Raw genomic sequence first — 288,358 nt, 5'->3', positions numbered from 1 at the left:
CTGCAGAAAGCAAAATATACAATGAGCAGGATAATTATCAATCCTCCAAAAAACTTATGAGAAAACCCAGAAGTGGCAGGGATGTTTATATGGATGCAAGATCACATCAAAACTGCCTGAAAAAAAATTGTAATCTGATAAACTATAGGTCTCGAAGGCCTGTAATTATTTATCACTTCACAGCCATTATTTCTATCCCAATTTTTGTAAGAATTTCCAGACTGTTTATAGTTTCTAAGAATAGGAGGTCCGCTATCTCAGCACACAAAGCCCAAATAAATTAGGAAACAGACACACAAATAAGCACCAGCAGTACAGAATAAAGATTTTCTATTCCATTCATATTATATTGTCAATTGAGTTTGAAGAGTAGCTTGTTAAAGTTTGTATTGATGTCACTGTTGTTTTCCTTGCGTCCTTTGATCTATGTGATCCTTAAACAAAATGAAAATCAATCCCATGACTGCAGCTTCCTACTAGTGCCAAGTTAATGTCCTCGAGGAGAGGGTGGAAGGGATTACAAGCACAAAGGCAGGACTCGCTGTGGGTGCTGCACAAGCTCAAATCCCAAATTTTCCTTTTTTTGACCGGCATACCTCAGACACATAAACTAATTAGAAATGTCATCTGATCCCAAATAAATACATGTACACACTTTTAGCCCATAGTAAAGGTAAGATAATTTAGGATCATTTTATCTACATTAAAAGAACACTCAATCCAATTATTTTACATTTTATGGGCATACACAGAAATGATTACTGTGGATCAGCTGACACGAGGTAAAATCTTAACCACAGAAACATGTTTCTATGCCTAAATTTACATTCTCCCTCTTGTAAAAGACTATTTTGAAGGTTTCCTCAAGGAGATGTTGTAAGCTATAAAAATTGCAAGCCTGCCCTTGGAAACATTATACAGAAATACAAATGCTTTCATGAATGATAGAAGGATAGAAATTTAAAAATCTCTCTGGGTGAGATAATTTGGGAATTTTCGTTGTGAATAAAGTGATGAGAAAAAGCTGAAATTCCTCTACCAGGAGCCTAGCAACCATGATATCATTGATTTTTAAATTAAAAATGGGAAACTGATTGGTTCTGTTGCCACCCCAAGTCAGCAATCAGCTTCATCTTACTTATCAGAGCCCAAATCACATTTGAAAGTAATTCCCTGGCTGAGGCAGAACTAGCCCCCCAGAAAATATTTAAACACAACAGCTGTAGGGCTAGAATCACTATCACCAGAATTGGGTGACCAGCCACAGCCAAGCTTCACAGTTTTGGTCTAGAGTCTATTCAAACAAACTGCAGAAGTCGTTCAATTTGTGGGCATTATCATCAACTGAAGTCCAAATAACGAAAATCAGCTTAGAAACTTGTGATTAACCCAGGGATATTTTCCACCGTATTCTCATAAACTTGACACCAGTTTTACACTAATGATATTGCCTCTGGTTTCTAATAGGGCTATTTCCATTATTTCCATTTTTAAACCAGGAAGATAGATAAGAGGACAGCCAGATTCCATTAAAAAATGAAAAAAAAAAATCTAATTGGACAAATTATTCATTCCAAAGCCAGCCTGAGCTTTATGAAATGCAACTGAAATATCTCTATGTTAAATACCCAGCTAACTGTCCGCATTTAATTTACATTAAATAGAAGAACCAATTCCCTTGTCAAAATTACATGTAGCCAAGCACATTTTAATAAGGGGACATTGCAGTTTTTATTATTTGGATGCTCTTTTCTCTAACATACCCTTCATTTTCATTACGTTCCTTTTGAGCACATTGCTTTTTAGAGCACACAATGCTTTTTAGAGGTGTTCACCAAAATGATATTAATATATATGCATGAGAAGAAATGATCTTCCATTTGTGAATGCCTATGTTTATCCCTATGCCTGGCTTTATCTCTATGAATAACCTCCCCCATAGGAATATTCTACCGTCCTACAGGAGTGAAATGGTTAAAATGGAAATGAAACCACAACAAGCGATCACACCGGGATTGATTTTCAGTTGCTGATGGAAGTCACCCAAGGTTCCTGCTGCTACTGAATGGAAAGTTAATATCTTCTGGGTCACAAACAGAACCACTTGGGATTGCTGGTGTTGCTTTGGTTTAATATGAAGCCAGTACAGTACTGAGTGCCTGCCTGGGGCAGAGAGGTGAACAGGAAAGACTAATCAGAGTTTTATTTCCTCAAAGGCATCCCTATCCATCCTGCCTTCCATTATGTTGCTGCACAGTAGGGTGGCCCGGGAAATGTTCCCTGGGGAACATGCTATGGCTCACTTTTACAGCAACATCATGACCAAGGAAGACCACAGGGCTGGTATATCATAGGTTAATGCAAATGCATGGTATGCTGGGTATGCATGGGATACAGGGTATTTTCTAACAGCATTGTTTTTTCTGATCAGGGCTACAAGGCATGTTCCAGTAGTTGTTCCCACCTCTGTTTCTGGGTCCCTAAAATCTGCACCATTTATAAAAGCATTCATAGAATCAAATAAAGAGATGTGATTAGATGTCCTGTAATATTGTGTTAACCCAAGCTTGAAAACACATTCTTCATTTCCAGCTGAGGCACAGAGAGTATCTACGTGGCCTCTGCATTCTTTGGAACTCTTCTGGAATAAGAGTGGACAATATTTTGGCAAATCAAACTTTGAGCTGTTGATCAAATCAGTCATGAACTAATTCATAAACTAAGAAGAGACACATGCTCAGTGCCGTGCTGGTGTTTCCTTTATTTAAAAATGAAAGTTTTCATTAGTCAAGTTGAATGTATGGTTCTTCCACCCTGACAGTTGGGTGTATTCTGGAATATACTTTGCTAGTCTCTTGTTTAAATATAGTTTATGAAAAGCCAGTTATATATAAATACACAGAGAAACATAAACACAATATTTTTTTCTGAAAAAAAGGATGCATTTGACCACTTGACTGCTGCCCCACTTTGTCTGTAGAGCTCCTTGCTGTGCCATTCAATGCCTCAGATACAGCAGGTAGACAATACTCGTGCTGCTGCTGAAAGCTGCAAGTACGTCCAGGTCCGATCTACCTACTGTGCTGCTGATTGCTCCTGGTCCACCAAGACAGGAGACACCTGCTATGTCGATGAATCTTTGCGAGAGGGGCAGGTAGCGTCTCCTCGCTGTGCTCCTAAGTTGTCTGGCTGTTAACGGAGCACATGCAGCGTGGGGTTGGCTATCCCACCTCCGGCCAAATATCCCATAATGCCACTGTTGTGTTGAAGGACCACAGTGGGGATGTATTGAAGGAGCGTAGGAGGAGAACAAAATAATAGTGAAATAGTTAAGTTAGCAGCACTGATGTCTCAACCCCATTGATGTCAAGTCCACAGGCAGCAACCCAAGGCAACAGCCCTTGTTTTGTCACTTGTGGCTTAGTGAATGTTCTGCTGCTCAAAATGGCCTCCCCACTTTCCTGCAGGCTTAACTATACCAAGACTTTTAGTTGCTTATAAAAGGAAGCAATTCCCTTTTTTTTCAACCCTGACATACTGATTCTCCTTTTCTTTGCCTCTTGTGCCATCTATTTCATCTGTTTAAAATGTCTCCATTCTAATTTAATTGTATATGGCACCCACATTGCAGAAGTGTGAGCACAGACAGAAGTGCAAGACAGGGAAGACTCTGGTTTGTTGAATGTTTGAGAAAATGGACTTTATGCCAGCCAGATGAAGAGCAGAAATGCTTACAGAGATCTACCAGTGCAGGTGTGTCACAGACCTCTTCTTATCGGCCTGTGGTGGTTGCCACAAACACGACATGACTGCTAACAACCCCCAGACTGGTTCTCTATTTCAAGCTGTGGCAGCTCATCCTTCTGTCCCTGGATGTGCCTGGTACAATCCCTGGTGTGCCTATCAGTAGCTCTTGACATGTGCAAAATAAAGTAAATATTAATCCATCAGCTCTCACGGTTCCCTCCCTGGGAGGTTGGTAATCATTTTTTCCAGCTTACACTTTGAGAAGTCAAGGAGTCTCTCAAGGACACACAGCATCAGGGGCTGGAGAAAAACAGAGGTCACATGGCCTCCAGTGCCACCATGGGAAAACTCTAAGCTGTGATATTTGGGGAGGAGAGATAAAAAATTTCATCAGCTATTCAGCTGTTGAGTTTTTCCTTTGTACGGTCAAAGAGGCTGTGGCCGACTGCACATTTGTCAGCATTTCAAGCAGCAAGTCCTTATTATAAATGCCTGAGCATTCATCTGAACATCTGCACCCTTTTGTCCCGCGGGTAGCATTTGGTGAGAGTTCGTTTTGCCCCAGCAAACTCATATGTGAATCTGCAGGAATCTAGAGGGAGGCTCAGTGAAATCAGGATGTTTTTGACTCGTTTCTAAGGAAAACTTGCCCCGAAGGACAGCTTCAGTTAAAAGTGACAGAGTTTCATACTACACCTTTCTTACCACAAGCACAGAGCTAAATGTCAGTGATTCAGGACCTGTCCCTGTGGTTGCCTGGTGTGACAGTGCTGCCAACATCTCTGCGGGTTCATGAAGCAGCGGCCTCCCTGAAGTAAGTCGAGATGAAGACGGTGTGTGAATACACGGGCAGGGAGAGCGTATGAAAAGAAAAAAAAAAAAGAAGAAGAAAAAAAGGCTCACTTTCAGCTTACTTTCATCTTCATTATCATGTTTCTTATTCAGCTTATTACATAAACCCATTTCTACATGTATTTCCTCCAACATTTGTTAGGGGAGGGGACCCCAGTGGCCTGATATATCCACTTCCCCTCCCTCCTCCACTATTGGAAATCCCTCAATCAGTGTCAACTCTTTTAAAGGAAAACCTTCATTTCATTAAAATTTAATTATTGGTTTAATTAAAACAGGAAAGCAGCAGTGTGAGATGTATATGTGTTTTATGGCTGAAGGAGACTGTAAAGTCCTCATTCATTTCCCAGAGCAGCTTCTGAGAAAAATTGGGCTGTCTTTTTATAGGCCAATTCTCAATGCTGCTTTCAAATGGATCCCGTAGCCATTCATATAGATTAATTTGGGCAGTGAATCAGATCCTGGTCACTGGCTGCCTTTCAGAATATACAGATGATGCTCCACAAGCCCTGTGCTAGAGTCCCGAGAGCTGATGGGACACTCCAAATGATTAATTAATCCTTGTCCAGGCACTTTTCAGTTCCATCTTAATTTATTCACATGGCAAACAAATTTAGCCTTACTGAAATGGGCTAGATTGACAAGCTTTGGGTGACAGACAATTGCTGTGTTATTCCCACAGAAACTGTGAACAGGGCAAGACTTTTCCTACACAGTTTTTCCAGTGAGATGTATGCTGTGAGATAGGGAACAACAGACTAACCTCAAAAGCAAACTCAGCCCTTTTGGGCTTTTTTTGTTCTTGTTTTTTGTTTGTTTGTTTGTTTTTTGTTTGTGTTTTGCTGATACTGCTAACTTCAGGGATGTCCCAGTTTTAGGCAACTTCGGGCCCAACAAGACCCAGAGGCAAAATCCCCGATTATTATTGATCACAGAAAAAATGCAGTTGTGCTTGTCCTTCCTCTCGATGGCTTCTCCAATGTGTCTATGTCCTAAGCCAGCATCTCTCTGTTTCTGGAGTGTAAGCCCACACAGTGGGAATTCAGCACAAAGCAGACAAAACACAGAGACTTGGGCTGAGCCACCAAGGGACGGGGTCTCCAGGGGTCCCTCCAAATTGGTGGGGAAAAGAAAGTCACAGTGCAGGAGGCGGAGGTGTTTCTGTTGATAGGAACAGATCCACATAAGGACTAGCATGAGACTGACTAGCACAGTCCTGGTTTCCTTGAGAACCAACTCTTCTAGATGCTAATGTTTTTCAGGGAATATATCTGACCACCTCATGACAGAGATGGGAATCTTCAGACTCTCTTAAATCCCCAGACCATCTGGTCTTCGGATTTTTTATCTCTTTGCACCAGTGAACTGAGTTTCAAAGAACTGTGCAGCTCTGTAAAGATTGGATATAAAATAATCTTATAAAAGAAGAAGATTGAAATTTTCAAATATTTTCATCTCATTGCTCTAGGCAATGCTGGACTAGGGTTTGTGGATCCTCAGATCTCTTAGGCCATAGTCCAGAAAGCAAAGAGAGAAGTAGCCTTTCGTTTAGAAGCAACCCTCTGGGTTCTGCAAGTATCTGCAATGACCTTCATTTACCCAGCCCTCTCTAGCAACACTAGCTGAGAATGCAAGTAAAGTGCAGGGCTGGGAACAGATTGTGCTGTTTCAAAAGGCTTTTACATCTCTTCTGTACTTGCAGGAAAACTACTCTCATCATTTTTCATTTTAAGTATCTTCCTATATGTGTCTGGAGGTTGCGACATGGATCTCTTTTCATAATGAAAAGCATAGATCAATCTGTGGGTAGAGGTCTGATTTTCAGCATTACCACTGAGTTCCTGGGGAGTCTGGCAGAGTCTGACAAAATCAAGTATCTGTGCTGGTACCCAAATATCTTTCTCCGAATAGAAAGACCATTGTACTATGGTGAAACAGACAGGCTCCTGCTTTATTTTCTTGTCCTCATGCCTTCACTGAGCAATACCTCAGGAACTTTTCTTTTTGATGCTAAGAGGTTACCTGGCTCCACACATCCCATTGAATTTTACTGCACCCATTAATAGGTCCAATAGGTCCTGTTCAGAGTTATTAACATCACAGAAATTAGCTACAGCTTAGAAAACCTTTGAACCACAAGTGGTTGGAAGCCAAGAGCACTTGGGGCAGGTATCAGACTTCCTTGCTGGCATCTGTACAGGAGAAGCAATACCGGGCTAGCTGGGCCTTTGGTCAGTGCCAGCAGAGATGTAAGACCTCTTCTGAGGTTGGTATGCTCCATCCCTTTTTGCTCTCATCTTCATCAGTGACACTAGACCTGGTGTTGTGAGGCTTTGCAACTTGCAGTACTTCAGCTGAAAGGCGAAATGTATAAGTGTAAACATAAATGTATATTATTGAGAGATGCTGCTGTAATGTAGACTATCCATTAGCAACTGTAATACTTGTAAGTGTAATACTTGTGTTTATGTCAGCACTTAAAAATCATTGATCTGCAGTAAGCTCAGCACGGGGAAAAGAATCCGATGCACAAGTTCAGAGCAGAGAAATGCTGGTTTTGCCATCAGAAGCTGAGGGAGCGAGGGGAACTGTGGCTGCAGAAGCCTTGCTTCTCCTTTCCCCACTGCTAGAACTCAGGGGGATGACCCAAGGTCAAAAGCTGCTTGCAGCTGTAGTCTGGTTGCAGGACTCATCATCATTAGCTTGGGCCATTGCTCTTGCCCGTCTTGGGAGCGCTGCTGGGCTGCCCCTTTGCAAACTACTGCCCGCTGTGCCGTGCCGGTGCCACATGGGCCCTTCTCGAAGTCAGAGTGAGCCTCCCCATTTCCCCAGGTAAGCTCTGTGGATGCCTCCTAACAAGTTTTGCTCCAAGCAGAGCCTTTGAACTAGGACCTGCCTCATTTCATTTGATCTGGGAACAGGAGACTTGCTGAACAACAGGTTTTATGGAGAGAGCAAGAGAGCAGATGGAGGCTGCCCAGGGAACACTGCATTGAAAACAGAGTAGCTTAAAGCTCTCCGCCTGTTAGTGCCCGTGTGCAGCATATCACACACTTTGCCCCACTGAGCACACTTCTCTCCCTGAAGACAGACTTACTGCCCCATCTTAAGAGAAACCTGAAAATTTCACCTCCTCAGAGTACTCTCAGTGTGTTCCCTTAGCCATGAGCAAGCGCGGCCGTCCTGCCCCTCCAAATGATCTGCAGTTCTTTCCACCATCCCTTGCTAGCGACCTGAGGAAGCTTCACTGCTCGCTGTTCTCTCCCCCTCCAACAGCGAGTGTCCCTCATCCTCCTATCATGGCACAGGACAAGGGATTCACAGAAGAAACAAGAGGACAGGTTGACTGTGGCCCTATCCGCAATCCAGTGTAAGGGGTAGGCAGGGGAGATGAAGAGGCAGAGGGCTGGCAGTGATGAGAAATGTGGCTAATGTGGAGCCAGTGGTGCTTCCAGTGATAAGCAGGAATATAACTGAGCAATATCATCACCAGTTGGCTGCTTTTAATCCTCCTGTGTCTGTGCATCTGTAATTGGGGACTTGTCTTTACCGCCTCGGGCACTTTGCAGCATGCAGCTCTCCTCCGGAGAAGCGAGATCGGCGACCAGATTAAAGCCCATTTCATGTTCTCTTCACTCAGGACTCGCTGCTCCCCCTGATGTTTACATATGATAGGCTGACTCATTTCCACATGAAGAGCTGACATTTCCCTCTCAAACTCAGCACGGGGGTCATGGGCTGCTACGTTAAAGGGAAAAACTACAATGAGGAGATTTTCTAATCATTGCATCAGATTACAAAGGAATGTAAATCACCAAGCGATGCTTTTTGGTTAAAAGGGAGTGAGGTTTCTTCAGATAGCTCTAAAAATGTTGTGCTACTGCACACGATAGGCCCACACACAGGCGCACACCTGCACAGCCCCGAATCCGGGTAATGGTGCGAGAACCCTGAGGAGCTTCTCCATCCTCTGCGGCTCCTCAGAGCTCCCAGCTGATCTCCAGAGGGTCACTTTCCTGTCCTGTTTCTTCATCTACCATCTGCTAAATTGGGGCAGTGTCCAGTCCATGCTGCAGGCTATGGCAGGGATGATTATGTTAAAAACACAGCAGATGGGCAACATCAAAGTGGCTAAGGCTGATATGGGACATATCACCCAAGTGTTAGGAGCAGTAGCTACGGTTGTTTGTATGTCTTATAACATGCTTATTCACTGAAGCATCACTGAAGACTTAAAAAGAAAGCAAACCCTTTATTTATTTGACCTTAACATCACCATTTGCTCATAAAGGAGACGGTTCAAGAGAAAAAGGAAAGGGAAGAAACCAATAAAAGGCTATGACAAAACTGCTTCTCTTTCAGGCAAAGCATTTCAGGGAGTGGAAAGAAAAGAAGAAATTGTTCTGGGAAACCCAGCAAAGCCCTAGACACTGCCTGCAACTTTCTTGTAATGAAGATGCAGCACATTTTGTATTTCTCATTCTTTTCTGGGATTCTTGGAAATCCTTCTTGCAAAATACCTGCTGAAGTCCTGCTCTGGAAAAATAATGATTTCAAAAGAAAGGGAAGGCTGTGTCTGAGTGTGGTTCAAAGCCCACTGAACTCCTCGGGGTAGGGAGGCCTCTTGGCAGCCCCGCTCCAGCCCTGCGCACCCGGAACGAAGGCTCAGTGGAGGCAGAGGAGGAGTGTGGACGTGAACAGCCTCACTGCTGGCCAGAAAACTGCCACCCACATCAGAGAGCGCAGTCTAGGAAAAAAAACCTGGAGCCCATAATCATTTTATGATTCTAATTTAACTTTTATGAACATGTTTTGAGCTCCCTGAGTCAGACTCTGGTATTGATCTTTTCAGTATTGTTAACTCATAACCAGACCATATTTGAAGACATAAACTTTAAGAGGGATAATAAAGAAGAGCTAGACCATGCTGGCTGTGTTCTTCTGAGCTCAGGCACTGGGGGTCATAAATCCTGCTGGAATTGGTGAAATTATGCAAGCGGAGATTAACTCCTGGCTGTGGCGGTTTTGGGAGGTAGGGTACCAGTCACATCAGCCTTCATTTCTAAGTTCAAAGTGGAATTGTCTTCGGAGGTAAAGCAAGGGGTGTGTAAGAAACTAAATAGGGGAAAAACAGAGCACTGAGTTCTTTCTATCTGCCTGTTTTTGAGAAATGGGCCAAATTTCAACGTTCTGATCTTTTTTCTGGATCAGCTGCAGACTCTTTCAAAATAACTCATTGCTTAAAATGTTGTTCCTTCCAAATCCATCTGAAATTTGAGTCGAGCAGGAGCATTTAGATCTTGGAAACTGTGTCAGTCTCTGGAGAGCGAGCTGACCCTGGGCACGGGCGCAGGGTGATGGATATCCTGGCTTTGCTGTACTGCGCGTCCGCTCTGTGTTTCAGGTCAGGGAAGTTCATGCAGCCTGCTCTGTGCTTCTCACTGATGGATAGCATGAAAAGTCTAAATAATGATGTTCAGGGGCTTTTTTTTCTCTCCATGGTAACAATACAAGAAGGGCAGTATTCCAGCCTCTAGCTGTTTCAGAAAGAAAGGAACATGAAAATATGTGACAGATTTTACTTGTTAAATGCATCCTAACCTAATGGAGGGAGGCCAGGGAACTTGGGGTGAGTGGGGTGCTCTCAGCCCCAGACGTGCAAGACATGGAAGGTGTTCTCATCTTGAGTATCAGGCTAAAAAATATGAAGGCAAAACTTAGGTCCTCTGAGGTCTAACATGGCGTTTGAATTTAAAGTGCAGGCCAGTGAGCTGTCAAGCTCAGGTGTGAGTGTGTGTCTGCTTGCAGACCGACTCTGTTCAGACCCTACCCAGCTGCATGTAGCTGGGCATCACACACTGAATCTCATATGCAAAAAGTGTTGGCAAAATCTGAAGATTCTCAGCAATCCGCTTGTTCGGAACGACCCACACTGCTCCATTTTCAATGTCAAACAGTGCCCCAATAGCAGGGGAGTTATTGCAGCTTCAGGATTTCTTGTAAAAACTTCTCTCCCCTCTTACGGTCCCTTATGCCCCCAACACCAGTGAAACCCCTGTTCCCCCCAGCACGCCGAAGTTGGAAGCCATCCTAAAACTCAGCTGCTGCATTTTCAGTGAGTTGTGCTGCTGCTGCCCAGCCTGCCATCCCAGGCCATTTGGAAGGAAAACACAAAAGAGATCTTCAAAAAAAGAAAAGCCTGTGCAATATGTCCTGCCAAAAACTTGGAGGGAGCTCAACAAAGAGTGCCTGGAATGATGAGGGAGCTGAAGGCGGTGACTTTTGAGGAAAGATTAACATTGCTAAAAATAGCCCACTTGGGTAATTAACGACTAGCAGGGTACGTGATAAAAGTCTCTGTGTATCTAAGAGTATAAATAATCAAGAATGGAAATAAATCATTTGGAGTGCACAAAGGACAACTACCAGAATGCCCTGCAAGGAGTGTTGGCATTAAATAACAAATGTATGGGATGCAAAACAGGGGCATCTCCTCTCCCTCTGCCTGAACTCTGTTTATCTGGGACTTGAACTAAAGCCAGTTGCAGTCAGGGGCATTTCCCTCCAGCGTGGAAGTACCCAGTGCAAAGAAGCAGGACACAACTACCTCTCTAGGGTTTTATTTAGTTGCAGTGACTTCTGCACATGTGAATCCAGGGCACTAGACTGGGGATCCTTCTTTTGTTGTCGGTGGCTTGTCTGCCCTGCAAAACTGGTGTTACCTGAAGGAGGGCAGATCCTGCACTTTTTATCCAGAAAAAGCAGTTCACGGTAAGTTATAGCTCACAGGCAGAAGGGATCTTTATGATTCTTTGCCCAACCTGGTGCCTGCATGACATGTGGTCTTCCCAAACTGTGTCTGCTTTATTGGCTAAGCCAGGTACATATTATAGAACTGAATAAGCCCTGTTTTTGTTGCTATTTTCTTCTGTGTGTGTCCTTAGAGTTACCATGGCTTCAGCACAAAAATACTGCTAAGAGCTCTGGATTTGACTCAGAGAGATTTGCTTGTCCTGCCTTCACTTCTCCCTCGCCATCTGAGAGCCAGGTCCTCTTGTTGGAACCACCTGCACGTATCTGAGCCACCTTCCTCCTCGCATCAAGAGCCATCCTCCCGTTTCCTCTCACTGCTGGGGTGATTTTCCCATGTTAGGACATATAAGCAGCAATAAGATTTAGACAAGATGAGAAGCAGCAAATTAAATTGCATCCAGCTTGGATACGAGGATAAACCACGTAAGGAGAAGGCTAGTGAAGCACTGAAAAAAACTGTGTGAAAAGACATCAGTTTCCAGTGTGGACAGTCTTTAAGATCTGGTGAGACAGACACCTATCAAGCACTGATAAATTCAGCCACTGCTGCCTTGAAGTAGGAAGATGAGCTGTGTCATTTCCTCTGGGCCCCTGCTGTTCCAGCATTAGTCCCCTTGCCCCTTTCCATGTTGCTGTAGCTTCTTCTGCTTGTCATCATTGCAGCGTTGTCATAGCATGGAGCTCCTATTTGGCAACCTCCCTCTGTGCTGGAGATCTACATGCTGCCACCCTCTTTTTGCTTTATAAGGGGGTGACATTAGAGCTCAGAGTCAGAAATTTTCAGGATGTTCTATTTTATTTCACCTGACAGCTGTTTTAGACCATTTTGCTCCCCAATGAAAGCATTATAAGGCCCAAAATGAAGGTTGTAAATAGCTGGGCAAGCGGCACATTTAAGTCTAATTTTATGTGCAACATCTTTTATTAATGTTGCAACATTTATTGTGCATTTCAAGTCATCATTGATTTTTATTTAAAATTACACTTTTTATCGCATGTACATCCTGCCAGCAAAATAGGTGACTGTATTCCCCCTTCATATGAATCCTCATTAATCTTCTAAGTGCACGTGTAAGTGAGAAGCCAATTGTCTTAGAGCCAGTATCAGTACCTAAGCTCTTTGACTGAGCCATCAAAGCCATCTGAGCCATCTTCCAAAGGGCTGCAGAAAGGTTGTTTAATTGCATGAACCAGCATGTGTAAGGTAGGGACTGAGGGGAAAGAATGCTCCCCCGTGACTTATTGCCTCTGGGACTGATTAGCTCAGTTATTATATAATTAAGATTCAGAGGAGAGGCATAAAATATCCAGCAAGGACAAGGAAAGCTTTCTGAGATCTGTTAAAGCAGCTAAGAGGTGTGTGTAAGGCCAAGCATAGGAAGCAAATCGAGTACATTTTTCATTCAGTGGCCCGGTGCCTTGTTAGGTTAAATGGTATTGGGTCTCATTGATCATATTAAGGCTTGCAGCAGTATAGCAGTGTATACTAAAAAGATCCTAGACCCCTGAGAAATCTCATTCATTAAGAGTTTTGCTACCTAGCATAAATAAATGAGCTATGGGTACAATGATTTTTGTTTGATTTTCAACCAGATCGAGTAACATTGCTTTCTGTTAATTGAAAGCTTGCGTTTGACCTTGCATTAACTGGGGAACAGACTATAAGGATATGATTGCTCATTAGACTGGAATGCAGGTAGACAAGATCCCGGGCGGTTTTGGTTCTGGGCATTTTGATGAGACACCTGCAAGCGTTGGCTATAAAAATAATGAAATCAAGACAGTGGAATTAACGCAAATATGGTGCAAATATAAACAAGTAAATGCTTAATCAGCTGAACATGGGGTATCAAAATGTAAATAATTAAGGAAATTAATATGTTAAATAGATACGGGAGTATAAAAGAGTATATTTAAGGGACAGAGGTCTCCAGAGCTGTTTTTCCCAAAATGCTTCAACACCAGAGGATCATTTTGCCGTGCCACACCAAAAAGTGTGGGCACATGAAAGGAAAAACTGCCTGCTGGCAGATTTTGCATATTGGAGTGTTGCTTTGATTTCAGTGATAAAGAGGGCTCATTTAACTCCAGTTTGTCTTTTACCATGCAGGTGTGCAAAAACCCAAGTGCTAATTTCAGGTACCTGTTCAGACAGGTGAGCCTGCTAAAGGAGGACACCTGGTCCAGTCACATCCAGTCACTGATCTGCAACCACCTCCATTAGCATCATCTCTGTGCAGGAGCATCTGCCAAAGGCACTGACAGCACCAAGGTGGGTCTTCTTGCATTGGGTCTGGCTGGGAAAGTCAGATCTAGTGAGGAAACTTCTTCCACTTCCAAGAAAAACGTCAAGAAAGTAGCTCCCTTCTGAGCTAGCCTTTCCCTGAGTCACATCCAGCATTGCTCCCTGGTGCTTAGGAAGCCTCCATCAGAGGACAGAGAGGTGCTGGCCTAGGCAGTGATGAACTCTTCGCCCTCCCAATGAGTTTTAAGATTCAATGACTTTTTAGTCTTTTCCTAGACATCACAATTAAGGCCCTGTAATCAGCTGCACAGACACTGCAATCAGCCCCAGCAATCAGCCTCCCACCTCTGATGCTGATGATTACCAGGAAGGTGCCACAGAGTCAAGGCACTAATTGACCACTTTGATAAAAAAATAACAAAAGAAAGAGAGGAGAGAAGTGCATTTATGTCTCCAGCTTTTAAAGACTCAGGAAGGAGTCTGGTATCTTGCTGAGGCCTTGAAAGCTGAGCTGAATTTGCCTCCTGGTTTATATTTGTTATGAGCTAGGGCTCCATAAGCATATTGGCTCATGTTGTCTGAGTGTGAGAGACTGACCTGATTGATGTCTTCATGAACTTGAACTCAGGAGGGACTCATGGCTGGGCTGTGGTGGGATGCTGAGTATGTATTGCAGAACTATGTCAAAATTACTACCACAACTTGCACTTGATCCAACTTGTGCTGCAGGAACCACCCCAAGCTGGCTAGGGAATTCAGTTAACATACAACCCTGCCTTTTTCTCTGGTGGTCTAGGCTTGACTAGGTAAAGGTAAATCTAGGCTTCCTGAGCTACTGTTAAATATTTATTATATATGGTACCTTATTAGGTACCTATTTCATGGTACTTAAAGTCCAAGATAAGAACTGGCTCCCCAAAGTACCATGCTTTGTATCAAAAAGAAAAACAGAGGCTGCAACAAAAGCATTTTGCATATGAGTCACGCTAGTTTCTCCATGTTACTTTTCATTTATGCCCAGTTCCCTGCTGACGGTTTCTTTGTAGCTGCAATGGATAGGAGGTAGCTGAGAGGCAGAGCACCCAAGTTTCTGCTGAATTTCATCCATACCATGCTGGAAAATGGCAGTGTTCCTACATGTGTAATCATTTCCACCCAGGAAATCACCTTTGAAAAGAAAAGATATGTTCTTGTGTTTCAGATGCATCACTCTGTTTATTGACCATTAATTATTGGTCTGTGTCTCTTAATAGCCAGAGCAGGGTGGCATCGTGGTGGTGATTGTCCCAGGGTGGCTTTCTCATGAGATGGAAACAGCAATAGTGCTTTGGCCAGCCCAGGAGCGAGGCAGTCAGTGTAACAAGGTTATAATGTAAAGCAGTGAGCAATTAGCTGGGAGATTTACTTCCCTGTCTTAAAAGCATTTTTATTACTTAATCAATCACAAGCAATTTATAAACAAGGCTGAGGTTTTATAGGGAGCCATAAATCTGTCTTATTTCCTTCCAAGATAAAACAGGAAAAACAGACCGAAGATTCAGAAGACATTTGATCAATTAAAATTAAAAATAAATAAATAATAAAAAAACAGAAGTAAGTCCAAAGAAGATAAATGGTTTGTCAAAGGAAGGAACAACTTGAGCAAAGGCTGGAGGAAAAAAGTTCATCTATTTATTTGCTAGCCTGTCACATCCTCCATGACACAGGGCTGAAGTAGTAGTATTGTAAATTGAAAATGTGAACTGTTTGGGGTAGGGACTTGCTTTGCCACTGCATGCCTTCCTCAAGCTGCATTGCAACCAGTGAATGCCAGCATAGTAAAAATGTAAAATAAAAATAATAACAATGCTGAGTCAGCAAGCGTGGCTGTTCCAGGTGTTCTGCTTGCTTTCCGAGCTACAGACTCTTTGCCAGGATGGGGCAGCATTAGGAACCTGCTGCGTAGAGATAAGATACCTGTTGCCTCCAAAGAGAGCTCCTCAAAGGCACGGATCCTCCCCTTCTCTTTTAATTTCTCTTAGCATTAGAAGGAGGTTACTGGAAACAACTTCCTTGCAGCATTTCTGTACCCTAAAAGCAGATGACCATATAGTGTAACACAAAGATAGGCAAAGGTACACAAAGATGGCCCGATCTGAATCCTTCCGCTGTCAGCAAGGCCAGAAAACAGCGCGTTGACCGCACGTCTCCTCCCCTGCAGCCTTGCAGAGCTTGAGCGTGGTGGTTTGCATCCCTACGCGCAGCAATTCCAGCCCATACTGGTTGGACCAGTTGGATTTCCATAGCAGGGTTGGGATTGTTATCTTGGCACAGATGGGATCAGCCCTTGCTGGCAGGCAGCCCCTCTGCTGGTTTGGCAGCCGGCCCAGCGCGGGCGGCCCCTTCACCTCCGACATTCAGCGTCTCCACAGTTCTGCTGACTCCCATGGAAGTGGCGCACTCATATTGCCATGAAGGTCCCCTTTGGGGAGAGATGCTGGAAAGAGCCCTGTACCGCATTCAAGAGCTGGACACTGTAGCTAGACGTTACCCTGCTGAATTCACCTCTGTTTGTGAAGACCTAATTAACCAAGGACCATTTTTTTTCAGGTCTGGAAAAAAATAATGGATTGCTTTAATCTTAAAATTCCCAGTCTTGATTTTTCTGTTTCTCAGCCAGTCCACCACCTCGTGATTTACAACATTCAAAAGCAGAAACATAGTAATATCTATTTAGAAGAGCATGACTTCTATATTCCCCTTTTGCCCGGTGACTCCCCAAGACACAGATTGATGGAGAAGCAAGCTCCTTTTCTGAGATGAGAGTTTTAGAGGACACAGAAGGACACAGAAAGCAGCTATGAAAAGGAGGAGACAAAAGGAGCAATTAAGATGGTAAAAATTGAACTCTTTAGTCATTTTAGATACCCTAAGATGCATAGCTCCCACATGGTCCTCCAGAGAGGTCTCCTGCAGGCCCTGTGTCACGCCTATCATGGATCTTCTAAGGTGGCATTGACCTCTTCTGTTTGGTCATCTGAATTGCAGATAACCATTTAATAAGAATACATAAAGCTTATACATAAAGCTCCAAAGCTTGCACAGTCATGGATTTTACCCAATTTACCACACTGTCTGCCCTGCGTCTCATGTCCATCTGTACAGGAGGCAACAGCATTTCTCTACAGTTCCATGGCATTAGAAGGAAAAATAGAATTCCTAGATAAACAGACACGTTTCTGGGGTATTTCTAATCAAGGCTTCCTCTCTCCGAGCCAGGGATTTCCCCGCGCTCTGCAGCGGCAGGGCCTGCTCCGCTGAGCCCGCGGGGCCGCGGGATGAAGCCTCGGTGCCGTGTGGTAGTGCCACACAAGGCTCCTGCATCTCAAGACCTAATAGGAACAAATGTGTCATCACATAGTTCAGCAGTTTAACAGCTCTGAGTGTTTTTGACAAACAGCCACTTCTTGTTTCAATTCATACACTTTTACTGCACATAATGAAAGTCAGGCGCTCTAGCTCAGCATTGAGCACTTGCTTAGCTGAAACAGAGCTTTTGCCTGGGGTCATACGAAAAGTCACAGTCAGAAACTGTCACCCCTGGACCTTTTGGTTTCCTGCCCTATCCAGAGGAGCTAAGAAATTACTGGGGTTTGAGAGCACACTTAACACAAGCAATGGATGTCATAAAAGTGTCATAAAATATTTAAAAAGTGTAACTGATTTAACGGGGGGAAATGTTGACATATCTGATCCTTCCCACCATAACAGTCACAAATAATAGATGCACATCGTTTCTTACAGTATATATATCATGGATCATTTGGTGAATTACTGTCCCAACCCACTACACTTGCACAAGAGAAACACTCCTGCCTTCCTAATTGGCACTGGAAATGCCAGGTAGTTTTTATTGTATCCTGGCAATTATTTTCGAGATTATTTATTATTGATCAAGTGCTGACAAATGCCTTTGGGGGTTTCTACAAACATATGAAGAAAAAGCTTTTGTCCCATTGAATGTACTTATAGATTTTGACTCTGAAGGGCACAAAGAATGCCATTAAAGTCAATAGCCATTTATCTCATGGGAGCCTCATGGGAGTATCCACAGACAGAGCAATTCAGACACATGCAATTACCTGTGGCCAATTGAAGGCCAATTGGAGCATGCTGCGAGGAGGAGGCTGTTCAAACACCGTGCAGACACTGCCTTTTTTTGAAGAAGATGTGTTGGAACTTTGCACAGACAGGCAGAGAGAAGCAGGTGATGTGCGAGAACATCCACATTCTGGCAAATCCTTCAGAAGAGAAAATGAAGTGATGTGTCAAGAAAACAAGACCTCTGTGTCTAGGCAATCTGAAAATACTCTATATTGCTCCATAATGCTATGACTGCTCATACAAAACAAGGGCCTCAGAACAACGGTGGGAGAGGGTATGAATATTTTCTTTTCAGGATTGCTGTAATAAAATTATTTATTCCCATCCTTTTCTGTTACAAATGATAACTTGTACTTTGCCCTGTTTCCTACACCCAGATTGGTCTCAGCAGCAATGAGAGCAAACACTCATTCCAATTCTTTAAAAAGCTGAAAACTAGATGCTTTCATTTCCCTTCTCCCTTCTGCCATTATTATGAGTTACAGGCAATTGATTAATACAATAAGCCTCATTAACTATAAATGCAGTACAGCAGCTATTGAACTAATCTATCCCATTTCTAAGCAGTTTTTATCATGTAATTATTGCAATTATTTTAATGGACAAAAATATTAAGTACTAGGAGCTTGCTTATCCACTCAGGCCAAAAGTTGGCAAAAGTGTTTTCCTCTTGTTTATTTAAGCACCAAGTATTGGGTTTTCAAAAGAAAAGGAGCATATCACAGATTTTACAGCTTCTGAACTTGGATTACCTCTAAACCATGGAAGAACATGACTAGAAAGATGGATAGTCAGAATAGCAGTTATCCTATCTAGGATGAGATATTTAATTTCAACTTGTCAGAAACAAATACTGGATTTTGTTTTCAGCTAATATGAACAAAATCAAAGGGTCCTTTCTGAAACTGAGGATGAAAACCAACCCAGTGGCAACTGTTCCCCTTATGAATATAACTCCAACAGCTCCTTGGATTGTATCTTAATGTGCAACTGCATTTTATCACTATTGTAGGGTCAATGGTGTACGGAAACGAATGAAGCACAGTGGTCACCTGTCTGAATTCTTTACTTGTCAGGTCATTTTTCTTATGTGCGACGCTAAACAGGAGGTGGTAGAAAAATGGAAAAATCAAAGTCACACATGAAAGAATATTGCTTTTATTCAGCAGGATGCTTCACAAAACATAGTTTTTTCTTCAGAAAATGTTTTCATTTATTTGATTTTTTTTTTAATAAAGCATCAATGCGAAACACTGTTCGAGTATTTTCACTTTTCCATTTTCACCAGTTTTCTTTCTTTTCTGGTCCCTCTCCCCTCATGTCTCTTTTTTTCCTGATTTATCATGGAAAGGGAAGCTTAAAATTGGGAAAATATGGATAGGAATAAACAACACATTTTTAAAGACCTATTTTTCTCCAAATATTTACATTTAAAAGAAAGAACATCTGCTCTACTTTAAAATATCTATCAATAAAAAAAAATCCACCAGTTCTCTAGTAAGTCATTCACAATAGAGAGCAAATAAAGTGGGCTCTTTGCTAACTGACTTCATAATTCTGTCTGTACTTCAAATGCATCAGAAACTTGCATTGCTCTGAGACAGTCTCTTAAAATAGCCAATTTAGCTTTTATTGCTTGCCTCCTCAAAGTAGATTTGTCGAATGCAATAAAATATGTGCCTGAAAACTCTGCATGTTAGGTTACGTTACAGGGCTCAGGGCTACCCTGGGCTGAAGAACCCCGCAGCTATTTCCAGCTCTGTGGTTCTGTGGCCCACACAGAGAACTGGGGTGTTTGTGACTTAAAAGTCTCTGGGCGATGCAGTGGCATTGCAGGAAGGCATGAGATGGGTGCTCGTTGCTTCTCCATCCGTCAGAGCCTTTGCATCTGTAACCCCACCTTGGGCTCATCCACAAGTCAGGGATGACACAACCTCCCCTTCCCAGCAGCTGCTTTCCCAAAATCTGCACTAAATCGCTCCCAAATCAATCCCCAGTCTGATCTTCAGCCAACTTCATCCTCCCCTGTATTCACCGCCGGGCTGTTCGCAGCTCTCCGGGCAAGGGTAGAGACAAGGCGAAGGAACCGGACACGGCGCGCTGAAGAGCAGAGCTATTCCACGGCTCGCTGCCCTCGCTGACACCTGCTCTCTTGGATGTGCGTTTTGCCCTGTATATCATCTCTAACCGGGCAACGGACAGGCCTCGGCGTGCCGCATACTTGTGCCTTTCGAGGCCCGCTGCACCTGTAGAAATCATGCCTTGTATGCCCGTGGGGCTTGTTAGCCCCAATAGCCAAACGATCAGCGCAGATCTCTGGTGCGTGCACTCGCTCCATGCTCATAAATTAGGTGCCAGCAACGTTGGGAATTGGGCCCTGGCATCTAATAGCACGTTCCTTTCCACACCATTACTGCGCAGCACAAGCCGTTATGGACTCGCTGGGGCAAGAAGCATTTCCAGGCGCTCTGTGAGGCAGCACAAAATGCCCAGTGCTGCACCTAGCATAAATCCACAGCATTCTGGGGTGCAGGAGCTTGTTATTGCAACTTTGACAGAGCTTGTTTCTTTCCCTTCAGAGCAGGCGCTGTGATGTTCTTCATGGAAGGTCCTGCATCCGGAAGGATCAGACCTGTCTTTCCCCGCCTCATCAGCTCTGCATCTCTTTTCAACACTCATTTTAAAATGATTTTTTCCCATTCTCCTTGCATCTACTTCTTAATTTGACTCATACTCTGCTATCGATCTTGTAAGTGCTGAAATTTATTCACCAGACAATGCCTTTATGGCTAGTGTTTTCTGTAATTTATTCTGTTCATTTCCTGACAGTGTTTCATTACAAAATAAAAGTATTTTTAATGTTTCTATAGCATGCTATTTATACAGAAACCACCTTACAAAATAACTTTTTATTGTGTGCGATGGAGGAGATCTGCACAGCTCCCACATTGCTCCATGCAGGAAGTTAATTCCCACTCGTGAGCTTGTCTCCTTGGCATCCTGCAGTTCTGTAAGTGGAATTACTTTGATGACTAAACTGCTAAATCAACACTTGTCTGCCTCCCTTTAAAAATAATTAAATCAACTCTCCTTCACCTCCCACTGAAATCAACAGCAAACAAATGAATAAGGATCCCTTGTTGTGACTCAACACTCTTAGCTATTACTGGATCCTGTTCTGGTTATTTTCCTATTTTGTGAATGGATTTAAATTCAGTTCTTAAGGCAGAAGCAATATAGTTGGAATCCTTTTTTTTTTTTTCCAGTTCCATCTGTTTCTGCTATTTGAAGACGTTTCAGAAATTGCAGAACTAGATGGATTAGCGTGGAGAAAAGGACAAAGATGCCCAATGAGCCCAGAGCAGTGGGCCAGGGCCCCCTTCATACAAATAGTACTGCTATCTGGTGGCTACCCGATGACTCATGGAAAATGCTTTGGTTGCCTCAAGCCTCTGTGTGGAGGGCAGGTATACATAACACAAATGCTTGCAACAAACTGAGCCAAGCAAAAAAGCCAAGGATTAACTAGGCCTTAGAGCTTAAACTCACTTTGATTGACAGGCAAAAAAAAAAAAAAAAAAAAAAAGAGCAAGGAGTGCAACTGAGAGGGGTGCAATGGGGGGAATATTTTTGCCAGATTGCTGGGGACAGCAAGCGGTTTGTATAAAATTGTTTTCATCAGGGCAATTTCCTGATTGCCATGAGACTTCATTCTGCAAAAAAATGAAACTGATAATATCAACACGTCCCACTTGTGATAGTCTCTGAATTGAAAGCTGTCATGGTGTTTCTAGGAATACGCTTTTTAAAATAAAATACTTTTTTTGTTGTTAAAAAATACTGGTTTAAAGGCTTGACAAGTGTTTGAATTGTGTTGAAATGACAGTTTTGGACCAAATATCAATGGGACTGCAAAGTGTAAGCAGAAACAATGCAATGTTTCCTTTTCTTTTCAGTAATCTTTTTTGGCTGATATCAAAATCAGACTCAGAGAATTTATTTTCAGGCTGAACACTAGGATTTCAGGTGGATTTGTCAAGATAGTGGTTTGGGAGAAACCTGTTCTGGTATCACCCAGACATCTACTGCAAATTAGGATTTGGCTGTACAGAAAGGAGTCAGCCATGGCATTTGGGTCCAGAGGAAGTTCAGGCCCATAGTTCAGGGCTATCTCCAGTAAATTAACCTGTATCTGACCAAGACCATCCATCTAGGCTAAGAAACTGCAGCTCTGTAGTGGTGAGCAAGAGATGTGCCACGAAGAGGTCTGGACCTATGAGATGAAGACGTTAATTACTACAGTCCCTTATCTAACCTTGTGTTTGATTGTCAGAATAAGCAGTTGTATTGACTGAGGTGAAATGAAGCAGTAAAATCTATTCTGTAGAGGCTGTTCAGGGACTTTCAGGACCATCTAAGGAAGTCTGACTTTCTCCTTGACAGTTTAAAGACCAGGCACGAACAACTGCAACTGTGACTTGCTACTCTAAATATAGAGCAACACAAATCATCACATGCTGACAGGTTTCAGTTCCATGGATGAGTCTGCCAGCAAGGCCTTGAAAGCATCTCCGCTCTGCCTTCTGTGAAGCAAGAAGATAAGGCCTCTGTGAATAACAGGGTGAACCCAGTATCTTCCTTCAGGGTACAAGCCAGCTCATCTCCGCATTCTCCCCCGGTCCATCTTGGGATAGACTTCATTGAGATGAACACCCTGCTGTCTCTTGTCAAAGATAGACACTTTTCTCATTACCATGACTTGATGGAGGAGAATTATACCCCCACATTAGATAGGGATCGCTTTTCTTTTTCCTCAGAGCAACAGTTACAAATCTATCCTACACAAAAATCTAGTCCTGCAGACCACCAGCCAAAGTATTTCCCTACCTGCCACATAATTAAAGGTGCCAAAGAGTGTCTCTTAGTTAACACTTCTGGCAATTTCCAAAAAGACTATCATCAGGGAAAGAGTTTGGATCAGATCAGCAAGTTTTGCAACGAAACCATGTTGAAAAGTTTTCTATTCAAACATTTCATACCATTACCTTCTTCATATAAACTAATTAGTTTTGAAAGTACACTGTTCTGAATATAAAAAAAGAAACTTTAAAAACATGTTAGAAAAAAGGGCATTCTGACAATTTCAACACTTAATCCTCAAAATATTAACTGGGGGATTCATAATATAATAACTTCTGTCATCTCTTATGTACAAATTTTGAATTACAGTTGGTTATATCAAATGACCACTGTCTTGTGCTTCAGAGCTACTGCTGTGTTGGGGTAATGCACACTGTACTCAGCAATGGACATCCATGCCTAAAAGTCCACCACTGAAGTAGACAATCATTAATACGCAGCAAGAGATAGACCAATTTAGCCCTCAAATGCAGGAGAATTAGTTCTCTTTTCCTTCTTTCCTACAAGGCTGAGTCTAAGAGGTACTTTCCTGAAGGAATAAAAAAGTAGAAATTGTGAAGAGTGGGGCTTTCTATATTTGAAGGATCCACCAATCAACATGGCATGAGGTTGGATTTTTATAGCATTGAGGTCTGTGTCTAGTTGAGGAACCAGCTGCTAAGAAGGAAGCTGAGCTGCAGGGAGATGTACGGGGAGATGACAGTAGTGGATTAGAGAAGCCATATCTGAGATGAGAAGGGTCTTAAGACTTAGGGAGACTCTGACTAAGTAGCGAGGAAAAGATATTCTACACTCTTCTGTGGAAGACATCTTCTACACGTCTACATTCTAAACTCTTCTAATGGTTACTGTGTAGAGAATGCCTGGAAAATACTGGGCTATTTGTTTTGTTTTATTATCATGTGTCCCTGGAGATGTAACTGCAAATCCCAAGAGAGCAATTCATACTACTTAAGTTAGGCAGACACCTCAGGCCTCAAGTTAGGAGTCTTATCACCCGTCCAATAACCATGGAGAAGAGAAAGGGCACTCCAGATCGCCCAGCAAGCTGATGACCCTCTGGAAGTGCTTACCTGTCTCTACGGGGTTTATGAGGTGCTTAGGGCAATCAGAGCTATTAGCAATGAATCCACTTGATCCCCCAGGGCTGCCAGGTACAGCCATGAGCAAGGACGTGCATCAGGCACAGGAGAGCAGCTGGGCTGAGGGCTCTTCTGCGCAGACAAAAGAGCCTCCGCCAGGACAGCCACAGCAGGGCACTCCCAAAGCCACCCGAGTCACGAAAAAAGAAACTCTGACTTATTATGGACTGACCTTTTCCAACACGGAATTACATCTATCAACCTCCCAGCCAGCAGCCTCTCCCTCTACATTTTCTACCCAGAACGTGACAAGCCCCAAAGACTCCTTTTTCTCCTCACTTTGTATCAGTTCTAGCAGAATTACCATGGCACAGTTTGTTCCTTTGATCCTCTCCCTTTCGATGCCTCATATCCTTTGGTTACATGGTTCCATTACTGCCTTGCTTTCACACATGAATGCAGGTATTTTGTGAATCTCCTCTGCCCAGGGACTTGGATAACTCCTTGTTCAAGATGGAGAAGCATATAAACAGCATATTTAACGAAATAACTGTAAGCAGTAGTTATATCTGAACAAAGAACTGCAAATGGCCCTGTAATGTGCTTTATACTCTCTTCTTCCCTAAAATTGCACTGCAGGCTATTTACAATTCACAATTCACATATTCCTGCATCTGAAATGTCTTTCTTTCTCACTTACTTCCTGATTAAGTGACAGTCTAATCTCAGCACAGTCTCCATAGTCACAGTAAAAACAAATCTTTCCAGAGATAACCGAAATAGCTGTTTTATTTATTTTCATTCTTTTGCAACTCAATATTTGCATGTTAAAGTGGTTATTAGGGGGAGGAAAGTCACAAATGCAAATTTGACATTCAGATGTCAGCTCTTCCATAAATAAGGTCAACTGTGATGAGGACACTTGCTAGTCTCCAATTATAGGACTCTTAATGTGTAAATAGTGCTAATGCATGGCATCTGCCATCAGAGCACAGACTTTTAAAAGAGACGCCAATAGTAGCCAACCTGACTGAAATTTGCCCTCTTGCTGTTTACTGGCCTTTCGGCTCCCAAGAGATTAAGAAGTTGACCTGAGAGCAGGTTGAATCGCCCAGCTGGGTGCGGATCAGCCCTCCCGGATCAAGATGTGTGCCATGCCACCTTCTCCCCTTGCTGGGCATCCTTCCCAGCCCAGAGAAACGAGTGCCCAAATTTTATGAACGAGGGCTGAACCCAGCTCAGGTTGCGCTCCAGACCCTGCCACGTGCAATTCAATCCCTCTGGAAAGAGGAGCTTGGCCATTTCCAAGCAGGACACAGCTACCGCCGCGAGGACACATTCTCTTGTCCCATCCTCAGGAGCTGACAGAGTAGATGATACTTAAGTGTGTTGGAGATGGCTGACTTAGTCATTGCTGGGACCTGGCTGAAGTGCCACTGTTTGACCTCTTGCTGTGTTTTCACAGGCAAATAGCTCCCTGAGGGGCTGTGGGTTTCCAGTTACATAACTCTTGCAGCTGGAGTTAATTGGTGACTCCTTTTTATCACCTCTCCAATATCATCTGGATAAACTGGCTCTATCACCCTACAGCCCCAGCAATGTGGATAGGGTGACAGAGACTGAAGATGAGAAGTCAGGGCTAGCTGCCAAATGCTTCTGGGGCTTGTTTTGTGGGCATCTTGGTTTCTTACTAATACTTTTATCCCCCCAGCCCATAAATCTCTTTTCGCATCACGTAGATATTTTGTGCTTTTTTTAGAGCAGCACCGTGGCTGTTTCCCAGGCTGGAATCCCTGGCACGACCTTCAAATAGAAAGTGAAAGGCTCCCAGGGCCAGCACGGCTATGTGGCATGGGCAGACACATGAACAGGAGCACTGGAACACCTGGGGTCTTCGTCTGGCTTTGCTTTCAGCTTTGAGGGGAACATATTCAAGCTTTTTACGCCTGATCTTTTTTTTCAGGAGCTGTCTACAACCATCTTTGTAAACTATTTGAAAGCTTTGTGAGTGGGAGATGCTGCACAGCAGCAAAGGCTTCCTGGTGCCTGTGCAATACGTTGTCTTTCTGAGATCAGGACAACAAAGTGCCAGTGCAAACAGAAAGGCAGCATTGGTTAACACGAGGAAAGAACTGACTTCTATATGGTACAACAAATTCCCTTGGGCTTTTCTCCAGCCCTGCCTCAATAATCTTGCCTTCATTATCCTTGTATGAGTTTCAAATTCCCTGGCTGCAGAGGCTGGCAAGGAGCAATGTGGAGCTGCTCTTCTGAGACAGCTCTTCTGGTTCCACCAGCCTGACGACTGTGGGCTGGAGTTCAGAGCAAAAGCTGTGGTGAGAAATCTGCAAAAGGCAGGATCACCCGCTGCTCCCCAACCTGCACCTTTCCTCCCAGCAGCAGCAACAGGCACCGACGAGGCTGGAGCTACCAAAACGAGCTCCCCAAAGCCAAGGCAGAGCAGGGCCTGGCACAGCAGTGGATCTGCAAGGCAGGACCAGAGGACAAAATAAAGGCAGGAACTGCCTGGAATAACAGACCAGTGGGAAGAGAGATTTACAGCTGAATCCTGCATTCCCTAAGCACTTTTAAAGCTTTATTTACAAGCAGTGATTGAAACCAGAAAGGAGGGATTGAAATTGGTCTCTGGAGTAGCTAGAAGAAAGCAGCATTGAGAGCTGGTGACCTCAGCGTCAAGGGGAGCCTTCCAGCTGTTGATAAGGTGATAAGTGACTGGTGCCTAAGAGGACAGAGGTGAGAGGCATCTGGATAGAGGAGCACACAGAGGAGAACAGGGGAAAGGAGTTTTTTTTTTTTTTTTTCCCCTCCATTTTTAAGAAGCACCAGTGATCTTTGAACCCAACATAATTTGCTTGGCACTCTCAGGCCCCTGATGAACTGGTCTTCATTCTCTCTTTTCCAAACATGTCCTCTCTTTGGCACAGTAGTGAGAAAGCAGTTTGTTCCTCCCCTCATCTCACTGCAAACCACCAAGGTAGTTACGAGATCAATGCAGATGTCAAGTGATGGGAAGGGCAATGACAGTCTGGAAGGATAGTCAAGGGTTTGAGCATGACTTCAGGCTTCCCCCTAGATCCAGAGCCTCATCTGAGATCTCACTGTTCGTATGCAAAGCTATCTGCAGGGTTACCCCACTCTCTGGGAAAGCAGCTGCCTGGCTAATCTGTTCACGGTAGCCATGGTGTTACTCTAAAAGAAGCAAGAAATACCAACTTAATGTAGAGATTTGGGTGCGGGGGAAAAAGTATAAGTGAGGAGCCAAGATGCCCACAAAACATATCTCCCTCCATGGCCATGAGATACACACAGCTGTCAAGTGTAAACCTTTCTTTATCACAAAATTTAATAAGAAATATTAGCAATGTTAAATAAAAAAAATCTTCACAACCAGCAGCCTAAAAATAATAAACAAGAGCAGCTCACACCCTGAATGCAACGCCTGGCTGTGGTCTTTGTGGATGACCAAAGAGCCTCTTGCCGTATTCCAGTGATTTTCTAATTAGCAGGAGTTCATTACCACAAAAGGAACTGCTAACAATTTTCTGATCACAAAGTTCCTGCTTTTGTATTAAATGCATCACAGCAAGTGGGGGAAGGCAATCACAGAGCAGAAAGTGTGCTAATATACCATGGTCTACTCATGTGTAATAAGCCCTGCTTATTGCTCTGGTGCTTGATTTATTTTAGTATGCAAGGTGCTGAGTGTTGTGTGTCTTGCAACTGCTCCAGAACAATTATTGTATTGATTTGACATGGCAGTAGCTCTGTGTTTAAGGTAGTTTATGTTTTTTTAATTTGCAATTAAATAAAATGATGTCTGCTCCCTAAGATGGCTTGAAGTTGTTTATACTCTGCAGCGGTTGATAAAGCAAACTTTTATTTAGCTTCATAAAACACACTTGTTCTGTCACTCTGAAATACATTAGTTAGAGTTCTCAGAGTCGTTTCCTACATAGTAAAAGATAAAACTAAATTACAATTTATTTCAAAATAGGCCAGGTAACAACATCACTGTTGTGATGGGACTATAACGAAGTGAACTAGCAATATTGTACTATTGATAAAACTAATAGTGATAGTATCTTATATTTCTATAGCATCTTTCATCTTGAAGGATCCTAAAGTGCTTTTCATACTCACTTGCTCCCTTTTTCAGTCCTTCCCTCCCTCTCTTCCAGTGTGTACATATAAATATACAGAAATTTAATTTAAGCCCTCCTCTTCCTCCACTTCTTATATCTTCTTAGCCCTTGGGGAAGGAAGGAACTTGACAGCTGCTTAAAATCAAACACTGCACAACAGCTACAGAGCTACAGAGAGTTTGCTCCATCATCCATGCTCCAAGAGAATAAACCTCCAAAGGAGGATCAGTATTGTCCCACACAGAACTAGGCACCGCCTTATGGTCATCGTCTGCTATAGTCACAGATCTAAGGTGAGCAAGAAAATGGAAAGATAGTTTTTTCTTCTCTGAAAATGTGTGTTCTTGCTTTATAGCTTCCATCGGTGACGGTCATAAATATGAGCTAGATATGTCTGTGGGTTGGCCCCTTCTGCAAAGGTCATGGATGATGATGGCAGAGGAAAACTCGTCTTCCTCCTACATATACCATAACCATCTCACCTACTCCTCTCACCTCTTACCTCAAAGTCCCACACTTAAATGTGGGAAATTTCCCTATCTTGTTTGGCAAGAAAAAGTCCCCACCAAAAGTTCCCTTGAAACCCTTGATTCATCACCTCTTGAAGCCAACAGAAGACTTTTTACCATCTTCAGTATCTTTGAATGATCCCCTTTTAATACAAAGACAACATATATTTGCCACTACGAGACAGGCTTGGTCTACCAGCCCTGAGTAAGTTGCTGCCTGCTACGCTACGAGGTTAAAGTTAACTAAAGATCATTTAATTCCAGCACATGTTTCAAGTATAGATAAGGCCTAGTCTTGCTGACCTGTCTCCAGGTCCAGCTGGACTAGGCCCAGAGCTTTAACTTCCAAGTGATGTGCTTGCCATTTCTCCATTACCTTTTTCCTTCCAAAGATTCCTGTTCACATGAACATGGAATGCAGAAACACAAAACACTAGGAAGGTCAAATGTTTCCAAATATTGTATAACATGTCACTCCAACCTCAGATGGTCCTCCAAAAATTCCACAGATTCCAGGCTATCCATTCATCAACCTAAATTGAATTCTTGTGTTTATTAGGCCCTGTGAAATGTGTTGATTAGTGGTTGATGTACTATAACTTATATACTAGTGGGCTGAATTTCGGCGTCACTTTGTGTTTGTTCAGACAGAAACAGTACAGAAAATAATCTATAAATATCAGGTCAGACTCTGAAAATGGATTTGTTTTGACTGCATTGGTGCCATTACATGAATATTCCAGGAAGCAATTATAACAGAAATGTTGTAGAGACAAATACTATTGAATAATTCCCCCAAGGTGGCTATTAAATTTGTCATCATGTCATCATTTGTCACTCAGTCCACAGAACTGACTTAACGAGTTGGATCCATCCAATGAGGGAACCGATATGTGCTGTGTGACCTCAACGTCTAGTGCAAACAACCAAAGTAATAAATTATGAATATCAAGTATGCCAGACACTGTTCACAGCCAACCATTTATAAGCAGCCTATGGGCTAACAAGTGCATTCCATTGACTGATCAATTTTTAGGGCAGACAGAATAGGACAGTTACATCATCCAGCTACTAGAGAGAAGGGGCCATAATCCATTTTTATCCATTTTAAGTAACACAGCATAGACTATCATCCCAACGCAATGCACTGTTGAGATACTTGTGCAGCCTGGTTTTGGAAGTAGCTGAAGACACATGAAACAGGCAGCTGTAACCTAGAGACACGTCTCTGGCAGTTACACCATCTGTTAAAGTTTGATTGAAAAAAAAAAACACATTGGCTTCGCAAAGGGTTGGAGGTGGATGGAATGCTCTGAAAGCCTACCGACCAACATGAATTCTGACCAACAGGGAAGTCGGGTTATATACATGTTATTCTATTTCGGTCTTCTTGATTAATACCAGCCCTCCTGATTTTGCAGTGAGTTTGGAGAGCACATGAAGAACACTTAATGTGTCCAAAATGTAGATATCCTGTATGGCAGAGTAAGAGTAAGACTGAGAAAGCTAATTTTATTTCACCTTGTGTGGAACCTCTATTCCAAACTCCATTATAACAACAGCCTCCTCTATTAACAACCAGCAATACTGTTAAATGACATCTTTTCGACACAAGTCATTTTCCAAATCTTTCATGTTGCTTATAGTTTAAAGCACTTTTGAAGAGACACTTTAAGTTTTCATTTATAGTTGAAAAGCATTTTCAAAAAAAAAAAAAAAAACAGAATGCATATGTATTATTCTTTTCTTAAATGAGAACAGGTTTTCAAAATATTGCAGTTTACATATCTTTAAAATTCCCTGGAGTACTAAAAAGTACTAGACGAGTGTAGGAGAATGCAAAAGCATTGTCTACAAAACAAGCAAATCAACACAAAACCGATCGCATACACTAGCCACCAACGCCACCTTTGTGACTTCACGGGGACTATGCTCTCCTACACAGTGAGTAGCAGCCAAGTGGAAAGGTAGAAGTTAGCAAAGCACCAGCTCTGATCCTGCGCTGGTAACTTCAACAGGTAACTCACTGCCCAGGACTTTGCAAGAACGAAGGAATATTTAATTTGCTTTGCTTACTCCCTTCATGGCACTGCATGGCTTGGTGGAATTAGGTATTAACCCTCTTTGTATCCTGAGAAACAAGGAAAACTCCTTCACCTGTCAGTCCCAACCTGAAGCCCGTGATAGGCTGGGGTGTTACTTAATGTAAATGAAGAAAAGGTTGGAGTGAAGAAGAGTATCAGAGAGGTGGCTGGGCTGTTAAGGAGCAGTAGGCAGCAGGTAGGAAATTGGGGTTTTTTTGGGTGTGCTTTGCACTAAGGGTGTGTCTCCCAACCCAAGGGCTCAGCAGCATGCAACAGATTGCACACAGATTTCTGTGGCAGTTCCTTTGGGAGCAGAACTTCTATTTGCAAGGAGATCACAAAGGCTGGGAGTGATTTTAACCTAGAAAGAAGAGATAATAAAGTTTGAACCTGCTCCTATTGCAGTCACTGGGTGTTTTGCCTTTAATTTTAATGAAAGCAGGCTCAGACTTTAAAGCAGGGGGGTTGGCAGTTAAGGAAGAAAATGAGCTCTGTGGTGAATCCTGACCTAATGCTCTTCTTTTACCCTCATCCTAGAGTGGGGAGAGGATATTTGACAAAGCTAAAAGGCACATCATTTAGCAGCCATGAGAAGAAAGGTGTTATTTTTTTAGCACACCGCAGACACCCTGTGGAATTAGCTGTTGAAGCAGGTCAACAAGTCAAATAATTTGTAAAGATTCAAAGTGGCTCAGATAGTCTTAGGAGAACAGAAAATGACTGGTGGCAGCACAACACCCAGCTAAAAGAGATATGGATAAAACAAGCTGTGTCCTTCAGACCCAGATTGCCAGCCAGTCTTTCCTGCAGAGAAGAGGAAGGAATGGCTACTCCTGCAACAGCATGGGAAGAGCAGCCTCGGAGAGGAAGGATGAGGCTATTACAAAGTGCTACTAACTGACCATGGTGTCTGTTCTCCTCTCTCCCTTGCAATGCTCCCAGTCTTAGCCTCAGCGGCTGATAGAGCTCTTCAGGAGACAGAAGTCACACTCATGGGAAATATTTTCATATAGGAAAAACAAATCAAGTTTCATTTGGAAGTACAAAACAAATTATTTCTACATATCACATAAGACTGGCCCTACGTTAACATTTGGTTTTAGAGCAGCAGTGGGATTTTGAAGCAAATCTCCCAGTTATCAATTCACCATGTATTGGCTCAGTTGGCAGAACTGTTTTGATGCATGTTAACTAGATTGCTTTTGGAGGAAATTAAACCAGAAGCCCCACTCCAGAAGTGCACCAAATGAGCTCCAAGCCTTAAGACAGCTGAAAGATATAATGACCAAGTTACTGTCTGCTCCGTTAGACAGTTTCGAGTCACATGCATTATCTGGACATGTGGCCGAAGGACCAGTCTGCACCTAGCCAAAAAATAAAAAATGAAATCCCCAGCCTTTGCCACAAGTTTTTTTGTTTGTTTTTTGTTGTTTTTTTTTTTTTTTTTCCTCTCTCCTCCTCCTGCCCTGCAAGATGTATCCTGCCCTCTGCGTTCCTTTTTGAGGGATGATTCACAGAGCTGAGCTACAAAAACTCAAAACAAGCTAGCAAATATCAGAAGATGCATGACACATTCATGAGAGGCAGTTCTAGGCACAGACCTCAGCACTTCATTTCAGCATAGGATATAAGGAGGAAAATTCTAGCCCTGAGCTTTGTCTCTTTGCCCTATGAATAGCAAAGCCAAAATCCAGGTGCAAGCTATTTATTTACTCACTGAAATATTTCTTATGTCATATTGGTATATTTAGGCCTTCATTTCTAGGGCCTATTTTTTATTTTTTTCGAAGTTGGAAGGGACTCCTCTGCTCAAGCAGGGACAATTAGAGGATGTGGCACAGGGTGGCATCCAAGCGGGCTTTGAAGATCTCCAGAGAAGGAGACTCCACAACCTCCCTGGGCAGCCTGTTCCAGGGCTCTGTCACCCTCACTGTTAAGAAGTTCTTCCTCACACGGAAATGAAAATTCCTGTGTTTCAGTTTGTACCCACTACCTGTCATCCTATCGCTGGCCACCACTGCGAAGAGTTTGGCCTCATGGCTTTTACATTCTCCCCTCAGGTATTTGTACATACTGATAAGATCCCCCCTCAATCTTCTCTACTCCAAGCTAAACAGGCCTAGCTTGCTTAGTCTTTCCTCATAAGATAGATGCTTCAAGTCCCTTAATCATCTTTGTCATTCTACACTGGACCCTCTCTAGAAGGTACATGTCCCTCTTGTACTGGTGAGACCAGAACTGCACACAGTCCTCCAGGTGTGGCCTCACCAGAGCTGAGCAGAGCGGGAGGATCACCGCCTCCAACCTGCTGGCAACTGTCCTCCTGATGGAGCCACGATCCCATTGGCCTGGCCACGGGGTCACGCTCCTGCTTCATGGTTAACTTGTTGCCAAGCAGAACTCCCAAACCCCTCTCCACAGAGTGCTTTCCAGCAGGTCAACCCCCAATCTGTACTGCTGCCTGAGGTTATTCTTCCCCAGGTGCAGGACCCTACACTTGTCCTTGTTGAACCTCATAAGGTTCTTCTCTGCCCAACTCTTCAACCTCTCTAGGATCCTCTGGAGTGGAATGGTAGCACAGCCCTTGGGAGGGTCAGCCATTATCAGTAATGTTCCGCAGAAACCTCCTGGACTGTCTGTTCCTAGTGGTGTGGTCGTCCCAGCAGACATCAGAGTGGTTGAAGTCCCTCACAAGAACTAGGGCCTGTGATGGTGAGGCTTCTTGCAGCTGCCTGTAGAAGGCCTCATGCGCTTCCTCTTCCTGGTCAGGAGGCCTGTAGTAAACACCTGCCACAGTGTCGCCCCTGCTGCCTGCCACAGGCCACCCACAGGCTCTCGACTCGCTCTTCATCCTCCCCTATGCTGAGCTCCATACACTCCAGTTGCTCTTTCATGTAAAGAGCAACTTCCCCACCTCACCCTTCTGGCCTGTCCTTCCAAAAAGCCTAAAGCCATCCATGGCCACATTCCAGTCATGAGAGCTGTACCGCCATGTCTCAGTAATTGCAATGAGTCTATGGGCCTGCAGCTGCACACACGCAGCTCCAATTCCCCTTGTTTATTCCCCATGCTGCTTCTGTTTACGTACAGTCATTTGAGTTGGGCTCCCAATATGCCTCTCTTTCTAGCAGGGGCACAAGTAACTTGACTATGTGGCCTTCAGTAGTTCTCATATTTTGCTGTTTTCCATCTTGGAAAATGCTTGGCTATCCTTCGGAAAATCTTGGAAAATGGAACATCTTGGAAAATGCTTTGGCCATCCTTCGCTGGCTTTGGAGTTAGGCTGGTGTTTGTTTGTTTTAAGATCCAACAGTCAACTATATGTTAGTCTGAAATGTTTTTCTAGACTCAAGTCAAATTCATCATCTTTAATCCTTGGGGACTGTTATCCTCTGATTTCTTCACTCAGTTGCCAAATTTTTTTCCTTAACAGAATTTAAACATTTCTTCGAATATAAAAGGAGAAACTAAATAGGAGAATTCAAAGCAGTTAAAAATACTTATTTTGACTCATAAGCTGCCAGTGAGCAGGACCCCTGTTGTCTCTGCTTTACTTATTTATTGGAAATATTGGCAATCCCAGCAAGAATGGATGCAACTTCAGGAACAGTGTTGCCTGTTTGTAAGCAGGATGGAGCTTTAATGGTCAAATCAATTGAAAAGATGTCTAGTGGTTAGTGCACATATTGAAAAGCTGCTTTCTTCAAATGCAGCTTGCAGTAACATTTAAGAAACAGGTATTTACTGTTCTTTCTCTACCACATTGCAACAGTTCAAGAGCAAGCCATATTTTGACCCCCTCTTCTTCCATCTGCTCAAAGAATATATCTGTTGCTATCGCTTCACGTTGTGAGTTTGACCCAGAGCAAAGTGATGGTGATGATTCTGCAGCGTAGGAGCTAATTTGAGTACTAAATTCGTCTCTCTCCAATGCTGTTCTTCGGAGCAGAACAGGATAGAACTGGTTCAATTCATTTTAGGCATGGACCCGAACCCCAGAGAAAGGCTAATTTTCAGAACCCAGAGGTGTTCAGCACTCAGGTTCCAACCTCTGCCTCATCTCTAATGTGAAACAGCTCATGTATCACTTTGCGCACAAAGGGAATATTGCCCAGCTTGACCTCCCTCCAACTTTATGATCGAAAGAAGAATGATACACAGGAAGAAACATCTCTAGACCAAAACACTGCCAGAAAATTCCCTCACTGAGCGTGAAAATGAGACACACAATTGGATTTCAACCAATTTAAAGTTTTGGGAAAAAATAAATGATAAACTATATAGGTATAGCATTAACCACCTGGTTCATTCTGGCAGCTTGATCAGGCTGGTCTCATTAGCTCCAACATAGCAATATAAAAATCTGAAAATTCTCTCCAGTGCAAAAAAGAGGTCAGTGAAGAGGAACCAGCACTGCATGTGAGATGTTCCACTGACTGAGCTATGAAGTCATTGTCACTGAATGATTAGTGGCTGCCACAACCCATTTCTTGTTTTTAAGATGTCCCTTCTTGAGACACCAGTGATGCAGCAATGTGTGCATAGATGAACTTTTCCTGCTACCACTCATCCTATGGACAGTGCAGACACTGGCCTTGGGTTTCTAGCACCTAAGTGAATTTTAAATAGCCCAGAAGTTTCTGCAGAAGCCTGTTTCTGCAGAGCTCTTGCCTACGTTGTCAGGCAGAGGAAGCTGCTGCTGCACTATATTGTGTCTTTAAGAAATCACTACTGATATTTTCTCTGGGGCTAGTCAAGAGGAGGGCTGGGACTGCAGACGTGCCCCCAGATGGCCAGGGGCACCCACTGGACTAAGCAGCTGGAGTGGCATCAGCAGCAGATCAGACTTTAGGATTAGTGCAGCATGTATTGCCATGGGTCGTACCTACATGCTGGACTGACCCAGGACCAAAATAACAGTGCAGGAGGGGACAGCTTTTTGCCTGTATAAAGCAGCAAAACCGAGAGGAACTAGCAACTTCAGGCTTTTCTCTTTAAAAGAAGAATCTAAGCAGCCCCTCTGAATATTTTTGATTATCTCAGGTCTTCCAGAGCCATGAGTAAATTGAAATTTCTTCCTTAGTGTTTGCCCATTGCCTCTTCAATAGATACAGGCTTCACCAAGCACCCACACTAAATCTGCCAAAACTTATTTTCCACCATCTGCATAGTAATTGCATTAGGAGCTGAGTTTGATATTCTTAACTCCCATTTCGACACGCTAAAAAGCTCCTGGCGCAGAAGGTGTAAGAAGGTTACTTAGTCTCAAGTTACTGACTCAGGATGAAGAGCTCTGAGCACCAGCTTTCCTCTCCCCTCTTCGCTCACCTCGGTGGCTCAGTCAATCAAATCCTTGCTATCTCTTCAGCAAAGAGTGGGTCCATTCACTCAGTTCTTTACTCAGGAGTTCTCCTGAGTCCTTCTGTGTTCGTTGCACAGTGATGACTTGTGGATATTTTCTTTCCTGCTTCCCTTTGCCATGGATGGCACGTCCTTTTGATTGCTGTCAGTGCTTCCCCACATCACAGCAGCAGAGAGCAGCTGCTTTGCGAGATGAGTTTCACAGCTGACCATCTCCCTCTGATGAAACCAAAGGCTGAACAGAGTCAGAAATTTCGCAGATTGAGACTCTGTCTGTTTGTAGCTAAAAGGAGGGTTTGTTTCTGAGGAACGCTCCTTGTGCTCCTACCCAAAGAAAGCACCCTTGGAGACTGTGAGCAAGGTAGCTTTTCTGGTGGGTGAAGGTGGGATGGGAGTTCATGGTGTGGATCTTTTACTGATCAAGATATGGTTCCTTCATATCTGTGAACTACTTGGTTAAGAAAATGCGCGTGCAACCTTTTTGACAGGCAAATTCAAGAGGATAACTCTGATTTTCTGTCAGAATGATCTGGATGATAGTGAGACGTTGCCAGCTCTCCCATTTCCATGCCCTGCGCTTCTCCAAGGGATTACCTTGGTGGGAGTGGATCAAAGCTGCCTCTGTTCCTGCAATGTTCATTGCATGGAAGCTCAGACACAGGCCCGACTGTCTCAACATGAGCTTGTGTGCAACTCTGTGGGCAAATGGATGCTATAAAAATGGCTCTCCTACAAGTATTGATCTAGGTTTTGGCCCTGTTTGTGTGCTACTGGGAAACAAGTCTGGATATAAATACATTTTTCAACCTTCCCCGGTGGAAACACGGTAGCTCAGACATAGCATGGAAAACTATTCCTTTTTGTGTTGAGTCTTCCTTGTATATGCACTGAGCATGGCTCGAATGTGGGATCATATTCATAGAAGGCATCCATCACATTAAATACGGGAGAAACTCCATTAGCACTAGCATGCTGTCATCCTTTATGTAGTCTAGCAACCAGTGGGGAGAACAGCAAACCTTTTGTGCGTTCATTGTGTGTGGGTGTCACACAGAACACCCGTAGAAAGCTCTATAGGGAAGAAAACTAGAGTAGGAAATAGAAATCTGCAGAGCAGGGACAATCAGAGAGGAGAATTTGGCCTCACACTGCAAAACAGATGGAAAGCTGTGCTGTTCCTCAGAGCAGAGGTCAACAAAAGCCTTTTCAAAATGCATCTTCTAAAGCATGAACATTTTTTTCGAAGCATGGTGAATTCACCTTCACTGCAGACATAAGACCTTACAGCAGATGGGAACAAAAGACTCTACACTGTATATCACAGTTTCTTTTTATGGTTTTTTTCTTATTTATTAGGCTTTGAAAATTATGCAATGCAACAAAAGCATTTAGTTAAAATAAAAATGTAGTTAGTGTTAAAATAGGCCATAAAACACACTACAAGGCTTACATTTTGTTCAAGATTTAATAAACATATGGGCAAGGCAAAAGCATTGAAGGATTTTGCATTAATACAAAGTATTATTTATTCTTTGTCAAGAGAGAGTTCTTCACTAAATGTTTTAGCACGCATCATTACCCATTAAAAGGAAGAAACCTCTTTACATTTTTGAGAGTTAAAATAGCTTGTGAAATGTTACAAAAAATAGTGAGTCTCTCATTTTACAAAATCTGTAGTAACTTTAATGGCAGGAATCAGATATCCACATTATCCTCAACAGAAGATTCCATTTTGGTTTGGAGAACCAAGTGCAATGGAATGGCTGAAAACGATGAGGAGCAGACACCAAAACTGACACAAAACAGAAAATGAAGCAGGTTTCTCAAGTGCTTGAGCTGACTCAAATTCATAACTATGGAAAGAGTAAAAAAAGATCAGTGTCTGCAAATGGTCCCTTAACACTGAAAGTAATAATTTATTTAAACTACATATTTTTGTCTACCCATCAAGTTAATCAGTACTAGCTGTCTATGAGCAGTACATGTGTAAAGTGTTATCATTCTGGGATAAGAGGAGACCTTATTACTGTTAAGCCTATCCCACTCGGAGTTCACTGCAATTCTTAATCAAAATTAGCTCCCATGTTCATACAAACCCTGGGAGCCCACTTTTAGGATTCAGGTCTCAGAAGCACCCCCTTCACTTTTGCAATGTAAGATTTTCCAGAAACATATGGGCACAGAGCACTTAAGCATTCATCTTCCCGGGTAGACTTCTGCCTTCTCCCATCAGGTTATGCATATGCTTGAATTCACATAAAACGCTGTGGCACAAATAAATGCTCCTCCTACCTTTGCAAATTGGAAACAAAATGCATCTGTCTAATGTCTCTGCTGATGCAGTTAGGAAGACAGAGGAACAGATTATTCAGAGGGTTCCTTTCTTCTTCCCATGCATATTGCATAATGTATCGGTAGTTTAATATTGGACCAAAATTATTATTTATGCAAACGTATTGTGACTATCAAGCTCTTGCTAAGCATTAACAAGCTCCAAAGATACAATTAAATGCGTCACTTTAGCTTCAAATAGAAGCTTATGGTTTTTAATTAATAAGTAGATATATATGGGCATAGCAGAGGCTGCCATTAACTTTCTTATCAGGTTGGGGAATGGCAGGAGTTCCTCCCAGACACTGGCTACGAGCACAGTCTCCTTTTCTAAACTTGGAAACCAGTGTACGGTCATGTGCGTAACGCACAAAACCAAGCTGGGCTCTAGAGGAGAGAGTACACTTAATTAGACTTTTCATTTCATCTGTGTCTCTGATCTTGACCTCCTCACTCCAATAATTTGCTGTTTTCTTCCCCTTGTTCCCATCTATGTCTGGATCCAAGGGTGACTTGTAGGAGGGCTCATGTGGGCAGGATTGCAGGGGACAGTGACGTGCTTCAGCTGGCTCATACATAAGAACAAAGAAACCAGCTGGTGGCTCTCAAAGGCTGTAATGCACTGCCCGAAGATGGAAGGGATCAGGTGGTGGCATCCTCAGGATGTTCATTACTCTCCATTCTCTGGACCAATGCCTCACCTGCTGTATGTGGGAATAGGCCTTTGGAGGTCAAGGAGATTATTAGTTTACAGGAGGCAAAGAACCACCTTCTAATCTTCACATCCTCTAAAAACCCACCCTCATTCCGACGGAAAATTGTCTTGGTTGTTGTCTGTGACACAAATGTGTGTCCTCCCCTGACCATATAAACAGGAATTTGGTATCCAGGCCCCTTCCTCATGGAAAGTGGAAGACCTGCAACCCTCCAGGCCTTGAGCCAGTCAAGGCTACTAACCCCTTGGGCACTGTACCCAGCATGTGGACTTCCTTTCGTCTTTGCGGACCAGGAAAAAGACATGAAGAGAAACAAAAAGCTTATCTTTAATAGGAGCTGTTGCTGGAAAGGTGGGATAAGCTGATTACAGTGCACTCAAGGTATAATTTTAAATAATAGAGTACTCAGTGCTCATATCAGGATGCTTCACCGTTCACGCATCAAAAGGAAGTAAATGCATTAAATAAATGTATTTGGAAGGTGAAGTATATTGAGCTGGTAAATGGATACAGTCTGATATCATGCCAATTCAGATCAAGTAGCAGGAGATGATATTGCTTGCAGTTATTATCATGCTGCAGTGCCTCTAGCTAAAGACAGCAGTGGGAGAAGGCTGCTCCTGTTCTTTCCCACCTTTGTCACTGGGCTTTTCTAGTAATGTCTTAAGCTCTGCTGTCTTTCAGATCTAGACTGGCATCCAAAATAAAGGGGAAATTTGCTGTTTTCTCTGATCCCAGTATTTGTGGATCAAGGTCATATGTGCTCTTAAGCAAGTTCTTCAGTGCCATTTGTCATATATCAGATCTAAAACTGGAAAAAGAAAAGAAAATCCCTAGATCCTTAACTGAAAACAGAAAGCATCATTAGCTCAAACTCTCTAAGCTCCGGTAGGTTACAGGCCATTCAGTTCCACCCTGGGACTTTTGTTGAGTACAGGGATTTGTGCTTGGCTAAACTGTCCGGGTGCCTGGCCTCAGAACTGAAAAAAAATCTTAGATGAAGAAACTACAGCTTCCCTTGAAAGTTCGTTCTAGTGGTTAATTGTCCTCATTAGCAAATTGTATGCCTAATTTCTCATTTGAATTTGTCGGGCTTCAGCTTGCAGTCATTGAATCTTGCTGAGTCTTTCTGTACTATATTAAAAGATCATTTTAATACTAGCTATTTTCTTCCCATAAAGGTATTTATATACTCTTTGCCTTTCACTTTTCTGTTTGATGTACTAAAAAATAGAGATTTGTATGGCTTTTGTTATATGATACTTTCTCAAGGCATTGAGCCACTTCTGTCTGTCTGCATGCACTACCTCTGATTTTTGAGATTACCTGGTTGATAATGTAGGCATTAGGTTTATATTCAATAACCTAAATCCCACTTATCATTTCTTTCTGGTTGGTGGTAGGACTTCAGGGGCACCTATTCAATAGATATATAATCTCTCCTTCGTTTTACATGTATTTCTTTTTGTAGATAATTTCTCACTGTGTCGCATTGGGTGTTCATTCTATTTGTTCGCTCTCACTTCAAGATCCCTTTGCAGTCCCTGCTTTCCTGGAGACACTGCCCATACTGCAGGTTGGCTTGCAATCCTTGCTCTAGGCGTGTTACCTGTCATATGCCTGTGTTAGAAAGAGGATGATAAAAAGGCAGAATCAGACTAAAAAGCAGGTTTGGGAGAAAATTGTGTAAAAAGAAACATTGGAGATGAGAGGGGATGAATCACGTCACACCTTGCTGAATATCAGCCCAGTTTGGCTGATTCAGCTCACAGTCATATCTCTACCTCAGATGATCACCACAGATGCATATTGATGTGTTCAGAGGACTCTCACGTGGCTAAAAAGCTTCTCTCTCTTGTGCTCTCTGCTCTCTCCAAGCAGGCCAGGAGCTGTGTGGCTTTCTCAGTCCTCGATGTAGAAATCCCAAACAAATTTTTATGTGTGGAAAATACCCCACCCTGCTCAGCATTCCCAAAGGCTCAGAGAATACTAATGCCTTCATGCATACATGCCTAAGTCAACATGCTGCATCACGTGTTTGCTGAATACAAACAGCTAATTAGGAGGCTGACATTTCTGATTGCAGGCCAGTCTGTTGGGGAGAAGGAAAGTATGCTCAGTGTGGGTATTTGTATACGGCCCATTGGTTTAAGCTTCCAGATCTTACAAACACTTGCAAAACCAATGAGAACTGTGAGTAGAAGAAAAAATACATATGCATATTCATATGCATTCTTTTAGGTATCTCTCTTTCTATATATATATATGTATATGTAAATATACATACATACATATGTGTAGGTGTTTGTATGAGAATTACACTTATAGAATAGTGCTCAGGGAAGGATTCCAAACTGGACAGAAAGAGGTAACATATTGAAAAGGATAATGGTATTCCTCCTGTTGCACATAGAGAGGCCGTTTGTTAAAAAAAAATATATAGATCTTTGCGTAAGGTAATTGTTGCATGGGGAATCAAATCTCTCAAACAGGATGGTTAGTCACTATCCAGAGGATGATGAGAGTTTCTGTTGCAAGAATCCTTGCAGTGGTTTATTTCGTGGCTGGATCAGCTGATACTCCCCAGACTGTTGTTCTGCTGATTTTTTATTATCCCTGTGACCACTCCAGTATATGCATGATCCATTGCTTAATGATTATCTTACTGATTATCACACAAAAATCTCCTTGCTACTTTAACTTTGTACAAAAGACCTGTCCTACATGCCCATATCTGCATAAGCAGGTCCTACTGACCATTTACATGTGTCTTCACTAGGTCAGTTTGGTCAGTTCTGCCAATCTCTGGGCTGAAACACAGTAGCTTTTAAGCACTGGTGGAAAATGGGCAGCAGTGGGAGAAAACCACGGAAAGAGAGACCACAACCAGCAGAAACAGAGAAAGCATTTGCCTGAGCAAGAATATGGCCGCTGCAGAGCTCGGTTTATTTCAGAAATGCAGCACACTATTTAAGATCCCCAGCTGGTCACGTGCTCAGTTTTATAATTTACCCTGCCAACAGAACTGTAGAATTTTCAGCACAAAAAAAAAACACTGCAGGCATTAAGGAGTGAATGTAGTGGAAAGCAACTTCTCCCCAGAACTTTCTCCTGAGGTGTGTTTAGAGTCATGCTAGGCATTTTCCTTCTACAGAGACTCTGCACTCTAATATGTCACCCACTTCACAAGCTGAGACAAATCCAGCAACAGTGGTATTGCCTACTTTCCAGTTTGCCTCTCAAAATCAACTCTCTAATTCTAGTCTCCAGAACAGATGGGTTGTAGAGTTGGGATGGGTAATTTATGTATCTGTATTTCTCTCTTCCTCTTCCATCTGTGTCTGGGGTTACTGACAGTACAAAATAGTAAGGAGAAGGCCACTAATTCTCTCTGAGATTATGTCCAGCTGGACAGGAAAACCTCTGACTGGCTTCCAAGAGGGGAAGAAAAAGACACACCAAAAAAAAAGAGATTAAACTGGGAGGAAATTTTGGGAGCATGAGAGAGCATTTATATACAGTAAATTTCATTTATTCCACTTACAGTAATAAAATTCCCAATATACTGCTACTTCATCTGCAGTTCATTGGATTCATCTCTGATGGGCAGTTAGTTGCAAAGGATCCCTTTTGTTTGGGAGGAGAGTGAGAAGGAGGTTCTTTGTCTTCAGAAAGAAACCATTTCTGCTTTTGAACTACTTCCTTCGACACTGATAAAAAAAAAAGCCTTTCATCCGTCTTTAAGTGCATCCATTTTAAGCTGGAGTCAGTCAGCTTTTCAAACTTAACATAACTCGATCAAAACTGAGTTTGGCTAGAAACTGTATATAACTAGGATCTCATGCTAGATTAAGGAATCGGGAAAAGTACAATGAGAAAAGTTTTTTCATTCTTCAAATGTTCCTAGGATATTTCAACTCATAATTTCCTGATGTTTTCTTTCATAGAATTTGTAGAAAAATGGCAGAAAAAAAACAGATTTTCCAGAGGGCGGGGAGGAGGGGGAAGGAGGGGTTGTAATATTGGTGCTGGAAGAGTCTATGTATTTCAGGTCTTAGTGACGTCTTCATCCCTATTTTCTACGATGTGTTTTTTAAGACTAATGCCATCCAGAAAGAGCTAAACCAATTTCCTGTGCTTTAGAGGTAGTTTACTAAACCTTTCTATAAGAATGGCTGGCACTTACGTTTTTAGTGGCAGAAATCTCTTTAGTGCTCAAGCTACAATTTTGTCATAGATTCTACTGTGGCTAGTATGTATTTAGAAGGATGGAGATAAACATATATTTAAGGTTATCACTTGAATTATCATGTGTTTTTCTTATTTATGTGGCCAGTTCCTGCACTAAAAAGCGATTCCCAAATCATGGTCTATAAGATAATCCTGAAATCACAACTTCTGAACCACAAGGTCTAAACAGCTGTGTCTCAGAAATCCTGTAATGCATTTCAGCTAACCCAGAGATTTCCAAAGGAGAGGTGGGTTCTGCAGCTTCAGCTAACTGCCCTGGTCCTATCACACTTACTAGAAGGAGACAAGCTGGTGTAAGCAGAGATATTTTCTTTAACTTGCCTTGCTTTTTCAGGGAGAATAGTCCCAACTGCAAAAATGTGGACAATGATAAGGAGAGAAAAGTCCTAGTCTGTCTAGAGGGGCTCTGGTGTCATCTCTATTGCATTGCCGAGATTTGAGGATAAAATGCAGCAATTAAAGGTGTGTCTACACCGTGATCATGGAGCTGACAGCAGCAGCTTTCAGTCCATAGGGAGGCTGCCTCCAACAACCAGGCGCTTCTCTTCCACCCTCCTCGCTCCTGTGTCTTGCTGGAGCAGAGCTTGGCCAGCTCGGTGGCCACAGCTGTCAGTCCAGCTGCATGACAGGGACATGAGTGATGTGCTAGCGGCGACTGCCATCTTGTGGGCAGCCCAGCCATAAAGCTTGAACATCCAACAGGAAAAGCTCTAGAAATAGAAACCGTCCACGGAGCAGAGTATGTTAAGCTGTGGACCTGTTTCTTAGCTTGCTCACACCTGCACGGTGCTCGTCTGTGGCGCAGAGCAGCTACAAAGGTGGCTTGAGGAGACGGCCGAGGACTCGCTGGTGCAAAGCTCAATCCACACCGTGATCCTCCTCTCCTGCCTCAGGGCCGTGTGGATGGTGTGGCCAGGGAAAGGGAGGCTTGAGGCAGACCATGCTCCTAAAACAGTGCAGCCAGTGTAACACGGGTGAGCATCCAGGCTCCCAGAAGTCACTCTCTTGAGCAAATGCTCTGTCCTGCTTTCCTAAGATTAGACATGAAGGAAAAAAGCATCACCTCTGCTATAGTCCAGCCAAAGTTGCACTGGTTGCCAAATTTCCCATCTTCAGATTTTGATTCAGTGTATCTTTCTCCTACTTCTTTAGCTAGCCAAAAATGCAAGATTTATAATATATTAATAACAGTCCACTTTGAATTTAGGCATGTAAAGACCCAGGATGCCTTTTAGACAGAGGTACCTCAATGTCACAAAAGCAGCATGGATGTGTGGCAACAGCTTTACCAAATTCCCACTACCGCTGCTCTTCAAGGCTCAGCCAGTATCAGGGTCTCATTGTGCCAGCATATTTCAAGACTCCTTAACCTGGAATATGAGATCGTCAGCCTGAAAAATACACTATTTGAGATTTTTCAGTTAAACAGAGAAGTCTTAAATCTCTGTAATATTGGGGCCTAAGAAGACTAAACTGCTATTGTTTTTCTTTTCTAATGTATCTTACATTTCAGTGACTTTGCTGAACAAAGGTGATGTCCTCAATTAGTGGCACATTTCACAGCACTTTGGCTCCGTTTTGCTTCCAACAGCCATTGTCTATGCGCTGCAGTTTGCAGCATCCTCCATTGACAGTGTCCAAAGAGATCAACAGTCATTCCTCACTTAAGGCAGGTCAACATGAAGAAAAAAATAGATAAATAAATAAAATCACAGCATGGAAACACTGTGACACACACAAAGTCATTTAATGAGTCATTGGCACTGTGACACAAAGGAGGTCACTGCCATAATTCTTTAATACATTCCCATCTACTCTATGTAACATCCAAACCGAATTCTGCCATCAGGGATATCAGTGCGAGCTCATTAAAATCAATGAAGTTCCACGGATGTAAATGAGGATAGATTTTGGCCAACTCTCATTCTATATCATTTGTAGATCTTTCTTTATAGGTGGCTTAGCTGCAATTACACTTTAGTGCTGAGCTAAATGCATATCTGATAAAAACCACGCTGGGTAGCATCCATAAACATGACAGAAAGAGGATTACTTTAAAATGCTTATAATATGTGCATACAAGTCTTCTTCCACCAAGACTCACGCCAGAAGACTTTTGCTTTCTTTGAGATTCTTCACTAGTTTGGTTTCAGTAAACCAAAACACATCCTTTGCCTCCCTGCAACCCCATAGCCTTCATCTCCTCTCCTACTTGCAGTCACTCATGCCAAGCTTCAGCTCTGCAGTGAACTGGTTCAACCCAACCGTGAATGAGAAACATTTGTCCAGCTTCTAGCAGGGCTAAATTCTCAAACAACCACAGTTAAAGATTCTTTACTACTTTGACTGCTATCCAACAACACCAGGAGACATGGAGACAGCTTACAAGCCTGTTCCACTTTTAATTCAAATCATTTTAATTCCTTCTTCCCCTCATCCTTTCAGAAGGCACTGGTCCCACTCCGCTGCTTCCTCAGGGTGTTTCTTGTCTTCTCTGAAGGGGTGCTGTGCTGACAACTCACTATGCAAAGCTACATGTTCTTGCTATAGGTGCATTGATGCTTTCTTGTCAGGCAGAGGATATTTCTTCTGTACACATCAGTTGTAAGACACTTTGCAATTTTTTATGGGAAAAATTAGACATTGCAAAATGCTGAAAGCATGTGAAAAGGGAGTCTACGAGCTCTATTCTCCCTGCTTCTTCCCTATAGGGAAAGTTAGCCTGGGAACATACAAAATGTAATGGAGAGATAAAATGGTTTCTAATGCATGACTGGAATAAAGCAGCATGACGGAGCTAGCTTGGTGTTGCATTCTGATCGGTGGGATGGCAAAGGCATGCTTCATTTAGCCCCACAGCACTCACTGTGTGACACATACAAAAGGATGTGTTGAAGGCAGAGCAGGAGAAGGCCGGTCTTCTGGTCCAAAAGACCTCTACGAACCCTGCTGCACTTACAAGAGGGATCCTGAATAGGAATCCAAATGAGCCCGAGGAATATTCATACACTGTTAATGTACCATGACTGCTGCCTACCAGCTCCAGATAAGTTGGATTAATAAACTGCCTTTCATTTGTGACACCTCGGCATGAATTTTGCATTAGGCTCAATTCAGTAAAGTTCACAAGTGACATGGTTCCCTTTATGACAATTCTTTTCGATTTTTTTTTCTTGCACTGGGATGTCATAAAGATGTTTGAGCAGCTTCTGGCAGGGAACTGTCTTTTATTTTGAAGAAGAGTTTTTATAACCCACTCATGCCTATAGCACTTTTGAATTAAGTTGGAAGGCACAGTCCCTAGTCCATTTATACTATTAACAAGACAGGGATTTTTTAGTGTCAATGGAAGCAGTTAGGTGCTTGCTTCAATACTGGACTTGTCACAGTGGAAATTTTCAGTGCACTGGGGATGGGGTTGATTAACACACAAAGTAGACAAGAGGTGATAATATCAGCAGACCCTTTCAGAATTATTAATGCAGTGCAAGTAGATCATGTCCACCCATTAGGGCTTACATCGTACTCACTGAATTTATCAGACCATCTTCAGGAGGATGTGAAGCTGCTCCTCCTTAACGGATAAGCAGATGGTACGGCTGATCTTGTCCAGATTCTACAAGGAGAGATAAAAGTGGACGGATGGAGGGATGGAAGGAGGGATGATCTGATTATGAGACGTGTTTATCTCTTGATGAGGAGCATTAATTGGCTTTCAGTTCTCTCAGCAGCACCTACTCGGGACAGGGATCATGTGAAGGAGGGATCTGGATTGAAACTGGGTGATAATGTAGGGTATGGGTTAGGGCATTATCCAGTGTCGCAGGTTGGGTTTGGAATTTGATTGCAACCTGGCAAAGTAACAGAAAACAAAGCAGGCCGGCTGATTTACATTCCTAAGCTAGGATGCTGCCTCACAGTCAGTAGACAGAACTCAGTCCTGCAAAAGCGTATCTAACTGATCAAAAGTCACCTCCTGAACAGTTTCATATATGAAATAGGAAGATGGGAGATTATTGATCTATATTAAAAAGCTAGGGTTTTACACAAGGCTTGCAAGAGTGGATTGATACAATCAGGAATTATCAGCTATTGGAAGAAAAGGGATGCATCAACGCAGGAGACCTTTCTTGGCTCTGGCAACTTTCCAAAAAGCCTGATCTGAGTAAACCCTTGTCCCTCCAAATCATCCATGGACCTTTGCATTATGAGTGTCTCCTTCCCTCCCTCCCCTAGAACTACCATGCTATGGTTGCTCTGCTGTTTCCATAACAACATTTAATTAATTTAAGCCCCCTGCACAGTGCAGATAGTGTCTGCTATGCACATTTAACAAGAAATAAAAGCAAGAGTTCAGGCAGTGAAAGTCTCGCTCCAATCTCAAGTGTATTTGCAACAGGGGGCTGTGCCTGCGCACCAAGGAGAAGAGGAGATGCTCTAGCTTTTAATTACAGGAGAAGTGCACAGCAGATAATTAAAGAGGAGCAGAGTCTGGAGCAGTGTGAGCTTCCAAGCCACTGATCAGCGCCATTACCTGATGCACCAGGTCATCAATAGCCTTCAATATCACCGGGCTGATTCTCTGTCTGCCCCAGCTGGCCCCACTGTTCTCCAGGAGGCCAAGGGGTGAATATTTCGGATTATCAGCTGGCATACACCACCTCAGCACCACCCCCAGGCTCCCTGGAGCCCTTCTGGCGTCTCCTGGTGAAATGTAATGGAGAACAGCAAGTGCAGCTACACTTGGACAAATGGCTCTTGTCATTTATACGAACTGCAGATGTGTGGAGACTTTTTTGTGGTAAATTCGGAGCTGTAAATGGATTGGATATCTGATTTTGTGGTTTGCAGAGGTAACAAAACCCTCCATATTTTTGGCTTTTTCTGCCAGAGCACCTTCACAGCACACTGAACCCAGGGAGCTAGGAACAGATGAGGAGATACCTGCATGCAGAGAAATGCTCTTTCCTTGAGCATTGGCTCTTGCTCACTGTGGTTTCATTATTAGTCTCATTTAATATGAAAGTATCCCAGAAGTCATCTCAAATGATGTCCCCTTGGGTGAGGACAGTCAGTGCACACACGTCCTGCAAAGCCCTGGGGATCACAGAGGGTTTAGGGTGAACCTCTCCGATGACCCTGCAGCCTCCAGGATGGCTGCGTTTCAAAGGCCTCCTCCTTCCTGCTGACTGGGAGAGGAGTGAGCTAACCAGTTGGCAAGGGCTAGTGTTGGAAATACGTTCTTCTAATTTCCAAAAATCAGAAAACAAAATGAAATGACAAAGTGTGGAAGCTCCATGGTTCCTAGAAGCAAGGAGGAGCAGGGATCTGCCCACCAGACATCTCTGAAAGCTGGTGATGCCTAGGCCCATCTCTAAACTCCATGCCTTTCTCAGTGGCCTCAGCTGGTGCCTGTGAAAACACATTAAAAGTCAGAGAACATCTGTCTCCCCTCATTATATGGCTTTTATTCATGTCCCTCAGGCTTTCTGGTCTCTTCTGGGAAGACAAGAGAAGCCGTAAGCAGCAGGAGATCCCCACCAGTGTCCACAGCGAGTCTTCAGCGCCTGAGGAAAAGACATTTCCCACTCCCTGAGTTGTGAAAGGGACTTTCTCTGGGTCTCAGAAGTTGAGTTTTATCTTGGACTTTAAAATGAACCTCTTGTTTGTCTCAAGAATGTCATTTCAGCATCTCTTGTCTATTCTAGTTGCTCTATCATGTCTGCTGCCTGTTGTCTGTTCCCCTCCTGAAATCTGACGCTTAGATCTGTTAAAAGGATGTCATTCATCTGAGGAGAATTTTTGTCAGTGAACAATTTTTATATAGAAGGTGTAGATTTGAAGTAGAAAATATAAATATATATAAATAACAGTTTTTGTTAGAATTCCTCCACTTTAAAAATGAAGAAATTTAAGCTATAGGAAAAAAAAAAAGAAAAAAAAAAAGAAAAGGAATTTAGAGCCAGTCACTGAACAATTTCTGGTTATCACAGAAATTCGGCATATGGTCAGAGGAAATTTCATTAACACTGCACTTCATTTTCTTCAAGATTTTCCCTGGTGTGGAGAAGTCCGGGGGTGGGGAAGGGGGAAACTTTCCCATTCAGAGGCAGCAGTTCCTGCTCTCCCAGGGCCCTGCAATGGTCTCTTTGTTAATCCCCTTGTGAAAAGACACTTTGAAAGTGCCTGGAAATTCCCCTTTGGGACGTGACAAAAAAAAAGCAGCCAGACAACAGACCCCAGGGGCACATTTCTGTTATAGAAATGACACTGTCAATCTCTGTTACTTCAGCTTTATGAAGCTATTATTTTTACAAGTACGATATTATTATTTATTGGTACAGTCTTATTATTGATTTGGACGTGGAGTGAAATAGAAAGTATTGCAGACAAGCAGGACTGATATGCCACTGGCAGCTCAGTTTAAGTTTACTGTAAGCTCTTCTATAATCAGTCTAATTAACAGTGGCACCATCAGTGAGCATTTGGACCCCACGGAGATGTTGGCAGAGATGAGCTTAAATCCTTCCTTCTCCGCAGAATTATTCAAGGAGTCTGCGCTTACTGGTGGGACATCAGACCCAAAGAAAGAATAATTAAAGCAAGTCAGTGGGAACAGAAATGTGCATTCAAACACATACCTGATATCACAGCGTTTGTCTGGAAAAGGTTAGCAAGTAGAGAACAGAATCTGACCATGCCGAGAGATGAAGCTAATTGCATGAATATATGTATGTGCACATGCTGCATTGCAGGGGAGCTGGTGGGCTCTCCAGCCTGGATGTATTCACAACTCAATGAGACCAGTCGTGAGCAAACTGGTCTTGCTGGTCCCACGTTGAGCGGGACGTTGGACCGGAAAAGCATCTGCAGTCCCTTCAAGCCTAAATTATGGTGTGTTTCTATGTTATTTTTATGTGCTGGCTCAAATGCAGAATAAATATTGAGCAGGATAAATGAAGGCTTTTTTAAAAATATTTTTTTAAAGCTTCAGTCCTCTGAATTGTTTGATAATGTGAGAATGGTAGCACTTTAAAAGGCAGCAGTCTCAAGTCTGCTAACAATTTTATGATCCTATTTTTTTTTCCTCTGGTCTTTTTGTTGCTTCTTAAATTAAACAGCCTGTCAACGACTAGCGGGTTATCTCTAGCAGATGCTAATGCAGCTCTTCCTGTGTAGAAGAATGAATTCAAAGGGCAGTATTTGTAGCTGATTATTCAAATGGGAGGGGAAAAAGACTCTTATAAAAGAGTGTCCAATTATTTGGTTGCAGCATACTTTGTAGTGGAGCCTCAGACTTTTGTAAGATTTGTTCCTTGGTTCTGAAGCAGAAATTGAATCACAGTTCAGAAGAGCTGGGCCTGAAGGGCGAGAGCTGCATGTGGGCATGATTGCCTCATTATCAGGGGGAATATCCTGTCAAGGGTAACGCTTTTCTCTTTAGCAGAGTGAACTCACAGCGGGCAATAGATTTTTTTTCCCTCTCTGTCACATATTCAAATTGCTGCAAGCAGCCTTTTGCTCAGCCCTCAGTATGGATTTTGCATAAGGCCATGTCCTTGGACTGATAGGAGCAGGAATAAAATAGGCTTGGGGACAACATGGGAGCAGAAAGTCCGAAGAGTGAAAAGTGAAGAATACTGTGCCAAATTTATTCAGTATTGAAATCTCATCTAAACTCTGCTGCTTTTAACCAGCTGCGGACAGAAAGAGTTATCTCAGCACTCAGAACCAGGTCTGAACCCTGGATTATTTCATATTCAGCGTTACGAGGCTGCTGGGGACAGAGCTGGCCCATGCTCCTCAGCACGATAATCCTGCGCTGCCTGGATGGTTCTCGTTTGGATTTTAAAATGGCAAGAGCTTTGGCATGAGCCTGGCGGTGTTTCAGTGCTATGGGCTCCTGCTCTTCCATCCTTTCTCTGAACAACAGCATCAACAGAAGCCACATGGGGAATTTCCTGAGTTTCTAATGCATGTCAAGCTCAGACCCACACATCTGGAAGAGCGCCCTCCAGATGTGGATAGAAAATGATATTGGGAAGAGAATAAGCACGGTTCCTAAATAGCATAGGTGCATTGAGGTAGAATATTTTAAATCTGTGCGTTTATTTTACGTATATCTCTTTTTATGTCTGCTTTTTTGTTGAGGTTGAGTTCACCTGGGAACATGCCTGGGTGGTGAGTGAGATGTTCACCGCTAGAGGACTCTACAGCAATAGTTAATTGTCTTAAAAATAAATAAATAAAACCTCTCTTATTTAATCCTTTCTGAGAGAAAGTGAATGCACCCGCAGGAGTCCCAGGCGCTTGGTCTTGGCACCACCAAGGCAATGTGTCCTTCCAGCCCAGCTCTTGTAACAAGAACACTGCTCTCAGTCAAGGTCAGATTCGAATCTTTGAGCTTGCCTTGTCTAATGAGGAAAAAAGTGAAAAAAGTGGTCCCAGTCATGCCAAGACAGACCCGCAAATGCTGCTCTGCTGAGAAGAAGGTTTCTGAGGAGCTCCTAGAGCCACCTCTCGATCAGATATGGCCTTGGTTTGCAAACACCTCTGTCAGCTCCAAATTAAGGTGCCAGGCGGGGACACATTTAATAATTGCCTATTTAATGGGAACAAGTCAGGGAGCATTTTCCAGCACCCTCTTTTCTCTCCTTGCTCTCAGTTTCCCTATGGAGGGATTGGTTAGTCTAGGCCAGGGTTGAATTATTGGTCTTCCCAACTAATTATCCCCACTTCTGGTGCTTGCTACGAAGCTCTCAGCTAGGCTTTAATCTTGCCACGCCTCGGAGAGTCAAAGAGCAGGTAGGATAGGATCTGCTTCCAGGTCAGCGGCAGAACTGCTTTGAAACAAAATCTCTGACCTCTTGGAAATGAAATAAAATAAGCCTTTGCCAATTGCATTTTTATTTTGAGTGGCTTGGAAGGATTTCAGCAAGAGGAAATTCTCTGGGTTATGCTATCGCATTATGCACTTAATTTGGACTTGGCCCAGCAAGGCTTTTTGATGACTTTGTAGCTACTTCCTTGCGTTTTCCAGGATGCCGCACACACGGCCCTTGTCCCAGGGACAGGGAACGGTTCCCCCTGAATGCCCAATTAAACTCCGATTAGCATTTCCTGTGGAGAGCAGATGCACGTTTCCAGGCCAGCAAACAATGCCATCTGTTGTTCCTTTGCTGTAATTTCCATCTGAAAGTGTGCTCTGCTTCTATATTTAAATGTGAAGTTTCCTGCTGCCAGAAAAAGTAAGGTTGTGTAAATTTGGCATCAGAAGGAGAAGGATGAGGGTGAGGAATCTGTCTTTTTCTTGCTGTTGTTGCTGCACGAAATGTACCTTGGTATAGTCTGAGCAGCAGCTCTGCAGTCTGTCCTCCCGTGTAGGACAAGCCAAAGTGTGAAAACTTCTATCAAGCTTCTCCCTGCTACCTTGTGTCATCTCCTTGGCCTCAGGAGAGCCTCTACAGGGACTCTTTGGTGGTATTTTCCTACCTTTGCTACCTCAGCCTCCCTGGATGAGTGAGAGGTGTCAGCATGGATGAGCTCCTCAGAGATGGTGCTGTGACCTTCTCTGAAGGCTCTTAGCATTCACAACAGGAGAAAATATTCACAAGCAACCTTGTCTGTACTTCTAGCCTCAGGGAAGTGCTGAATTTGCATGGCCTCCTCAGTCCTTGACTAACCTGCTGTGACTGCCAACCCGGAAGCCACTTGGAGTCGTGATTTTTGGGCATCTGTCAACTAGCAGCTGGCTTGAGACCCATTAAACTAATTTCATACAGACCACTTAGCAGCCATTAGCACTTATGGCAAGTTACTGACCAGCAGCGGGCTGAAACCAGTCACCTAGAGGGGAGAACACTGAATGTTATTATTTAACCTCTTGAAGAGTTGAGTTTTTTTAGAATAGAAGTGTTCTATGAAAGGAAAAAAAAGGAAATAAAAAGAAAAAAAAAAAGAAAGGAAGCCAACATGTTTTTTGACCAGGTTTTATACTTCTTGCTGCTTCTGAGAACATCACCTACTTAGCTCCCACAGAAGTTAGATTTTATATAAAGGGGTAGAAAACGCTAGTGAATGTTGAGTAGGGCAAATCCTTGGTATGTCCACCTTTGGGAAGGAAAGGTTTCAGTGGGAACAAGGCAATTTGGGTTGATTTCTAAAACAGGTCAGATCAAATGTATAACCTTGCAAATGTTCAAGTGCCCCATTCTTAATGACTGCTCTTGCAATAAGCATTCATGCACAAATATGGCCATAGGGTAAACACTTTTTCAATTAAAACTTTGGTTTTGTGGAGTTTTTTTTTCAAGTTTAAAAATATTTAACCCCTGTTCTCTGTAATGATTCACATTGAAGGGGAAAATCTCAGTCAATGGTTTTCCAGTTCATTTTCAAAATGCCAACAGGCTGCAGGATTCTGTACCCCGCTTGGCTAAAACTGCCTTCACATCACGCACATCAACCAAAGCAGGACATGGTTTGTTTAATACTGCAAGAGAATCTCCCCTGTAAACTGAAATTATAAACATAGTGTTAGTCCCTTAGATACCCTAAGGGATGCTTGAGGCCAGTATCATATGTAAGGAGCTGGTATTAACATCCATCATAAACTAAGCTTCTTTTCCCTACACACTCTTAGTATTTAAATCCTCTTAAACAAGAGTTTTATTTTTTAAAATGGCCTACAAGTTTTTTCCCTTGCTATTAACCATTCCCACTACGCTCCCCTGCCTTCCCAGATGCCTGGCCCAGCTTCCTAGTGAGAGGAGCTGGTTGCCAGTAGGTAGGTCCCATGTGCCCATCATCGCAGATCCAGCCTTATTGCATGGCCGAGTGTTGCTCTCCAAAGTGTTACTGCTTGCCCAGGCAGATTTCTTCCCATCAAAGGACGGTGTTGGATGCGGCGTTGAGTGATTGGAGCACACAGTGTTCTGATGGTGCGACCGGTGCTGCTCTCTCAAAGCACAAGCTCGTGTCCAAATCCCACATCTATATCCTACCTCCGTGAGCACCCAGTGCCTAACACCACATGTGAGCGCCCCTGCAATGCAGGACGCGCCATGCCAGACACAGCGGAGTGCATGAGAGCCGCAGACAGCAGTGTTTATACACCAAAACTGCTGCAACGCCCAGCGAGGCAGAAAATCTCGTTGCTCGGCCTCCAGCAGGATGGTGACCGCGCTGCTGATCCCCTGCCGCAGACGTGGCTTGTCTGAGGGGAGCGAGCGAGGCCGCGCTCTTCGGCATTGCACTCGCAGGGGTCGGATCCCAGGGTCGAGCGGGTGGGAGTCAGGATGGTTGCATGGAGTCCGGAGGGTTATATGGCTCGAGAGCTGGTGCGCAGGGGATTCGTGCCTTAGAAGCACCTTTTCAGCTACGACTTCTGCGCGCCGCGGGCCCCTATGGCAGGCGGCTGCCGAAACGTCTCGAGGCCGGTTCACACGCACAGTCTGCTGGGGACAGGATCCTGCTGTTGCAATCACGGTCTGAGGCCTCAGTGCTAACAGACGTGACCTCGTGTTCCTCCACGGCTCTTTCATACTTCACAGTGACTGGGTGGGACTGAGCACTCAAAGGGAAAATCAATTTTCTCTTTCATGTCAGTGCTGCTTAACAGATGCATTTCGGAGGCCACCACACCCACGCTTGCACAAATCCCTGTTGTCTTCCTGAGCAGCTCATTAAAGTTATTAACAGGCCCCGGGACAATCTGTGGGCCTCTTAAGAGCTCATAGCTGGGAAAACAGCAGCAGCCGATGGGTTAACGTGCAGGGTCCCGGGTACAGCATAGATACAGAAAAGAGGAGCTTGGTGCAGTTCATGCATCTGTGGTGCAACTCATTATTTACCAAACACCCAGCCCCCTGTCAGCTTCTCCCTCGCCCTGGGAAGGTGAGAAAGGGATGTATTTTTTAATGAGGTGTTTAACCAAGATTGGTGTTTCAAGGAATCTCCATTGCAGCCACTTTCCACCTCCTCCTGTGCTCACGCTGGATAAAATCAGCTGCAGCGGCAGCCCTTTATATGAGCATTGGTGGCAGTTTCTTCAGCAGGAACCTCAAGACATGAATGGTATCAGGCTGCAAGGAGGTTCCTCAGAGCAGGCCCTCAACAGCCCCATCACGGGGGTGCAGGTGCTTCCACACCTTGGACCTGGATATTCCCATCCAGCTCTTTTCTGGGGAGACATGATTAATAGCTCCTCTTGTCTGACTTGTGTATTATTTCTGGAAGTTTGTGCTGGGGTATAGGGAGAAAACGGGTCATGGGAGAGAGCTCGGAGCACCACTTCCTCAGTCTGCCACGTGCCCCAAATTTGTGATGCACTTTTGGGTATGTTTTCGATTTTTTTGGTAGCGGAACGCGAATGCGGACGCCAGGACCCCACGCTGCAGATTCCTCGCTCACACGTTCCCTCTTTTCCCCAAAATCCCGCCCGTCTCCCGCGCCGGGTCACGCGGCGCCCCCGCCGCCTGGCCCCGCCCCCGTCCCCGTCCGCTCCTCCCATAGGTCCGCGCCGCGCCGGGTCCCGCCCCCCCGCCATGCGCCGCGCCGCCGCGGGGCGGGGCGCGCAGACCGCCCCCCTGCGTACGTCACGGCCTCGGCGCTTCCTGATTGGCGGAGGCCGCCCGGTGGCCCCGCCCCGCCGGTTCCACGCGCGGCGCCGTTCACCCGGCGGCTCCTCGGTACCCAGGGAGCGCGCGGGGCCGGGCCGGGCCGGACCGGATCGGGCCGGGCCGGGGCGCCCGCGGATCGCAGCGAGGGGCGGTGAGTGCCGGGAGCAGGGCCGGGGCCGGGACCGGAGCTCGAGCCCGCCCGGGACAGCGGCCCACGGGGCGCGGGGGCGGCGCGCGGCCCTCCGCGGAGGAGCCGGGGCAGTGCGGGCTCTCCCGCGGCGGCTCCCGCTTTGTCCAGCGCGGAGAGAGCAGGTCAGATATTACCCCCCCAAAAGGCCCTGCTTGCCGGCCGGGAGCCCCTGGGTGCCCCGGGGCGCGCGTGGGCGCTGCCACCCCCGGCCGCCCGCGCGGCGCTGCCCTCCGCGAGACAAAGTACCCTGCAAGGGGGAGAGCGGTGGGGTATTGATATAGGTATGTATGTGCATGCATATCATATATAAATATATAATGTGCGTTGTATATAGTGTGTGTGTATATTATAGGTAAGCCGTACGTTATCCCGTGGCGGAGGAGACCCCACGCGCCACCCGGATAAGCGGCTCTGTCGCTCGTCTTGTGACTTTGCAGCGCGGTGTTTCCAGGGCAGGTTTCACCGGCTTGGAAAGCTGCCCCGGCCTGTGCAGGGGGGCAAAGGGCTTTTCTCTTAAAGAAAAAAAAAAAAAGAAAAAAAAAAAAAAAAAACTAAGCCAGCAAAAACAAACAAACAAAAAACTCTCAGAAGTTGCCATTCCTATAGGGAAAATCTGGAAGTTGAGCATTGTGGCTGAGCTTGCTGTGCGTGCATTTCTCAAAGCCCTCTTCTGTGGTTTAAGGGATGCAACTCCCAAAGTGTGTGCAAGGAAATGAGCTGGAGAAACCATGCTTAGAAGCTTGCAGTTTTTTTAATAGTGGCTGCTCTGAGCTGAAAACAGGAAAAAACAATTCCCTGTTGCTTTGCTTCCCTTATAGGCCCCTTTGCATTTCAGAGCTCACACGCAGAGGTTCCCCCCCTACTTTTTTCATTGTTTTTCTGAGCTGCTTTCCCTGCCTGGCTGCTTGCTGGTGTGATGGATGTTTTTTGGGGCCAGGCCCAAAGTCCCCTGTTTGCAGGGGACCTCAGCGGTGGCCTTCGCACTTTCCATGCAGGGAGCCCCGACCTGGTCGCTGCTTTCGTCCCTGCCCCGGGAAGCGCCGCGCGGATCCCTTGTGATCCGCCGGAGCGACGTGCCTGCCCGCTGCGTCACGGGCCATCGCGCTCGGGCTCTTTCATCCTGGCCGGGACAGTCCCAGCGTGTCGGCGCAGACAAACGGCTCTAACCTTTAAACTATGCAAACCTTCCTGCTGCTCTCCCTCCTCCCTGCGTCCTGTGACGCTTGTTTTTATCGAGGCCACCCTAGGAGTGACCTGCCGTGTTTGCAATGCGCCTTGCGGGTGGAGGCTGCCTGCTGCTGCTGCTGGCACAGCTGGGTTATTCACTGCCGCCCCCGTAAGAGCCCCTGCAGCTCTCAGAGACTCTTGTACAGTTTTCTCTGCCCATCTCCCAAAGCATCTTTTCAGGATGGGAGCCTTGTTGGGGCCTCTTTTTCCCTTGTCCTGTGTCGCTGCCTCACATCAAGTCTTATCTGAGAACATGTTTTACCTCCCGTGTCTCTAATCATCTGCTGCGGTTTATCTCCACGATAGGGCTGCATTCAGCACAGTGCTTGGGAAGGAGGCGCAGTTTGCAGAAGTTCTTTTTGCAAAGGGCAAGTTTGGTAGGGGCGCAGGATTCTCAGGGCTAAAACCTGTGAAACTTTTGACAGAAAAGCAGTGGCACCATGATGCAGGCACAGGAGAGTGTAAGGAGCTACAGCACGGGGAAACGTAAATTTCTGTTTTTTTTTTTTTCATTTTTAAGCATTTTGTCTTTTGGGAGTATAATTTGTGGTCCCCTGGGCGCACCACATGTGTGGGTTGTGCACTAGGATCGCCTCACACACTGCATTTGGGGCAGGTGCAACTGGAACGACGAGGCTGGCACCGAGTCCCTGATGTGGTTTTGCAGAGGAGAGGTGGCCAAGCTGAAGAAGTGCTATCGAGGCAGGTGAAATTTGTGTAGGCAGAGAGCTTGGGAGCGGGTGCCAAGCGGCTGCATGGGACAAATGCTGAACCTGTGAAAATGGGCACGTGGTGGGTTTTATACCATGCACCGTGGAAGGAGTGCGGCTGGATGCAGTCCTGGATGGTCAAGGAGGGGAAAAGAGTGTGTGTGTGTATCTATACATACAGGCGAGTGATGATACCATCCGTGTCCCTGTAGTGGTGACCATTGCTGCCCAAAGCCTGCAGGTTTCCAGGCGCTCCGGAGCGGCCGCAGGAAGCTGCAGAGGTGCGGATGGATGAGCTACGTGAGTGGAGCAGGACGGGCAGGGTGTTGGTGGAGCCAGAGGAGCGGAGGGAAGAGCCCAAGGGAGGCGGGTGCCGGGCGGCAGGAGGTGGATGGAGCGGGATGAGCACAGAGGGCTCCGGGGTCCGTGCCAGGTGCCGGCGCCCTGCCGGCCTCGGAGGCGGTTTGGGGAGGTGATGTCAGCCCTTGTCCTCAGACACAGATTTACTCCCGCCTTCCACAGACTGGAGCGCGCGTGGCCGGCCCGGCTCGAAGCAGCGGCTGCTGGAGAGCTGCCTAAAAGCGCTTAGCTGTAACGAGCCCCCCGGCCCCCGGCATGGCCTGTAACCACCATCACATCAGTCTGTCTTTGCTGAACAGCTTTATAGCCCCTCGGTGGCTCTTAGCATCACTCCAGCCATTAAAGGCTGCTGTGTCTCCCCTCCCGACCCCATCCAAGCCTGGGAATGTTCCATATCCCATAGCCACTGTCTGCTTACTGACCATTACGTTTTGCAAAGTCTGCAGGATTGTGGTGAGGCCAGTTTTGTCCTGGAGCTTGCTCTGGTTTGCTTGTGAGGATTGCAGGGGTGCCCGGGTAGCCTGGGCTGCTGCGGGGCTGCTGCTGTGATGCGGTAACCTGCAAGCACCTGGGTTGATGCTACCCCAACCCCACCTGGGCAGGATGAAGTCCCTTTCGAGCGAGCCAGCTTGCTGAGCCTGCACCAAGACCTCCTGCCTGGCAGAGGAGCAACGGAACCAAACCAGGTTAAGTGGCCAGGCCCAGCGTTTGCATCTTGTCCTGGTGGTAGGAGACAGACCTGTTTGGTGTGAGCGCGGGTAGCAGGGTCTGAGCACCAAGCTCTCCCCTTTGCACCTCCATGCTGGGCGCAGAGCACAGAGTGGGAGGATCTGAGCAGGTTCTCTGCAGTCAGCAACAGCAGCGGTTATTCTGGCATTAATGTGATATGCCACATAGCCTGTAAACTCTCTGGGAAGTGGCATGTGGTTCTGCTTCTCTGTATTTGAAGTACTGAAGCCCTTTCTCCTTTACAGCATATTTTCACCCTGGCTCGCTTGAAAGGGACTTTATCCTGCCCAGATGGGGTTGAGGTAGATATTGTGATCAAGTAGATGGTTTCTATTCCACAGCCTTCTTGAGTATTATCTGGGAGACGGGGGGACAGAAAACTCGCTGGCCCCTCTGCAGTCCTGCATTCATTTTGCAGACCCGCTGTGATTGATCTGTCAGAATGGAATTTATTCACCAGCGAGCTGGAGGGCAGGCCCAGGGCACAAAACCCTGCAGCAGCCGCTGAAATGAATCACGGGCTCTGAAAAGATCCACTGGGGCTAAGGCGTAGTAATGAAAAGCTCTTGTCTGGAGCCGAGCTGCGGCTAAAAGCGCTATTTATCCGGGCCCGGGTAGTGGCGGGAGGGTGTGTTGTTCCCAGGAGCTGCAAAGCCCACGTGCTTAGGGGTGAGCGTGAACTTTATTTGATTGCCTCGCAGGTAGCTTAAGAAGCTTGATGGAGTCATTCAGCTGCAGAGCAACAAGTCCAGTGTCTGCTTGACAAATAACTGCATCTGTTGCATGCAAAGCAAATTTCCTACAGATACTTTTATTTTGGCTGGAAAGCAGCCTCCTTTGGCTCAGATTAGTTCCGTTCGTTATAGATTTAAGTCTCTGTTGCCCCTTTTGCCAGTGCTTTTGCCAGATGGAACAAGAAACTAGCTCTTTGGTATAGCTTGAAATGCTGCTTTTGATTTTTATTGTAAGGGGCATTCAGTGGATTCTTGCGGTGCCTTTGGGCTCAGAGTGGGGCACGGGGCTCCAGGGGTACTGCTGAGACCAGAATATGAAATAGTGAGGGGCAGACCAAGTTTCTGAGGTCAGATTTGCTTGAGGAAGCACCCTGAAGATCAGGTACGTGCCCGGACCTTCTCCAGACAATCTGATATCCTGGAGCCTACGGAATTGGGCTTGGAAAACCTTCCAGTTTCTGTCTGAGCCAACAGAGCAGCCTTTCACAAGGTCTCTCTGTTTTTGGTGTAGGAAGGATAGGATGGACTAGAAAATAAGGGGAGAAGAAGCAGTAATGGAAGGCCTCCTACCCCAAAAGTTGGGACAGCATCGCAGATCCGGGGCTGGGGCATTGAACTCCCTTTCCTTTGCTTGCCTGTTTGCAGATCTAATGAAAGGCAGTTTGTCGGGAAGACCAAATCCAGCTGTGTTCCAGACGTACCTGCTGATTCAAGGCAGAATTACAGGGTGCATTGCAGGGTGAAAACTCACGGCTGCATTTCCAGTGCATTAGTCATCCTGTTGAGCAGAGGTATGGAGCTGCACGATATGGACAAATTGCTGAGCTTGCATTGCTGCTGGAAAATACCCCTTTTCTTTGGAGAGCAGAGCCTGCACCTAAACCAAATCAAGCCCAGGGCAGCACGTGTGCCCAAGGGAGGTGTAAGGAAGGTTCTTTGCTGCCCACTTGGCTGCTGCCAAGTGTTATGCTCAGTGCCAAGTGCTATATTTATTTCTTTCATCTTGAGCACTCTTTGGAAAAAGGCATTTTTAGTGCTGGGCTTTTCTGACAGGTCCCTCTGAGCTGGGGCTGGGAGCCCACGTGCTGCCCTGTCTGTGCAGGGGCACCAAGAGGAGCTGAGAACCTACTTGGGTCCACTTATTTTCTGTCTCCCTTCCTCACCATCTCTGCTTTCTGCTGTTTTGTTCCCGTTTTGAAGCTCGAGTTGTGTGTTCAAGTAGGTGACACCTGTCTGGCATCCATCAAGCTCTGCTGACCTCCCCTTGAGGACGCGCTTTCCGTACCTCTGGAACGCGGCTTTGCCCGATGCGAGTTTGGCAGCGCGTTGTGGCTCCGCTGTCTCCTGAACATCTTCACAGGGAAACTCCTCCCTGCCAAAATGCAGTAGTGGGGGACTTTTCAGGTCCCTAGATTGCTGCTCTGCATGGTGAGAAGGGGAATTGGCTGCTCTATAGGAGTGATTTTTGTCCTGGAATGGCATGGCTGGCCCAAGCACCAGGCGCTGGAGACACATGAAGGCGTGGGAAAGCACAGATATTTGGGATGAGCGAGTAAGGAGTGACTAAACAGGCAGCAAATTTATCCCCCTGCTCCCAGGGAGAAGCTGAACTTTGTCTGCATCCAGGGCTGCATTTCGCCCTAAAGCACCAGTATTGTGAAACCAGAGAGGAAGGGAAATGAGTCTCACGCCCGGCTCGAGGCCGGTCTGCCGTGGCTGTCCGGGCTGGGCGGCTGCGGGTCGCGGGTCGCACGTCCGCAGCGGGGCCGGGCACCGTGGCCCACGTGTCCTTGTGCTGCTCTCCCCCTTGCTGCCTCTGGGGCAGGGTTGGAGCTGCCGTTCCTGTGGCTGCGCAGAAGTTGCCTTCGGCTCGTTAGGAGCTTGTGCTGCTCTGGTTCATGTGGACGTGTTGATTGATTGCGTTTGTATGCAGGCAGGCAAATGTCCCCTGAATGCTCCCCAGGTCTGCAAGGTCACAGGGATGGATGAAAGAATAAGGCCCAGACCAGCAGAGGTACTTAAGGACTCCTCGTGCAGTGGTGCTGTTTGTCCTATTCCAGCCTGGTACGTGTGGATAGGTGGTGGCTGATGTCCTTGTTCCTCTGCAGACCGCGAATTCAGAGCATCAGCTAGGTCCCACGTGGCAAGGAAAACAGAAACAGCCAAAATGAATTGGAATAAATCAAAGAAAGTATAAGATGAGAGCTCTCCTGGGCCCAAAGCCTTTGATCTTCAAATCACATGATTAGCATTTAAATTCTAATAAAGCCCTAGCAGAGAGCACGCAACATCCTGTGCATAAATCACACCAGCCAGAAGAACTGGAGTCTTGGGAGGACGGTGCCTTTGCAGCCTGCGCTCCTGCGTGAGCAGTTTCTTCTAGGACGTGTAAATTGAGCCAGTGGCAAACCTTACAGCTTATTTATGTGCTTTAATAATTCTAGGTTGAGCGAGGCAGAAAGAAACTGTTTTGTTTGCTGCTTCTCATGGCAAACGACGAGTACCAGATTCAGCTCATGGGCTTTGGGCTCTTTGTTGGTGCTCAGACAAATATTATGGTCTTGGGAGAATGCTGCTTAATTCTGTAGTTTTGCACTTCTAAGTAGAAGTGAGTCTCGAACCCCAAAGTCTCATTAGGGAATGTGGTAATTACTCTCAGGTATTGTCCTCTTAAAATTAAGCAGCGCCTCAGCTGTTCTGGGAACAGATGTGGCACCGTGCAAGTTGTTGGGCCAACTGTACAGCCCATCTGGGGAAGCTGTGGAGAAGTCACCTCAGGAAGTGGAGAGCGTGGCCAGTCCAGCCGGGAATTCCCTGCTGGAGGATCACGGATAGTCTGCTGGTTTAAGGGCAGGGTGGGATAGGGAAACGACCCCATGTAAGCAAACAGTTCATACACTACAGTGCTCCTAAGCCCTCCTCTCATGCAGTTTTTTTGTGACTGGAGACTTGACTTTGGGGTTTCTAAGGGTAGCTTGGATTTTATGAGAGAGAGAGAACCCCAGGGGATATTCTAATATGATCTGTCCCCACTGCCTAAAGCGGAGCTTATGAGAGAGCAACCTGCAGGCCCATGAGAGACAGCCTTCTTCTAGGTAATGGTTCAAACAGGAGAACTGTGGCCGTTGTTTGAGTAGGGAATTTGGCCAGCTCTGTGGTTTTGCTTTCTCCCCTTGTTCTCTTTGCCAGCTTTGTCCTGTCCGGAGCTAGCTGAGGCATTTTGTTTATAAGCGGAGATCAGAGGGGTCTCTTCTGCCATGTTTACCCTCCTCCCAGGTTGCTGTCTTCCACGTGTGGGTGAGTGGAAGGATTTTCCAAAGCTTCCTTATCTTACCATGCTGGAAAAAATCCTGTATTTCCTAGATCTGCTCTATAAGGGCTGCAGGGAGCCTGCAGAATATTATAGCTAGCAGAAAACATTGGCTAGATGTCAAAAAGCTGATACCCTATGCCCTCATCCATATGGAATAAGAGTTATCATCTGCCTCTGCGTGCAATAAGATCCTCTAAAAGGCTATGCAGTAGACATTTTTTTTTTAATAACTGCCTTTCAGAGAAAAAAAAAAAAAGACTACAGCATGGAGAAATCCAAGACCCAGTTTGTTCAGGTCTTGCCTTGTTCTCATCGGCGCGCCGGTTCTCGGGATCGCTTCCTGCGGGATGGCAGATGCAGCAGCGAGCTCAGATAACCCCCGGGCTCTTGTGGAGAAGGTGGGAGCTGGGAAGGAGACACTGATGGGTTTCTCTGTGCAAAATATCCTTCCTCCTGCGTGATTCTGGTTTTTAGCTTCTGTTCAGTAGCTGAGTAGGAGAAAACAGGAATGTGGCAGAGGCCAAATTCTGTCCTACGTGCAAAGTGCCTAAGAGAACGTGCCAGGTGTCCAGCCCTATTCGTCACTGCAGTTAAATATTGCTTAAATTTAAGCATGCGTTTTTGCCCAGTATGTAAAGATCCTTTCGGTTTCAGGATTCTGGAGTGCAGAAGGCTACTGATTGTGCAAGAAACCCATCAGATAAAATAGCTGCTGCCTGCAGTTTCTGTTCATCCGATATGTGTGGGATGATGCCAAAGTCTCTGGTAGATTGTGAGATGCAGGGGGGTGTGGGTGGAGGGAAGAATGAAGCCCTGCTATTTCCCTGCTCGTGCCCAGCTCCAGCAGGACTCCAAGTAGGCACATTGCACTGTTTGCCCTCCAAACAAGCTGTTTGGGAATTGCCAAAAAATGCAGGGCAAGCCTTGCCAATGAGATGGCCACGCACCCAACTTGAGAGGCTGCCTAAGCAGTTTCAGTTGATCGGTGTGCTCAGCCTGTGGGATCCATAATCCATGACAGGCTTGATTTTATTTGTTTATTTATTTTTAATAATCACAGCAGCTCTGCTGCAGCTTTTATAGAGGCATTTCTTATTTCTAAATGACCTGCCCTTGCCTTTCTGAGTAGCGGCTTTTCTATTCTTAGTCTTGAGGAAAAAAAAAAAACGATGCTGCCTTCCTGTAATCTTTTGTTTGTTTCCCTAGCTGTCCTATATAAGTTGCTTAATTTTCTGTGGATAAGCAATCAAAGGTTAACGGCCGATACCTGACCGGAGCTGTGAGCAAAGAAAGCAATTGCCCTGGCAGGGTGGTTTCTGAGGTTGCAGGCACCGGAACCCAAATCAATAGCTTTTAGCAGACTCATAAATGTTTAATTTGTATTCCTCAGTTCAGCACTATGGAGCTTTGACACATATTGAATTCATATAACCTCCTAGATGAGTGTTTTTCCTCTGGGCCCCAGTGGCTGAGCTGGGGGGATCCGCGTGATCCCGGCCTTCCCGGAGGAGATGAGGCAAGGACGGGGCCGAGCCGTGACCCTGTGCACGCAGGAAAACCCCAGGGCAAGGGGGAAAGGTCCTGAAAGAAAAAATCAGGCTGCAAAGAGTAAATTTAAAATAAACAAACTTCCCCAGCTGTATCTGTTTTGTTAATTAATGATTTCTAAGGGATTACGTGGCTGGAGCTCTGACCCATGGAGTGGGACAGCATGGGGAGGAGGGAGGACTGCCCTGTGTCTCTGGCCTCAAAAGCAGAACTGAGGTGTTTTGTTATGGGGGGGAAGGCAAATAGGGAAGAGAAGGGGAGAAAAAGAGCATTAGAGAAGGGAAGAAAGGCGAGCAGTGTTGGGTGAGAGAGGGGAGGTCCAGCCCAGCCGGATGCTGTTTCTCAAGCAGTGTCTTTTTTATTTCTTTTCCTGTAAATGGGGCTGCCTTTCCCCAGCGTTGGTGCTGCTCGTGCAGTGCCTGCCCCAGCAGAGCGGCTCTGCCCGTTCGCCCTCACCGGGTCCCTCCGCGGCGGCTCCGCGGGCCGACCCCTGGCACAAGGTGACCGTGGTGGGCACTGACACCGGGACGCTGGCACCGTTTCCCACGGAGGTAAGGACTTTTTTCTGCACGCACTTTCGTGTGTTTTACTCTGAAAAATCACACTCCTCATTGACATCTCCAGCTCTTTCCAGGCCCCTGCCTTTGGAAGGCTCATTTTTCAAAATTCAGGGCAATTGTGTTACCAATTTCTCCACTTTAGTACTGGCTTTCTAGTGTGTGAGAGGGCTGTTTGCATGTCCATGGACCTGCTTTTTTTCCCTGCGTAACTAAGGCTGGGCTGGCTAAACTATTTTACAGCAAGTGACTTAGATGCTATCATCTAAATTCTGCTAATTTGACTGGTTTAAAGGCCTTCTGCTCCACAGGCATGAATAGGTATGAGGCCATGCTTAAATGAAATAGTAATTAATAAAAACATTATATTTGCTTCTTCCTGCACATTTAAAAAGTGTGAGTTAATTCTTTTGTCTTATTCTCTGATGACAGTGTGTACTGCAAAGTGACTGTCAATGAAGTGTCTGATGAGATTTATCAATCGAAGTTACAATGTAAATCCTTTGGCTTGTGCTAGTAGCTATGTATTTCTTAAGTAAAATTAGGAACAATTGTTTGTCTTTCTTAAGCCTGCAATAATCTTCATGCATTTAGAAACCAGACGCGATTTCTGCTGAGCCAAGAACAGACTGGTGCCCTTTATCCTGGGCAGACCCCTCTCTCAGTGCTGTTTTTGAAAGAAAAGTAACTAAATCTCCCTCTAGAGGCTGTTGGAACAATTTACCAGCAAGTTTGGGTTCTGATTGCTTCACCTTGTTGCTTCATAGCTGACATCAAAGTGCAGAATTTCCTCTCCCCGTGTTTCCACCCTGCTCAGCCTCAGTTAAACATCAGGGGGATTGAAGGTGCTTCTCCTGAAGCAGGCACAGGCTCTGCAAGGCAGGACACAGGAGCAGTGGCAACGCCAGGGGCAGCCAGCACTGCAGCTTCAGCCGGTGTTTGAGATGTGCTGACTGTGACGTGAGGGGCAAGTGCGGATTTTCCACTGCTGCTGGCTCCCTGCCCCACCTCAGTAATGACAAGAAAATAATCGGGTATTTTCTGTTTGTTTCTCTGCAGGCAATAACTCTGTCATCATGTCAGTCAGCGTCCATGAGAACCGTAAATCCCGGACTAGCACTGGCTCCATGAACATCCTGCTGTTCCACAAAGCTTCCCACCCGGACTGCGTCTTGTCCCACCTGAACACGCTCCGCAAGCACCGCATGTTCACCGATGTCACCCTCTGGGCAGGGAACAGGTCCTTCCCCTGCCATCGGGCAGTGCTGGCGGCCTCCAGCAGGTACTTTGAAGCCATGTTTAGCAATGGCCTTCGCGAGAGCCTGGATGATGAGGTGAATTTCCATGACAGCCTGCACCCCGAGGTGCTCGAACTGCTGCTGGACTTCGCTTACTCCTCTCGGATCATCATTAACGAGGAAAATGCAGAGTCCCTCCTGGAGGCCGGAGACATGCTGCAGTTCCATGATGTCCGAGACGCGGCGGCCGAGTTCCTGGAGAAGAACCTCTATCCTTCCAACTGCCTGGGCATGATGTTGCTCTCGGATGCTCATCAGTGCCGGAGGCTCTATGAGCTCTCCTGGAGGATGTGCCTGGTCAACTTTGAAACTGTTCACAAGAGTGAGGATTTCAACAACCTATCCAAGGACACTCTTCTGGACCTCATCTCCAGTGATGAGTTGGAAATTGAGGATGAAGAAAAGGTCTTCAAAGCTGTCATCCAGTGGGTAAAATATGATCTGGATGAGCGGAAGGCTTATCTCCCAGAGCTTCTGAGGAATGTTCGCCTGGCCTTACTTCCTTCTGAATGCCTCAAGGAAGCCTTGGCTTGTGAGGACCTGATCATGGTTGATGAAAGGAACAAACTTGTCTTGGATGAAGCTATTCAGTGCAAAAAGAAAATTCTCCAGAATGATGGAGTGGTCACCAGCCCCTGTGCCAGGCCTCGCAAAGCCGGGCACACCTTGCTTATCCTGGGAGGGCAGACCTTCATGTGTGATAAGATCTACCAAGTGGATCACAAAGCAAAGGAAATTATCCCCAAGGCAGACCTGCCAAGTCCACGGAAAGAGTTTAGTGCCTGTGCCATTGGCTGTAAAGTATACATCACGGGAGGTAGGGGCTCGGAGAACGGAGTCTCCAAAGATGTGTGGGTGTATGACACTGTTCATGAGGAGTGGTCAAAAGCTGCCCCAATGTTAATAGCTCGGTTTGGGCATGGCTCGGCTGAACTGGAGAACTGCCTCTATGTGGTTGGTGGACACACGGCAGTGGCTGGCGTCTTTCCAGCATCACCTTCTGTTTCCTTGAAGCAAGTAGAGAAGTACGATCCTGCATCCAACAAGTGGATGATGGTGGCCCCGCTGAGAGACGGAGTGAGCAACGCTGCTGTGGTAAGCGCCCGGCTCAAGCTTTTTGTCTTCGGCGGCACCAGCATTCACCGGGACATGGTGTCCAAAGTCCAGTGCTACGATCCAGGTGAGAATCGGTGGATGATCAAAGCGGAGTGCCCGCAACCCTGGCGCTACACGGCGGCTGCTGTCCTGGGCAGCCAGATCTTCATCATGGGGGGAGACACGGAGTTCACGGCAGCATCCGCCTACCGCTTCGACTGCGAAACGGACCAGTGGACACGCATTGGGGATATGACAGCCAAGCGCATGTCCTGCCATGCCTTGGCCTCAGGGAATAAACTCTACGTGGTGGGGGGTTATTTTGGGACTCAGAGGTGCAAAACACTGGACTGCTACGACCCCACGTCAGACACGTGGAACTGTATCACAACGGTGCCTTATTCGCTCATCCCCACAGCTTTTGTCAGCACCTGGAAGCATTTGCCATCATGAGAGTTAGGGCTCTGGGGCTAATACCCAGGAATACAATAAGGTAAGGGTCTCTTCTGCTAAAACTGAAACTTCTTATCTTGCCTCAAATGCGTTTCCCCACCACGCTGAAGCCAAGGCTCCAGCTAGCTTACCCTTTATGAGGAGGGTATATTTGAAGGTGGGAGGGATGGAGCACCAGAAAAGAATAAAAGTTCTGTGATGCTAGTCTAGCTCGCTCCTTGCTTTCTCTTATTTCAAGATGATACCCTCAATAACTCAACAGGGCCTTGACTCTGTAGCTGGGTAGATGGATTACAAGTTCCAAGCAGATGGATTGCAAGCTCCGGTTACAAGCAGACCAGAGCTGCTTTGCCCTCCTTCTGAACTGTCTGGATGTGCCAGCCTCCATCTTTCTATGTATGTTATAATAATACCTTGTCTAAGCTAGCTGCTGTGTGTGCGTGGGTATGGGAGAGCAGATCTGTCTGTGCCGACTCACGAGGGTATGGCCTTGGAACACATCCTGTCTCCACGTGGCTGAGGGAGATGCAGTTTCAGATTTCTAAATGCATCTACACTTGAGATCTGGAAGATACTTCAGCAGCAAGTGCTTTGAAAAAAATTCTCAATACTTTGTTATTTTTCCTGGGTATTGGTATGATCAGTTGGATGCTGATGAGCATGTAGGCAAGTAACCCTTGGGAGACTGGAGAATCTCTTTTTAAGCTCTGTATTTACATCTTAGTGGATAAGATGGGTAGTGGGTAGCAGAAGCAGAGGCTTAGAAGACATGGTGCATTTGATGGTCCTGGTGTTTATTTAGCATCCAAACAGTTGCTTGTTAAATCAGAACTTCTGAGACTTCTATGTGAGACATGAGTGGGAGGGAAGGGGTTTGGTAACCAGAAGAAGAATGTGTTTCAAGGTGTGTGAGAACAAGAACGTTGGTGGGAGCTCATGATGGTGCTCTGGTTCTCGCTTGTTCAGGAAAAGTGTTGCAGAGCAATAGGACAAGGACAGGAGGCCTGGTAGCTGGTTCTTTCCCTCTCCTCCACAGTGAGATGTTTGGCTGCCCATCTGGTTACTGGTTTTGCTCCACTTAGGCTCGCTCATCTTGACCTAACTGTGCCAAAATGCAGCTGGACAAGGAAAGGCAGAAATCTCATCTTGCACTGTGAAAACAGCTATTGATATGGATACTTGAATAGTACCATCTTTTCAAGAAATCCTTAACACCTTTGCAGCACTTGGTTGCAGGTTTCACAGTGGTGGCAATACATGCAGCCCTGCTTTGATGGTTAGAGGCTAACTGCCAACTAGCTGAAGGAGCCTGGAAGCCCCGGCATATGGGGGCAAGGTAGACAAGCTTCACTTAGGGTTTATCTGGGAGGTGAGACTGTGAGGAGAGTTCTTCTTCCTTATCTTCACTTAATATAAGGAAGAAAAGTTGGGGTGCCTGGGAATAACTCAGTGGGCTGAAATTACTGCAGTGCCCTGGCATTTCCCAGTGATGATCTTCTCTGATGCAGGCTGGGAACAGATGAGCCTCTCCTGGCACATCTACTTAGCATTTGCCCAATGTGATCACCTGCTTTTTTCAGGCACTTGGTGGGAGGCTATAAAGCACCCTAAGCATTATGCTGGTCTTCAATTTGAGAAATGCTTGGGTTTGACATGGGCTGGCTCACAGAGAGGATGCAGTGAGGGTTGAAAGGGTTAATTTCTCTGATTTCTCTGAGCCTTTCCAGCACTGGAAGATAATGGCCTTTCCAAATTCTCCCTCTCGGGCGTTGCCTAGCATCTGTCACAGTGGCTCAGTAATCTAATTAACTGCCACTCAGCTATTAAATATTGCAGCAAAGAGTGTGAGGACTCCATCATTTTCAGCTCAGGTCAATGAGGCCTCCCCTTAAGAGCCATCCTAGAGCTGAAAATTAATTTTCTCTGGTAGCAGATGTGTCTGAATATTAAACCTCAATGCCAGCCACACTTCTGGGAATAGGAATAGGGAATATTTTGAGGTGAAAGTTGATTCTCAGCAACCGAATAGAAGCTGGTCTCCAAAAATACACAGCTGTTACCTTCCTCTCCTCCCTTTTTCCTCTGTGTACAGGTTTTGAATTGCCCAGACCTAAATAAACAGCTTTTGAGGGGATACATAGATATTTTCCCCAGTAACCTGGAGCTTGGCACAAGCACAAGAGAACTTGGAGCTCAAATCTACCAACCTGCAAATAAAGCTGGTGAAAAGTCACTGTATAAAGGTTTTATGTGCTTTTTTGGCTTCTTTTCCACTCTTCAGTTAAAAGAAGTATTTAAAATATACATGAGTTATTGCCAGAGAGTATGCCTTTTGACTTCATTTTTATGGCGTTTTTTTATGTCTTTTTTTTTTTAATTTAAAATTAAGTTTATTGTTATGGCCTTGGCCCCTGACAGCTCTGTAAATCAAAGCATGGAGACCAGTGAGTGAGAGCCAGCTCGAATGTCTCTGCCCTGCATGCGTGGCCTGGGCTGTGCCCATGCGCTCCGTCCTTGCTGCACGTGTATCCTGCTGGCTTTGAAATTTGGAGTCCCACGACTGCTCTGTCACCCCACAGTGGTTGTGCCAAGGGGTTTTGCCCCCAGGGTGTGAGGGTCTTTGCTGCAACACTCCACTTGGTCCCTCTGGGCTCCTCCTTCAAGGACAGGCAGCCAGCAGGCAGGTTGGCCAGCCCTGCTCCCCAGGGATCTGCTCCGAGCGCTGGGCCTTTGGGGAGGAGGCGGCTGGGCTTTGTCAGCTGCACAGCCCTGGCTAGTCCAATGGGGAATTCCCCTGAGCCGGAGACAGCTCAACAGAGAAGATCCAAGGTGCCCTACGGAGATGAGCAAGCTGTCCTGCTAGGGAAAGGCCAGGGCAGTTGCACCATAGCAAGGAATACTTTGTACCTTGAGAAGCCTTAGAACAAAACATGGAAAATAAGAAACTACTTCTGAACAAAACATGGAAAATAAGAAACTACTACTCACCTATAAACCAGCGAGGTTGCATTCATACAGGCTTTGAAATCTAAATAACCTGTCCCTGAAAAAACATTGGTCATAAAACACCAACCCTCCTTTTGATGTAGCGCATGAAACCCATCAGCTGGAAACACTTCCTGGGGCCTGGCTGTGCCCGTCCCAGCTGGAGCTGGCGCCTGCCGTGTGCCAGCACACCTTTGGGCAGGAGTCCCGCTGCCCCTGCCAAGAATGCAGCGTGACATTAATTTAGCGCGTGCTGCCAGCGGTAATTCCAGGGATCAAGCGTGCGTAGCAGTTTAAGAAGTGAAAGCCTGGCCTCCTCCACCACGTGGCCTTGCAGCCTGCTGCCTCCGGCTGCAGCCTCAGACCATCCTACCTAACTTCTGGTACGTATGATGTGAGTTCAGTTGCCCAAAGCTCCCTTTATATCCAGTGAATGAGATAGGCACCTCCAAAGAGTAGTACAGACAAGCTCAGCCTTTGGACCTGCCTATCTCTCTTCATTGGCTGTAAAGGAAACCAAAGGAGTTTTTAAAGCAGAGTCCTATTACCGCTCTAGTCTGCGTTCCTGACCAAGGTGCTGCCTGAGACTTGCTCTGCTCCCTGGGCTTTCTGAGGAGAACTGCTCGGGTGCTAACTGTGCAAACATGTCACCTGGCCTGTATTCGGTTTAAGGCACCCAGCTGTACTAAAGCCAGTGTTTAGCTCTCTGATGAAGGTGCCGGGTAGAACTGGCTGAGCCAGCTCTGGGGTTCCCACAGGAATTGCAACGTGAGGAGGCGACTGGTTGCAAAAGAGAAATGCAATACCCATCACTCTGCTAATAAAGACTCTGTGTGTGTTTATAAACATAAGCAAGACCCGAACAGGAGCTTGGGGAACAGTGCTATGTGGTCTGTTCTGTCCCAAACAGACTAATATCAAAGCAGCTGAAGTGACAATTGATGTGGATAGTTTTGCAGGAGGTAATTTCAGGCTTTGCCAGGAGCAAGTTCTCCCAATGCCTGTCTCCAAATAGAAAGCTCCAAACTCTCTGTTCCCAGTGGTGCTCTCATTTTTGGGGGTCCAAAGGACAAGAGTCAAAAGTGGACTTGAGCCAGAGGGGAGAAGAGTCTTTAGCTGGGGGTGAGAGGAAACACTTGAGAGGAGGGAGCCAGGGGTTGTGTGGTCCTGTGCTATCTGAAGCAGAAATACAAGTGGAAGAGCTTCAGAGGAGGAGACTGGGAAAGGGAGAAACCTGCCCCAGTGTGTGCAGGAGTCGGGTCTGCTGAGCATCACCCAGGCAAGCGGGGCTCGTCTCTACCCCAGGTTGGACTAAGGTGGGATTTGGAATAGGCTTCCCGTAGGCATGAGAAAGCAGGGGGTCTTTCCCTCCAGCAAGATCTGAGAGCTAGGGAAGATTAAATGAAGGCGCAAGTAGCTGCGTCCCATCACTCTGGCTGCCGTTGTGGGTGCACTGCCCTGGCGCTGAGATGTCTCCACTCCAACAAGCCAAACTCCACGGCGGTCAGCGCAGTCACTCGAAGAGCAGGACGTGTGGGATCCCATCCTTGATTTACCACCAGGGCTTGACCCCGCAGCCCTGGGACGTGCCGGATCCGCCGGCTTCCAGGCTAGTTCGCGTCAGGCAGCGCTGAGGCGCTCCCACGCGCAGCTGGTTCCTTTCATGTGAGCGCTGAGGCGCTGCTGGGCGCACGCCCACGCGCCAGCTGCCGCCTTCCCGCCGGGCTCCCTCCACGGCGCCGCCTTCCCGCCCTGCGCCTCAGCTCCAGCCGAGCAGCCTCCACAGCAGGACCCTCCTTGCAGGACGGCATGGAGAGAGCAAGGAAGGTTTTCATTTCTCGGTCATCTGGAAGCAAAAAGGCGACTTTGTGACTCTCCCCTCAGTCCCCTCACTGGGTATGGCTCCTGCAAAGAGGCCCTTGGGTGGACACTACAGCACCCATATAGGGTGAGGCTGTGACTGCTGAACTTTGGGCCCATGGCTCTTGTGAGTATTTAGGCGATGTGCCAGGCCTGCAGCGATACTCTGATCTGCCAGGCTGCGGGCACAGTAAACATCGGATCTGTTCAATGACTCTTTTCCTGATTATTTAATTGCGCCTCAGATAACGAGCCTTTTACAAACAGGGCTTTTCTGCTCCCTGGTTTGGCTTCACTTCCACGCAGAGCAGAGCTTGGTCAGTCTTTACCTTGCAAGAAGCTGCAGGTCTTTGCTGCTTGCATCGCTCCCGGCTCTGTCCACATGTGCCTTGCAGAACCCCCTTGCCAGCTGTACGCCTTCCCTTTCCAAACCCACGGATGCCTGCAGACACTATTCAGGACTTGACTGGTTAAAAACCTCAGGATAATCTCCCGTCTCCCAAATGCTGTAGCTAACCTGCTTGCTGCTGGGCTAGGTGCTGGAAACCTGTTATAACCTCCTTGTTATTGCCGGAACAGAGTGGCAGCTGGTTTCTGTCCACGGCTCCTAGGGAAACCCATTTGCATGCACATTACAGCGAGGCCGGGTGAGCAGGGGCTGCAGTTCTGCTCCTTGCAGGCGGCTGCAGGGCGCTGAAGCCAGTTTATCAAGCAGGCTGCAAGGGAGTGGCTGGCCTGAGGAGCAAAGTCAAGGAAAATCAGGCTTTTCCTAACCCTGGGCAGATGGAAACATGTGCAGTCGGAGCGCTGGTCCTGCGCTGGGTTAGTCAACCCCTCGGAAGCGTCAGTTGTGCAGATCGTTTTGGAGGAGCTGGTGGGAAAAGAGGGTGGGAGTCTTTCTGGTCTCTTCAAGGTCTTGTTTCTCCTCCTGCTGACTCTAAAACCAGCTGGCATTCAGAGTTTCACAACGGTGTTGTTTCTCCAGAGGTTTCCATGTGAGCCTCCTGGGATCTCCACAGAACAGCCCGCTGGACACCAGCCCCCACTGAGCCCCCACTCTCTCCTTCATTGCAAAAAAACCAGACATATCCCTGAAACAGCACAAATAAAACAACCCCCCCCCCCAAAAAAAAAATATATATCTCTCCACCCACCGTGGTGGCAGCACTGCCCCAGGGACTGGATAGCTGCTGACACGCAAACTCCTCTTTCGGTTGTGTCTCTGCTGGCGCAGGAGCAGCCGCTAGCTGCAATGTGGTTATTAACCAACTTTCTCTTTTCCTCCCCAGAACTGCCTCCATTTCCCTTGCTCTCCGCTGGAGCTGCCACAGCAACCAGGCGCTCTCCTGTCCTGCTCCGCACTCCTCCAAGGAGCCTTCGGCATCCCTTCCCCAGCACCAGGAATGGAGGGGAGGACCAAGCCACCCCGCAGCCCAGGCAGCGCCGTGGGGGCCACCAAGTGGGACAGGAACTGGCCAGAGCCAACCAGTGCGATGGGGCCAAGGGTGCCGCTCCAACGGGCTCTGGGTCCCAGTCTTGTCCTAGGAGGGTGTAGTATGGGGGGGGGGGGATCCTGTCAGGTGCTTTTTTTTTGTTGTTGCTTTGGGGGAAGAAGGAGGGTTGAGAGTTTTTTTTAATGGAGGTGACCTTGCTGCAGGCGATGCAGGTGCCCCAATGCAGCAGCATGGCAGTGGAGGTGTTTGAGGGACATGGAAGATTTGGGGGGAAAACAACCTGGGCTGGGGAGGAGACATTATTTCGGGGGGATGAGGCCGAGGCAGAGACGCGAGCAGGCGCCCGCGGAGGCTGCAGCGCGCCCAGAGCTGGCGAAACGCCCACGCGTGGGAGTACCAGGCGGCCGGCCAGGCACCTCGGCGAAACGAGGCAGGTGCCTCTGGTTTTGCACTTTGGAAGTTTCTTTTTATCCCCCTTCCCACCCCTTCCCCACCGCAGTCGCCTGCGTTTGGCTGGAGGCCGGGCTCCTCCGTGCGCGCAGCTGCCGGGAAGAGCCGTGCCAGAAGCCGAGATGCTGGCCCCGATACAGCTCGCCGTGTGCTCGGAGCCGCGGCTCTTCCGTGGCCCGGGAATGGCGATGGCAGCTCCTGCGGATGCGCCGAGCTCGCCCTTCGCCGCCGGCTCAGGTTAATCCACGGCCTGTCTGGCTGCAAGAGGCAACGCGCTGGAAATCCTTCACGCTGTCTGGGACAGCAGGGGCCTTTTTTGGAGCAGCTGTTGCCCGTCGCGGCCGGGAAGCAGACACGTCGTGCACAGCCCCGCTGCGATGCTCCGAATGACATTTATTTACATTTCCTAGTGTGATTTTTTTTTTCTTCCAGCTGCTTGCAAACTTCAATAAAAAGTGATGATCTGGGAAACCATTTGTGTGCTTTTCACAGGAGTCTGTGCTCCCTTCTTAAGCAAGCTGGATTTAAGTATAATGACAGGGCCAAGGAATAATAACAGGTTTGGCACTTGGCGGGGCGGTTCGCAAACAACCTCCTTTTGCAAACAGCCGAGCTGCAATTATTATTGCTTCAGAGCTTGGGAAACTGAGGCACGGTGCTAAAAGTGCTTCATCCCAGGCTAGTGGCAGAGCTGGCAATAAAGTCCAGGGCTCCTAGAGCTAGTTCAGAGGAGCTGAAATCCCTATTTTTGGCTGCGTCACTTCACAGTGCTGCTCCATATGTGCCTGGCAGGGGAGCAAGGTGACGGATGCATCCCGGCACTGGGAATCAGGCTGTCCCCCAGGTTGAATCTTGCTCCAGGCTCTGAGAGTGCTGGAACATCTCAGCGAAGCGGCTCCCAGCAATTATGGACACGAGGCAGAACAGAGAAACCTTCCAAACTTATAAATATTTAGGAGTCCTACTAGAAGGGAGTTGCAGGATTAGGAAGCACAGCTTCCTATGAGATTTCAGAGCAGTGTTTTGAAGGGATTTGGTGCCTGGATTTCTCGGTGTTAAAGACGGTCTCTTAGCCCCCCCAGGGAGAAGGGTGGATAGCTGTGTTTGTTAGTTGATATTAGCAGGGCAGATACTTAGGTAAGGATCCGTGGAAAAACTCATAAAAAGAGTCCTATGGGAAGCCAATTCAGGGCCTAAAAATTGTTATTTGATGAGAGGGAGAGTGAAAAAAAAAAAAAAAAAAAGAGAGAGAGCATGTGAATAAAAGCCCTTTCAGTTTTGCTAATTCAGATTTTATATGGGACTCTGGGGCTTTAAAAACAAGATTGTGAGGATTTGCGACTGGATAGCTTTGATATGAGCCATGCAAAAGAAGTGCTCTTTTGTATTTATTCTGGAGCTTGCCTGAGAGACGATTCAAAAGCAATCACCAGCTGCTGCGACAGCAGCAACCTGTTGCTAGGGAATTAAATGCGATGCAAAACACAAAGGTTTCTTAGTTAGAAGCCACAAAGTAAAAGGGGAGTGGGAGATGGAAAGCGATGTCGCGCAGTCAAAGCTGCAGCTAAAGCAGTGCTGGTTTTTAACTGGGAGATGTGGGGAAAGGAATGCAAAAGTGTTTTGTTCTGTGCTTTTAAAAGAGCTTTTTTCCTCCCCTCCCTGTCTCATTGGGTCACACGTTGCTCTGGCAGGGAGCGTTGGGAGCGGGTTGCAGCTGGTGACTTTGCATAGCTGCTGTGTTCTGACACTGCACTTGCTGCACGCAGCCGTGGCCTGTCGTGTCCCCACACTGGCCCCGGGGCCCCCCCAGGCCCACGCTGGCCCTTCGGGCACGAGCTCGGAGCAGGGAGGCCCTCCAGCCTCGTCTGCACAGAGCGCCACGGTCCCACGTCCGTGCGGGGCGCCCTGTCCCTCTCGCTCTGCCGTCACACACCTTCCCTGCGTTATGTCCCGTGCCGAATTGGAGACGGATGGTTTCCTACTCCTCATGCACTTTCTTCCTTTGGAAAAAGCCAACTCCTTGGCTTTTTCTGAGGGCTCAGGTTCCCAAACTGCCAGCCCAGGAAATGCTGGTCACTAACGTAGCTACTTTTCCAGAGCGGGAGAAATCGTTGCTTCCAGCGCCCTACAGTGAACTGGAAATTTAAACTGGGCTCAGGCCCTCTTGCTCCGGCTCTGAGCAGCAGTCTCGTGTCCTCCAGAGCCGCTGCAGGGAGCAGAGCCGCGGCAAGGGCACCACACAGGAGGCTCCTCACAAGGGAAGAGCAGCCGGAGCTCATTTTTCCCCCTCCTCCTCGACAATCTCCCTTTTCTTTCCGTTTCACCACCTCTTTATTTGATGTCGTCAACTGTTGTGCAAAACCGTCAGCCCTGTTTTCGCAGCCCTGTGACCTACTTCGTTGTTTCTTGCTGACTTCCTAGACGAAATCAGGAGCCTCGAGGCCACCCGAGCCGTTCAGGGCTCCTGGGCTGAAGCACAAATCCAATTAGGGGGCAGAAAGCCCGGCTTTCATCCTGGCTGCAACAGCTCCCTCCCCGCTCCCCCTCTCACCAACATGGCAGACGGGGACCCGCCTGTACCCGCTTGTCACTGCCTCCACCTTCCTGGCCTTCCTCCTCCTCCTCCTCCTCCACCAACACCCCCTAGCGCTGCAGCCCCCCGGGACTAATGGCTGCTTCGGGCTTTCCCACAGGGCCCCGCTAATGACTCACAACTCCCGCGCGGCTCTAATTGGACTCCAGTCTAATTAGACCTGCCAGCTTCACTGCAAAGATGCGTCCGGGAAGGCTCGGTGCAAGGAAGGGAGGATAGAGCGGGAGGAAGGGCGGATGAAGTGCCTGGAGATGGTGCTGGGGACGCTGGGCTGCAGTGAGGTTCGGGACGGCGGGGACGTGTAGCTCAAATACATCTGTGTGAGGGACAGAGCGAAGAGCAAGGCAAGAAAAGTCCCCGCCGAGACCTCGCTCTGCCCCACCACATGCGCAGGGGCCCCCCCGGCCTTCGCCTTTGGGGCTGGCCGGTCGAGGAGCCACGACGCCATTCAGCCAAGAGGGCCGGTTCCTCTGCAGAGCCCTGTTGAACAGGGCCTTGCTGTGCCAAAGGGAGCCCCATGGTGCTGGAGGGACGTGGACAGGGCTGGGCGGGAGGTGAGGGGAGACGCGGCCCTGACCTGCGGCCTGGAGCCCGCGGGAGGACGGATGGGGGAGCGGGATCTCAAGCAAAGAGGTGCTGGTGGGGCTAGAGGGGCTGTGTACCATGACGGGCGGCAAGGAGCACCTTGGGCCTGTCCCACCACCGCACCAGGGGGCTCCCCTTGCAGCCGAGGAGGTTGCAGCGTTGGCCTTAGGATCCTGCCTCCAAACCGGCCTGGAAAAGCCAGGGGAGGAGCCGCGCTCGCACGAAGAGCGCCTGTCACCAGGCGAGCGACCTTCCCGTGTTGCCAAAATCTGGGGCGACGCAATCACCGAGCAAGGGCTCTCACATGGCAGATCAGCAGCTCAGGGAATGGTGCAAGAAGTTACGTTTTTCTCTTGCTCCTATTTATTGCACCGTGTCCCATGCTCGCTGTGGAGCCACATCTGACACCTGCAGCCAGGAGCCGGCCTGGGGACGAACAAGCCTTCGTGTGCCATGCAGGTCCCCATGTCAGCAGTCACCCAACTGCTGCGCTGCGCAGCCTTTAACAGGGCAAGGCAAGGCGTCTCGCGTACCCATTGCTAGTGTCAAATACTATTTTCCCCTGAATTTACACATGCTCTGTTGCTCGGCACATCTCAGCACTGCCATCCTTCCAGCTAATTAGCAAAACCCCTCTGGGGGGTGCCCTCTGAAGTAGCTCGTCGCTTTGCTGGTCACCTTGTGTTTGAACACAAGGCAGCTAACACTAACTAATTAGGATTTGCCCTTTTGTTCTCCTATTAGCTTAATAAAAACTATGAGTATGAAGATCCTGTTGGAGGCTCCAGTGCACCTGCTGCCTCCCATGTGGGTCCTACTGTGGGGCCAGCTCCAGGATTTGAACTCGGCAGGGCCAGGAAAGGAAATGTAGGTAAGGCAACAGTAAAAGGTGTCACTAAACCCTGTTTTAGAAGTTGTCCCGCACCTATCCATGTTCTTTTTAGAGGCTGATTAAGCGCAAGGACCCTCTACGAGCACAGAAACATGTCACTGCTGCATGGTGATCATCTAAATAATTGAGCCATAGAGAGAACATCCCTTTTGTCATCTTGTCCGTATTGTAACAGCTCAGAGCATTAGTCGTGGATGGAACTGTGGAAAGCTCCACTTGGCTATTCATATTGGCACATGTAGACAGCCAGGCCAGGTGGGGCCTCCAGTTAGTCCCTCTGCTCAGGCTCTTTGCATCGCGTCACCTGTGGCAATGGGACTGATCTGGTTTGCTCCCCGCAGCACCGGCTCAGCAGCTCTGGAGCCGAGCGCTCTGCTCACTCAGTAAATACCCTCTCCCAGCCTGAAAAATCACTTCAGCTCGGCCTGCAGGAGCAGCAGCTCCTGCTCCCAGCAGCAGGAGAATCCCCGGTTTCCCTACAACAACCCGAGGCCTTGGGATCATCCCGGCCCAGGCGAAGGGGCCCTAGCCCCAGCTCCCTGGCGTCACCCCCAGTCCACCCGGCTGCGACAGGCCACGCTGCTGCCCAGCGTTCCCCCACGGAGCGCGGAGTGAGGAAACGCTCTGGACGCCAAGCGTGCGGCGGCCCTGCAGAGAAAGTTCTTGTTTGCGCTGGTAAATAGGTGAGCTGGGACTTCAAACAGAGTGAGGGTTAGCGGAGGGTGCTGGAGATAAGCAACCGCTTTCATCTCCTCTCGTGGCCCATTTCGACCCAGGGCTGGTCGTGGCAGGAGGTCAGTGTGTGCCAACACGATGCAGCTGCCAAAAACCACACGCGTAACCCAGGCACGAGGGGGAAATAGGTTTTGCTGGGTACTACTGGCCTGAGGATGGAGTGGGTGCTTTGTCATTTCCCAATATGCTGCTAAGAAATAACCCAAGTCCTGCCAGCAGCCTCAGGGCTTCGATTGATATCGCTGATCCTCCTCAGGTGACCCCTCTCCTTCCCCATGTCACCATTGAAGACAAAGAACATTATGGCTGTGACTGAGCAGTTTGCCTGCTTCAGGAGCAAGAGGCCCTGGACACAGGTCCCTGTGCTGTTCTCCTGCAGAAAGGCTGCTGAAGCCCTTGCACAACTAATGGTACAAAGGGGTAGCCGAGAACTTCTTTATGGATAAAAGAAAATGATGGAGAAGCAAAGTACCGTGCGGCTCCACGTGGGCTCTCTGACACGCCAGCACTGCCGGCTCATGCACCTTGTTAGCACCGGGCTTCTGGCACCCTCTTCTGCCTGGACCAATGCCTGCAAGCTCTGGGGACAAGAACTACCTTCTCCACCCCGGGGACCGACCTTAAGGCCGTCTAGAAGGGGTTTGTGGGGATGTGGAACGGGATGCGAGGAGCTCTCCTCCTCCTCTCCCCACATCCCCCACGTCACATCGCTGCTTCTCCCTGCCAAAACGGGGACGTGACAGAGCCCTGCGGCCTGAGGCCGCCCTCGGCCCGAGCGTCTGGCAACTGGGGCAGGCTACAAAAACCACGGCCAGAAGAACCGCAGCCACCGGCCCACCCTTTATCTCGATGTTCAAAGCCGCTTTGGAGCCGAAGTGGCCGCAGTAACAGCTTTGACACTTCCTCTTCTTGTACGAAGATGAAAAGCCCCATGTGTGGGGGGAAAAAGAAGTTAAATATCAAAATATCATTATGGCCAGATACCCTTAAGCAAAACATAAACCCTCTAAGAGAATAGGTCAGAGAACCCGAGAGGTGCACGCTGGGCTCCAGGTGATAGAAATAAGGTGAACATTCAATTACAGGTAGGGTGGCAGCTGCTCATTCATGCAGCAAAGTCAGAAGAACCCAAAGTACTGGAAATAGACAGGAAATTTCAGACTTAAAATCAAATTTATTTAGAGGAAAAATGACTTTACAAGAGGTTGATGCTGATAACTAAAAAGGAAGATAAATAAAAGCTTGTTACAAAACCTAATGGTTTCTGGCAAGTTACAGAAAAAAAATGAAGAATTTTACAGTCAATAACCTGCTCACTTTTTACATAATTACAAATTAACATACAGCAATTAGGTTTTACCCTCTTTTTTTTTTTAAAAAAAATCTTTTTTCAACTGTTAATTTTTTAAAACTTTTTCCTTTTTCGTATTGGTTCAACATGAAAATGCAAAGCATTTCTTTCTCTCTTTTTCTCTTTCTTTTTTTAGTTTTTTTTTTCCTAAGAAACAACCCAAAAGCGGAGGCATATCAGGTTATTACAATACACCTCCTCAATGTTCGGGGAATTACTCAAGTGCATTCCATACTAGTACAAAATAAACACCAGGCTAAACTTTAACCATAGGCGAACTGAACTGGACGAAGAGTTTTCTGAGTCAGTGTTTAATATCGATAAGGGAAATAGTAAAATACTTAAGAGCGTGGCAATGGTTGATACCTATAGACAGTTTAAATACATACGAAGCTCATAGCTGTATGCAAAGCGGTGAACGTCATCCTGGTCCCCCCACCCCCCAAGCGATGGAAGCAGAATATATTTGGGCGAAGCATCAGTGTCAGTGAGAGGTGGGTGGAAAAGAGGGGCAGGGAGCGGGCGCTGCGCTCCCACGAGCCCGAGGAGCAGGAGAAGGGCCCAGTTCAGCTCGCCTATCCTTAAAGCTTAGCTGTGTTGTTGGATCAAGAACATCGACCGCTGCCCCTTCTGACACACGGGGCAAGAGGGGAGGTTCATTCAAAAGGGTGCCTTAAATTACCCTAAATTCCCAAACCTGGCCAGCAGGCAGAAAATCTCTCCAGGGTTCTGGTTCTCAAGGAATGTTTTGTTGGATCCTCTCGGCTTCTCTCCCGTGCCCCCTGCCCAGTCTGTGCCACAGATGTCCTAGCAGTTTCTCTGTGACTTTGGCACCTGAGGAACCTCTCTGACCCGGCGCCACTTGCAAGGACTGGGTCTGGGTGGTGGTGCAGCAGCTTTAAGGTGTCCTCGTGCTGCAAGGAAGCTGCTGGCCTGGCAGGCTCCGCAGACACCCGTGCCTGGGGAATGCGGGACAGACCTGCTGAAGCTCAGGGCATCCCTGTGCTCCTCTGCAGTGGTCAAGCTTCAAGAAGGGGATAAAAAAACCCCAAGCCACCTGCCTGGGAGTCTCTGAAGAGCTTGTACAGCAGTAACTCGGTGCATGGGAAGAGCCTCACTGCGCTGCCCTTGGCTGCATCCCCCCTGTCTCCTTGCTCCGAGTTCCTCCAACGCGGGAGGAGCTGCAGGGAGGCCTGGGCCTGGGAGGGCTCCCCTCCGGGCAGCGCGTCCTCGGCTGTCCCAGCAGGATGTCCCAGCCTGTGCCCTCCGGGGTGAGCGCGGGCAGCTCCAGGGAGATGCCCATGGAGGGACCGAGCGATGGCCAAACACCTGCAGGGAGGAGGCTGGTGGTGCCCGCTGTCTGCACTGGGACCGTCCCCATCCTCACACCCACTCTAATGCTATGAGAAAAACCTTGTCCCTTGCCCTGCTTCTCCCCAAGGCCGGGCTGAGCCAAACCAAAGTGAGCTTTCCAGTGGCATATCCCCACTTTCAGCTGACATCATGCCGGGAATGCAGAGGGGGAAGCAACTGGAAACCTCATCGTCCCACATAAGCAGAGCACAAGGGGACGAGGGCAATTCCATTAAAGTGCTTTATAGCATCAAACTGACATCAAGTCGCATGTTGAGATGACCGCTTCATTGGGAAGAGCCCAGGAACAACCCCCTCACCCAATTCCTTCATGTCCCAAACCGCTGCTCTCTGCTCCCCGGGGTATCCTGACACCCTCTGCTCCTAGTGACCGTCCCCGTACTTCATCCCAGATCGTGTCCTCCCTGCGCTGGTGTCATGAGGACAGGCAAAGCAAAAGCCCATGAGAAGAAAGTCTGATATTCCCTTCTGTGAAACAGCAGCACAAAAAGCTCTTGGGCCTGTGCATGGTCCTCTTCTCCCTTCAAAATTGACTTTTCACAGACATTTCTGAACCTACCTGTTCTGTGCACCAGGAACCCAGGGCAAAAAGGGGTGATTTGGGTACTCTGAATGGATTAAGGGACTGGCCCTGGCAACCAGAGCAGGCGTCAGGCTGGGCTGAAGAATAACATATTTTCCAGAAATGCAAAAGGGTGCCAAGAAACTGGGGCTGTTCTCTAGCAGACAACCCTAGGCAATGTGCAGGGATCACAGTGGAACTCCAACCCCAGGAACCAAAGCCAAGGCTATCCAAAGAAAACTGGAGAGTAAAAAAAGGGCTAGAAAAATAAAGACAAGCCTGCACCTTCCTAAAGGTGAAAGGAGAAGGAAGCAGTGTGGGAGTCTCATTCAAATGAGAGCGCTTCATTCAAACACAAAGTGAATCATACAGGATTGTACATCCCCCAGGGATGGCGGATGTCTGCCCACCAGAATTTAAGACAAAAACAGCTTTGATATGCAATATTTCTGCTTGGTATATTTTTGATTCAAACTGTGACGACCATGGGAGATCTTTTAGCAAAAGCAATTTTTGCTTAGGGCACTGAATGCTCTTTTTATTTACACAGGTCAGAAGAGATAGTCCAGCCTGTTCAAAACTCAACTCTACTGCTCTGGGTCATGTCTCCCTTTTGATGCTCTTCTCAGAGCCATGGGACATTCCCATGTTTCACAACTTGAAGTTGTACTGGGGAAAAGAGAGCAGGATGAAAGGAAAAGCTCGTACTGGCAAAGGCTACTACAGACTCAGGGGAACCTTCCAAAATATCAGGGAACTGATCTCTGTTTACACAACAGCAAATGAGCCATGCATTGGTTTGGAAACGAAAAATTTCAGCTTGGCACATTAATTTTTGCAGATGTACAAATAACAGGGCAGAAGTTATTTTGTTGTATCGGTGTTCTCTTATTAAAGAGATAACACTACAGCATCAGCACATGCCTCCTTCAGCTCCTTTCACATTCAGAAGACTTGCCTGGATCATCGATCCATCGTGGAGCATCGATCAGACTCTCACCTCACGGTAGTATGCTCTGTGCTTGGCTTTCCCTTTGCCTCTAAGAGGTATGAGAAAACCCAAACAAAACAGTTAAAGAAATGAACTGACAGCAGGAGTCTTGTCTGAAGTCACCACTTCTCTTTCCAGTTTTGTTTTGGCCCCAAAATGCCTTAAAGAAATCTCTCAGCTGAAATTCTTTTAACTCTGGGACTGGTGCAAACTGCTAAGCAGCACTGCCCAAATACTGTTTTTGTAGGAACCAGAGATAAGAGAATTGGATTATCAATCTCCTGGTTAAAAAAAAAAAAAAAAAAAAAGAAGGAAGAGCCCCCCTTAAACCAGCCCTCACAACCGCCCAAACAAAGGCAAAATAAAATAAAACTAAAAAAATAAAACTAAGTAAACTTTTTTTTTAAAAAAAAACTCTTTCAAATAAACAGAAAGATAAATATTTTGCAAGCCCTGCTTGCAATTAAGAACAAGCACCAAACAATACTAAAAAAGTAAAATAAAAATAAATCCCATGCCTCTAAATTCTTCCTTTTTTTGAGTCTTAATAGTTTAGAGAGCTTGGAAAGCAGGTGGGCTATTCAAGACTCCTGCGCTGCTCGAGAGAGACCAGTTTAAGCACCCATCTCCCTGCCACTGCTGCTGCTGCTACTCCTGAGCACTGAACTCTGAAAACTGCTGCCTGGGACTAGCTTGTGATAAGCTAAAAAGCAAATTGAAATGAAATGATAGTACAAGAAAAAAATGTTTTTTTTCTTTTTTTTAAAAAAAAGAAAAACTGGGAGGAAAGGAAATGCAGTTGACACCTTCCAACTATTTGAGCAAACCCTTGAGCTATGCAAAGCTGATAGTGCCTCAAAAGCATTTGCAAATCCGCTGGGGCAAGTCTCCTGAGAGGGTTTGGAAGAACAGTAAATTTGGAAAAAATGTGGCTTGCTGCACTGCTCCTGGCCCTTTCCACACATGCCCCTATCCAAGAGCTGTATTAACACCTTGCACTGGGCATCCCAGAGCCTGCCCGCACGGACACTGCCCACCAGAGACCGCGCACGATGGACACGGACCCGGCGCGACGGCCTTCGGACCTGTCACACGGTGCTTTGTCCATAAGAATAGATTTTCTCCCCAGAAATGGTTCCTAAGTGCACAGTATTGTATAGGTATAGGACTAGCAGCTGCCTTGACCTATCATGTCTTTACTGGAGTGCTTGGAAATTGCTCCTGGGTCCTTTGGGGTTAGAAAGACAGTTAGAGATGCTACCAAAATCCAAAGGAACATAAGCCCGGTCTTAACATACAAAGCAGGGGAAGGAAAAACAGAGATAACAGAATGGAGATCCCTCAGAGCATATTTTTGGCCCTTTCTCTAATAAGTCATCAGGTTTGTATGGAGATGTCAAATTCAGAGATGAAGAGATGCAGAAATAAAGTTTCAAAAAAAGAAAAAAAGTCTAAAAAAGTCTTAGGGAGTAATGGGAAGGAATTGCATAAAAAAGGCCACTTGGAACTGCTCCCACCTGAACACTGTTCTGGCTCCCCTGGGCTGCCTCGCAAGCTTAGCGAAATTTGCTTTTCTGCATCATTTTAAACGCACCCAAAGACATTCTGCTGGATTGTGGAAATGGCTTAACATTTGTTTCCTCTGCCCCACTGAATTATTTTGAAAATACTTTTTTTTTCCTGAATTTTACATTTTTCCTGAATTTTTTATTTCTTTTTTTACAGTTACTGCTTCCTGGCATAAGGTACCTTTCTGAATTGAAACACGCCACATTCCACGAGCACAAAAGGGGCGTGCAAGGCAGTGGAGTTACAATCTGAGTAGCAAGGGCAAGATATTTAATATCTACGCGCTCCCTGAAAGTCATCAGGTATCATCTATCCCCACTGGCCGAGCTAAGCTTGGCTGTACAGACTGTAAGCATATCCCAGGGGATACATAGATATATATATGTATATATACAGTATATCTATATATGCCAGTGTGTACGCACCATTTGTAGAGTCCTAATCTTTTGCTAAATGCTTGTTTTTGGTTACGTTCCCCAGAAAAGGGGAACTTGAAGGCACAGACCCCTTAAGGCTATGTTCTCTGATCCCAACTGCTTTAAATCAAGGCTTGCACAGAAAGGCGCTACTATCTGCAGCGGCGTCAGCCTCCACAGAGAGAATTCATGCAAAAACCAAAGGAGAGAGGCCTTTTCCCACCACGTACAGACCTTTACAACACGTTTTATTTAACCCCCCGGGTAGCTTGTCAGGTGTAGGCACCAGAAGCGCGCTGCGGAGCAGGCAGGGAGATGTCCTGTGTACCCAAGCTGAGCAGGGCCGACGTGCAGAGGAAGAGCGTGGCCTTCAGCCCCGGGGGGGCCAGATGGAATCCTGGAGACCCGGTGGCAGCGCTCAGCAAAAGATCTCCTCACCCTCCGGCGGTGCTTCCGACGAGTGGGAATCTGCCGAGGGAAACGGGGCAGGAATCACTATGGGAATAGTGGGGAAGGACCGTGCGCCCCGGGAAAGCCCAGCAGTGCTGGAGGGGACAAGCAGGAGCATCCCAACCAGAGCTCTGGGAGCAGATGTATTGAAGCGGGGAATTTTCCCCTTGCAAAACTGCTGCAGAACAGGCTCCTGCCACAGCCCACAGGAGAGACACGGCTCCTCAGATAACCCTCTGCTTCCTTTCGCACAGGATGACACAGAGAAGATTGCTTTAAGCTGGAAACTCCACTCACCACAGCTCATTTTCTCCATCCCTCAAAGTTACCATCCCCGCTCAAGGCTAGATTTCATTGCCTCCTCAAATTTGCTGACTGGAGGGAAAAGCCAGCTCAGTGGCCCTGTAAACTATCTACGATCAACCCTGACACTCACCAGATGGTTGGGAGCGATGCCCTTTGCCCTTTTTCTTCTTTTCTTTTTTCTCCTTTGGTTTGGCTAAACTGAAGAGGCGGGTAGGCATCTGGGGCTGCCCTTCAGCCGCCTTGTTAGTCTGGTTTGTTGTGCTAAGCAAATGGAAAGTGCTTTTCTCTTTGTGTGTCCTTGAAAGACTATTCCTTTTGGGTGACACAGACAGTTCTGCATCAAAGTGCCCCTGTTTGGGAAGGGGAGGGCTTTTCTGCTTGGAGGAATCCTCGGTGCTGGGCAGGGAGGGGACTCTTGCAAGCTTGTCATGTGGATTTGAAACCTGTAAAAGAAAAAGAAGTGTTTTATTGGAGCATGAAATGGGCAGAGAGGAAACCTGGATAGGAAGATGTTTCCCAGAAGGCTGACAGGAGGAGTTTCTATTCCCAACATCTAGCCCCATTCACCAGCTTAAAAATGGTCCTCTATCCAGGCAAAGGAATAAGAAAGCAGCAGCCCTCGCTAAGACAAAAAGAGGAAGCATAAAAACAACACTCCAGTGCCTTTTGCTCCTCCATGTACTTATGCTGTGTATCAACAAGCCAAGGTAGCCCAAAACAGCTCAACAGCGGCCCCGCACCGCAGAGGCTGCCAGAAGGCCACGGAGCTGCTGCCTCTGGAAGGGGAGGCAGCGCACGCGCTCACGAGGGCTTGTGGCAAAGGCAGCCTTCCCAAGAACAAGATGAAAGTGAAACATTTTCCTGTTTTTTTCTAACGTCTGTCTCAGGATGTAATTGAGCCTTTATGTATTCAAAGGGAAGATCAAAACAGGAGCTCAATAAGAGCCTCACCAAACCCACTATTAAGAGCTCTGAAACATCAGTAAAATATCTGCTTCCTTCGCTTCAGCTACCAGGCTATTTTACCTCTCAGCCTTCCCATCGTGTCTGTGCCCCTAATGTGCAGGTATGTGCTTGGTGCTGAAGCAGCTTTCTTTTACACCAGGACAGTTTCGGGCTTGGACAGTAACAGAGGCCGGTAGGAGCAAGTACCTTTCTGACTCGCTACTCAGAGTTCACTGCTGAGCTGCACGGTAAGTCACCCAAAATCATTTCTGCTCCACAGTCCAGCATTTATAAACTAATTTTGCTACAGCTCAAAGCAAATTACATCGAGAATTAGTGAGTTATAAACAAACAAATGATCAACAACAGACTCAAGGTTCAATCTCTGCCCATGCAAACTGAGGCATGTTCTCCTCAGCCAGACTGCTGCACTGTAATAGAAAATAAACCCCAACTTGCTAAAAAGGTACTTGCACAGTACAGAACTAGATCTGTGCACAGACTTTTCCATCTGGCCTGGGAAGCCAGATACCAGAAGCTTCTTACACCAGAGCAAGTGACCTTTGCTTGCTGAGCTATGTCGAGGTGGCAGATGTCCAGACTCTTTAGGACAGGGGCAATGTCCATCTCTCTGCTAGATACCGAGAATGTTTTTGGAGCTGCCATAAGCATGGACTAAAAACAACAAGGACCTTCTCTGTAGTTATCAGTCCCTTATTTATAGGAGCTTGCAAGTGGTTTCTGTGACAGCCGGAGGGTGCAAGTAACCAGCGGTGTTTGCACCATTTCTGAGAATAAATTCTCACTTGCGCCGCAGAGCTGAAGCCTTGCGGGGTGAGGGCCATCCTGACGTGCAGCACACACCTCCCTGGATTTTCCCATGTGCTTTCCGCAGCCTGCCGTTTGCCTACGGATGGCAAGGAAAGCGGGCAGAGCACAGAGGAGCTCACGGGCAAGGCAGAGCCTGAGCGCACAACGTCACGCCAAGGGCCTGCGCACGCGGGGCGCCACGCTTACGGCGCAGAAAACCCAGCACTGAGCAGCATGTGCAAAACATAAACCCAATAAAAAGCCTGTTTTAGAACCCACGCCCTGTATTTCTGGATCCAGATCCGAATCCCATCTATGCCTGCCCCATCACGGGCAGCCTGGCAGCCCACGAGCACCTCGAGAGCGGCGCCACACTCTCGGCAGGACCTCCCCACCTCTTGGCAGCATTTACCTGGTTGTGGTCAGGCTCCAACCGCGTTTGAGGTAATCGCTCCATGTCTCTCTTGAGCTGCTCCTTTTCCCTCTCCAGCTGTTTCTGTGCCGTACGAAGCCTCTCCAAGTCGAGCTGGTAGGAAGCTTTCTTCACCTGCAGCTCCTCCCGCTCGCGTTCCAGATCCTGACTCCCTCTCTGCACCTGCTTCTCTCGCTGGGCCAGGTGGGCCTCCTGCTCCGTGAGCTCCTTCTCCCGGGCTTCCCACTCCTTCTCCCTCCTGCGCTTCTCCTCCTGGTGCTGCGCCTGCTGCTTCTGCAGGTTGGCCAGCTCCTGGCGCTGCTTCTCCAGGTTGCGCTGCTTCTCCTGCTCTATCAGGGAGTTGGGCCGGGACAGGCTTCGGGTCAGCGCTCGCTCGCTCAGCGCCAGCTTCTGGTCCTCGATGAACGTGTCCTGCTGCAGCACCACGGCCTGGGAAGGGAGGGGGAAATCATTGGAGCCCTCTCTACAGAAAGCAGCTCCTGCCCCGAGCAGCTCTCGGGGACACAGTGCATCATCACTGAGGGGACACGCTCATGGGCAGGTTTTCTGGCACGGACTAGGTCTCACAGCCTCCCCCTGCAGCTCCCTCAATTCGGGCTAGCTCTCTTCTGTCAGCTGGAGGCTTGGCAGCAGCTTGTTCCTACAGCCCTGCCCGGACACTGCTCTGCAGCCGGCAGCGGGATGCTCGTGAGGATGGGAAAGGTGAACGGGCAGCAGGGAGGGCTGCGGCGAGAGTTGCCGTGAGCGGCTGCGCAGTTTGGGCAAGCGACATGCAAAGCGGGATGGATGGGTGGCCTACCTGCAAAGCACTGAGCAGCTTATGGAGGTTGGTAATGCTTTGGAGAACCTGCTGCAAGGAAACAAAAGCGTTGCTATTAGACCCTACTTGGATGCCAGGACACCAGGAAAGCACTCTCCTCTCGCCCCAGGACCCCATGGGTAAAGGCTTATGGGCCAAAAGGTTGAAGGCCGTGGCCATGCCTCCACCACTACTCCCCCCTTTCTCACTCTTCACCTGCAACAACCTCATCATCCCCAGCCACACAGGCTGGTCACACTGCTCCCCTTAGACACTCCTCAGAGGTGCCTAGCATTATTTTCCCCACTTTCCTAGCACTCAGTGCAGCAAGCTGTCACTTATCAAGCTGTCTGCAGCTCCTGGAGCTCCCTGGCTGCCAGGGGAAAGGAAACGTGTGCGGCAGCACAGACCTCGCGGGAGTCTCCTCGAACTGTCTCCTGCAGCATCAACTTGCTCATGAACAGAGAGCGCAACTGGGATGAAAACTAAGAGTTCATTTCAAGTTTTCAGGGAAACAAAGGAGAAAAAGTGGAGAAGCCTTAAAATGAACCTGTACTCTTTGCTCCCTTCCACATCACAGCATCCATACAACGCCCACTGTCATTATACATGAGGACTGTGGCAGCAAAATAAATGTGACACACACAGATTTGGCAGGTGTACTGACAGACTCTGAAAACACAGGTGGACACTAACACACCATGCATTGATACAGTGCCAAAAGCAGACTACGTTGGGCTGATGCTCCATCCCTAAGCATATTTTTAGCTCAGCTACACATTTTCTGAATCCTGCCTACCCTACAATTACTTTTTAGACCAAAACAAAAGCCTATCCCAAATCAACCAACAAAACCAGCAGTATTTGCAAGAGTTGTTTGATAGCTGGTATTAAGAGAACAGCTTCTTATTCTGCCATTAATGCTAATTGGGAGTTATGAATGCGTATCAATGAGAGAACAGAAATCTAATTGCCCCAATTCACTGCACCTGCAACATATAATTAAACTCCCTCTATCTGCAGATGCACAATAAATATAGTGCTACACATCCTAGCAGTAATTAACCCTTAATGCCCATAATGAGCACTCATCACCCTGCTGGCAAGCAGATGACAGTCAGTGAATTCCCTGTCTGACCATCCAAGGTTAAACAAATAAATGACACCATGGATCAAGTTTAATGCATTTAAAAGTCTGCATGCACTGCAGCATGTGAAATAATTTTTCTCCTACGTTATCACCTTTAGAGACAAATTCAATTGGCACTTAAATGAAGGAAACATTAAGACAACAGAATCAGTTCTTACCTCATTATTCCTTTTCAGCATGAACATAAGATTAGCATTTCCACCCTATGAAAAGATCACAGTTTCAATATGAGCACAAAGAAGATATCACAGCAAATCTGTTCTGAAGCACTAATGAGAGATCTTCCTATTTTCCATTCTAGGAGAATTCATGTATGCTTTTTAAGCAAGTAAAAAATCATATAAAATCAAATGTTAATTTGGGATTATTTTGTACTGATATGATAAATTGATCCACAGCAAGAACGGATGCAAGGTTATATTTGACCTTGACATTTCAATAATGATGCATAATTAAACACATGTTTTAGTTGATCTGCAGACAGATGGCAGATAACCTGTGCCACAAAGGAATATTACTCTTTTGACATGGTTTTCAAGGGGATTTTAGCTACAGCAAAGTGGTTTTAACTACACACAATTTTATTTCATTTTTAACTTGTTGTGGTACATCTAATTGTAGAGAAATACCTTCTTTAAAATGCTGTCCGATTCTGTTCTCCGAAGATCCTGGGCATCATCACCTTCCTCCTTATCTCCACCTAAAGGAAAGAGCCAGGATTGGCAATGATTATTTAACATTTTAAACCATAGATGAACTTGCTGTTGTCTGAGAAATTTAATACAGGAAACTGAGATGTTTTACAAAAGGTCCACAGATCTCTTGACACTTGAACTAAGCGCATTTGCTCTCTGTAATACAGAGCACGTCAGTAACGGGAGAAAGGTAGATGTGAATTCAGATTAGGATTGACTTTGGTTTCAAACAACGTGCTGATGTATTTCAGCACACTCTTATTAGCTCTGCCTATCTCCCAAGCCAGTTTATACTCCAGAAGAATATAAGCTGAGAGGACATGAGGCTGATTAAGAGCAGATGGAGAGCAATAAGAGCATCATATCAGGGTACATTATTGCAGGTACAGTTTCAGTACTCTCTTGTCTAAATGCGGTTTACAGCTGCTTCAGATACTGTGTCAAATACTGCCATGCAGCTTCTTGCTAACAATTTCTCCCCAGCCTCAGTCATTAGAAATGTGTCTCTCTAGAAAGACACTAGACTTCTGAAGTCTCCCAAGACTCTTTTACCACTGAATTACAGTCTAATTCAAAAGAGACTATTTCTACAGTGTAGGGGGTGCGCTAGGCTATGAACAGCCTGAGGCTGTCCCCTATTCATCACTGCAAGAGAGAGGCAGAGCCCCAGCCAAGCCCTCCAGCTCTCTGTGTGAATATATTTGTCATTACCATGACAAGGCCCGTTGTGAGCGTTGTGGCTTTCCAACGGCTGAGGAAATCTCTACATATTTCTCATGCCTGGCTGTCTGGAGCTAACGCCACTCCTTCAAGACGGGAGGTCAGATGGGCCCAGCGATCCCAAAGCTGAGACACAGACACTAGCCCAGCACAACTGACAGCACTGGGAGCGTAAGTGAGAGCAAGAGCAAAGAATTTGGGAACAAGGTTACTTCTGATGAGGGTAGCAAAGAAAGAGAGCATTAGGAAGCTCTGTCTGCCATTATGGCAGAGGAGCTGGGAAATCACAATTCACCAGCTGCTGGAGCCTTTCCAAAGCAAGAGGCCACCCTGACATTATGCATTATTTACACAAACCAATACGCGCACACACTTAAGTACTCACCCTTGGAGGCGTTCATCTGATGACTGTCAAATCCTCCAAAAGTTTCTGCCCGTCTAGGGAGAGAGATGGGGCCAACACCTCCTTCTTGTTCCATGGCGGCGCTGTTGACCTGCTGCCCAAGGACGCAGCCCAGGCTCCTGCTCACCAGGCCTTGCAGCAGTTCAACTGGTAGGATAAAAAGCAACAATATCGCTCTTAAAGATCATCTCAGGCTTCCTGAGCCATTTTCTTTCCAGCTGAGCTCAGGCCAGAAATTCACAGTTTTCTGAATAATAAATTACTAGTTCTATGACAATGATAGCAACAGTGCATGTTTCCTCTTGTAAAAACTCAGTCTGTTTGGGTTTAAATTCCAACGCCAGGAGTTGTGCAGCGGCTTACACCTCCCTCCCTTTCTCCAGGTAATCCTAGTGTACTCTCACTATAGCACTGAAAAATTTTTGCTCTCTCCAGAAATCACACTGGAAAGTTGCCCAAGTTTTGCTCATCCCCTGCAGCACCACAAATACCTTCAGAATGAGAGCCCACCTTTCACACTGTGCTACCCTGTTGAGACTGGAGCAAAGGACAGGGAGGCCCATACTTCAGACGAGGATGAAATTCTGAGCTGCCTTTGACCTCAGCTTCCATTCTGTGCATGGATGCTCTCTGTGCTAGGACTTCTTTTCTGGCCTCCATCTAATGGCCATCAGTATCTGCTTCTTTTCCTGATCCTCATTCCCTGTCCTAGCCACAACACTAACAAGTGTGAGCAGCAATTTCTAGCTATGCTCTGTGCTGTTGCTCATTCATTGAGAAGGAGATGACTCCCTGAAAAAAATATGCTTGAGAACTGACAGATTCACTGTGAGTTGGATGTGTGAGTCAATGGAACAAACATGTGTCCCTAGCTTGCCCACCTTCATTTATTGCACTTTTCATAATGGCCTCTCCTTTTGGTGCCTCCTCTGTGTTAGCTCTGAAGAGCACTCTGGAGCCCGGCAGGTCCTCTTGCACAGAGCACTCTGCCATGTCCCTGAAGATCTTCTCCTTTTCCTCTAGCAAGATGAGGATTTGCTTGTCCTTCTGGTGAAGTTGTTCTGTGGCAGTGAGAGGATGAACAGGGAAAAAAAAAAAAAAGAAAGAAAGAAAAAAGAAAAAGAGATGAAGGCAGGAGGAAAAAAAAAAAAAAAAAAAAGCTCTGGCAAAGCAACAACACAATTCTTGGGTTACTGGCCCCATCTAGTGGAACATGATGACATAATCCTGAAACATACCACGCAGCAAGCGCGCACAGTAAACTCAGAAAAAAAAGATGCAAACACAGAGGAGGCAAACAAGGTTATTTGCTGGATGCATGATTTTCCTAAATCCCCAAAACACCCCCCAGCTCTGTTCTGTCCCAGGGAGGTGTTTACCTTTCAATTCTCTCACTTTCGTGTCCGACACTCTCTTTTCCAACTCAGACTCACTAGGGACTCCTTCATCTTCATCCTTATCCCTGGACAAGAGAGACATGTCTCCGTTACTACCATAATATGGCCATGTGCAACAGCTGTCCCACAAGAACAGCCTGGCATCTTACATGGTGTTAATTGTGTCCTGAATGATCTGTATCCAGCTGCTACGCTCTTCTTTGGAGCTGGCATGGACTTCCACCATCTCGGGATCTTTGGCACCCACGCTGATCAGGAACAAACCCTTTTCTTCATGAGCCACTTCTCGGACAATCAGCTTCTTCAGGGAGATCACAGTGGATTTCTGGTCCTTCAGATGGAAAGATGGGTGAGGAGGACAAAGAAGTACCAGAGTTTTTGGATATAAACTAACAATCAAAAGGTCCAAATACCAACACAGTTACCTCTCTCAGATTGTAAGCATTTTTTTTAAGCTATTGGCTAATTAAATATTCGGCATTTTAAGGACAGGCAGGTTGTCTTCTTTTATCAGTCCTGTAGAAAATATCACTTCACCTTCTCTCCTCCCAACAATAAATTAACTAAAAATCAGCTGTGTCTCCAGCAGACCTTTTATCTCATCTCCTGCTGCCCACACTCTGTACTCTATCTTTAATATCACAACTCCTGATACTTAGCAAGGCCTCCTGCTTCACAGACATTATCTTGGCAAACGCTCCCTAAGAGGGAATGACATCTTAATTTCAAATCCCACAAAAGCTCTGCTGTGCTCAGAAGCTCATAACTGACTAGCACGATGGACAAGATTTTGAGGGAAGTCTATCCACACTGTGCTATGTCCCTGGGTAATCAAGCTGCTTAGGTGAAAGCTTCCCCTGTGAAGAGCACTGCGTTTCTGCAGGTCATGGAGGAAGCTGGAACAACAGACTGCTGCTTTCAAAACGTTGTTCAAAGGGTGCAAAGAACACAAAGAACAAAAAGGCTAAACCATCCTGCAAGATACAACCCCAACGGACCCAATTAGGTGCTACATTGTCCCCAGCAGGTCAGTGTGTCCAGCATGCCTTCAAAGCTAATGCTTTTGGTTTCATGACTGAAACATGACCGCTGACATGCATTTGTAAGCTGTTCTGATGAATTTGCTGCAGTGGTAGCCTCTTCCTTTTCCCCCTTAGCACCTCACAAGGTATTAGGGCATTTTCTTCTGCTAAGATTCGTTTTTACAATGTTCACATTATCCCATTACCTCACTCCCAAACACTGCTTCAATTTGCACAGATTGAAAAGGAGTAAGTGTATCAAGTGACAGGCATATTTTCAGGCCAATTATCAACTGTGCCAAGGCACTGCAGAAATCACTGAGGGGAGGTAGGGAATGAAGACGTGTTTTCCAATAGACAAGAATGGAGTCTGCTCAGGAAACACAAATGTTACACGTAACATAAACCTAAATGCCAAGAAGACTAAGTTGTTTAGCAGGCAATAATTGGCTTCACTGCAGGACACATACCAAGGATCTCTCCAATAGAAAAGGAAGGAAAAGAATATGCTGAAGCCTTACCAGTGAGGCAAAGACATACTTCTGGTCCTTCTCCTGAAGGAACACGAGCATATCAGAGAGGAGAACAGCCTGGACTTCTGCCAAAGAAAAAGAAGAGCAGATAGTATAACCAGCTCAATGTTTTTGTAACACCAATGTCCTAGCTATTGGGGAGCACTAGGGCTGCTTTTGCAAATCGCAGAAATGGGATGAGTCTTCCGTGCTGCTTAGCCTGCTAGCTGGCAGAAGCAGTAGCTCCTGAAGCAGCAATAGGACCAGCTTGTGGAAAAACAGTCTGATCAGCTCTGAAGCAACATCTTTGTGCTATGGGGAACTGCACTTGGGAAACCTGCAGGACTCCTCCGTCTGTCTAAGCTGCTATACTCCTCTCCAGACACAAGCTATCTGACAGAAAAGCAAAAGCTAAAGACACTGAATATAAGCATTGTTTTCTCAAACAACCATTATTTTGGTCCTTGAGCAAACCATCTACACAGGAAGTCTTGGGTTTTACGGTTCTCTTGATGAGTGGTTTGCGGAGCACAAATTATCATGCCATAACAGTATTTGTCAGCTGTAATTTCTTTCCCAGGAACTACTGACTTAAGGAACCACCACTAGTTCTGCTCTCAGACAAACACGACTCGTGCTAAATCCAAGGGGAGCTAAAAGGGTCTGCATGAGATGCATGACCTGGCTTTCTTTCACAGGAGAAGAAAGTACAACATGGACCAAATAGAAAATTTTAGATCAGCTTACACACTTTTCCCAAAGTACACATATAGCTTTCCAAGTCTTCTCATGCTACATGGTCATAAGGTTGCCCAGTTAACTACCAAGTGCAGTGCCCCACATTTATCCTTCAGTACAAAGAGGGCTTTGGAATATACTTGGGAAATCTTGTGACAGAGATGAAGCAAACAAAACAAAATAATCATCTCATGGGCAATTCCTTCCATTCTCTTCTGGCAGGACATAAACCATCTTGGATAAAAGAACCCTCAAACTTTTATCAAAGCTGCAAAATGAACTCATTGCACAGCATAACACCAGCAGCTACCAGACGGCATTCATCCCCTAGTATGATGGTTTAAACCACCGATGCCAGGAGTAAGAGGAAAAAACTAATCTTTCTGACAAGTCTGAAACAAAGCATCACCTGCCCCTAGCACTACCATGATCCTAGCTTAAGGTCTCCTTGAGAGATTTAGTGCTTAATTTGGTAGAGCAAAGCACTTCAGAAAAAAATTGTTTCCACTATATAACAAACAAAAAGCAATTCAAGAGATCCAGTAACTAATAATACACATAAAACCAAGTTTGAGGAAGCTGCAGGGCTCCCCATCCTCCTCACTTCCCCTTTGGGCACAGTGACCGCTTGCCTCAGCAGCCCGGGAAGTCTGAAGTGCCTGGGACCTGCTCTGCAGTAGCTGCTGGCAGAGGGGCTGTCACACAGAGCCCGGGGACAGCACTGCTGAAGACCTTCAGAGCAACGGAAACACAGGGCTGCTTGTGAGACCCTGAGGTTTGGTTTCAGCCTCAGCGTGTGCTTCCCAGCACCACTGCACATGCGCGTTTAGGCGCAGAGCCACGACTCGATGCTCTGAGCAACTGTGGCCTCACCGTGATCTCATGGCCCAGAGGATCTACTGGTGATCTATTGTGTTCCCTGAATAGCACACGAAGATCCCATTGTCCTGCGAGCCTTCACCAAGCATCCAGTCAGAGGGTGGAAAAACAGCTGTCATCTCTTAAACAGCCCAAGGTATCAGGAATGCTAGGGTGGGAATTGAGTATAAGGCAGGTGGAAGGCTTCTGTCAAAATCTCTCAAAGCAGAAGAATAAATAACTGTTGGAGATGACAGGTCTGAGGAGGAATCCTATCCGCATAACTGCAAGGCAAGATATTCCTACCTTTCAACCGTCCCGCTGCATTTTTCAGTGAAACAGGCCCGTCTCGGATGAGCTTTCGATGCCGCAAATCCTCTTTTGCAAACATCTGGCCACTCTTCATCCTCATGATGGACTTGCTATCCGTCCGGGTGTAAATCTCATCGAGACGCATTTTCTTTTCGTAATTGCTGACTTTGCTATTGACTGCAGCAATCACATCTTTAACCAGGTTTAATGACTGAGTCAAGTCTTGATGTTCCACTTCATTTTCTTTGAACAGAAACAGAAACATCTCAATTTCATTTGGTCCTTGTGTGCATTCTAACCCGCCACTTCCACTCCCTTCCTTCCTTTCCTCCATCCCAAACCCCTGTATTATAACTTTTTAATACTTTCATGAGACAGATTTACATTTTTGCTTCTTGAAGAGATTTTCACAGCCCTTTTCAGATATATAGTTGTGGCTGGGGACTACTGCAATATACTCTGCATACAGCCAGTATACACAAAATGCATAAATAACATATTTCAGCCGTTAGCCAAAAAAAAAAAAAAACAGGCCAAGAGATTTCCAAGTCTCAGGCTATTGCTCTATAATTATTTAGGGATAGATTGTCAGCTAAATCAAGGAAGCCAAAAAGCTAATCCTGAGAGGAGACATGAAACCCAGTTATTTAATTACAGTACACAGTAATGACAATTCTAAGAAAATCTGCTTCAGTTGAAAAGGATCAGGAAACTCACACCGTATAAACAAATATGTGCTTAGGAAAGAGGAATTGGTCTTACCTTTGGTGTATTGCAGTATCCGTTGCAGCAAGACTGGGTACTTTGTGATTCTCTGTGTTACCAACAAGATACATTCAGGAATCCCAAGGCGTCTCACCACCGAACTGCTCATTCTTTTCTGAGAATCGAAGAGGAAAATTTCAGTTCTCGTGTGGGAAGCGCTCAGAGTACAGACAGGATGTAATTCTTGCATCATCTGTGAGTCTTTTACCAGGGCCTACCTTGACGAATGCCTGAAACCGCTTGTCCTTTGAGTACAGATCTTTGAAGTAATTTACAGCCTCATTGTGATGCCCGCAGAACTTGCCATACGTTTTCTTCATTCGTTCTGCATTCTCACAAGAGAACTGCAAGACATAAGACACAGAGATCTATTGAGCTCTTGGCACGATATTCCAACACTGCCTGTCAGTTTCTCAAAAGAACTTTATGAGACCAGATTAGTGTCAAACATGTTAAACTAAGCTATTCATCTCTAGAATTTATAGAACTGAGTTTGAGACTTCATGATATTCACAGTGACTTAACACAAAGTCTAGCATTCCACCTCGGAGAGCTTAAAAGCCTCCCCAAAACGTCAAGATGGACAAAAGAAGGAAAGGTGAAAATAGAGGTGTGAAAAGGTATAAACACATACCCGAAGTTAGAAAGCAGGTCAGTATCTCAGCCAAAAAACAAGACTTATGCCAGGAGCTGAGGGCTACTGGCCTACCCTCCAGGTTATGGCTGAAGTGCTCTGCACTATCATGGAACATGTCTCTACCCCACAATATAAACACAACAAATTGTCATCATTATACCTTGTTTTGAAAAAGCTCAAAGTGCTTAAAAAGCAGAGGCAGATACATAGGCAGCAAAGGCGCATTCAGCTGTGATTATCTAATAAGCATAAAATAAGTATAAATAAGCATAAGGAAGGAAGGAGGAGCAAGGAGCCAGAGCGCTTGGTTTCCAGCTATGCTCTCAGAAAATGCAAGTATCTTCCAGAGCTCACCTGATTCACCAGGATGTCACCTATCCTCCTGATGACAAAATTTTTCTCACTTTTGTCTGCCAACGACTCTCTCTTCCTTTCCAGAATCCGCTGGAAGAAGTGACTGTGGATGTGCAGCAAGTTTTCCAGACAGGGGAAGATCTTGTCCACTACATGTTGGTCATACTGCAGCTCCTTTATCATTCCTGCACTGTACACATCATTCATGATCTTCAGGGTGCGGACGTGATGCATTTCTGTCTGCATTAGCTCTGCACAGGAGGAGGAAAAGGTCAAAAACCTGCTCACTGTAGAGGACTTGGGGGTACGGTACAAGGAAAGTTGTCATTGGAAAGCTCTGCCACGCAAGCTTCTCTAGAGGGGCTTCCAAAAATTTAACAATGTCACATATTCAGACATCATTCAATAGCTTTACCTTTGGAAGAAATATGGGGCAGAGGAGCCCAGCAACAAAAAGTTTCTGACATTGCTACTAAGATCTCACCATTTCTGACTGTTATCTCAACACTGCACTTCCAGCCTCAACAAAGTTTACTTTTGTGGAAATACAGGATGGCACTTGCATCAGGAAGATGGTGACACCAATACAATTAGTGAGCTGCTCTACTGTAACAAAGTATAAATGGCCGCGGTAGATGAGTGAGGAGAGGTAATTTTTTTCATTCTTTCATTTATTTATTTATTTATCTTTTTTGATGACTTCTGCATAAAAAACCAGAACCAGCCTTCACAGAAAATTAGCTTTCTAAGAATTTCTGGAACAAAAGTACGGTTTCTGAAAAATCAAAATAAATATTCCTACTCATTAGCATAAAACTTCCCAAATAAACAGAAGTACATAAGTTGTCACTAAAATCAGTGAAAAAAAATGCAGGTATGTCTCACCATAAATGACGTCTTGCCTTTTGACAACATCTTTCTTCTGCTGTCGTAGGAACTTGCTGTCCACTACTTGGCTCCAAGATTCTGCCTCCAGCTGCTTCGAATCTAGTTCCAAGTCTCCCATCAGCTGTCCTTCGTTCATGTCTGCACCTTCATAAAGCAGCACAAGTGTTAAAAGGCTACAGGCAACTTGTCCAATTTGAGATTCCCACCTCTTCAACAGGTTTGGGAATTCTTTTGCTATGTCACCAGTATCACACGTGTTCTCCTTTCTCAACAGAGTAATGGCTGTATGGAGTTGCACCAAGTAAGCACTACGTTACAAAAATCACTTTTAGAGCTTACTTGGTCATTGCACAAAAGTAATTCAGAATTTTCACACAGACCAAATTTTAACTCAGATAAAAATGGATCTTTAGTGAGTCATTAATCTGGGATATAATGGCACAATGATCACCACACCATGTGCTCCTTCAGAACTGTGTGAAGCCTGTATTTTCAAGATTAGAAAAGCAGAATTAATGTGATTGGAGCTGAATGCTACCTATGATACCTCCATAAATACATATATAAGAAAGATTGTTCATTTGTGCAGAAACTTCCATATGTTTTCCCACAATTCAACAAGCTGGAAAAACTACTGTGTGTGGCCTTGTTTTAGTCCATCACACCAATATTCCTGTATTGCAGCCTTTGCACTTTAATTGTCCTTTAAAAGAAAAACTCATGCTGAATCATGAAAAAGGACCTTCTATTTTTGGAAAGCAGCCCTGAGGCCTTGCTGTTGTTATACGTGCCATGGGGATCTCTTACCCTCATCGATTAGCGACTCCATCGATTCATTCACCCGGCTGATTTTATGTAAAGAGTCTGTAGACTGCGAGAGGAATTTCCAAGTATGTATTAGGCTGTCATCATTGCCAACTCTGTAGACAAAGGGAAACAAGAAACATCATTCAGAACATCAAAGCCCAGTCAATAATCTTCTCAAGATTACGGAAGATATGTCATTTTAAATGCAAATAGAAAGCCAAAGTATGTGTTGCTTAGTTACACACAAATATGTACTTCTATTGTTTTCTAACACCTATACAACAGGACTGACAAGCAAAAAGATCTAAATTTCCAAGCAATGGTGCTTCTTCCACGAAGAATCACAGCTCAGGTTTTATGGTCTGGACAACTGCTTTCATTCCCTTCATCCTTTGCCTTTTGCTTGGGTTAGGCAGGAACCAGAATGCAACATGGACGGCTGTCCAAGAGTCTTTCTCACTAGCTCTCAGCAGGAATAGAAAAGTAAACTGAAATAAATTTCATCATTTCTTCCTGGAGCTCAGAGCATCACTGTGAAGCTGCTGTGCACGTAGCAAGGCCAGCTGATGGCCTTGAAGTCACACCATGGATAAACTAACCAGCTTGATTGTGCATAACTGCTGATGGGATCATAATACAGATTATAATAATAAGGGCAATTTCTGATTTTCTGATCCTTTTCCCTACTTTTAATACAGATCATATTATACAAACCCGTTTCTCATGAGATCTCATTTTTTTATTCATCATCATCAGATGATGCAGAGGGAGAATCCTTACCCTGCAATGTTCTGTATGGAGACACTCTTTGAAAGTGCTGTAGGCTGTTGTGACCTCCTGTTATTGAATATGGAGGTTACGGTGTTTTCATCAGGAGCAAGTATTGCAGAGCGCGGGCGCTCCTTGGGCTGCGAGCCTAGAAGGAAAGAGGCAACTGTCTTGTTAACTGCAACAACAGTAACTTAAAGAAGCCAGGCCCTAAAATCCATATCCTTTTCTCTCTAGAGCAGACCCTCAGTGATTAGAAACAGTCACGACTGCAGTGAAGTCTGAAGTATCTGACTCACCCAAACCGTTACTGTGGTCTACATGAACATAACGTAGGATTTTGTCGTGAACTTTCTATTCAAAGCAAAGAGAAGCTCCATTCGCTTTGCAATTTTGCTCAAATAGAAAATGCAAATATTAGTTCCTCAAAATACCTTTTAACAAATTCTAGGTCTCCTGCACAGTATTCATGTAGTATGATTGATCTGAACCATCTGAGAAATTTTATCCTCTTAAGACCCAATATGCTTAAGTCTAATTCAATTCTGCTGCATAGTAAGAAAACCAAAGACAAGGGCTTATTAACTGTTATCTTTTCTGTGATAACATCCCAGCTCAGCAGGGTTCCTGTGCAGAGGCTGGGATGGAATCCTTCTTACCAAACTATGTGCTGCTCTTTTTAAAGAGGGAAAGAAAATCAACCCCTTGGTGGGGCACTGCACTTAAATGTAAGATGCGGGTGGAACGTGCAAGTCCAGAAATGCACACTCGGGCAAGTAAATTTAATTTTAATCAATGAATCATCACCTGCAGCAACCTACTATTTTACTTCTAAATTTCTCTGGACAAGGACTTCCTATAGTTATATACATCTTCATGCTTCTTGTCGAAGCTTTTGAGCTAGGTTTTACTAATAGTGCTAAACACAGAGAAACACCAATCTATATCCTATTATTCAAAGGTAAACAGCAATTTTCACCAAATCCTTCCATCTCAATTCCAATTTTCCCTTCTTCAGACTGCCTTCTGGTTTGTAGAGTAGAACTTCTGAATTTCTGACACAGGGTACACCCCCACCACACAGTGCAGTACCTATAGTGATCCCCAAGCAGGCAGAAATAAGCTTGTCAAACCACGGCACTACAGAATCTATAGGGGCTATTTCATTTTCATTTTTTATCCCCCAGTCACCCTGGGTAGCTCTACAGCAAAACGTATATCATCAACATGCAGAATTTGTTAGTATTGCTCCAGTTCAAAATTAACTTTTCTATTTTTTACTACATCAAAATATAAGAATAATAAAAAAAAAAAAATTTAAACAAAGACCCCTTCAACTTGCAACCTTAGCTTTTTATGTTAACATAACACACATAGCCGAATTCTTTTTGGTGTCAGGCACAAATGAACATAAGTCTTCCAGATTTTGTGGGCTCATCAGCTGCATCTCTTGAGGAAGTCAGAGCAGTCAAGCAGCTATTCTAAACTTGACATGGTTTTACATTTGTTTCAAGTCACTTAGTGCAGAAGTCGTGAAACCATCTGCACAAGTGCAGCACAGCTTCTGAAATCCTAAACACTGCTTATCCTGCCCAAGAGATGCTCTCAGCCCTGTATTATTAAAGATTTAGCTTTGATAATATGGAATATTTGTTCGTCATAACAGTTAAGAACAGCAGCCAGAGATCAACCCCAAAACAGAGGAGAGAGAAATTTACTTACTTTTGTTTCTCATGGTTACTGTGGGTAATGAAGAGGTATCATGTGCCTGCAGCATCCCTTTCTGTGGCTAAAAGAAATGGAAATTTACTGTAATTTCTGCTCCCTTTTCCCATCAGGCTGTGCCACGTAACTAAATTTAAAAAGCACGGTTTTCCTGAATCCTCTCAGAACAGATTGGTCCTTGGGTATATAGGGACGGCATTAACTCGCGTCAGCTGCAGTAGTTGCCATCAGTGAAAGAGGCAAAATCACAGATGGACAAATGTGCAGTAAATAGTAAAATTGAAGAAAAAAGGACTGATATTACTGAGGAAGACAACTAAAAGTAATAGAAGAGATTTTCTAATTTTCCTCATAATTGCATTGATTACTGATTCATACTTGGGCTAGCTTGGAGAACCATACCACAAAAGAGATTCCTCGCATTTAGACAAGCGTGAATTCTGTTCAAACCACACGTAATCATAAACCTCACATAAACAACATTATTACTTAATAAATGTCGTGATCCATTATATAGTCATAATGCTGCATCGCAAAATGCAGCATTGAAAAATTAAGAGATATTGCACTCACGGGTGCTCGACAACCCTGCATTTTGCCAGCGCTTTCTTTTCTCATATGCTCCTCCCGTGGTTTTAACACGGCTGATGCACTAACACCCTCTTCTCCTAAATACCTGCCTAAGCACTACAAATTTTGGGAATTTAGAGAAATAAGTCTCTATAGCACAGGGTCTGGCTCTTCCAGATGAGCTGGAAAGCTTTGCACGACACAGTAGAAGACATTATGTATCTTCATACTCCATGTTTACACAGTTCTCCCTCAGTAGAGTCAATGAAATCTCTTACCTTCATTTTGACCTTCGCACAGGAGGCAAAACTCTCCTTACAGCCTTTGTGAACAATTGCATTGCAGTCTGCAAAAAGTAAGAAAACAAAACAAGACACAAAAAAGATCAGTGTTTGCCATTTGTATTTTGAACTGCTATCTTGTGTAACTGAGAACTGCAGCTTTCAGGCATCAGTGCAGTTCATATGGGTAGCTGCAGATGCTGACAACCAGGCTGCTTTCCAGCTTAATTAGCCCCTGGTTTATTAATGTTTCCACATGGTTTTCAACAGGAAATTCTGTTTAAAAATCAAGGCAAGGCAGAGCTAACAGGGTTTTAAATGAAAACAAAACACAACAAAGGTGTTTTTATTCTTCTGAAAGAAAAGCAAGGAGGAAAGGAGACAGAAATAGAAGCCAATTAGAGTCCCATTGTTCTTTCTCTGAAAACACTAATATCTTTCTTATCAAGACAAGTATTATAGGATCCAGAAGGCATGAAAAGGACAGGAAAATTAATTTACATGAATGTAGACACATCATAGACAGGATCTTTTTTCCATCTGTTACTGTACTACAAGATTATCAGGAAAAGTAACAGGAGCATCTGCCAGGTAACTGTTTTTGTGAGACAGGCACTTGTCTGCTGGAAACTAGACTCAAGCCACTGATTTTGGCTAGAAAACACCACACATATCAATGCAAATAGCATTGTGCTTTAATCCCAGCTTTTGCTGCAAAAATGCTAGAAAAAAAACCAAAAAACTTAATTCCTTTTTCCTTATACCCTGCGCTAGCCAATCATCTATCCCAGCAGATTTCTGTGAATTGAAGTTTTCAAAGAAGATTAAAACTGCCCCCCTCCCATAATGAAATCCAGGATCTTCAAGAAAATCTGGCAGTCTGCTCACTCCTGAAAACATGTGTTAAAACAATTCATGAATTACTATATTGTAAATTTACAATGAAAGGAAAACATCCCAAGCCCAAATCAACGAACTATTGTCACTTCACTAAAAATCGTTTAATTAATAAAAGTCTGCTTTATAAAAGCTTGTAATTGTTCTGGTATTTTGAGAGACATAAAGGCAAGGACATAGGGCGTTGCTACTTTATAGATGTCCCACAACTTCCTGTGCAAAAGAGCAGAAAACCTGCGTGCAAACTACAGCACAACCCCCCGAGAACAACAGAGCGTCTGTTGCTGGTTATCAGTCATGGTCAAGGCACTTAATAGATTATTTTAAGATGCTGTGTTAGAAGAGACCACTCACAGATACAAGTTTAGCAACAGTCTGGGCCCTGACCAAACTTTCTTTGGGATGCTCATTTTCTGGTTAACGGAGCAAACTTAAAATAATTTTCTGCTGCATCTTGAAAATTAAGGAAAGAAGATCTATATTAAAACATGTGCTGCCTCAGGCCATTGTGGGAATATTTTAAACTCATCAGAATATAAAGATGGAATCAGGATAAATTTCATTTTTCTACATGGTTTGAGTTTTTTTTTTTTTAATTAGAGTGGGAGAAGGGCAAGGATGTTGCATTTGAGAGATTATGGTTTTAATGTTTTCCATTTCCCATCAGGTGAACACAGAGCATGCCTCATGCAAACAACTTTGCTGAAATTTCTCTTTCAGGAAACTCAAAGCTGCCTCTGGGGATTCAGCTACCTGCTCCTTCCTCCCCTCATGTGAGATGTTTCATACACTGGTCATCGATCAGAATTAGCAGAGACCAAGCCCTCTGCTTCAGTCTGGAGAGATCCCTGCACACTGTTCCTGTAGCCTCCAGGCGAGAGGAAATAAATATTATAGTAATAATAATAACGAGGAATGCAGCATCCTGAGCTGCAGTGGGTAAAAAAGATCTTATGCCTCTTTATCTTGCATAGTTTTGGCTTGCTATGTGAAACAGCCTCCGTTCTGGTCTTGACCACACAAAGTCTGCTGACCTGATGGAGTTACTGATAAGCGAGTAACTGTCTGCTAAGAAACCAGAACAAAATCATCAAGTCCAGCAGGAACCCTCTGGTGAGGCTAGTGGCTGCCTACACTGTATTGCGAGTATTCATCAGTGGACAGGCAGTTATCATTTAATCCCAACCCAACTTCATAAACAAAGGGGAAAAAAAATACAGTGGATATTTTCTTTTTATATCATCTGCTCTCACCAAGTGCTCATGGAAGCAGCATTTCAGAGAACTAATGTATGTGAAGTAATACATCATACATGGACAGGATCTTCTCTTCCTTAGCGGATATAAAAGCCACAATCCCCACCGTTTTTCTCTGTCCCTTATCAGGCCTAAGAAAGCGTCTTGGCCCCAAGCCATAATGGCTGCTGAAGCAACCAAAGTTCTCCAGACAACTGGCACAGCTCGACACAGTGGGGAAGACAACACTGCAGGACACAGTAACATGGAGGAGACCGAACCGGGCTGGCGAGGAGGCTCTGGGACAGTAATGAGTGCCACATTATCTCAAAAGTTTCCCCCTCTCCTCATATCACAGTTTTTCAAGAATAACAAAAATACAGCATATGGTTCACATTTCCCCTGCTAAATTTAATGAAACATCAAGGGGAAAATAGGAAAAAAAGACTTACTTGCACAGTAGTACGAATCCTTATTGAAAGGTTTCATACAGTGGTAACAGGTTGCTTGGGCTACAACAGAGGTTGCAGTGAAGAGATGTCCGTTCAGCAGCTTCTTGTCTTTTTCCTTCTCCTTGGACTCCTTTTCTTTCTCCTTAGTCTTCTCCTTCTCTTTCTCCTTTTCCTGCTGAGAGAAAACGAGCAAAGGCTTTGTCACTCTGGAGAGGTTTATTCTCTAGTTACAAATTGTGCAGTGTTTGCCTTCGGCACTATGACAATATCGATCTGCGCACACCTTAACAATAGTCATGTGTCCACACAGCTCTCTGTTAAAGAAATAAGTTTCTGGTGCTGTTGGTACTGAATTAACACACTATTGATTCCCAGAGCCCTCTGCACAGACATCTTGAAAGCAGAGACGGAGCGCGGTCTGTTCTGAAGGCAACTTTTTTTCTTTCACCCTTGTCTGCATGTATTTGCTTGGGTTAATGACTCACCTATTGCAATGACTTTGCTAACTTCAAACAACGGACAACAAACCTTCAACACAGAATTCATGTTCAAGGTCAACATATAAGACTTGTGTTTAGAGACTGAATTTTTAATGGAGAAAGAGAGACTTTCTATGACAGCAGTAAGACACTGATGCCATAATATCACCCCCTCACTTTTCTCTGTGACCAGTGGGGACTGCATTTTTCAACAGCTACCATGTCATGCGACCTCAAACTACTACATGAAGCCAACAGGCTCTTGGGGGAAATGATCTTTCACAAACTCATGAAATGTGGCATCACGGAAAGGCAGAGGAACAGCAGCAACACCATACGAGATTATCTCGGCTTCCGGAAGCCGCACTTCAACCCCGGGCACCTCAGCAGTCTTGGGAAAGACAAACAAGGGCAGCTGCCTTCTCTCGTTTTTAGCACTCTGCCTTTCCCAAAGAGAGTGGCTTCAGCAGGATTATGTTGTTCCCTAACGGGGCATCGCCTGAAGCTTGTATAGAAACCTCAAAATGAGTCCTGTGCACTCCACATTTTCTGTCTCTACTTGATATAGAAAATTGCTAAATGTTAAGATCTGAAAACATCTCCTGCAGTATTCCCTGGATTTGGCATCTGCTCAAACAGAAAGTCTATCCTATGATTTCTACAGAAAGCTCCACAGAAGGAATTCAGATTTGAATATCACTGACTCCTTGTCCTTACATGTCCCTCCCTACCAAGACACTCATCACACGAATGACCTGCAAATTTGTATTTTAACTAATTTTAACTAACTGAGGATTTTGTGGTGTCTGGAACAGAAGCTTAACCAGAAATGAGCAAAAAGTTCTGTGAGCTTATTTCTGCATTCTGTTAATTATACACCATGGGCCCATTGCTAACTGTTGTTGCAGTAGAAACCCAAGTATCAGAGAGGGGCAGAGCAGCCCGTAGCAGCAATGGCCATGAGGCAGTTACAGGCAGTAATGAGTTCTGCAGACCCCAAGAGGGACATGTTTGAGCCTCTGATGACAAGTAATTAGTAACTCATCATAAGGTTGCCCTTCACCCACAAAATCCCAGGAAAAAAACAGGATCAGTCTTTTCCTGCAAAGCCTTAATACACAAAAATGCTGCTTTACTTACTGTCCCCCACCACTATTTTGTCCTACAGGTGAAAACATAACTGCAGGATGGAAGAATCTTGGCTGAAGCAGAAAACTTGTGTGCTCTGTGGCACACTGACGACTCCTCGAGCCATCAGCGTTGCCCAGGATCCCGTGACCATCTCACACAAAGCTCTGTGCAACCACCGACCTGCCCAAGTTTAACCAGGTCCTGTCTGAAAGGGCTCACAAATTAAACCTCTGAAGTTTTGTTCTTGGCAGGTGGCACCAAACAGACACTGGAGTTTGCTCCATTGCCTGAACTGGAAAAGATCAGACGTCCATGAGAGAAAGTCACCCTATACTCCAGGCAGATCTTGTGGCTCTCGAAAATACTGGCAGGACTTTTACTATATCATTCTTTAAATGTATCTGATGTTTAATGTAAAGTCCAGTAATTGTAAAGGCTGCAATATTAATCACCCTTCAGAAAATCACTGTGAAAAACACTGCCATTAAAGCCAAACTGCTCCAGTGAGAAACAGGAAATGGTGCAGCACCTTTGAGAGGCAAACAGCAAGCCTCAGCGTAGGATGCCGACCTCAGAGACAGTAACACTGAAATGCAATGCTCAAAAGGAGATATTTTCCGCTATGATAGTTTCTAGCTTTTAAAAAGAGGAAAAAATGAAGAAAAAAAGAGTTTCTTCTGGTATCTGAACTGCCAACATGACTTAAAGAGCCACCTAAGCAGGCATCTGAGTTGGATATTAAAAAACTCCCAAGAAGGTGTAAGAACAGCCAGCATGGGATAAAACCCCTCAGTCTCAGGGTCTGAAACAGCCGCACGTGCACAGCAGCCTCGGCTCCCGCTCGGACACGATCAAGAAGCTCTTACCTCCCATTCCTTGAGTCCCACTAGCCTCACTGTGATTTGGGGCACTTCGCCAAATCTACTCCATTTTATGGACATCCTGGCCCCGGCGGCGGGAGCGCAGCTCTCCCGGGCACTAACCCATCGCCCACGGCGAGCGGGGGCCCCGCTGGCACCGCGAGATGTTGAGCAAAAGGAGGACGGGCTGCGGGCAGCCGACTTCCTTGAAGACGTCGCTCCGCTGCTCTCGTCCTACGCTGCCCCGACCCGGGGTGCTGCGAGAAACAGGCAGCAGAGGAAGGACGGGCTTGCAAACGCAGGGCTGCAAACGCTACAGGTGGAGAGGTCTGGAGAACAAGCCCGCTGCGACGCTCGCGATAGGCAAAAAGGGAATTTTAGCATACCACAGGGTTGCTATAAATACCGCGGTAAACACGGTACCGCCGCAGATCTCCCAGGCAAAAAGGTTTCCTGAGCTTACCCTGCTCCACAGCCGACAAACACGCACTGTCTCCGAGTGCCTTCGGACACTTGGACCTCATCGGATGCAGCGAAATGCTGCTGGTGCTATAAAACTGCCTACAACCGCCAAGTCAGGCTGAAGAGAAATTAGTCAGTCTAGGCAAATTTTCTGTCATCATTTCTCTGAAGCGCTTGACCAAAACCAAAAAAAATAGAGTACTTTCCTTCCTAATTGACAGGAAGGCATGTTTTATACTTTACATATATGTGCCTCCAGGCACGTTGCTGATTTGAGGAGAGATTCACTGATTAATCCCCAAGGAACACTAAGTGTCCACTAGATACGGGAAAATTCACACAAATGTGTATCAGTAATCCCTATTCTACAGTTAACATTTCATGCATCTTTCTTTTCTTTTCTTTTTTAACATGCCTTTTTACATTTTTAAGGAGTCACTGCCATTAGGAGTATTCTCTAAAACACTTTATTTTACAGCTAACTGTGGAAAGTGATGCTTTTCTGAAGCCAGGTTTGGGGAAAAGCAAATTTTGTTTGGAAAGGACTCTAAGCTTCTCCCTAACAGCTCAGACAAAAGCAGAAACCAGCTCTTTCCTGTTTAACTTCCTCTATCAAGGTTTGTTACTTTTCTTGTTAACTTGTTAACTCTTACGGTTTCATCTGCCATAATGCTTCTGAGAATTCAGTGTTCCCAAGAACATTTGGGCCAAATCGTTTAAATGCATAGCTGAAGCTCTAAAGCATTTCAGAGAGGAAAAAACAGAATATTTAGTTTGGATGCTATTATGTCTTGCCATTTGGTAAAACCATTAAAACTACTTTGTGTTGCAGTTTCTGTAGCATCCATCATGGCCGCGATTTTGAAGTAACTGGTTTAATCAACAGTTTAAGACGCAATCATGAAACCACCAAAATAAAAAGACAGCACCTATATAACAGATAGAAGCAGAGCAAATATCTCCATGTATGCTTGTCATGTTTTCTTACCTCTCTCAACACAACTGGTTTATGTATATTCAGTTCTTGCTTTAGAGCCTACACATGCAAGCACAAGAACCAACAAACTAATCTCCAACCATGTCAACAGGCTGGGCACAACGATCCCCAGCTGCTCACGTGTGGATTGCACAGAGGTTTCTGCGTAAACAGATTTTTGCACGTTGTCCATTACAGTAGACAACAGCATCATCCTAAAAGATTGCAGCAACAGCTCAGAAGCGCCGATACCTCCGGCATGCATTCGCTGAAGAGTTTCCATAAAGAGGAACCATGCACTGTGAGCACTCATTTCATTACTGAGGTTGCAGCGGAAGGTGACGCAATTTAGAAAGAACATGTACCAAAAGGTAATAGTGCCATTACACTGCACAAAGCCAGCCCTGCTAAAGGAACACGAAGGCTGAAACAGCAAGTGCGTACATCAGGAAATGCTAAAATAAAACTTTGCTTGTCGCAGCAAAGTGACAGCTCCCCTACGTATACACTTCATCCAGTCCTTATGCTGTGAGAGCCACAATAGTCACCCCCACAGCGTGTGTCCTGCTTGCTAATTGAAGACTGCTCAGAACATTTCATTGCACTTCTCAGGGGCTTTCCAATAGCCAGCACAGTAACCGCACATCAGTTAGCTATATGATAAACACCGCATGCTGTGAGGTAAGGCCGTATTCATCTGTCCTTTAAACATGGCAAACAAGCCAGATTCAAGTAAAAAAATCCAACTAAACAAAAATCACCTAAGGCAGATTAAATTTGAAGGGTCAATCTAAGGCAACAAACGCTAGTCTTTTTTCAAAGTATTTGGTAATAATGTAACAATATCTATATTCAGGAAATTCAGCTGATCGGTACTGAACATTTCAGCAAATGAAATCCTACATTTTCAAAGACTGCTTCCAAAATGAAGAGGATAATAGAAATACTGGTCATCTCTAAGGGCACAGGAACCTTGTATGAAAAGTAAAAATAAAAGGGAAATACAATACATCCTTCACATCTAATTCTTCTTTATAGTTCTTGTCCTTGTTTTATTGTACTCCTCTGGTTCTGTAATAATTAGACCTCACCTGCAAAACCATTAACTCACACCAAAGCACAATCCATCCTCTATAATGAAGGAACCAAACTGGAACAAAACCGTAAACACCACCCTATGGAAACACATTGAAATGTGGAATTGATCTTTGCTAGTTTTTGAATAGCTTGTGCAGCAGTTGGCAAATTTCTATAAATACAAATAAATAAATGAAACAGACACAAGACACATGAAATACACTTTGGCACTATGAAATTCGTAACTATTTGCTGATGGCAGAGGACTGGCAAAAAGCAGAGACTTATGTGATTCCTGCTACGACCATTTGTGTTTTTGCCTCTCAATCTTTCCCAATAAATGATAGAAAAGCCAAAAGAGTTTGAAAGTTTATAAAATACCTAGGAATATCATCTCTCTTTTTTTTTTAATTTTTTACAAAAACCACCTTGCTTTATCTCAAGGTGGTAGAGGAATGTTTCTACCTCTCATCTCAGCCACGCTCTAGGTTGCGTATTGAGAACATGCTACAGGAATTGGGAGGACGGATGCTGCAAGTGGTTGGAGATTTGCAGGAGGAACTGCTGCAGATGCCTCTGAGCCTGATAAATGATTATTTATACAAAGAAAAGTACCAACAACGTGGCTATATAAATTACAAGTACCACTTACTTTGCTCTTCTTGCTGCTGGACATTTTATTCCTGAGGTAGCTGAAGGTGCGACTGACTTTTGTTCCACTTTTGCCAGAGGGGACACTGGTGTTCTCTTCAGATATTCTAAAATGAAAAGAGAGGTTGGTTTGGTTTGCCTCCTACAGCATCTATTAAATGAATTAATGCTTTTTAAAGCACAAATGCATTTTTATTATCCGATAGACTCATGATTTCCTTATGGTGTTATATGAACAACGATAAAGTAAAGACAAAACGCCAATCAAGTCTTGTCACATGTTTCAAGATATCCTCTGTTTTTAAGTAATCTTCACTCTCAATCCATGTCATAGCACCCTCTGCTGCTCCAATGGCCAAATAACTACTAAACTGCTGCCAACAACACAAAATACATATAAACCAAAAGCAAAATGACAGAAAGATTAATGAAATCAGAGAGTGGAAAACAGGGCTGAAAACAGATCAAGAGCATCTTGATCTTGGTGTATTCAAGAAACACAGCGGAAAGCATCAGGAGTGACACAAGAAAGTAAGGCAGATGCCAGACACCCAGCTCCTTCAGTGCCACAAATGCTGTCCCTCTTCCACAGGCAGGAAAGGACTTTTAAAGCCAGCACTCATCACAAAGATTTTCTTCTTGCTACAGCTTGCAAGGATGCAGAGTAACATACAAAAACATGATCAATTTTGCCTTCATTATAAGAATACAGACAGAATTACCTGCAAGGAGTAACAAGTAAGCCCTGGTAAACTAATATAATTTAATAATATATAATCTGAAATGCTACTATCTGTGAATAAGCACAAAGCCTTAAGAACTATTCACTGTTAGAGATAAGGCCCTCAATGGACAATCTTTCATATTCTGTGATACAAAATATTATTTAGTTTTTAGACAGGAATGGATCTTCACAAGTCTTGACATTTGCAAATGCAACAGAAGGTCATTGGAGCTAGGAAGGGTTCAGTCTTCAAAATGTGGGCACATTGCAGGAGTTCCAATAGGGAAGAGAGGGTATCACCAGTATATACTGTACCTTTGAACTGAGGAGCTGCTGGGGCCGCTGAACTGCCGGGTAGCTGCAAAAGACGGAGGGATGGGAATGGAAACGTTAGCTTGCAATCTTAGCTCAGTGGTTTTAAAAACAGGTTGGAAAATGTTTATCAGCTGGTGCTTAGAATAGATATCATTTGCTAGGATAAAGACCATTCCCCATATCCTCAGGTGATTTCAAATTAGACACCGAGGTGAAAGACTGCTTAATATTCTTATCATTCATCAGCTTCTAAGCAGAGGATATGAAACTGTTATCTTTGCTAGTAAACCAGGATACATGATTCAGAACTGCCAATTTAATGGCAACACATATAAATGAGAGCCATTCTGCCACAATACTTTTATTTATGCACCAATAGAAAGAATCTATTGTGCAACATATCCGGGTTTCATGTATAAAACATTTTTGCTTGATAAAATTATAGTTCATTTTCCCATCAAAATCCTGAAGCACTTCATAAAGAGTAAGAGAAACAAGAGAAGCCTTATTCCATTTTCCACAAACCGTTTCAGACTTCGAGCTTAGTCACACAAAACTGTGCTTGAGGAAAGTCTGACTTTCTACAGGCAACTGAAGCCCTGCCAATGACACAATTTCTTTATACACCAAGAAACCTGCTTGCATAATGCATCTGGAGCAGAGGAAGGAGCTGATACCATTTCCCAGAACCATTAAGGAACACTGAAAAGAACTGATCCGGAGGGGAGAAGATCTCAACGGAGTAAGTGGGTTTGTCAGGACTCTAAAAACCCCATCGCCAGCATCATTTACACAAACAGGAGCACAACTGTTCATGTCCTTGGGCTTCTGCATGTATATCGCAAGAAAAACAGTACTTTGGCTTTGAGTTCTGTTAAAATGTTAAAGCTAAGGGTGAATGCAAAAAGCCACTTGACAACGGAGGAAAAGACAATCCTTTGCCCAAAAGTAATAAGAGCATTAAGAAAATCTCTACAACATTATGCCTTATTATTCTAATACATGCATTTTCCTATATGCTGATTCAAGTCCCACAAAAGCCTGAAAAGGAAATATCAATTCTTCACACTGAAAAACCTAAAGTATTGGCATTCCCTCATTACTAGCTAAACATTCCATCTAACTAAAGATCTATCTCGAATACATCAGCTATTAATACTGTAACATATATGGAATAAAATTTATTCAATTTTATGCTGTTTATACCTTTTTTTTAAAAAAAAAAAAAAAAAACCTATATATATGTTGTCTAACATCTAAGTACCTAAACTGGCCACACAGGCAAGTTATAGATTTCCCACTTCTGTCCCTGGTTAACAACCTAGCGATTCTGGTTCTTGTATCTGCTCTAGCTTGCTTTAAGTATCCTTAGTATTTTATTTTTTTTTAAACAGATTACTCAATTTAGTTGGATTTAAATATTTCACAAACCATTCTGGTTCTTTACAGTTAACAATGTGAGAAAAACAAAAGAATGCACAATGAAGACTCATCATAATTTGTTGTTCGTGGCTGTTTTTTAGCACCTTGAGAAGGCACATTGCCTGGGGACTTTGATCACGTGCTATTTATTCTTACTGAGACAGTGCTTAATCACAGAAATGGAAGACTTGACACTGACAGGCAAAACAGATACAGACATTAATCAAGTTGAAAGCCTGTTTAGAGTTTTGAACTTTAGGTTACAATATAGCACCATATGACCAACGTGCAGCTACAGGCTACAAAACCCATAAAGATGAGCATAAAATGGAAGATAATTTCTCACCTTCTGCATTTTTTTGGGGTGGGAGGAGGCAAGGAAGATTTATACCCTTAATTTTTATACTTCATTACCAGGCTCAAAACTGAAATATGAAAGCCAGTGCATGGCCAGACTTCACAACTCACAAAATAAGTTAATTCTGCAGGAAACTCAGACCTTCTATCTATGTCCAATGAAACTGAGTTAGCAGCCAAATTTTGGTATACTTATTTGAACAGCATTTGAACACTACCCAACAAAATTATTTCATATGGTAGCTGGACTTGAAATAATTCATCAAGATTCTTTAGGAAAAAGAGAAGCAGCAGGACTAGCAGACTGCAAGCAGAAAAACAGCTTGCAGCTCCCTAATTCTGGCGGTAATTAGACTTTTGGGTGCCAAGAAGTGCAGAAGCTTGATAATAACCATCTACCATTTTCTAAAATGCACAGCCAGGCTTGTCAAGCCATCTGAAATTTGCATCTTAAATACCCCATATTGAACAAACTAACTCTCTGTGCTTTAGAGAAGAAGCTGGGGCATGGAGACATTGAAGAAAGATGATTGAAATACAAGCTTAATCGGAAGGCAAATACATCCAACCTTTTACGAGAAATGAACCCTAAAGACATGGAAAAAAATATAAGGTCCAGGATTACTGCATGAAAAATACCCATTGTCAAAGCATCTTATGAATAGCTGTGGCTAAACCAACCTTATATAAAGTCACCACAGTACCCACAAATATGAGGGCATAAAACACATGCAAAGAAGGCAACATTTTAGTTTGAGACAGTATCAGACATTCCTAAAAGCTCATCTGTAACAGCAGCACTGCTGAGGAAAAGAAGATAACTATTGCCTAATAAAAAACCTGAAAAAGTTGTTACACCCTGAACTGACTATGAGGACTTGCCAAGGTGGTGGGATTGTTACAGGATGAAATAAAGCAAAATATCAAAACACGTCACAGGACACCCCAAAAGAGGAGAAGACTTTCTTGCAACATGAAGCAAATGCACAATCAAGAAAGGAGATGGAAAGCAGAAGTAGATACCTACAACAGGTATGCACAGTGGATGGTATGGAGGGCTTTTTTTTTTTTTTTTCAGTTAGGGAAGCTACCAAAACCTGTAGGGCTGGAAAGAAACATCCCTTAAGCCACCATGGGCACCAAGATAGGGGTAGGTTTCCTGGCAAATCTTTTATTAGAACCAACAGAGTCATTCTGTTTTTTTCACTATAGATAAAAGACAATCATCTTTTCAGTTGTCTCATTTCAACATACTAATAAAATATACTGAAGAGACAGGAAGCAGTGTCAATATCTTTTATGTGCCTATTAAAAACAAGGAGAGTAAATGATTTTAATTCAAGCTCGGCTTGCTCTGCTCGTCTTTCTGCTAGCAATTGAACACGAAAAGTAAAAAAAAAAAAAAAAAAGCTACCATATAGTACTCTCCTGCATGCCAAAATTATTCTGATTTTATTGTCTCAACCTAGATAGTGAAGACTTGGGAGATTTAAGGTGTTTTGTCTTCAATGTAATGTTTTATGCTCAAGCCAATAGCAGTGAAGTTGTAATCAAGATTCTCAGACTTTAGTATCAGGGCTTCTCTCTTCTTTCCTGCTCTCACCAAGCAATGTACTCTTGCATATGAAGGGCAAGGATCTCTGTCTTCTCTTAAATCCATGTACTGCAATAATCTCAGGACAATTATTTTTCTTATAATAAAAAGGTAATGAAAATATCACCAGTTACGACAGTAGATGATAGCACTCATCAACTGGATAAGAACCAACACTAACTAGATAAGACGAAGGTGCTGATGGACAAAATATTTCGGATTATAGTTATAATCCTTCTATTCTGCCCTTTGTTAGCATTCACATACAGGACTAAGGTAACGCTGTTAGACATGATGCAACAGAGCAGTTAGCTTAATGTTTGCAATGTAAAACTGCAAGGTTTAGAGCAGAAACACAGATTCCCCCTTGCTTTCGCCCATACTGGCTGCAATGCATAGAAAATGATTACTTACTATCCAGCTCCTCCTCCTCATCACTGGAAGAAGAGCCAATAGAAAAGAGAGTTTTAGACTTAGGAATGAGCGGAGAGATGCTGAAGGAGAAGGAGATTCGTCTGGATGGTCGAGTCCGTCCAAGGGCTGAGAAGTGGGTTAACAGTAGACATTAGAGCATGCTTGAAAATGCATTCAATAATAGAAAGGAAAGGAAGGAAGCCAAAGCAAACTAAAACCAAACAAAAGAAACGTCTGCAAAGCAGCTGGCTTCAGAAAAGGCACAAGCAACAAAGAATGCAGAATGTGCAGACTTCAGAGGATGCCCCGCTTTTGTTGCCAGGTTCACCACTGTCCTTATCTTTGCTGGCATCTTCCCATAGGAACTCTTAATGAAGACTTGCATGTGACCAATTATTTTCCCAAACCAATAAGTTAGTTGGTCTCTGCTCAAATGACACCTGTTTCACTGAACTGCCAGGGAATCAAACTACAGCAAAACAGGATATTTGATAATGGCACTTTTCTTGGTTAAATTATGCTCTGAAGCTTTAGGTACAGGTACAACTCAAATGTTGATCTTATTCATGTGGAGAAGTTCTTGCCACTTCCACTCCTAAAGACACCATGTTTTGCTCATGTTAGGCTTCCAACTTTAAAGCTAAGTGACTTAAACTCTCTTTTCTTCCCAAAAATAAAACAGAAAAAATAAGCTCTCTTCTACTGCCTTCTTCTGAAATTTGTAGTCGTGTTTTAAAGAAACTGCCTCAGTAAGGGAAAAGACCCTTTGCAGCCTGTTTGGTCCTCTCCATGTGAGGAGTCTGTCAGGCAGAGTGCTAAACTCAGCAATCAGTTTGTGACATAAAATCTCCCACTAGCAACAGAAAATGAAAACAATTTCAAGTATATTCTCTTGTATATGTTACGACTCTTCTACTTATTTCAATATGTGAAATTTTATTTATGCACTAGTACTGCTAGCACCTTTCCAGAAATCCCTAGTATTTGCCCATGGGCTCTCCTGAAAACTTTGCACACTTTAAAAATAAATTATTTTAAAAAAGTAGTTAAGAGAAGTTGCAAGGCTGTTGCTATGTAAACATAATTGTTTAAAAGTATGGCTTTTAGAGATGTAGAAACCTACCAACCACTCTACTTTTAACTGAAATTGCTGCATAGTTGAATACTAATATTGAGTGCTATTCTATATATTTTCTGAAAAAACAAAAAAAGTCTACAGCACACATCTGATATCAGCAAGCCACATAACCTATTTATGGAAATCTCTGAGGGGATCAAACCTTCCTGTCATTTGACTGTAACCTCCAGCCTGAAACCCAGCACATGTCCTCTTGGCCACATACAAAGAGAAGCTCTTGCACTGCTGATAACTTACTGCAGAGATGAATTCAGAATATGAAGATATTAGCTGAGAAATATTCATGCAAAACATGCAATGCCAAGCAAACTCTTCTGAAATTTTCCTTCAGTCATTAGTCATAAGCAGCAAACACCTCAAGGGACTAAAATTGTGTTCACACTTTTCCAACTTAATCACCTAATGCAGCACAATCCTAGAGATGGACCCAGTAGAAGGCATTTAAATTGAGGAATTCTTAGTAAGATTCAGATACCCATTTTGTTTAGACCCTTTCAGACAGAGCTCTTCCACTGCTCTAGGACATGACTGGAAAACACTCTCTTCTTTCTTCTGTAGTCTAGTATCTATTTAGACTAAAAGTCACGATGAACAATAATACTGTAAATAGAACAATGTCCTCCAGCACAGTTCAATTCAACATCCATTTTGGTGATTTTATTTATAGCAGTTCCTGGCTATAGAACAATGCTCCACACTGGAGATTTGCTATTCCAGAGCTGAAATCAATCTGCCAAGTGCTCCAGCCAGCAGCTCTTGTGACCGCTCCCTGCGAAACGCTAAAGGAAGAGCAGTTGTGAGTGGCCACAGCTACTTTTGGAGACAACAAATGAAGTGGGGGTTAGAAACTTGTTCTTGGAAGCTTCTCCCATCTCAGTACCTATGACAATACATAGAAAGACAGGAGAAAGCTCTCCATTTATTTACTCAATTTAATTTTTGAAGCTTTTGTGCAAAACATGTTGCTTCTTTATCATCCAGACATCTTTGCAGGGGTCAAGGATTATTATTATTACTATTTTTTTAAAAACACCTAAGACAAAATTATGTAAGTGAAAGGAAGAAACACGGACAATTAAAGTTTTCCCCAGAATTTATCCCCAATACACAAAAGATTTATTTTTGCATGGCTTTTAAGTATTCTGCTGCAATAACAGGAATGTTAAAGCTAAATGGTACAAGAAACTTTATATTATGTAACCTCAGATCTTCTGAAAAAGGCCCTAGGTTGTTATGGTCACCTCTCCAACTGGTACCACCACTTCTGCTTCAAAGTAATGGAGGTAGAATGAAGAGATTTATGTCAACTGTCTGAGTGGGAAGAGAATCCATGACCTAAATTTCCAACGCGAGTAATGCTTTTGGATGCTTCCTTCAAACCACCTTCCTACAAGAGAGAGAGCCTGCAGAGGTGTCACAAATTAGCTATTGAGAAGGGAAAGCACACAAAAGCATTAGTCATTTTAACATCGATGTCCATAGCTAGAAGATGTCCTTCTCAAACATGAACCTTGCTAGCTCCTCCACAGCTAGCTCCACAGCTCTATCCACATAGATATTTTAATACTTTCTCTTTGTTCCTTCTCTCACAAAGAGACCACTCTGCTTAGACTGGCATAAAAATGGAAGGATAACTGCCTTGATGGTATTTTTAATCTGGGTCATGAGACAGGAAAATTGTGAAAAAGTTGGAATTTATCTGGTGGTGGTACAAATCCTCCATCACTGTAAACTTCTGCGAGGTTCCTCCTTCCTGAGGAAAGTCTCAAGCAAGAAGGAGGAAAGCATCAGCCTGCCAGGTTCTCTTAACCACCACGAGAGTCTGTTTTCTGGGAGTTAGCTGAGTTATTTATAGTGTTTGGTTAGCAACTGGAAGCATTGCCAATGAATTGGTTGCTTGAAAAAATAATGAAGGCCTTCAGCACAAGGAGGAAAGAGGGTGAGCCATCATACAGAGCAAAATCTGATCTTTTCATGGGATAAGTTTGCCAGTGTTTTGGTTACTGTTGCTGGGGGACACATTCGTTAGGCCACATGCTTATTAATCATGGAAGAATGAGGGCAAAGAATTTAAGTGTCTCCTACATAGCCCAATCTCTGTGAGCTTCTTCCAGCAAGCTTCCTAAATTACTAAAATGCCTCGGTTTAAAGTACCTTTTCCCTTTAAGCTTTGCAGAACTTCTGATTTTTCAATACAGCTCCACTTGCATCTGATGCTTCCATTAACATTAATGTTTTGGCATTAATTTCAGAAGCACAGTACCAGATTGAATCTGCATGACAAAACTCATCAAAAACATGCAACCATCAAATAAACCCTTTGCCCATCTGCTAAATCCACTGGGAGATGATTGGTCTACTGACCACAAAACAAAACAGCTGCTGTTTTCATTTGTGGGGACGAGGAATAGCGCTAATTGCAGTGTACAGACAACCACAACCCTGCACCCATAATTGCATGCAGTAGCCCAAAGATGGGTATTACATAACTGCAAGAAAGCAGTATGTTAAGAAAGAGGAAAAGATCAGAGTCCACTACTGACCAATGAGATGTGAGCTAAAAAATAAACCAATTTCTGAAAATGAAAACATGTGCAACATGGCCTTTCCTAAGCACATGCAGCTGCGGCCTTCTGAATGGCTCAACTCAAAATATAAACCTTGTGAAGCTGCAAAATTAAATGCTTGTTGCTGCATCAGTTAAGCTAAATTAAGTAGAAAAAAATCACCTAATTGTCTTTTGACATTTTCTTCAGAAATGTGATTCAATAAATTATGCCCCAAAACATTTATTTCAAAATAAAGAAAGAGCAACAAGCTCCCTCAGTGATACCAAGGGATGTGTTCTCAAGTTTCTACATCTCAGCTTTCAAAAACCCAGAATTAGGAAAACTAGAATTCAAGCAGAATTTACCTCAATATCAGAGGAAACAATTCTGAAAGGATGTTAAATTCAAATAGAGTTTTTCTACAACAAACTCAATAAATCATAGTTTTGATACCTGTCTAATTAAAAAAAAAAAAAAGGAACCACAGAATTAATAACACCAGAGAGATGCTGGTAGGAAGGAAATAAGGATACAAACTACATGAGGTCTGCCTATCTACCCACAGATCCATGCAATAGTGAGCATCGATATTTCACATCATACATGAAAGAAACAGCAGGTGTTATTAATTCTGCCTTGGGAAGGTAGCAAGAGATGCTTAATAATACCAGATATGGAATGGATATGGAAAATGGAAAATTTACTTACTGTCCAGCACTGGTTTACTAATTGCCATTAGAGACATAGATTTGGTCAGTGGAGAAGAAACAGCAGAGACACAGAAATTAAATCCTTGTGGCTGTGATCTTTGATTCATCTGAGGAAAAAACAAAACAGAAGAAAAAACACTGAGCGAACATGTCAAACCCAGCAGCTTCGCACCCATTTCAGATAACAGCTCAGGCCTTGTGCTGACTGAAAATCACACTAAAAGTCAAACAGCTGAAAATTTATAAAAACAAGAACACTTTTCCTAGAATAAGGTAATAGGTGAGAAAGGCAGGGGCTACCAAAAACAGAAGCTGAGCTGTACAGATGAAACACCAGGAAAGCTGGACAGCTTTACCTGGTGATCATAGTCTCTGATTTCTGCCTGCTCCAGTTCTTCAGTGAGAGACACCAGGGACCCGCATTCATCGCTGGCCAGCGGACTTCGTCGGAGATCCTTGGAGCTCAGAGAAGAGGTCTCCAAGCTGGCCGAGGGCTTCTTGTTCTCACCAGGGTCCCCGGTAAGGCCTTCTAGGCTGTAACTGAAGGAAAAACAAGTGGGTTAAATCCCGACCGATTCTCATTGCCTACTGTCTTTCATCACATAGGGCCTTCAAGCATACAACAGAATGCAATCCCTAGCTGAACCACCGAGGGAAACACTTATGTTATTTCTCAACGTTTTACTTCTCAAGGACCAAATGTAGGTGGCAGTGGAAGCATTTATCTTTACATTTTCTTCAGAACAAATAGCAGTACCTTTGTGTCTCTACTGAGACATCAGGGTTGCTTGGGAATAACCATTCAAACTCCTGGGTCAGTAGACTTTTCCATATTTTTTCTCCCGATTGACAGGTACAGAGGAAAATCTAGAATCAGTTTTAAAGATTTGGGTATTTCTACATATTCTGTTTTGTTGTCTTTGCTAGTTTCCCCTTAAATGCAGCCACTCAAATTGAACTACCTGCACAGCCCACTGCTGCCTGCACTTGGAAACTACAGCTCTCAGCAGCCACGGAATCAGAGCCAGACTGAGTGCAATATTCTTCTTTGCAGAGCATCCTCTGAATCTGTTTAGCACTTGTCACTATAAGAGGCTTTAGTGCTGAAAATGCCCTTCTTACAGTGCAAGCTGGTTTATTTTTCCTTCTTTTTAACCCCCCTAATTCAATAAATGTGTCTCCATTAGCCAATCAGTCCTAACATCATTTGCTTATAAAACTAGGTCTGTCCAGTGAAGCCAGATAAAATCACTCAAAATTAAAGAAAATATAAAACTTTTGCTTGCAGAACTGGTACATATGACAGGTTTGGGCAACCTCTGTTTGTAGAGACAGCTGCTGAGGACAGACAAGTGATCTCTACACAAAATAATGCTAAATACACTCCAAAACAATGTTTCACATGTGATTATTTTCACCTGATCTTCCGTCAGTCTGACCTTCTGCTTCTGACCTTCCTCAGCATTGAGGCCAAGCATCAATGAATCCATTGCAAGTTTGGGATTCATCTCCAGATACACTAGCACATCTATGTCAATACAGTTTGGGTTGAAGTATGGCCTACCCTAAATAACATCTCAGCTTCAGGCTGATCACGAGATTTGAGTAGCCAAACATCCAACATTCAAACAAATTTAAGAGGAAAAAAACATACAAAAACCCAAATAACCCCAAAACTCTAAATCAGAGGTGTTTTAAATTCAGGTAGACTTGCACAGTAGTTACTCATGTTCTACATTTCCTTAGAAGTACTAAGTGGCTGATAAATATATCTTCAAAGCAAAAATTGCAATAAATCTTGAGTAAGATTTAGCAAAGACTTTTTCATGTTAGTTAGTGAGAAAGAGACTGGCTGGGGCACTTACAGTTTAATCTGTTTCAGGAAGATTTTAACTCGACAATACCTGCACAGTGAAATCAGTCCCTCTCCTATTGATTATCTAGGACAGAGAAACATTTTTTTTCTTCTACCCCAAGATAACTGTGATATCACAGAAAACAAAGCAAACAAACAAAACATGCAGCTTGGTGTGACACACATAACTCTGCTCAAAACTTCAAATATTATTATGCAGCCCATCAATTTGTCATCAATTGGTCATACTGGCCTTGTTAGTCAGCGCATCTGGACCAAATTCTAATCAATTCTGCAACTTCAAGTGCAGAGTGTCATCTTCTTAAATATCTAGTCATCAGAAAAAGAGCTGAAAAGCTCTACCCACAACCAGCAAGAAGTGCCAGAGGAAAACAGAAGCTATAAAGTCTGGGAGACAGACCCGCAGTTATGTTAATGCACATTATCAGGAAAAGATCTGACCTGTAAGCATTAATCCCAACACTGGACTTTTTACAGACAATGCGTATTTTAAATGTCTGGGAAATTTTCATCTGTGGCTATCAGATAGTTTTTTCACAGAGGTTTTACATGATTAGCCTCTTTGAAGAAGAAACTAGAGCTTTCAATTTACAAAGAGCCAGTCTGTATGAGCTTAAACCCTTTATAAGACATGTCCAGAACAAAACAGAGCTGAATCACATTAACTCTCCCTTTGATTACTTGGCTCTCACAATTATCGCTCTGACTATCGCTGCTGCAAAACACAGGGAAAACAGCAACTCTAACCCAACAGTGCAGCTTCTTTAACACTCAAGGCCATCGGAAAGCAGCCACCACCTTCACCTGCACCCGTTTTTAGAAGACCCATTTCCGAGCCTAATTGCTGAAAAAGCAGCCGAAGCAAAAACACACGTGCACGTTTCAGCCAGAGCAGCGGAGGAAAAGCCTGGGCAGGAGAGGGCAACAAGGCAGGTTTTGCAGTGCTCCTTTGCTGCCGCCGCACATTCATTTATACCGTACCTTCTACAGTTAAAGTCAGGAGCCATGGCAATGAACTGTACGCCAGAGGGACACCAGCTCAAACTGGGAACATCAGAGAGGCAAAGAAAGGAAAAGGGCTGTGATTATTGGACTGTTATGGAAAAGGGTCAATGTTAAAAGACTCTCACTCATGTATCTTTAGGAAAAAACCACACTCACGCAAATCAGTGCAATAGGTAATAGGTATTTCTGGCTGTCAGAACACACCAGACTTCCCCAAATGATGGAGGTCCTTGGTCACCACCGAATGGGTGGTAAGACAGCGCACGCTTCCCTCGGACCGATCCCATCAGTGGGTGCTCAACATACTGGACAAACTGCTCCTCGGGAGGAGAGACGTTTTGAGGGAAAGCAGGACCAAACACACCAAAGCTACGTTTGCATTACGAATCACATAGCCATTATGTTAGTAATAATCAGTATTTTTCTAGCATCTCTCATCCAAAATCTGAAAAAAAAAATCCTCAGATGATACAAAAGAAGGTTTAAAGCCACTGCCAGCACATGTTTTTTTGCCATTGCCTTGTATCCTTTCCATAACTGCACAACACAGAAAAAAATTAGAAGGGTTTGAGAGTGGGAATTCCAAAAATTAGTACCTGTCTGATCAAGAATGTTAACTGGGTGAAGACACCTCTAAAGGACTTTGCGCACTGCAGCTCGGGGTACTCTTCACCAGCAGCCTTCAGCACACTGCCCTGAACAAGCTTTATGAAGGCAAACCTGCCCTTCATATTCCAATACATCAAGGGCCAAAACATGTGGAAGTGTTAGTGAGGAAAGGGGATTAAATACTTTCTTCAGGTCATGAAAGAAATAAGCCTTCATGGTCACAGTAAACCCATCTGTACGATACATCTGTTCAGTCTGTGCTTCTGGCAGCATGTTCATCCCCGCGGTGTCAGGAAATCACTTGAGCAGAGGTAAGTGAGGACTAAGACAGGAACATGGGCAGGTATCAGCTCTGCTTCCCTGGACTACACTCCCTGCCCACCTGCTTACAGCCACCAGGATGGGCAGCTGAATGGGCCTTTGGCCTCATCCACTGGAGCTGCTCTTGCACTAATTTCCTTTCACTGATTTGTTTGCACGAGTCAGTAATTCTTGTATGTACTTAGGAATGGAAGGAGAGAGAAAATTCCTCGTTGAGATCACATTTACCCCAGATAGTGTATCTGTAAAGGTGCATCTATTCCTGATTCTTGCCACTTTACAGTGACAATCTAAAATGCTCAAGTGGCAGGGAAGGACAGAGGACGACGGGAGAGAGGGGGGAGACAGAGGCAGAAACAAAGTGAGTGCCCTGGAGTGGTGGGAGATCTCAGAGAAGGATAAAGACCTCTTGGCAAGAGCTATGGAAAACAGAGACTGGCAGAATTACCATCCTGCTGGTGAGCCACCCACAATCTGTTGGCAACTCCATAAAAACTGAGCGGAGGTCATTGTATATAGAGGAAAAGCCCTCCACAGAAAATGGAGCCTTTGGAGGGCCGGTGTGGGGGAGATCTATTATATACAGCAGCCTCGATGAGAACATGAATTGCTGGAATCAGTTTGAGGTTGTCACTCTGCAACGAGTGTTGGAGAAGATGATATCAAAATGGTTGGGAGGCCAGAAAAAAAAGGAAGAGAGAATGCTTATGAAAGAATTATCATAAATTTGCACAAATTACTAGGTATTTCACACTGCCTATGAGACATAATTCTTGATGATGTAAGCTCAGTGTCTCAGACTTGACTCAAGACTCCTCTGTTGGAACTGTGTGAGTATTAACATAAAGATAACAAAAAGATGCTCATTTGCATGAGTTGAGAAGCACTGCTTCCTCTGTCTTCCTACAAGGCAGAGAGGGATGCAAATAGACTGGCTTCACAGAAGTCAAAAACCATATTCTTCCTTGTGTCCTTCCTCTTTTTTCCTTCAGGAGCCCTCCCCTGAACTGTATGGTGCTCCTCATAAGCCTGCATTTACACTGAAGCACGGGGTAAGGCCACAGTGACATTTTTTCCATATGTGAAGATACGGACATTTTTTTCCACATCTAGGTAGCCTAGAGCAATACTGCAGGTAACCCCAAGGCAAAAGAAATCTTCCAATAACCTGCCACAGGAGGACGGGCACAGGCTATGGGAGATCAGCAGAGGTTCAGCCACCGAAGGAAGGAGAGAAGTTAAATATATAAAAGTAGGCAACCGACATGGCTGCTAAGTCAAAAATCTCCTTCATATGGTAATAGACAGCTCTAAGGTTAAATGTATGAAAATGTGTATTTACATGAAGGATGAGGAACTGAAAGTATGCCCTTTGGAAGAAAACAAAGAAAAGTGTATAGAAGCAGAAATACTTGTTTTCTATTTTTTAGGAAGATGGTTTCAAAAACAGCAAAAGAGCAAAACTAGAGTCATCACCATCTGTGATCATCATCTGCAGGGTACTCTCTGACTTTGAGACCCTTCCCTCAGGTGTCCACCATGCAGGGCTTGGTACTGCTCTCTGATGTGCTTTAAAAAAAAAACTGAAAATATTTGTTCAGATAAACAATGATTTCAATATGACTTAAAATCTTACATGTGGAAAAGCCCCACAAAATGACGTTAAAGTTTTCTCAAAGCACCAGCACAGTGCCCTGGAGGAAATGGCTTTCTCATGTGCTCTACAAGTCATAAAAATTGGCCCATGTCGGAGTAAAGGAGGAAGGTGGCCAAGCTGGATGCACAACTCTGTAAAACAACTGCTTGGAGAGGCAGTGCCCAGCCCCACGTTAGCTGACATGACTCTGTGTAGAGTAGGTTAGTAGACATTCAAACGCAAAAGGGTTAGTCAAGTTAGTTGGCTTTGTACCTTCTCCTATGAATGGGAGGCTTCTTTATACCATCCCCCAGAACTCGCAATGAACTGAAAATGAATCATGGACAGTGGTCAGCAAATCGAATGGAATAAAACGAACAAACGGCAGCTGAAGAATTATTATCCCCAACACACAAATAACAGAGGGAATGGAAATGCTGAAGAAAATACAAAATGAAGTACGAAAGCAAGAAAATAATATCTCTCTCATACCATTTTTTTTAAGAATTAAAAAAAATTGAACAGGTACTGACAGTGCTGCAGCTTAGCTGCTGCCAAACCCAAGTCAGTTTTAAGTTTAGATTAGGACAAACTATTTGACAGCAGCTGTTAACAGCCAAATTAACAATGGCTTCAGTTTTGCAGTGTTTAGTCCATCAGAGAAAAATGCAGTCATTTCTTTTCCCAGCCATGAACATTAACAACACTGCACTGTTGTGAAAAGAGAGATACTTAACATCCACTATGAATGTGAAGAATTAGCCAAGGATGAACATCCCTTTTGTGGCAGCCTTGCTAATCATCTTTATGTCTTTAACAGCAACATGAGGACCAGCCATGAAACAGATTTGAGGAGAAAGGTGTAAAAGGAGGAGAACTGGGTCTATTTTCACATTTTATTTGAGATGGTTGGATTTTTAAAATACTTTCTATGAACAAAATTTTATCCTTCCCCTCTTACCAACAGAAAATCTGTAACACCAGGAAAGATCAAATCATAAAGAAGGTGGCTTTTTAGGTGGGCTCCTCAGGTCCTACACCAGCAGCTCTGTTGAAGTCCAACCCAGCTGCCTCCATAGGCAATGGAGAGACCTTCTGGGGGTTGGACAGGGGCTGGAACAGGCTGAAAGCTCCATACTCCGATGGGAATCACTTTTTCTTTGGTTTATTTAGCAGCTATTGTAAAAGGCAACATGATTCCCCTCCATATCCTGCTAGTGCAATCCTGCCCCTCTCCTTGGGTTGGTCCTTGGGTTTGTTCTGGTGGCAATTCCACCTTTGTTGGTTAAACGGCTTCTCCATTAATTAGCAAGCTGAAGGGTCAGAGAGGTGTCTGACAGGACAGACCTTAGATAAGGCTTGCACTTCATGTGACTTAATTTAAAAGGTTTTCACAAGTCAAAGATATTCTCCTTTAATTGGAAAAGTAGACACGAATGAAAGAAATGCTCAGCCAAACATCCCAATTTTAACTCATCTGCATGACAGTCACTGCTATGGGCTTCACTCCCAGCGTATTTGTTCGTGCCCACTAAGCAACACAATCACCAACATCACAACAGCCGTGTATGAGAACAGAGAAGAGAAAAAAATAATTCAAATTTCTTTGTATCAAAAGCATGAAAAAAGCAGGAACAAAACAGCAGCTAAGACCCATCCAGCTTTTCTCTTCTAATTAACCTATGTGACAGCTAGTCTTATGAAATGGCAGCCGTATCTGAAAACATATGAAAATAATTACCTTTCCTTTACTCAAATTATCTTACATTTACAATAGATGTAGTTTCCCACATCATAAATTGCCTCCAAATCCTGATGCTGAAGAACTTAACTCCATCTGTTAAGTATTAGCAGTAATTGCTAGCTATGCAGCTTATTACTCTCAGAAATCCTTACATAAGAGGCCCTACACTTAAAAATAAATCTTTTTAAATGAGTTTATGAGCTTATGGACTCACTGTATCATAAACCAGCTTATATAACTGCTGCTGATTCTGTTGCATCTTTACACGATAGGTATTGCTTTATTCATTTAAATATCACCTGGGGACCCGGAAGGAAGTCCAAAAAAGGTGGCAGTAAAAATGATAATAAAAGTAAATAAAAAACCACCTTTCACCCTGTGTTACCCTGTAGGTTCTTTAATGCTTTTCAGTATTAGCTTTAAATGGTGAAGGGTTTATAACCTTCCTTTAGCAAGACACACAGCTCCTAATGTGCCTGCACTTCAAAAGGGAGATGCCCAGCTCCCACGGGATCATCCCAGCTGCCCAAGAGCTATTTACAAGCAACTCGTAGTCCATGGCTGGGCTTTATGGCATCGCTCAAGGTTCAGTTTAGCTTAACAGCAGATCTGTGATAAAGCAAGGCTGCACCCCCAGGGACAGGGCTGGGTCTCGATGTGCAGCCTCCACCTGATATATACACAGATATCTATGTATATGTATATATACTTATGTATATCTCGGGACACCTCCAAAGCTCAGCTGTGCCTGTACACATGAGGCACAGCAGGGGTTGGAGAGCCCAATGCTCAGGTTATTTTTTGTGCATATCTTCTATTTCCATTTCAGCTCTAGAAAAGGATGCCGTTTCTTCTCACGGTCTTCTCAACTTCTCATGCTTGACAAAAAAGTCTCACCATCATTCTGCTATTAGGACCTTCCCTACTGAATTTTCTGAAAGAACAAAACTGCAAACGGAGAATTTTCCTGGGCATCTCCAAGAATGCTGGGAATGTGTTTTAGGTGGTGCTGTCTATGAGAGACTGGAGTGAAACCGATTCTGAAATTTATCCAGAGTCACACGGGAACTATCCAACACTATCCACCACAACTACCCTACATTTAGCAGCCTCTGTTTAATACCTTGAAGCCCATACTACAAGTCAGAGTAACAGCACTGCATTTACTTTGTGGTCAATGAGATTTTCCTCTCCAATAATTCCTTTAACAAAACCCTTCATATAGAAAGGAGCAGTGATGATTCAAATGGAAGATCTGTTACAAGGCATTTCCATCCGCTTTAATAAGCTTTGAGTCATTCTTTCTATGCTCTGGAAAGCTGAAGTGTACTGCAGTATTAAGCACTTTCATCCTGAAATTTTATTAAAAAAAAAAAATGTATGTTATGAGATTTTTTTCACTCTGCTAAGTGAAAAAAAAAAAAAAAAAAGAGAGAGAAAAACATCCCCACTTTTCCTTTTTACTGTATCAAGCACAAAGCTCACACGAACGTGCACGAGCGGGTGCAAAGCAAAGCAAAGCAGCTCTTCACTCACCTCCTCTGATTGATTTCTGCTTCATTGGTGGCGTTCTTCCCCGGCCCCCAGCTATGGCGACGGAACGGGGACAGCGGCCGCATGGAGTTTCTCAAGACGGAGGAATGCGGGGGCACGTCCGTGATGCTGTCCAGCTCCTCTTCCGTCTCGCCCGAGCCAGCGGCTTCACCCTCTCTTCCCTCCGTGGCCACCATGTTAATGCAGCTTCCATCCAAACTGTACCTGTCCTTGGGCCTGATGAAGTTCAGCGGCGGTGGGAAGGGGAGGGAGGTGTCGCTGCCCAGGGACGAGTTTCTTTCCAAGGACATGGTGTCGTCGGCAGAGGAACTGGAGCTGGTGACATCACACACCGACTGCTCCTCTTCGGGATGCTGCGGCAAAAGGAGAAAAAAGGAAAGAAAATTAAAAGCGAAGCTAGATAAATGCATTTAACGTTTTAAATAAACGCAGATATATTTATTTGTGATATTTCTTAGTTGAGAGCATGAGGCAAATTAATCATCAGAGAAGGGAGACATTTTGTTCTGGTTTCAGAGGAGGTTGAAGTGCTCTCTGTTGTTACTGTGTCTTCCATCTCTGGGTCCTGTCAGCGCAGTCCTGGGCTCCCAGATGTGCCTTTTTCTTCACTTTATAGCATTTCACAGGGAATCCTGCTTCCAGGAAACTGCATCTCCAGCCACTTCTACCTGCAATCCCCATCCCCAACCACTTTCCATTAAGCAAAAAGTTTAACACCAGGGTTTGCAGCATTTTCCAAATCCAGCTATAATTGAGAAATACTGTTCCATGGGATCAGCCGTGTTGTATTACAGGTCTTGATTCATCCTGCAATTTTGGGTTTAGCTTGCTCCAAAAGCAGTAAGCAGAACCCAAACCGGTTCTCCTTGGCACGGGACCACACGCTGACAATACAGCCTAAAAGCAGCCTCTGCTTATCCTGTGTTCCCCACAGCTAGTAGAAAAGACACGATGCTTATGATATCACCTTCAGTCTGAGATGGTGTTTGCCCCAGGGACTGATGTGGAAAGTTGCCATTTATTCTCCTGCACAGCCCTGTGCTGCATCATTTAAAATAATAATACGCAGGGTGATCTATCAGATCGTATATAACGGTCTGCTCACCAAAGCCAGGGCGGGTAATTGCCTTCAAATCGCTGGCTCGCCAGCTCTCGGTGCTGCATTTGGCCAAAAATGCCGGAATATAAAGTACAATTCTCGGAAGGGAGACGGGCATTAGGAAACGGCCAGGGATGGGACGAAGGGGAGCGCCACGGCCACACGCCTGCCCGCGCCAGGGACCCTTGTTGGCACGAACCTGAGCTAAAAGCTTCTGGCTGAATCAAACACAAAGAAACAGAAGTGCTCAGAGTGGTACCTAGTAAAACATCTCACTGTTTAGAAAAAAGCCCTAGTCCAAGTTTGGCTGCCTATTTTTTCACCTTTTCACTTAACAGACGCACAATAGTGTTGTTAAGATGGTTTAAACAGATGCTGTCACACTATTTCCCCCTTCTCATCCATCAAAAAAGAAAGAAGAAAGAAGTAGCACTCACAGCATGACACTCAAGAACACACACACTTTTTAAACACTACACATTAAATGATAAAAATACACCCATCCAACCCATTCATTTCACAACAAGAGATGTCGAATATTAATGGTGAATTTGTGTAAGTAGGCGGGTAATGGTAAAAAACTGCAAATTTAACATAATGGGTTTGACACTCATGTAAAAGGTTAAAACAAGGGAGAACGAAGCGGATGCCCTGTAAAGTTTTTGATTATATTTGGCATGATGCAAGATAATCTGATATTTGTGTGACTCATGGTGAGAGCTTACTGAATTGCTTAAATCCAGACAAATTAAGTAGTCATTATGTGGATAATACTACTTCAGAAGAGGAAACAGTCTGCTTTGCTTTCCTGAGACTAAGGAAAACACTGTTAGACTTGGGGGCAGCACAGCAGGAGGAGAGAGGACGACATGGCACCAGTGCCGTGGAAGGACAGGGCACTTGGCTAATATTAGAAGTTGGATGCAAATATAGTGAGAATATTGCAGAACACCAAGTTATGTATTTGGGCATCAGCTCAGAGTAAAGAGAGGAGTTTTTATGCCTCAGATAAGATGCACTGTTCCAGTTTAAAGCTCAGAATGAAACCTCTTCCCTTGCAGGGTAGCTTCAGGTTTCGATCATCAAATCACAGTTTGAAGAGAAATTTAAGAATGTGAAATATAGGTGTGCTGTTTGAACTTCCACCCTGAGCATCACACAGACTACAGAAAGCACTGTGCAACTTGCTTGAACTTGTGAACCTAATTTATTACTTTTAAAGTGTTTGACCATCATTTAAATGATGTCTTTCTGAAGCAAAGCAAAATAGCTGGTACAAAGGAGCAGGACTCCGGAAAATGCCAAGTCTGGCTGACATATCTAAGAAACATCTATACTAAAGACACCTCAAATTAATTAACTATCTGGCCAAGTGCCAGTAGAGACGCTTTGCTGTTAATCCTGTTTTAGCAAAAGAAATACTGTTCGTAGAAAAGAAATGGATCTTAATTAATATTAAAGAAATACTAATTTTCTTCAAATTAGACCAGCTGCATTCAACTTCTAATTACGACCATAAAACTTATTGCTGAGAAAAAGCTTTTACAGACATGCTGTCAAAAACAGTTGTATTTAGTAAGAAATTGTAAGAAAATATGACGTAGGATCAACAAAGAGCCTATGCTCCTCTTTATGAATAGGAGTAAGAGAAATCACTAGCATGCAGCAATGGGGAGCAAATAAAGTAAATTCTTTAGCTAAATCCCTTCTTTTGTAGGTCTCGAGAAATGGAATTAAGAAAAAGTTAAATCAAAGTTATCGAGTTTTGAATCTTTGATTAAATCAAAGATTTTCTTAACGACAATGTGCAAAACACTATATAGTGTAACAGAATCACCTAGTCATATTTACCTATAGCTCCATGTTCCTCACAACAGCAGCGACCCATTAGCTATTTATCACCATTTTTATGATTTGGACTGGCCCCGAATATCCTCGTTGAAAGCTGCTCTCTTCAAACATTTATCCCCTTTCGCCTTTTTTTTCCCCCTTTGAGAAAAAACAATTCTAAGAAAAATAAATACATAAACACATAAATCTTTCCTATTTCCTCCATCAGACTGAAACAAAGGCGGAAACCAAATGTGAGCTCCAGCCCTGTCTTTGACAATGAGCTGCAGGCTCCTCGCTTCCCAAGGGAGCCGCTCCTGTGAATCACTTCCCAAGGGCCCATTTAAAAACGTCCTCGAATGCTGAATTTCGGTGGCGGGTTAAGAGCTACGACGAGCAAGACCCATGGGCTACGCCCCAGGAAATTACAAGATGGCTGTGAGAAATGACCTTCTGCTGCATTAATCACTCAGGCAGGGGGTGTTGCAAAGTCTGCATAGGCGGCTGCTCGGAGAAGGAGGATGACGAGGACATGGGAATGAAGCTGGGGAATGATGCACAAAGCATGACATTTGCTGGAGCCTTAGAACATGCGTTTGCAAGTGATTCCTGAGTCTCAACAGCCGCCTCCGAAGTATGAAAAAGCAAGTCAGGATTTAATCCTGGAGCCCCCTGGGCCTGGGTGTTCCCCATGCCTATGTCCCTCCAAGAAAACCAGGAGCTCCCATGGACACCAGGTACCTAAACATCAGAGCCAGCTTAAGGCAGATATCCAGCCTCAGCACACCCCAGCTCCTTTGTGCCCTGAGACACAACCAGCACTTAAAATCTATAAATTCCAAGTGATGTTTATGGAAGCAGCACATTTTATGGGACACCTTGAACAGGCAATGGCTTATTCCATCAGTTTCCTGTACCAGTTAACTCTGAATTAACAGCTATCCTGTCACTGCTGTCACTATGCAAAACTTTCTAATGGAGGAAGAGTGTCTTGCGTAATAAAAATACTCTAAAAGGAGGCAGCTCAGCTCTCAGCAAACATAGGAGAAACAAGAGCATGGAAGAGCAGGTGGTAAGAGCAAGAATCGTGATACGCAAAGATTTGAGATTCTTTGTTCATAAATATGTCTGCTCTCTTCTCAGTTTAATATGAGAACGGTACTATTTCACAGAGATAACCAACTACAACCAAGAAATGTATCTTATAACATTTTTGAAAAGACAGATTAAATCCAGTTCTTATTTTAATGGATGTTAAAAAAATACTTTTAACACTCATTTCCACCAGCTGTGCTCTGGAGTTTAGAAAAAAAGACTGAATTAAAGAACAAGCTCACAAAGCTAAAGAGACATTTCTGGTTTTATATAAATAGCTGAGGAAAAGGTACACGGATGAATTCTGAGAAAGGAGATGAGGAATCAAGTTGAGTTAGTCAGCAGAGCAGACAAAGAAAAATGTGACTGAGGTTGAGATCAACTTTGAATAACTTCCTAAACTCAACTCATGAACCTTTTGAACTTTCCTCATTTCTGGATGAAATCTGCAATCCACCACATGAGAGCACTGCGAAGGCTGCCAATTTAATAAAAGATTTCCCTTTCTATAAAGAAAATAATTTCCTCACTCTGTCCTTTCCTTTCTCCATTGGCAATGGAGATCTGAAGATGCACTTTCCCAGCAGCTCTTTCTGTTCCTCATGGCACTCCTAACACATTGGATCATCAATGCTTTCTAAGTTTTGAAGGTCTTTTTTTTAAAATCTTTGTAGAAACAAACTTGTTTTTCCATAAGAAATGGAAAAAGCCAAAATTATGTGTAATATATAATTTACTGTGTTCTCACAGGGCTCTTACCCATCTCCTTACCATCATTAAATCAGACTCAAACGGCAAAGTCTCTTGCCTCAACTCATGTCAGTCTACACAAGGAAACGGAAGACCGTGCTCCACCAAAAGGCCTCATATTCCCAAAATCCAGGATCCCCCAGCACTTCAAAAGAAAGATGGGAAAGGGTGAGGCTGGCAAGCTTTGTGCCCTACCACATTGGCTCGGGATGACTGTACTGTTCATTTATAGCACATGAGATCACTTAGTCCAGGCTGTGGTGTTTCCCGTCCCGATGGAAAATATTCACCATCATCTGATTTGCCTTAACCAAGGAGAACTTTGGTGTATTACGCATATTTCTCTGAAAACAAGCGTGAAAACTATATCCAAATTTTTTTTTTTTCAGAGTAGGAACTCAGCGTTACAGGTAAGTTTGAGGTAGCTAAAACTATGCAGATCTTAAGTGGAAGTTTCCACTGAGCTTGGACCAAAGTCCATGGGTTGACTGCAGTCAAGGAGGCTCATGGCCTGCTTCAGTCTGCAGCACTGTACTCTTTCTGGAAGATTATTTCTAATCATTTACTTACCGCAAGAACTATCAATTATAAGCAAGATTGTTAAAGAGAAAAACCTGGCTGCCCGTAGAATATATGCATGGATGCAAAAAACATAAAGACCAAGGGTCAAATTTGAAGCAAGGCATCACTATTGAGGAGGATGATTCTGCACCACAGTTTGCACCAAGCCCTCCCTCCCCTTCTCATCTGTAAGCAACACAAAGGGTACAGAGATGACTAAGGTTAGCAATGAATTCTGTTGTTGATCTTGAGCAAACTTGAAAACATGTTCCTTGTACTTGCACGCAAAATGGTGTGGTATGTTGTCTAGGCAACCCTAGAATTGGCCTTAAGTATTTAAAGTGAGTGTTTCCTTCCTATGAAGGGAGTTGCATTGAACTGACAAAAAAAAAAAAAAAGATTCTTTTGTTACAGTATATGACTTTGAAGGTGCTAGTGGAGAGGTCATTGCTTTCAGGAATTGCTTTTCTCTGCTGCATTAGCTAAAGATGGCTCTCATACCACCTGTGCTATCCCTAATGACCTCACAAGAAAGTCCAATTTTTCAACTCTTTCTCTAATGTCGGATTTACTTTTGGACAGTCAAAAGGACTTTCATCTTTTTAACATCAGGAACTTGCGTACTTTTTGGTATTCGGCTGCATGTAATTGTAGATTACTGGATCCTTCCGACGGATTCTGTTTCACAATAATCGCTACCAGGTTTCTAGAGAAAGAAGCCACCACTGAAACCAAAGTTAACCAAGCTTGCAAAATGGATTTATAGAATCAGGCCTCAACTTTTTAACCATATCCCAACCACACTTTCCTACCTTTCCAAAGACAATGTCTTCCATCCCATCACCAGGCAAGGGGAAGAGCTCGGACTCGCTCCCAGACTCTCTTTTAAGGACTCCCTGTGATGAGGCACAGACGCTGCTCAGCCCATCCTCCAGGAAGCTTTCACATTCTAAGGGAGCAAAGCAGAAAGAGTTATAACGTGATACTCTCCTTTACACACATATATCCAGTCTTATAGACCCAGTAAATTCAAGGATTCAAAGATAAAAGTAAAAACAGCTTTATAAATTTTGTTCATTTCCCCAAAATGCAGCTGAAAATTTTCAGAAGAATTTATTCTAAAATTAAAATGCCTTTTTAAAGGCTTTTTATGGATCACTGAAGCACACTGTGTAAACAGAAATTCTCCATTAAAATGCCATGTACACTTGTAGCTTAATGCACCAATAAGTATACTGCATATCAGGTATCCCCACATTGAGAATAAGAGGATGTTTCCCATTGACTGCAGCAGCCGCAAAATTAGATTCATATTGCATAAATGTAAAATTAAAAACAATCAATTCCCTCTAACTTGTTAAAGCCAAGGTGGTTTTAGTGCACATCAGGACCATCTGTTAATTCTTTCTCCTATACTCCTGGCTGAAAAAGCAATAGCATAAGTTTCATAGCCAGATTTACTTTATTAAGATTCAGAATTAATTTATTTAAAAAAACGTTCCCAAGCTCCAATTACGCTTGCCAATTAAACATAAACATATTGCATCTCGCCTTTCTTATAAAGTGCTCCTAGCTGTCTGGATCCGGGTAATTAGCAGTGTGGAAAGAGACTAAAGCTCTTCAGAAAATCCTTTCTCTCAAAAAACCTGAACAGAAATGTATTTGCATCAGTAGCGTCTGCTGCAGTCTCACTTTTTTTCAGCCTGCAGGCAAAGGCATTAATGACAATTTTGGCAATAACTGAACATTCTTTTCTCTCTGCTAAACTCACTGCTTTCTTTCTTTCTTTTTTCATTTTAAGAAAGGTGCTATTTTTTGATCTGCTCTAATCTAAATAGACACCACCAAAACATGCTTAGGTCCCTGGAGAGGAGCCAGGGCAGTAAAATGTCACTTCGTTTTTAAATTACATCTGATAAACTTGATGCTTGGCTGTGTCAAGCTCACGCGCCAACACAACGAGCACAGATTGGGGAAGGGCAGCTTGAAGCCACCTTCTTCCTTTCACTATCCTTGACTGGCCCCAGTTCGGAATTGTGCCTGACAGCAGCTGGAAAATCCCGCTGTCGGAGGAGAGAATTGTCAAGCCAGCTCCATGGCTGCTCACGTTGGTGCGGCTGCAATCCCAAATCCGCATGCCTGGGAGAGGCGGAACACCGGCCGGCCCAGAGCTCCCGTGGAGAGCGAGGGCAGTGGGAAGCAAAAGGAGGAGGACGAGAGCGGTGCCCCACGTCGGGCGCTGCCGGGAGCGGGGCTCTCCCGGCGCCTCCGTCACTTGGCTCTGGTTGGAAACGCCATCATTCCAGCGAGGAGTTTCCATACCACGGAGCCTTGGAAAAGCAGTTATTGGATGAGGTGTGCCTGTTCCTCGTTCCTTTTCCCCCCGCTCGGTAAACCTGGAAAATCTGAACTTCTTTTCCATAATCCAGGGGGATACGGGTGGGGGAAGAGGAGAAGGTGAAAAGAAAAAGAGGAAAAAGTGCAGAAGAGACGGAGCTGCGGGAAGGGAGCCTGGCCAGGATGCCGACGGTCCAGCTGGCAGCGGCCGGAGCGTGTCCACAGCCCAGACTGCAAAACAAAGGGGCTGGAGCCACGTTCCAGTGGAAAACTAGCGGGGACGCTCCAGATGTGCCGATGAACGGATACCTCACCCAGGCAATAAATCACAACGGGGGAAGGCCCTGCAGGATGAGCAAAGGGACAGCACAGGCTGGAAGAGGAAAGAGGACATGAAACAAAAGGGTAGGAAGTCGGGGAAGGAAGATGAGGAGGAGACAGAAGTGGGGGAGCCCCGCGCACGCCTCTCATCTGCCCTGAGAACTAAGTTTCCAAGCTCCAGGGTTGAGTGGATACCTCACTTATTTTGAGTTATTCTGAGTATTTTTTGTGCTTTCCATCATGCGGGCGGCTTTCTGCCGTTTGCCTTGAGCGGCACCTACGCTGCACAACCCGGAGCGCCGTCGCTCGCACCCGTGACTGGCAAGGCCCGGAGACGGCCGGTCATGACAACGGAGCCCAGGATGGGCTCCTGCGGCGCAGCCCGGGATTTAGAGTGCAACTGTGCTTATCTAGTGTTCCTCTCTCGAGATGTGCATGAAAAGAAAACAAAGATGGTATCACGCTTCTGCACAAATGCAGAGGCAAACAAATCATGGAGTAAGACGCCTTAGGAAGAACACTTCCAACCAACTTTCTAAAGCAGGTTTTCCAAAGCCTCATGTCTACACCTAAGTTCTAAGTCCTCTAATTCCATGCTGATATCTACACATGATAGATGTGTATCTTAACCCTTAACCCCTTAAATCATGCGGGACAATCTGAATGTCAGCTGTATATTTTAACAGCATACCTGCTCATATAATACATACTATAATTCTATAATATTGCTTTATATTAATTAGTAAGCATTGATCTATCTGAATATATGATAATATATTCACATGCACACATGGCAGTTTGCAGTTGAATGAAATATATCAACTCTAGCCTGAAGAGTAGACCAGAGGTGAGTAATATCTAGGGAAACAAGTAGAAAGGAAGCAACATGCAATACTGCAAGTCGCCTTGTAAAACACCCCTGAAAAAGATATTCATCATGCATGACTGTCCTAAGCATAGCTTCTATCTTAAAAGCAAAAGAAGTGTTTATTTCACTTTGATGGAAGCTAGAGAGCTTTTTACCTGGCATATATCTCGCGTCAGGTACCTACAATATCATTCCCCAGCCTATACTCTGACAGATCAGGTTTGAATTTCACACCCACACTCAGTGATTTAATCCTTTCATGTCTTACATAAATTGAAGGAGATTCAGGTGAGACCCCCACTCTAATTGCTGTAAGGAAAGGAAAGCATCTACTCCGTGAAGAGTCCAAAGTCACTGTTAATGGCCCTGATAACTTACTCCACTTTGTTTGTTTTAAATATCCATAATTCAATGAAAGGAAATGCTTTTTTTCCCCCTTATCTTTGACATCAGCCCTCTTTGAGGCTTGCCAGGCAAGGTTTTACTGTCCCTGTGGAATAGACAGGGGACAGTAGCCAGCATCCACGGTAGTGAGCTCACTACCATGAGTGATGGGCAGGGTGTGGGAAAGATGGCTCTGAACAGCCTTCCTGCTTCCTGAAGCCTGGAAATCATGGGAACGTTTAGAGGGAAAAAAAAAAAAAAAAACCCAAAAAAACAAACCACTTATTTGGATCTAAATATGGATGTGGGAGTCTAAGTTTCTGACTCTTTTTTTTTTTTTTTTTTTTTTTTTTTTTTTTTTGAATCCTCAATTTTGGCTAGAAATCATGTCTTTGTTCCCTGTCAGACCTTTCAGTTTTATTAAAAAAAAAAAAAAAAAAAAAACTGTTCAAAATACCTTAAATGCACAGCTATTCAAGAAGGTGACATACCATTCAAGTCACTATAAGTCAAACGCTACTACCATGAGCTAACAATGACTTCTTATAGATTCATTACACTTTTTCTGCTGCTTATGTGTTTTTTCCCCTGAGGTTAGAGTGAACAAAAAAACATAAGAAAAGTGAGGAGAAGGCTTGCAAGCAAAGCCAATCCCCAGGTTGCTTTTCTGTTTTGCATGCAGAGAGGTGAGGGCGAAGCAACCCCGCAAGACACAGCTCACCTGGAGACTCCCGGGTCCTCCTGGGCTCCAGCAGTGAAGAATCCGGGCATGGCTCTAATGAACACCAGCTTTCCCGGTTTATCTGAAAGAACAGAAAATACTAAATCAGAGAAAGCCTCTTCAAAAGCCTGGTTAGCTTCTTCTAAAACATAATTCTGTATCAACCAGCAGCTATGTAGTTACAGGCTTAATTTTGTCCCACTAAGAATCTCATAAGTAAATTAGGATATTTTTAACACCACTAAAGAAATCACTAAAACAAGCTTCATTTCTCAATGGAATGTATCGTATCAATGTGGCTTATGCCCAAGGCAGGTGCTTAGAGGGAGGATGAACCAATGTTTAGGCTACTTTTTTGGGATTCAGATGACCTGCGTTCGATTCTCAGCCCCACTTGAAGCGTGACTGCAGGTAGGATTTGCCATGGAACACTACCCGCAGACCAGCAATTCCTTACCATCCCTCTTGCTGTAGTGATAACTGCTTTAAGGACAGAGGGGAGCTCTGATAATGTGGAAATGGAGGCAATCAAAGCACACAGGATTTTGCGAGAACTAAAAGCATGTGGTTCATTTGTCTTTGCATGTTTGCATCGACTACAGTGATGCTTATGTTAGAAAATGTTAGGAAACCCCATTCTACCGCTACAACACATCACATGGTTTATTTCAACATCAGCTCTTATCATCTCACCCCATCCCTCAGCCTCTCCGTGACTTCCAGGCTTTCAGCACTGATGACTGATCCACTCTCAGCCCTCCCTCCCTGCGTGTTGTCTCAGCCTGTGCTTCACTTCTCTTTACTTGGGATGTTTTATGCAGCATCTTCCCTCTGAAGTTTTTCTAACTGCCCACAGTGCTTGGCCCAATCCAGCTTATGTTTTCCTCTTTTTTTCTTCCCCCACCCTGTACTTTTTGCCACTTAACTAGTTTTTGAATTTCCCAGTGAGACAGTTCCATTTCCTCTGATCCCTGTCAGATTATCATCCTCTCCACGTTCTCCTTTGCTCTCCCATGACACAAAATGTGGTTGCCTCCTCCTTTTTCCTTGAAGGAACCCTTGGGTCCTATGCTTGACCCGAGTGCCTGCTCTGAGTAATGACTAATGACCCACATCCATCTCCCCTGCGCTGCCGAGACCCTGGACCTCATTATTTACCACCACTCTATGGAGTGCCTTACGCCTGGCTCATCCTCTTAGCTGTCTAGCGAGGTGGCCCTTGCCAGTGCCTCAGTGACCTCCTCCTCCTCACCACCTCTCAAATCAACACTGTTCTCCAAGATCTGTCACCTCCTTTCTACAGCACGATTTTTCTTCGTTAGGTTGTGTCCTCCTCCATACTCCCGTGATGACAAAGTGGGGCTGGAAGGGCCCTTGACAGGTCGGCTAGTCCTTTCCTGCGGCTCCAAGCACAACTATAAGGCTATCAAGAGGCCTTGAGAGAGCAGTGAGGATGCCGTGGCCTTCCTAGGCCAGCAGCGCTTGCTGAGGGAGACAGGGAAGCAGCAAACGGAATCTGTGATGGAGAAATACAAGACAGAGACTCCCGGGAGGGCTGAAATCCTCCTGCCCCAGTGGCAGGAGGCCTTGAGTGACACCCACGACACCTTCCCCACTTCCAGGCTCCTTGGGCACACGGGCACCGAGGGCCACTTGCCATTAACTGTCCCGCAGTTCTTCAGGTCCTTGTACGGACACCCACCTAACACCCTATTAGACTGATAGGCACACACAGATCCAAGATCCTGGTCTTCCCTGCTCCCCTTCCCACACACTCACACACGCCCACGTCACCACCCTACCGCACACGGGACGCGCTTCGGCCTAGCGCCTTCACCAGTCCATAACGGGCCGGCGTTACGGGAGGCTGGGAAGGACGGAGAGGTGGCCCAGAACAGGCTGGAGGTCGGGGAAGGACTTTGCAGATATTAAAAAGTGAAATAAAGGTGCTCACTCTTAACTGCTGCAGGGACGTTGTAGCTTACATTTCAGATTTGCTCGATGGAAGAGCTGCCGCGTTAGCATTGCACAGGAGGGATCTGGTCTCTAGCAATTAAACTTCACTACAGGATTTATACAAACTTTTCAGTCTGAAAAGGGCACTAGAGGCAGGATCAATAAATATCACGTCAATATTCTTCCAAGCCAAAGTAGAACCTATATTGAAGCAAATATCTAACATTTTCTTGAAGGCAAATTTAAAGGTTCGGTGTGAACCCATATAGTGGTATAAATGTCAAATTGCTTAAGCTCATACAAATGAAGGAAACACCTGTTTCAGATATGAAATCAAATTCTGACTCTTTACTGGTTTGCACCTTGCTTTCTCCTAAGCTGAGTCTGACTTTCCTTACCTTAACCACTATGGTTCCACCCAACTTATAGGAATTTCCCCAGTTTATATTGATAATCAGTACTGGAGAACAATAACCAGGCGTTCTGTACAGGAAAGCAGCAATCAGCAGAGAGAAGGCAAAAATAAGACTTAAGAGAGTGTCTAGAGCCTATGAAGTGATTGGTGATAGAATAAATTAAACTAGGCTGAATTTACATTATATTTTTTTGCCTTTAATAGAACTAGTTGAGTCATTTACTGAAAATGCATTATAGACATTGGCATTTTTTCAAAAAAGATTCGAATATTTTTCCCATTACCCAGCCAGTTCTATCTGCTGCCCTGCGACTTTGCCAAGTACTGAAAATGTCTGCTTTTTTTCTACAACAAAAAGCAATGAAAGAGCAACATTGCGGTTTAATGCCCTGGTGCTGCACATATACCTGACTACATACAAAACAAAGTAGTAAGAAGAAAAGTACCTTAAGTAGCCCTAATTGAGGAATAATTATTATTATTACCAAAAGGCAAACAAAGGAAACCACTACTATATACAAGCATTCCCCATGCCAAAGAGCCCAGACAGGATTTGAGGGAGGTTTACAGCACGCTCTCAGGAAACTGGGTGGTCCACATTTACTTAAAACACAGCGAAAACACAAAATCCAGCTCTCCTCTAGCCTCATCCTCCTGCTTATAGTTGCTCCGGGCCAGGGAAGAAGCTGCAGCCTGCAAAGGCTGTGCAGGAGACACAAGTACCTGAGCTCCTGGGGGTGGCAAATGCACAAGGGAAGCCATCAGAAATGGACTTTTGCAGAAATGGGATTTTACAGACCCACAGGCATCATCTGTAACAAAACTATCTCCCTTTTGCCCATTTCACCAAGTCTGCCAGCAGGACGATGGGCTGAGGGCCACGGAGGACATTAAAAAACCCCAAATTTCCTCTCTGCCCGCATTGATTACAGCCCATGGCTTCTGGGCATCCTGAATATTTGTGGCTGGCGCAGGGAGGATGAAGCGGCATTGGGATGGCAAGAAGGGACGTGAAGCAGTCCCTGGGAACAGAGCTTCCACACGCAGCTTTTGGAAAGCTGCCAGGAGAGAGAACGGGCTGTTTTTCCATGCAGAAGCCTGCATGTGTTTATCTGCAGCTAAGACGCCGAGTGAATCATGGAAGCGCATCCCCAGATGCTACAATGCGAGTCCCCGAGGATTCTGCATGTTCCTGTGAAGCACCAGCAGACTAAACGACCAGACAGAGCTTTAAGACACTGACTGGATTTTGCTTCTTGCGCATGCACATTTGTATTTTCCGACCTCCAGAAATGTTTTCATGCAGGCATTTAATTTGAAACTTGAGGTGAGACTTAATATAATTTCCCCTCTTTGCAGAAAAGGAAGAAACTAAACAATCTGCAAGGTAAAAGGGGCTGCTGCGTTTCCTGTCGTGTGGAAGGAGGTACCCACGGGGGCAGCCCCAGCACCCACTTCCCAAAGCTCGTGATCAGCATCAGCCTCTGCAGAGTTGCCCTGGAATAACTCAAAAATGAAGAAATAACCATGGAAAAGGCCTCTTCCCCCCCCACACTGGTTTTATTTCATCTATTCTGATCACACTTCCCCTTCCATTTCACAATAAAGAAAACACCCCTCAGAAAAAAAGTCCATTATTTAAAACTTTGCAGTTGTCAACCTTAGTGGTAGCAGTATAAATGAAGCATCTTTGAAGGACACGGAACCAGATAATTGTAACTTTCATTTCCCAGCAAAACTCTGGAGATTCATTTGCCTTCCGTATTGTTTTAACTTTGCCCTAAATCTACAAGTTTCCATTTCTCTCCCTCTCTTTCTTCATTTTTTTCCCCAGCTTTAAACTAAATTCTACCTTGCAGCTAAAAAAAGGTACTACTGCAGCAAGGAAAATATTTAGCATAGTAATTTTAGCTTGCTTGGTATATCATTAAGCACTTGCACAGTGCACTCCACACTAATTAACACTAAGAAAGATTAGAAATATTCATGAAAGAACAAAAATAGCATGGAAAAAAAAAGGACTTTTTACCATGACTGTAGTCATAACTTTGTTTTTCAATTTTAATGCAAATCCTAACTCTTCTTTCACCGTTCCAAAGGATTTCACACAGAATACTATTTTCATTTAAGTAATTTATTCACATAAATGGAATTATGCAGGACAAAGTAACAACACTTGCAATTTTGCAACTGTTTCCATAGAGACTTATCTTCCACTCTAGGCATATGCTACCTCCAGCCTTTTACCTTACAGGCAATGACCCTGGTGACACCTTATCAGGACCCCAACTACTCAAGTCAGTCCGAACTGGCCTTGCCTACATATGCTAAACACATCTCTCATTCATATTATCTTTCCGGGTACAAAATCTGCATTCAGACAAACTCAAAAACTTCCAAACAGACCATCGTGTGTTGATGCTGTTTTCAGTATTAAAGGACAGTGTCATTTCAGGGCCACAAAATTCAGAGAGCTGCTACGCAGCCTTCAGCCGATGACAGCACTTCAAGGTTTGCGGGCAGGGGGAATGAACTTGCTTATGCACCAAATAATCACAAACATGAAGTGCATGGAAAAAATTAAAAACGTGTTCTAAGAGCGATAAAATACAATGGAAGAAACCCAAGTTTCACTCTGATTTATGCCTAGCACCTGTGTGATGCAAGAAGACAAGTGATCCAAGGACAGTTCTGGACCTTCTCAACACAGCAATAGCTACAGTTTAGCAATAGTGCTTTTCATTTAGGAGGCTGCAAACTCCTGGTTGAATCACGGGGGCAGGATCCACTCCAGAGGAACTACTCCTGTGGTAGAGGTATCAGAGTAGCCTCTAAAGGGAAGCAAAATACTGCGGCCACACCAAGCACTGATAATCCCACTCCTTGGATTTCCAGTTTGATTTCTTAATTATTTTGATATCACTGGGCTGCTATTAGCTTCAACAATGCTCTAATTTTTAACTGGAAGCCAGATATCTGCTATGGCAGAGCCCTGGCAGGAAGGATCATGCCAAATTGTCAGGTCATTCCTATTTCACACCAGGTTTCCCATAGAGTGGCAAATCGCTATGGTCAGCACCCAAATTCCGCACGTTGGCAGCGCAGCAGAAGCAGAGAGCTACAGCAAAGACGAAGTCCAACCTCCAGTGCAAAGGCTAAAACACTGATTTACCTGCTGCTCCTTGACCAATGCTTTCCTACACGGGAAGGAGGAAGAAACATCTGCGAACTCCAAGAGTTCCTGATGCTTTTTTGGTAACTTTACAAGTGATTGCTTCAGGCACAACGTAAACATGGATTTTTTTTGCCCTGATCCTTCAGGAGATGTACCCTGCAAAACAGTTGGTAGGAACCAAAATCCTTTTGCGAGTTTTCTAAGAACGGATGCAGCGAATGCAAATAAAATACCATCCACAAACATACAGTGACTGAATGGCACAAGATCTTCTTTGTTCCCAGCTTGTTCCAATTCCCTTCTCCACTAGCTGTTTTTCTTTCCTGTCAAGCTTATGGAGTTCCCCACCTTAAAATAAGGCAAAGAACATATTCACCCACCATTCAAATAAAAGAAGTCTTGTAAGAATCAATCAACAGGACAAACCAAAAGCTGTTGTGTGCATAGCAGGCATCTCATTACACTTGAATTCAGATCTAACAGCCCTAATGGGTCCTATTTGATGTTGGTTTTTTGTAAGAATATTTATTTGCTTTTCAGTACTTGACACTTTTGAAATTCTGCTACCAAAACAGTGATCTAGATGAAGTGCTGCTTTACATAAGTGTTTTAATTCTTAAGAGGAGGAGTCACCCCTGCAGTTCCCTGCTTAAGGGTCTGAACCAACTCCCATTAACGTCAAAAGACGTGAGGGCCACTGACGCGGCCTGTTGCTGGCTCGCATCCCCAGATCATCAAAATTGAATTTAAGCAAGTGGGTAGGTTATAGAAAGCAGAATAAAACATGAAGAATGCCTGCAACTGAAGATGAAAATCAAGATTATAACAATAGCTATCATTAGCAGCCCTCTGTTTAAAATATTTGCACTATTTACGGCCTATTTTCTGCGAAGCAATGTGTGCGCACATATACGGACACTGAGTCATATGCAGGAACAGACAGAGCAAGCCACAGTTTTGAAACTCAATTAGGAAAATACTAGTGGGAAGTAACAAGGGCCATATTTTGTCCTAAAGTCTAAGCTTTGCTGAACAAAAAATAATTTACGGAACTGATGACTTCAGAAATACTGAAGTCAGATAATTATAGTGAATTACATTTCAACCCAGGCATCCAGATGATCTATAAAGATAAAGAGGAAGATTGTGTTTTTTATATAAGCAACCAAAGTTGCCAAGGGGACCAGCTCTTTTTCCCAAGTATAATTAAGCGGACATTTCACAAAATAATCATCATGTATATGATACAGCTAAATTTTTAATCACTTCCAGGGGTGTCTGGAGATTGAGTCTTGTGGGCTCCCAGTGTACTACAAACAGCATCTTTAATGTGACTGTTGGAAAATGTCAACAAAATCCAGCTGATGCAGAAAACAAGTTGACATTTTGTGTCCCAGAAAACGAAGGACAGCCTGACTAAAATGAAACTACATTCCTATACAATGCAGGTAACAAGTACTAGGTCAATTTTAGTGTATATAAACAGACCAAGTCTCATTCGAAAATGAAATATTTATATGCATTACAGAAAACCTTATTCCTTTTTCATCTCTACTTAAAAATGAAGAGTATGAAGCAAAAACCATAAAATAAGGAAGCCACATTATCCCACAGCAACCCACCGCCCCAGCCAAGAGAGGAAAGCAGCAGAAGAGGGAGAAAGGAAATTCTCTCCCGAGCTGGACTATCTCAGCCGGGCTGCTCTGCAGCCACTTTGGCTGCTTTCCGATTCCATGCACTTCGCCAGGAAACTGCTGGAGCTCCAGAAAGCCGTTACCGTGACAGAACATTCCCAGACTGCCACCTTGCCATTTGGTGGAGCACTTGCTAATTTTAGATGAGAGGAGGGAACACTCGGACGTTCAGCCAAGAGCCACTTCTGGCTCGCGCTCGACTCAACCTTAAGACGAAACTCACATCCACACTGCAAGATAAACAGCAACACCCTCCAAGCACCACTAAACACAGAGGCAAACAGAACTGACAGGAGGATCCATCATGCTTTTTGGGGGCAGAATTCATCTTTCAGGGCACACACACACACACACACACACAGAGTCCAATGCAGACACTGACCAGCACAAATGCAAATCCTCAGCCAAACGGCTACCTGCACACACAAAACAGCACCTGCAGTTTGTGAAGTTTGCAAAAACGGGTGGGACTGCTTAGTGGAAGAGGATGAGGGGACAGGCAAGACAACCAGAGAGAGCTTCCAGAAGGAATATCCAATTACATGCTACAATAGGGAATTTGGTTGCAGCGACAATATCAAACCTTGTCATACCAAAAGTTAACAGCCCAAAACCTCTACATGCTGAGAGGGGAGATCTCCTCCACCTGCTCCCCAACTCTGCAGAGCCCAGCTGCAGGTATGGACTAGATGGACAAGTCCAAGATGAGGAAGCAGCACATACAGCAGTGTAAGCAAGCAACGCCATACCTTTAACGACACAACACCTACAGCCCTGTCCACCTGGGAAACGTCACACGTACCTTTAACAACACAACATCTACAGTCCTGTCCACCTTGGAAATGTCACACAGGCTGTATCGCCTTCTGTGGCGCTCGTACATCTTGTCCAGGGAAACGCAAGCAGAGGCAGGACGTGAGGAGCGGAGCCCACCATGAACTCCAGGATCAGCTCGTCAAAGCAGATGCTCCAGATCGCTCACAGAAGTCCCTGTGTCTCAGTGCGCTCTGAATCACATTAGCCTGTCCAATTCTCTCAACAGGAAAAAGAAAATCCCAGAGCTGCGACGGGTTGATAAAGTCTTCTTGGAACAGAGACCCGCTTATGCAGGCGACGCAGGAATTTACAGCAAACAAAAGATATTTTGAGAGAGCTTATATATATGATTTTTTTTTGCAACTGCTAAGAATGGTATCAGCCTTCCTGCTGCATTAATAAGAACAAAACACAAAAAAAAGTTTTCCAGACAATCTTGATATCCAAAAAGAACCAGAATGAAATTCTTGAAAGAAGAACAAAAGCCAGATGTGTGCAGCTGGAACACTCCAAAAGGGGAAAACAAAAGGTAGGCTCAGCCACGGTGCATCTAATGCAAGGGAAATAAAATAATAATAATAAAAAGCCGATCACCGTATCCAGAGTAAATACTGCTGTCACCAATGGGTCTTTTTCTTTCAGTGCGCCTGGATGTGATAGAAACAATAACAAAGCACAAAAAAGGTACTTTGCTCCTGTCAGAGTCAGTCCGCTCTTCGCCAGACAGGAGGGCTTGGTTTTGCATTAAGTTGAAATTTCTAATGACAGCACAGGGCAAAAGGAAAGAAAATAATGAAATAAAGCCACTCCCTCCTGATTTGGGCTGGGACGTCACTACTTGCCTTTTTAGTACTGCAGCAGCGTCCTTGGAGCTTTGCAGTTGTGGGAACATGATTCATCTTTTCAGAGAGAGGAAAAAAAAAAAAAAAAAGAGGGGGGAGCCAGTGGGGAGCAGAAATCTTCCTTCTCCAGCTTCTTGCACCCCAGGCTTCAGCCGCTCCGGGTGTTTGCACAGTCCAAAGAGGTGAGAAGCGAAGGTATTTCCAGAGAGGGAAAAAAGGACTGTTCTTCCCTCTCCCCCAGGCCAGGTGAAAGACAGACACAGAGAACTGACGTCTTGCAGCTTCCCCCAGACAGGAACGGAAACTTATGATTTAATCAGTGTGGAGAGGAGAGTGGGGGGGGGGAAAAAAAGGAAATCAACATTTTCTTTTTTTGTTTGTTTGTTTAAAACACAGAAGGATGAGCAAAAAGACCCCGGTAAGTTGCTCTGGGAAGAAAAAAAAAAAAAAAAAAAACCACGGTGCTCGCATTTACTTTAAGCTGGAAGCTTTTCATTCGGTTTTGTCTCTCAAAAGCAAAGTTTCGGAGCCTTTTTGCTGCTCGGCTCTCAATAGCTCATTCACATCAGCTGGGCCCCCATGCGCCCTGCCACATGGCTTCCTGTTTGCAGCTGCCCCCTCGCAGCCCCCTGCGCTTTCCACCCCACCCTGACCTCTCCTGGGAGAAAATCTTTCCATACTTCCCTGGCCTGAGACGTTCTCTCATTCATGGATTCAAAAGGGAACGGGGGCGGTAAAGAAAGAAGAAGAAAGAAAGAGGAAAAGGGGAAAGGGAGGTTTTTTTGTGGCTGGATTCAAATGCGGGATTTGTGCACAACTTGCTGCTTTGCTGGACAGAAAGATGGAAAGGCAGGAAATGGTTGAACCTGTGTTGCAAAGCAGGGGCTACGGCCGGCGGAAACGGCAGCAACAAATCAACATTCAAGTGTTGGGCGAAAAAGCCGCTTGTAAGCGGCGCCCGGCGACCTGGCACATCTCCCGCTGTCGGGATTCGCTCTGTTAATGGAGTTTAGTTAAGGATTTCTAAGTCTTTTCACAGAGCCCCTTAGGGGACGGCTCAGTGGCCTAAGTCCCCCTCGTTGTATAAGGCGCTTTGTAAGCGCCAGCCCCAGTTCTGGCAGATGACTCAATCCTGCATCCTTCCGAAACAGATAAAAAGTGAGTCTTCTGCATCTGAATGCGAGCGGCTTCTTCCCAAGAAAGCCTGACACTTGAAATCCTGCCTGCTGCGAGGGGGCATTTCAGCTCCTCTCTATCCAATGCTACCCACTTTTCTGGCTGTTAGTGGCACACGAACTGACTCCCATATGTGCGTACTGAGTAAGAAAAAAACGAAGAAAAGGATTTTATACTAATGCAAACTATTATTTGGGATTATACTGCATAGAGTACCCTCAATCTGTACAAAAAGTCATCAAGTTGCTCTTCAGGTTCAGCAGCCTCCCTAAGCAAGCCGAAAAGGTCATATTTTCCTAAGGCTGCAAAGGGCCTGGAAACCAGCCACCCCTGGGGCTCCCCCTTGGGGCATCACCACTGAACAAGTCACCACAGCTCGAGGAGGCCGTGAGCTACGAGCGTTTCCGCTCGCCACGGGTGATGACACAGGGATGCTCTTCCCTGTGAGGTTTCTTACCCTGCTTCGCTAGGTCCCAGTCCCTCCCTGCCAACCCAAAGCTCCATCTCCACCACCCAAGCAGCTGCACCAAGGTTCTGCTTCATGAGCCTCCCGCAGTAACAACCCTTGGCTCCAGATTCCGGCCAATGACTCCACTTCTCCTCAATAACCAACAGAGCTTCTGCTTTCAGTATTAGAAGACACGTGAAATGCGGCAGCACTTGGGGGACTTTCTGGAGCCACCAGTTCTCCCCACCAGTAATGAATCCCAGCGATCATGTGCGCGTGGAAATGAGAACCCAGCAATGGCTGGGACCGCATTCCAGCCTGCAGACACTACCATATAAGGCTGGGATTTCCTCAAACCTAAATTTACAAGACAGGAACCTATAAACAACGTTTGTGCATTTAGTTCAGGTAAAGGAGTTCGCAGCAGTCCCGGTGCTCCAGTGCCACACTAATTTTACATTATGCAAAGCCCGTTACTTTGTTTTACCTGATACAGCAGATTTATTTATTTTTTAAGCTTTTTTGCAAAGCAATCCAATGAAGGCTGCCAATAGGAGGCCTCTACTCCTCCACAGGCCAGGATGCATCCAAATGACAAGGGCACAAGCTCTGTGAAGGCCCCGCGCTCGGTGTGTGCCACCTGCCCTCGCGGGACGGGCCCGCGGGCAGCCCCGGCGCCGCTCGTGCGATGGAGCCCGGCACCTTCCCGAGGAGCCTGCGTGGCCCAAGGCCGCATGTGCCCGGCTGCCGAGCGGAACCAGGCGGGTCTCGGTGCCCGCCCGGGTGACCGGGGCTCATCCACAACGGCCGCTGCGGCCAGGCAAAGATTGAGCCACTGCCAGCGGATCCCCGTGAGCTCCTCGACACCTTCAACCACAGAGGGGAACCATCAACAACAGCAACCAAATAAACCACCATTAAAAAAAAAAAAAGCCCTCCCAGCTCCTCTCTTTTTCTTTTCAATTAAAGCTTCTACATCCCTATTTTGCTCCGGGAGTTTTGCTGCGGTTGTGTCCCTGACTCACAGCCAAGATCAGGAGGCCAGTGACGACTGCAGACACCCTAAGTCCATCTCCTTTTCATTTGCAGACTTGACTGTTGGGGGAGGGAAAAGAAAAAAAAAAAAAAGAACAGAAAAACACCCCAACATAAACAAACAGGGGACACCGTGCCAGGCACACTCCCACTTGGGAGACCACTGCCCTCCTCCCACGTTAGGAGGGGCTTTGACTGCCTCTTTCCAGCCTGGAAATCTTGTCCTCCGGATATTCTTCCCTGCGCACCCGCACGGCGCACGCGGAGGAGACGCGGGACGTGCGCGGGGCAGGACAAAGCTCTCCGGGCCCTTCTGTGCCTCTATTTAAGGCGGTCCCCCTGGGGCTATATGTATGTTTACATAACATATAACATCGACGTGGTCACAGACACAATGCACCAGACAATCGGAGGATAAAGATTAAAAAGAAAAATAAAATAGAGTAAATAATTCTTTCTTTCTCTCCCCTCCCTGTTCTCCTTTCATGAGAGTTACTCAAAATGGAGCAGGGCCCCGACCGGCAGCCCCGGCCGTTGGCTGCTGATGCGACAGTTCTGGGCTCCTTATTGAAAACATCTGGAAACGCTGTGCGGTTTTGTGCAGCCAGGGTTTGAAACCGACCAATCGTTTTGTATCCAAACCAAAGCCCAGTGCTGCAGATTTCAAGGGAAGGGGAAAAAAAAAAAAAAGAAAAAAAGAAAAAAGAAAAAAAGAAAAAAAAAAGTGCTCAGCTGCACCATATGATCTTTAACTCATCCAGATAAAACTCCTCCTCCTCCAGCCGCTAACAGAGCTCTTAATGACAAGGAAATCATGGTTATGCTGAAACAGACAGCACTATTGTTATCTGTTTCAAATTACATTTGCCATCGAGTTATGAAACACTGAAAATGATGCAATCTGCAGAAATACTGAGGCTTTTTACCATTCTAAGCTGCGGCTCTGATAGGAATTAATGGAGCTGTACATGGAAGGGAAAAAATATGCGGTCTCTTCAACAAGTCGTACCCCACTTTTTGTCACTAAAAGCAGGAATTAATAAATTCAGACTGAAAAAAGGGAATAAGAACAATTTAAAATGTCCCTTTTTTTAAAAAAAATCTTTTTGCAACATGTTTTAAAAATTTTTATGCTTCTGGCACTTGGAAGTGCAGACAAAACAAAACGTTTCTTCTAAAACTAAATAAGGCAAAAGAAATATGCACTAAAATACTGCAAAGCCTGTAGGAGAAGTGTGTCCAGCCTGGAACAGCACGCACATTTATCGTGTTTTTTGAGAGACAGGTCAGCACCGGGGAGAAAAGCAACTGAGACACAGACGGTCAAACGCGGATCTTGGAGATGACCAGACGGTTGCACATTATCGAGGGCTGACGCTGCAGACGCTTGCGAAGAGTCTTCGATGTTAAATAATGCGTTTTTCATTCCCACACCGGGATTCTAGGACAAAGCAGACCTTTGGGATGGATCGCGTCCCAGCCAGCCTGTCCCGTCTGCGGGATGACATTTTGCTCGGGTGTCACCTCCCTCCCGCGGCAGCCCAGCCGGCCTGTGCACCACTTGGCGGCATCCTCTTCTTCACTGAAGCGGCCCCAAAAGCCAAACCGAGGGCCCTGCCCGTGAGTAAACTCTGCAGCACTTCCACAAATGGAAAATGATTCTGCCCAGTTACGATTTTGGCTGCCCTACAAAGAGAGAGCATGGGAACAAGTGGAGCCAGGGAGAAGGACGTGGATGGGTAGCCCTCAGTGTGCCATCACGGAGAACCGGTCACCTGGCAAACACCCACTGTCGTAGAGGAGAAGCTCAGCAGAGCAAGCAACAAAATTCATCATCCTGCTCCTTCTCGCTGAAAGGGGAGACCTTCTCAAGACTGCACTGGCCCAAATTAATCACTGGACCAAAACTTCTGCAGATCTAATCCTGATTTTCCAACACGGACAGCCTCTACTCTTCCAGATATTCCAAATTTAAATCATCAGATCTTCATGCAACTGTTTGGAAAGAGAGATGTTTCCTCACAGAGTAATATCATCTTCTGGAACAACCCAAACTGAATTTTACAGCCAAAGAAACCATCATACAGCTGCAATCTGTGCTCCTGCTCAAAGACATAACTGTCTGATAAACAGTTTAAGGACCACGAAGAAGGAATGAAAAAGATTTGGAAAGCTGTCAAACGTATGGATTTGCGGATCACATACTCTAAGAAAATAACAAAAGCACCTTGAGAGACCTTCAGCCATTTCCTGACCTCCACTTTCCCAGTTATTTCTCAGAGACTCCGCATGCACTTCTCAGGCATTTCTATTGTGGAAAAAAAAAATCTTTAGAAAAAAGTCAAAGCTTTTGTCTGCTGCAGAATTTGCCTGCACATCCTTTCAGAGGAAGTAAACGGCCCATCTTATTGCTCCCAAATGGTTACAGGAGAAACACATCCCACGCAAGAGATTAGCAACCTCTCAGCTGATTTTACATCACTCTGCAACATATAGTTCTGTTTTTACCAAAAATAACTGCAGATCAAGACGTCTGGCTGGTTGAAGTGCTGTGGGATCTTGGACAACCCCACGGATATTTATTCTGCGTGTTACAGAAACACTTTCACTGTCAAACACTGGATATTTTGTATCAATTTGCAGCAAATTCCAGCATCCTGAATGCTACGAGGGGAAAGCACGAATGTGCAAGCTGGGAGCAGTCCCCCAAGCAGGCCGTTCAACAGCACCTGAATCGCAAGGTGCAGAACCAGCTCAGCGCCTGAGGAACAACCTGCACCTCCCGAGCAGCCTCCAGGACACCAGCTGTCCCTGCGCACAGGCACCTCCCTGCCGGGTAGGAAGTTTCATGCTCTGCAGCTTGGGCAATACATGAAAACGCTGTGGGTCTTTTTGTAAGGAACCAAAAGCCAATTTTCAGGCATTACTTAGGTTTCGCAGTTGGCTCAGCCCAAGATCAAGCTGCGCCGCTGCTGAAGGGGTCACCAAAAAGCAGCACTCCTTTTTTTGACCTCATCCAATGCGGAAGCCAAACTAGCTTAGCTTACGTTTCACCCCATGTTTTTAAATTGCTGAAAATTAGTGTGAGAATTTTACATTCAAACTTTACATTCATTGTCAGGCAGCAGCGGCTCTATGGAGCCTGCTTATTAATCTGCTATTTACAGGCTCAGTCCCCTAACCACCTATCAAGGAGCAGCTGGCAAAGCACCTGATGGAAAACAGAGCTAATACAGGAGTTTCTCCCAGAGAAGACTACACAGATAGAAAATGTGACTCTTCATAGGGATTACACACTATTATGGCCCTCAGCTACACTGCTAGCTGTGCAAATTATGGGGAATCAGGCACCATAGTCTACAGACAGTGATACAGCTTTGGGGATCTGGAAAGCCAAGGACATAAATACAACTATTTAAAACAGTGAATTGTACAGTGAATTTATCAGAAATTTTAGCCACTGGAAATTGGTTTGCACAGGCTACGCACCAAATATCCAAAGACCTGCTCAATCCACATGACACCCAAACACACAGCATCCAGCAGCTCTTCCTACAGGGGGGCTGGACTGGGAGATCATTGTATTTGTCTCAAACACGAGAATAAGGGGAAGTTTCATTAGCTATAAAGCTGACATATTCAAATCTCATGGGATTTTTTTTTTCATTTTTATAGCATGCATAACAAAAAAGCACATTCTACCATCACTGAGATAAGGAGTACAAGAAAGGACTGATTTACAAAAGTTAATACATAGCTGTGCTCCAATATACCACAGTAAAAATAAAATCTTGAAAAAGTAAAGCCTTACAATTTAAAAGATTAATAATTAGAATGAGTTTTCTACGCAGAAAAAAAAGATCATATCCCATTTGCAAGCCCAGGAAATATCTCTACACTGAGTTCAGAAACAAAGACTTGTAGCCATGACACCAGATCCACTCTGCAAAGCCTGGCAGCGACAGGAGATTTGGTTCAAGGATATGCTCGGTGGATGCTTCTATCTAAAGAACTACGTATTTAGCTGAAAAGGGACACAGGATAACAGATTACATAGGTGAATTGGCGGGTAAGTCCAGCAAAAATGACGCACGGAATTGGTGAGTAAAATTACTAGACAATAAAAGTAAAATGACACATTTCTAGCCAAGGAAATTAATTTCACTTGTACCATTCTTTCAGGCCTTCAAGTTAAAGCCACTGTCGTCAAACTGAAAAGTAGAGAAGGGCCATTCAAATGAATAAATCATGCCAAAAAATGATTCAAGCTTCCCTCTTCCCCCTCTTTTAATCGACGTGCCCAGGATTCGGTCCCTGGGAATTTCACGCGACCCAGCACATTGTCCTGGCTGGGCACTCTTTCAGAAGGGAAAATTTATCTCCTCTTGCATCTCCTAACTCGAAAATCTACAAGGGGAAGTGGTGGGAAAGCAGAGCACTGGATAAAAGCATCCACCGTATTTCCAGGTCAATTTTTTGCTTGGCTGCTAATGAAGGCAGCGAGTCAAAGACACGGTGGTATTTGCTTTGCACTTCCAATTTTTGTATTTGCTTTGTGGGGAAAAGACCTCAGACCCTACCGGTAATTGAGAAGCTCTGCCTGCGGCTACGACCCGCTCTCCCACCGGCCCCTCCAGCTCACCCTCCTTCCCTCACTCTATCCCACCAATATTTTCATACCCTCTCTACATGCATTTGGAAACTTGAAATAAAATCCAACACAAACTCTGCGAGGAGGCATTCTCATTCCAGCTCCTGTCTGTGAGGTCCACCTCGGGACCACATTAGCATTAATTTGCTCCCTGTTTTATCCATTTCCCCGGCACTCTGCTGTAAAGAATATTAAACAAACATGTCTTTGCAGCGCAAGAGCCCAGGAAAGAATGTTGACCCTGCAGGAAAAAAAAAAAAAGTTTTTACAAATTTTTATACCACTTATATTTCTGGGCTAAAGATGGCAATGAAAGGTGAGGATTCCTAAAGCCCGTGGAGTAAACTACGCTGTATTCAAATGTGGTTCAACACTGCTACAGCAGGACATGGCAAATTTGTTTTCTCCTTTAGCCATATAAAATGCATTTCAAAAGATAAAGCATATGTACAATTAATGGCCAGACATGTTGAAGCTTACTCAATTAGTGAAGATTTTTCTCAACTGTTGACATCGTTCCAGAAAAATAATAAAATATTTATTTTTAAGTTTACAGACTAACATATGCCACAACTCTTCTAGCAGCTTTTCAAAGATCCCTTTATAGTAATAGCTGTTTTCACAGGTATAATGCCTGGCTGGAATATTCTATCCAAACCCAGTTCCTATTCCTCTGCCCTTAACTAAAAGTAGGGAACATCCCTGGAAACACTGGTCAGGTCAACACAGGTATTTTAGGAAAACTTTGGCTTTGGGACTTTGTGGTTATCTACCTATCACAGCTGCTACACTTTCATACAACAAATAACTTCAATAAATAGATAACTACAACAGACCTAATCCTGTGGACAACGATAACTGGGGATGAAAATGTCAAACATCAGCACTCCATGTATTTGGGGGGTTCGCAAGCTTCCCGAGGTATCCGACTGATCTGGAGCCTCAGGAGCTGCAAAGATCCCCGCGTTGCAGATAACTGGGCAGTTTTGCAGTGCAGAAATCTCTAATCACCTCAAATATCTTGTCAGTGAGTACAAGGAAAGGGGTTGTTCAATGATCTTAGGAAGAAGCGGACAAATGTTCTGGAGGTCTTAAGGGGCTAAAATCCGAAGCATTTACAACAGTTAGATGCAAGAAAACTTGCAGATAACCAGCAAAACCGATGCCAGTGCAATCAATGCAAACCACGGCCACAGCGTCTGGTAGGAATAGGAATTATGCAACACTGTTCTGTAAAGAAAAACCATTTCCATTATGAAATGGTTAAAAAACTCAAATAAACCCCTTCTTCCCAAAGTTAGAATTGCTGACTGCTCGGCTAGTCCTTTTGGCTATTATGCAGCATTAATCTCTGCTGTTTCTGAAGTAAGGAGAAAAAAAGGCAACTTCAAAACATGCAAAAAAATAATGAAACCCATATGTGGTATACTGTCATTATTCCATGTTTATAAGAGGATCAGGTTTTGTTAAATGGGCTTATTTAATGCAGACGCATAAGAAAAAATACCCAGCAAAAGATCTGAAAGCTATTGAAAGAAAAACATTTGTTAACTCAAGCAGTCAGTAACAAGCAAAAAGACACAATTTATACTAAAAAGACGCTATATATTTTGGTGCAACTTTGTTTACAGCTTCACTGACAGCTTATAAAGTTCTCATAAGTAGAGAAATCTCCCTCAGATGTATTTTACCCTTTCGACCCTTTTCACCCCATGCTGTATTTAAGCTGGGGCAACCCAAATATCGATGGCTTATGGAAACAGCTGCTGGTACAGGCACACGATGGAGCCTTTTTCAACAGCTGCTGTTATTTTATGCTTTTCTTTTTGGCTTGGGCAATCGGTGAGCCTGGAAGAAAGCATTAGCTGGGCTCCTTTCCTCACTTTTCCCCCCTATTCCGTCCCCGGAAGAGGTGCCCTATCTCCCTTGCCTGGGAGTTTGGGAAAAATAAGGGCGGAATGTACCCCCAATTAGAAGTGAATCCTCGAGCTGTGTAGATCTGCTGGGTCCTTCTTCTTGGTCATTCACCAGAGATAAGAAATTAAGGGAATCAGGCTGCCACGTGGGCATCTATGTAATTGCACTTACCTTGATATGGGGTAAAACACCCTCTGCGATGGCTGCTTTGCTCCCTGCGCACAAGAGCAGCACTCGGACACCCGGCGCCTTCGCTCCCCTTCCCGTCCGCGCCCTCGGCTCTCCGCGGAAACCCCGGGATCTGCTCTGCCTCCCCTGCTGCTGCTGCGGCGCTGGCGGCCACGCGGCTGCCAGCATCCTCCATAGCACAGATAGCGGGCGAGATTCCCCACGCCAACCTGCCAAAAGGTTTTCCGTGCGCCAGGCAGCGCCGCTTCCCGCTCGGGGAACACGCACGGCTCGGAATGAGGCACGCTGAAAGACAGAACGTACTTTTCTGGGGAGACAAACTACTGCCCAAAAGGCATTTTGAATTAAACCAAAATACTCCCATTTTTAAACACTTAGCTCAGCTGCTACTTGAAACAACATGTTTGTAGATAAACTCTGTTTTCTGGAAAGAGCAGCGAAAACTTAGAGAGCTTTTAAACACCTTTAAAATATCGTTTTGCAGTATACAGTCAAATGGGAGAGCAGGAAAAAGGCACTATTCTGAGCAAGGTTTTTTCCCGTCTATTTTAACAGAGGGCATTTGTTTACTCTTACCTTCAAAACTTCTTATTTTGCTGCCATGCATGCTCGGTGTCACCGTAGGTATTGCCTTAGCTGGACTAACCCCTGCCCACTCACATGAAAAGCTGCTTTAAAGGGAGATTGATCACTTATCTAGAGGAGGGAGAGCCCAAGGTTCTCGAGTGCGGGAGATATTTCAGCATTAAAGAATTCTAGGAGCTACTCCAAGAAGTGAATTTTTGTTGTCTGATGCGCTGTAAGGATTTTAAGCCCAGAAAGAAGATATTTATTTAGTCTATACACTTAGAACAAAGACAGAGAATTCATCTACATTACTCTGTGTGCCTTCTGCATCATTTAAAGCAGATGAAACAAAACCCAGCTTCCTCGAAGATGCAAAGCAATAGCCCTGACGGGTGAGCAACTCAAACACCGCCCCAAAATATCTGTTATTAAAAGAGCCTTTACAGTTTTCTCACCATGGCTCCCCAAAATGCAGGTCAAACAACAGAATTTGCAAAATGCCCCAGGACTCATTTCAGGGAGAGGAGCACCGCAATCCTGAATCCGGCACCTTCACCTCTCCTCTGGCACCGCAATCCTGAACACAGCACCTACACTTCCCCTCCGGCACCGCATTCCTGAATCCGGCGCCTACACCTCCCCTCTGACACTGCAGTCCTGAATCCAGCGCCTCCATCTCTCCTCTGGCACCGCAATCCTGAATCCGGCACCGCAATCCTGAATCCAGCACTGCAATCCTGAAGCTGGCACCTACACCTCCCCTTCGGCACCTGCACCTCCAAGGAATGGCAGCTGCTCTAGGGTCAGTGGTGGAGGGATGCAAGGAACGATTTGAGTCAATGCAGGGCTCAAAGACAGCATAAATGGAGGGGTGTAACATATCCCATGGGGTTTTCACAGTGAAAAAGAATTAGCCACAATGAAGGCAAAGGTGCTTTTTATTAAAACAGGTTACCTTAGGCTTCCCGGATTGTTTTTCAAAATTTACTTGAGACTATTAAGAAAAATAAGTTTATTAAAATCCGCTCTTGCCAAGCTTTTAAAATTCTTGCATATCACCCAGAACTTTTCCTCCAGTTACATCTCCTATAGGTGAAATAGTGGGAATAGTTAAAAATCACGCAAGCAGAGCACCCCCTTTTTTGAAAGGCTCCAGGCTACACGTTACTGCTCTGCTTCTTCACCCCTCACATTCAGACATTTGAAGCAAAGACTTGTCCACCTGCACCCGGGCAAGCAAGTAATGTAATTGTTCATATTGTTATAGTAAAAGCAAAGTGTGAAGAAAATAAAAGAAAATACAAAATAGAGTGAAAAAAAAAAAGAGAAAAAGAGCGAGGAAACACTTCTCTATCCCCAGCAGATGTTAATAGCCCACCCTGCCTGTGTTTTTTGACTCCAGTGAGAATCACCAATGATATCTGCAGTGCAACCAACATTTTGGAGCAACAGAAGAGATTTCTGAACTCCCAAGTACCAGAGCTGAGGCTGAAACCAACGCGCGAGCTGCATCTCTAGCTCTCAAAACTGTGTATTTTGGAACTAATATCCCTCCTGACTGTTTTTAGGTATTTAATGCGTCCAGCTGTGTTAAGAAATTAAACAAAAGTTCAGCGTCAAGTAAGTTGGGATTATGATCTTATTGTGATTTATGGAGGTAAGCACAGTCTCAGACAGAACAAAAACAAGGCACTTGACGATAAGCAGAGTCGGTACCAGGTCCCAGGCTAACGAGTTAGCAAGGGAGAGGCTTCACGTTCCTGCCTCTTATCTCAGCAGCTGGAAGGACAAGGCAGGAGAAGCGGGGGGATGTTGGGCTGGCAGGCGAGACCCACACGCTTGGTGGCCCAGTACTCACGACAGCAATAGTGCAACTCCCGTTGCAATGGGAAGGATGGAAAATCCTTCAGGAGAGGGAAGCACACGGTGCTTGAAAAAGGTACTGTGCTCCCTTGATTGATTGTTGTGAGAGCTAGAGTCATGCAATTATCACTTTTGCAAATACTGCAAGAATGGGCCCTGGAATAAATAAATGGATAAATAAGGTGAAACAGGTATTACTGTGGCTGTAATATCAAACCAGGGCCTTTAGGGAGAAGTAATATCTAACTTAACTGACAGAGTGATACAGCAGGCATGAGTCCTTTTCCAGGTCTGAAACAAGAGCAGCGCAACCCAGGTTAAATACAGGCTAGAAACAATTGCTCTGAGTTTAACTACACAAACAGAAGAAAAGGCAAACAAGATAACCCAGGAATATTGTCTCTATCTTTTGGATGAGCCTCTTGGGCACGGCAAGAGGGGGTAGCTCAGTTCACCACTGCTTAGGAGAAAATGAAAAGCCAGCCACAGCAAATGCATGCCTATACAGGCATAAATTTAATGCCTAAATGAAGCAGAAAGACAAGGGCCTTGCTAGTTGGGAAGCACCAAGTGCCATAGAAAGTCTAGTTTATAATTTGCTCCCGTCCACTAATTCCAATATAGCAGATAGAATATATTTTATTAAACCATTGCAAAACTCTGTCACATTCTTGTTACAAGCTGCACGTTGGGGCTATTCCAAAGCAGAAGTCCAAAATACAGACCACAGGAGTAAAAACAACAAACTAATGATGGAAGGGAGGCAAGCGCCGATGAAAAGAAGTGCTATTTGTATCTCCTAGGCTATCTGCTCTGGCCTCCCAAAAAAACGTTGCTACCATCCATGCTTTCTACAATACCTGCAGTTGAAGACATTATCTCTTCTTCCATGCGAATGATGGCAAAGGCGAGTATTCACATTGGATATTTTTCCTTTCCTTGAAAGTTTTGATGGATTTGGTGCCATGACAGCAAGGATAGTTGGGGCTCACTATGGGCAGCAGCTCTGCCTTGCAGCTGCCTTTGCTCACCCAAACCCAATCCTTTCCCAGCCCAATCAAAAGTGCTTTGGCTTTAAATACCATATGCATGGACAGCAAGACAACCAGGACTTCCATACAGACCTGGGATATTTTAACCACCCCCTATTGCACTCACCACCTACTCGTGCTTTGCAATCCCAAGCTCAATGCTCTTGCCACCGCAGCCAAATTCTATGGTGTTGCCCCTCTGCACAGCAAAGTACTAATGGACCAGGCTGAAAACAGCACGAAAAACATCACTGGCAAGGCCAGACAGCAGTGAACTTTGTCAACACGAGCAATGACGGCACGTGAAAAGTCAAACAATGAGTATTGTCCAGGCTTCTGTTTTATCTGATGTTTTAAAAAATCAGTTTGACTGCAGAAACTTTCTGTCACACAACCAAGTCACTTCAGGCCATGCTGAGATGTGTACAGGATCCCGAGCAGTAAGAGCAGAGGTTTTAGAGGGAAGGAATCTGAGATATCCAACTCAGTATCAAAAATAATATAATAGGAGAAGACAGACTGTCTAAAAAGGGTGGGGAGAAAAGACTGAAAAAGATAACAAAAAAGGGATTCTGTGCAACTACTGAGAGGCTACATTCATTTCAATTCCATGTTTCCATGGAAAGAGTTTTAACAGTACTGGGTAAAACGCCAAATACATTTTCATAACGATCCACACTGCATGAATGGAAATACTTAACAGAAGAACAATTATTTCTAACGTGCACTCTAAATAAAATTTTCTCTCCTGTCCTTTACATTTTTCCTTCTTATTCACACCATTCTTTTCATCCTTTTGCTGGAAGATTATGTCTAAAATGCCAATCTGAATGCTGCTGAGAGCCCTGCCTCTCTCTGCAATTACTGTGCACATCCTTATCTGAGGACTTCCCCATTGCACTGCTGGGTTTCATCCTCTAAGAGAGGGTTTAAAGACAGGAGGCATCACCAAACTCCTGGTCCACACAAACCTCCAGTAGGACCCAGGTCAAAGAGGAACCCAGTAGTTGGGGCACTGGCTTGGCAGTTCATTTTGAGTTTATTTTGACATCCGGACCTGATGAAAATCTTTATGTGATGGAGAACTGAGACTCCTCCACCACTCACTGACCTTTTCAGGCTGCACTTCACTACCAAAGTCCTCGGAGCACTAAAGGAGTTTGAGAAGAATGTGCCTCCCTCTCCTTCCTGACCGCTTGCTCCCATCACTCAGTGACATCAACATAAACAGACTAAATCCCGAAATTATCCAAATTAAAAAACAAACCAACCCCAAACCTTCTCCGCTTCCCCCCCATGCTTAGCTGGGGGCTCTCTCCACACAGGTTCCTTCTTGCTGCAACCCACCTTGCAGGGGACTTTCTAGATCTGGCATGAATTGTCAGAGAGAAAACTTTCCTCAAGTCACAGAAGCCTTCTTGTCACAGACGAACTATACCTAAAAAAGCAGTGGTCTGCTACATCAGATTACCCAAAGTAACACTTAAAAATATGCCCAGCTATTCAACACTTCCTCCCCAACACCTCAGGTTACATATTCAGCTTCGAGCACCAGCACTTTTAAAGCAGAGCAGCTTCATGCGATTTGTTAGACTTAACAAATGTTGAATTCCTGTAGTAAAATGCCCGTATTTATCTTCAGATGATGACTGGATAAATAGTTAAAATGAAAAATGAAGAAAAATGTTACGTACAAAACTTTATTAGTGTAGGATGGCAAGAGGGAAGAAGCATTGCATGATGCCTCACAAACCACCAGCACAATAGGAATGATAACTGAAGCTAAAATCCTAGTTGTTGCATTAATGATTCCTGCTAGGAAGCTGTTTCTCCAGGGCACTGTAAGTCCCAGTGAACTCTGAAGAGTCTTGCTTTACAGAAAACTGAAAACGTTTGGCTTTCCAAATTGTAGGGTGCCAACTTCAACTTCCAGAATAGCAGAATGGAGCCAGACAGATTTTTTTTTCCAGAAAAATAAAAGCTCCAAGATGTGATACACCAAAGGCTATTCTGTCATAATACTGCAGTCTCCACTGAATAGTCCACATTTGGTCTCCTCTGTTATCATCATAATTTCCTTATATTTAGACTAGGAATTAAGGGTGTAGTAACCATGCCTACCATAGAACAGTTACACCGCAAAACTTTAAGAGATTTCAAATACAAATAAAAGAATCCATATGATACAGGAGATTGAACCTTTGAAAAACAAAACAGTATTTTCTTCTAAAAGGTGCAATATTCAATGTTGCCATTCCTTTGCCATGGTAACAGTCTTACATATCCATTATTTCATGTATCCATACTGTTATGATTGCATAAAAAATATATCTAACCACTGAAAAAAGATTTCCAAAAAACAGTATTTCTTCTATCATATTGGAAATCTCCCAGCTTTGTTGGTCAAACCTGATCCTAAACAGGACCTCAGAAAGTTTCTCTAATACACTAGTATTAAATAATTCATATAATTAAAATCTGTTCTCTGAACCAAGTCAAAAACAAACATGGCAGAAGATTCAAGTTCTAAAAAACTTGCCTTTGAGCAGTATCCATCGAGACAACCGCAGGAATAGACACACAGTCCTGCCCGTGAGGCAGCATTTAGCAGAACTGCATTTACGGATGGGAAATTAAACTGCAGGTAGCTTGTCAGGCTTTTGATAATTGGTATGACAAAGCTGAGGAACAAACTTCCTGTGCAGCTGATATGGGGAGGAAGGCAGAGCCAGAGGTTTATTAGCGGGAGAGCAGCTCCCAAGCACAAAACAAAGGGACTGGAAAACTGAGTTTGGCAACACACATTTACTAACAGTCTGCAAGGCGGATTAGCTAATCCTGCCTTGCAGTGGTGTGTCTGCAGAGCAGGAGGAGGCTCTGCTGCAGCAGCTGATGGGGTTCAGCTTTGGGCAGGACGCAGCAAATAGCCCAGCGGTCAGAGGGGGCTGGCCGGAAATTCTAAAATAAAACAGAATATCGGGGCTATCTGCAGCAACCTTGGTGTTTGAAAAGCCTGGCCTGTGGTGATGGGAGGGCAAGCAGAGGGGAAGAGAAGTAGCCCACAAGCTCTGAAGCTCAGCGAGGGCTGCAAGGAGGCAAACACGTCTGCTTGCAGCGAGCCAAGGCTGCGAGCAGACGCTCTGCAGCGAGCCTGGGATCTGGCCGGCCGGCTGCGTTCCGGCTGCTCCTGCTAACACCCGTGAATCCGGCCTGAACTTGGAAGCCACTGCACCAGGATGAGGATTAGCAGCCTGCGGGAGAAGGAGGAACTGCAACTGCAGCACCCACAGAAATGAACTGGAGGACAAAATCCCTCCCTCACGATAGTTGTGTAAGTGCTTTCCAGCTACAGACTCTAAAGCAGGAGGGATAGTAAACATCAACAACAAGCCCAGGCTGGTTTGAGTTCCTTATTTTTTTCCTCCATTTCTAAGTCTCTGTGGCCTGTGTTTTGTGATGCACAGAACAGACTGCTCTGCAAAGCCACGAACACGGATGAGGGTTCAGCATCTGGCCTAGATGCTGGTGGGTGTGAGAAGGGACCTTGCTGGTGAGGAGCCACCGTCCTGACCCAGTGCGTATGTCACCCTCTCGATCTGCCAAGCTTAGGGACAACCTCCTTTTAGGCATGTTTTGTCCATATTTGTAGTTCCAGCCCTAAGGCAACCCTGCACTTTCTGCCACAGGATCCCCTTTTGATCTGGGTATAACCAACCCTTTCAGCCATGCGGGCGGGTGCTTTTCATGCTGTTCCCTGGGTCTCTTGGAAAAATGTAGCTTGCAATCGTGCCACCACAGAGCTTAGCACAGCACACATACATACATACCTGAACATGTATGCAAAGTGGCTGCAGCGAGCACTAGTGACCTGAGCTCTGCTGTTTCCTCATGATGAGCGGTCAGCTTCAGAGGCTGAACATTTCTTGAAAGAAGTTATTTTCCTAAGAAAATAAACCCCAAACTGCGTCCTGCCGAACTATAATGACCCCTTGCTTTGAGTCACCATTGAGCCTCAGCATTTTTGAGCCATGAAGCACTATGTTGACTGCTTGACTTAACCAACCAGCTTCAATAAAAGCCTCTTCCCATCCCCAGAAACCAGCCACTAGAGGGTTTCACACTGTGCATCTAATCCAGAACTGCACCACTTATCTGCTGGCTCCAGGGAAGAGAGAGCCAAAGGACTATAGGCAGAGGGAAGGACAAATCCCTGGATCCTTCCAGCCTTCTCACCTACTCTCCATCCCCAAACCTACCTCACTGCTGCAGGAATCTCTCCTCTCACCCATGAAACTTTTTTTTTACCCAATGCAACTCATTCTCTGTTCCTGTCTCCATCATCTACAGCAGCTTTTCCCTCCTCCCTTGCCCTCCTTCACTTCTGCTGTCCTTCCTCCTCTAACTCTCCACGCTTCCACCTTCCTCCATGCACTCAACTGGACTTGCCAGGCAGCTTCTTCTCTGTGCTGGGAGGAACAAAGAAATTGTCCTTGGAAGCAGGACAACGTAATCCAATTACTCAGGTCCCCCATGCAGCAACTCCCACGGATCCTCTGCCACAGAAAGGTGTAGCCAAAGGGAAAACCCTTAACTCCTTATACCCTTAACTCCTGCAGCTCTGCACTGGATCCTTCACAGAAGCTCTTTACAGGCTGCAGCTGTAAAAAATCCCACCCAGGCAGAGACAATTCCTTCTGCAGAGACAATTTCTTCTGCAGAAACACGTAGGGCTAGAAAGGATCTCAAGAGATTGCTTGGGCTATTGCTGCTACCTAAAGAACCTACTCGTGGCTTTCACTCTTGGTTGTGGTTGTGATTCTCCAAGGGTTTGGAAAGGCAACGAAGGAAAAGGCAATGAAGAAAAGCAAGCTCACAGGTATGTTGTGTGTGTGCCTTTGTGAAACACACAGGAACCATTGCAAGAGAAGGAAAGAAAAAAGAAAAAAAATCAACAATTTAGGGACCTACAAATCAAACCCCACAGATAACAACAGACCTAGGGCACTGCCCCTGACAGCTGCCGTCTGTCTTATCCTAAACAGCTTGCAGGGAAAGGAGGTTGCATATCCTTCCTTGGTGGTCTCCCCATGGCCTCATGATGATAACAGGAAGTTTTCTCAATATCCAATCTAAATCATCCTGGCAAATTAACAAATCAGTAAATTAAGCTGCCACAGAAATCTGCAACTTTAATAATGATGCTTACATACTGGAAGAGTGCTATATTGCGCAATAGCTTTCATTACACTGAATAAATCTAATTATTTCAATCTTTTCTCTTATTTATCACTCCTCCTATTTTCACTTGCAGTATGTCTGCAGCCTCCTTCAGGCAGGACACCCAGAGGTTGGTTTGCTTTCCCTGCTGGGGCCTCAGCAGTGCCAGTTGCCTCCTGGGTCTTACAGGCGACACTCCTTTAACACAGCCCAAAACACGATGCGTCTCTTTTGCAATAGCCTCTCTCTGATGATTCACGCTTAATTTATGGTCCACTAAAATCCTGGGCCTTTTGCTCTCCACTGCTTTCCTGCTCAGTAATCCTGACTTAGTAAATATGCATTTTGACTTCTTCTTTGTAAATGAATCACCTTGTAACATTTTGATCTCTATCTGGATACGCTCTCCAATTTGTTATGCTCATTCTTAGTTCTTACCCTATTCTCCCAAGCGCCGGCAACCCCTCCCAGCCTGACGTCATCTGTAATCATTACAAATGTACTCCCATTTTCCAAATCATTACTGAAAATACTGAACAAAACAAGTCGTTTCTCCCCAGAAAGTGACACTGCTGATGTATCACACATTACTGCAATAGCTGGATCAGACAGATGAAAGTACAAATCATATTACTTGAGTTTCATTCTATGCAAGATAGTGCTCGAGCCACCATGCTACACTTTTAAGTAATTTTAATAGCAATTATTTTGTATCTGCCAAAGTAGATTTCTCATTAGAGTTTGGAATGGAAAAGTGTTCAAGTTTAAAAGTGCTAATGTTCAATTTTAATTGATCCCATCCAGTTATCACCTCAGCTCAGCACTGCCAAATGAACGAGCAAGATGAGAACTCATGGAGTCCCAGGCAGAACGGACACTTAAGAGCACAGGCTGCTAATCACGAGAGGAACCTGAAAAATCCTTGTTACAGAACTTCTAAAACAGAATAAATAAAAACTCAAAGAAAATATTCTGGAGATTTAAGAAACAGTCACTTTAAAAAACTCATTTTTTCATTATTTTCTTTTCAGTGTTTATAACCCTGAAAGCCATTATTTTCCTAAACACTTTTCAGCTGCAACTTTTCCATGACATGCACAAGTGCCTCTCTCAGGCACCCTCCTCTGAAGTGGCTATAGGCGAAAGCATGTGGATCTTATACAAGCAACGCTTGAGTACAGTTCTTGGCACCAAGAATCCAGACAATTCCTTGTGTTAAGAAACTAATTCAAATGAAAGATTTTCTCCTCTTCTCTTTCCAACAAGTTTAAGCTTATTGTCATCCCAACTGATTCAAAAATAAAAGAAATTTCTTTCTCCAAAAGCTTTTTTATAGTCTGAATACATTAACTGCTTTCCACATCGCATGTTGATGAATATTACTGTGCAAAATGCCCACCTATGGGCCAAGAGCTAATGCATCTCCCAAACTGCTTTAACCAAGGCTCTCGAGAGCACTACATCCTAAAACACACCGCACTCCACGGCAAGATGCAAGGAACAACATTTCTATTTGTGTCGAGTGAAGCAAGCCGCTCTTACTAACCACAAAATTGGCCCAGTAATGAGAAGGCAACGAGCACCTGAAAGACTGCTGGCTATGGAAAGTCAACATGGAATAAAGCAGAGACAAAGCACAAGGCAGGAGACACGCAGCTCATGTTTGCTTTCACTGGCCCGCTCCCTGCTCAATCTACATGTGTGAATTAAGCTCTATTTATAAGTCTGGTGCTGTTTTTTTTTTTAAAAAAATGAACTTAATATAGAGCAGTTGTTATTTTGTTTCTGTTGAACGTAGCAACAGGAAACCCTGTCACTCCTGCAGCAAATTTTCCATTCCCCCGACACTCCCAGTGCCGCACCAGAAAAGCCAGATTTCTAAAGAGGTGTTGGGTGAAGCGGGAGCAAAGAGGAGGAAAGAAGAGATGAGAACACACATACACGAAATTAAATGCATGTAAAACATGCAAAATGGAAGCAGACTTCAATCCCTTCTCCCTTTTCCTCATTCAAGAGGAAGGCTGCTTGAAATAAGACACAGGCAGGGTTCCTATTTGCATTTTCTAATCACGCCTTCCTTTGCTACCAGATGCCCAAGTATTAGTCATGAAAATTGTCCACAATAAAAGGTGGCTAAAAAAAAATTAGCACCTTTACATTCAAACATTTCAATACGAAAGACTTATTTATTAGGACAAATTTTAGCTTGGAGAGTTATTAGCTCTATTCCCTGGTTAACTCACTGAGCTAACAACTACAGAAATTAAGCCTTAACTTGTTAAAAACAAAATTAACCTGATTTTATTACAAGCTTTGGCAGGACTGTTGTGCTGCCTAAAGAGCTTTACTGTGGGATGAGCAAAGTTTTTGGTGCTCCACCCTGTAATGTTAACTCATCTCCACAATATTTTCTCTTTTAACAGCTTCGTAATTGCAAGCTAACGCACAAACACAGCTGCTTAATGGCAACGTGCACCAACACAGGCTGCTAGCAAATTAGCATTTGCAAAACATGGGCTTTTTCAGGAAGAAGAACCTATGTTTAACATCTACGAGCAAATGCTCCAAGAAAGAAAGGTAAGAGTGACAAAGACAGCTTCTGATGAAGCAGAATACATACTCTTAAATCAAAATTACATCCCTGTCAAGCCTGACACACTTATATGTTATTGCAGACATATAAGTCTTAAAAACAGCAAGGCATGGGGTTGCAGAGGAAGTGGGAGCACAAAGCCAAGCCAACGCATTTCAGATCTCCTGCAGGGCCTTTCTCTAGGGTCACCTGCATTGGGTAGGTGGGGTTTTCCCTCCTGTTTGATCCCTGCACGTCTTTCCAAGGCACATTTCTATCCCAGGAAAGCACCATTTGCTTGGAAACAGGGCTGTCCCACAGCGCCCATCCCACCTCTTACCCTCTATGGGCATCCCTCTTATCTGGGAGCTGGGTCTTGGGGATGCAGCAAAGAGCAAAAATAACCTTGTTCCTTCAGATTTTGAAACAAGGCTGCAGCAGAGGAAACCTATGGGGTCAAACTGCATCGCTCCGACTGAGACAACCTAAATACGGCGCAAGCCAGGGTGTTTTAAAAATGAAAGGTCTTAAAATAAATAAAAGGTTCCAAAAAAAGGTCATGCTATTTTCAGGAGGCTAAAATAAGAAGTCACAATGAACAACTAAGTTTAGCCTTGCAAAGAGGAGAGAAAGGAAATCAGCCGTTTAGGTGGCAGTCCACAGCACTGCTGACAGTTCTTTAAAAGGCACAGAAAAATACAAGGTAACAACATGTAAGGGACACTTACCGCTGCCTCACAGGCTGCACTCTCTTCCTGATCTTTCAAAAAATCCACCTCGTCTTCAGTTTTCATTTCCAGCTTCCCTGTAAAAACAGAGGGTTCGCACAGGCAATTTAAAACAAACTTCTCCCAGTGCTGGTGATATTTTTCTGTTTATTCAAACCAGTCTCAAAAAAAATGAAAAAAAAAAAAGAAAAAGAAAAAAAATTCCCCAAAATCCCCAGCCTTCAACAAGTCCATTTTACTTCCAACATCTGGTTTCATTCCTGTCTTCACTGCTTGTTTGTTATTAGTTTTAACAACTATCGTGTCTGGGACCGAAGGAAACTATGAAACAGCAGCGAGCACAAGCAAAAGCGAAGGCTGCAGAACGCCTAAAAGGCTCTAGGCGAAGCTGAGCTTATCTGCAGGTATTTGCCTGTGCTTTTTAAAATTTGGCTCCCCCTAGTCTAGTTGCACAATCAGAATTTTTGCCTTTTTCTTCTTACCATAGCCTAAGCACAACACAAGAAATGAGACTTGTCTTACTGATTGATATTTCAAGTGTTCAATATAGCAGCTTCAAAAAAGTAGTTCTTCTGCACTGCCTTAGGGAAGATGATTTTATCTCTGGACTAGGAAGACAAACCCTTCCCTGGGGAGTTTACAACTGGTTTCCCCCTTCCTCGTGCCACCGTGATAGTGTCACCACTGTGTGGTGGCACAAACATGTCCCAGCTGTTCTCTCTGCCCAGCAAAGACATGAAAGCTTCTACCAGCCACCATTCAATAGGGCTTCCTTTCTGGCTACTTTTCCTTGGCATAAAAATTAAAGCCATCATGCTCTTTTTTTAAAAAAAATTGCTATGTTAATGACTCTCATGACACGTATCAGGAATTAATGTAAAGATATTGTGATAATAATAAAAGGTAACAAATTTGCAGCGTACTACTGATAAACTAATTCCAAACTATTAAGTCGAATTACCATAATTTTGTCTCCAGTAGATGAGTTTGTGTGTTACTAGCGGCAGACTCTCCAAAATCAGAGCTAAAGATACAAATTTCTGAGAATCCCATTTGTTGGCAACGCAGTGATCAAGGCCACGATGAGAACGACTCAGGGTTGGAGCAAATGACTCCATGTTAGTACCCAGAGAGGAAGCCTTACCCATTCCAGGGGCACATCCCACAGGCAGAAGTGTGCCACAACTGTTTAGGATTTGTCCAAAATTTAGAACACAGGAAGCTGAAACTGCTGGCATACTGAGAATGGGTGAAGCGGGCAGCACAAAGACACCCCAGGATGCAAAACAGCTGGAGGAGCAAGCCATTTACTGAAACACAGCACTAGGCCTCAGAAAAATATCAGAACATTCCCAGTTCTGCTTGGGATTTCCTCTGTGCATGTGAAGAAGTCCCTAAAGCAGCTGAGAGCCTCTGCTTCCCCACTTGAGAAGCAGAAATGTTATTTATGCTCCTCTCCCTTGTGTTAGATTTGAGGAGATAACGTGACCAGCGCTTGCAGCATTCTGACGTCCTGCACATGAACACTGCTCCTCTTCAGGTCTTCCATTAACATTTCATCAGCTCAATCCCAGCAAAATCTGACCTTCCCTTTCACTGTCAGTCTAGATAAAAATCAAGAGTTTCAAACACCAGAAACGCTGTTGTGTGCTGACGCTGGACACAGGCGAATCTGTGTTTTGACTTCCGTACCACCCTCAGGATGAAATCCAAGAGGATGGTGTTTGCATTCTGCCAACAGGAAGGAACCATTTCTTTTCCCCCTAGAAACACATAATCCTGAGCACTCTACTAGTATTTTAATACTATCACAGAGGCCTTTGGGGCACGAGTTCATCATTGCACATGTTGTACTGTTAGTGATATTTGTTATTGATTCATCCTGCTGCTCTACAAGGTGATGAAAGCTGTAGCAAGTGCCTTCCCATGCAGCCATAGGGAAAATGCCTTCAGTAAGAACAAGCTGAAGGCTTTTAAAATTCAGAATAAGGTGACATTTCTACTTGGCAAGGAATGTCTTTAAAGACTGAGACCTTTCAAAAGAGTCATTAGGGAAACTTCATCGAGAAGAAAAACTAGCGATCACAGTGTTTGAGAAGCAGAAATGTTATTTATGCTCCTCTCCCTTGTGTTAGATTTGAGGAGATAAGGTGACCAGCGCATGCAACATTCTGATGTCCTGCAGCGTTCTGATCACAGTGTTTGCTAATTTAAGATATCCAGCCCCAACTATACAGCCTAACCTTGCCAGAGTCACTTTTTGCATCTACCTGTAGGCGTTCTGTCAGCAGAGCTGTGTTGCTCAGACATACCCCGTTTCCTCTTTTCTTGCCCAGCCTGGCTATTGAGGTCTGCTTTCATGTCCTAACTGCTTGGTTTTGAAGGAATAGTAGACACCCGCCTGACTTGTAAATAACGTGCTTGGAGAACCTATTACTCAGATGCAACGGAGTTCTGACTCAAAAGCTTATAGCAACACGAGCAGCTGCCTTACGAAAAGTTGGATCTTCTTGTCTCTTCAACTTCCTTCAATTTGCTGAGCACTCATTAGATATTTATCAGGATAAGACAATTAGCCCTTTGAGGTCTCTATTTTTAGAATAGTCTGAATGTAATAAAAGGTGATGAGATAAACAAGGATATATTTAGGAGTAATTTTATAACATAACTTAAAAATAAAAACCTATGATTTGAAGTACAGGCAACAGCAATATCAGCTGCTTCCATCTCTGACTATTTAGGCAGACAATAAAAACCTCTGACCACACATGTTTCTGAGAAATGGCCTCATGACCTACACTTCCGTTGGAAAGACTTTATTCTAGGCTATCCGAAAAAGATTCGATTCATTCTACTGAGCAGAAACTGCTCCTGCACAGACACAGAATAAACACTAAGTAAATAAGCCTTAGGTCGTAAGGAAAAGAGCCCAACATTGAAACAGAAACAAAAGAGAGAACTCGTGCAAAGGGCTGCAGGCTGTTGCAGGAGGCAGTTGCACTTTGTGTGCTGCACAAAGCCCAGCTGGTACTGGCAGGAAGAATGGACACAGTAATACTAAAAAGCAACAAGTTTTTCGCTCTCTTGAATTAGTGTCATATCAAAGCTCCAGATTCCACTCTACAGGAGGCAAGTTTTTTTTAAGTATATCATATGGCAAGCTTGGATTCAGAGGACTATGCTTTGTCTATGAACATCTATGAATGTCTTTGCTTTAAGTGAACATTTTGGGGGACTTCCATAACATAATACAACAGCATGAATCCTTGGAAGAGGCCATTCTAGCTGAGAGTGCCCCTTGTGCAGCATCACAGCACAATAAGCAACTCTTCCTTATGGAGAGAGCACTCCTGTACTCCAAGATCTTTAAACACTCAGTCCATACACATTCCAAATCAGCAAGAATATCTGCACAAGTATCACCTTCTCCTTCCTAAAAACCTAGCACAGAATGATGCCTTAATAAAAGAAAGGTATTTTTTCCTACTCTTGTTACTAGCTTATAGGACTGTCTAGTCCTTTGTCTTAAAAGGAAGGGCTCTACACAATGCCACGGCCCCAGAAATCCAAGCTGGATACATCCCTGGGCAGTAACGCCTGGGCCCACAGAGCGCGGGGGGAAAGACGCCCCGAGCAGCCAACGTCCCTGCCAGGTATTGCCTTACAGCCACCCCCCTGCCATTGAAATGTCAATCTGCCAGCGCACAAAAATAGCTTGCTTTTTAAAAACAGCTTTCTAATCCACACTTAGAGAGTGTGGCACATGTTCACTAATTATCCCCTGACTAATAAACTTCTTCTAATAAACTGAAACTCAAGGCAAAAAAGTGTTTGCTGGAGCCATCAGTGAGCCCCAAATAATCAACCCTTTCCCCTGCCCCCCTCAGTTCTTCTACTATCAAATATCAGGCCAAATCAGCTGCCACAACTCTATTCTACCTTCAGATTGAGGAGAAAACTCCCAGCATGAAGCAGAGAAGTATCTTTACAACTTTCAAACTCCATGATTTAAATCATTTACACCTTTCTAACACCTTTTACACCTTAGATCTTTTACACCTTTTCTAACTTTCTTTGCTCATTTGCTTATACTGTGGTGGAAAAGGAAGAAGATGCACCGTACAATTTTCTCATAGCAAAGAAAATACTGGCAGCTGAAGAAGTCCAGCTGCTTACACTTAACAGCTGCCCGAACAGGTGGAATATAAAGATCAGATTAGCTCCATGTTTCAGTAGCAAATCCACCTATGATTTAATTCTGGACTAGAGGGAGAAAATCCTTTCTTTTTCACTCAGTTCATCCCTTTGTTTCCCCCCACTCCCTCCCCCTTTTTCCTTTTTGGAGTTACCTGATGACGTTGCCTCCTAGCTCATGTTGCACCAAGTCTAAGCGGTCCCCAAAGAGCCACCTCTGCCCCGCGTCAGCCGCTCGGCAGCCGATGGCGGCAGGGAAGGCAGGGAGCATCCGAGGGCCGGCCCCGCTTGAACGCACTGGAAAACAAGGCTGCCGCTTTGCCGGACAAAAGCTTCGCAGGCAGGAAAAGGGAGCAGGGGGAGGGAGGGCCCGCTCGCTTTTTTAAATGACCTAATACCACCAATTAGGAAGTGGCTTTGCACAGTTCAGAGGGACACGAGCAGCTGTGTCAGCAGGCTGGAAAAGAAACTTTAAGATGGTGCTGTTAATAGGCTCTGCGCAAGAATAAAGGGCAAAACTGATGGAAAAGCTCAAATTAGCAACAAGCAAATAAACTGAGCACCCAAAGGAGGGCATATTGCTTGAAGATACAGCAAGCTTTTTTTCCCCGTCCTGTTGTCCCTGCTCCATAGAGAAGACACGCAAAAAAGTCTCTGCAGATTTGTGAGGATGCCCTTTTCTTACCTCCAGTGGCAGCCAAAAGCCATGCATTTAAGCTGACTGCAATATCTAACTTTAGATTTCTTCCTTTTTGGAAAAAACCCCGCACTTCCTCTACACAGCAGGCCCCTTGCAGTTATTTCCTTTCCAGTCTGATGAAACCCCACGCACACCTGCAGTGCTTCAGAAAACCAACTGAGGGTACTTCTCATACCTGCAGCAGGCTCCAGTCCTCGTGCCGCTGGGCTGACGCTCCCCCTCTTTGCCGGGCAGCTTAGATCCATTTCTCCATTAGGGCTAGACACTGCATCCAATGGGGGTAATTTTTCTGGTAATTCAGGAGAACACGGTGTCTCTGAAGCAAAAACGACCGCATCAAAACTTTTTACCATTTTAGGAACTTTATCCAGAGCGAAGCCATCATCTGCCGAAAGCGAGCTCTTCACTCCCACGTTTACTGGTGACTCAACAGCATTTAGGCAGCACGGAGCCTGCGAGCAGGTCGGTGCCGCCGTGGCTTTGCTTTGCTTCGCTTCGCATCCATCAGGAGCAGCCACAACCTCCTCCTGGGCTGCCGTCGCTCCGGGCCCGGCTTGGCCCTCGCCGGCCGGGCTCACCGTGTCCGCGCTGGAGTCGCTGTCGCACGTGGGCTCTTCGGCGATGGGCTGAAGCGCGGCCCTGGGAAGCACGCTCTCCATGTCCTCCTGCTCATCCGCATATGTCGCTGTGGGGGGCACCGCCACCACCCGGAACGCTTCCTGGTCCTCAGAGGCGGCCACGGGTGTCTCCATGTCCAACGGATCCTTCAGCTCCGGGCTGACGCTGCACAGGGAGATTCCTCGATGGGGACCGTGCTCTGGCTGGGGCCCCACATCCGCACCGGTGCTGCCCGCCGCGTCCGCTGACTTGTCGCCTGATTCGGGGCCTTGCCCGGCCACTTCTGCATCCAGGGCCTCGCGCACTTCCTCCCCGCGGGCCTCCCCGGGCCCGGCAGCGCCTGCGGTGCTGCCACCTGCCGCGGGCCCCTCCGGGCTGCCGGCAGCGCTCACAGCAGCGGCCACGAGCTCCTCCAATACCGCCTTCTCCATGCCGGCCTCTCCTTGAGGCTCGGCTTTGCCTTCGTCAGCCTGTCGGGAGCAGCTCTGCTCCGGAGAGCCCCCTTCTCCCTCATGATCGAGGGCCCGGGCAGCTCGTGCAGCAGCTTTGCCCGGGCCAGGCAGCCCCGCCGCGGCTGCCGCCGCTTCCTGGTTTTGTTTAGCACCTTGGCTATGAGTTACGCTGGGTGTGCCTACAAAATTACCCGGCTCCGGGCCTGCGCCCTTGGCACTCGCACGCCCGTCAGGGTCATTACCTTGCAGAGCTGCCTCCTGCCCGGGAGGTGCCACTGCAGCGGCTGCCTCCCCGCCAGCAGCCGGCCCAGCGCCTTCACGTGGTGACAGTGGCAACGCGGCCTCCGCGCTGAGCCCCTCCTGCCCCGCAGCGCTTTCTGCGCTCGCTGCTTTGGCTCCCGGGGGCTCTTCTTCTTGCAGCCGCGCACTCGGATCTCCCAGAGGGGATGACCCCATCTCGTGCTTGCTCTCCTGAGCAGTGTCTAATTTTGTGCTGTCACCCATTTCATCTCCTGCGCCAGTTGCATCTGCAGAAGGGCGGCAGTTAGCAACTTCCTGACCTCCGTTTGCAGAAACAGAGCTCCCTCCGCAGCTGGTATCAGCTCCTACTGCTTCCTCTTCACGGGCTCCGCTACCCTCCACGGCTTGGGCTGCAAATTCGCTTTTCTTGCTCCCCTCCTGGCAACACACACATTCTCCACTGCTTTGAGCAAGTCCATCAGTTTCGTCACTTTCAGGTTTAGCATTAGCATCATCAATTTCCACACTGCCTCCTGGGCACAGCGAGCTAGATTTTGCATCCATGCTATCATCTTCTACTTGCTCTTCATGCTTCCCATCCTTACTGCTGGCATGGATTTCCAAAACAGGATCATGTTTTGGTGCCTTCACGCCATTCACTGCTGGCAATGCTGCCTCAGTGTTCACAGTGACATCCTGCCTCTCTTTGGCAAGGGAATTGCCTGAACTTTCTAGGAAGCCGTTGTTTACCAGATCAGTGCATGAGTCTGCTCCGGACTTGCTGTTATCACTGGTCTTGCAAAGGCCAACAGAGAGATCATCAGTGCCAACATCTGCACTGGTACTGTCACATGCCGGCATCGCTTGCACAGTTGCATCCTCATCTGCACAGTCAGTGCCATTAAAATCACCGAGCAAGGGCTGAGCAGCACTGGCTGACTCTTCCTTAGCTGTGTGTTGCTCTTTTAGATTTGCATTCCGCATTTCACTGGTCTCAGACATCCCATCCTCTACCTGCTGCCGTCCGGGAGACTTATCAGCCGTCCCTGCGCAGTTCCTGCATTCAGTTTGGCCCATGGCCACATCCACAGGGGAAGCTGGGGTTTTGTCTGCAGTTTCAGCCACTGTAACAGCACTTTCAGCCGCGTGCTCTTCAGCAACGTGCGCTTCCTGATGGGTACTATCTTTACTGCACAAGGTGGCGGGATCTAGAACAACTCCAGCAGATGTCATTCCAACTTCCTCATTTGTATTTCCACAGGATGGGAGACTTACAGCTCCATTTACGGCCAGGCACAGGCTGAGCGTGCTGTCGTTTTTGTCTGATACTGTTCCAGAGTTTGCAACAGGGGTAGGCTCCTCCTCTTCCTTTTTAGTCAACGTCACTGTATTTTTACTTTCACAGGAGCTCTCTGCAACCCCCAGGATCTCTAAGTCACTTGATGTATCGCTTGCAGCTCCCAAAATCTTGCTGTTGCACTTGTCCTCCTGGCAGGTTTGGGCCAAGAGTTGCTTGTTGTCAAGTTGAACAAGATCGGGTGGATTTTCCTTCCCTCCTTCTCTTGCCATTTCTTTTAGGCTCTGAGATGCAGTGACTGGGTGACCATCTGGCTCTGTTCCTCTATCACAACTATTAACAGAGTCTCTCAGTGCAGATCCTGTCTGCTTCCTTATATTCTGTAAAAAAAAAAAAAAAAAAAAAAAAAAGTGGAAAAAAACATGATTGTTTTGTTCTGCCACACGTTTAAAGTATATCCCCTACACACAAAGTCTTTATCAAAATAATGCAATAGAATATTTAGTGTGTCACCTGCCATCCTGATGCACTACCTCAGACAGAGTTACAAACATACAGCAGTGGTTGGTTTAACTTGTGGTCTCGTAACGTCACTAATACAGAAATCATCAGAATGACAGAAACGTTGGTTTGAAGGAGCATTCAGAGGTTGTCTACTCCAATCTCCTGCCTGAAGATGGACTATCTGCAGCACAAGATCAGGTCAGCCAGTACTCTGCATCGCCAAGCTGAAAGCCTCCAATGATGGAGTTTCCAGCATTCTCTGAGTTATCTGTTCCAGTGCTGCACCACTCCCTTAGTGAGTATGGACCCCTATCCCAAGCTGAAATTTGTGCCTCTAGCCCCACAGTAGACCATACGCTACTGCTGAGAAGAGTTTTGGCTCTGTCATCTTTGTAATTCCCCTTCCAGCAGCTGTAGTCATATTTCATGAGTGCACGTAAACTCAAACTCAGTTAACATAACAGTTAACTGAGTTAACATTAACAAATAATGCAAAAATATACCAGTCTAGTCCCAAAGGTCTTGAGCAAATGCTGCTCAAGAGCAACTCCAGATTCCTGCTCAAATATGCACCACAGTTCTGCTCAGTATTGCTCAGTTTTGCTACACTGATGGAAATTTTGTTCCAAACATTGGAACAGGCTGATGATGACCCACTCTGCCCAAGTGCAATCTGTTGCTGAGAAAGGCATACATAAATAAAAATCTGGAACTTATCTCCCAAATGGAAATAAAAACTTGAGACTGGTAGCATACTGTTAAAATTAATATGTGCTGTATTGTGGAGCAGCAGCAATGTTCTCAATTCCTGTGTAACCTGCATTTTTGTTCCAGTGTATCTGTTGTGTCAAAAGTCTCCCAGATTTTTGGTTGGATTAATACAATGAAACCTTGGCTCGGGGCTTTACATTGCAAGCTTTCTGAGGTAACATTGGTTTCTTATTCAATAGGAGGGCAGCTCCTATGCATTACAGGCAATGCAATATTAATGTTCTAATGATCTCTTTCAAACTATTTCTACTTTGCATTTATTCATAGGCAATTTCAAACAATACATAAAGTTTAGCAGTTTAACCTAAGCAGGGTCCTTTTGATTTTGTTCAAGCCTCTGAAAATTCTTGGAGAAATTAAATTTAATGCTAGAAGGCTCCAATTAAAGACCCTTTTCCCCCCAGTTTACAAAAGATCAGTATCATAATTGAGGCAGCACAGAGAACTTCTACCTGTTGCATATACAAATTGTGGCTAAAATTATTGCTGTTCCTTTACAGCTATCACTTTAACTATTCTTTCCACATTACTGAGGTTTGCAAACCATGACCACTGCCACCAAATCACTGAATCACAGGCCACTAAATGCCCTTCTGGTGCTTGTGATGATCATCCTGTTTAAATCCGTCCCTCTGCCCATCTTGCCACGCACGCTCTCATCCTCGTGCACACTCTAGTTTTACGAGATGCTCCAAGACAGGTGACTTGTTACAAGTGACGGGGAGGAAGGCAGCGCTGTCTTGCAAAGCCAACCTCTCCAGCACAGCAACGCGAGGGCTGGACGGGGTTTTTTTTTGTGTGCAAATGAAGCAGCTTGGACAGCATGTCAGCACTTCAGCGGCCACAACCCCGCAGCCCAGCACGAGACTGCTCGACTGGTTTCCAGCCAGCACGGACAGACGCAGACAAAAGTGACACTCGTTTAGGAACAGGCAAAAGGAGGGGCGGCGGGAGCCCCACGTCCTCACAGTGAAGTCACCCTGCCGAGAGCCTGAAAAATACAGCCTTCTCCAGAGGAAGCCAAATGGCTTTTAACTGACCCTGAATGAACCTAAATGAAATAATTATAGGGCTGCTTTCCAAATACAAATCAGATTAGATGTGAAGTGAAACAGTGTTGGAAAGAAAGAAAGAAAGAAAAAAAAGCATCTAAACATAGCCTTTTCTGATTTCATTGTCAGACAAATTGCACCCATCTGGCTCTTGCACTAGCAAACAAAAAACAAGCTTGACACACAGACCAGGTTTTAGCATTGTTCTGTGGAAAGGAGAAGCACAGTAAGGCGACTTTATGGTTAGCTCTGGTTTGCTGCTCATGCCATCAGTTTCTGCTGAGATCAGGAGTAGTAAAGCTTAGAGAAAGACGAGAGCAGCCAATTCCTCAAAACTTGTTCCTAGCCTACTGCCTACAGACCATGGTTCTCCCCTTTCCTAAAGAAAGGAACAAAAAAATCCAGGACTAGCACTATTTAAATACCACACCTTTTGCTTCCTAGCCACCCCGGAAGGATGTTGTGCTATAAGGAAGGTTTCTGGTCCTTTGCACACAACTCTCAGCTTAGCTGCTCTTGGGGACCTGGCACGAGCCAGGAGCACAGAGAGGTCCCACCAGCCTGGCACGTAGCTTGCTTGACTTTTGCTGCTGGAGCCCGTAGAGAAGACTTGCCTGCTAAAGCAATTTCCTCAGATTCATCCCTGTCTCCAGTCAAGAAGCAGAGGGGCACATGTCTGCCTGGATATTTGATAATGACATCCAGAGAAAACATCTAGACTCATTTGTAAATACATCCCCAAAGGCTGCCTGAGTGGGACGTCCTTATCAGACAGCAGTCTGCTCTGAAAGCCAGCAGCAAACACCCTGGGTACGTTCCTGTTTAATCACCCGCTCCTTTTCCTTACCGTGTGCTCGTGGCTCTGCATGTGCTTCCGAAGCTGCCGTATGTCATCCTCCAAGCTGCCCTTTCGCCCTTGCTGGGTTTCAGCTGTCAGCACGTAGACATCGAGACCCCGGTGGTGTTTCACACAGTAGTCCCCTGAGTGCACTATGTGAGACAGGGTACTCCAGGAGTCCGGCTCTCTAGCTTCCTCTCTGAAATAAAACACAGCCAGGTTAATATGCAGTGCTGCACTGCAGGACATAGGTGGTCCTTCACTCTGGACAGTCATCTAATCAATGGCCCAGGCAAAGCAGAGCACTGGCTCCAGGGCCAGACAGACAAATGCACACGGGTACTGCTCAGCCCTGAGAATGAATTCGATTCAGAGCTAAAGGCAGACACAAGCTGCATTTGCCTGGTCCTTCCAAATCTGGTCTGACATAGCCTCAGGTAGAAAGGTCTTTCCCCCTGCCCCCAGACTGTAAGAATACAAGAAAGACTAGAGACAAAGAAAAAGATAGTTGTTTTTTAAATTAAGTTTTTAAATTAAGTCCTACTGCCCACGTCTACCCTCGGTGCTACTCCCCACGTCCACCCTCGGTGCTACTCCCCACGTCCACCCTCGGTGCTACTGCCATCTGTTTACCCTCGGTCCTACTCCCAACGTCTACCCTCGGTCCTACTCCCCGTGTTTTCCCTTGGTGCTACTCCCCCTGTGTTTTCCCTCAGTCCTACACCGTTTCTTTATACTCGGGCCTACTCCCCATGTTTACTCTCGGTGCTACTCCATCCGTTTACCCTTGGTCCTACTCCCTCTCTTTATCCTCGTCTTCCTTTCACTAAGATTGTTCCCATGGGAGAGAGCCTGAGCCATAACACGCGCCTTCCCCTTTGTGAAGATGAACCCTGAGTCACGACAGGCTTCCTGAAGTTTCCCTTTGCAACACAGCCACAGATTTCCCTACAAGGGCCTGGGATGGAGCTGGGATTGTATGCAAATGATTGAGGTATACAGGAAGCATATACAGGCACTCAAGCAAAATCACTGCTTTAGACATCTTTGCCACCTTAGTTTCTTACAGTAAACACAGCAACTCTCTCTCTAAAGGGCAAGTGTCCACCACAGCGCAGACAAACCCATAGGGATACTGTCCACAGACCTGTGCAATTTAGAAAGAACAGAAAAAAAAAGCAATGACCAAAAGACATTAAAGCAGGCAACAGCCATAGGCAGAGTAGGGTGGACTAACTGGCAGAGAGAAAAAAAAATACTGCAGACAACAGCAGTGGTTGCCATGACTCTGCCCTAGCAGGATGTCCCTCCCTGTTCTGTGACTCATTTGGGGTTAAAAACTGCAGCACACACAAGGCAAACTCAAACAAAGCGGACCTACATCTTTTCCCATTCACCACAGTGTAACTCAATTGACTTCAACAGAATTACTCTTGATTTAGACAAAATCAATATTTCTACAGAGAAACAGAAGGAAGTGTACAGTTTCTTTGGCGATTAGTATAAATCTGATCATCCAGGCAGTGAAGTCAACTGAGTCACTGCAAGTGTAAAATGACTAAATAAATGGCCTTCCTTTATCAAGGAAACACAGACTTTTCTGTCTAGGGCATTTTTCCTTTCAGCTGTCATATATGAGAAATCACTGCACTCAGGGCCACTTGCAGAACTCAAAGCAGCAGTCAGCACAAAAAAACAGTTCATGAGGACAACAGCACCAAGATTCAAGAACTGAGCGCAACAGCCTCCGTCCATTTCCCATCAGCTTCAAGTCCACTTACGAGCCTCTCCAGATAGGCACCCACAGAGCAGCCTGTGGAACACAGGACTAAAGGACCTCCATCACTTCAAAAGCCTCAAAATCTGGAAGCAGATTACACACAAGGCCGGTCCCCTGCAACACCAGGAGAACGTCTACCCTGACCGCTGCTCCCTCACCTTGTCATCAGCCAGGCTGGCTGAAGGATCACTTCCATGTGCCAAGAAAGCAATTTATCTTCATATACAACTTCACACACAAGCAACATCATTTTTGTTGCACATAATTAGAGCAATGAGGCAGTAGATGTCCCAGCCCACCAGCTCCTTCAAATTATCTTTTCCACACGTCAGTGCATTCAGGGATGGATGGATGCAGGAGAGAAGACAAACAGGTATTCACAAGTGTTAACTTGTTTGCACACTGATAATTCTGTTTTTCAATCACTTTCATGAGCAAACACACTCTTGCTAATTTGTCTTTGTATGTTGAGCTTCATCTTTTATGTCCCTTCAGTGTATCTCATATGCAAGTCCTGGATTTTACTGAAAGTTGATAAAAGAACATTTTCTTCCAAAAAGGAAAAGCTTTTACACACATTTTGTACTGCTTGCTTGTGAAAAAATCATTTTGTTCAAATGAGCAATTTCTGTAGTAGTGGTAATTTTATACAAGAGCACGTTCAAGCTGGTTAAGTAGGAGCCAAAACCAAAAAGGCTAATATTTACTCAAGAATTATTAACAAAAATGTATATAGAAGCTCTACCATTCTAGAAGTCAAAAAGTCTGTTTCCATTCAGCACAAAAATCAGCTGCAGTTGTGAAGAGAGATCACCAGCAACGAGAGAAATCTGTCCTCTAAGGTTTCACCATCCTGGGTCAATTCTTTCTCATGCTTCCCTTTTTAAAAGTCTCCCACAGAAACATGGAGAAGATAGCAATAAACAAAAAGCTTCTTTGGTATCATCCCTAAGTCAAAATTTTTGCAGAAGTAAATACCTTGCTTGGCTAAAAAAGCACTGGCAGACCAATGAGGTCTATAGCTGGCAACATTCCCTGTCATGTCTCCACCCTCAGCAGGACCACACCGCGCTGAGCTGAATGCTGTGAAACGGCTGCACCAGCTTCGCTCTCTGATTCATTTGCTCCAATTTTCTATCAGATAGAGGCACGCAAAGGGAAGGAAGGGAAGGAAATTCCAAGCTTTGGGAAAAGACAGTGTTTGTATGGAGAAAGGCAAAACTTACCGAGCTGCCCTGAGCTGGTGGGCCCGCGTCTCGGAGAAGGATGCCAACCCAAACCGGTGCAAGAGAAGCAGCAAACATCTGAAATCATCACAACCTCCAAAGCACCATCAGGCCATGACCCACCCGGACCGGGAGGACTCATAAGGCTCAAACCACAACCTGCTACTACATACTTGACCCAGAAAACAACACAATCTATGCTATTTTTTTGTATCTTCAAGAAGTGCCGATGCCGTTTTGTCTCTGGCGAAGGAGGATCCGTATTTGTGTGCTCAGCCCCGTCCTTTCTTGCGGTAGCGCAGTGAGGGTGGCGCCGGGCCAAGAACCAAGGCGGAAAGAGGTAGAGGAAAGTCTGCAAATGCACAGCATGGCTCAGCGCTTCCTGCAGATACTAGCAAGATATTTTAAAAAGAGGGAAGATAAATAAGAAAAGGAGGGTGAAAAAGAAAGGAAAAAAAATAGAGGTTATGGCTGGAGCAAAAAATGTGCCCATTTTCAGAAGTCTCAGAAACTGCATCAGTTTTAAGAGTTTGAAATCCAGCTGTGTGGGTCTTCCTGACACAACTGGTTTCCAGTATATAGATAATAGATTTTAAATAGAGGGGAGAGGAAAAGTGGGAAAAGAGATCAGAAGCAGCAGCCAGAAAAAGCCTTGCTGGATTAAACAGAACCTTGTGTTAGAAAGATTTATCCAGCTATCCCACAAACAAGTCCGGACGACGGTGTGGGAACTCAAGGTGCTATTTCCTGGGGATATCCCCTCCAGATTTCAGAGCCAGACTTTGGCTCAAACAAAACAAACTCTGCAGTGTTGCCAGCTCTTATGATCTTACTATAAGGCTGACAATAGCCCCTGATTTATTCTGAAAGCACCAGCCTCTAGATTCACGCGATAAAGGAAAAAGACATATTATTTTAAACAAAGCCACTACTATTATGGTTGCGGTGAAAACTTATGAAATTCTGTAATTTAGGTACTCTCATCTGTAAGGCAAATAAAAACTAAATTGAATTTTTATCTTACATTCCCATTCAAAATTTGATTTATTATTGTTATTAGAATTCCATGCTGAAAAGATCGAATGTCTGTAGTTTGGGATAAACAAGGAAAAGCACCTACTGGGACAGGAAGCTGGATTTGGTGGCGATTGCGCAACACATCCTTCAACCAGACAATTTAAATAATAAATATAGCAACAATCCTCGACTATGAAAATTCAACACCCAGATGTAATGCAGTCACCAGACTCCAGGCAAGCATTTCAAAAAAATCCCACTTTTCCAAACCGATCACACGATTGCGTATGGAATTCAGTATCTTCCCATTCTTCAAGGAAAATTGCATAGCTACTATCAGTAAACGGCTACTTTTAAAGGTAACAACTGCCAATTACTAACCACAATTAACATTTTGTGGCAATGCTACTACTCCCGGGAGGACTCAATGTATCCAGTTTGATTGCATGTACCCTTAATATCTTCTAAACAGAACATTTAAGAACAGTGCAAAGTAAACGGAAAAAGTTTCTTAGAAATTTGGCAAAGAACAGCAATGCTATTTGCAGAAGCCCTGTGGTAACGCAGGCTTTGCACATTCATGGTCAACTTTTCACCAATGACCTTGCAGTTTTTCCTGAAAAATGCTAATGTTCACAAACATTTCCTTGCTTCTCCTCATTTTTGTAATCATCTGTATGCAATATACATGAGACTCAGAAAACACATGGCTCTAGGGCATGCTATAATGGGCTAAAACGAATTGACATTTCATACATTTGAAAGATTTAGCAAAGGGTAGTCTCATTTCAGATGTTTCCAAGAGTTCCACAAGTCCTAGGAAAGACCAGCAAAGCAATAAAAAAATGTTTCCGATATAAGAACACTTTATAGACCACTGACTAATACAAATGCTCTGAATTTTGAAGGAAAAAATTGAAGTTCAGATGATGTAGCATTGATGACTAACCCCTTACGGTACTTCACAGGAACACTAACTGGAGTGGGTTAGGACACCGAGCCAAGTTCAGGATTGCATAACCTACACTTCACTATGAGGTTGCATATTTAACAATTTTTTAAATTTAAATTTAACAATTTTACACTTAGACCATTGATTGACACACTATACAATGCTAAACCACGCAAATGTGGCTTGTTCTTTCAAGAGCTGTTGCCAGTCCCACATGTCCAGGTACCTTAGCAAATCAGATTATATTTCCTCCCACCAAGGGTCTGCAGCTCCTAAATCCAAGTACATGTCAGGCTTCACTGTTGGTGAGACATTAAAAAAAAAACTCAACTACAAACTGTCAAGAAATATTTTAGCTCAGCTCTATGATATGCATTCCATAGGAATAACTATTATTCTCTCTGCATTTTATTTGTTCATTAGTTTAACCTTCATAGCCTTATCTAACAGTAAAGATGCACTTGTTGAATAGAGATCTCAAAGTTCAATATAGAACTTGACATAGTCTATGATTCTGATCAGTAAAGAAAATAAATTTAAGGTGAATCTGTGAAATACACTTGAAGTGAAGACAGACACAGTCTATTGCATTTTAAACACAGCAGCACAGTCAGGGAGGCTATTTTATCACATTATTTAGTGCTAAAAAGGCATCTTTGACCAAGATGAGCGAAATGGGCCCAAGAGACCCGTCTCAGCAGAACGTGTCCCTGCGCTGCGAGCGAGCGCGGCCACGCGCCGGGCAACGCGACGCCGAGATGGAGCCCACGGCCTCGACGGCCTCCAACGCGGCAGCTGCAAACGCTGCTCTTTACAGTAATTTGTTCAAACTTTAACCTCTGCTACAGACGCATGTGCTTCTAACAGATCAGCTCCCAACGCCAAACTGAGGAAGTACCTCAAGCAGGTATCCAGCTAACCGGTGCCTGAGGCCAGCAATGCAGCTGCTCTTAGAAATCACTCCTTCATCTAAACTTATCCTGAAATGGAAGTGGTCTATCCCAAGGCTCAAATCCACACAGATAACCTTGTGTACCTCAGATACAAATCTGTATCTCAGATACATTGGCAGCTCAGATAATGACAGCTACATCCTTGCACCCTTCCTTCCTCCCCTTCCATTTACAGACCACACAAGGCTTAAGGCCCTGCAATTTTCTGGACCTCAGAATCAGGGTCACTGCTGGACTGGGGGAATCATTTCCTGTTCATATCTTACCAAATCTTCTCCAATCTCTTCTTTTTCCTCCTCATGCACCTATTTATGTGAGCATTATCTTCTAGCACCTCTGATTTCCAACGATTCCAGAAAGGAAAAGGCAGTGTCTGCTATAGGACCTTGCCTCTTCTCTGCATTTAGAGGTGGAAACACACAAAACAAAGGGGAAGAGGAAGCCAACGAATCAAAGCCAGAGCCCTGTTAGGGATGTGGGAACACGCTGGGAGAACAGTAAGAGCTGGAGTACGTAGTGGGTGAGTAGGTGGAAAGAGGGAAACACAAACTCTTCCTGCTCCGTCATGTTTGCACCCGATTGCCCCATCTCCACCCTGCTCTCCTGCAGCCAACAGAGCCTCGCAGCACCTCAGCATCTTTATCGATTAAACAGTGATTGTTCCAGCCATAACCTTGAAATTCAGTAGATGACAGAAAATTAAATATATCTATATATATCTTGTTGGATCACTGCTAGTGACACAGCTAAACAGCACTCCCCTTTTAAAACATGTATCTGTGTTTTGAGTCCTCTCTCATTTGCTTCATTGCAACAGACATCCACAAAGCCTGAATTTAAGAGAGCTAATGCTAATACCTAATACTAAAATTAAATGTAAAATGCTTATCTTAACTATTATCACAACCTGTCAGAAAACTATTTCCTAATTTCAATATGACATTTAAATCCTGTGCTTTAAATAAAGAGGACATTTTTGAAAACAAACATATGTTTAAAGGACTTGCTAAACAAGACATAGGGCAAATCTTCCTGCAGCTCTGACTCCGAAAAGCAACAAAATTTACTCCACTATAAAAACAAGGTTATTGAAAAACATCCTCAGTTTAGAGGCTCTATGGAACATACAGCACCAACTACTCATGTAAGACAGAAAAAGAGCAAGTGATAATCACACGTTGCAAAATGTTCATAAGACACTTGTGTTACCATTGAGTTATTTCTCATGTGTGTTAATTAAATCTAAGTCAATTTAATCTGGGAAATACACATTCATGCTGACTTACTGCTTCACATACCAAGTTGCCCAGATGCTATCATAGTATATTAAGGAAGAGCAATCCCAGAGCTGCACAGAAGAGCTCCTTAGAAAAAGCAAGCAGAGAATGCAACAAAAGCAAAATTAAAATCAGAGGGAACAAGTCAGAGACTGCTGCAGGCACTGGGAAAACGCAAGATTCATTCTTACAGACTTCACTTTCCCCTCATTTCCTCTTTTGAGGGGGCATAAATCACTCTGCTGTGGAGAGACTGCAAGCATGTAGCTTTGTGGAAGAAAAATTATACTTGGGAGTTATTAGACAGAACTTTACTCTGGAAAAGTACAATTAGATTCTAAAACCAGAATTTACATGCTTTACACAAGAGCCCTTGCACTTTCCGGCAATCAAGAATAGCAGCTATTTCTTGGAGCCATTTTACTCGCCTGCTTTACAAAGCGTTGCAGAACATGGAGCTGGCAGGCGGATTATAGCCTGCACTGCATCTGAAAACATCAACTAGTGCAAAATGCAGCTGTCCTATTACAGACTCCAAGTTACTTGCAAGGAGAATATTACCCCCTGTTTAAAAAACTGAACTGCTTCTTCAGAGCCCTCTCTCCTCCAACGAACGCAGCAGCCGACCAATGCCCTGCAGCTAAAATTGCCCAATTTAACATAAGGAAGCAACGGGCTTCGGCTCAAGACCCTTGGCTTTGGAATTCCTTCCTATTGCACCTGAGAATTATAGAAACTTGGGGCAGGCTGGGCAGCCTACCTGTTTTCTAGAGCTTTTTCAAATCAGATCGGTGTATTTAAAAACAACTGCTAACCAGACGATTATTGAGCAGACAACGAAGGAGAAAATCCTGATATATGCTTTTAAAAAAAATGTCATCCTTCAGGCAATGTCCTATTCCGTCTGCACCACAAGACAGTGTTTACTGAGCAGTTTTAATTTAGAAGATGAAACAAGCACCCTCAGGAATGCTATAACTGGACTAAAAACACTGCTAGCATCTCTATCCAGCTTGGACAATCTGTGTGCTCTATTGCAGCTCTCCATTTCAGTCTCCAAATAAGTCTTTCATGTCAAAGAGGATGCAAAAGCCCATTCATGAGCCAAATACTGCAGAAAAGAATATTTCAGGGGTTGCAAAATTTAAAATTTAAAAGCATCTTTTTTTTTTTTGACCCTGCCACAGCTGAAAAGGGAAAGCTCATCTGATAAACAGAAATTCAAAATGTCAGAAGTGTAATTAGGTTTTTAGAAAAATATTTACACTGCAGCTGAATCAGACTGCTTTGCAGCTGAACCCAGGCAAAACTGCAACAACGGAGAAGTTTTTGTGCCTACTTTTTAATGATTGTATCCTAATTACAGCAAAATTTCACCCTTTCCCAGTGATGACTGGAAGAATCATTGGAAAATGCACGGTCCTGCAAATTAGCAAGTAAGTGAACAATAAAATCCCCCCAAGGATAATGCATCACTAAACACACTGCATTCATTTATTTGTGAAGTGTAGTTTAATTACTTGTAAAATAATGACTCCTTTGTACAGGCTCTCACTAGCATGTGCTGCTGGTCTCTGTTTTGCTGAGTGGTGTAAACTGGGTGCCAAATCGGTGTGCGTGGATCGTACAGCGCGTGCACAAGCAGAGTGCAGAAAAGAATTATACAGTATCCATTGTGTTTTGACAGCACATAAGTGATATATACTTTCTTCGTTGAATTTGGCTGTACCTCTATATTTTGAAACTCAGTACTTCTGCTCTCAATAGGGATTTTTTTAGGCCTAGATCCCACCTCTTTGCAGAAAGCAGCAAGCACCACAAAGTCACTGTGGTGGCCACTGCATCGTCCTGAGCCGCCACCGCTGTGGAGATTTGGGGACCCCTGGGATAGGTGGAAGGGCTGCCAGATCCGTGATATTTCCACCAGGAAAAATAGTGGTAATTTTTCAACTAAATAGTCAAGAATATGCCAGAAAAAACAGGAGCTGGGATCCTGCTGGCAAATGTGACCAAAGATGCTACAGAATCTTGTTTCCAAAGACGAAAAATCCCTTGGATTTCATGAGCAGTATCTACTAAAGTGAACAGCATGGGGCAATGCCATGAAACCCAAGTGCCAGATGGACTGTTTTTTTCCACCAACAAGGAACTGCCATCCTATTGTTGGTGTCAGTTGTGAAATCCTCACCAAATACATGAATTGCTGTTGTAACAGTTTTGTCTACTTCCCATTCCTTATTAAATTACCAGCTTTACTCCTATTCACCTAACAGCATTTGCTGTGAGCTATACAGTTTGGGCCAATTTAACTCTCTTGACTGCATGTAAATCCTGTCATGCTGTGAGTCTCAGGCAGGAGGATTTTGCTGTAGTTACAGGATGATTTGCACACCCCAGCATTACAAGGCAGCCCAAGTTTAGCATGTTTTCAACAGTATGACTGTTGTTAAACCAATTTTTCCATGCAAGTTCAACACTATGTCATCTGAATATTAATCCTGGACAGAAAAGGTCAGGGTTTAGTTTCTGTCCCATGCTACACCTTTCCCTTTATCTGCACTTTGCATGTGAGTTGGCAGAAATGTTAAATAAGAAAGATGAAACTTAAATGCAATCATAGCAGCCGCACTTTTTCTAACAAGCTCACCACTTACCAAAATACTATATAGAAAGCAGAAGGGTTTACAAATTGTAAAGTGGAACAGTTTTGAATGACATTCTGAACAGAACAGTGGACTCCTATACTGGGTTGTTCAACATAAACCCTAGCTATCTAAAAATTCAAATCAGAAAAACAAAGTTAATAAACAGAGCTTACAAGAAATAGCCATCAGAATAACACAAATGCAGACTAAATCTTTCCTCTTTTACAAACAGCCCCCTCAGGACTTACTTAAGCTCTTTGCCTTTATCAGCCTCAGCTTTTAAAGCCTGCTGTTCAAACATTTGCTATTCAAAAATAACCTATTTCTGAAGGATTCCTTATTAAATCCCACAGTAAACGCAAATGTGACTAGTTGCTACTAGTTATTAAGTTCTAGCTGCTTCTCATAACCATTGGTAAAGGAGAACAGTTTCTGCTTTTAAATATTTATATTAATTTTCATCTAAACCAGACACTGGCAGTTATCTATACTCCACAGTATGCCACCATATTTCAAAAGAAAAACCATGACTTCTTTTGACCAAAAAGTCCGAAAGTGCTCTATAAGAATGCAACAGTCACAATGACCATTGCAAAGGCTGCCAGCTCTCTTGAACAGCTGTACTTGGTCAAAAAGGAGCCTTTTCACTCATGTTTGCATAAGATTTGCGCTTAATTACTCAGTACTTCAGTGACTCACTTGGGCTTTAAAGGATGGCTGGAAACTGCTGCAACCAAACAGAAAAGGAGAACTCAACATTGCTATTGCACTTCCAGAACGCCTAAGGGCTCGCCCCATTGTTTCCAACAATAAAGGTAAAAATAACATTACAGAAATGATGTCTTTAAGGGTAGAGTTCAGCTCGTAGGCATTATTCAATGATAACGTAAAGACATGTATGACCCAAAGAACAGCAAAATAGCAGAGGAAGCACCAAATCATCCTTACTCTGTCAGAAGCCGGTGCAGCTTCAGGTAGCCCCTCTCCAAGGCCAAGCTCACCGGCGTCGCCCCTTCGGTGTTGTGGATGCTGAGAGCTCCTCTTCCTCCTGGCTGCTGGAGCAGGAACCATGTCAGCCGAAGCAGCCCCAGCCTCACTGCAAAATGCATCAACGTTTCCCGAGGAGTGTTTTCTGGGAAGAACGAAGGGAAAAGAGAAAGGCATTTGTAGACGGTGGGGTAGGTGGATGCCCTTTCCCCGCATCCCAGCCCCCGGAGGCGACGCATACACGGATACGGCGCGACGGTTGGCATCAACCATCGCAGCCAGGAGCCAAGCAACCCCACACGGCTGCACCTGGAAAAACACCCGCTGCAAAAGGAGACTGCTGAGAGCTAGGAGGGAATCAGACTCGAAAGAGAGGGAACTGCTACAGCAGCACTGGACGTGCTCAGGGCTCCCAGGATGAGACTGAGCACAGAAGTCAATGTGAAAAAGCCCATTCCTCGAACAGCCACAGCTGCAACGTTGCAGAATCTGCCACATCCAGATGGGTTTGTCTGTACCAAACCCAAACACCTTCCTCACACACTGGATCAGAGCTTAGGGACAGTTTTAAGACAGCAATTCACCCCAAGGCACACATGCAGAGAAAAAGAAAAAGGTACATTTAAAGCACAAATCTGGAGCAACATAGGAGAACGGTTTAGCTTTTATTGCAGATAAAAAGTGAGGATTTTGCTTTCCCCGGTTGATTTTGCCTTAGTCTAGCTTTTCCTCAACTTTAAGCAGTAGCTACAGAACTCTGAGCAGCAGCATTTTATAAACTAGTAATCTCCATTACTGCTTTTTATGATTAATAACCATCTCCTTCTAATATGGTAAAAGTCACTCTTGATCCTACGCTTTCATCTTAGAAAAATAAACCCCTGTTCTAAGAGCAGTAGCCCTAGAACTTTGCTCTGAAAAGTTTCAACCAAAAATGAACTCCAGGTGAAAATATTGTATTTCAGCAGTTCAAAGCGTATTACTTCTGTATAAAGAGCAAAAAGGTTTGGGATAAAAAAAAAAAGTAAAACATAAACATTTGTTCCTTTAATTAACAAAGGATTTCAATTCTGAATGGCACTACCAATTAAAAAACAAAACAAAACACAAAAACACCAATTGGGTCTCAGTAAATCATGTCCGTGAGCTCACTTGGTTTAATATCTTGACTCTTATAGCAAAGATTTATTGGGTTATTAATTTGGTTGCCAGCCAAACCTATGCAGCAGATTTTAAAATGCAAGTGCATAAGGCTTCTAAGATTTAATTAAGTCATGTTTTTCCTAGAAGTATGCCACAAGAGAAATCACTTCTGAAACGTACAGCTTGGGAATTCTGTTGCTTTGCTTACTTACTTGCTTTCTTAAGGGACATCATTAAGACCCTGAGTGGAAAACAAAGCCAAAATGGGGAGTTCTCCCCTGCCTGCCATGCAGTTTTTCCCCAAGCTTCTTGGATCAGTTCCTGCAGAACTAATCTGTATTCAGGAACCAAAAAGCTTTCTGGCACCAGCTCTCTTCCATATGACTCCAAATTAGGTCTCTGGGCTACAAACCAATCCTTCCACCCCAACCTCCTCCTGATTAGTGTAAAGCAAAACCACACTGGTCTGAATGCATGAGCATGTCTGAATGGAGGTTCCAGCTGATTAGAGAAAAAGGATATAGCTGAGCTCACTCAGAGACCTTTTCTCAGCCTGTGGGAGCGTTAATGGCAAGGATTTGGGTATTAAGTACTGTAGAGTGCAATGCTTTAGAAGGAAACAAGGCAGCAAGGTAGTTGATAATGGGCCTTCAGTCTTGGACAGAAGGAGCAATGAAAAATGGCAAGCCATATAGACAGGCACAAGGGAAGATTACTGATGAGACTGCAAAGAGGAGCCAGCAAAACTGGATACGAGTAGGACTTACCCAGAGCAAAAACATATGCCTGAGAGATTGTACCAGTAAAAGATCTGCCCTGCTTTACCCATACTAATAAATTGGCAGAGTTAACTATAATAATTAAAATGATGCAGGTCTTCCTGCTGTTCATATAGGAAGTACAGAAGCATTTAAAGTAAATTATTGCTGCATGAATAAAGAATGTGTTATACTGGTCAGGCCATATCTGTTGTAATATGAGACCTTCTGCTGAAACGAACACCCTTGTACAAAACCTGAGCAGGGTAGACCCGAAAAGCATTAAGCACAGATTCTGGGATCAAAATGTTTTCCCATCCATCAGCTGAAGCCTGCACAGTTAAATAGAAGCATCTTCTACTCACCAGCTCACGGGTCACCAGTCAAGCCACAGACTCCAAGCTGTGCAAGAGACAGGCAACCACTCAGCCTGCCACTGATTCAACTGATGTCCTATTTCACTGGAGGAAACGTCCTTGCCCTCCCCAAACTAACAGACGCTCAAGTTAGTGGACATATGAATCCCAGCATTTGGAAGGAGGTGTCTACATAGACTCCTGAAGTAGGGCAGTGCCCCTATGCCTTTGGGCAGCAATAACTTGTACGTGTCATTTCTACAAGCAGACATGGCACGTTGCCATCTTAAACACACAATCTCACTCTCCAGCTCCAGCTGATAAGTTCTGCCTAACATATAACCTGGCATGAGGCCATTCTAATAGACAGGCATGGACAACGACACTAAAGAGACAACCCCCTGTATGTGCAACAACTGCAGGGACCCCGGGCACTGGCTTTAGGTTTTGGAGTGCCCAAAACTTGCATGGCTAGAGCTGAAAGGTACGTGCCATCTGCGCACTGCATTAACTACTAATAGGCAATGAAAAATACACCTGTGTCTCTTTTGCATCCAGTCTGGGAATGCTGGGAGGTGGAACAGGAGAGAAAGATGGACCAAATTCTTCCAACTTTCCCACCTGTGAAGAAAGAAAGCTTGTAGCATGGGAGGCTGGAAATTCAGGCAATGATTTCAATGTCTTTCATGGTGCAAAGTGCCTCTGCCAGGCATGGAAGAGGAACAAAAGCTTTAACACATAATAGCTAGAACTCCTTCTCTCACTCCATATCAAGAACAAATCCCCCATCTTAAAATTCAGAGGTTGTCCTCTGAATGCCAATACAAAGGTCCCTCTAATTAGGAAATTTTAGAAATACAAGACATGCAATACTGGGAAGGCCAAAGTTGTTTTGTTCCTTTCTCATTTCCTAGTAATAGGCAAGAGTTGAAACATATGATTATTATCCCATAATGGCAGGGCACTCTAATCCAGCTGGCAAAACATAAGATTTTTGATGTATTAATTTTATGTATTTTTTTTCAGCTGTGACACATGAGCAGACAGTTTGTCTGGGTAACTAAGGACAAAATTTCCATGGAGGATGTCAAATGTACTTTGCTAACTGTAAAAGATTAAGGCTCACAGTGCTATGAACACAAAACAAATAAGCACTGAAGAAATAAATGTTTGGGTATGACACATCTGAGAACACACAAACTGCTCCCTAAATAAGAACTCCATCTTAATCCTAATTAAATAACAGAAAAAAAAACACTACTTCTTTTAAAATCACTCTTTATTTAGAGTAAGCCACACCTAGCTTTTTGCTTTATCCTCCATCTCCTGAGATAGCTTGTAAAGGAAGAGACATTACATGGAGTAACTTATCATTAGTCTTCCTGCAGTGCTTCATTTTTGCCCCTTCCAAAATCACATATACTTAGCAATTTTGAAATCTACCATCAAATCTAGCTTAAAAGTTTTGTTCTCCTTTTTTTTGTGCTGGAAGGTTTCACTGTTCAGATCAGCCCTTGAGAAATGCAAGGAGGAAGAAGCAGAAGCCTTCACTGAACAGTGAAATCTCCAGCAACAACATGAGAGGCAAAGAAAGGTCAAGGAAAAGAAATGGTGTTTGGAGTAACCAGTACAGTTGATAAAAGATTTGTTGGTAATTCTATTTTAATCTTCTAAATAAGATATTTTTTTCAAAGCACTCTGGAAGATCTTGATGTCCTCAGTCCTTCTAGTAGTAAAGGGAACAGAAACCCTCACACAACAGTGACTTCTCAGCCACAGATTCTCCTACTGAGCAGTAGATTTTGGACACACTGCCTGAACAAGAATAAGTATTTGCTGGTTCCTGTTTTCATCTGCAACTGCAGAAAGCGTTAAACATTAAACTTGGGTATGAAAAAGGGTTTTTCATCTTATGTAGGACTGTAGTGAGGCCAACTCACTCAGACCCCACACTGCTGTTGTCACAGAGAAGGTCATGTGGATGTATTTTGTGTAGTCCTTTATCACTGGGTAGGGATGAAAGGTGAGGAGCAGAGTGCAATGGATATGAAATCCAATGGAAAAATACTAGCAACTATTACATGGAAAGGTTCAAGGAAAAACTATAAAATGGCGAAGAGATTAAAGCTTTCTGTCTGCAACACATCATTAGCTTCATCTCTTTAACATCTTCTCATGGAAAAAATATCAGTTGCTAATAATCAATGATCATCTAATCAATTCTGAAAGCCTTTTAAACCATTTTGGGGTATCTGTAACTTTCTTCAGCCATTCTCCCTTTCTTTCATGTAAATAGCAAATAAAGAGCTTCTGGTCATAGTGACTCACATGGTGCACTGAACACTGAACTCCTGCAGGTTTTGGGTGCAGAGTTACTAAATCCCTAACACAGTGCCCTAGTCAGACTAACCAGAGCAGAGGCAAAGGATCTTCTCTGCCTCCCTCCCACGTGGCTAGTGTGGAGTTTCCCTTCGTAGTACTGCACAGGACTGTCACTGCACTGAGCTCTGGGAAGCTGGGCATGCTCTAGATGTCAGGAATTGCGTTTGTGAAGATGCTTTATCTAATAAGACGCTCCCCTGATTAACTGCCTGTAATCAGAGCTGACAGCAGCTCATACAAGGGGCTCCATGTGAGCGGCTTTTCCTTACGCTCTCAGGCAGGAATTGCTCTCTCTCCAGGCTGATCACGGAAACACTCTGAAAGTAACCCCAAAACATCATCTTGAAAAGCTCAGGCTACCTAAATTTTAACCATAAGCCCAAATTTTGCTGCTTACTTTTAATGACCAAAATGGAGAGACTCTGCTCAAAGACTTGCTCAAACTATTACTTAAAAGAATTTTTGGAACTGTTGCTTACTACTGATAGTCAACACAGAGATTAAACTCTCTAAGCTTTTCATACCTGAGCCTTAAACCCTCTTCTTTTCCCACTAGAACACAAAACCCACAATCCTTACCAATACCTCCAAATGCTCTACTCTAGTTTTCTAGTTAATATTCAATTTAGTATTTTAAAAAGAAAAAGCACAGTTGTGCATTTGTTTTTCTGATAAGCTCAGAGAACATATATTGCTTTTTATTTCTAGATTAAAACTGTAAGAATCTGTTCAACTTAAGAAGCAGCCTTTTAAAATACCACTGCATACAGGGAAAAAAAAAAACTTACTTTTGACAGCAGTAACAGTGATGTTCTTTAGAAAGTTGCAGTGCACTTGCAATAATTAAGATGAATATGATTATAAGGCAGCTGAAAGTAATGCTGTGCTTGGAACACCATGGTGACAAGAGTACTGCTTAATTAGGTGTGTTCTGAAATAAATATTCGATGCCATTTGAGTTCATAAAGATTAATAGATAATTAAGGGTAAGGCACACTAAGGAATCACAGCAGACGGAGAGTAGGGAGTAGAAGAATCCTTCTGCTCTTAGGATTCGGCTGCCTTAGGACACGTAAAAGAAATGAGGATTGCAACCATGCAGGGAGGAGGCCAGCCCAGCCCGAGAGCGTTGGCCACCCTCATTATCTGGAATGCAAATCTCCTGCCATCAACCGCACAGGAATGAGCCGTCCTGCCCCGCAGACCTGCTCCCAGCCACCCAAGCAGCTCCCGAGGGAGTTTTGTCCACCCTTCCTTCTGCTATCCCGCTGATCCAGCTGGGTGCGAATCCGCTGTCTGCCTTGGCAAGCGAGGCGGGAGCCCAAGGAGCTCAAAAATACCAAGAGACTTGTGTGCTGTCATCCCCTGTTCCACTAGCGAGACACCAAGCAGGAAGATATTTGATTATCACAAAGTCCTAGCAGGCAAAACTGGCACAGCAGCAGCTTAACTTTTTTTCATAAAATATTTTCTATCAGTGGGTAAACAGGTACTTAATGTAGAACTGCTGCAAGCCTTTTTGGTCTGCTGAGAATGGGCCTTCTTGGAGGTCTTCTACAGACAGCAAGGCTGTTCTTCAAGTATTTTATACAGCAGGTGGGTTCAGGGCAAAATAAGAAAAAAACATAAAAGACGGTCAGAAAAGCTAAACTTAACATTAAGTTGATAAACAGCTTGAGAGGGATCATTCCGGTTTCCAAGCTGGCTTTCCAATCAGGAATCAAGGTTGTTAAGCCCCTGCTCTCTGTCCCTGGAGCACCAGTGTCAGCCCAGCACTAACCCCAAACGGTTCCTGGCTCCACTCCACCAGCTGCTGAACCAAATGCTCCTCATAAAGCCCCCATCCTCCAAAAGCAGTTTCTGGTGCTAAACTTGGCACAGAGGGTTCATTCAAAGCTTGCTGAGGTCCAAACGGATCCACTCTGTTTTCCAGTTGATTTTGGATGAAGGATTATGGGGTTGTGAACACTGATGATTTGGGCTTTGATGTAGCTGCAGAGTGATGTAAATTGATAAATATTTGATTTTGAGCAACGTTAACCAATACCTGAATGGTCTGGATTAGTTAATGTCATTTAGTGCATTTAATTTTGGAACAGTTTCCTTTTAAACAGTAAAATCTTTTGTTGTTCAAGATCAATGAAAAGAAAGATAATAAAATACTGCAAATGAACATTGGGTTTTTGAAAGTGCAGAGGGTGACAATATGGGAAGAAATATTGATTTTATTGCTTTTCAATTTAATGAGATGATGGCAAAAGAGATAACTAAGGAACAAATGTAAAGAAACTCTAGTGTAAAACAGATTAAGATTACTGGGATTACCAGAGATCTGAATGAGCTTCTCTAGCGCAATGACAACAGTTCAATTGGTTATGTATGAAAAAGCATTTTAATGGAATGTTTGCAAATGCCCTCTAGCAATTCTAAATAATCTTAAAGATATTTCTAACCTGCAGCTGAAAGGAAGTGTTTTTAACAATTTGGTTATGTGGAGACACCATATCTTTAATCCTGAGCAACGGCAAACTCTTAAAGAATGAAGTCCTTTGTCGAATAGGACATAAGCAAATATGTAATTCTTGCACAGCATTTATCTACAGTACTCCTGCACTTTTAATTATTAAAAAGTTAAACCTATTGATGTGCTAAGGAAAGATGAAAAAGAAGGGAGGGGAAATGCTGCAATAACATATGGAATAGCAGCTTCTGAATACAAACCATCGATGATTTAACTGCCCAGGTGGCTGGCACCTAGGAGCACCGGGGATGCTAAACGCCTCTTTCCTCCATGGGACGAACCTTAACCATGTGCTTTGCACTGCACCAGCACCCATATGTGAAAAAACAGTTTTAAAACCTCAGCCTGACAGTACTGGGTGTTACTTTTAGTAGTTTCTCTGCCATTTGTGGCCCCATGGTCTCTTCAAAGATCAGTCGGACTTGGAAACAGGACAAAGAACAACACCGGAAGGAAAGTTCCTGTACTTTCCTTCCAGTCCCTGTACATCCCATCCGTAAAGCCCAACCCAGAGCTACATTCGACTCTTTTATTCAAGTCCTGCCTGACTTTTTTTTTTTTTTTTTTTTTTTAATATATACAGACTCTGACTTCATTCTTTGGAGAAGTCACCCGTCAAGCACGTTTCACAGGAATGGTCATCTCCAAACAGCCCTTCCCCACCAGCTCTGTCCCCAGGGAGCTGCGAGAGGCCCCTCGCCCGCTCCGGCTTTGGGAGGCTCTGCTGAACAGCAGTGTTTTGTTTCCAACCCACAAGAGGCCACACAGACATGCCAGCTTAGAGGCAGCGCTACAGGCTCCCAAGAAGGGATCTGACATTCTCTTTTGTTCTCATTTCTATAGCATTTTCTCCTTCAAGAAGGTTATTTGAAGTAGCTGGTACTGACATTTAGCTAAATGTGAAATATGAATTGGAATAACTGTTCATAGGTAGTGATGCAATGCAGGACAGGATGTCCCACTGGAGGGCCATCGGCCAGAGCATGCGTAATATATGATCCCAGTTTCAAAGCTGGCCTTGCTTTTCTTCCTCACCCACACTAATTAACCCACAAGCCCCAGCAAAGAGATGCTACGTTTTACCCCAGAGCAGACTTTTCTAATCCTGTTCTCAACCCCAAGCTAGAGACCTGCCACCTCCCTCTAGCAAAGCAGATACAATTTGCTGAAGAAGAAAGAAAGAGTTGTGTGACCAAAAGAAAGCTTCTGCAAACTCTTTTTTTCTGTTACCATTGCAAAAAATCCCCCCAAATTCCCCAGGTGTAATTAGCTCACTGGGGAAAACAAACAAACATAAAACAGAAAGAAAAAGCTCTTTCCAGGGAAAAAAAAAAAAAAAAAAAGTGAATTAGCCTCACAAGCTATCGCTAGGCTTCCTGAAGCTCCCCGGGGACAAGAACAGCAGAACTCCCAGGGACGGGCACTCCACACCATCTCCTTTACATTTACTTGTAAGCGTCCAGTAGCGCTCACTGCTGCAGTTAAGAGCCACTGTCAGTTAGGCCTTCCCATTTTTAACCTCTTTATTTGGGAATGGGATGCCTGGGCTTGTGTTGGAGCACTTCCATGCTCTCCTGGATGCCTCAACGCTGAGACATCCTAGACAAATCCTCAGGGCGCTCACGGATCGACTGCACTGCTCACAGGCAGACACCCAGCTCTCCCAAGAAGCTTCAAGATCCATTTTCCACCTTTCACTCACTTGGCACCTGTGCTTTAAAACCTGCATTGATCAAAAATGCCAAATTTGTGCAACAAGGCTAATAAACCTGAAGGACTGCCAGACGTTCCACAGGCAGACACACCTCCAGGAGATTTCCTTCAGTGTGACACTGATGCCCTCATACCACTGCATAGGCAGAAAACTCCCCTTCTGGGTGTGCATAAAGCCCTGGCCATTTAAATCAGCCTCTGATATTATGTAACAGAAGACAAAAATTACCAGTGTCTTATGTATTTTAGAGCAGCTTAGGTGCAAAGGAGAGGCTGCAGATCTACTGGGACAAATCAACGTCCATCAAGTCACACCTCCCAGCCCAAAGGCCAACACAAACAAGAAAGTTTCCAAAGCAGAAGCCTTTTTACCCACATTCAAAGGGTCCCTCCCAGCCAATCTCACCGTTCAGGGATTGATCCGCACCCAGCACGTTCCATCCTGGAGGCAGCTTCAGGTGCCGAAACGCCAAGGCCACTTTTTCATCCAGGAACTCCACATCGGCAGCGGGCGGCCTTGAGCGGTCCAAGAACCTGGTGAAGTTCAGGGCTTGTTGGTTGCCAGCACAGCTGGCCAGAAACTGCGCTGCATCGTAGGCTTCGTCCTGAATAAACTGGAAACTCTCTTCGGCCACAACCAGAAGCGGGCACCCTTCCTTAGAAGCACAAAGTGCCACCTTCACGGTCTCACAGCAGTCATGGCCTGCAAACCAAACCGGAGAAACTGGGGTAAACGGGAGAAGTTGAGCAGGCTGAAGAGGAGCAGGATGGAATAACTGCTCATACGCGCTCGCTTTATGTTGAATCCAACAGCCATGCATTACTGAGTCACAACTGTTACTTAAATGCATACTTAGTAACTTTACATCTGTTAGAGACAAAATATTTTTTGCATATTTTAAAAAGACAGGAAATTCTTTTTTTTTCCTTCTCTTCTTCAACTTACCACAACATAAACCAAGAAATATATAAGCTCTTCTTACCAGACCAAACTCTTTTCAGTACGACACAAGGAAACTCAATATTAAGGATGTCAAAGAAAGATTTTCTAATACATAAATGGAAGTTAGGGTCCAAACCTCTAAATTATCCAATTCTTTTTCTCTTCCAGTAACTCAGTGCTCCAGTAACTCGCCCAGAGTCTGAAGGCTGTAAAACTACACACTCCAAATGCTGCCACAGTGCTTGGCTTATACGAAAAACAGGGAAATTTCACCTACCATAGAGGACTATGCAAACTAAGCAACAGTATTTGCTACAGGAACATACACTGTGCAAAAGCGTCCTGTGTGTGCAGTCCCATCTCAGGCCCACTGCTGCACCTGGCCTTTGTATTCAGTTTCACGGGACAAACCGAAATTAAGCTTTCTCCATTAAATAAAATCAGGGATATTGCCACTTTTCTTACAAAACAAGGAAGCTACTCTCACAGCTTGGTAACTTTAAGCTTATTTATTTTGAGCAGGGATGTCAAGTAAAAGGACACCCTAGCATGGCAGCAGTTTCATACACCCGGATGCTACACAAACTAAATAAGAATAATGTCAGCAACACCTTTCTGCATTTTTAAAAAAGGAAAAATACACTGTGTGCCCAGCCCGGGCAGCTGTCAGATGTGTCCCCTCAATAACAAGGCCTGTGCTGCAAGTTTGCTGCTCAGAGCAGTTGCTCAATCCTCCTGATGGCTGATGTCACTGCTGCTTTTGCCAGAACAGCACGGACCCCTCACTAATTACTGGAAAAGCCAGGGAAGAGCCTTCTGCCCATGACCTCAGCATCCTACTACATTCAGCAAACCAGCTTCATTGAACACAAAATGACAATTTATTTTTAAAGGCGTGAAAATTCAATATAAGCCCCTATTTGCAGTGAGTGGGAAAGTTTCCTTCTTGTGTGCTGGGGGCCCTTGCTGTTGTTTTCACTGACAAAAGGAAAGGACGTTTGGCCAAACCTTCCAAAGCTGTTCCAACGCTCTGGGCATTTATATGGTCTTGTCTGCTCAAAGAGACGATGCCGGAGTCATCCAAAAAAGTTACAATTGCTCTTAGGATCCTGTGAGCAGCACCAGGATGATCAGACTATGCTGCACGGCTTCCGAAGGAAAGCAAATGGGGCTGGAAAAGCACCAAAGGCAAGTGCAGAAGGGGAGGACAGAACCCAGCAACGTTGTCTCTGCACCAGCTCACAGCAACAAGGAGGCTGAAAGGTGAGAAAACCTCTTTCCTTCCAAAATCAGTCATTTATTAGAGGATGATGTGAATGCCAAAGGAATAGATGTATTAATACTACAACTAAGAAGGACAGGAAGACCAATTTCTACCACTTTTGGGGGCTGCAGCTAATCCTTGCACACTGTAAACCAAAGGGATTTGGTTTCTGAAGGAGCGAGAGCTTGGGAATGTGGTGCTTATTGTACAAGCTGAGCACGATACCACGGATACAATCGGCAGAGGCAGCGATCTCTGCGTCCCAGACAAAATCTATTCAAAAACTCCATCCATCCTCACAGTCAAAGTCTCAGTCCTTCAAGGGAGAACTGGGGGGAGAACACAGCTTTGGGGGGATTCAGCACTTCCCTCTTCCTACAGCTTTGCTCATCCTCCTGAGGATATCCGGACATGGATCTGATAAGGCTACCAGATTAAAAAAAAGAAAAAACAATTCACAAAACAGTAAGATCTGTGATGTCTATTAAGAATACAGTTCTTTTTAGCACGAAAATGGACTCAACTGCTGCAATTTTGTCTCTCCCTCTTGCATAGCAGTGAAAGTTCACTAGAATGAGAAAGTTTTAAAAAAGCATAATTAAAAAGTTCTTAATCCAATGAGTAAAACTGAACCTTTGATTGAAGATGTTTTCTCCTTATTCTCACAAAAATCCCATCTGCAAAATAAGCTAGAATACCGCTACTCTGCCTGAAAGCCCTTTGACTTCCAGGATTCAACCTGCAGGCAAACCTGGCCCACAAGGAGTTACAGGAGAATGCAGCATAGTCGCTTCCTTCTCCTTGACATGAGGCCAAGCAATTCCTCCATCTGCGTGACACTAAAGGCTCCTCACTCGCGACAACAACAGGAGAAACTGGTATGTCCGACAAGGAGGAACCACGCTGACCAAGGTCCCCTTGTACCCGTGAGAAATGCTGCACCAAACGTGAGCGGCGACCAATGTGATGCAGTGGGAGATGACAAGCAGGTCATGTTCTGATCTGCAGCCAGCGATGGTTTTCTTGAAACTCCCACAAATATGTAATAGAGTCTTGAAAGAGAAGTGACAGAGCTGATAATTCATTTACATCTAATAGGTTCAAACAAGCATCCTGCTAAACCCAAGGGAATGTTCTTGTAAAGGGCAACCCCTCGCAACGCTTTGATGTTCTCCTTCCCTACATCTGACAAGATGTCAGACTCCGGGGTAAGAGGCTGGGACAGGTTCTGACTTTGGCAACCAGTTCAAAAGAAAGAGGAGCAATTAAGAACCACGGCAAATACTAAAAGATTGCTCAAGAGGTCTCTGCCCCCTGCTTTGAAACAGCTACAGGAACGATGTAAGCAAACATCTCTGAAATACATGAATGCACACACAGCCTTCTGAAGGAATCGTCAGTGGGTCAACACTTCTCTCCACATCAAAGACCCTCGCTTCCTTCCCCTGGACTAATATCTGAACTTCAGCAGTCTTTTTCCAGAGCATGTTAAATAGCTTCAGAGAGAGTGAGCTAAGCTTTTTGGCATTCTCAGGAGATAAGTGGTTATCATCTGTAAAACAAGCCCAAATCTGTTTTTATGAGGCAAAGCAACCTGCCCAAGATCACAAAGAGCTCGAGGCAGAGCGAGCATGGATTCCATTACTCTTAATTGTCTCTCTTCTGCTCCAGCTGGTAGAGAGCAGGGGGTTTTCTTATATAGGTTAAGTACCAAACCATGCACCTTGCCAACACAGGCATTGTGGTATGCAACATTTCTCCTGCAGTCACCATGCAATTTTTGCAGCCATCAGAGCACTTACTCATCAACTACTGTACTCCCTTGTACACCTTTCCCAGCCCAGAAGTGGAAAAAAAGAAATAAGATTTGACTCATTCAAAGGTGAAAAGCTGGGTGTGCCAGGAAGAAGGATGGGTCTATTTATAGCCTAGTTATAAAGACATATGTTTTAGAAGGCTGAAAACACACGTGACTGAAGAAATCACGTGCACGAGAGCCCAGTGAGGAGGGAAGGGAAATACTCTGTCTAGCACCATGAGGTTTGCGAGACTAGAGGACACCCCTCCTCACTGCTTTGGCCAAAACAGCAATAAAAGCAAGTGATAAAATAAGGAAAATCACCATGCTACTATCATCCCAAAACAATCCAATCGGAATTTTAACGCTTCTGACACACATTACACTCTTTCTACCGTTGCAGCTCACTGACTTCTCAGACTGTTGGTAGCAGCTTCCATGCTGTTTTGCTGCCCAGAAAAGCTGTTCAGTGTAGATCCGGGCTTCTCTTATTCAGACGGATTTTGTGGCCACAGTATGAAATTAGGTAATTTCTATGCTGGCCTACCTGTGAGAAAAGTGAAATAACCTACCACTTCTTTCTCCCTAAACTGCATTTCAATCCATTTCTCCCTTAATTACTTTTAATTTTGTTTGGAACCAATTCACTGCTTAGAGCTGCTTACGTAACGGAGGAAAAAGCATAGGAATCACGAAATTATTTCAGCCCATGCAGAGAAGGGTGCAGGAATTGTTGCTGAGAGGGAAAAACTTCTTTGCTATCTCATCTTTACATAAAAACACACTTCAAAACTTGTTTAAAATAAGACAGCTCTTAAACCAGAGAATTCCTTACCAGGTCACTTACTGAAACTTGCTTTGGGCAATACACACACACAGAATAAAAGTCTTGAAACCCTTATTTTGTGTACTCATCCCTGAAGAGATGAGATGCATCACTGTGATACCACTGTCTACTCTCCATGATAATGCTGGAAAACAGTGAGCAGGGAAAAGAAGCTGAAGATTCTGCAGCCGCTGGGAGTTAGCAGACAAGGTAATTCAGTTTTAAACCAGGCCATCAAACCCATACCTTTGATCTGGGGCATGTGTAGAAGGGTGCCAGCATAGCTCTTAAGCAGACTTTTTATCATTAAACAAGGTGTGCACGGAGACAAAACACTGTTGCCCCTAAACAGAGCTTTCCTAAAGCATGATTTCATTTCCTACAGTCCTCTAAAAGTGGAAATCCTGTCCAAACCTCCTATTTTCAGAATTCGCATTTAAGTTTTCAAACAATGGGCCCCAAGCTGGAGCCGCTATTTAAAGCCCGCCTGGAAGCACATGTTTGGGTTTGCCGGGCAGATGACTAAGGACTCCTGGGCTAATTGCATCCTTTGAGCTACCACGACAGGGCTGAGCTTCACCAGCTCTCCTCAAGAGCTCCAAGCGGGAGAGGAAAGCCAGGGAGAGATGTCATGACTTGCACACAACCTCTGGGCTTTGGAACCAAGAGATGTTGCCATCTGGTGGCTTGTTCATAAGGAAGGGATCCTATAAAAGAGATTTTTTTTTTCCTGTTTCAGAAATGCAGAATTCTAGTTGTAAAAGTGAAGTGTGTATCTGCAGCATGCAAGCACTTCACACAGCTATTGCATTCAGCACAGGAGACCTTGTGAAAAACGTAGGTACAGCCCAGCCTTACACTGCAGACTTCGCTTTCCATTTTAAACCCTCAACTATTAACACAGAGTGCAGAAAGCTTCTAAAGTCTCTTCAAACTGCACATATCTTAAAAACCTAGTGCAAACGAAGTGCAAAACCCCGCATATTACATCAGAAATAATTTCAGTACAGATTCAATCAGTTTTTCCTGCGACTGATGTCATCTAGAACTGGCATCATTTCCTTTTAATTGTAATGCCTAGAGCAATTAAGTATAACAAAGAGGATGGACTGCAAAAAGTCTTATTGGCTACATTGTTTTATTCTATTTTCAGACTTTTTCTTGTTGTTTCATAATTAAGATTATTTTAAAACAAATCCACAACTGGTATTGCCAAGTGGTCATTTGTTATGCAACTTGTTTACCCTTTTGGTCTATCAATACAAAGATGGTATTTTACGAAACAGAGTTTTTCTATGAAAAGTTGTTTCCTAAGGGAAAACACAGCCTTTGGTAAAAGAATAAAGCATGAACACATGTAAAAGATTTCACACTGAAATAAAGCAAGGTTTAAACAAGATATTTCCCAGTTAATTGACATTCATTTCAGTCTATGCTTTTAACTAGTAGGAACAAAGTAGAAAAAATCTAAAGAAATACAGGAATTAAAAATAAAAAAAAAGGGCAAAATCTGCTTCTCCACCTCTGCTTAGCTACAGGCAGAAAGATCACTGAGACTCAAGGCATCTGGAGTAAATAGGAGTGTTCCAACTCTGGAAACTGCTGGCAGACAGCCTCTCAGGCCCTTTCTGTGCCTCTTTTTTTGCCTTTTTTTTTTTTTTCCCTCCTCTCCATTAAAACTCATACAAAAATCCTGCACGTTTTGAGATCAACAAACAAGACAAAGCAGTTCAGGTTGTTTTTTCCTACAGAGAAAGCTCAGAGCAATACAACAAACTGCAAACACACACATAATCTGCTGTCTCTATATGTGACTCACATATAGCTAGCTGTATCTCCCCAAACTACCCAAGTAACTGTTTGAGGGATGTGGTTTACAGACCTGAGGGTTTTGTCCTGCACCTGCTTGGCTATCTGCTGCCGCAGTGCTGCGTTTGGGGTACTACCATTCTGCCCATGTTGAGATCCTCCGAGCTCCTTGGTGCTACATGGTTGTTAAATGCAACCCCAAATTTGTGCTCAATAACATGACTATTACCTCGACAGTATACACACTTGCACTGCATGCAGCACGCAAAACCAGCAGCTCACAGAGCACAAGCTTGCCCTGCCACCTTCCTTCTTGCAGCTCCTCAAAACACGGCTGCTCAAGTCCTCCCAAAACCTCTCCCTGAGCTTCCTGAGCCTGAGATTCCTGCACTGCAGCTACTGCTTTTGACTCATACGAACAAAGATGAGGTTGCTACTTTTTTTCTGCTATTTTGTTTGCCAGATCTTGATTGGAGGTTGGATTTTTTTGCAGCAGGGGCACTGCTGCTAAATCGACAGGCAGGCGAGGAGGCTGCTGCCTTGCAAGGAGGTTTCACTTCCCAACTCTGCCATCATCTTTCTGTGCTACTCTTTGCTTAACCGTTCAATGCCCCCAACACCCTCCCTAAACTGCAGAGAAACTGGGAAGAAAAATATATTAAAGATTACGGCACTCTCGGATATTACACTAATGAGGCCTTGCTGAAAAGCTCAGTTTATGATTAACATTAACTTGGAAGGGTAATGCAACATAAGCGGACGCATCCAGGCTAGGCCCAAACTGTGTCATTTCAGTAACCACAACAATTCAGCCACAGCAGCAGACATGATTTTCTCTCTCTACATCCTTCCCTACTTAGACCTTAGGTATTTTCTTGATACCAGACTCCAGCTGTCACAGTCTCTTGGAACTGATGACACCTGACGTGGTGAGAAATGTGCTCCAGCTGCAGCTCCGCCTGCTCTGCACATGGAGCTAAAGCCGGGGAATGACACGTCTGAGGAGGCGAAGTTGTAACTGCTTTGCCCAACTAAGTGCCTCCTGTCTTAAGGAAAATATCTTAGATTATGGAAAATTTAGAGCAGATCATTTCAAAATTGATGCATCTTAATAATGAAAGTGAAGCAATGACTGGTGTTTGGCACCTTTACACCTAGGTGAGCAGAAAGCTTAATTGCACTATGCAACTTGATTTGTACTCAGGCTGGCAAAAGAGGTGCTAAGAGCATATGAAACATCACTCATTGCCTAATTCTTGTGACTCAGTTGCTTGCTTTGATGCTTCAGTTACGACAGAACAGCTCAAGCAAGAATCTGTTTTTTTACAAGGGGAAATTATGCCTCTTAAATTCATAATAGAGTCAATAGTGGTACACTGCAACTGTCCCATCCCCATCCTTCTGAGCAAGTACAAAGTTCAAAATAAAAATCTTTTGTCTCCTGAATAATTTCTGAATCTAAATGCAGCTCCAAATTCAAGTGCCCTCTTCAAGGTGCTTTGGCTGGATAGATCATTAGATCCACTGTTATTTACCAACACCAAGAAGACAGGTTTAACAGCACTCACCTAATCTCCTGTAAAGGATTAACCACCTCTGCTGAGCTCCTCAAGCCCTTCTGCTAGGAGTTGGTAGATACTGCTATTAGAAAACAAGGCAGCAAACAAGGACACAGCCCAAATCCCAGGAGCCTCCTGGGCCCCATCCCTACCTCTATTCTCCAATGGCAATGCCACCCAACCTTACTGCACATGTAGTTCCAGGTTTAGGACTTTATGTCAGTTTTATAATCTTTTCCTGACCAAAAGACTCTTTTGAACACATGCATTTGCTGCCTTTGGTTTCTGTTGCTTTACTTGGGAACAAGAGATACTCTTGGTCTTCATCTTTTCCCATTTTTAAAACCAGAAGGGACATCTGGCAGAGTATCCACCCCCAGGGCTTCCTCCTTCCACTTGAGATCTGCATAGGCACCGCTCAAGGTAGCCTGAATTTGCTGACATCCACTCAGGCTGTAATTCCTCTTTATCTGAGCAGTCACAAGGCACAGGACACCAGAAAGCAACGTTTCTGGCCAGCCCAGATGCACGACACAAGAGGCAACGTGACCGACAGCCAAAGGCAGCTTGGCACAGCGGGCAGAGCGCAGTGATACTGCACTGGCCATGTCTTTCTTTGATTCTTATCCCTTTGTATTTTGGAACACATATCAAAAATGCCTACAGCCTCAAATGTCCGCCCTAGTAGACAGGAAGGTTCAGATCTAAAAGCTTAAGGAAATGAATCAGACGAGAGTCCTCATGTGCTTTGCATGATTGTAGAATGTAAAAACGAAGGGCGAAGAAAGAGAAGCAGTTTTACTGATACAACTGCAGAAGAGCAAGTGCAATGGCTGCAAGTCTCAGGCCAGTACAAAGCACGTGGCGAAACGCATAGCCAGGGAACACCATGAAGCACTGCCAGAACAGGGGAAATGCAAATCGGCCAAGAAAATAATGTCAAATAAAACATAAGATGAACGCATGATGATACATGGGTTTTTTTGGGTAGTCTTAAGGGAGTAAATGCGTATCACACTATATGTTAGAGTTAAGATCTTCTCCTACCCATTTAACAGCCCTCCAGCAGCTTATTTCTCTTATCAGGCTCCCAGTACAGCTAAGAAACCCTTGCACGAACACTGCCCAGCCACTGTGGCAGGAGGTCAACCACAGCAGCTCAAGCAGGCTGACCTATTTTTCACTTGTTTAGGCAAATCCAGATGACTTTGTGCTGAAGCAGATAAGGAATGCTCACATATTTTCGTCTGAGCTACGGAAAGAGCCAATTTCAGCTGGCAGGCAACATCTCGATCTGCTACAGCAAAATCCAGCAGCAATGACCAGTCTGTACGCCCACAGTAACAAGGTTTAAAAACAGTACAAATAAGATATCTCTGGAAGGAACAAGATCATCATTACTAGATAGATTTTCATACTGTTAAATAATAACTAGAATTATCTAAGTTGCACTGGTTTGCTTCAAGTCAGAATTTAGTGGGGAACACATGAAATTATGATGTAGACTGCACAGCCCCTCTGGGCACCTGCTCCACTGTTTCACTGTCCTCCCTGTGGACCAGTTTTTCCCAATACCCACTTTGAACCCATCTCCTTCCAATTCATGACCCTTGCCCCATGTCCTCCCATCAGGTACCACCATGAAGAGCTCTCCTCGTTGACCCTCCTGGGGACTGCTGTGGGTGCCCCGAGGCTGCCATTGCTCCAGGCTGCCCAAGCCTGGCTCCTTCAGCCTCTCCTCCATGGTCTTCCAGCCTCAACCATCACAGTGCTCTGCTCCTGAACCCACTCCGGTTACCAGCATCTCTCCTGCTTGAGGAATGATGCCCCAAAATGGATGCAACGTTCTAGCTGCACTCTAGTGAGCATGGCATTGAGGGGGACTGTTGCCCACCTTGATCCTGCCCATGCTCCTGCCCATCCGGCCCAGGATGTTGGTCATCCTTGGTGCCAGGGCGTAACACTGGCTCAGGTTCAGCTTGCTCCCTACCAAGCCACCTGCACACTTTTAAAGCTATCCCTTTTATAAAAGCACAACATAACTGTTTTTTTTTTCTTCCTTACAGCTTTGTATAATTACCTATTAGTATATTAACTGTGAGAGGCTTCACCACATCATTCCACAGGTAGCAATGCCAGGGTAAATCATGAGCCGGGGAGTTACAGCCTTATAGAGAAAAGCCAATTACACAGCAGAGTTCAAAATCTAATATTTGAATCTAATATTTTAATTTAAAATTTCTCTAAGGAAAAGCTATTCCCATAAATTTACAGTCAGACGTCCTTTTACTTTATTACGTACAGAAATAAAAGCTTCCTTTTGAACAGGAACCTTTCTTCTTTAGAGAAAAACTTTCAGAATATAGAGAATTTTTATATACTGAGAAAATTTAGGAGGCACTCTGACAGTTCATATTTCCATTTCATTTGCTTTAATTTCTTGCCTAAAACCACATTATGCTGTTATGATTTAAAAATAAAAGTGATCTCCTTTGAAAGCTTTGCTACAACTTTCTATTTAATTTTGGCAGCAAACATAATCAATTCATTTCCCTTTCTGCTTCTTACACCTCCACACATCACCAATACATTTGGACTTCTACTGACAGAGGCAAGAAAAAAAAAAAAAAAAAAAGCAGTTTCTGTTTTTACACTAGTTTTAACAGAATTAACGTTCCCCTTTTAACCCCAGCACTTCAGTTGAAGTCTGCTGAGGATCATATGAAACTTTGAAGACTTGGGTTAAGGCCGTTCCTTCATCTATCAGTGGCCACCCTTTGGGAAGCTCGTGTGCTCCACGGGCCACGCACCATATCTCGCCTTGCAGAGCTAAAAGAAAGCAGCTCCAAGCTGTAAAGGAAGGACCAGCTTTTGGCTAAAAGCTGTTTGCACAGTTTAATTCACTTCTGTAACTACACAGTACTTGCTAATTGCCCAGGCTAGGATGTTTAAACACGGGCTGGTCTCCCACACACTGTCTCTTGTTCATGGCTAATCCTGCAGTGAGGTCAAATAACACTAGCTCTGAGTCACCACAAACATTTCCAAGGCAACTGCCTGAATATACAATGTAAACACATGATTACAGATGCACAGTTCAGGAAGGAGGAGGAGGAGGAGGAAGAGTTGGGCTGAAAGAAGTCATGCTCTTATTAAAAGGAGAATAGTTAGTGCTGAAATAACACCAGACAAACATGTGTCTCATCAAATAGCAGGATAAAATCATTGTTTTCTTCCACTTGCTTCACCCCACAGCCCCCTTGACCATCAAATCCTTTTTTTTTTTTCCCTCTCAGAGATAGTATCTCTGAGAGATAAAATTAAGCATGAACACAGAAGATGGTGTGACGCAAACAGTTGTTTTAAAATATATATAAGGTAGGTGTTGCCTCTGCCCTCATATAGCAGTTCTGAACAGTGTCTGCTGACAGTCAGGAACAGGACACTTGCGTGAGGCCCGGTTAAATTTGTCCCTGATATAAGCTGCATTTTGGGATGGGAATTATCTCTCTGTAGCATCTCACTCCACCCAGCCATGGATCAAAACAAAACACCCATTAAAAAACAAAAGAAAAATAGAGAGTAATTATCTACCTTCCCTTTGAATGGGAAGTGAAGTCAGACTCAGTTATTGCTACCAATATTGGCAAGAGGAGACAGAGGGAACCCTCCCTGTGACTCAGCTCTGCTTGGGACCAGCGAGACAGCTCGAGCCAGGCTCTGTGCCCACCGCTGTGGGTCCAGGTTTTGCAGCTCATGTCCTACCCGAGCAGCGCCCGGCTGCGAGGAGGATGCTAGGCTAAGTCATGGTTGGAAGGTGTTACTTGCACGGAAATCCCATGAAGGATGCCGGTTCCTTTGCAGACTGAGAGGGAACACAGAAGCTTTTCAGTTCTTTTCTTGGCAATTCAGTCATTCCTGTCCCACGGGGGAGGTGAGGTCATGGCAACTGATGCTGTCAGAGCTGCCGCGTGTCCCGTGCACATGACACAAAAGCAAGCTAAGAGCTCCCAGCTCGCCCTCTCTTCTGGGAGAGGGTAATCACTAACCACATTGATTGCGCTGGGTTCCAGTAATCAGAAGCTGTGAAAAGACTTCTCTTCCCAAGCAATTTCAACACCCCATCAGCATAAAGAGAGATGGAAGCAAGCAAATAAGATGGCCAATTTCTAGGCACTAATCACTGGGAGGAAGCATCATATTTCAATTGCAAGTTCTTCACACCAAACTGTATTTAACATAGATCTCGCATAAAACAATAGCTACTAGAGATAGATTTTAAAAAAGCAGACTTAATTGCATAAGCTATACTGTATATAGTGAAAACATCGCACATTTTTCTCACACTAGTATCATCTCCAAATGAAAGGTTAATGGTGAGGAACGCAGCCTGGAACACGCTCATTCCCACGGTCCTGAAGTCACCAAAGGAAAATGCTGGGCAGATTTTTCTTCTGTTTTGTTAACTGCACAAAGCCATAAAGAGAGAGGTGGGCTTCAATGTGAAAACCCGCCCCGTCTGAACGCTCTGTGCTGGGTGCAGGGCACCAAGCACCGCACGTCATTTCTCCTGCCTCCTTCAGAGGTGCTGTCACCGCTCTGAGCTGCACGGCAGGGCAAAGGCGCAAAAGGGCTGTATTTCAACAGCAACAGGAACAAACCTCTGCAGGTTAAACAGTTCCCAGGTGCAGCTAGAACCTCCAGGTTGCAGATGACTTGAGCAGCAGCATCGTGAACCTTGCAAACATGGCTGCTGCTATCTAGCTTGTATTTAGAAGTTGTTTTACTATGTTTAAACATAATTTCACATTTTCTGCCATAAAATTCTCTATATATCCAATATTTGTTATTTCACAGTCACGTAAAGCCAGTAGCAGTCATCCAAACCACACATGATGTTTTCAGTGGATGTGTAAATGAGGAAAAAATGGCACTACATTTAAGTTTACTTGAAATAACCAAACGTCATACAGTGGTACATTGTTTTGCAAAGAAAGGCGAGTGCTTACCAGGAGCAATTGTCTCCAAACTCCCCGGATTAATCTTTCTAGTGCTGGTACAGTGTTGGACAGTTGAGCCAGTAAATATCAAATAAAATACTACATCATCCTCGACTTTATCTTCCTCAGTCAGCTGCACTGTAATTACACAGTCACCCTAGGAGAAAGGACAAAAACAAAAAGTCAGGTTACGTTTGCAAGACCCGCATTGTATAAAATAAAGCCTTTCTGACTCCAACGTTCCTGATTCTTGTTCACACGCCCCTTTCACACAGTTTGGGCTCATTCTGATTTTCAGAAGTGCAAATCCTCATCAGCCTTCTCAGGCAGACTGTACGCAGCGTTACAGCCAGCGCTCCATCCAGGGAGTATGGTGAGCACAGCCCTGGAAGGAGATATTCACAGGTCTCGAGGACACCCTCAAAATAACACGAATTCAATGTGGTCAAAGCATATTAGCACCTAGCATTTTCCTAAAAACATGAACATATACCCATACATAATTTTATGTATACACACATCTACCTATCCCCCCACATACATATAGCTTACATAATAAAGCAGGAATAAGCCATCTAAAACTGCTTCTGTCTTCAGACATTTGAATAAGCAAATTCCTTATTTCCTTCTTGTTTGAACACCCACCTTTTCCTCTGCCATGCTAGCCACTAAGCTCACAGTTTCAGTGGACCTAGTATAATTACTGAACACATCTCATCCTCAATCTACAAATCCACTAAGCTAAAAAAAGGTTCATTTCTGTTGAGACTTTCTTCAGCTTCCAAGAGAAAAGAAGATGGACAACTAGGATGTAGCAGGCTGTGACATGCAGGCTATGTGCAGTAGTGACTCCAAAAATCATGCAGGGCAGCACTACTATAAGCACACACTGCTTAGACCTGCATATGAGAAATAGGCTACCTGCTGTTAGAATCGAAAATTGAGTTTGCTTTCAGCGAGCTGTGTGCTCGCATGCACATGTAGAAAGCACATTCCGTGTTATCCCCACGCAGTGCAACGCCGTTTCCCAAACCATCATGGCACAGACACGTTCACATCCGCACTGCATGGAGTACACGCAGTACTAAGTAGGAATGTTCAGCCAAAATGAGATAAATGGTAGATTTTTCTTCTTACAGATCATAACCAATAGCTTTTAAAACGCTGCCTGTGTAAGAAGAAAAATCTGATGCTGACATGATATAGTAAATACAAGGGCAATCCGTAAACCTGCACGTACAGCAGCAGCATCCCCCAACTTAGACCTGCCATGCGGAAGGGAAAACGAGGCAGATGTTTTGCAGTAACAGCTGCACTAAGACAAGGATGTTCATTTGCTCTCCCTACCCACCAGCTATGTGCCTGAAGAAGAATTATATAAACCACAAGACACTGAGAACAACAGACTATGTTGTGACCTTCTGCTCCTTTTCTATCAAGATCAAAACCAGTTGGATGTCCCAGTTTTACGCTGCAGCTGTGTTAGTCAACCCCCTGCCACCACTGAGCATATGGTTAATGCTGAAAATCTGGAAAACATTTTTTTTTTTTAGTGAATTATGTAATTCTAATTTGCAAATCCAATAAAATAAGCATGTCATTTCATTTAAAACCTGTTCCTTAAGATCATTCAGCTTATTCCCGTTGTCAAATGTAATTATTGAAGAAGAAGAATCTTGAGACTTCCAGGCCCTGCAGTACAGCGCTGCCACCCATGCCAGCATCACTGGCCATGCTCCTTGTCAGGGCTCCTCCTGTTCTCTGACGACTCCTTCGTTTCAGCACAGCTGCTTTCTCCGAGTTCTTGCCTTGGTCTCCCGCTCCTTGATTTCCCCCATCCACGCACTCCCAATCCTGGCACATCCCAGGAGACAAGGGGAGACCTCCTACCAGACCTGGGGAAGCTGGAGCTCAGCTGTTCCACGTACCTCCCACCCACCACTTTTTGGAGACCCCTTTCTGGTGCCCTTGGCTTTAGGGAAGCCCTCCAGTGCTCCAGGACCTCAATTCATCCCCACACAGGAAACAAATGCTCCTTTAGCATGTGCAATTCTGTCCAAAAATTCAGAAGGGAACAGAGCAGAGAGCGTGCCAGCCACGACTTCAACATGAGAAATGTTATCTGCTCTGTCTGGTACCACTTGCCAAGGACAGAGTCGCACGGAGTATTTTGATAGAAAAAAGGGGTTTTTTTCCAGCATGGTACACATCCAGCCTCCAGCCTTAAAAAAAAAAGAAAAATAATGGATCAATCTCATACCACAAAAAAAGAAAACCATGAATTAAAAAAAGTGGACCAGAGAAGCTATTTTACATTTCCACCAGCTGCAAAGATACAAATATAAATTTAGGAAAGTTATCACATGATAATATTTGACCAGACTTCCAGCTGTGGACAAAAGAGCCATGCAGCAGAAATATATATTGTATATACTCAGTGCTAAAATAAAAACAGGTGCAAAAAGGTTAAGATTTAAATTCAAGCATGACCCGTTCACATGCTGAGCTGAAAGCTAAATATTAAATTCCAAGCAAATGGATCCAGTTTTGAGCGGATGTTCAAAACACAAAGCTCAATTTTAACATTCAAAAAAAAAAATCAAAGCACAAAGGTTTGTATTTTTTTTGTTCAAACTGTTCCTCCCTTAAGGCATCAACACACAAAATACTTAAATCAGCTTAAAATGTGGACGACATCTAGGGCCGCTCCTCAATAGTGCTGACTGCTTAAAGCAGTATTTGTTAAATGATTTTTTTTTCCAATTCAGAATTTAAGCACAGCTAGCCCAATTCCCATGACAGTAAATCTGCCACATACATTTGAAAAGACACTTGCCTATACATGTGGTAAATCCTTTGCCAATGTAACATTTGATTTCACGGAAAACCAATTTATTTTTCAGCACTGTTGCAAAAGATTAACGTCAGTAATAGTACACAAAAAAAAGAATAAAAATGCAGTGCACTGCCTGTATAAACACAGGCCAGCACCCTCTACACAGAGGTTCCACATAACTCAGGGTTTGTCTAAACCAGGACTTAAAAGAGGTGGTTGAACTTCCCCCACAGGTAACACGACCATAGGACAGAGACCAATTTTGTGCCTCATTTTGGGGGCTTGGTTGGTCTTGGTGGCTTCTAGCAGTTACTAACCAAAATTATTCTGTTTCACTATTCTATTTAGTTTAGCTCTATTTAGTCAACTGTGTGCTTAAGTCTAGCAGAAACACAAATTATCACCAACTCTATCCAAAGGACCCCTCAACTTTATCTCCACAGCTCTTCATGGAGACACATTTCACCACCACCCAGGGGAACGAAGACTATGATAGTTGAGCACATTTTTTTTTAAACTTAAAATTTGAAGCTGTCTTCATACATCATTAGCAAGATAGATGAGGTACTGTTACTAGGCTGTAGTAAGTACGATTACTTGCAGGTATCTTCTGAGCTAGCTCTTATCTCTACCACACACGACATAACTCATTGTATAAAGTGATCTGAGATGTCAGAATAAGAGGAAAACCTACAAAGCACCAAAGAAAAGTCCTTCAGTGCACGGTTTTACTCCCCAGCCATTAACAATTCTGCTGTTCACTGCCAACTTTAAAAGTAAAGAAAGTTGTATTGAAACTGTGCATCTATTTCAAAAGGAAATAACGTACAGAAGAAACTTCTTTCAAACATGTCTGGAGTTAAAGAAAATCAGTTACAAACACAGCCAAATTCCTTCAACCCACATAGAAGAGCTTCCAACAGCACTATTGCAACTCAGCCTCTAAAAACATTTTAATTGAAGTATGTTTACCTTTATTCCCTTAATATTACCCAAATATGTCATCTGTTCAGTATCACTGCCACACAAGGTGGTTATTATAACCCCTCTTTCATCCTGATGGTTAGAAATGGAAGGCTAGTCTGCCAATATCCCCTTGGTGAAAGTACAGATAGATCAAAGCAATTCTCTGGAATGCTCCAACAAATACGAATAATTTAATTTCAAAACTAGTTTGGATTGACTAATATTTACTTGGCTTGGAGCCCATTGGAAATGAAAACATTCCATTTTTGTCCATTCATGAAAAAGGTCATCTTCATTTTGTTCTAAAATTCCATGAAAAGGCATTTCGGATAGCTGTAAAATGATGTAAAGAATGTGGATGCTGCTCCTGACTGTAAATCCCTTCACTTTCTCAAAACGGATGGAGAAAACGTAAGACCTGCCTCATTAAGCGACTAATGCACTGGAAAAGGCAGCCCTCATTTGGGGCTTTAAACTGAACTGCTACCTCAGTCGAAGCAGCCTAAACGCAGTTATTGCTTCTAAGAAAAGTTTTTAGGGAGAAAATAAGAACCCACCAACCATCAGTTTGCTTTGGCAGAACTGGGATATTGCCGCAGCTGAAGTAGCTGCTTTTCAGCTGCTTTGCTTACAAAGATACAGAAACTGCATGTACACAAAGCATGAACAGCTTTGAGTAAGGTATCTGTGTCTGAAAAGGTGGAAGATTTGCCTTCAAAGGATGTTTATAGCTGACTTCACCAGTATTTCCAAATGACAGTGAAGCTAACAGAACCCTTAAACGCAAAAGGATCAAGATCGCCTTTATAATTTTTTAGTTCAAAACAGTATTCACCTTCTAAAAAGTAGTAATTGTTTTAAGCATGTAAAGACATCTTTCCTCCTCCTGTCAGGCTCTGGAAATCTGCTTTATGAGAAATCAGTCATGCTGGATCCTGTGTAATGGGATCACAAGGATGGCCCTTGCAAATCCACACATTCAAGACCTCAGCTGAGAAATGTTTCTCTGGCAAGGTTTAGGTTTCCCTGGGGAACAGCAGTTCTACAAGCTACTGGCATGTTTACCTAAGATAGACTAGGCAGGGAACATACCCTTAACCTGCCCATAATGAATTTTCAAGTTTCTACAAAAAGACAAGCTGTATTTTTATACATGAAGCATGTGATTTCTAAAATGTTTTTTCTCATGCCTCCTATTGGGAGTTTACAAGCACGTTACCTGACCCACTAACCACCCACTCTGACCTCCCCACACACACACAAAGGCTAAAAATACATATGGAAATGAAGCATGTGTTGCAAAGCCATACTGAAGTACCCCAGCACCAGTTTCACATTCTGCTTTGAATAAGCAAATACTAACAATGAATAATCTTGAATTTGTTCTACATGAAAAAGCAAAACTACTGACGGGAACCATTGCCACCTCAGCTTGAATCTTCATCCAGGTAACACCAGCCAGCTGACCAGAAAGTCAACTCTATGATGATTTAGAGATTCACTCGGCAAGCAAAGAAACCTTCCTTGCAGTGTGTTTCCTTTACAAGAGCTATGGCAGAAATCTGTATTTTGGTGCTTTACTAACAAGGTTGGATTAGCCTGTGGATTAGATGAGTAACTGCAACCTGCCAGCGTAACAAGTTTTGTTTTGTTTCCACCGTTCATAACATGAATCAGATTCCTGTTGGGACATTGCTTATTACATTATGCTAGGACACAAAAGAAGTATGTTTTTGAAACAGATTTTTCAACACCTCACTGCAGAAAGCACCAATGCTTCCCCAGGACAGAAAGGCAGAAATCACTGTTGTGGTTTCTTTTTATTCCATCAAGAAATTCAGGCTCATTTCTTAATTTTCAGATGGAGATGGACTTGCTGTTTCGCCATCTACAGAAGCAGACACAGAATCACGCAGCAGGCAAGTCTTTTCACATCCCGGTGCTTCAAACTTCCTCATCAATGAGATGGGAATAATGGCTAGAATTCACTCAGTATTTTCCAGACAGACAGCTTTTAGTGGAAAAGCTGGCTTTTCAATTATATTACACTTTGGTTGGAAAGCACTCAGGACCGAGAATAAAAAAGTTGCACAAAATCAAAGGGCAAGTCAAGAGGACTCCAGCTCAGTTGAGATCTACAGAATGCTCTGAAATCAGCTGGTCAGAAAACGACCTTAAAGCAGCTTTTGAAAGTGCAGCAGAAGCTATCCCACAAGATAAACACCAAAACAGAAGTGTTTAGATGCTGTATGGGCCATTAACAGCTACCTCTGCCAGTAAAATAGGCCAACTACAACACAGGTGAGCAGGCCCTGTGCTGTGCAGAGCCTGGGCCCACAGCCTGTCCCCACCTGGGGCTGGCACGAAGCTCGTGCGTAACCCCACCAAGACCCACGTCTGCAGAGGACACTTGCAGGACAGCAGTAGCATCATGCAGAGCACAGAAACGGTGCCAGCCGCACTCGGACAGCTCTTTTTAGAGTAACTACTGGAGTGCTTTCATTTCCTGAACGAACTCTTCAGAACGAGAAAGGCCTAAAACCCAGTTTTTCCCAGGTCTAAGCAGGGTAACGGGACTGCTGCAGCACAGGCATGGAGCTTGACCATCACCATCTCTTAAAGCAGAAGCAATGCTCTGTTCTTCTGTAGATACCTGCTACAGTGAGACAAGAGCACTCCTTATAGACAGCCGCAATTCTGCCAATGTAGACTGACTCACAGGGCGCTTGAGAGAAAAAGACATGTCAAATTCTGCTCATTTTGCAGAGCCCTGAGCCCCAGAAACAGAGGTAGTGCTGTGAAATATATCCAAACACGAGCAGCTCTAGAAATCCCTACTCATGTGGAGATATCCCCCTTGATAAAGGCAATGACCTGGGTCAGGAGCGCAAGGGAAGATGGATGTCACTCTGCCACGGTGTTGCAATCTCGTGCAGATAAGACCTCCAGGGAAAGACTCCAGAAATAAAAGGGAAGGGCAAACTGCCAAGTTGGGGATAGGGTTGGGTCCTTTTTCATCCTGAATGACTTCAAACTTCTAGTTCTTAAAGGAGCATGAGGCAGAGATGTTTTATGTTTTTTTGTTTGTTCACACAAACAAATCACACAGGAAGACAACCAGGATGACTCCAACATTTTGTTTTGTTTTTAAGTCCCCAGGCCTATCTTTATTTTCCCTTTAAATTAAAGACAGTGCTTTTTCCACCAGCAAAAGGCTTCAGGTTAGGTTCATGGTGACTGAGCCCCTCTTGGATGAAAAAGGCAGATTTTGCAATACGGTCTCTTGCCTTTAGGAGAAGGCAAACAAAGACCATCACTTCTTGCCCTTAGGCCACAAAAAAAGGGCAGGACTATGGCAAATATTTTGGTATCAGCCCACACAGCAAACAGCGGTGATACAGTCCATACTTCCTTAGCACTGCACTGAACCAGCAAATCTCCTGTTTCAATGATAACTACACGGTCACCTTACCAATGCACAGATTTATATATGCTATATAACTGCTACATAACTCCGTCGTCCTCTTCCCACCACTTTCTCTCCCCAAAGGTGAAAAAGCATTTGGTCCAAAAATAAATTTAGCTTAGCACTCGGAGGGATAAAAGATTGACACATGGGCAAAATATGCACACAAAGTCAAAAGACCACATAGCTAGGAGTCTTTGGGTGAAAGGAGTATGTGGGAAACCATTCAGACCTATGATAAATATAGCACTGATACATGTTCAGCTCTTCATTATCAGTGCCAAGGGAATAGAGGCAGCTAGATATCAGATACAGAATGCATGGACATTATGGGCGCTGTTGCTTCAACTCAAGCTGCCTCCCACAGACCCACCCTGAGCGCTTCCCAGGCTGAAAATGCAGCTGCAGATACATTTGATTTGACTGCAGAATGGGCTTAGTCATCTGTCACTTTTTAGGGCACTTATTACTCTTAATTTCACAGATATACTCCAGTTCAGGTATCTATTCAGGCAGTAGGGCTTACTTGCAATAGCAGAAATGGTTTAAGGAGATCAACGAGTGGATTGCTCGCTCTGAACCAGCACGAGCATCACGAACACCACGAGAAAAGGATCCAGTTTAAGAAAAGCCTGTATTAGTAGTGCACATCCTTTGACAGTGCACGTCTCAGTCTCCAAATCAATCAGCCCAGAGATGACTCTCTATTGCATATCAAGAGACTGTTAAATGCATTACATACATATTAATGTATGAAAGAGATCTCTACAGACTGGCAACAGAAAATCCATCAAAGTAACAGGGTCTAGTTAGCGCTGGAAAAGACCATTTATCTTTATGGGTACATCTACATGGCTAATTACAGTGGTAGACAGAGGCAGGGAAGCAACTAGAACGTGCTGTTAATAGTCAATCTAGCTGCATTAAACAGCCAAGGTCACTTCTAATGATGGTTTAGCACACAGAAAGAAATGATAAAATTATCAATAAAATAGAAAAAATGATAATGACATGGAAAACTAGAAAACATGGGAGAAGTATCTTGCAAACATATTTGTGTTATATACAGACAGCTGGGGAAGAACTGTTAGGATAAGAAAAAAAAAAAAACAATTGGCACTGGTTTTGAGGCCTGAACTGTGCAAGTCTCCATGAAATACCCCATATGGACATGAAGAGGAAAGAGAAAATCTCCCTATAGCAGAGTATCCCCTTGGTACCATCCAGGTAGTTTCCAGAATAAGTACCGCTAAGTCATTGTTTATGGTCTTTCCTTTCCAGAAAAGGTGGAAATTGCTACAATCGTATGTTACTGAATACACCTAACCTGGTAGGGGATCCCTTGTCCTGGCCGCTTCCTAAAGATGTTTCTGTTCTTTGCCACATTTCTGAAGAGCTGAACCATACAATTTCATTACTAACTGCTTGAGTGATTGACAGCACTTCCTGCTAATTACTCATGTAGTAACAACAACAAAAACCTTAATGTTTGGGAGAAACAGCAGGCAGACTTAATGTCCTCAGTGACTAAGCAATAGCAATGCAGCCCTTCTCTCAGCATCAGAGTCACAATTCCTGGAAGATAAAGTATTTATGATGACATATTATTTGATGCAATCTCCCGCCACTGTATATTTTTTAAAGAAGTCTTGATGGCTTAAAAAAAAAAAAAAAAAGATTGGATCTGAACACTAACTTTGGAAGGTGTAAGACAGCAGAGGAGCATTTTCCCCATACTTCGGCCTTGTCTACAGTACAGCAAAACCCTAGAGGAGACCCAGCTCAAGCAGCTGTGTGCTGCACAGTGCTGATTTCCCTTCCAGCTGCAAAATATCCTCCCTTACTCTTTAAATATTTCACAGCTCTGGTACTCGGAGCTACTGTAATAATTGGGACAATTTTTAAAGCAGCATTCTTTCTTTGTCATTGGAAAATGCAAACAGTTATCACGATATCTTCCTGGAAGTCCTCCCTTGGCCCCAACCACAACTACTGTGTAGATAAAACTCCTGCAATACTTGGAAGAAACACTCTGAACCACAGACATAAATGCAGGCAGATCTGCAGAAAGTGTGGAAAAATCTGTCCTGTAACAAAACTGCCACTTGATGGCAGTGCATAGCATTGATCTGAGCCCAGAACAATTAATAACACTTTATTTTCCACTTGTGCACAATGTGGGATCGCTTTACTGAGCAAGGCATTGAAAGAGAATTTTCAAATAAATTACTTGCAGCATAATCTTCAGAATTAAACATGCAGCACTAGAGGCAGGCTGAATGAGACCACGAGCTGCAGATAGGCTTTTCAGAGATTGGAGAGCAGACTTGAAAACACCATGCCACCAACAAATCAACCTCTTTGATAACACTAATCAGCCATTAGCTTTGCTGTCAAAATTGGGTTAACACTTCCCAAAGTGAGAATCAGCATTTTGGAAGAATGGGAAATGTATTTTATCATTTTGAAGCTAACGAAGAATACTACTAAAAAAAGGAAAAGAAAAAAAAACTATATAAATACATTCCACAAAGTAGTTGAAGAGGATTTTCATCCTTTTATACACCAAATCCTGGTTTCTGCAGATCATTCCTTCTGTGAGAAGGGGCCACAGCTGTATCAGCCAATACAAGGAATGAAATGCAATCTCCTACAGCCTTTCCAGTTGCTAATCAGCTCATCAGCTAATGCAAGAAATAAAAAAAAAAATCCTAAATTCATGATCTTAAAAGTATATATCATTTTGTTCCATTTCAATAAAGCACATCTTGGGGCAATGTTTGGATCTCTTTGGCATGCTTGCAGCAAGGCGAAGTTTCAGAAAAGAGGCTGAACTAACCTAATCGCTTGGCCAAAGGAGGTGGGTCAGCCTTGCCTCTGTTTCTCCCACCCATCCCCTGGACTAGCTCTGGTATTTTTCTTCAGGAAGGCATTTTATTTAAAGATCACACGTACACGCCAAAGCAATGGTAACGGAAGAGCAGAACTTAAGATAGTAAGTATTCCGGATTTTGTCGAACTAGTCTATGTTCACTGTCCTATTCACACATGCAAAATGTGCCCAATTAACACTACTCATAGAAGAAAAGAATGGAGGATTATGGAGCTTGGGACCCAAATAAACCATCATTTTCACTCTAAGACAATAGAGAAGAAGAGTTAAGAAGCTGCAATATAATCCACAGCTGATCTTGAAGGCACATGGTGTTGATGGTCAGGCAGCTTCTCCAGTCAAAGCTGCCTGTGCTAAGTGAACTACAGCCACAATATATAAGTGACTGTTTATAAAAAGTTCTAACATTGTTCAGGTTTCATGAGCTAGAGAGGTCCCCGTTTAAACACAGTGAGCCAACTGAACTGACTTATGGTAACTAATCTGGGCAACAAAAAGTCTTTGGTGAGGTAGGAAACTGAGAAGGGAACGTGCACAGAGCCTGGCAGCAGCTGCCAGATGCCTGTGACAGCAGAAGGGGTGACTTTTGGTATGATGTAGACTAGAATTTGGGAAGTGGTGAATGAAAAGACTCTGCACCAGATGAGGCTGAGCACCATTTAGTGAGGGCAATATTTCTCCTGTGCAACAGAAGCAAAACTAGAAAAGTTGCAATGCATTTCTCTGAAATATCAGGGTCTACCCAGGCGCTCCACCCGGCTTTCTTTCAACCAACTTAGAATCAGGTTCTTCCACAAGTAACACAAGCAAATATTTTATTTGTAAAATGTGCTTAGAGGCCTTCTGTTCATTTAGAAATCAAAGACTTTGAAGGTGGGGCAGAAAACTACTTTGTCATTAAGCAGAAATCAAGTATCCAACAAATAAAAGACAAGAGACTTATCAGATCCTGTTACCACAGAACTGAACCAAACATCAAGGCATATATTCCTCTTGCCTAAGGATCTCAAGAGAAAGACAGACAGGACTACTGCAGAGTGATTTTTGTGAGAAATTCCCACATCAAAAGAGTGTTAGGTATATTCTGCTTTTTCTGCTGGACTGATTTCAGATATTCAGAATTCCCAGTGGCTTTTGTCACCTGGATACCACTAAGAAAACAAATTCAGTACTGGTAGAAAAGTAATTAAACCATAGATACCAATCTTATGAGAACATTTAGTGTCACGTATTAGGATTTTAAAGGTAATTAATTTTGGTCTTTTGTCCCTTTGGTAGAGATTTTTGGAATACTGTTGATTACGTAGCCCATAATGCTGCACAAGTCCAAGTACTTGCTATGCCCTAAGCCCAGGCTTGCACATGGATGCTTAGACCCTTTGCATTCAAGACAGACACTACTGCCACAAGCTTCAGGTTCTCTGTATTGAGACTTTTAAAATACTTTAATATTTTATATAAAAGAGGGCTTTTCTAAAAATACTAGCATTAGGAGTTATCAGAACAGTTGTTCTCTGGAATACGTATACACAGTGCACTTGAACTGTATGGCATTCTGTATGAGTTACAGAAGCAGAAGAAAAATACTCCTATCATGAGCACTTTCTTCTTCATTTTTGATTATAGCAGGGCACACAGGAAAATCTAGAGGAGTAGTTTATTAACGGAAGAGAAGACCTATTGTACCCAAAACCTAGTTTATATTAAGAGAGGGTCAATGCATTCCTTCTGAAGCTTTTGAAGTTTATACTTCATTAAGGTGCATGGCATTTTGGCACAGAAATACGAGCTCTCATCTCTATCAAAACTCTCCCTGAGCAATTTTGCAGCTTACACAGCTCTTAAGTGGTAACTTATACAGGAGACTCAATCCACAATCCTGATTAAAGACCAAAATCAATAGGAGTATTTGTATCAATTAAATGTTCACTCTGTAATGCAATCACTAGCTATGACACATTTGGTTTAATCACTCCAAACAAGCCAGGCACACCTTAGACAAACCATGTCAAGGAGGAGTACTGTGACTTAGAAACAAGTTTGTTCCTTTTAATCAAAAAGGAAAAAGAGAAAATTTGCAGTCATGCATCATCCTTCTCCAGCTGCTAATCTTTTCCATTTCACATCTACTGATCATAATCATGATGAAAAAATACTGTCATCTAACAGCCAAACAACCTAAGGTTTTTCTACTGTAGTCTTGGTGGCAATCAGGAAAAGATGACACTTAATTTGTCACAACTCATCCGTCGAGTTTCACCTCAGTTCTGGTCCAACACATTTAGAGAAGCTGCTGCTCTTGAGTTTTTCTTTTAAAAAACAAAACGAAATGCACCATTCACTTCAGACTGGCCAAAGACGCAAGTGGGTAGAAGCATGATCAATAACGTTGCAAAAATCTTGTAGACAGCAACTAGCCAGGTTGAAATTAGAAACCACACAGGTTACTTTTGAAGATCATGATGTTCTAGGTAACTGCAGACGTGACCCTGATCATTTACTCATGTGCACTTTATGTTTATTAAAGTTTGGTTAGAAATAAGGACACAGCTTGTGGTCCTCGATCCCTTTGTAATTAAATCTCCTGCTGGATTCTCAATTAATGGTAACATCTATAAAAAGATCAAAACTTTCCCTTTACAAAACTCTTTTCCACTTTCTTCTTCTTGTCTGGATACTAGCAACAGTTGCGCTTAAGCTAAATGGTCGATTTAGACTATTTGATTAATAAACAGAGAAGTTAAAAAAAAATCACACACATCAACAAGAGCGATAAAAATTACTTAAAAATAAACCTCAGTATTTATAGTAATCTTAATGTCTGTTTTCTACCAGCATGACCATCAATGGTCTCGGTATTTTCTATATAACACTGGCAACAACTAGAAAGTACTTGATAATGCAGTGGAAATTTTGACTTTTGTTACTTCAAAATCTTTAAAAAGGGTGAAGACCAGAGAGCTCATTACAAGCATTTAACAAAAACAAACAAAACCTAAGCCCCTTACTTCCTGCTTCCCATTAACAAAATACTTCTGCAACTTTCCAGTTCCATTCTGAACGCTGACAGCAAACGGAGCAATTTAGTTTTGATTCTCTGGGATTCCTGAATGCACAAAACCCCAGATAGATCAAGGATCACTTGAACCACTGTCCTTAAACCTGTGTCCGTGGGAGATGCCAAATCAATGGGACAGCATCAAAATACAAGAAGGAGATGTAGGAAAGTTTCAGATTTTATCTAGTACATGTGCATCGGTGCAGATGCTCCTGACTGTTGTCTGTGGCAGGCAACCCAACAACTGTCCAGCCACATAGACTTCCTTCTCACAGCTCCTGCAGCAAAGGGCACCTGGGGTAATTAATGCAAGCAGCGGACTTTTACAGACCCTTTTCCACAGAAACAACATCTACAGATGTGCTGGAGACACAATGTAAAATATGATCACACACCAGAATGAAAGTAACCTATGAGAGGAACAGCCACAAGAAATCAGAGATACTGATGCCAGACAAGTCACTTTTTGTAACCTTGACCCATGACTGTGAACAAGTCAGAAGGAGTTCTCTCTTAAAAAAAAAAAAAAAAACTCCTCTATAAAACTCCTCATGAAAGTTGATTGCAGCTCTCATGACCATCTCTGCATTAAAATCATGTTTGTATCACAAAGTTGAGGACGACTCCATGAGCAGGGGGAAATCCAACCTCCATCCTGCTTATGTGACCGCCAGCAGACCTTGCCAGCAGCTTCCCCATTCCACCACCCCGCTGCTTTTACAGCGGCCATGACTGACGTCTCACCAAGATATCTGCGGAACGAGGAAGTGGGTTCACACATCTACCTCAGACAGGCACCACGGAGCTGGGCCACAGACACTGCAACGTAACACTATGTTTTATAGTGGCAGTCAGGTGCCGACAGTCACGCAAATCCGACAGCTGTTTGACCCTAAACCCTGGCATGAAGGACACGGTGAAGCCTGTGGAGCTACAGGGAGGAGAACTTCATGCCCGACCTCTGCTGGTATCAGCTGTGAGGCCTCAAGACCGCCCTGCGGCACACATAGAAACAGGGCCATTTAGCCGCAAGAAACACAGGAAACATGAAGATGTGGGGAGGAGATAGCAGTTCTCGAGGGGACACTCGACAAAGGAGACAGGGGCCAGCTGCTTGCAGAGCTTGCACTCGGGCCCAAACCTGCTGCTTGCCATGCTTAGCTCCAGTTCCTGACAGCCTCTCTGACGAAGGAAGGAGCAGAGATCGCTTAAATGGACACACTAATGACAAAAACACAACTGTTATTATTACTACAAGAAGTGTTTTCCAGCTTCTCCCCTTTGATCTTTACGTTGACTCCTGCAAGAGGACGCTGTCTCCTCATTACAGGTGGTGACCTCTGACTGCCTGCAAGCTCAGCAGAGCAGAACTGCCAGATTTTATACAGAAAAGGCAAATAACCTAAGGAAGCAGACAGGGAGACTCTGGAGGTGGTCATCCCTCTAGTTAGGTACACAGAATTGAAGACGACAATTCTGGTACTCGTCATAAGCAGAAGTACCATCTGTACCACTACTCATAAAACTTTGCTCCCAGGCACACTTCCCAGAGCCCTTGCCCAAAATGCAAGGTTATTCATCCGGGCAGTGTGGTAACCATCAGGTGGGATAAATCACACTTGGGCCCTGTAATTGGCTTCCAGGAGCTGGAATTAGACATGTCATTTTTCTTTTCCTTTTCCCTCCTAAAAGTAGCTTAGCAATGCTACTGATAAAAGCAAATACCAAATGAAGCAACATTTTTGCAGGGCAGATTCTTGCACTATTTTTGCTCATTTGCCAAAGCTTGCTCTCTGCAAAGAGCTTTCAGCATGAAACTCGCACAAGATTTAAAAAAAAAAAAAAAAAAAGCTAAAAAAAGTTCCTGAAAGTAGTCAAATTTAGGGAGATCCTCTAACGTATTTCTATTTCCTGATGATTTTTGCACACAGAGATATGGGGGAAGCACACAAGACACACAGTTTTTTTTGAAAACAAGCTCAAGGAGTCTGCACAAGGAACAGCATGCCAGCACCACTGCAAAAAAGAATCTGGTCAGAGGTGGTATTAAGTTAATTATGGCAATGCCATAAGATTGCTGTGTCTTCCTTCTGAAAAATAAAAGCACCAGGAAGATATATTTTTGTTTATGTTCTACTTGTACCTAACAGCTCTCTCACATGGGCACTGAGCTGTCAATTAACAATACAAGGAAAACGGAAATGGATCTCAAAATGTGCCCAGCATGTAAACTGAAAGCAAAGAGGAAGACCAAATATTTATTTTCCAAGGTTGCTGAGTGCTTCCTCCACCCTGGTTCACTTAATCAACCCATTCTTTGAAAGGGATCCAATCTGCTTATATACCTTCCCCAAAGAAGAGGGGGAAGAGATAAAAAGGAGTATACTGCAGTAGTAACAAGGTGGTCATGAACCGATTTGTATTTCAAAGAAATAATACACCAAGTATTAGTAATACCTAATGGTGACCTTTCAGTGGGCTAAATTTGACCTCAGTTTAGTCCTCACTACCCCATAGGGAAGAGAACCTTTGCATCAAACCTATTACATATTGCACTACAGTGTTATATATTAAATGTAAAAACATAAGGAACGTTAGGAAAACAAACTAAGGTAGAAGACTTTAGTGTAAAAGAAGCCTCCAGATTTGGGATGCCATAAGCTGCTCTAGAGATACCAGAATGATTTTATCCTACTTTGTGCCATCCGTATGTTTCTAATCTGGCATCAACATCATATATTTGTACATAAACTACATTCTCTTTTAATGACTCCTAACTTTAAAACAGAGTTTCTTCAAACTCAATATGCTTTCAATATGCTTGTGATTTAAAATTTCAGGCTAAAATCAGTTCCACAGTAATACAAAGTATGGCAAGGAAAGCTATTTTCCCCAAGTTGGGTTACATACCATAGCATTCATTTTGCTTCAAGAACAATACTTAATACAGTAAGCACAGCCTAAACTGTAACATAACGTAGTACAAACTTCAAGCTGTTTAGAAAAAAAGTAGGTAAAGTTTGAAAATTTCCATGAGTTAAAGATCAAAATATTGCATTAGATACAATATACTTTCCAAGATAGAGCTCTATCACCAGGCCTGCTCATTTCCCTTTTGAGCATTATTTGCATGCAATCTTTTTCTCTCGATTTTCCATCCTTGCACCCAGCTCTATCGCAGTGTTAGCGAGATCTGCGGGTAGGTCCATATGCACAGCATGGTGCCATCAGCTAATTGTGCATTGAGCCTGGCGAGCCAATATGGCAAGCAAATGGTTACAGTCCCGGCTGGCAGCTTTGGCACAAATTTAACACACGTGCACACCCACCCCTACACAAATTCAGGCCTTATTTGACAGTCCCCATATTCTGCAACAAAGCTTCTATTCAAGCACGAGAGGAAGCTTGCTCCTTATTAATTCAGCCATCCAGGTTACGAGCTTCCAGCAGGCTGACGTCAACCATGCCCTGCTGCACAAGTCGCAGCACATTCTAGTTGTTCACTATTTCACTTGCTCCCTGACATGCTTAAAACCTTGAGCAGTAAAACACTATTGCAGTGAACCCAGTCCGGCACACTAGGATGTCCTATTTTCCACACAAGCAAGTTCCTTCTTAAGGCTCTCAACACATCAAGTTGCAAGACGACAGTCATCACACTTAAGCACTCTTTAGGGAGAAAATAAAAAGAGCAACTCCTGCACCAGGACCTTTACATGGTGGCATTGCACCTTGTTACAAAACTTCTTTAAAATCATCTACTTGAATGCTTGACAGTGAAGCTCTGTAACTAATCTGAACATTACCCCCGAGCATTTTACAGTTCAAGTGAAGGAACACAAACAATGCATATGGAGAGCAAATAGGAAAAGAGCAGAATCCCTCAGAATGGGGATGGGAAGCATTTTATGGGAATAGCAGGACAGAAGACAACAGTACAAAACCATTTACTCACATATAATGGAGCTTGCTGTGGATTAAGTTTCATGACCCCAGAACACTGAAACAACAAAAAAAAGAGACATATTTAAGACATTTTTTTTCATAAAATTTTAAGTACTTCTTTGTAAGCTGCAGAATGTTAAATTTCAAAAAACTGTATTAACACCCTTATGTTCCATTTATAATGGTCATTTCTATCACGACAATTTTGTATTTTGTATCTCCTTCGGATCAACAAAGGATAGTCCCAAATTTTTGTTTAGACTCAAGTTACACAAAGAGATCTTTGTAAAATGATTGAGACAGCAAAGTGCTCCTCTGAACAGCTGGAAAGATTGGCAGAGGGCATATTCTAAACAAAACTAACTTCCTTCTCATGTTCATCTCAGTACATCTTTCCTCCCAGCAATGCTTGCTCCATATCTTCTTTTTTTGGCAGTTCCCAATCCTTAAATGTTATCTGTCTGCTCCTTCTCTCATCCCAACACCTGCATTTGAACAGGGCCCAATAGGGAAAAATAGGCAAACAAGAACTACCCAAATTACGCCTTGCAAATCTGATGGAGAAGCCTTCAGGGTAGGTAATGTTCACTATTCTACTGAAGCATTTTGCACAGTCAAAACTACCATCCTACCACAGCAATTTAGTCAAGAAACTCTCCACTTTCAGGTCTACACTGGTATTTTTATATATTACCTGGGGAAAGTTACCTGCATTGAGCTTTGAATCAACTGAGTCAGGATTTCACTTGTGTGAAATTTCATCGGTGAAGGAGAAAACACTTATCCTAAAAGAAACTTGTTAAGTTCTCATTCAAAGAGTATATAACCATTCAAGATCCCAAGATGAAGGAATGTGAAACAATTAAAAATGGATTTTTTTTGTTGCTCATGTCTGCAGCACTGGTTATTTTCTCCAAGAACTTCGAACTCCTTTTAAAAGGAGATGAAATACCTCTCTGCTTTTCATACTGAAACATAGGCTCTTGTACACACTTCCTTCCCCTCCAAACCCCACGGTTTGCCGTTAGTGAGACAGAAATAAACCACAGGCTAAAGTTTTCTCAGCTGATTGCAGCCATTCTTTCTCCTGCACATTTTCCTTATTTTACACAAAGAAGCCTTTTTGTCCCAGTTAAAAATGTCTGAGCTACCTGCCAAGCTCGCTCATCAAAACACAGCACCTTCAAAAAGTTCTTAAATGGCAGGCAGTAGTGGATGGATGAATATTTTCCTATAGTTTCTAAATCAAATCCATACCCATTTTCAATCTCAAAGTTCTTCCAATGGCAAAATGGCTTTCTCTTCCTTTTAAGCTCTTCAAAAGGATCTCTTGAGAGCTAGACCTGTCAGTTGCCTACCTCCACAAGGATTTGGACAGGCGAGATGCCTGGTACATCCCTGAGGGTACAACACCTCTACCATCAGTCCTTACTTCTGATTGACAACAAGGTCCTGCTATTCTATAAGTACAGACCCCTCAAAGATGGGGGGGGGAAACCACAAGCCCTATTAATCTCATCTACAAGGTACCCGAGTCTCCCTCTCCTATTCTCTAAACAAAAAGGTTGAAATCTGCCTCACGTTTAGATTTTTACAAAAGAAATCTCTTGCCAACAGACCAACTTCTTCCTGAACCAGAATTAAGCCCCGAAATCTGACTCAGCAACTTGGCAGTATGTGGGTGATATGAATATTGCAGCATAGAAGCAAAACTGCTGTCCTAGATAAGAATGTTTAAAGGGAATTAATAAATAACATCACTTTTCGACCATTTCAAGTCTTCACAAGCATATGAACAGCCTTTCCTTTTGCTGATAAAAGATATCACATTATACATCTTCAAAGACACCCTTTTTTATATTTACATGTACTATTGGAATTACCTTTTTTACCTACAATTCTGTCACCACTCTACACTAGCAATATTACAACTGCCCTTCTGTAAAGACAAGTGCAAGTTAAAGGATGTCAAACGAAAATAAACAAAAATCAGGAAAGCAAAACATGACTTGTTTGTATCTGCCCAGGACCACACGTAATGGACACATTCTACTCTTCCAGTTTCTCTCCGTTCCCAAATAATTAGTTTTTAAATTTTCATCAGCTATTCCAGTTTCTCAGACTTTGCTGAGAGGAAAGGAAGTTATCCTAATGTACTCAAATACATTTCTCCTCCCTGCATTAATGTCTTTGCCTCTTTCCTGCTCAGTTCACAGGTGTTTTGTTGTCGCTCCTGTCATTTCAAAACTTGTTTCTGTGATCCAAGACTGAATTACATCTACATTTACTCAAAATACTAATATACTAAACATGCATACTCAGCAAGATCACACCTAGATTTCACGACAGGTGCTTTGCTCAGACAAATCCGTAGGGCATCAGTCATCTTATCACACTAAATACAGTATTCTCACCACTACCTCATCTGTCCTGCTCCAGTTTGTTTGTTCCACCCAGTCATCAAGTCAACGCTTCCAAAAAATCCAACTCAAAGGCTTATGAAATAAACAGGAAAGCCCTAATGCAAGTCTAGGGCATGTGCCTAATGCCAGAACACTTGCAAAAAATAGTAGCAGAATTTAGCATGTTCTGGTTTATTCTCTGCCTCATGCAGGTGCTGACAGAAGGAATCAGGTATCTAAGCTCTTCTCTCCCTCTTCAGGATGCTGTTCTGCAAGCTGCTGCTCTACCATGTGTCACTAACATTGATCCCACCTTTATAAAACGTGAGGATCCATGTTCCTGTGGATCCATCCTAAGGTCTACTGCCAGCTCACCCAGAGTGAGAAGCTCCATGACATACTGTGCACACAAACTCAAGCCAATCTAGCTCAATCACGGCCCAAACATCTTCTCCTCAGCAGACCTGTTTAGGAAGGACAAAAGTTGGCTGATAATTCTTCCTCTTAAGAACAGTGGCGCAAACCAGCAGAAGCTTCTCTCATCAGACCTCAGCATGTAGCTGCACTGAAGGTAGCAAAGCTCTGTGAAGAACTGTAGCAGCAGAAGGGTACCCCATCAACGGAACATTTGTTTTTTTCTGTCTGTGGTATTAATTTGGGATTGCACTCCCTTAGTCTTCACTACTTTGAAAAAATAGGAATAATTTCGTAGTAATCCATCACCTTTCCAGCAGGTGCCTGGTAAGAGCTAAGTAGAGAGAGAAATGAGGAGAACACCCTGGGAAACGTGCAGATCAGCAAAGGAGGGGATGGTGTTTAAAACCACATTGGGTGCCTCCATTCTTTCCTGTTTGCCTCCCTGAAAAGGGGCAACTTTGAAAGATATTCTGTCATTTTCAAAAGCCCCTTGGCAAAAAAGTACAAGAACTGAGTGACAAATAAGTTTCAATGACTACTTTGGGTCATCAAAAGACAAAGTTAGGTTTCTAGACCAGCAATTTTCTCCAACCAGCAGGCTGGCAGATGGCAGCCTCTGAAAATTCAGTGCAGAGACGGGAGTGGAAACAGAAGCGGGATCACTCTGATCATTAACAAAACAAGACTCACAATGACTCTACTGCAATCACTGAACAAGTTGGACTGCTTTAAGCATTAAAAAAAAAAAGCCAAGGCACTCTGATATTGAAAAACTAAAAGAAAAATTCTAAACCATTCCATCTCCTTTCGTGAATAAATTGAGGAGTGCATCCTTGAGGCTGATGCCTGTTCAGCATCTTAACTCCAGAAAAAAAATTCTAGATGCTGGACTGGCAGCATAAGAGATGCTATCTCAGATGATGCAGATTGTGGAGGGAATACACAGCCTTTGTACTCCAAGACCATGATCTGGACAGCATGTGAACTGATCTGGAGGTCAGACTGACACAAGGACACACAAATACAGATCCCATCTCCATGCTTGCTCTGAAGTCCTCAGCTTCCTGGGGTTCAGGTTACAAAGAAAATCACTTCTGTTCTACTTGGCATATCTTCATGGACAAGCCAGAGATGGCAATAAGTATGCAAGAGCTCCACATCTGAATTTTAGGGAAAATAAATAATAAAAAAAAACATATATCTAATACAGAAGCTGATTTTATGCCCACAGGGCATATGGACCCTGCAGAGAACACACTGGCATATTCTGAAAGGGACAATTGCTTCATGTACTTACCCTAAAATCTCATTTATCCAGACCAAAAGAAAATGACAATGCCAGTCGGAGCCCACCTGGAAGCTCCTTCCCAGATGCAATTTCTCATGGCACCCTAGAGGGCAATGAAATCCACCTGAAAAACCCTCCGAGGCTGCGACTCCAAGCGGATGGAAGCGGCTGCGTGGGCAGCAGTGAGAAGCGGCTCCTCGTGCCGCGGTGCGCGACGCCCGCGGCTCCTGGCGATGAGTTCCGTCACAGTCCTGCTGTCACGGAAACGGATTCTAGCATCTGTCTGGCTTCTGCCCACAGAAAACAGCTTTTAGGTACCTTCCTGTCACAACCAGAGCAGCTGTGCTCTGTGAGCAGGCTATTAACGTAGCTCTGCTCTGGATAAGCCTTGCTGGACCACGCGGGCACAGTCCCACAGCTCACCACAACGAGCCATCAAGGAAAGAATTCAGCTGACACAAATTCACACTTTTATCCTATGAATACAAATATCTATGGGCATACGTGGTGGTCTTCAGATGAACAGTTGTCCCTTTCAGGAGCTCGTTTGTCTACTTTCCTACCCACTATGGTGAAAGCAGTACCTTCTCCCCTCAAAGACCGGCTCTTGCCAGCAAACAAGCAGCTCCATCTCCTCTTCCTCCAAACAACCTTACTGAGTGAGAGCCTGGCCCTCATTTTCCCACCACCTCACAAAATAATTAAACTTTTCAAATAAAACTATTTGAAATGAACTTATTTCCAAATTAAAGAAAAAAAAAATCACAGAAGATGCAGAGAACAAACTGGCTTAACACATATGACATCTCATGCGGGCTAGCCCAGGTGAGGTCAAGCATGCACTACTTAACATCAGGAGCAGGATCAGCTTCAACCCTCATCACAAATAATCTTTCATCAGTGCTAAAAAAACATACTGATTTGAGTGGAGAGTCTGTATTCACTGCAAAGACATGGCATTCACAGAGATCCTATATTCACTAAAAAATGCCCTTTTCAGCATATAATCACCTCCCTTCCCCCTCCCTGCTGATCCCATGGAGACTTGAAAGGGAAGACAAGGAAAGAGAGTTTAAGTACTGGAAACAATAGCCCAAGTCACGTCAACCAACAGTACTGCACTGAGCAGGGAAATTAAATAGAAACACAAATGCTGCAGTCTTCTAATGCTGCAAGTCTCAGGACAAGAACATAGCTGCACACTACGTGGGTGCACCAGCGGGCATAGCTCAAATTGCAGTGAGCAAAGTATTTTATCAACACCATTCCATATATATCTCCAGCACCACTTGAAATCTACTCAGCTAAAAAGCCTAAGATTGCCTCTGTAAAAACTAACCGGAGAAAACCAGATTTCCATCGCGTACCTGCCACGTACAACATGATTTCTGCTTTACAGATTGAATAAATTCTGGAGAGCAAAGCCTTCTGCGCAAATAATCCCGTTAGTGTCATCTGTGTCAGCTGCCACCGCACATCCTCCAAGTCTACTCTTTTGCACTGCAATATAAGTGAAGATTAATAACAGGAAGAATGGTCTTCTCTGTAAATCCCTTTGTTGGAGCATACAGAAAGTTAACAGAATGAATTCAGCTATCACAACTTCATACTTTTTTCTTATGCGTCCATATACCTATAGGCATATTTGGAAGTCTCCAGCTATGCAGTTCTCTTTAGCAGCAGTTGCCTAAACTAAAATATTCAAATTATTTCTTGAAAATAGTTGAACCGTTTGAATTTCAGTGCCTAGGAGGTTTACCACATGCTTTACAGAAATCCAGGCACTACCTTATAATGTTGCAAGAATTTGATGTTATTTTTTCCCCTTAAGATAAGGCATTGAAATCCCTTGTGTTTGCAAATTTTAAAATAGGAGATGAAAAAACAGTCCAAGCTCAAGCTCTTAGAAGCAAGAGTGATTTAGATATTATGAAGATTCCCAAAACCTCAGCCAGAATTAGGGCTCCACTGGTTACAAGCTGCAAAAACATCAGTGCAAGTAAAGGTTCTGCCCTGCAAAGTTTACAAACAACCGTATGAAACAACGCCTAAGTAATAAATCCAATCTATCCACTAATCCCAACTGCCATTTACTTTAACCTTAATTAGTTGGCTTATTTCTTATAGGTAGCCCAGACCAAGTGCATCTACGTACATATCTGAAAAGGAATCCAACGGCCTCTCCCGGATCCAGCCAGCCCATGCACGGTGGGCAACACAGATAAAGGTCTTCATATGGGATGTAGCCAAGAGCTGCCAAAACGGATTGGAGCCTTTCTGAGTGCGACTCATTCAGAGTTCCTCCTTCAGATGGTAGATTTAACATGAAGGCCTGGCTCACCAGCCACCTTCTGCAGCCACCAGCATCCAAGAAGCCACGGAGCATCCAAGGTCTCAAGACCTTATCCTCAAAATAGTGTCCTATAGAGAGCTTCCCCTCCATAGAAAAGGAGGGGTCAAGGATAGGCAGTAACAAGAAGGACCATCCTTACCACAGCCTACCAAAGCTTCAAGAGGGAGGACCAGAGGCTTTTAAACTCACGGGTAGGATGGTGGGAGCAGACCTACTCCTTTTCTCGCCCGGGCTCTATGCGCTATGCATACGGCTCGATGCACTGCAGTTTTAAGTTTCCAAGTTTTCCAGCTTTTCACTTTTAAGCCTTTATAGGCAAGCTTCAATTTTAGATACAAGCTCAAGTTTAAGCTTTGCTGAATGTTACCTGAATCTCAACACTTTTATTCTAGGATTTGCTTTCAGAAACAGCGATTTGTGCTTGTGAAGCTTTAACCATGCATGCCCAAACTGCAGGCTTAGTCCTACAGAGCTTGTGGTTGTGGTCAGGGAAGCACAGCCAAAAAACACATGAGGAATCTCATGGAGTCACAGATCTCACGGAAAGCTCTTGAATAGATAAGCAGAAATGCAGAGAAAATAGGATGACTTTCTAGTGGCAAGGAGTAGTACATCACAACATGACAAGGCTGAAAGCTAAAGCCGCTAAATTTCCATCCCACAGAAATGAGAGAAGTCCTTCATTTACACACAGGGTGAGCCAAAACCAGATTTTCTTTCACTTCGTAACAGTTCCAATAGACATACACCTGGGTAACGTTCTTTCACATACCTTACAAGGAGTCCTCAAATCATCACTCTTTAGACAAACAACTCCTAAGCCTTAAAAGAGTTTAAACAAATCCAGGGATTAAATAAAACATATATCTTGAACCCATTTGGATGCAGGCACTATTTGCTGACATCACTGGCAGTCCTTTCATTGAAATAAATAGGCATTGGATCTCTGCCTGTATCCTTAGATGTATTCAGAGATTTATCAAGCAGGAACAAACTCCCATCCAGTTAACCATTTCACTTTACATGGCCACACTACAAAAATAAAAGCCAGCTTCCAAAAACAGTTTTTCATTCAGCAATGCACAGTATCCCGAAGGTCACTTCCACACACTATGATTTTATAAAATGCTAATTTATGAAGTGCTTTAGAAATATCGGGAGGATTTGGTTCAGCCCCTGAAGTTTTGGTGTTCTAAGCTACAGAAGACAAACCACATCAGGAAGAAACAGAGCGAAGGAACAAAAGAAAAGACAAGCTGCCAATATAGAGATTAATTCCTTCTGGAACCTTCAATTTCATGCAAGGAAGGCTAAAATAGCAACTTTTTATAAAGGTACTGTTTTCCCAAAAAGCCCTTAAGTGTTAAAGGAATTAATAAACTGGAATATTCTCCCCCCCGCCCTTTGTGTGTGTGTGTGTGTGTGTGTGTGTGTGTGGTGTACGGCATTACTGTTTTTCTTTTTTTTTTTTTTCATTATAAACCAATTGCTATTTGAAACAAAGCCTTTCTTGATTTAGTTTGATGCTTTGGTTTTTTTTGTTTTGTTACTTATATTGCAAAGTCTGAAAATGAAAAGAAATTAAGGAATTTGTTTATATTACTTATATTTTTTTGCTTGGTTTGACTCCTGGTTATCTTTCTACAGAGTTGGATCAGCAATAACTTACTCCTGCCCTCACCTGGTGTTAGGTGACATTGAAGGTAGAGACGATATGCAGTTTTGTTCAAACATATACTGAAGTTTCATTCATATTGAATAAACACTAGAAATCACCTTTCACATTACGAACACGTTTCTAATCTGTAAATTAGCCAGGTGCTCCTGGCTGAAAACCCTTTGTATTCTGTATCAGCCCAGCTCTACCAGCACGAAGGGTTGGGGTAACCCCTCAAGACGCCCTCCTGGAAATCCAGATACACGCACACTGCTTTAATGGTACCAAAATTAATTTGTTAATTTTGACTGCAACTGTCCCTAGCAAAATATTGAAGGGGGGGGGACAATTTCAAAATCAACCTAAAATCAACCTAGGATCCTTTCTCTTTTGGCATTGTTGGCCACCTCGTAACCGCGTTCTGCACATACAAGAGCGCAACAGGCAGAAGTGGAGGAGCTGCTGCAGCAACAGCTGGCGTTACCCCAGCGCCAGGGCAGGGAGCCGATCTGGAATCAAAGCTAGCAGAGCGTCACTGGTTTAATTGACCGATGATTTAATAAAATGCTCTGGATATAGATTAACTTGTTTTGCCTAATGCAGTTCAGCTTCCTGGTAGCGGGAACCGAAAGCGCTTTGTTAACAGACCAAAACTCAGTCTAGTTCCCTGGGACTGCTCATAGGGGCACCCATCACAGTGGGAGGGACTGCTGGGAACCCCGTGGTTTTGGGCTACCGATGCTCCAATCAACTTCCAAGACATTTGACTTTCATCCAACATTTTCCAGTTATCTTTCTCCAAGTGCTGGAACTCTATACACAACTAGAACACACATACGCCAACCCCTCCAGAGCTTAGACCTCTCCAGTGCTTACAAACTTCCCTACCTGCTTCTGCCACCTCTTTCTTGTTCAAGGGTGACCAACTACCCTCAGTCTCATGACTAAATTTCTTCTTTTGCAACACTCGAATCTCAACATTGTCAAAAATCATTTAATAGATTAAGTCTTACTCAAATCCTCAAAACAGATCACCCTATATGTGTATATAAATCCAAATCATACAAGTTACCAGTCCACATGTCCAACTTACAGTTATTGAAAAAGCTGAAACCAAAGGGAGTAAAAGGATTATTAGCCAGCTCTAATTACACAGACTGATCTCATCCTCTTGTCATAAGCCTCTTTCCTGTGTCCGGAATCTATTTGTGCAGCATAAAGACCAGCCTTCTGTAAATGTGCAAGGGTCACCAGCCCAGGAGGATCAATTTTACATTTAAAAACTCATATGTGCTATCAACCAATTCCCCTGCAATAGGATATAACTCTGACCTCATTTGCCAATTTTTGCTTTAAAATATTACCAACAGCTAACACCATTTAAGACGCTAATTTGTTAAAGCCAAACAGCATTTCAAAGGTAGCTATCATGCTGTTTTAATGAAATAAAAATTGCAGGCCGCATCTTCAGTTCAAGTAGCTACATCCTAATAAAGTTAAGAACTAACAGTCAACTTGAATTAAAGTGCAGCATGTACGCAAAAGCACACATGTGTTTATACTCAAATTAAGTCCTCCAACAGGTTCTGGGGCAGCTGCTCCACGTATGCATAAGACATTAATCTCAGGCTCAAATGTTAACTTCCAGAAAGCCCCAGCAGACATTCTAGAGGCCTCTTCAAACAAGTAAAATACAGTTTATACCTTTCAGTACACTTAGCAGTTAGAATACGTATTTTGGCAGCAGATTCTAGGGAAGTCCTCCTCAAAATCTCCCCCTTACATTTGTAAGTGTGTGCTTAAAGAGTTGTGTCCTTTTCAAAAAAAGCTCCAATTTTCAAAGTGAAACAAAACCTTTCTTTAAAAATGAGATTTCCCCAAAGCGCAGGCAGAAGCCCCAAGGAAGTTGCTACCTACTTTTGAAAACTGGGATGCATTTGATCTGCATGCATATATAAGCTCTGAATGCACAGAATGAGGGTAATGGCAGGAAGGGAAGAGGACTTGAGTACTTTTCCCTGAGCGAATAAAAGTACAAATACGGATGGCTGTCACTAACCCTGAGGTGCCTGCAAAGTCTTACACACGCAGTGAGGGAGCACGTGTTCTTTTGGGTGCAAAACCCAGCAATTTCAGCTATAATACCTGGCTTGAACCTACCACATTCTCCACCCCACTCCTCTCCTGCCTTGCAGCATTCAGTGCATTTAACAAAGATGGTTTTGCTGCTACTCTGTGCAGTTCAGAGCAGATGAGGAAAAAAAAAAAGTTCCAAAAGATGAGCTATAAAATAAACAGAAACTTTCTCCTCATGTTCCACCAGCGAACAGCCACAGCTATTTTATTTCATTCCCCAAAATCTAGGTCTGCAGAAGAGATCCACGAGGCCCAAAGCAGCCAGCACACATTTATGCTGACAAATATTACTATATCTTTCCCAGTGTGTCCAAACCAGGTAGTTACCCAATGCCTACTTTAAGGATATGCACAAACCTTAACTGCTGAAGCCACACACAGAGTTGGAAAAATTGGCATCAAGATCAAAATTCAAGAGATGCCTCTGCCCTCATTTTGGTAACAGAAGAACTTTGCTGCCCATCATTTTTATGCGCTTTTCTTCTCCAAAGGATACCTAAGACTCACTTTTCCCTTTAGGCGCCCTTTTGCAAATGCTCCCACTCTCCAGCTCCACAGGAACTATGCTCCACAGCATAGTTCATTGCTTAGGCATGAAACACAGAGAAGGTTGGGACTTTCTGCCTGAAGAGGACGCCTTCAGAGGATGCTTTTGCTTTCCTACTTGAGAACCAATGTTATCTCCACTCCCTATTGCAAAATGAAGAACTATTCTGTACACCTTTTCTTTCACTTTAAGGACAGCTATAAGAAAAGATATGCCACAACATACCTGATTTAGATAATCACAAAACATGCCCATGTTCATGAAGCATCTCTTTGGAGACATGACAATCTCAAAAATGCCATTATCCCCCGCATTCCCAGCAAGTATTGCTCTAATGGAGTCAGCTGGCGCTGAGACAGCGGAGAGAAAAATATGGAGTTCCAGCTCTGCTCCAAGGACACAGTACTTTGCTCCACATCCAAGAAATACACTGGACAAAGTAAAGCCACAAGCCTGAGAGAATCACATCGCATAATAAAACGGACCATAGAAAAATTCCTTTTTTTCTTAATAAGGCATCAAACCAGGTATAAAAACCCACACAAGCACGGATTCTACCCAGTTCTGCTACCTCAGTTTCTGGTTGTAGTTTTTCTATAACACACAAGCAGCAAAGCAAGCTTTGCAAACAGGCATCCTGCTGAATACCTGAAAACATTTCCCTCAACTGCATTTACAAAATGGTCTTTCAGACGGATCCCTCAGGAACTGCATGGGTTAAGCGTCCACAGGTTCCAGCCTTCCCAGTAAATCATTTATTACCCAAGATCACGGACAAGCAGCTATGCAGCACTGAGAGGCCACGCTGTGCAGCTGTTTGCAACCAGACAACTCTGTGCAATTAGGTTATAACACAGGAGTCAATTCGGGCAGTGGAAACATGTTGCTTTATTACCGATTTTTTTTCTTCAAGTTATGCGGCTATTTTAAATGTTACAACATTCATTAACTCAAATGTCATTAAGTGGTTACCAGCACATGAATGAAATGAAAAGATGATTATTATAAGCACAATTATGAAAATACTAGACCAGCAGGCAAAAAGAGTGAAGGGTATGAAAAATAACAAATGCTGCTCTGGGAGTTGAAGTTTGGTCTTTTGCAGCTTCTGAGACAGAGGCAAATCCAGGGAGCGGAGGTGACCGCGATGCTGCTTCCCAGGCGGGAGGTCGGGCGCGGGCATCTCCTCACCTGCACCAGGGCTCCGGATGCTCCTCCGCTGCTGCCACCATGCGAGGTAGGAGCTGTTCCCTGGCTGTCACCTGCACGAAGGCTCCGCTCCTTCCCCTGCTCATGCCCAGCTCGCTGCACTCTCAACAACATCGAGTTAAGAAACTAGCACCGAGTCGAGCTGTGGACAGGCTCAAATCTCCTTTAGGTGCAAAGATCCTCTTCCCCCCTCCTAAACCTGCAGTCAGAGCAGCTCAGAGCTGATCCACTCTGTTCTCCCAAGCTGTTTTTCGTACGTGACAGCTAGGGGAGCGTTCCTCCTTGAACCATGCCCAAGTACACGCAGCTAGTGGGCGTCTGAGCCTCGGGATGAACTCAGAAAGCAGCTCGCAGCCAGCCACAGCCTCAAAGGAATTCCTGCCCAATAAAGTAACTTTCATTCATAGTTCTGCCAAACAGACTTAATTTGCTTCTGAGGAGGTGTTAGGGTTGGAACATAGGTATAATTACTCTGCCTGCCCCCTTAAAACAAAAGGGAATCCAAATGATTATAATAAATACTAGCCTCTCTAGAGTAACAGCAGCTTATGATTAATCCACCCAGCTGCTGCTGCAGCTCAGTAATGCCAAGTGATTTGGACCCAATATTGTTAAACACGCTGTTTTCAAAGCTCCAGCCGTCTTAGGCAGGACTGTGGAAAATGTGAGCCACGGTGCAAGGTAAACAGGTTAGGCACATGGGAGGAGAAAACAGTCGGTTCCCAGGGGTTTTCCTTCCTCTTTTGACCAAGCTTGAGTACACCAAGTGCCCATTTCCAAGCAAGACACTCTCAGTTTGCTCAGGGACAGTAGTTTTTGCAAGTTTTTGCACTTTTTGCAGAGAATGGGTGCATCTCCATGAGCCAGAAGCTATAGAACCACAGCCTGGCAAGACGGAAAATAAGACAAGGGGGCTGAATGCTTCAGTGGTCCTATGGATGAGGGAGCTGCACCGCCCAGAAGGATGTCTGTGGTCTGGAGCAGTTATCCATGGGCAAATAGACCTTGCCACTCAAGAGCTCCCATCCTCATCAGCACCAGGCTCTGAGCAGGCTTTCTGCCTAACCTGGGGATGTGAAAATAGTCTCCGAAAACAACAGGGAGGAACAGCTGAAGACGGAGGTGTGATTTCCCACCACCTCGGACACTTGATGCAAGGGTATAGGTACAAATGAGATACCCCAGATAGTGTGAGTGAAGCTGGGAGCTCAGAGGGGCTGGGCTTTGCAGGGGCATCCATCACCAGGATAACTATATCTTTTCCTTTTTCTAGCTCTTCCACAAGGTGCTGCCAAATTTGCTTTTAACATATCCTTTGATACCAGCCCCTTCGTTAGCAGACCAGCTTGGCAGACAGGTGCCCGAAGCCCCTCACCTCCACCCTCCCCTGCACACACGAGAAAGACCCTTGGCTTACTTGGACTGCATGAAGCAGTGCAGGTGCTCCAAGATGTTCTTCGGGCTCCCGGAGCAGCGCGGCGAGGAGCGGGGTGGGAAGCGGCACTCAGCTCCTGCAAGAGATGGAGGGAGAGGGAGTCACCGGGTGCTCCGAGCACGGTGCAGGCCTGGCCGGAGCACCCGGCGCCAGTAACAACTTGGAGAGAACATGGAGGGAAACGGTTTTTCATTTTGACCTTGGCGGCTCTATGGGAAACATGGTCTCTCTACACAAAACCGCTCCAGGACGGGCGTTATCACACTCTCCGTAAACTCCCTTTGGGCGAGATATTTACAAGTGGACACTGGAGTGCCAAAGGAAACGATGGCCATGTTTAGGCCAGCAGCAGAAGTCCAAATTTATCAGCAAGTCTCTGACAAAACCCTTGCATCCTGACTGCTCTCTCCATGGACAGGTCCCCTGTTCCGGACAAAATCTACCCACCAGAGATAAGTCTGGTCTACCCGATACACACACACACACAGAGTGAAGTGGATTAAATGGCAAAAGGAAAAAAAGTGCAGGTACTGATTTAGGCTGTAAAATGTTGTGTGGGAGATTTTATTAGCTAAATCCAAGTCATCAGGGCACCCTAGACCATGGTTTGTTTGCCACATCGGAGAGGCTCCAGCTGTGCATGTACCACCCGAATGCGACTGTAACATACAGCCCACTCCTGCGTTACCAGGTAGGACACTCTACTCATTCACTTGCTTCAAACTGGGGGAATACATACTTCACATACTTATTCCAGCTAAAATGGAAGAAAAATAAAGAAAAAGCAAGCTCAGAAGTGTGCAGGTATTTTTTTGCTCATGCATTTCTGAATTATCTTCTCAAGCCAAATTATTGGAGCTGAAAGAGGAATTATCTGAACTCTTAAATCCCAGAAACTACAAACAAACCATTAAACACACAAAAAGAGGGGGAAAAAAAAGAAAAAGAAAAAAGCAACAGACTGGAACTTCCCTCCTTCCCTCTTGCATTCCTATAGCATTACTTTTAGGACCACAGTTTAAACGATGGTTACCATTTGATATAGCAATGATTAACTATATTAAGTGAGCAATGTTAACCCAAGACACATCCTAGTGATGCTGGGTTGGTCTCAAAGTCCAGTGCCTCCGAGGCACATACTGCAGGGGGTTCATTCACTCATGGGACTACAGTAACTTGGCTTTTCATAAGAAACTCAAGCACTTTGGCACAGAAAGCAGGGTTTACTGCTGTTCCTTCGCAATGACAAGCAATACTGGTAGGGCTCACGCTGGTAAACTGCCTAATGAGTCTGCTCTGAATCACTGCAGGTTTGTCATCATGGTCACTAAAGAATGAAGGGTGTGTGCAGGCAAAATCCACTCAGACCTTCACGACTTGAAGAGTATTAGCAAGTACCTTAGCAATAAAAAGCAGCAATTGAAAACATATTATTCTTCCTCCTTGTTTATTCCCTTTATTCTGAAGGAATGTTTAGATTGTTACAAAGGGAAGGAAAAAACATTAAAAAAAACTTTACATGTATTTTTAGTTCTGCATATGAGGAGCCTGCACAATCAGGAGAGCTGTCCAAAGGGAAAAAAAGCAACTCCCCAAAGGTTTCCTTCCCATGAAGCTACCACCATGGAATGACTCCTGCACGTGCAACTCTTTCAGACGAGGGCTTTCCCTTATGCCAACAAGAACAACAAAATTCAAGCGTAGATGACTACTAACATAGCTTCTCTTTTCTGCATCTTAAGACATTTTTAGAAAGCATGGCCCTAAAATCTCCATGTTCTACCTTTTAGAAACAATTCATGCGGAGTTTCTCAATCTTCAACCTCCCTTATCGGCCAGGCAAATTATCCTAACATCCTATTTCACTACTGAGTAAAGACACCTACAAAATCAGGAGAGGCCTTTGCAGTTGGTTCCATCAAGAGTCTGTGATTACAGGCCAGCCCTCCTACAAAGCACGATCAGCTTTCCAAGTTAGCATACTTAAATCAGAGAAAATTTTACCCCTTGAAAAAGTGCTAGAAGAAGCTTCTTATAGAGAAATGCAAATTTTCAGACACATGATAAAAGGTGAAAACTTTTGGAAAAATGAAAGAAGGGAGTGCTGGGCAGAAGTCAACCACCACTCAAGAATCCGACGCAAGAAAAATGACGGAGCAAGGAACACATCCCAGAGCAGCTGATTCCCTTTCCACACAGTATTCACTGCGCTGAGAAAACAGCAGTACAAGTAGGCATCTTAAAAAGGAGAAATAAATACATATTTACTGGAAGGAAAATAACCCAAGATAAATTCAATTTTGAAATTTTAACTAACAAACTAGTGAGTACCTTTTTCTTTTCAGGTTTACTTGCAAATAGCAGCTTTATAAGGACCTTTAAAAAATCAGCAGGTTTCTATGCATCTTTGCTCCCATTCCTATGTTCTAACATGCAACCCTGCTTGGAAGTTCTGTCCAAAAGGGCACAAGCAGAACACAACCTCATGTTGCTCACCAGCACCAAAGAAGTAAATGAGAACTTAAAGATGACTCTCTTCGACACTTGCCTGAATATAATCTAATCCTCTTGGATTAAAAAGAGTACCTGTTTGCCAAAACAGAATTATTCGATGGCAGACTGCCCTCAATCTCGCTCCCTTCATACCAAGACAGTTAAAGCATTAATTGTCTGTGCCATTGCTGAACTACTGAAACACGTTCAGGTAAGAGAGGGGGGAAGTAAGTTTTAGAGATACTATAGCTATTTGCACTCTTTTAAAGACAAGGTGGCTTGCCCTGTGGAGAAGGCAGTTACATAAGTAATTCCTTTAAAAGAGAAGTTTTTAATCACAAAAAAGATGTCAGTGACTTAGAGATGACCTGTGCTTCCTCCACAGGAAGAGGAGTGGAGCATCGGAAGGCTCTTTTTGTGACATGAAAGGAGTGACAATAAGCACAAACACACAGAAAGTTGGAGTTATTCTACACCTAAAAGCCATCTACGAGCCATTTCAGCAGCAAAGGGGAAGAAAGGAGAGCCCAGATGTGGACAGCAGGAGCAAGCAAAGTTCTCCAGAACACATGTACTTGGGATGAAGAGAAGAGCTCAGATCTTAAGGCTTCCAGTTGCTCTGTTGCTTCCCCTGAAAATTCAAGCAAATAGAGGAGAGATGCCCAGCCCTTCCAAACCCAGCAGTTAAGACAGGAAGCAGCTTTCCAGGCATGTTCTTTTTTCCTCTTCTGAGAAGCCTTACATATTTTTCGCTTTGTGAACTGATCGCTTTGACATGTAGAATGAGTTATCTCACCATCTGTTTGTAATTGCACTAATTAAGCTTTCAACAAACTCAAAAAACAGCACCAAGAACAGGGCACTAATGGCCTAGGAGATGAACTGCTGATTATTTGGATTATTTGATACAGCTGGAACCTTTTGATAGCCAAGACGCCCAAACATAGCCAAGCCCACAGCTAGGACACCCAAACAAACCTCTGGAGGATTTCTGAGTTTTGGCTGTTTCACACTACAAAACCTCCTCACAATTTCATATCAAATGATGTCAGGAAAAACACTGCTTCTCCTCATTACCTCCTGAATCACTGGATGAACATCTGCATGCTGCTGTCATCTCATTTCTTTTAATACACGGCCCATACTTACGTATCACAATATTCTGATTACAGAACGTCCTTTTCCGGCTCCTACTGGGCCTCCCAGGAGAAACTGGCTTGCGAGACCTATTCGGAAGTTTGTCCCGTGACCCGAACCACACGTTCCGATTCCTTAGGGAAGGGAGGCTGGACGCCCTCCACTCGGACAGCACATTTCCCACCATCACATGCGAGGAAGCCAACTTCCCTGCCGCTGCTTCTTCCCACAGCTGACCGCAAGGGAAAGGCGAGTGGATCCGCACTGGGAACAGCAGCAGCATCCAAGTAAAACCCAAAATTAAGTGGCCACTTGGGCTGATGCAGAGCTCAGTGAGACAGGGTGATCCACCACGAGCATGAGTACAGGTTGGCAGTACAAGGAGGAAGACAAAAATGCCTTTGCCTAAAACCACCAGTGCTTTGGACGGGTGTAAATACAAAGCAGGGCCATTTGCAAAAGCACCATTCCCAATTTTTCCCAGCATAGCAGACAACAGAACAGAGCTCACAGTTCACATGCACACATGGTTTCTCTAGAACTAACCAGGCAGACAGAAGTTTCATGCAGAGGACTGTACCTGGTTTGGCACACTGGATGGAGAAAAGGTAAGAATTGTAAAATACAGAGACAAAACACAGAGAAAATACGTTTTACCACACCACAGAGCAAGTGGTAACATTAAGATACTAACCAAGGTTCCCTTAATCCCAATTACCAAGGCAGGAAACAAAGCTACTTTCATATGCACCGAGTTAACTTTGGGCTAAAGCCCTTCTGAAAGCACCTCCACACCCTCCCTTGAACTCATGGCCAGAAATACTCCCATGGGCAGGGAAGAGGGAAGCAGGGAAACCACAGGCAAAGATCCTTCCCCCCTTATTCCCATTCCAGATGGGAACAGATTGCATCTCTTCAACTTCAGAATCTGCATCTAACTAATAGAGCATTTCTTTTGCTTTTCCCTTCCAGCACCAACGGCAAAGCAGCTTGCAGTTCAAGAGCAGCTGGAGGGACTAGGAGAGATTTGGTGCCTCTCTCTGCTTTGGCCCTGTTGGCTACCAGAAGGCCAGCAATTTCTCATGCAAAAACCCTCCAAAACCTCCTTCTCCAGGCGAGATGATGAGGTGTCAAGGGGCCTCTGCAAGCAATTCAGTCCCCTTGACCCTTAAGGGCTGTGCCCGGCAGTACGGCTTTTGGCTGCAACCATAAGGCAAAAAGAAAAAAAAAGAAAAAAGAAAAGCAAAGAATAGTATTTTTTGTGTGTGAACATTTTCAGTGTTTTTGCTAATACACTTTAAAAACAAAAGCAGGACTCGGTGCAGAAATTTCATCTTCTGTAAGCTGAAGCTGCCACAGCAACCACTTCTTTCCAGACAATCCTGTAAAACCACATCAGGACTGAGATAAAGGACTTGAAACTGTTTCCACAACACCATCATGACTGCACAAGATATTAACTTAATTCTCACAGATTTTAAAATCTGTGATCTGTGTTACACCTTAACACTTTACAGAATCACCACAGCCAGGCTAACATCCCCCCATTCCTGGAGAGCGATATTGCAGTATCCAAAAAAAAAAAAAAAAAAAAAAGAAAAAAAAAAAAAAACACTTTTCCTTTCCAAAATGCTCAGCTATTCTCTTAGTACAGGAATTGTGTCTCCTGTATGCTGTGATCCAGGCTGGAACATAAACAGTTGTGCCCTCTGCTAACACAGGCTGCAGCGCAAAACAAATCCTCTTTGGAAGACCAGGGAACACAGAAGATAACACGAACAGGGAAGCCAAGTTCCAAGCCAACATTGCAGTCCTGAAGAACCACCAATGCAACACTTCGCGTCCTGCTTCCTAACAGACAAAACTGTGCCCCATTTAATAGAATGGGCCTCTCTTAGCTAAAACACTTTATGCTCTTCATACAGAGCCTTGCAAGAAGCAAAGCTTCATAAATAAGTTCACAGCCCCAAGGGAGAAGCAAGCATACCACATTCTTTGGATATGTTCATTCCTTTCTGCAGGTGTCCCTAAGGCAATAGGAGCTCATTACTGCAAATCCTCTCTAGCAACGTGGTCTTTTCCAACAGTGAGAAGCACATTCGAACACAGAGCCACTGCCCTGAAGTAATCTTTGGATGTCCTTGACCCTCACAAGGTCTTCCTTGACCATCACAGAGCCATCTAGCCAAAGTATCATCTCAAATCCTCCCTCCAAGAAGCACAAGGTGGGAATACTGGAAAGAGGAGGCAAAGCTATTGAGAACTGATTGAAGGTTTCCTTGGAAGATGTCCTGCAACTGCTGCAGGACTAGACATCACCCTCCAGACCTCAATACAACTCCAACAAAAGAAAGGTAGGTTAAAAACACAAATCAGAGAATAAATTACGCTGGAAGGTCATCTGATCCAACGCCCTGCTTAAAGCAAGGCCATGACATCAAGGTTATGACTTCATCCCATACTGTCATTGTTCAAAGTTGCAATATAAATTGTAGCCTCTGTCTCAATTCCCAGTTGTAATATTGAAAAAAACAGCACTCCACCACCACAGTAGCAAAGACTAAATCTTTATCAACTGCAAGGCACTCAAACTCCAGCAATGTGGTCTACTAAATTCACTTATTTAATCTGACTTTCCCAAAAGGCAAAATCGATTAAAAAATCCAAAATGTACAAATGAAAAAAAAAAAGAGAAGAATTTTTCTTGTACCCAGAAACCTTGTAATGAGAGTAGCAAGATGCACATGTTCACACATCAGCATATAAAGGTCAGCTGACGTGTCACTACAAACTTTCTCCTCCGTGCTGAGGGTTTGTGCTGTTGTGATGGTATAATGCAAAATGCAAACGTACGTTACCCTCTCCCATCAAAGCTCCTGCAACTCTAACCAAGACCAAGGCCTCCATGTGCCAAGTACCGTGCAAGAATCCCCATGCCACGGTGTTTACAGATGAAGCAGATAAATGCTGGGAGGGGACACGCAGGCACAGAAAATGAAGTGACCCACCCAAGGTTTCACAGATCACGGTGAGCACAGAGCGTAATCCCATAGCTATGACCTCTCCACCCAGCCCTCTGCACATAACCATGGGCACGATCCACACAGACGACATCCAGATTTCTTTCAAACCGAAGCTGTGGACTTGCCTTCGCTTAGTGCCTGCAGAGGATCTGCTCTAGATTTGACGCAAGGCTGTGCAGATCTGCCAAACACCAACCAGGCAACCTTAGAATTAAGTTGTTTTACTGCTCAAAACAAGATGTCATTGGGGCTGCATAGCATTTACCATAATTATATAAATTAGGAGATCTGTATAATGTTCCTAAACCAGTAATGAAAGAGAAGGTCTAATGATGCAACAAAAATCTGCAACCGAATGCTCAGATTACAGGCTGGTTACACAAGACCTCAAACAATTAAGCATTTAGGCAGCTTGCTGAAGACTTACATATTACAGATCACGTCTTCCCATAGCCAGCATCTGACTCCAAACATGAGAGATCTAGTCAAGTACTCCCTCTTTTCGTTGCATCAGGAGGTAAAGGGTAAATGCATGAAGGGCTCCTTGGTTTGGCAGCAGTGCCATCCACAACAGAGCAGCAGAGATGCTCCGAGGCAAACAACCATCCTCTTCCTCCAAACCTCTCCACCATTTCACGTTCAAAGGCAACAGATGAGTTAACTCTCAGGTCCATCCTAGCACAGTAGCCTCTTTTTTTCAGCAAACCACATTGTACACAGAGGCATTGCTTCGGACGTAATTCCAACAAAGCCTGTTAAATTTATTATTGCGGTGACTTTTGCACCATGTTATGTGATTTAACTCCCAGCTGCTGCCTCATTTAAGAGAGCATTATCAAACCAGGGTCAACACGGAGAAAGATCACTCATAAACTGTGCCAATAAATACAGCAATTGAGGTGTTTGATGAGCACTCATAGTACAAACAATTTATAGGGAAAGAAAAGAATACTTGGACCCCAGGACTTCCGGATTTTTTTTTTAATTTCCCCTCATTAGACTTAAAGAGTAGGTCAGATAGTATTGACTTCTTTTCAAAGCTTTGGTATGGCATAAGAGGGAAAGCATCTCACTTGCAATTTTCTTTTATGCTGTATTGAGCTTTTATGCAAATAAACAAGGTATGAAATGGCAGTTCAGCAGCATAATTATAATTGCTTTTTGCAAAGCACTCAGATGAGAAGTGTTATACCTAGTGTCATGGTCAATCTCAGTAAATCAATACAGGAGCATGCAAAAACTGCCAGCAGCAAGGAAATGTCACCAGGCCAGCTGGGAATCTATTTACCAGCATTTGCAAGCGGGTGTTCAAGTAAAAGCCTCAAAAAGAGATGCTCCACCTTACACAGAAGCACTCAAAAATGACTAGAATGTCACTGTTCCTCTTACAGAAATGATATATTTCTCTTTTTTATCCCCTGGGCAAGGGGCCAAAGTCACAGTACCGCTCGCTACACCTCTGGGCACGTGGCTGCAAAGCCCCAAGAACTGCGTTGCTTTTGTACCTGCTTTCATTCCTGCCGAGGCTGAGCGTATCCTCCAGGCGCTGCTACAATTCTCCGGTAACTACAGCAGATTAAGCAGTTTCCAGCATCAAAGTTGAAAGCGAACAGCCGGCAACTGCTGAGTGCCTTTTACCCTGCAACCTCTTCCGGGGACTGCCTGATTCGCTTTCACAGAGCTCAACTTAGTTTTGCTCCCTTTCTTTTATAACAGCAAAAAGACCTTTTCCATTCAATTGCCTTTCTTTTCCTCAAGAGAGGCAACACGCAACAGTGCTATCTTTAAAGAGACTGCTCAAAAACAACACAGCAAATAACGAGTAGCAAAGCGAGCGGCGTTATGACGATCAGAGCAGCGCGGCGGGCGGCCGCGGGCCGGTGCAGGGCTCGTACGGCCCTGCCAGCGCGCGCTCCGCCCCGGCGCTATCACGGAGCCGGATTTACAGGCGGCCGCGGCGATGACTCCGCGCGCAGCTGCCAGGCACCCGCACAGAAACACAAACAAGCCCCGGGCGCGCGGGCGGCCCCGGCTCAGCGCGCCCGCTGCAGGGACGCGCTTATGCAACGCGCGCCCCAGGCCCTTCCTTCGCCGCCGTCCGGCGTCCGGTGATCTCTGCTTAACACGGGGACAGCGGGTTCCTCCTCATCCTCACCCCTGCTCCACGCAGGTTAAGACCAGGTGTCATTGCGACTAATATAAAAGAATAAAATAAAGGAGAAGCAGAAAGAAGGGCCTGTGAGTGCCGCGGCACACCCTTCTCGCAGTGCACCTGTACGTGACGGGTTGTGCAAGAGGCTCTTCACCCCAGCAGGCGCTTCCAGAGCACACGCACGGTCATGGCACCGAGGTACCACGGGCATTGCCACGTGCATGCAGCGTTTCCAGTGCCTATCGAGCCGTCTGTGCCCGTGCAAGAGGGCTGGTGATTCACTTGTTGCAAAGACACGAACCCAAATCATTTCCATCTCCCCTAGCCCAAATTGCTGCTAATCTTCTAGTCACACGTAGCCTGCTGGCCTCCCTCAGGACTTGCTCATCACTGAGCACAAGAGCAAACAGGGAGACCAGCTCTTGTAACAAAACTATGGAATGGAGAAAAACCAAAGGCACTCAAGGCCCACTAAAGGCACCATCATCATTTCTCAAAGCAGACGTCTGTCCCCAGACGTGACCAGATGAACTGGGTCTATCACAATTTAAATCTCTGATCTAGTGGTCTGCTCTTAGGACATTAGTTTGCTGAACACCTTGTTATTTTCTTTCACAGGAAAAAGTTTTCAGCCAGGGACAATACCACAGAATTTAATATCATTCTTACCTTGGGTCAAATACTTTTATTCTCTGCAGCTTTCATTTGTTGAGGCTTGAGTTATCTTTTTCAAGATAGCAATTTTACATTTGATTCTTTTCTTCCCTGCAGGTGTGCTGGCCTTAACAACAGCAAACTTCAATGCAAAAGTTATTCCATAGATAACATCTATTGCTAAACATTTTTCTGGTCTATAGTTATACAGCGCTCCAAGACATTCCCAGTTGAAATGCTCGCCATGACATCTAAGGGCGCATGCGTTTTCCATAGCACACCTAGGCCTAGACACAGACTGGCTCTTACCACAGAGAACAGTGACACATCAAAGCCGATTTCACTTGTTTGTCCTGCACACAAACACTAAAAAAATAACACCCTTTGGAAATGATATGAATAAGGACTGGCATTTCTACTAATCTCTACAGGAAGTCAAGGATACCAAAACTTACCACCTGCCTGTACACACCTATACAAAGAATGGGTTTGGGTTAAAGGAAGTATTCTGAGATAATCCACCTATCTTCCCTGAGTTGTTTCTCCTACTTTGCAGTGTGGGGAAATGCTCACCATTGCTGCTACCCCATCAAAGGGAAAATGTAAAGGGTTCAAGTATAAGGCATAGGCACTAGGGGTTGCCAGACCCATCAACCCATCGTATTAAGTAATCGGTGTTACAGGTAAAGAAAATCTGCTTCATAAGGAGTTACACTGTCTGTCAAATAGTCTATCTCTGAAAGGCAAATCAACCTTATAGCTCTTATATCATCCCTGAAAGACCTAATTTAACACCATCAGCAAAATACATGCCTGAAATTAAAAAGTGCTCTTTGGCAGTTATTTGCTGAGCTGTCTCCTATAACCAGAGCTTTTATTTATGGTGAGACTTCACAGGCACCTTAAGCCAGGCTCAGTTCATTGTCACTGAGAGGTCTCACCTTCCCCAAAGCTGCCAGCATCCACACATCTGCTGTTGGCCCATCAGGGATACAACTGGGCTAAAAATGATATTTTTCTCCTGTGTTATTCTTCTCTTACATCAAGTCCCTTGATGCAGTTGAACGAACTGCCCTGTGAGTGCTGGTAACAGCGCGAGAAAAGCCCTGGGTCAGCGGGGATGCTGGAACCACCTCTTTGGCAACACTGGGCGATCAGCCAAGCTTAAGACAAGCATAAAGACACATCTGCGTGGTGCCTGGACCCACTGAAGGACAGCACAGCTCTAGACATCGGCCCTCTACCCAGTGGCTTAAGGGAAAGGCTCCGTATTTACATTTAAATGCTTGCGTGTGATGCAAGAGTAAGAGATCTCTTGAGAACCCCAGGTGGACAACAAACAGCAGAAGCCGATTAACTCCTAAGCAACAAAGATCTTTTCCTGTAAATGTCCTCAGTGACAAAGGGCTAGCAGGTATGCATGCGATTAGGAAAGAATGGAAAGGGTGGGGGCAGGCAGAGAAGCAGAGAAAAAACAAGTTTTTTTCCAGTGCTTCTACAGAAGATAAACATCTCCTTAAGGACTTTTACTTTTGGAAAGAGAGGGGATGGACTGAGGGGCTGTTTCTCTTTCTGAGCAGCTTTTTGAGAAGATGTTAGGTCAGAATAATCTACCCTGATATTAGGATTATCTGCATAGAACTAGTTCTATAACACGCTGAAAATTTTCACCGAGAACGTGCACTCAGGTCCACAACTTCAGCATCAGGCCTGTCTGCAAATGGTTCACAGAAGCAAATCAAAGCTGGAGACAGAGCCCAATATATTTGGTCTTCAGCAAGTTTTCCACATCTGTTTTCCTTTGTAAATTCCACCTCTCAGCTGCCAGAGAGGAAAGGAACTGAGTGCTATGGTTGGAAAGAAAAGCTAAACACAGAAATGCTGCAAGAGATCAAATCCTATCTTGCTGCCAGCAAAATTCTGCTCACCAGTGCTCCTAATCTAGCTCTTTTCAGACCAGAACAGGTAGGGTTGGATTTGCTTATTTCATTTTTGAGACTACAAAGTTATGAGTTACCTAGAACAAAAAGCTGTCTCTGCATTTCTGCAACTAGCACTTAATTTGCTTGACCTATTTTGAAACACCTACATCTCCAGTAGGTGCAAAAAGGCAAGTTTTGTTGTTATAATTCTGCATGCCCTACCTCTGAGCAGGGTTCGAAGCTCTCCTGCCAGCCCCAACCATTCCTTAAGCAACTGAGGAAATTAAATACAAAGCATTAAACAATGCAAAGGGTCAGACTTAAACCAACAAAGACAAGGAAATTGCAAGTTAAGCCTCCTGTTCTGCCCTAGATTCACCTTGTTATGCTCAGCTACAACCCTATTCCCAGATCCTTCCTCTCTCCTAATACCCAAGAGCAATGGGACAAAGAAAACAACACTAAACACAGATTACATTTGTTCCTATCAATTAGGCTAAGCCCTGATGCAAAAGTCACAAAAAAAAAATCTTGGTTTGGAACTTCATAAAGCCAATGATACTTGATAACTTGTTGCATAATTCAAGAGAGAGAGAGCAAAAATTATTAGTGTATCATTATGCATCCTGCTGCTGGCTACCCTGAAGGAAGGCAGTCCCCACCATTAGGCAGAGGGCTCCTACAGGATCCCTGGTCCCACCAGCCCCACAGCCTGCCCATGGGGCAGGACTTCTCTTTCTGATGGATCAGGTTCCCAACTCAGGCCTGCAAAAGGCTGGAGCCCACAACCCCAAAGTAAATCCAGCTGTGGGAGCAGTTACAGATGGGAGCTGCTTAAAGCGCGCTGCTGCTGAAGGCAAAACCACATCCTGAGGCAAGCACTGTGCAGCCCAAAAGGGGTTTGCAGGCTGCTGAAAATCAGCACAAACAGCTCTTGCTTCATCTCGACAGGGTTTGCTTCCCTCCATCTGGATGAGACCTCAAGTGAGGAGCACCTCAGGCTTACCCAACGCCAAATGTTTTCCAAGTGACTGGGGGAACGTGGAGAAGGTGCCCATCACCATGTTCTTCTCACTCACAAGCTGGGCATGGTCCGAGCTAGTTACCTAGTTCCCATCTATACTCGTGGAGAGCTGAAATATTGGGGGGTTCAATGTTTTTCAGACAGGATGAAGTTCGTTCTGGGGTACCTGTCTCTCTGATCACAGAGAAGGTCCCTGGAGCTGGTTTAGATAGTGTTTGCCTACATTTCTAGGTGGCTGACGTGAAATGAAGTGAATCTCCCTAGGGTAAACGTTGATCAGTTGCTAGGAAGTAAGCACTGGAGTCACCCTGGAAAGCCGAGGCCTCAATCCCCCGAGGCATCCAACATTGCTCCAAGTGTGCTGTGGTTTCAAAATAAGCTCGTCACAGAGGTCAGTGAAAACACTCTCCTAGCTAGTGCTAAATATGCTGGGGAGGGAGCTCTTCAGTGCATTGGAAGTGCCCAAAAGTACCACACTTCGCTCTTTTAAAGCTTATGGGAAATTTGCTTTCCATTTTGCATGGGGTGGGTGCTCGTACATCAACGTATGTATGTGCACAAAGATGTATATTGACTTTGCCTTACAATAAATTCAGCTACATATCAGTGTTTCCAAACTGAATTTAAATTTTGGTATCAAAGAGAAAAGATTTATTCAAAGAATTTATGAAGGGTAAAAAATCAGGAGAGTTTCAGAATAAAGAAGCATCTAATACATCTCATGAACCCAAACTTCAAGTTCTCTAATTTTAAAGGAATAGTATCCCAGAGAAGGGCCAAATTACCAACCCATCAAACGGCTTTAAAATAAAGTCAAAAAAAAAAAAAAAAGGTTGATTTCCTCTTTATATTGTCTTGTAACTAGAAAGATCTTTGCATGACACAGTATAAAAGTTAGAAAGGAAAGAGGAAAGTATAAAAACAAAAGTACCACTTTGGGGACTCAGCATGTGGGAAAACTGGTAAACTATTACGGGAAACATCTTCATTATGCAGGACAGACATTCCATTTTGCAAATTCAATGGGGTCTCCACTCTGCATTTCCTTTCTCAGCTGAATGCATCATTGCCAAAACTATGCATTTCCCAGTGCTTTCCAACTGTAATTCAAACCCTTCCTCTACGGCTACATCTCATTTTCCCCAGAACATCTCCCTGTTCAGTCATTGGCAATAGGTCTTCCAGCACAAAATGGTTGAGAAATCCTTAAGTATTACTACTATGTCCACAAGTGTTCAGGGTGTTAACAGCAACATACGCAGAGATGAAAAAAGGAGGAAATGTCACACAGTTTTTGCTTGCTATGAAAGTCATCTTTAACTTCCCACGAGCCCGATTCCACACACGCTTGCGGTGAGGCAGGTTGTGTTATCCTCTTCCCTCTCATCCAATAGCTGCTACTACTGGACCTGGCAAAGCAGCATGTGACACAGAAAAATGCAGCTGCATTTTTGGCTCAGAATCTGCTACAAGAGCCTGTGAGTCATGAGCCAAAAGGCCCACATAAAAGCACCAGAGAAGAATGCAGATTCATTCTTTTTTTATTGCAAGCATGTGTGCCTTTATTGCACAGTCCGGATGCACTTCTGCACAGCAAAACAGGGAGGAAAGGGGACACTTCCCCAAAACACAAGCTGTTGTTAAGTTCTGAGAAGGGAAAAGTTTTCACTGAGGTGACTTGGGCTCCATCCACCCAAGAAACACATGTCACTGTATGCAATGGATAGACTATCACCAACCACAGGCCATCTCCGAGGTGCCACTTAGTGCGTGCTGAGACGTGCCTCCAAGCTGCTCTTTTGTAGAAGACTCAGAGTAGGGTTTTTTACTTTTTTAAAGTTCCTCATTATAAGCCTGGAACACCCTCTACTAAAAATACATGGGGGAGTGGTGAACTATACAGCTGACTGTTGTGCACCTCTGCACAGAAACTATGATCCTAAATGTTGAGCTCTCCTGCAACCTTGTCTTGCACCTGAACTTCCCCTCATATCCCTGTCACATTCCAAATGAAGATCCACCTTTTCCTAAATGAAAGCCATCTCAATACATCCCTTCTTACACTGCTTAGAGCTAGCACAATAAACACCGGAGAGAGGGAGCATGACAGCAATCTGAACTGCGGTCCAAAGGGGAATGTCCGAGGACATTTCTGTCCCGAGACAGAATGTGTCGTTATCACAGGCTTAGGGATGCTGTCAATGAGAAGTTGTTTGCACGCTACATCATGTAGCAGTTCCCATACTACATGCAAGAAGTCGTGTAGCACCAAGCAAGCTCAGCAGAACTGGGCTGGAGAGAGGAAAATTAGACAGCCCATGCCCCTTAGTGATAGTTGAAGGATGAGACCACTTAGTACCCACCCTCAGGGGATGTTGTGTAACAAGGGAATGGAGCATGAGAAAAATGAACACAAAAGCTATACAGAGACAGCAGTCACACAACTCTTGGAGCACCTGCCAAAACAGTGCTTGCTGGACTCAGTTCAGCTGCTGCATTAATATCTAACCCACCTTGAAAAAAAAAAAAAAAAAAAAAAGACATCTTTTGTCCTTCATCCTTCCCAACATAAAGGTGAAAACCCATCATCTTTGTGTTTCGTCCCTTTTGAAAGCGTCCCGTCAGCAAGGGACGAAACACACCCACCTTCTCTTTGTTAAAATCTAGGGTAATGCTTTGATCATTTCTGTCGGCTATGGGAATTTATTCCACTTCAGCATAACTAACCGCTGCACCAAGCACGTGTCTCTGCTCTCAGGTACATCACGTTCCCACAGAAGCAATGCTGTTAGACGGCAATGTGAGGCCGAAGGGGGTGAAGGCCGCGGCGCAGCCTGGAAGAAAAATACTCTAGGGCAGACAGAAAATTCATACTAATTTTGGATGAGAATTATTTGGCACCTTCTGAACTGAAACAGCAGCAGAAAGGAAAGCTAAATATAAACCCTTCACATTTTTAAGGGTCCAGAGCAACAAGAATAAACTTTCTCAGACAATTTCACAGGATACATTGCAACTAAAACAGAAAGGAATCAATGTCCCAATTACTGATATTCACAAGACAGTTACTTACAGCACTTTTAATAGGATTGAAGAAGATGCTTGACATATTCAGTAAGTATGCTCAAATATCGCAAAAAAATCTTGGTATATCTAAAGATAGGTATGATCACGGTAGCTTATAGAGCATGTTTCGAAAGAAAGGGAGAGTTCACTAAGTTACTTATTGCTTTTGCTTTTACTTTTTTACTCTGTTTGAGAAAGCAACTCAAGCTGTGCAACCTCCACTTGAGTTGCTAGTATTTGCTGTGGGCGAACTGGTTTCCCACCAGCCTTTACCCACCCTCATAATGGTAACACAAGGGGAAGGAATAAAGGCTGATGTTGAATCCTTGTGTCTCAAAGCACTGACAGGAAGGTTCTCCCTTCATCCTTCCAAAGGGCTCTTCTGGGAGCAGGAGCTCTTGTGCTTTTGTGAGGACAGGCATCACACTCCCAGAAATGGAACTGCAAACATGTCCCATGTTCCTGCTAATATCTGTGTGTGTTCTTCCACTTTGGAGTTTTAAGTCTCATACTGAGTAGGAAACACACCCAGGCACAACTCAACCAACCACGTTTCTGGTTGCTCAGACATTATATTAACGAAGTCTCTAAAACTGTCCTTTGGGGCTCTCTGTGCTATGTAGCCCACAAGCACCAAACATTGTTAGACTTTGAAAGATCTTACAGTCTTTGCCTATACTCTTTATTACTCTTCAGCAAGCAACAGGCTCATCTTCCAGAATGGATAAGCCCAATGAAATCTGCCTAAGCTTTCAGGTTTCCATCTAGTTTAACAGATACAATGAATTGTGTAATGTCTGTATTATTGCACTGGTCTACACAAATAAATATATCTAAACCAGATGACAATCTAGAAATCATCTTTCACGTGAATGGCAGCTTAGACTTCAGGAGGGAAAGAAGAGGTCTTCTCTTTTATACTATGCAAATTGTGGATGAATTAAATTTCTCCCACAGCAAGACCCCAAATAATCACTGTTGCACTACTTGCTCCTGGCTCATATATTGAATGTTTATCTCCATACAGCTTCAAAATGTGTGAGTTTTTCAGCATCATTGCTAGGCATTCATATTCTTACACCAAGAGGAATGCACTGTGAATTGAAAGAAGTTTACACATTCTCCTGCTATATAGCCACAATATTTACACCCCTTGCAATTAAAAAATTACAGTCCAGAAGCATAGCTAAAGCTAGAAGGACTAAATATAGGAGACCTCGAAAATTACTTTTTACCATAATCTCTAGCACTAATATTTCTTCCAAGCCTAGGGCTCTAGGTAGCAATTGTGCAAAAAGGCCAAGTTCTTGCCTGGACAAGTTTGTTTGCTACATGTTTTTAGTAAAACATACCTCTTAAAAGATCACTATAGCACAGAAGCTAAGGCTAAAAGAAATCTGGAAAGCATCAACTTTTTCCATCCTCAAGAGTAGGTAAACAGTTTGCACAATTATTTGTACCAATCCTCCCACACCACACAGCTGTTTTTAAGGGGATTCAACTGGTACAAGTTATTGCACAGAGTCACAAGGTACAAAGTGCCATATTTACACACACCTCCCATCGCCTGCCCATAAAACAGATCTCCTAAATCATCCAAACAGTCCTACTCTTAACAGGGAAAAGTTGTGCAGTGACATCAGCAACCTCCCAACTCACTGTCTGGCCTTGAGATGCCAAAGACCTTGTGCATCCCTTTCCCCAGGGCTTAAGGAAGAAGCTCTGAGAGATGGGAAGGAGCCAAGGTGGTCATGCAGAAGATATCCTCATTTCTGCAGGGGATTGCTGGAATCGCCAAATACATTTTCTCCCTCCATAAAAGTCCAGTTAATCTCTAAATAGATGATTGGATAGAAGGCAAAATACATTTCCAATTTAACTTTGGAGGGGCAGTCTGCAGCATAAGAAAGCTTTCTCTTAAGAGGTCAAGTGGACCACTGCTGCTCCAGAACCCCCAAACTACAGCACGTAGCAATTCATTCATCCCATGCTACATCTTCAACAAATTTAGGGAAAAAAAATTGATGCAATCAACTCCCAGCAATACATCTCTGTGCAAGTGATCTCTGTGCTATTATATAACAATTATTTATTCCTTGCTTCCTTTGCTGTTGTGCATTTAAAATATCGCCTGTGCATCAACATAGCTTTTCAACATGTGCTACACACAGGCAAAGAGCAACGGACAAGCTTCACAGCTTTGAATAAATAGCAGCAACTTAGCCCTTTGGTTTTAAGTATAGCATATTTAATTAAAAAATCAGATTAAACGGAATTGGTTTGTTGGTTGGACCAACATCAGGTGGTATACAAATGGCCTGCAATCTTAACAGATTTTTTCTATGGCATTTCAAGGGTTTGAATAGTTTATCTTAGCGTGTAAAGGCAGGAGGTCACAAGTGAGCTAACGTTCCAATAAAAATTGTTCCAACTCACTAAACGTATCCCAGATTCCTGTAATTCTGCATGCAAATCAAGAGCAGCAAATGTTTATCCCTCCATTTCCCCAAGCGTTACTGTTTTACACTCCTGTAGCTAAGGCAACCAGGCTAGGCCAAGCAGCTCAGTGCCTTTTAGAAAGATTAACTTCTTAAACAGGCATAAATGGCAAAGGTTCAGCTACAGCCGGCTAAGGTGAACGAAAGCAGCATAACTCAGGGAAGGAGATGGGGGAAAGCACAGAAGGAGATCAAATAACCCCGTCACGAAGCCGATCTCTCGATCTCAAATTCCACTCACAGCAGGGTCAGCGTGAAGTTTATGAGGCTACACGAGGTTTGTTTTGTTTGCGGTATGTCATTCCTTGCTAAACAAACTGCTGCAGAAAAGAAAGAAAAGGAAAAGAAAAAAGGTGACAACTAACAACGGCCTGAAAAGGGACAGCAAGTGCTAAGGGCAGCCAGGACAAGGCTGGAGCTGCTGGCGGCGCTTGTGAAACTGCACATCGTTGCCAGAAGCTTAGAAAGCTTAAAATTAGCCAAAAAGCAAACCCTCCAAGGCCTGCTGCACCTTGAGCTCAATCTAGCCTTGCAAAGACGATGGCAGCTCCAGTTTAGATCTTATAAAATAATCAAATAATCCTTGCGACAGTGGGTACCAGAAAGCACGAAACTGCATTATAACATATCCATTTAACAAGTGCTAACCTAGTTTAGCAATAATCGTACAAGCAACTTCCGCCTTCCTTTCCTTCCCTCTTCCACCCCTGGGAAGAGGCATGAAATACAAGTTATTGCTGCAGTAGGCAAACGCTGCTAGTGACTGAAACCACTTAACACCATCTGATCTATTCCCCTTCCCCTCATTTTTAGTTTAAGAAAACCCATACAAACTGACACACAAAGTTTCCAGCATAATTTTTCCCTCCATTGCTTGAGGGAATATACACCTAGTTTAGCGTTAAGTGCAACTCAATATGCATTTCGGACCATAAATATCCAAAAATACAACACAGAGAGAAGCAGCAGACTTAACTTCACAATTTAAGCTCTGCGCCACATGCATTAGCTTCTGGTGAAGCAACACAGTATTACTTCTATATAATCCAGGTTGATCACCATGTCTTTGCATCTCACAAAGCTAATGGCACAAAGCCAGCCTGGAGCACAGAGGAACTCGATGGGGACCATTCACACAGATTGTCGGTGACAAGCCAAACACTTCAAATTTCACCCAGAAAGCCTCGTGCTCTTGTAACTCAGCTCTCCTCCATTTCACATCGTTCAAAGTGTGACCGACATTAGAAGGGCCGATCAAATTCCTTGCTTTCTCCACGCTTGAACCGAGGCCTTGCCTCGGCGCAGGGAACTAGACCAAGTTACATGATCCTTTTCATTTTTTTTTTCCCTTTTCAGAGGACATGGGCTGCAAGCCATGCACTCCCGTAACAGTGGACACCTGTCCCAGGAAGCCTCCCTTTGGGTAGAATCTGCAATTAATCCACCTTTAAAGGGAGGCAGTCGATATCTGGATAGAAGCTTCTGTTAAACTTTTCTCGGCCACATGTGTCAAACCTCTTTAAGAGTTTGATAAACCCCTCCAGACAGACCTTCCCCAAATCTCTTGCTTTGCCCCCAGCACCAGAGTGTTTCTGCCTTGAGATGTTCTTCCACCTTGCTCCCTGTCCTCAAACCAGACTCGGATGCCAACTTCCAACTCTTCTCCTGCTCAAGGCATCTCCATGCCTGCTCTTTGAATGGTGAGGTTCACCCAAATCCTCCCTGGGGATGGGAACCAGAACCCAAACCACTTCCCTAATGGGGAACTGCCAGGCTGTTCTGCAGGGTCTGCAGAAGGGACAACGCGAGGGAACAGCCTGCAGAAGGGCTCCATTTGCTGCTAAGAAGCGATGCCCAACATCGCAGCGGTGGGGAAAAGGGCTAGAATGCCCATGGAGGCCAGCAGAAAGTCTGACAGGGTAAAGGGACATAAGGCACCCTATGAGTTCAAAGAGATCAGGAGGAACACGGATAAGAACTGTTTGGTTCCTAAGGAACATATGCATTAATCTATGGTCAAAAAGTGGGCAGCGAAAGGACTGATGACTTCGTCAAATAGGAGGAGTGAACAAGTAAGGAGTGAGCTGGGTCAGGGAAGACATCTGTGACTCAACCAAACAGCTCTGCAGCAAGCTCTGGAAGCCTCAACACTTCGGACCATACACTCACCCAGTCACAAGCATGTTTTATAATCCTACAGTCCTTTTAAAGTGCTTCAAGTGCCTTGTAAATGTTAATTAATGGTACTACCCACAAAAAAAAAGCATAAGAAAGAGAAATAGCAATCAAGTTTAATAGTCAATAATATAACAACTTGCGGAACAAAAATTAATTTTAAATGACATATCTGTACATTTCTTTTCCCTGTCCCAAAGAATCAAAGCCATATCCCAGAGCCAAGCAGGGCAGCCAGCTCAAAGAAGCCACTGTTCAGTATTTGAAATGAGCCTCGTTATTCAGTGTGCGCCCTGATGCTTTGCACATGGAAGCCAACCAGTCCCAGCCGTCTGCCCAAGCCATTCCTTGTCTGCTAGCCAACCTCAAGGCAAAAGCAAATCGTACGTAAGTAGCAGGGGCACGTGCTTGTACACTGTGATTTTATGCTCAAATTGTATGCACCATCCTAAGTGTTGTGACTGCACCAGTTATCTTTAGCAATGTCATCTTAAAGTTTGTGTTTTACAGCTCTATTGTCCCTTAAAAATATATATTTTTAAATCGCCTTTACTAGGGCAACGATGTTTGCCAACTTTAGCACACTGCTGCTCTCTCAGCTGCCTAGTTTCACATTCACCTTTCCATGCAATTTCAAAGGAGGCGAAAAGTCATCAGAGTGAGCGAGTGAAATGTGATGCTTAGCATCAAGGCTTATGTGAATACGCTTTACAGTACTAGCTCAGGGCCAAGGCTCATGAATTTACCCTGTAACACAGGAGAATTTCAGAAGAAAAAGAAGGAAACCTAGACAGAGCTTTGAAATACAATATACTTCTGGTTCATTAAGGCTACTAGGAAGAAGCAGATATGAAGGTACACTTGGCATTTATCCAGGGCAACACTAAAGCCTGCAAGGGCCAATCAAACTTATTCTATGCAGTGACAGACACTGAAATACAGCAACATTGCCCCTTCAACATTAATAAAACGTGTTGTGTATAGAGCATTTTTCAGTCTCTGAAACCCTGCCAAGTCATAATCATTTCATGGGAACACTGGAAAGGATGTTGATCACAGAGTCTCATAGTGGTATAAGCTTTATATGGCACCATCTTATATTGAAGAGAAGGCAAAATAGCCTTTGCTGCTCCCACATCTGCAAATGTGTAATTTTTGGAAAATAAGATGAGCTAAACCTGAAATACTTTAGTCTGTGAAGATGTTTAGTTGAATCCTGGGATTATGGGCTGAATACAGGCCTTGATGCTGCAAGCAAAGGACCTACTCCTTAACGTATACTCATTGTAGCTGCTTCCTTGAATAGTTATCTGCTTATTCTGCAGCTCTAAAACTCAAACTAATATTTTTTGCAGAACTTACCTGTCCTATCGCTGATACAGATTACAAAGGGATATGAATTTGGCTCACGAGGGCTTATCTTTATTAAAGAAACGGACAAAAAGAACAAACCGTTTATCCAAGCAGGACTGCCTTAAAAGTTCCCAGGCTCAGGACCTTAATGTTCTTTGTAAATCATCCTGATTATGTTTATTTATATGATAACAAATATTAGTTTTAAATTTATACTCATTGCTTTATAAGACTTCTCCAATCCTATCAGGATAAAAAAGCTTATACTAAGCAAAACTGTTTGTTTATGCTACTAGTACAGCTAATAGGAAATACTCAGAACCCCACAAGTTCAAAGCAGGACAAAATCCCAGTATATCTTTCTGGAAAGGACTGCTATCGCTTGCTGCTAAGAAGCCAGAAAGGCCACATGCAGATCACAAGGCCTGAAATATCCACTTGAGAGAAGCTGATTTGCAGAACCTCTGAATCCACTGAAAATGTCACATATATACCAGGTTCAGCAAAACAAACGAACAAAAAAGAAAATTAAAAAACTTTTGCTTGATTTGGCAGTACTATCATGTCGAGGAGAAAAGATGCAGGAGAATATAGGATGGGAAAAGGAGGACACAAAAAAACAAGTTCAGAAATATATACATGTTCCTACTTAATATGAGACTACTAAGAAAAAGCAAAAGTAAAGTCATGTCTTGTTTCATTCAGAGCAAAACCAAAAGATTACAACAAGAAATCAGACTTGCTCTATGCAAAGAGCAATGGTGAAATAAGAGTTTAAAGATGGCAAGGCTGGGATCTCAAGCATTTCGGTATATGGTATTTGTGTTGGCTGTCCCACCACTCCCTGGTTAAGCAGGGTCTAAAACAAAGATATTTATTCTGTTACTCTTATTATTCATTTATATCTACAAGCACATAGAAGTCAAAGGGTTAGTAACTGTAGAGAATCCAGTGTTTAGATGAAAGTTGATTTCCGTCAGACTTGGCTGAGTGGGATTTACAAAAAATAGGAGGAAGGCTTGGGGATTTTTCTGGTTGTTTTTGTTTGTTTTGTTTTTATGACTTAAAAAGACTAAAATTAATATTCTATTAAATAAAATCCTGTTTCTGTTTGTACCACTGGTAGCTACGCAACAGAATACTATTATGGCATGGCTCCCTGCAGTACACAGAGACCCACAGGCGGAAGAGTTGCAGAGAGAACATAATGGTACCAGAACAGGCAAAACATAGAAATATTACAACATTTTATCTCAGAAAGAGAGAAAGTGATGTTCAGGAAAGCTGAAAGTGAATTTTAATGCTGCCTAAAAATAATCCCCCACACACAAATCAATTCCTGACGTAGGTACTGGAGTGGGAAAGGCAAAGAGCATCGTCAGTTTTAAAATGTTCAGTGCACTGTCCTCTGAGCACACCAGCATGTTTCTATAAAGACATATCTGCATCTCCGGGTCCTGTTTTTGTCTCATACAGATTTTGCTCTCTGGATCCGAAGTACTGTTTTGTTCTGTGCTCGTACAATAACTACCATGGCAAAGCCCTTGTCTACAATGGATGTTCTTTTGTGCTAGGCCCACAAACAGAAATTGCACTAAATAAGGATTCAAAATTACAGATACTCAGTAAAACTTCCTCAGCATATTTCACATGCCCTCTTGCTTAGTAAGCCAGCTCTCCTCTCTATCTATAGGCTGGAAAAGTATTTCCCCTATTTGTACACAAACTGCAGCAAATCATTTTTGAAGGGAAAAGAAGGAGAAAAGCAGCACTCAAATCTTCAAGCATTATTTACGAATGAGCTGAAACCCTACAAACTTGGCTATTGAAGAAAGATAATCTTCTCTAGCTTATGCCAAGTGGGTCAGACAGAGGAAGAATCTCAGCAATCTTCAAAGTCAAAGCAGATGGGAAGTGAATAAGTGCCTCTGTGAGCAAAGAGGAAATAAAATTCTGTCCATTTTAGCATGTTTCAAAAGTTCAGTTTTCTACAGACCATCGAAAAAGGCAATTGGTCATATTCAACTTTGACATGAACAGAGAAGCTCACTTCTGTAACAAATACAGGGAGAATTGGACGGTAATTACTTCATTAAGATTGTTATCAGTGCAAAAAAAATCCTGGTGTCTGCAGATTTCCAAGATGTTTCCCCCATCTCCTACCTGTCTTGCTACAATGGAGGCAGGCAAGGTGCTAAGAAGCCAAAGGGGTGTTTGGGAGAAATGTTCTTTGCTCCATATTTAAGAAAAAAAAAATCTCTGTAAAAGTTCTTGAATCATCAATACTTCAGGGCCATTGATAGAAATATTTAACTTGTAGGGCAGACTATAATTAAAACGTTAAAGAAATAACACACAAGGTTGTAAACAATCTATTTTTCTCTTTAAAATAATAAAAATTAAAAGAACAAAAGTCAACAGTCCAGACATGCCACAGAATGAGCACACAGTACATTCCCGAAGAAGCTGCAGTGACCTCTTGGTCCGTTCTCAAGCTTTACATCGCTGGACAAGATCTGGGCCAAGAGCATTTCCACGCACTGGGCTGCATCTCCGGCTCAGGCTAACCTCACTGTGCAAGCGCTGAAACCTAAAACCAGCTAATCTGTCCCAGGGTTATGCTTGTGGAACTGGGAATCCCTCCATCTGCCTCAGCAAAATAAAACCATCACTGGCTGCAAAATAAACAACGTGTTAACCATGGGACAATAGCCCCTCTCGTCCCTGTGCTTCATGCCACCCACTGAGGGTGGACAATTTTCTCTCAAATACTTTCCCCACCCCTCAAGGGTCATGCTTGAAGGAAAGAGCTTGTGCAATTTGGAAACATGCAACGTCTTTTGGATCCATCCCAAGGAAGGACTCCCTTCTTCCTAGCATTCCTGAGAGTTTTGTAAGCTTTCTGGAATCAGAAGCAGCAGACACTAAAAGGCAAGCATAGAAATAGTACACCCCGATGCTTTTTTACCATGTTGGGAACAGTCAAAGAAAAAGAACCCTCAGTGATACTGTTTGCTAAGGAGACAAAGAGCCAAAGACACTCTGAGATGTTGCTAGTCTTCCAAAAAAAATATTTCTAAGAGTAACAGCCATCCTTCCACTACTTATTCTAGGAGGAGACTCCTGAGCTACATCAGATATTCCACCAGTGTCTCCATGAGCGCTTTCCAACAAGGACTTCCACTGGAAGTGCCAAGGCTGCAAAACTCCTAAGAAAGCTCCCCATGAGGAGGCATCAAGGGTTGCACAACACGGCCACACTCTAGATACACCTCTTAATTTAGGCAAACTCGAGCAATTTTCTGATACACAGATTGGATTGTGTGGAGGATGGACAGGACAAACAGAAATAAGCTGTCTTTTTGTGTCTGTGTTTATCTAACAATATATCAAGAAAATTGAAAAGACTGCAAGTGTGGGAAAGAAGTGGGAAGAGGCCGTGTTAAGAGCAGCAAAAGGGGAGGAGGAATAAAGTTTCAAAATGAAGGTTTTGTTTACTGCTTCCCCCTATTATCAGTCATGATCACAAGCCAAAAAGTTAACCACCTTCCTTTATATATTTTTTTTTACCATGACTGATACACTTGTTGGCAATGATAACATCATTTCCACAGCAACTCTACATGTTTTAATACACAAATCAAGGATACCCCATTATGCAGCTTTCCCTTAAAAAAAAAAAAAAAAAAAAAAGGGGGGGGGTAAAGAAAAAGAAAACATACTGAAAAGAGTATTAGACGTAAGGGGCCATGTAAAGTCATGCACACTTGCTAAATTCAGATACTTCCCCTACACTCTGGTAGTAGGTAAAATAATAAAAATCAGTTGCAAATTAACATGAATCCACATTAGCATTTTAATAGCCTCTCCACAAAAGGGTTTTTTTTACTTGCATATGCGACCTGGAACAACACAGCAACACAGGGAGCTGCAGCCAAGCACCCCGAGCACAGCGAACACAGTCAGCACCTTCTCGAACTGCACATGTTCCGTGTCAGCAAAGCAGCCCCGGTACAAAACTGAATTAAAACCAAGGAGTAATGACCCTTCAGAAAGGCCAGGGCTTTATCAGGCTTCCACTGCACCAAACAAGGACCATTCCAGATATTAAATCCGCTGTGAAAAATTATTAAATCAAAAGGAGGAAAACAACGTCAGCCTTGCACGCATATCGCCGCTGAATAATGACAGTGTTTACCTTTCTAGTATAAAGCATTACGAGCCTGGACCCAGCTTGAAAGCAGAGCACAAGACAGAATTAATTATGCCCTTTCCTCCTAACTACCATTCCGTGGGTTATTTATTAGCTAGGTCTGCATAAATTCATAGATGTGTCTAATGCACACGGCTGAACAGCTCTGCTGGCCTCGGGAACGGCTGTGCGGACGGTGCCATGCAGGGCGCTGGGGCTGCCCCACGGCTACCCCATGGGCTGCACATTAGGCACTACCTAAGTGGCACTGCAGAAGGCCACAAGCAGCCAGAGGAGATGTCAGGAAGAGCCAGCAGAGCATGAGGTCACCGCAAGCACCGCTTGCTTCCCTGGAGCGGGGCGTTGCTTACTCACCCGCTCCGGAACAGCGAGAAGCAGCGGCTTTAGCACAAGAAATCTGAAACCGGGGATCTTCCTTCGCAAATCTCTTCCCAAAGAAGGAGAAAAGCCAGGCACCAATACACCCCCTCCTGCTCTGACCAGGAAAGCAGCTCGAACGGCTTGGTATCAAACTGCCACACGGCCCATAGAGCAGCCCTGCAGGGTCCGTTTCACGTGCAGCACCTCTGCTTGAAGAGGAGCACCAGACTGTGTGCAGTTCTGGAAAAGGCAAAAGCCACATTGCTCAGGAGAAAGTTTGAGTCTGTGTTTTAGGAAACCAAAAAAAAAAAAAAAACCACACCCCAACAGATAACTCATTCAAGCTACCTGGGAGAAAAACCAAAGAGAACCAAAGGGCTTCTCCGGTGCTTTAGCCTTTTTAAGAAAATGGGATTTTAGACCTCTGTCACTCCAAAGGGATCACTTTCCTGGAGGTCTCTGCAGAGAAATAAGTGCCAGAGAGAAGTAAAGGAGATGTTTGCTTGTGAGCTGGATCTGCTTCCCTTCCATGAGGTCCACGATCCCAAGGCCAGAAGTCGACAGGCTGACCATGCACTGGAAGGAGCTCAAAAGGAAAAAAGGGGAGAGCATGACTGGAGACCCAGAGGCAGCAAAAACAGAGAGAAAAGCAAGTGCTTTCCCAGGCACTTTACCAAAAAGGCAGCAACATTCACTATTTAACAACTATAGTTCTAGCACAGACGTTAGAATATTAAACGATCCGGTGGATAATGTAGTTGCTGTTTGGCCTTATATGGGATTTCAAAAAACTCCAGTTAAAACATCAAGCAAGCGGCATGTGGGTAATGCCACAAACTGTGGCCACGGACAGGACCACTGCTGGGCTGGACTTCAGCTCAGGAGAAAGCCCCTTTGACACGGCAGAGGCACCAACTTTGCAGTTTGTGGAGTTCCTGTTATTCAGAAATAAACAGGACCGGTGTAACGCTATGTGTTTGCAGTCCACGCTGATCAGTTTGAATGTGATGCAAAACCAGCACTTTAGAGTGTAAAAAGGTTTTGGGGAAAGGATGTTAAATTACTTTAAGTTTTCCCAGCTTTTAGACAAAAAAAAAAAAAAAAAAAAAAAAAAAAAAAAAAAGCCATCAAAGAAAAGTCTCTCAAGCTCCCTCTGCTTTGTCTTCAATGCCCAAAGCTCCCACCTAGAACTGATGAGCACAAGTATGAAAGAGGAGGGAGAGAGGGATGGAGGAAGAGTGACTGTATCTATAGGAATTGAAATAGAAAGGCTTCCTTTTCCTTTCCCTTTTCACTTAATGAAATGACATTAAGCAAAACTGACAGAAGGTGTTCAAAAAATATAGAGCAACTCTTTTGGGCAAAATAACCTTTATAAACATATAAAATTATGCAGTATTATGCAGATGAAAGCTATCCTCCAGTGTACTGCACTACCTCCACTTCATTGGATTAAATTAATAAATAAGGTCCTTAAGACACACTACAGACATTACTCCTGCTTTTGTTTACTACATCTTGGAGCCTTCAGCAGAGCACACGCAGTGCAGCTGCCTGGCAGCTCGCGGCTACAACACAGCGTGCAGCAGCCAGACAGTGGAACCGATCCTAAAGACGCCTCAAAAACAGTCCCGCTTCACTTACCTAAGCAAAGTTGTCATTAGAGAATTTTCCAATACTAAAATCCAAGGAAAATAGGCCTGAAAAATATAGAAAAATACAAAGTCTTAGTAAATAGAATTTCATAAACCTTTTTTTTCCCCACTTATTTCTTGGCAACATGAAAAGTCAATGGTTAAAAAACAAACGAGCAAACATATTCACTCCATCACTTTGCATTTTGGACAGAGGACAAGTAACAGAAAGGTGCTGACTGGAAGCAAACATATGAGAAAGGACAGATTTTCCAGACACTGCCACAGTGGAACTCTACAAGTGTCAGTCACGCTGGGCTGCAACAAAACTAGTAGAATCTAGTGGACAAGTTGGTCCTAAAGCAATTAGCTAAGTGGCCCTATTTAGATTTTTATTCATTCGTTTCTCTTGCTAAGCACCTCTGGGTTAACAGAAAGACCAGAATAAATTGTAGAGTGAGAAGTGAGGAAGAGTCACCCACCCTAGAAAGGTTGAAAGTGGTAGGAACCAAAAATGTGGTTCATTAAAAACACCCAAACAACGCCAGGCCTGACTGAAAATACCCGTAAGGTAGCACAGCACCTTATGAAGATGGCTGCAATTTTCAAGATTAGCACGGGCATCAAAAGCACACAATATTAAAAAACACAATGCAGTTACAGTCAGAAATGATAACAGTGCATGGTCACTGATAAATCTGTCAAAGTGACTCTCCAAAAAAATAATTCATTCAGGGCTTAAAATTCATGAATGTAGACTAAAAAAGAAAATATGGATGAAAATAAGCTGTAGGTTGACATCAAAAAAAAAAAAAATCAAAGAGGGAGTTGATCACTGTTTAAGAGAAAGAAGTCTCTGCTTGTTCCAAGATTAAAAACTTGTAATTCTGGCCCTGGCTGAAGCACGATCATTCACTAATCTGGTACAATTTAGTTGGGCTGATCCTCCTCTCAGACAGACCAGGCATTATCAGAAGTTCCTCTATTCATTCCGCTTCCTGCTCTCTAGTGAAAGCCCCTTTTATATGTGCTCCTAGAGAGGCTGTTAAAACCAGGGAAGACTTTCTGATATAGAAGATAAGGTAGTTGGATTTATTCATGAGAGGAGGAAGGGAACTTAAGAGTGGCTGATTACTCCACAGCTGCTCCACAGCTTAAAAGTGGAGGTTTGAAGGAGAGAGGTGGAAGATGATGGATTTCTCATTAACAGACCTTACAGCAATAGCGTTATTGTTAGAATTAGGCATTGCCTCTCCTGCCCTTCAAGGAGTTGGGATTCTGTTTTCACTAGCATTGCCAAGTACATGCATTTGGCTGGCTCCTTTAGAAATACATGGAACAGGTAGAAAAGGGTATTTTTAAGGGAGCAAACAAAAACTCAAAGAAATGTCCATGACAAAAAGGGCAAACTAGCCAGAATCAGAGTGTGGACACCGTCTAATAGACATTGTGCAGGTTAAGACAGTTCAGGCATAATTTGGGGGGGAGCTAGATCCTATTCTTACTGCAGAAATGAGCTTTTAGACTTCGGTGGAGTTAGATGGCAATTTCCACATTACTTAACATGTGTCAGCAATTTCCAACAGTTGCTTTGCAGATTCGCAGTGCTAACCAAGTAAAACGCTGCTGCAGAAGGCCTGGTTTAGTGCTTGGCTGGGGAAAAGCTGTCTGGAAACTCTATCAAGACTCTGAAAAACATTTCCCCCCATTAATGCTCAAACAATCTGGTATAGTTAAAATAGTTTTAAAATGTAACAAGATGGAAATACAAATGAAAATGCATTTCTCCAGTTTTGAAAAGACCCAGACAAGAAAGCAAGCTTCTACTGAAAGTTACAACTAGCAGTAACGGGTGCCTGTCCCTTCTTTCTCTTTTCCCCTGCTACTCTTCTCTGAAAGAACTGGCCAGAAAATGAAAAAATTATCTAAAAACCTCATCAGGAAAAACCTGCAGCCTTAAAAAGATGTCAGGTCATCTCTACAGAATCATTACTCTGTCTACTCTAAATATACATTGGTTTTCTATCATTTCCCCCCCGTGATATTAAATGAGATTCATGCAAGCAAAAATAATGGAATATGTTTTAATACCCTTTATTATATGGACATGACCACTTCTTAAAACTCATTTTTTAAACAGGCACCAGTTTGTATCCAACAGGAATGGAGTGCTAATCTTTAACTTGCAGCAAGGGAGATAAAACATGTCTGGGATGGCATAAGGACCCATGAGAGATGGTCCACAGGAGCCCAAATGAAGGGCAAAGCGAGCTTCAAAGCAGGAGTGTGAGCATATAGCTACCTATGTAAATACGGACCAGGCTGCCAAGTCCGACAGATCCCCTCTTGCTTTGCCATACCCCAAATGCACTGCACGATGTTAGTCCATTGCAGATGTGTCCTGGAGGCCTCTGTTCTGTCCTTCAGGATATCCCAATCCAAGGACAATTACTTCCACTAACACCATCTGTTTCCATCCCCTTTCATCAACTTCCCTTATGCAGCCAAGAAGCTGGATCTAGAGCTTATTTTGATCCAGTTTTTCCTTCAGGTTATTAACTGACTGTAGAAATTCAGCACGACCCTACAACTTCAGCAAAAACTGCACAGACACTCAAGTTCACTTAGTGAACACATAATCTCAGTTGATCAGGCACAAAATTAGGAAACCAGGAAACTATGGTCCCTTTCTTTGCTGCTTCCATCCTATAGCTCTATAGGCACATGATTAAAGGCAAACTTAAACATTCCTTCTCATTTTGTGCTGCACTGGAGATACTGTCTGTTACATTCACCAGCTGCAACCATAAACTACAAGGTCTTAAATTGCAAGTTCTCTTATTGAGTGGCTATTTCATGAAAAGCTGCCAAGTCTCACATTTCCCAGATAGTAAATGAGATTAATATTGCTTACCTATCTTCACACATGCTTTGCAACACAATGGCTGAAGAGCCCAATATACTGTTATAGATATACAATGCGCGTAACTAACTCTACATATTACTTAACCTGCAGCTTAGCACTATTAATAAGGTCAGGTTTATCAAAACACACCAAAGGGAATGTTGTAATGGGATGACAAGACATGGCCTGCTTGTTCTGCGCATTTTGTAAGATGGTTGGGTCTTTCCTGCCACAAAATAACTCTCATTGCACCAATATTTAATTAAAAAATGAGTGAAGAAAGGGCACTCAAACTTTATGATTTGTTTTGAAGTCCAGGGAGCCTGCATCAGCAAGTTACAGCTGAGGAACCACTGCTATTCATTACATCTAAGGAAATGAGATGGACGAGATGTTCCTCAGTCAACTGTTTTCAGCTTGATAAAGAAGCTGCACCAGGTGCTATAGTTCACATCAGGAAGTCAAACTGAATCCAAGTAGTTCCCTCCCTAGGTTGAAAGTCTATAGAAGTCAAAGCAGTGAACTGATGCCCACTGTTGCCTACCTGAAAACAGGTTAAAATAGCACTTAAAGCCTGTGACAGTTCCAGGAACTGGTGTATTGCACTCTTGCATTTCCCTGTTCCTCCTCCTCGAACCCCAGGGCGGTTTGTTGCGATGCCACTGTGAAAACCAAGCTTTCTCCTGCTAAAAGACCACACTGTCCTTGCTCGTTTCCTTCACAGTCCTGGATGTGGAGGCAGAAATTCTTAATGCTCCTCTTCCAATTTGTGTGTTTGGAATAGCTGCAGCTATGAAAGCATGCAATAGTAGCTCCTCTGTCCCTCCAAGAATCTGCTTCACCAGACAAGTCTGGAATTTCAGATTTCCGCGCACACTTCGAGGAGCACGTAGCTCAGATCTAGCTGCAGTTGTAATTCAGCACAACAACAGGCTTTGGGGTCACATTTAATAAGTTTTCAACAAAACCCAAGAGATAAAAATCACAGAAGAAATTTAAAAATCAGAAAGGAAATCCAATAGATTCAACTGAGAATTCTCAAGCTTCTGATGCTTTGAAACAATAAGGACTTTCCAACTCTTCCCCCTCAAGTGAAACCGTATGTTTATTAATGCCAGATATAGGAGCAAAGAACATATAAGAGCAGGTTTCTGCTGCAGGCACAGAATAAACTGTCCAAGTTTTTGGTCTTTGACTTCTCTGTAGAAGCAAAAGGTGATTGAATCTGCTTCGCTAGACATGCAAGTTACTTTGTTAAAAACTGAAGTCCTGCAAAGATCGTCAGTAACAAGCTTTTGCCAGCAAATATGCAAACATTAGCCCCTGTGAGTAGCCATGCCAAAGCCACCCAAACCATCTCTCCCCAAGGCTCTCCTCCAAACCGCACTGCAACTTCAAAACCAAAGCTGGATCTGAACCTGAATGATAACTATGGGGTTGCTGTGTTCTGTGTCCCTGTATTAAGTTACTCAATGATGTTAAGCAGATGCATCTTGAATTTGCTGCTTCCTCACATATAGAGGAGGGAGAGGAGGGGGAAAAAAAGAAGTCCAAAATATTGCTTATCAGAAAAAAAAAAAAGTTTTTTTTTTTTTTTTTTTTTTAAAGTACTGCTACTGTTTCTGGAATACATCAGCTCAGTTTTTAAGTTGCATACAAGTCAGTCCAACAAATGAACTTAGTTAGGACTGATCAAAAGAGTCTGATGGTCCCGTCCCCCACCCTTTTCCTAAGTAAAGGAGTATGAGTTTCTGGCATAGATATTTGTGTGTGAGATTTTAACATTCTCCTTTCCATAAACAGTAATACATCAAGCTCTAAAAATTTGCTTCACAGAAACATTTGTGCTAGTAAAACTCAATTATTCTAATATTTGTATGACACATATAGGAGGGGTGCATAAAAAGGTTATGGTGAGCTCATTTAAGAATTTAAACAAGTACTTGATAAAAAGTTTTTGAATTATTCATTCAGCTCCTATATTAAGTCATGCTTCCAAAGGAGCTTTTGAACAATAGCACAGAGGACATTGTATTTATAACAAAAAGGCAGTATTGAAGTTATCACTGTGTCTCACAGCGCAAGTCATTCATAATTACAGTCCTAAATGCACATAGACGCCGTATCATGCGTTGATTCATAATTCCATTGGATTAACTGGATACTTGTAATATTTATAGTTTATTCTTTCTGGAGAGGGAGCACTACTTCTGTCTAAATATTGCAAATATGACTTTTTGTGCTAAAAAAAGGGTTATTCCTTCACGAACATCCAAAGCTGACAGCAGTATTCAAGAACAGCACTAACAAGGCTAGAACAAACACAATTTATGCCATCCAGCATGGGCAGGCACATGAGCAAAGTGTCTGCAGTATTTTGTTACCTCCCAAGGCTTCCAAGCCCAAGTCAACAGAAGACATCAGTATGCATCACTCAGTTTTAAATATTCAAAGTGTATATACGTCTATGCTTCTTTCTATGCATGCCCCATGCATAAATACCATTTCCACCCAAAACTTGGAGCCTTCTAGAAAAAAGAAATGTGAGGGGTTTTGAAGAGGCAACCGAGCAAGTAGTACCATCTCATACACACATCTCCTTGCAACCTTGCTCTTTCCTTTCAATGCTCTTGTTATTTCATCCCCCTTAACATGAGCCAAGGTTTCCTCTCACAAATATTCTCCAAGAGAATTTTAGCTATGGACATCACCTATAAAAATGTCACCGCTTCCATACTATTCTCTATACTACATAGGTTTGATCCCAAATAAGCTGTTGGGCCAGCAAAACAAAGTCACAGAGCTACAAAAACCAGACCCCCTCCCTGCTTTCAGCAGGGCATGGGATGAGTCAGGCTCCCCATATAGGTGGTTTCAGGTATTTCTGACAATGTTAATTTAGTGACATTATTTCATTTCCTTCAGCCTTTTCACCCGCAGAGCTCAACTTGAGTGTTTTTCAAGTGTTTTAACACTCACACTGTCTAGAGGAGAAGCGGGGTCAACCTTGTTAGCCATTCAATGAGGAAACACAGCTCCACTGTTCGCCAACATGGCAAGGAGGAGGCTTTTTGTATCACAAATTGAGAAGAAGTTTGAGGAAGAAGCCAAAGATACATCAACAACTGCCACCCAACCTACAGACAGCAGCAGGAGACCTACCTGAGCAGAACCTAACAGCAGCAAAATTGTCAAAAATAACATAAGGAAGGTGTCCTGGTATGTACCAAGGAAAGGGGTTTTTACACTGTCTTGTTCAGCTTTGGTTTACAAAGCCAAAACACAAGTAGTGGTGCTGCCACCAACACCCTTTCTGATTTTTTTTTTCTTTTTTCTTTGCCACTGTGGTTTCTTTCAGACATATCCCCCACCTCCTCATTCACTTGTTCTTACAAATTTATCTGTTTGAAATACAAGACTAACACCTGTGTTGCTGCAAATGTAACTATGGTGAAACACCATAACTATTTGTAGACTTCCTGTGTATTAAAAGCAATGGTGCCCCTTTGAATTGAGCGACTATTTACAGTGCTGGAAATCACGAAGAGAGACACTAGAGAGAGATCAGAAGCAACCCTAATTGGTTATGCAATAATTCTTTACATTAGCATTTAGAAATGACTGAGGGGAAAACAAAAATCATCAGAATAATTCTTTGTAAATCTGTCAGGATTTTTTTTTTTTAAAAAAAGGAGAAAATTAAAACTCAGAGGTATTTTATTCCAGCTGAGACAGTGAGACAAGACATCTTACAATTCAACCAAACTGGCAGTTCAGATTCAACTTCAGCCCCTGGTACTCATTTTAAATCCAATTTCTTGGCACAATGAAACCCTTATCAGACTGTCTCTACTGTAATTTTCATCTTAGTTGACTCTGAGAATCTGTGTTAAGAAGAATCCACATTTTTCTCAGCACTGAATATATCTTAATTGCATGTAAAACTATTCTCTGGCTAGCATGTTTAAGGTCTCCCTTAGACATATAATATTTCACATAGGCAAAAGCAACCAACAGCAAAGAAAAAAAAAAACACTGAAAATTCTTAAAAATGGAGTGAAATCTTAAATGCATGAAAACTAGTTGTTTTAAATTTCCAAGACAACCCCTAAGCCAAGAAAACCTGGCGATGCAGTCTTGCTTTATAGAGAAGCTAGAAGAGTTTCTGACCTATTTTAAAATTTGACATTTCTGCTTCACATACACACCCACAAAAAAAACGGAAAGCATTTGAGACTTTTATCCTTGGAAAGGAACAAAATCACTCTGTCCCCCTGCTTCTTCAAATTTATGATTAAAACTGCAAGCAAGAGAGGAGTAAAAAGGAGAAAACAGTTTGCTACAAAAACCTCACAACTCCTGTGTTCACTCACATGACAAAATTCATAACTGTTTTTTGTTTTGAACATGAAGATTTTACAGCCTTTCTTAAAATTAACAGGAAATCTGGAGTAAGGGGAGCAAAACAAATTCTGCATTAAAGCGCCAAAACCCGTCAATGCCACCGAGACACAAAACTTACCGGTGCCGGCACAGGCAGCACGAACATCCTGCATTAAGCCCGAGGCTCTGAACCCAGGTTACTATCTCTCCCAATCATGAAATGCTTAATACGTATTTCCTGTATTATTTGCATGGCTGTTTGGATTTTTTCTTGCTGTTTTTTTTAATACTCACTTAGTAAAAAGCTACTAAAATCTCTCGCTCAGGCTCAAGAAAAGAAAAAGCGCCAAATGAATTGATCGTGGTGGTTTCCTGCTCGCTCTTCTCTGCACACTTATTTCTGCCGTTTCGTGTCATTGCCTCCTCTCTCCCCTACTCCTCTCCAAGAGGCGGTTTCACGTAAGAGCAGCTCAGTCCTTATCGCAGGTCGAGCAGCCTGTGAGGGAGCACATCCTTTCAAGTTGAGTTCACACCCTGCCGAAGCCTATTTATGTAATATGAATACGCGAGACAAGTAATATTTATGCATTTGCCACATCAGGGCCAAGTCAGGGGTTCTGATTTGAGAGTGAAATTCGAGTGAGAGGCAGAGCCTGGGAGAAGAGCCAGTCTGTCAAAAGCAAGATATGAGCTCTCTTCTGCGCTAGGTCTTTCAGTCGGGTCCTTCAGTTCCCACACAGGCAAAGGCCTCCGCCTTCAGACGGGCCCCGGAATACCGGATATTCTAGTGACTCGCACTGAAAGGCTCATACAGAAGAAGAGGGGGAAAAATCACTTTAATTTCACTTTTTTGCATCTAGCTTTTCCTCAATTTTGGTTGCTTCACAAGTGCGAAGGTGAGCGGGAGTTTCCAGGATTATGGAGGATGGCGCATCCCGCCCGGAGCGGGGCTCACAGCACGCAGCTGCAGAAGCGCCCGGCGCTCCAGCGGACCCGTCAACAGCTGTTTCCATTCACAAGTCCTGCCAAGGAGGCTGGAATGTGAGAGTTCACTACCTTGGTGCTATTTACATTTCTCCACATTTAGTAATAATCGTGCCATAAGCAGCTGAAAAAAGAAAACTAGGAGCAGCAAGACAGTATTTCACCCCAGCATTTTTTCAGGGGACAAAAAAGGGAATAAAAAATAAAATAAAATAAAACTTTTTAACTACAATTTTGCAACTTCGCCTTGCTTAAATTTGCCCCAGGAGATCAGAATTCTCCTCTGCTCTCAGTAGGGCCTTGCACCCATGATGGACCTCATCATTCTGCAAGACAGCGGTTGGCCTCCACACACCCTTCTGGGATGTCCCAGTCTCCGAATGTGGCATGTAGCCGGATGACAAGCTGCTATGGATGGTTTTCAAAGGAAGCTGGATCACAGAAGATGTACTCGCACAAACCCCAGCCTCAACAAGGCTGATGTCGCTACCTTAACACTTCCCTTCTCTTTTCCAGAAGAAACATCTCTTACCTAGCACAGAGCTGTTCCCTCTGTCACCATGCCACAAATCAAGCGTTCTTGGGGCTGAACCTGGTGCTCTTGGCTCAAAAAAACAATCTAAAAACTGTTGGGAGGGCGCGTTTCTGAGGCGCTCGTCCAAACCTCAATGCCGAGGCCCAACAGGTTTAGGAATGAGCTGCCAGATCCAGTCTGGCAGCCCGAGCAGCTCCTCAGAGCAGTGTCCCATGCCCTCGCCACACTGGAGCCTTGTACAGTCCCCTGCCCTCCCCAGCCTGTCCCCACGTGCTCCCAGAGCAGGAGAGAACACAAGGAAGGGCACTGGGGAAAGCTTTTTTTTCACACCAGCTTTGTGGCTTACAAAGCTTTTCCTGAGCCCATAGGACAGACAGGGAAAAACAAGTCCATGCAGCCCATTTCTATAAAAATCTCCACTTGCTTGAGCTTTTAAGGGGTTCTATTCTTCAATTTTTTTAAGCTTCACAGTCGGTATCATGTTTCTCTTAAAGCGTCGCGCCAGCGAACATTGCCCAGGCAGGGAAACTTTACAGCAAGGGAGGGCAGGGCTCCTCTCGTGCCACCCGCGCAAAGGGACACTTTCCTTCCCGAGGTAAGCCAGACACTAATGCTATTTATGGATTCCATCGCTGAACTCGGCAGCCCATCAATCCACCATTCATCAACAGGCAAATGGGTTTTATTTCGTGGCAGGGAGAAGAGATTTAAAAGGGGGGAATGTCCTCAACTTCTGCCTTCTTCCTCAAAAAGGGAAACAAAACTTTTAAGAGTGGTTGGATATTCAGTATAGAACAGTAAAACCTGCAAATTAGGGCTGATGAAAAAATCTTTGGGGATTGCATTTAAAAAAATTGTTGGTAAAACTATTCAAAAAAAACATTTAAACTAAAAAACTATTTAAACTAAAAAAAAAACTATTAAAAAAAATAGTTGGTAATCTCAAACCAGTTTCTGAAGCCCTGTTAGAAGAAACCAAACATCCATGGGAAAAAGGTCAGCTGATGTCACCACGGGACAGACACAGGCCCTACCTCCAGAGGGACATGTCAACTCCATTATTCCCCCATCCCCAGAAGAAAGGCAGGGAACTTAACTGTGAAATGTTCCTTACTTCACAGAAAAAGAACACATCAGAGTTTCCAGAGACATATAGCTGGAAAGCATGTACCAGCTCTGCTTTTAAAGATTAACACAGTCCAGCACACTGACTTGTGCTGTTAATTATCTGGGGCTTTATCGGGAAATACAACTTTGTTCTTACAAGCACTTTCATAGAAGCACCTTTGCATTTAAAACACCAACTGTGAATGCATCTGCTATTCAGATAAAGCACCCACAAACATGTAATTTGATATGCAAGAAGTTTTACAAAGCTCCTATAGAGCCCAAGGACATTTGGAAGGGTAGATGCAAGTTTAGAAAGTGCCTTAGCATATCATCAGCAAAAAGCAATTCTATTCTTAGATATTTCCCTTTGGTGTTTCCTGTAATTTTCCTTTTTTCTCCAACTCCTTTGAGAAAATAAGTTGTTTGGCTATTAGAAAAAATAAAAAAGGTGGAAGAACCTGTTCTGCAAGACATAGGAACAAAGCAGTATCTTCCAAAAAAAGAAAAGCTCATTCAAAAGTATGTAAATATTAGGGCTGGTAATGCAAACAATAAAACCACAGGAAACACAAGAAATTAAGAATAAGTCAGGATTTATTCAATTTCCTGGCTGCTGGATATATAAGCACTTTTCTGTGTTGGCCATACTGGACAATGTATTTTCTGTATACCAGAGAAAAAAGTTTATGCGGATGGATAAAAGATAGAACACTTCAAAATCAGTATCTGTGCTGATACTGCATGTATTCGTTAGCAGGAAAGGCATCGGTGAGGCAGGACCTCACACATCACAGAATCAGAGGGAAGTTTCCTCCGCTAACTCATGGATTGCACTAAGAGAGAATCTCCTGGGCAGAGCCCAAAATGTTTCTAAATTTATGCTCACTTGCCACCTTTTATCACTTTTTAGATATTTTATATCCTAGTCAAGCAACTGTACTATAACTTTGTGACTGTCCTTTATCTAACATCTCATAGTTATAATTGACATATCGGAAAGGCTGGGTCATAAAAGCAAAAAAAGTAAAGAAAGGCTAGAAAAAGTACACTTCCCCTACCCCCCCAATTTCAGGAAGATGTGTATATTTTCAGGTATTTTCTTTGTCGCATGAATCCTCAAAGTTTCTGAAGTAACTTTTTCATGGTAGAACTTTTTCTTAGCTTATTGCAGGGTTTTCACTGCACGCCCTCACTATATGTTCCTTGAATAGATCTGTTATTATTCTCAAGCAGCTGCCTGAGGACTTCTGAACTTTGAGATTATAAAGCAAGAAAGTTACTGAATACTCTCATACAAGTTGATTGGCTAAGAAAAAGCAGCACAAAGTTCTGCCAAAATGCTAGCTAATCTGATCAAGAAGGGAAAAAAAAAAAACCCACACACAAGGAGGTCCTAAATGCTCTTCTCCACAGTCTAAATAAAGCTAATTCCAGCGACAGAAGGAAGTACAATATATTTTGCAGGGTATGTCTTGCTCCCATACCACTTCTGGAGAGACAAGTTTTCCACCTTAAAGCCACAGCCCATACTTGTGCAAGTAGGCTATAAAAGTAGATTATCCCCAAAATAGGAAGCCCTCAAACCTAGCAGATGCACGGTTTTTACTCAGGTCAAAGTAATCAGCTTGTAATCTGACTGGAAGGAAGAAAGAAGCAAATTAACAACACGTACGTGACATGCAACTGGTGGCCACTTAAACATTTCTAATTCTCCTGCTTTCAATGCACTTCACAAACAATTAATCCTCTTAACATCCATGCAAGCATATTTATTATCCCCAATTTTAGCTTGTAAGCTCTTCAAGCAAAGAGCTGGTTATTTTTCTAGCTTAATACAAGGCTCATTAAAATCAGGACCGAGGCCATGTTTTAACTGTAAAATGACTGCCAAGCACATTAGCTCCCATCACCTCATTCCCCCCAGCATTTTACGGAGTAGAGGAGCAAGACACCCACTCATTGGTTATGTCAACCTAGGCAAGCACTCAAATTCTCCTCTTCTGCGCCATACCAAAAGCCACCAAAAGACTCCTTCCAAAATTAGTTAGGGTCTGTGTCGAGGGTGGAAAAACAGCTCCAGATCTGAGAGACTCAAGTCCACGTTGTCTGAGCGGGTTCCTGCAGGTTGATTCTCAAGCTGGAGGCAACGGGACCGCGTGTGGCAACAGGTCTGGTCTCCACAGCCAGAGCCCAGGGAACCCCCATCATGGGCACCCACCGCAGACCTGAACTTGCCCTCTGCTCTCCTGCACTGCTTAATACAGAAAACCTTGCCACTCACCCAAACGTTTGCAGCAACATCTGGCCTTGCACGATGCAAAGCGTAGAGAGTCACCTGGATCTTGCGATAAATAAACTTTCGTTGCATAAAATTTCCCTCCCCGGCAGTACTAAAGCTGGGTTTTAGCCTGCATTTCCCTAGTCAGCCAAGACGACCTACCTCCACTGCAGCTGCTAGGAGAAGAGAAACTATAAACATTTATATTAAATACAACGAAAGGTTTGCTCACCACCTCTTGGGTTACACTGTGCTCTTAGCCCATGATCAGTCATCATAAAAATGGGTGGAGCAGCTGCAAACCACTCCACGATGGAAAAACTGACTCCCATATCAAGAGCAGCTCTTGTTCAGGCTGCGAGCCCCACTAACGAGCTGTGCAAAGCGCCGTCTCTGCTCCCAGGCTGGGAAGTCTTTTGGCTGTAGATGCAAAACCAGATGCGAACCAGTGTATTTTTCCTATTTTACCTGTATCTCCAGAATCACTAGATGTCACTAACATACAGACCAGACTTCAGAAATTATTTTCATCCAGGTCGCATGCAAACTCTTTCATCTCAAGTTTGCCAGGACTGCACTTCAAAAATAGGCGAGTGGCAGTTTTGCCGAGATCTTACTTGCAGCTTCAGCTCTTAGGAAGGCAGCTGTGCTACACAAAAAATTACTTTCCAAAAAAATTGCCTTTTAATTCCATCAAACCTTGTCATCCTTTCTCCTTCCCCAGTCACTCCCCCCATTTCCTTCAGCACCTGCTTCCTCCGGGCAAGCATCCTTTGCGCAGCCTTCAGCATCCCAGAGGAAACCCCAAAGGAAAGTCAGGCAGACTTCATTCAAGACTTTCTGCATTCACTTCATAATCTCAGGTCCCTCCATGCCTTATTCACCCTCTTTGACTCTGACAGCAGGCTCCAAGGTCCGTCAGGGTGCTGAGAGCCGTATGTGGTTGCAGCATCCAGCGGGGAGCCAGGCGTGCAGTGTGTCCTGGTGCTCAGTACGACTGCGTTGGCCAGCAGCAACGCCAATGTGTCCCAGCACAGGGGACCTTTGCGTGTCACAAGCCTGGAGGACCCAGGATGACCTTCCTTACCTTCCTTCAGCCAAGGGTGCCAAAGGAAGTGCCCCTAAACCATGGCAGGACTCAGTAGCTTCCCTCCCTCCACCCCGCACCTGGCAAGAGCCATCTCTGGACAAACTCACCCTGTGCATCTGCTTCCTGCAGAAAATTTGCATCCCCTACATGAGGTCCCTATGCAGATTCATCCCCACCCCAGGATTGTCCCTAAATTGCAAAGGAGAGGACCTGCAGGAACGGGAGAGCCACACGGCAGCTGTGCGTGACACACGCCAGGTGTGTCCGTCTATGGAAAAAGAGTGAGTCAGTAGTTTTAGGCTCAAGAAAGTCTGGTTTAAAAGTTCTATTCTGTGACAAAATACTTGCTTGTAATGGTTTAACTAGCACACTCAGACTCACAGAGCAGTTACACCACTGGGGGCTGAGACGCGTCAAGGAAGACGTTTACTTTCCCAAGCAACTTTGCCAGGAACCTCAGATACAATTTAGATGAAGCTACAAAGCACGTCACAGGTTTTAACATAAGTTATTGCTCCAATTTGCATTAGTCATGGGCGATAAAAAGCACAGATCCACAGGCAGAATTCAAGCAGGACACGTTGGGGAGTCTCTCGCAACACAGGCAAGGCTTTAAACATCATCATCAAGTGCCACCTACCCTCCTGCTTTACTCCACGATGATCACCATAAATCACGCTCATGGAGAGCAAGTCCTGCCAATTTTCTTTTAAATAAGTAATTCGTCACCTATTTTATTTCTCCTCTCACTCAGAGGAGAGGAAAAAAATGTTGCTGCTATGGAAAAAAAGCCCTTAAATCCTTCCTTTTACACTGGAAAAGGCTAATCTCAGCGGTGCTGTCACATTGAATAGCATCTCACTTTAAACAGGGACAATCTGTGGTAATCTTTCACTGTGTTTTTTGCAAAAGTAAAGTTGAAAACAATTCAGCAAAAAGACTAAAACTTCATCAAATTTGTGAATACCACCTAAAGAACGTCCAGGAAAATATGCTGACAGAGATTAGACATAGCCAGTAGCTACCCCAGCAAATGCCAAGAATTTAGCATGTTCTCTTTTAGAGAACCGCACAAATGCTTGAACCTCAGGTGCACTGGATTAGCTGCATGTACCTGAGCTCAGGGATTTTAAACAGCATCCTGAAAACCAAGGTTTCAGGATTCAGCTCACTGACATGAGCAGTCAGACATTATCTTGTTATTTCCTTAGAAATACTGGCATAACTCATGCGAGCACTAGCAGCATGAGAAAATAGTGAAGGTTCAGTCACCATATCTAATGATTAGAGAATTTATCACCACTTTGGAAAAACAGCAGTGCCTAAATGGGAAATGAATTTGCTATTAGCAGGGCAAATTACAGCATCATAGGAAAGTTCTTTTGGAAAGAAGAGGCTGAATCATTTGGAAGAAATAAGGAGGTAATTCTTGCTTCTTATGAAGGGGAGAGGGACAGCCAAAGTAAATACAAGTGGTCATGGAGGATTAACATGGTAAAATAACACCCTGCTACAGAATTACAAGTTAATATATCAAAAAGCACCATTTTGGGACAGTACAGCCAAGGACAAAATCTAAGTCTTCTACAAGCTGTGAAAGGTCTCAAGGTCCAAACCATGAGCAGTCCAGGCCAGCAGAGAAACCCAAGCAAGGAGCTGCCTAGGGACACAACAGCCTCTGGTGGCCCTCCAAACCTTGTACCCACATTTAGAACAATAATATTTAGAATAATATATTGAATTCCAAGCCCTCAGCATCGCTGCTACAGGAGGTGGTGACACCTCTTTCTTTTGCTACTTTTTCTTGCGCTCTCTTTCTCTGATCCCATCCACAACATCTGAGAAGCTCCCAGGCTGCCTTTGCTACAGCTGAGAGTTTGGCCCACAAGAGAACTGCATTGCTGCCCCAGCAGGTTTTAGCCTTTTTCTCACCCACAGCAAAAATCATTCGAAAAAACTCTCCAGCCTCTGTTATTCTTAAAGAAAAAACTCATATAAGGTAGTCTTGTTGAGATGTAGTCATGCAGTCTAACATGTGATTAATTATAAGCACAGCAGAATAATGTTTATTTTTTGCAAGTTACCACACTGCATACTTTTCAAAGCCTATGTTGACTATTTTAAAATATTTGTGATTACACTTTCTTCTCCTGTTCCTCAACAACTTATGAGTGTACCTAAAATGTTTATAAAAGATGATTAAAAAAAAAAAAAAAGCCAGAGCTTACTTTGGCTTTTTTGGGCAACACATATTTTAAGTCTTCATAGAAATAATTGTAGCCTTAGTGAACTTAAAAAGGAAACAACTTTACTTTTAACTGTCTTATCTTAGGAATACATCTCCTCATCTTCTTCACATGTTATAAAACAGGGACAGGCAGGTCAGTCAAACGCCTTCTTTGTAATGAGAAAAGCTCTTCCAGGGGTGTAGTGTCAGGAGTGTGTGGAGCAGGTTCACATCTCCCCACTGGTTTGTGAGACCACAAGGGGACATAAATCAGGGATTTGATCCAGGTGAAGAATGAGA

The 288,358-nt window shown here is 44.0% G+C and overlaps 2 protein-coding genes across 3 annotated transcripts; one reads left to right on the top strand and one right to left on the bottom strand.

The window, feature by feature from the left end:
* The first annotated feature begins 55,939 nt into the window (after nt 1–55,939).
* On the top strand, nt 55,940–70,293 carry KLHL25 (kelch like family member 25). Of its 2 annotated transcripts, XM_088537984.1 has the most exons (3): nt 55,940–55,988; nt 66,265–68,091; nt 70,144–70,293. In XM_088537984.1, the coding sequence occupies exon 2, from the start codon at nt 66,282–66,284 to the stop codon at nt 68,049–68,051; it is 1,770 nt and encodes a 589-aa protein (XP_088394110.1). In that variant the 5' UTR covers nt 55,940–55,988; nt 66,265–66,281; the 3' UTR covers nt 68,052–68,091; nt 70,144–70,293. The 2 variants fall into 2 exon arrangements, with proteins under 2 accessions (XP_088394110.1, XP_088394045.1); XM_088537919.1 differs by lacking the exon at nt 70,144–70,293 and having other exon boundaries at nt 66,265–68,124.
* A 15,943-nt stretch (nt 70,294–86,236) lies between these two features.
* AKAP13 (A-kinase anchoring protein 13) lies at nt 86,237–244,906 on the bottom strand. Its single transcript, XM_088538629.1, has 38 exons — nt 244,825–244,906; nt 231,409–231,453; nt 214,244–214,391; nt 201,442–201,738; nt 192,124–192,307; nt 181,335–181,524; nt 175,729–178,540; nt 170,660–170,736; nt 140,368–140,449; nt 136,549–136,685; nt 130,384–130,754; nt 127,377–127,430; nt 124,514–124,576; nt 122,013–122,196; nt 121,655–121,763; nt 113,473–113,515; nt 112,435–112,540; nt 106,798–106,972; nt 104,211–104,278; nt 103,360–103,426; nt 101,650–101,785; nt 100,870–100,982; nt 100,060–100,206; nt 99,175–99,425; nt 98,402–98,527; nt 98,181–98,298; nt 97,413–97,661; nt 95,520–95,596; nt 94,126–94,307; nt 93,959–94,041; nt 93,461–93,640; nt 92,562–92,726; nt 91,391–91,461; nt 90,920–90,964; nt 89,612–89,662; nt 88,792–89,241; nt 86,755–87,067; nt 86,237–86,336 (listed from the first exon to the last, which is right to left on the bottom strand). Exons 2-38 carry the CDS (start codon nt 231,439–231,441, stop codon nt 86,287–86,289), a joined length of 8,007 nt encoding a protein of 2,668 aa, XP_088394755.1. The 5' UTR covers nt 231,442–231,453; nt 244,825–244,906; the 3' UTR covers nt 86,237–86,286.
* Nucleotides 244,907–288,358: the final 43,452 nt, after the last annotated feature.

Source organism: Tinamus guttatus, unplaced genomic scaffold (assembly GCF_059628265.1).
Source record: "Tinamus guttatus ecotype Peru unplaced genomic scaffold, ASM5962826v1 Tinamus_guttatus_pri_ptg000004l, whole genome shotgun sequence".
NCBI lineage: Eukaryota > Metazoa > Chordata > Aves > Tinamiformes > Tinamidae > Tinamus > Tinamus guttatus.
Note: the sequence above shows the minus strand (reverse complement) of the source record. Positions and strands in the feature narration are given on the sequence as shown.

Coding starts and splice junctions, on each gene's coding strand:
- KLHL25 (XM_088537984.1), top strand. CDS start 66,282: ATGTCAGTCAGCGTCCATGAGAACCGTAAATCCCGGACTAGCACTGGC.
- AKAP13 (XM_088538629.1), bottom strand. CDS start 231,441: ATGAAACTTAATCCACAGCAAGCTCCATTATAT. Junction 95,597..97,412: donor TGCAGCGGGACGGTTGAAAG/GTAGGAATATCT, acceptor TTTCTTTGGCAG/AAGTCCAGGCTGTTCTCCTC. Junction 89,242..89,611: donor AGCTGCTCAGTGCTTTGCAG/GTAGGCCACCCA, acceptor CTCCCTTCCCAG/GCCGTGGTGCTGCAGCAGGA.